Source organism: Megalops cyprinoides, chromosome 22 (assembly GCF_013368585.1).
Source record: "Megalops cyprinoides isolate fMegCyp1 chromosome 22, fMegCyp1.pri, whole genome shotgun sequence".
NCBI lineage: Eukaryota > Metazoa > Chordata > Actinopteri > Elopiformes > Megalopidae > Megalops > Megalops cyprinoides.
This window is the reverse complement of record NC_050604.1, coordinates 13,382,099-13,670,456: the sequence shown is the minus strand read 5'-3', so window position 1 is coordinate 13,670,456 and position 288,358 is coordinate 13,382,099. Positions and strand designations below refer to the sequence as shown.

Sequence of the window (288,358 nt, the reverse complement as noted above, 5' to 3'; positions counted from 1 at the left end):
TCTTCGTCGGGATATTTTTTTTTGGTTTCAGTTGCAACTCGCCACTGTCAGGCGGGATGAAATCGCGATAAAGAGGTGGAAACCGGGGAAGGCGCGCCGTTGTGTGCCAGGTCACTCTTTCTTTCTCCGCTCAGCGTTAGCTTTGATGGCAGGCACGAACTTGGATGCGCCAGGTCAGAAATTGGAACGCTGAAATCGGGACATCCCTTAACTCGCCGAATCACGCTGGGAAACCTCAGTGCATTTCATTTTTGCTACGGTTCAGTGCTGTTTAAAAGACGGGAGACTTATTAGATTTAAGTCGAAGGCAACTTTTAAATGTACATTTGTTTTGTACGTTAAAAGACACAAACCAAGCAAACCTGAAGTTTTGAGCGTCAGCTCCCGTTAACTGATGGCTACCTCTGCAACTCTGTCGCTATCTCTACTCGTCCTCACCGTGGCATGTAAGTACAACGCTGGTGGCCGCCAAAGAAAAGGATAAAATCACTTGATTCGGTATACTGTGGTAGTAAACTTGTTTCATTTTTCTGGGAAGTATACCTCGCGGATATTCACGCTACATAACTCATAACGTGTGTGTTTAAAAATATTAATAGCAAATAATTAATGACATTGAGAGATAATGACAGAAATATGTATACAACTAAAGTGTTTGAGGGTGTGTTTTTCTTGTCTTGCATTGCTGATTCGTTCATTCGTTGATTATATTTGAGGTGTGCTGCTTTGTGCAAGTCGTTTCATCACGGTTTCATCGTCCACACACTCCGGCTGATATTTTAACCATTCCTGTCCAAATTTGACGATAAATTTCCGGTATAACGTTATGCAGTGAATAACCCGTATCACTTGATACGTTTTTTTAAAATTACATAATGCATAACTAAATTAAGCGTATAGTTCTCCTTAACCTTCCGCAACTGGCCCGCTGAACTGTATTGATTTCTGTTTATCAGAGGCCAAAAGAACTGTCTCTGTGACGAGGGAAGTAACACGGTTCGACGGGTTTCTTTGTGTAAAACTTTTCGAAGGGCATCAGTGAAAAGTTTGAAGGCTTTTTGTTTAAGGTATATGTGTAAATTAATTGGGCTGCATAAGAATACACGCCAGTAATGCGTAGTAGAGTCATATGTCATATGATGACACAAGGAGCATCATTATCTGTTGACGGAAATATTGGTGTTGAAACACGCAAGAAACCTTAACGTGGCATAGAATGAGCGACCTTGTAGTAGTGTCATAATTGCCTTGTCATGTGATTCACAGAATGCCTTGTCAGAATAAAGTGCAATGTTTTTTTTTTTTTTGATCCACACACACAGCTTTGATATTAATAATGCATATTTTGCGCATCTATGCAAGTGGATAAAAATCATAATCAAACTTCACAGGCAATTCCCCCCTTGCACATTTCCCCCTCTCTGTTTATGCTTTACTTGTATTTATAAAGTAATGCCATACCTAGGTGAGTTCAGTAGTTATCAAAACTGTATAGCTAAAATTTTGTCTTTTGTAAGTGTGAGTTTTCCATACTAAGATTGTGAAATATTCTGATTGTGACGGTCTTTGTATTTAAAGAATATTGACAGAAATCAAATTAATTGTTTGATAGAGAAATACTTCATAAGTCTGCCATTTGATGTTTCTTCAGTTTTCATCATTTTAAAACATTTTGTGTTGTTTTGGACATGGGAGTTCAAACTGGAAATGTTACACAATCTTGCAGTGTGCTGATGATGTCATTTGCAGCAGCCAGGGAAGTGATTGTTTTACCACAGTTGCAGAGTAGTTTCATGCTTCCAGGTACAGGTGCATGTGAACTGAGCTCTTGAAGTTTCCATGGAGTAGAAGTAATTCTGAACATGTCAAAAATGTTTTTTTTTTTTTTTTTTTTGTTAAAGTAGGAAGCAGACATTTGAAACACTCAGTAAGACATTTCCTTTTGAGGACTTGAATCGCTCACCTGGGTTGTGATATTTCTTGGATCCTGATGAATGGTGCCTGGAGAATCATCTCAGGTTTAGGAAGAAGTTGTGATCTTTAGACATTCTGTGAGGGTTTTCTACTTTGGTTTCAGTTTGGTGGCAAATCAGAAGCTACATGCTTTACACAGGCCTGTCTCAGCTAGGCCTGTGTCTAGTATAGCTTCATTCGGGATTTGTTCAACTTAAATTTAGTGACCTTATAACATAAAAATAATGATTTCACACAAACTGGTTAAGTACATTAAAACCTCAAGATTCTGAGGTGCACTTTGTCATTCAAAGTGACAAGGTCAACTGACCAAAAGTGTCACCTTGAATGGTAATTGACCATTCATTGGGAGACTTATCTCCATGTATTGATGGTTTAATGGTAGATTCTAAAAACCACTGGATCCAGTCCTCTGCTGGACTGATCTTTCTGATACTATGACCTTTCAGCATTTAATCCATTTCCTCCTTGATGAGCTGTACAGATACAGTACCCACACAGGTGGATGAGGCGACAGGAAGCCACCGGAATAAACACGTTTTGACATAGATTTTAAAATAGTCCATGCGAGAACTGTGAAGAGTATATTATTTATTTGTTTTTTAAATGGACTTGTTCATGACATTTCCCTGTGTGACAGCCCTTAATAAGGAAACAAATGCCCAAATAATAACCCCATTCATAGTCCATGTCGTGCAGTTATCACAGAATGCATGCTATGATTAGCATCAGTATTACTCAAACTTAGGCCAAATATCCAAGGGCCGGAATGCATACCACTGCATTTTGAAATAAACAGTACAAGCTAGAACCACATATAATGGGGCATTCAATTCTATGTCAGATAAGGACCATGGGTCGATAGGCAATGAAAACATCTGAGATGGCCTTAGAGCCAGAATAACCTCTGCGCAATAAAATATAAAATGTTAACAGGCCTGTAGTACCACTGACATCTTACCATGTTGCTGTGGCCATGGGTTTTGTTCCAATTTATATATCTTAGTAAAAAGGTATCTACAGGCTGATTTTCAAAAGAAAATGGAGGCCGTGTTTCTGTGGGTGAATTTATGGAGTTTTGGTTAGAGCTCCAGATTGTATTTCATTGGCTTGGTGGATTTAACCATGTGGTGTGGACCTCAAAACACAGTCCACCTGTAGGTGTGCCAAAGCACTGCACTTGCGGTTGGCACACCTGTCGGGCAATGATTTTGGAAGATTGCATTGGTGGCGCAGCTGAGTACAGAAGTGACCTCCACCAGCTGTGACCATGGGATATGCAGACTGTTCCGAGAGGGAAGTTCCTGTTTCACTGAGGTACATACACAGGTGTCCGTATCTGGGAGGGATTCAGCACTGCACGTTAAAACCGGCATGCTGACAAAACCGACAAAGAGAAGTAGCTGGGCGCCACCATCTTCCGTAAGAAATAAAATATCTTCCTTGATTATTATGATCATGATTATGTGTTCATTTTATAATGCCTTTTTCATTATTTTATGGTCACCCTAGCTTTAATTGTCCATTATATATGATGTTTGAGTCATGGTTTTGATGTCTTCACTACTATCCTCACCGACCAGGATACACATTGCGTGCAAATGTTTGGCTCAGAGCTGCCTTTGGTGTCTAATTAGATCTTCGCTTATTCAATTATAACGAAGTGCTCCAAAGTGCCGGAGGAGAGATTTACCGCTGTCACACCAAATACGCTGCCTGCATCTGCAGTCTGAAGAGCAACAGATCATACAGGCATGGGGAAACGTATAACTGACATGCACGTATATCAATCTGGCCGAGCCTACAGCGGAAGTTCATTACCATCAACAGTACCCTGCATGGCTCTCCTCTGTCACGAAGTGACGTTGTATAAGTTACCGCAAATTGTAACATAAAAAGCTGTTGTTTCTTTTGTAAGATGGACTGGAGAAGGACTCGCTGTCATCTCCTCTCTTCATAGGTGCATGGAATGTCTCAGCAGTGGCACAGTGGCCCATTTGCACACTGCTTTGTTTGGAGGTCGTTGTGTGTATTGTGGCACCAGAGTGTGCTGAATGTGTTAGTGCATGTGGAGCTTAGAGGCAATTAAAGTTACAGCTTGGCCATTATTTTTAAAGCCCTCTGGGAGAATAAGCCTTCTAGATATTATGAGTGTTTTTATTATTTGTACATGAACAAAGCTCCTGTTTCACTACAATTTAAGAACCATAAGATATTCACTTTAACAAAATGTTCTCAGTTATAGACCACTGTTACAGCTGCGTTGTAATGAGGGACCACAGAGGGAATCTTACTCAGTTTAATTTTGTGTGTGTGTGTGTGTGTGTGTGTGTGTGAGAGAGAGTGAGTGAGTGTGAGTGTATATGTGTATGTCTGTGCATGTGCAGTCAACTGAAGTTAAGTAACAGTCCCATGAAATTTCAATGAAGATCCATGAACAGTGAGGTATGTTCTCAGTGCATCTTTTCACTTCAAGGAACATGACAGCACACTGAGTAACATTTCTATTTTGAATAGATGATGTTTACCCACTGAGTGTCAGAATGATAGTAATACTCCTACCATGAACATCTTAAAAGAAAAACATGAACAATTACACACAGAAAACCTGTGGACGCACATGTGTCTTCCAGCCTGGTCAAGCTGTGGAAATTGCAAACAGTTTAAGTAAAAAGCGCATAAACCTTTTATAAATATGTTGGATTAATCCATACACCTTTTAAGGAAAGTAAAATATATGTCAATACATCTATTATGTAACGCAAAGATATTTCAGGAAATTTCAGGAAAGGAGTGAGGAGACCTGGAGGAGTGCGGTGTGAGACCTGCGGAGTGTTTTACGAGGTCACATTAGCGGTGTTGCCATCTCATGTCTCCTCCCAGATCTCCAGCGAAGCTTTTGCGGAAGCACGCCTCGAACAGCACTTGGAGTTAATGCAAGGCGCTGAGAACCAGCTGAAGCTTGAAAGACATTGGCTCCTAAGGAAGCACCCGCAGATGGCAGCCATCTTAATAATTCACAAAGGATATTTCTGCAAGTGCAGTGGCTTTGTTTTGAAATTTTTTGTTCAAAGAAAAGAAAATGAAAAAAGTTGTAGTATTTTAGTATTTTCCATGTATGATTTCAGTCTCCTAGTGTACATTGGAGTCCTGTTTTTTAATTACATTAGTATTTTTAATATTTTGATTTTTGCTCCTTTTTATGTTGCAACCAAGATGAGAAACACTGCAGTTTGTGGCTAAATTATTAAAGCCTGGAAGTGCACCTGGGTTATATTTTATTCTTGGCAGTCTTGTGTGTGCATTTGTATGTGCGTGTGTGTGTGTGTGTGTCTGAGAGAGAGTGTTGTGGAGATGCTTGGTAATGTGGCAGTTTTCCTTTTCAGTCTCTTTGTGGTTTAATGGCAATAAGAATCTTCTATAAAATGCCATGAGTAATTTAACACTTTACAGTTGCTGTTTATCATAAATATGATATAAATATGATGATGAATGGTGCCTGGAGAATCATCTCAGGTTTAGGAAGAAGTTGTGATCTTTAGACATTCTGTGAGGGTTTTCTACTTTGGTTTCAGTTTGGTGGCAAATCAGAAGCTACATGCTTTACACAGGCCTGTCCCAGCTAGACCTGTGTATAGTATATCTTCATTCGGGATTTGTTCAACTTTAATTTAGTGACCTTATAACATAAAATAATGATTTCACACAAACTGGTTAAGTACATTAAAACCTCAAGATTCTGAGGTGCACTTTGTCACAAGGTGACAAGGTCAACTGACCAAAAGTGTCACCTTGAATGGTAATTGACCATTCATTGGGAGACTTATCTCCATGTATTGATGGTTTAATGGTAGATTCTAAAAACCACTGGATCCAGTCCTCTGCTGGACTGATCTTTCTGATACTATGACCTTTCAGCATTTAATCCATTTCCTCCTTGATGAGCTGTACAGATACAGTACCCACACAGGTGGATGAGGCGACAGGAAGCCACCGGAATAAACACGTTTTGACATAGATTTTAAAATAGTCCATGCGAGGACTGTGAAGAGTATATTATTTATTTGTTTTTTTAAATGGACTTGTTCATGACATTTCCCTGTGTGACAGCCCTTAATAAGGAAACAAATGCCCAAATAATAACCCCATCCATGCAGTTTGTGTCTGCATAAAATGCCATGAGTAATTTAACACTTTACAGTTGCTGTTTATCATAAATATATCTCCAACTTGAAATCAGTTTCAAATTTACTGGAGAAAGTCAAAAATTACTGGAATTAATTATATATGGAATTATATATAGGTTTCACTGTGTGTAAAAAAAAAAAAAAAAAAAAAAAAACACTTTCCCTGGCTTTTATTTTCTCATAGAACCCCGCTATGCCTCTTGTACACCACAGGAAGGCTGGAGCTCTTTGCTGTGCCTTGGCATCCATTGCTTTGTTTTGGTATCTCTTTCTCTTGTCATGCATATAGTAAACTGCAGAAGAACATTGTTCTGTAAGTCTCTGCACCATGCTGTGTAATGTGTAGCCTCATTGCCTGGGGGGCATTAGCTAGAGTTGCTCTTTAAAACATGGAAGCTTAATTATGCCCAGTTGCCTGGAAAACTCCAGTATGAATGGGTGAAGCTTCTTAACCCCTATTAACCTCCATTAGAACCCACACTTTTGAAAGCAGTGTCTCTCTGCACATGATTTAAAGATGGAAAAGGAGGTGCTGTAGGAAGTGAAGATGCTTAAATGAACGTGCAATCACAATTTCACATGGGTAATTTAATCGGAGCTGCCCTGCCAGAAACTACTCTGACATACACACTGTCTTTGTCTGTTCCTTTGTTCAAGCCTGCACTGCTCTTTAAACAGGTGTACCGTAGCTACTCATTCACACTTTAATTTAGAGGTGACGGTTTCCAGGTGAGTAAATTATAATATCACAGGTGCAGAACGAAGCAGTGATCTGCTGTGAATTTTGAACAAGGCATAAAGTGGATGTTACAGAGGACTGGGGACAGGGATCACAGTGTGGAAATGTGCTGGACATGGGACATTGTAGTTGGTGCACATTCATGTTATTAACACCAAAGCTTGAAGGGATCTTTGTGTGTTGTTTTTTGATAATCATATACAGTAGACAGAAGTGTACACACCATATTCAATTAGATGGGCAAGGTTTTTTCATTTTCAAAGTATTAATGCATAGCACTAATTGTGAAGTACATTGTTGTTACTATAAAAGTGCTGTCCCCAGTTCATTTAAGCTCTTATCTCATCTTGACTACTGTCCTGCTGCGTGGACTTGTGCACAAAATGTGACCTTGTTGTATTTCAGTTGGTAGAGATTGGAGCTTCCTGACTAGCACTTAAAAGAACTTAAGAGCCCTTAAATTTGAGGCCAAAGCTTCTTTTTGGCTCATAGTAGAAAGACTCTACAATACTATTAGCTGCTTTGTTTGAGATATTTACACTACTTAACAGCTTGAATGTGTGTACTAACAACTGACATGTGGTAACCGTGCTCATGCAATTAGAGAGGCCATTCGGTGTTCATGAAAGAAAAAAGTCACAGTTTCTGAAATCTAGTCAAGGCAAAGGACAAACCCTGTTGTGATTAGACTGAATATGGTTCCCACGGATGCTTACCATTACTGTCATGTTAATGGTATAGCAAACAATTGCAATTTTATATTAGTCCAGTGTTATCAGTGACCACCTGATTTGTCTGATAATGAAAGTCAGTGGACTATTACAGCCATCGCTACTGCTGACCCTAGATCAGGTGTATTGACATAGTAGTAGAACAGGAAGAAGGTCAAGAGGGCTCTATTCAGGCTGAATGGTCTCATAGAAGTTATTCTTTGATCACTTACGTACATGAAATGGCTTGCAGATGATCCTTACTGGACTGGTCTCCTTGCCAGTGATGGTTTCCCTCCACAGGGATACAGGACACTACCCATAGGCATTCCTGAGAAATGCATCATGGGTGAAATAAACACGAGGTGACACCCGATTGACAAGCAGGTATTGACTGCATACCCGTGGGTACATGTATAGGCCACATCCTGCAGCAGACTCCAACATTTGCATTAAGACACATAAAATTATCCCCCATTTCAGTTATCCTGCCCTTTAAGGGGTCAAATCCCAGTCAACATCAGTTAAATTGATTGGCTTTGAGATGTTGTTGAAAAAAATCAAACGACTTCTGACAATCAATAATTTTAAGACCTGTCCTGCTGCCCGGGCATAGGATTTAGTTTCTTTCTCACTGCTGGTTCTTTTCCCACGGTCTTCTCAAATGACCACACCTGTGGAGCAAGCTGATTGTAACAGCATTAGCGTTGACACTGCTGGCATCACTGACAGCCGGTGCTCATGCTGACCGGGAGTGTTGTTGAACATACGCACGCAGCAGAGTGACGACACAGTTTGAGACAGCATGGGGATCTGCATGCAGTGGGGCAGCTGACCCCGCAAGCCTGACAGATGAATGTGTGACCCCCCCCAATAAATCCCTCCTCCCCAAATCAATCCCCCTATCTCAATCAACACTGCGGGCCTGAATATCCAGTTGACTTCTCTTCTCCCTTCTCTCCTGGGAGACTGGCAGGCTGTTCTGACTGGAGACCAAAGGCTCCACAGGAAAGGAATCGCACACACAGCGACAGCACAGGATGAGAACTAAGTACTGTAACTGACAGAAAAATGTTTTGAGGCCTCTATTCTATCTACCTGCAGGAGGTCTTTGTTCGGTTTAACTGCAGGAGGTCTCTATTCAGTTTACCTGTAAGAAGCCTCTGTTCAGTTTAACTGCACTACACTTGTTTCTTAGTGAAGTCAAGCAAGGCCCTTTGTTTTTTTTGTTTGTTTGCTTCTTACACATTTTTCACTCATTTCAGTGTCTACCAAACTCATGTTATGTAAGGAAATTAAGACTGTAACTTTTGTTTAAGTTCCTCACTCAGAGTGAAGAAGAAAGTGGATTGTGTATAGATTATTAGAGGCCAGCTGACAGTTGTTTGTTCTGAGTTTTTATTGGTCCATTTCTCTAGTTTTAATTTGATAAAATATTTTCCCTCAAACAGGGTCAGACAGTGCTCATATTTACTCTCTGTAAATCCATATTTGTGTTGCAGCGAGAGACGGCATTATATTTGTCGCAGAATTTCCGGAATAATCTAAACAGACAGATTTTAACAGGACGTGATCCGATGGAACGTAATCCGCTCAAAAGGTCAGATACCCATAATGCTTCTGTTGTTGTTATTTCTACGTTTTTCAAAAGGCATAAAGCGTGCCACCTCCAGGCCAAGGCTCAGAGTCAGTGTTGTCATGTGTCCTTTGTGCTGTCTTGTCAGCTCGCACGCTGCCGCGCATTGTCATGCATATTCTGTACAATTCACTGCTCTGCCACCCGTGTTGTTCCCGTCATGGTCAGGGATTGCAGCGCTTATATACATATTAATGGAACATATATGCGGTTGTTTTCGAGAGAAGCCTCCCGTGCGACAGAGATGTTTGCGCAATGTAATGCGTTTTTGTTCGACTAATAAAAGGCGTAAACAGAAGCAGCCTTGAGCAGCTCTGTGAAAGCGGTGCGTTTGCCCTCATAAGCTTGATTTCCCAGATTTATTTTCTCATAAATATGAAGGAAACTGGGGCAGGCTGTGGTTCAATGCTTAAAGCATCAGAGGGTTTTTGGTTTTTTGGTTTCATGTGTGATGGGACTGTGGTTGCCTTGAGCAAGATCATTTAGTCCAGTACAGCTTTTAATGGATTGGTGGCTGTATGAAATCACCTATGTGCTTTTCTCTAGATAAGAGTGTCTCATAAAAGCCTAAAATAACAGTGAAATAGCTATTTTCTTGAACTGTGACTCACCAATTTTCCTTCATTCCTCTTCACCATTAAGAACACAAGCTATGATGACAAGTGATATCATTCAATTCACAGCACTACATCACAAATAGAGACCTGGCCTGAGTTTAAGTATTTGAAGGTTGAGAGTCCTTTACAACTGCTCTCTAAAGCTCTTATTTCAGCTTCATGGTATAGAGGGTCAAAGAGCTTGTTGTTAATACTCCGACTTTTAACTTAACTTTGAGTTAACACTCAAAAAGTGTATGTGTAAGCTGTGAACATTGTTGTGCTCCAATAAATGGTGGTAAACAGAAACAAAATCCATGTACTAATTGGTATCATTTATAGTTGTGTGAATATTCAAATGAACAATAATGTGATTTGTACAGGTTATGCTGAAAACATATGACTTTATTCTACACTACACTACACTGTTTTATGTGCAGACAGCATTTAAGGTATAATCCAGGATTAATATGAAGTATAAATAGATACTTAAAAATGCACATTACATGATAACAGTGCTAACAACCCTTGTAATATAGGTCAAACCCAGTTAATATTCCCACTGCTATACAGGCAAAAATGTGGATATAAAATGGGTTGTGGTATAAACAGGGTTCATAGGAACCTAGAGCAAATGTTGTTTGTCCTAAACTGGGATATAAAACGAAACAAACTCTCGATGATACATGATAAAGATGATGCATACATGTAAAAGCATGCATACATACATACATGAATACTTACATTTGTTTTTGCTTTTATATTTTGTTTTTCATTGGATCTACTGTACATATCTGCACTCTGTATCATTTTCTTCATTTCTCCATGTCAGGCAGTTATAACACCGTAAACCATGTCTGCATCATTGCATCATAATAATTTCTAAGTCTTTCATTCAAGGTATCCACCAAACACAAATTCTGATTGAACAATCAGATGTGCATCAGATAATAGGAGGTTATTCACTAAATGTGTTTTTTAAATACTGTGCATCCTTGCAGAGCTGATATTTAATGGACGCACAGCCCTCTTTTCAGTTTTTGCATTTGATAAAATCAAGGTTTGGTTGCTGGAAGTACTGTATTGTCCTGCAAAAGGTGCTCCTAGTGTCACATAAAGTGAAGCCCACAATGTCATGTCGCATTCTTCAGTTTGCTGTTGATGAAGCTTTTTCTGCTGCGTTGCCTGGGTGAGGTGAGCAAGTCAAATCCCTCCATCCAGAATGCATCATATTGATTACGTGGAGGTAGACGAAGACTCTGGGAAGGTATTGGAGTGGAAGTGTACTACCCCTGTCAAATCACAGGGCCTTGACTTCCCTTCCTTTCTTCCGTCGCTGTCCTGGCTCGTTTAGACCCCCTCCCCTCGTCCCCTTTCAGCCACAGCTGGCTTGGTGAATTTTGCTGTGGAAGTGGCCGCACCTGGTCTCCGGGTTGACAGGGGGACATGGCAGCTGAAGTCATGCCCTGACAAGGCCTGTTGCGCTAATGCTGACCACGTGCTGCATCATTGCTCTCACATAACCAGACCTCAGCATTTCCAGAGTGTTTATTTCTATGTTTGTTTATTTTCATTTCTGTTATTAGATAAAGAGACAGGTTGCGTTTTATGATGCTGCATCTAGTAGTAGCCTCTTTGAAAAGCTATTTGATAAAGTTACTAAAAGAATAAATATAATAAATAAATGTATAATAAATAAAATGTGTGAGGACTAGTAATTTACCATTCCTTCATGTGTTAGTTCCTCTGTTTGAAAGCTCTCCATGGCATGAGAGATGTTCAGTCTTTCCATTTTCAAATTAATAAGCAGAGCTGATCTTGTGTATAAATATTTAATTCCATTCCAAGTTTTTAATTTTTTAATTTTTTTTTTTTTACCAGGCTTTAGAGGAAAGATATGTCCTCAATAGTGCTAGTAATTCTTTTCCCTTTACCTGTCATGTGTTTAGTTTTTGTACATTCTATAGCTTGGAAGAGCTGATGATGAAGAGTAAGTGAATTCGAGTTTTTAAAAAAAAAATGCAGAAAATGTCCAGGCCGAGGTCTCTTTCACAAGGTGAGTTCAAATGTGAGCTCTTTCTTGCCAGCCAGTGAGATATTTGCTGTGAGAAGAGGTAACGTGGCGTTTGGGGACATTTTGTGGCGTTCCAAAATGCCGGGCGAGTGTGTGTCACCCATTGGTCACAACGGAGAGGCCGGGCTGAGTAGCCACCCTGAGGGGCGCGTTGCATCAAAAGTGACGAGCACTGGCGTGAGGTTGCCCTGGCACAGCGTCAGGACTTAAATGAGAGCAGAACAAATCAGTTAAATTTAGTCAGACACCACTTGGATCATGTCTGAGGCTGGGGGTTGGTCAGTACGATGTGTAGCGAGAGTAGGGCAGCAGTCAGGAACGATCATATCATAGTCAACAGGCTGGCCACGAGGCATGGTGGTGGTGATGTAGGTGGTTGTGGTGGTGGTTGTGTGAGTGTGTGCGTGTGTGCGTGTCTGTGTCTGTGTGTCTGTCTGTGTGTGTGTGTTTGCACCTGTTACTGGTTTTATCCTCTGTGATGCTGCTGCCAGACCTGAGCAAAATAATATACTTACAAATAATTATAAAATGAAAAAATAAACAATATATATAATAGATGTAGTTGGCAGGGAAGTATTAAGAAGTGTTTCTTCCTGTTTGGGTAATTAAACATTTGGGTAAATAAACATTTTAACATAATTTAACTTTAACATCTATTGGAGCTTGAAATTTTAATTTATCCTGAAAAAGTAAAGTACAGCACATGGTAATTTACTTTAAAGTGTCTGGTTGGTTGTAGCCTAGCACACATCTCATAAGTTACCCTTGCAGTGCAGATTTATATGTTCTTCTTACAACATAACAAGCACTTTCTGCAACTCATTTTACCACAGAGCAGCTTTAAGTGCCTTTAACCTCCTGCTTGGAGGATATGAAAATAGGTTTGTGTGCATGTCTGTTCCTGGTGGACATGTGAGGTACTGCAGATAATTCAGAGAACTCACTTTTTACCAGTTAATGCATAAATTAATTTTTCCCAATGGTGACATGTGGAAATGAATCAAATAAAAATGGTACAATAAAACATTACCATTCTCAAAACCAGCCAAGGGCAAATTAAACCTTTGTAAACCTTTGCTTTACCCAAGTGGGGACTCTTTACCGCAGATGGTCTCATAGGTCTTAATAGGGGTTCAGAGTTCTGGTTAAATGGCACCTTCTGTTTACAGGTTGAGAATGCAGTATGTGAATATCAGAAAAACAGGCAACATTCAAATAAAGGCATTCCCCACTGGCCACAGGTTTTTACTTCTTCACTGGAGGCCTGGGGTGTGAGAGAGCTCAGAGGAAGCCTAGATGACGTGAATTAGAAAAGTGGTGGTCTGCCGCAGAGGCGATCTGTGCATGGTTTACCATGTTATTCAAAATGACTCTGTCCTCACAGTGAACCTCAGACACGATCTTAGCATTTTCTGTTGCTGACATTTTCCTGTTTCTGGGCAAGGAATACCGCGGTGAGTTTGATCTCTCCCTGGGCTCTTTTTCTTCCTACAATTAAAGGTTAAAAAGTAATAAAGACTTGACCCATGACAGTCTCTCACAAATGATTCACAAATGTGTATTTTGGTGTTGTTATTGTTGAGAAAATCAAAAAGTAGTCTTCTGGGCAGGATCATTATGTCAACAATTTCCTGTGACTGTGAAAGACACAGACCACACTCATTTAAAGTGGGGAAAGGCAATAATGTTAAAGAAGAGAATTAGTTAAGGGGAGTGTACAGCACAGTATAAAACCTTACTATTAATCCCCGGTCCTGGAGTCCTGCAGTGTGTACAAGCTCTCCTTTCAGCCAGGCACTTATCCGTGCAATTCCACGCATCCGTCACCTGAACTTTGAAGGTGTTTTGCTCCCTCTTTCCATTTCAGAGAAAGTCCGTAATTTAAGGGAAGCTGGGAGGAACATGTTGCACTTGTCCCTCTAGGTCAAGGGCTTAATACCTGTTGTTTCAAACAGCAAAACAGGATAGCACACATCTCACAATGTCACTGAACATTCTGTATAAATGGTTGGGAATCCTACTGTATGTTACCTTTGAAGTCTGAAATGCATTGCCCTCATTTGCATGTTGAATCACTGCCGCTTTAAGCGTCATGGCCTGACATGCCCTGCACTTGAACCAGGGTTAAGTAACACTGTATGTTTGCAGAGGCTGTGCGCACGGAAGCACACACATATGGCGCACTGTAACCTGTGTCAAAGCCGTGCACTCCAGCGCTGTGATGAACCCATGTAAACATGTTTTTGAATAAAGAGATGGGCTTAGGTCCTCAGGCGTAATGCGTTTGCCCCTATATCTGCATGATTTCTTTGACAGCGCTTGAAGACTGTGGTGATGAAATGGAGGGGGCTGCTGAAATGAATCATTTAAAACCTGATAGCTTTCATTTTTGCAGCTGCAACTACAGCGAGTCCCTAATAACTAACGCTCCATTTAATCAGTCCATCCTTATTGCTCTCACTGCTCTTCTTATTAGTATTGTCAATTAGCAAATGCCTTTGTCCACGGTGACTACCACTGAAGGAAACAGTTTGAATAAAACAATGAACAAAATTTAGATCTACAAATTTGAATAAATCACACATGTTCAAATAAAGTAAAAACAATTTATATTAATTCCCAAAGTAATTATATATAGATGAAGATGAACAAAGGAACAGGGTCTGCCGGGGAGAATAACCGAAATGTCAAAAGAGGTGTGTCTTCAGGATTTCTGTTTAGCTGTCAAGTAAAAAAAATGCAATCCTCCTCCATTAATAATGTCCCAAATGTTCATGGTTTGAACGGGTGTCCTGTGTTAAAGTCTTACGTTACTCTGCCGCAGTGGCTGGTGTCTCTGTTCTCCGCACTGTGTTGTTACGGTTTAACCTCGCGTTGTCGTTTCTTCTGTGTGTGCCCACAGCCGCCTCGGCCGCCGACGCTGAGGAGAGGCTGGTCAACTACCTGCTGGGGCCGGAGCGCTACAACAAGCTGATCCGGCCGGCGGTCAACAAGAGCCAGCAGGTCACCATCGCCATCCAGGTGTCCCTGTCCCAGCTCATCAGCGTGGTCAGTGCCCTCTCACCTAGCAGAGTCACTTCCTGCATGACGCATTTGTAGGTGATGACATCACTCATGTGGGAGGAGGATATGTAACAGCAGCAACATAAGCATTGCCTCACACTGATAAACCACAGTGTGCAGTTCTGCATCCACTCCTGTTTGGATGCATCTATTTCCCTCTGATGGTGAACTCCCATGCCCTCACAGGAAGAGAGAAACTAGGATGAACAGTACAGCATGTGCTGGTGTGTCTATTCGTATAAATAGTAAAGCGATGTTTTCAGCACAGTAATTCTATGGGGTATTGTGGGACTACATGTGCTCTGTAATGGCTGTGCATATGTATAAATGTCCTGTGTAGAGCACTGGAAATAATGAGATGAGGTGTGAACCACCTCTGACTGAGTGAAGACTGGGTGTATTTACATGCATTCTCTGACCGCATGTGTAACCTTACCCTACATGACAAGAAATTGGGCTTTCCATCCAGAAAGCAGGGAACCTAACATGGGGGACTCATTGTCTGTATGCTTCCAATATTAATACAAATTACAGCTTCTCTATGATGTCATTGACCTTTGGTGGAGGTTAACCATGAATGGGAGAGAAGAGAATGTTTTGCATTATTAGTGATTAAATTCTGCTGGTAATGATTTGAACACATGTAGTAACAGGTTTACAAGGTTTCAGTTTCAAATCCAAGGTCTCTGCTGCCAAACGGTTTATCATAACTTAATATTATTTCAGATTATGTCAGAAAATGTCAAACTCTAAAAATAAGTCAATTTCAATGTAATGTGGATATAATCAATGTCCTGTCAAGCACGAGTCATTCATGTAATATCTTAAAATATTTAACTGCAGTCCACTGGGACATGTCTCAGTCCTCTTTGTCCTAGCTGTTATTGTTGGAATTGTTTATATGACATGTTCTATGGCATTTATTCATTCAGAATGAAGTCATGAAGTTAAAATGGATTAATTAACTGACAGATTGATGCATGGATGGATGTATTGGTTGGATATGTTTTTTTGCTAAGCAAACAACCTGTTCATGTAGAGTGTGACCATGGTTGTGTTTTTTTCTGTTGCAGAACGAACGTGAGCAGATTATGACCACCAACGTGTGGCTCACCCAGGCCAGTACTGCATGTGGGATTCTCCCTCTATACCTTTGACTGTGCAGTCATGTTATTTACCCATTGAATGCTTTAGAGTCTGCTATTTAGAGTAATTGTCGTAACACTACTGTATGGTGAAGTAGAACAATGTAGAGTTGTGCCTGTGGGCATGTGTGTATGTGAGTATTAGGTGTATGTTTGAGGGCTTTTGTGTGTGTGACTGTGTATCTGTATCTGTGTGTTTGCCTGAGATGGGTATATATATATATATTTCTGTGTGTGTGTTTGCGTGTGTTCCTGGCTCTGATATGTTTTTTCTGTCTGCACGTGCCTGACTGTGCTTTTCTGTGGCCTATCAGGAGTGGAATGACTACCGGCTGATGTGGGACCCACAGGAGTACGAGGGCATTAAGAAGCTGCGCATCCCGTCTCAGCACATCTGGCTGCCAGACATCGTCCTCTATAACAAGTAATACACAGCCCATCCATGCACAACATCACGTCTTTTCACTGCAGTCGCCGCTCACTACGCTCAACATGAGCATCTTTATAAACAAGGGAGAGAACACTGGCCGAGCAGTTGCTGAGAGCCAAACCCCCCACCCCTGCCAAAAAAAGGAAAGTGGCAGTCTTTGCACTTGTAACCTCTGAGCAGCTGAGAACAAGAGTCAGGGCTCTGTGATTTGGGTTTTGTTAAACCCCAGCTGATGCTGAAAAGAGATGGGTTTTATTAGAGAATAAACCCCAGGGAACATGTTTATTTGGACCCGGTTTTGAAACTTTAACAAAAAACGTAATGATCGCTTAAATGTGTTACTCAGAGTTAAGAACAAGTTATAGCTCCACTTAATTAACTTTAATTAACCAATTTGCATCTGTCCTGTGCTATATTGTGAATCAGTTATATTTTGAAATAATACTGTACAGTAAACTCCTGTTGTTCCGACTGCTTGAGTGCTGAAATGAACTTCACCCTCTTACATATGTCACTTGTTCCTATAGTAATACTATAGCAGTATTAACTGAATTGGCTTTAAAACTATCCTGTTCAAGGTTATAATTCCTTGTACAGTTCACTTTGTGAAAAATATTGCATAATTTAATACAATAGGCAGATGCACATGACGTTAGAAAATGGATAAAAGTCAATTTTACAAATTGCTTGTATCTTAGTTGAATCTAGAGCTGCACTGAAATTAAATATGGTTTACTACTAAGTGCAAATGAATTAGTTCAGACATTTAGACTTATGTAATGATCTAATAATATCCACACTTAAGACCAAATGTATTGTGTAGGAAAGTGTCAAATGAATCTCATGCATTTATTACTTAATCTAGGCCTCTCATCATTTTCCACAAATTGCATTTTTGAAAACAAAGGTCAATTTTATTACATTGTTCATCCAAATACCACCAATTGGTAGCTTAAGCAAAACTGTCTGCCTAACTGCACATGCTACACTTAAATGGATAAATGTAAGATTACAGGATCATTATGTTGATTCCCTCATTTTGAGAGTTTTTCACATATTTTTAAGTGCCTTCATGTGGAAAATCCTTTGCTAAATTAAGCTTTCTGTTTCTATGGTAATTTGAATTGAGATACTGCATAAATAACATTCCAGGGACACAAAGGTCCCCCTGCAAAGCAGTTGGAATAAGAGACTGGTTCATTAATGCGAGTCAATCATACTCCCACCATTTCAGCATTTGGATGTTCTCATTAATCTTTTCTAATTGCGAATTTTCTACAAATGAACAGAGGGAACATTTTGTAAAGTAGTGTTAACAAGCTGGTGGCTTTGGGCCGTGCTCTTGGTCAAGTATCCTTGGTAGTGCATTTCCAACCATGTAACACATCGGTTTACAATTTAGATTATTTTAAATGTGTAACCGTACATTTATTTAAATTCCAAATTAGGTAACACTCCACTTCATAAAACTACACAGCCACATTCATAACTATCATTATCTATTAACTGTTATTAACTATTATCATTGTCTTCAATAATTTCTCATTTCATTTAGAAATTTGGGTTAATCTGTAAAATAGTGGTTATATGCTGAAAACACTAAAACAGTATGTGATAGAGTTTATACTGTAAGTAAAATTAATATTTGCAACATCATTTTGTTTGTTTCTAGGCCCTGCAGTTGGCCTGAGCTAACAACTCTTTGAACTGCAATTTTCATACACTAGTTACACTAAATAATTCCTTAATAACTATAAATAAACTGACATTTTAAGGACAATGGTTTAAATATTTAAGAACAATTATTGCCACTTCTGGAGATGTTCAACATGAGAACCACCAAGGGATAATTTTTACCTCTCTCACCTTTTCAAATACATGTTATTCTGTTTGAATAAAAACCACTGGGCTCTCAGTCCATGACTCCATGACTTTTCCTAATAGTGTGTTATTTATCATGTTACCAGTTATGAAGGTTCTGGGGTAACTGGGATTCTGGGATAAGAGGATAAATAACACAGGTCTAGGAAAAGTCATTTATACCTAGAATCACCACAAGGTCAAATTTACCTGGTGTAACCTATGTTTCTTTGCAATTTGTTGTTATGCATCTTGGTTGCCTAGCAATGCCTGTCATTATTTTTTGATTACTTTTGTTTTTCTTTGAATTCCTATTTTTCCTATTCTGTTTATCTGTTGTCCTGGTGCTTGTCTTCTGCCTTTAGAATTGTTATTGTGTGTTGTACAAATAGCCTAGAATTGACTGCCCATATAATAATAATGAGGACTAAAGGTCTAGCTAAATAAAATAAAGGAAAAGGGATAAAAGATAAAAAGGATAAAAGGAAAGAATTAAAAGAAAACTAACATAATTTATATTTGGAAGAAGAAGAAAAAAGATTATAAAGAAAAAGATTATGAGTGCCAAGGAAGCTCCAGGATGTGACTGAGGAAGGGTCTGATGAGGCAGAAGCATCAGGGATCAGTGATACATGCTGATACTGCAACAAAGAAGACATCATTTCATCTCTCCGGTTTCAACCCATAAGATCCAATAATTGATAAGATATGTGATTTCTTCTATTTTGCAGCTGATTTTTGTAAAATGTAGCAGGTACTATACTCATGGCACTTCTTGTTTTAAATTTTGAAACAACAGACATTTTACATGGGGATAGGCATTGATATGATATGAGCATATAATGAAAAATAAGAAGAATGAACAATTCTAAAGTCCTTTTTCATTTACCTCTCTTTTAGTGCTGATGGAACTTATGAGGTTTCATTCTACTCGAATGCCGTGGTGTCCAACACTGGCGACATCTTCTGGCTGCCTCCAGCGATCTACAAAAGCGCCTGCAAAATCGAGGTCAAGAACTTCCCCTTTGACCAGCAGAACTGTACGCTGAAGTTTCGCTCGTGGACCTATGACCACACCGAGATCGACCTCATCCTCACCAGTGACTTTGCCAGCCGGGACGACTTCACGCCCAGTGGGGAGTGGGACATCGTGTCGCTCCCCGGCAGGAAGAACGAGGACCCCAACGACATCACCTACCTGGACATCACCTATGACTTCATCATCAAGCGGAAGCCGCTCTTCTACACCATCAACCTCATCATCCCCTGCGTGCTCATCACCTCGCTGGCCATCCTGGTCTTCTACCTGCCGTCTGACTGCGGCGAGAAGATGACCCTCTGCATCTCCGTCCTGCTGGCCCTCACTGTGTTCCTGCTCCTGATCTCCAAAATCGTACCCCCGACGTCGCTGGCCGTGCCCCTCATCGGCAAGTACCTGATGTTCACCATGGTGCTGGTGACCTTCTCCATCGTCACCAGCGTGTGCGTGCTCAACGTGCACCACCGCTCGCCCAGCACCCACAGGATGCCCGAGTGGGTCAAGCGGGTCTTCCTCTACAAGCTGCCCGCTTTCCTGTTCATGCGCAGGCCCGGCAGCTCCAACATCCGCGAGCGGTTCCGGCGGAAGCACCAGCAGAAGTCCTACTCAGACATAAAGCTGGGCAAGACCGACGTCGACTCCTTCTACGTCAACGAGGAGTCGGCCAAGCGCTACGGCTGGAGGATCAGTGACCTGCCGGAGAACACCGAGTTCCGGAGGAGGATGACGGTCAAGTGCGAGGCGGACATGGAGGAGGCGGTGGACGGCGTGCGCTACATCGCTGAGCACATGAAGAGCGAGGATGATGATGAGGGCGTAAGTATGAACAAGAGCATCTCAACGCGATCTGATCCCTTCATGAAAATTTGCATGGCGCTAAATGGCAGAACTGGGTGTTCCATACAGGTCTGCGTGGATTGCACCCAGTTCTACTATTTATACACATGCAAATTCGCATGAATAGATTAAATCCCATTAACCTTTGGTTATTAGATTGTGTGTGTGTATCCAGCTCTGTTGTTGAGATGATTTATCATTTGTTACTTTGGAGCAAGTTCAGAAACAGCCATAATCTTTTTTTTTATTTATTTTATCTGTCACAGTATTCTGGCAAAGTTGAATAATGAACCATTAACAGCTAATGTAAGAGGGAGTCTGGCCTTCATCTTGGTTTGTTAAGCCCCAGACTACCTTTGGAGATAGCCTTCCACCAGACTAGATCTGTGAGGTTTCATACACATTTTTACACATTCATAATTAGTCTCAGATTTTATTTAATTAAAGTATTAGCATTGATAAGTAAACTTTGCTTTAGTATGTTGGATAGCCAGTGATAAAAGAAATGTTCCCATCCACCTACTTTATGTGTCATCTATGAATGAAAAGTATCTCATATAGATCTGGCTGATTAGTGAATGTAGTCTTTGATAAGACTTTACTTGAAGTGGGTCCAATGTATCATTCTTAACATCTTAATAAGCACTGCATAATATGATTATGTGTAAATATTACAGCTCACAACAACTGGTTTGTTTGATGTATTTTGTGTCACTTGGTGCAGTATGGATGATCGTTACATGCTTCACAACCTTTCATCAGTTGGTATAGCCTAGTCACAATGTTTATGTATACTTTGATGGGTTCTTGCCATTGTTTAGAGCTGATAATGGTGTTTTAAATGATTCATAAGGCCCACTTCCTTTAACCCTCTACTTCATAGAAGATTAAAGGAAAAAAGGAAAGCACCAGAAGAAAGTCATAATCAAAGAGTCCCCGTAAAATGAAATATTGATAAGGAATAATGTTCTGCCTCAGATAATCGAAGACTGGAAGTACGTTGCCATGGTGATCGACCGGCTCTTCCTGTGGATCTTCGTCCTGGTGTGCGTGGTGGGGACGATGGGGCTCTTCATGCAGCCGCTCTTCCAGAGCTACAACACGCCTGCCGCGGACGAGGAGTGACCGAGCCGCTCCCCCACCGCCGCCCGCCCAAGCACTCAGCCAGATACCGCTCCCAGTAGCATATACAAACAAGGTCACACGCTTAGAAACAACTCAACTCAGGACTTCAGTTGGAGGGCACTGTTCGTTTTTTTTTCTTTTTTCCCCCCTTGGTTTGTCAGTTTCTTTTTTTTTTTAAAGAATACAATCCTAGTTTTTAATCGATTGTGACATGTTTCGATTATATAACAAATGACGAACTGCAAGGTTCCCGCCTTGCATGTAAATGGTATTCTGGGTATTGTCGTCCTTGAAAGATAAAGATTAGATGTGATTTGAGATTGATTGCTGAGCCCAAAGATCCACGGTAAAATAGGCAAAGATTATGACAAGATCCGATCTAAAGAGTGCCCGAGTTTTCCTTCCAACATGGAAGCCTCCGTCCTTGGTAGCGTTTGTCTCTGGGAAGTTAAAAAAAAAAGAGAGATGAAAAATCTAAAAAAAGTTCTGCATTCTTTGGCAGAAAGGGTTTTGCTTTATTGATCTGGAACAAAGAGCCATAAGGGCAAAGCCACGACTTTGAAATGGTTTGACAGGGTGGGGATCTGAGTAGAAAAAAAAATCACTCATTGGACTTTGAAGCAATAGAATGCATTGCTTTTCATTTTATGGGTGAAATTCTTTTTTTTTGTATTTAAATGTTTCAGGGAAGGAGGGGTTTATTTAGAGGAAGTGGCTCTAACACAAATTCTTTTCTGATTTTATAAGCATTTTTAAGTCGTGCTAGCACAAGGCATTTTGAAAGAAGCCAGTAGCAATAACATAGACTATTTTATACAAAACCCACAAGCACATGATCCAAACTCGGCTGGATGAGGACTCCCTTAAGGCAAATAGCCATCTGAATCATGAAAACTACAGCCCCCACAATGCACCGTGGTCACAGGCTCCCACTCTTTCTGCTTATAAAGTTGACAGAGCAGGGCACTCCGCTTAACCATGTTCTTCAAAAGCTTTGTAAGTACTGTATGTGTAGCTCCAGACTTTTAGCTCAGAACAAGCACTCTCACTTCTACAACTAATATTACTATTTCAGCAACTACTGCTAGTCTGGGAAGCCTATGTCAACTTCAAACACATTATTGTTTTTTCTAAGTTCAGTATCATTTTCTTTTTTTTTTTTTAAGAATGTGATATTTTCTTTCTTCCCTGTCGCATCACTTGTTTTCACTGTGTACCTGATTGATGAGATGAATGCAAAGCCATTATGGAAGTGACAGATCAAGCAGTTTTAAAGAAAGACTAACAACAGTGAACAGTGACTAACAACAGTGAAAAGAGGCCTGGTGAAGCCTTGTCATGTCATGTACAGAGCTTTTGTTTTCTTATGTTTTATGCTTAAGAGCATAATTAATTGTTCATAACTGTTGCTGTTGCCAATACCTGTGAATAGATGTATGTACCATGAAAACACACTTTTAAATTGCCTTAATGGAATACAAATGAAGAGTAATTGGGAAAAAAAAAGTTTCAGCACCTGGAAATAATGGAATAACGGTCAGGAAAACATCAATACAAGATTTCATCTGTAAAAGAAAATTAAAACATCCTTTGTATTATTTAAAATAAAATGCTTAAAGATACATGTATCTTTTTTAGGAGGAGTGGTTATTTTGGGGAAAAAGCTGTATGCTGAAAGTGGGTGAGCTCGATCCCTAATGAAGGACAATTCATGGCTCTGCATGTTCTGTTATTGCCTTCTATCACCAAGCATCACACCAGATGAAAGTAAATCCCTCCTGCCTTAAAGATATGATGGAGTGGCACTGTACAGCTATAATGGACTGCTGGTGCAATAAATTATAGGGAAAGCACTATTTTATTTGATATACTGCACAATATGCCAACACCTTCACAGGTGAGGATGTTATAAAAGGCCCAACAAGCAAAATTTATGTGTCTCAACTTGAATCTTCACTCACATCCTGGATTTCGATCCCTGGAGTTCCTCTGAGCCTCTGCCAAAAAGACAGCATTCCCCTTAGCGAACAGCCAATTGGCTTCGCCGAAAGACTCGCCATCTCGTTATTAGAAAGGTTTCGAAGCGCTCATTTCCCAGGCTCCGGAACAGAATGACTGTGGTGAAGCATCGGTTTGTTGCTCTTACAAAGAAGAGGGCCACATGCCACATGTGTGATACTCCGCAATGTCATCGCAGCCAGCCTCCCCCAGCTGTCTGGCAAGAGGAGGGCAAACATAGTCTGAGAAAAACAGGGCTTGGCAGTGGAAGAAATTAAACAAACAGGAGTAGCAGGTGTAAATATGGGAGAAATGGCAAAGGGAACTGGAAAAATAAATATTCCCAGGACAGGAATATAGTAACTATGGGAAAATGTTCCGGATAAATTTAACAGAAAATGCAGTCAAAAGAAGAAGTTAATTTAAGGAATTTCCAAAGCCCCACTCTCTCAGAAATAGATATATGTACATATATGGTGATTATACATGGTTTTACAAATATTGCAGTATATATAATATATATATATATATATATATATATATAATGTGAAATTGAATTCATAAGGTTTTCATATAAAGTGTTAACTTCATGTTCTACAGATCAATTAAACAATGATTGTAGTTGTGAAGCATTGAGTCATAATGTATTGACTATAACCAAATCAGCAAATATCATGTAACTTATCATATGCATATATTATAGAATATACAGTGAATTTACATTCAAGTAATATTCCAGAGTATATGCATACAATAATATGTGTGAATATTATTGCATGTGTTAGACAAATTCTCCACATATTTTGGATTTTACACCCTTTTTACACATATTACATTTCAGATTCTAAGATCGTGTCCCAGAGCATGCTTATTTGGCTTTGCCTCATTTAAACATTGAACATCATTGGTAGCGTCACCCTCCTCTCTCCCCTCAGTAATCAGGCTCTCCTGCGTCCCTCTGTCACTTACAGTGTTTGGGGTAGTAAGCCACGGCGTCGCCCTAATCTTCGTGTCTCTGCGGGCCTGCCACAGAGATAAGATTGTACCACAATTCATTGCTCGCGAATCCAGGGGACGTCAACGTAATCTGCTTCTTTGGGCCGTCAGCTGTGACTGAAAGTCTTTGATGTGTTACGCTCGGAGCAGGAAAAAAAAAAAAAAAAGCTCCGTATCCCAGCGGGCTGTTTAGGAAAGGGCTAACCACATCCTTTTGACCTAAGATGCGCATGGCACGCAGGGGGCACAGAAAGCACGGTACACACAGTGTGCAGACAGGTTTGTGGTTTTCTTCTTCATTATTTACCGGCTTTACTATGAGTCCCTCATCTTTTGTTTTATGCCAGGATGAGGTGCTGCCGTTTAGCCCTGCCGGTTTGTCGGCTGATGCAGGGTCTTAAGTGATTACCCTGCTGTACTTGCTGTGATCAGAGTAGCTTCCCTGCTTTGCCGTGAGAGAAAAGACTAGCACATCAGTCCTGGGACTTCAGCGTTGAGCCCCTGCCAATCCTTTTAGCCATGGTGGCTAAAGTCCCTTCAGGCTCGCGATGACATGTAAGCACGTCACGGCGCTGCTGCGTTCAGAGGCGGTCAGAACCCTGAAATAGATCTAAGTCTCTTAAGACACAGTTACATGGGAGATCTGTCAGATTTGACAATGCCAGAATTTGATTGCGGTTATTTTTGCTCCTTTATTTACTTTCAAGTGCCAGCAGTGAGCGCAGTCAGTCTGAGACGTGTGAAAAATGACGCGCTCCTAAAATCCCGTTAAAACAGATCAGCTGGGACTAACTCAGTCCAAGGTTACCACGGTAACCTTTTTTCCTCTTGAAGCAGGGCTGGAATTCCACAGTTCAGTTTGGGTCATGTCCGTTCTGTGACTTGACCATTACAAGGCACACATTCACACCAGGCCTGCAGTGGCATCAGCCAAACACCATGGTCAACGGCTCATTTCCTTTTTTCCCCACGTACACTGAAACTTGTGTTTTGCCACTTAAACTCTGTTTTCACCTTAAATCCAAACGGCCGCTGTAAAACAGCAGCTCTTTTTTCCAGCAGTGTAACCGTTGGTGTTTATCAACCCCTGAGCAATTTCTTGCACAGCAAGCATTACTGTGTGCTCCCCACAGGACTGCTGGCAGTGAATGTGAAATCTGGTTTACAGAGAAAAAAAAGTTATCTCCGTCTCTATTTCAGGTTATTAATAACACACCATGGAAGCACTCCTTTCAACGCACATTAGTTACGGCCATAAATAACTAGGCGTATACAGTACATCAATTTCAATTAAGATAATGTCATGATGAAATGTGTCATGTGCTGAAGCACACCGGGTAATGTCAATTGCACATTTGTCTTTTATTTTAATTTTGAAAGAGAGTCCCAGTAAGAAAAACTAGTATTGTGCACATATGATAACATATTTTAAAATATTGGACCAGAACATGTCTTATTTTACAGATCTGAACATTTGCTTAAATACACATGTAATATATTGTAAATTGTGCACGTAGTACAATACATTACATCAGCTTGTAAAATACATATATTACAATAATTTTAAACATGAAAGTGTTAAATACTGACAGGGACACAATTTCATACTTGCCTAAAATCCTCAGTCCTGAATTTAAGTAGGGGCCATCAAAATGGTTTTTAAACTAACTGTATCTACACATATTCCAGATGAAAAAAGTAGAGACAATCTGGTGCTTTTGTCATGCCTGGATTCAATCAAAACTGCAAGGTCATCTTAACTGAAGGTATTACTCATTTTGGCGGATAAAACTTCCTAGATGAATTGGTCATCATATTGATAGTGACTTTTTCCCTTAAGGTGACTTAGGAGTTGTGATTGAATCCAGGGGTCTGCATTTTTACAAAGAAACACATTTCTTCACGTCACATCACATTCATAGAATTTATAGAATGTTGTATTGCTGCTCAAATATACTTTAGTAGTTTTAAATTAAAACACCTTTTCTGTTATTAAGATGATGAAATGATATATGATCTCAAAACTGACGTCCACGGTTTCTGTAAAAAAAAAAATAGTAAAAATTATATATATTGTCTAATATATTGTCTCTCTCTCTCTCTCTCTATCTCTCTCTCTATATATATATATATATATATATATATATATATATATATATATATATATTTGACAATATATTTATAACTCAATCATATATTGAAAATACATAAGAAATGAATTTTCTATATTCTTGGGCTGAACAACATATTTCATTTTCATATGGGATACCATGAACAAACATCCTTATTTTTCCTGTAAATACAAGATCAAACAAATAAAAACATTTAAGTAGTAGTTTATTTTAAATACAGGGGAGATTCAGTCAGTTATTTTAATATTTAACCTGAGGTAACATGCAATATAAGCACTCCTCATTTTGTAGCCAGACCTCAAAGTTCTCCCCTTTACTAACAATAAGGGCACATGCTTTAATGCTGCCATCTGCTGTTTAAGAAAATGAACCATAAATGTAATGTGCACCTGGGAGTGAAGTTCTGTGAGTAACAACGCTGTAAAGACGTTTATATTCCATGCACAACATTACTAAATGTTCAAACAATTTGACAAGGTTGCCTAGCCAAATGGAAATCCAACACTTGTATACCGAAGAGATAATAATTAAAATAGTTGTCACGTGTAACACATCTCAGGCTGGACTGATCTGCTAACAGATGGTCTTTGAGGCAGGTGTGAGCATCACTCAAAACTGAATATATATGTAAACTCTTATAAATCCACGCTGTGGCTAAAGTTAAGAAATGAATTTGTATATGCCGTGAGCGTGGATTAGCAAAGGGACAGCATCTTAAAGAGATTAGACAAGAGTTCAGTCTTGTTCATAGCATTTACTGTAGCTCAGATCAATATATACTGCATTATCGCAAGGTAAAGATCACTGAATGTGCTGACAGTCAGAGATGTGTGCTCCTGTTTCCCAGTCCTGCTCTTGAAAATGATCAAAAAAACTGCTCTCACTTTAACAAGCTGTTTGCGTTTCTCTGCAACTGGAAATGAATTTAAGTGACATTAAACATATAAAGGGGATGGGATTTCAGTAGAAACCATGCTTGCCTCTGCACTTTCAGTTGCTCCCCCTGAATGTTGGCCCAACATGTATCACCCACGCTGATCTCAGATTTCCCTAATGCAATACTCAGGATATGGCTGGATGGAGTGCTTCTGCAGAATTTATGTTGTGCATCCTAGAACTACAATCAATACTCATAAAATTAATTATTCATCAGCTTTTTGCACAGTATATGTTTGCCTGTCTGTTTTCATAGATACGTGGCTTTCTCAGTCTCAGACATGATTTTGAGAAACGGTTAGTGCATTACTATGTCTAAAAATAGTAATAACTATATGGAGCACTCAATCTTAGGGTCTGCGCACTTTCTTGATGGGTCTGGAACCTGGGTTACCAGGACTATATCAAACATAGAGGTCTTGTTGCTCACTGGTTAAAATATTTCCCTTGAGCGTAAGGGTGCAGACAGAGCCCAGGTCCAGACTCAGCTGTGCCATCAGCTGACAAATGACTAGGAGCCCCAAGTGGAACGCATTGGCTTCACTCTGTTGTGGATAGGGGAGGGTGTACCGGTAGGGGATGCTCGCGTCACTGCTCTCAGGCATCCCGTGACTTGGCAGGCTCCGGCAGGTTGATTGGATCACATCAGAGAAGCAGTGCCCATCCACCAATGGGTGCATAACTCACTGCTGAGTGCTGGTTGCCTTGTAGTATGATAAATAGTTGCAGGTGGCGTGAAAGTGCAGGATTTCTTCAGAGGATTCCAACTTCTCCATGAGTGCAGTGGTTTTTGGATTGAGGGAAGTTTAATATGTTCATTTGGCGATTCCAAAAGAGGACTGTAAAAAAGAAAAAAATTCTTGCACACATACAGCCATGCTTTTGTTAGAGTATGTACATGTTGACTCCTTATGGTTTTTTTTTGCTTGTGTTGCACTCTACCTCACTTGTAAGTCTCTTTGGATAAAAGTGTCTGCCAAATGAATAAATGTAAGAGTAAATGTAAATGTACACCATGTAAATACCTCTTACTTCTTCAAAGCAAGTGTAAGAGGTGATTTGTGTATACTGTGACATCTTCATTAACTCGTTATCATTTTTCATTAACCGGATTAGTGCTTTGAGCTGCATACCACAGAATTGGTGGAACCAAGGGAGAAGACCACAGGGAAGAAAATGAACTGACTAATTAATTGACATTGGGCATTAGAGGTAGGTTAACAAGGGGTAATAAGACAACTTGGTAGAGAGAACATTTTTAATTGATCTTATAATTTTTTTTTTCTAAAATGCATTGGCAAAATAAAATCACCAGCCTCCCTGTGTTGTGTTCAACAGAAAAAGTAGCACATTCAGCACAAATAAAACTGTCTTTATTTCACTGGTTCAGTTTATTCCCTTTAACACAGAACTGTGTTATTCTGGATTTCACTGGGGGGCTTGAAGTGAAGTCATTTCAGGCTTTTTGTAAATTCTAGTAGTCCCCTCCCTTTTTCACTGTTCCTCTTCAGCTCTGCAACATGTCAAATTCAACTCAATTTTTCCCTTTCTGCAGTTTCCAATATTTTGCAGTCCTGAAGGGACCTATGAGTGTTCTATGAAAATAATAGAAATATTTTTTAAATAACTGTCATATTTGGACTAAGTCTGTACCACCCAGTACTGATCTATAAATGGCTGATTCATCAAACAAAACAATTTTCTTAGTAATTATGGTCTTATTGACTGACAGAAAGCACCTATTAAGACACCCCATGTTCATTTGAATCAACTAGTTTCAAGGGCTGTGAGAATTAATACTTTCTGTGACCTGACAACAGCTCCTTCCCACATAAAGGCACACATTTCCATTCAAGGAATAACCTATTTTTTCTTACCTCACTCAAAGGTTAGAAAAAATACCAATGAATTCTTACCTTAAGTGTAAGTGTAAAGTTTAACTGTGTCAGTACATAGTCAGTTGACAGTCATAATGTTGTCAAAAGGAAGAAATCCCTCTCTGCAATCTGCCTGTTGAGCTCACTGACAGTGGCAGAGCGAGACTCGGGGAGAGGCTGCAGTAGAGAGAGTATATGGTATCCACACAGAATCATTTTGAAGACTCGTGTGAGATAACACTGAATCAGCACACACAAAACGCAATATCTCATGGTTATCATGTTGAAATTTGCATGTTGAAATTCACTGTCAGATTTAACTGGATTGTGAGGATGCATGAAGACAGAAATGATGGGTCTCTTATTTTACTGCTGGAGCTCAATGTGGCTTTATCATATTCCAAGATATTTCAAAATCATCACAGGAGTACCACCAACACACATATAAAGGATTCTTTCCAAATTCAGAAAAGGCTTGTCAGCTGTAAAAACCCAGTGTAAAAAGTCCATTCTACTGTAGCCAGTGGGTAGATTGTTATTTTAGTGATTGTGTGTGCTGGATGTTTGCCAGTTTAAAAAAGAAAAAAAGTACAGGGGCAAATGAGAGTAAAAAACATGATTAAATTGAAAGGACCATTATAGTTTGGGCTGCTTGGCAGTGCCTCGGAAGATATGACTTTTAAAAAATCATCTAAAGGTCAGGAAAACCCCAAAGGACACCTCCTTCTCCTACAGCACCACCTGATCACACAGTCTGGCTTTGAAGATTAGCAGTAAAATTTAGAGGAATTAACATTAATAAAATACAGAAGGGGAGAAATATTGAAAAAAAGTTGGTAAATAGCTCCTTTGATTAAAACAGTGCTTTTAAAGGTGGGCTTTTAACTGTACGTGATATTTCATGTTCTAAATTCTGCTTATTTTCATTTGCTTCAATATCATAGTGTGAAAAGTGTTTCAATATCATAGGTCTAGCCATGGCACAAGTGGGAGGAGAACCTGATGTACTCTTCCTTTACTTCTTAATTTACTGTGTATCCCATCAATCTTCTGCGCTCTGTGGATTTAGGTCTATAAAGGCAAATTATACAGCAATAAAACAAGCACAATGAAAGGCCTTTTATTTCTTACATCATATTGCACAATGTCAGACCCATATTGAAATGGGAGCCAGTCTGGCTTATGAAGAGATTTGTGGACTGTAACTAAAAAAAGTTATAATGGATGGTGTGGAACAAAATCAGATCTTGAATCTCATTATATGAAGACAGTCACACAGAAAAGTAAAATACAAGAAATGAACAGAAAAAAAAAAAAAAAAAAAAACAGAAAGGCTTTGCAATACCACGCCAAGACTCTTAGTCTGAGTTTGAGACCAAGTGCTACTTTCCAGGAGAAGAGGGGATCACAGTGATTACAGACATCTTGTTGGACAGAGATTGTCTAGAACGTGTTGGTGAATATTTTCAATAGCAGATTCCATGAACTTCACTCCTGCCCACAGCTCTCTATTGTCTGGGCTAATGACTTCTGCTCTGCTCTCCTTCTCATCCTGTAAAAGTCAAAGTGTGCTTGTTAAGCCAGGATGTGAGTGATTTTTTTTCATTAGTCTTTGACAATGACTGGACAATGTGTCAGCTCACGTCACCCAGTCAGTGGGTACCAGCAGACACCAAAGTGACATATTTTGAGAAAAGTGCGGCATCGCTGCTGAAAGCGCCGCTTGAGTCTGATTGCATTTAATGCTCGACATGCTCTTTTCTCTTTGTGTTTCTTCTTCTCTCCTTTGAGCTTTCTCTCCTTCCAGACAAGCACATTGGCTTTCCAGCAGCCTTGCTGCATACTATGCACAAAGCAGGCCTGGATGCACAGTTTGTCCTGTGGTTAACCATTATCTTACTGTATAGTTTCTGTTGATTGCTCATGTATTGCATGTCACATTTATAGTTACTATATTCGGATGCCAAAGAGTGACTTTTACCCAATGGTTGAATAAAGGCAAAAGAAGTATTAATTACTAAATTTGGGGTTATCCTTTAATACAATAAAAATCTAACCCTGTAATTAGTTATCTGATGTTTTTTTTTTTTGTTTGTTTTGTTTCAGTCAATTGATGATGACCCTCAAGAGGCATTGGACCTGATTTCCTTTTCTTGCCAAAGTTTTGCAATGTTTCATCTCCACATAATGTCAAAGGTATCTGGGATTGAACAATTTAATTTTACCCTTTCAGTCAGCCTTCAAAGTTCAGAAAGGACTGACACCACTCTAGTGGGAGTGGTCAGTGATGTCTTGTTTATTGTTCCCACCTGCTTTCTTAATAAACATACACAAAAAGTACACAAAATTATGCTTTGTAGCTCCTGACTTCATATAACACATCGCTTCACATCTCCCGTTGACCTTAAAAAACTGCATTAGGTATCCATACAATGCAACTTCAAATTTCTGCTCCTCCTTTCCAGAATGTTCCTCAAGAGTCCCTTCCTGATTGGCTCAGCCACCAACCTTTTCACAGAACCTCTGAATGATATCAAAACTTTCATATAGACAAAAATCACAGAATGACAAAAAAGGCAATTAAAGCACGTATTTTAATTTTGTCAGAGGATTCTCCAGAAGTGGTATTTACCAATGGTTTTTATATATAATTGGACAAATTCAAATCCTGTACCTTAGTGAATTTATTGTTCTGCCTGTCACACTGATTGATATTAGGATTGCAGGCACTCCATTCCATTCATTGAAATCATACTGCTGACGGGGAGTGGAATTTCCAAGTCTAAATCACGTCCTCATTATTTAGAGTACAGTGACCCTTCACCTGCTGCAACCAGCCAGTACTAGAGGGCTACACTGTATCTACTGTATGCATACAGTGGCCCCACAGACAGAAATACAAAAGATGCTGAACACAACCAAGAAAACCAAGATGATTCTCATTGTGATGATTCTTGAAACAAATATTCTGTCATAGAAACCCCTTGACTGAATAACATGCCAAACAATGGAACTCCTAGGATGAACCAAGAGGTAACTGAGAGTGTGCGTAGACAGTGCTGCTAAATAATCTCCATGAGAATGTACTGCTATAATAGCTCTACCTGGTTTTTGCGAGTGGCTTTGTGATTTAAACGTTGTACTCACTGCTTCCTCTTATAAAACACTCTTCAACATTTTTTTGTCATTTGGCCATCTTGGACTCTGGTGTGCTGAGCATGAAATGGACAATGCTGAAGTGGTTCTACCATGAAGAATGAAGGTCCCCACTGCACCTCAGGTGATCTACCTCATGGAGCTTTTGGACTTGAATAATTCAAAACATTAAAAAAACTTCTGTTGGGCAGAACTTTTTTACTGTTTGAATACAGACAGAAAAATGGCATTCCTGTCCAGAGCGAATAAAAGCTTTAAAGACTGGAGTTTAAAAGAGGGAGGGAGAGGAAGAAAGACATTAATGGCTTCCTGACTTGCTGCTCTTCACTTTTAGGAAAGCATGAATAAAACATGCGAGAGAGAAAACCTGCAGGATATGGAAGTGCCCCGAGGATTTTGGGAGGAAACACAAAATCCCACCCCATTTTCTCGCATGGTAAAACAGTGGAGTACTAAGCTGTGATTCCTCAAGTGAGTTGTTACACACACACGCACGCACATGGACACACACACACACACACACACACCGGTCACCAGGCACCTCTAAAAACAGACGGCAAGAAGAAACTTAAAATTCCCGCAGAGTAAGGACAGGCAGTGTGGGTGCTGGACAGCCACTGGGTTTGCCGGTTTTCTTCCTGCCTCGGCTCTTAACTGGATATGAAGTTAACTGGTGCAGTGTAAATTAACTGCCAAGTAACCAGCAGCAGTCAGGAGATTGGCAGGTAGTGATCAGCCACTCAGAGAACATTAAACATTACAGTGCAGCTTTGTTGTAGACAACATGCTATTTACAATCAGTTCCTGTGATGTGACCTTTCTGTGTGCATTTAAAATCAGTGTTAGAGGGCAAAGTGTCACATCCCTTTTTCCACTGGATGATTGGTAGGTACCTCTAAAATCGGCAGAACCCTGCGTTGCTAGGATTGCCACTGTCCACCCTTTCTGTACAGTATTTACCACTAAGGCCACCTCCCTCCCTTTGGGCCGTATGAACATGCAGAAGTCTGTGAAATGCACTAAAAAGCCCAAGCTCACCTTTCAATTCAGAAATTTGCATTGGTTTGAAGGGCCTCACAGTACACTTTCCTCTGAACAAGGGAACAGGTTATTGGTGAGGCACTTTTTGCCTGTAGGTAGCCCTGGCACTGAAGGAGATAATTACGTTTGTCCTTTTGTAGTAATGCCCATGGGAAGGTCTTTTGTGAGTTCTAAGCCACACAGAATTAGAATACATTTTGTGGAAAAGGCATCTCGTCATGCGGTATCTTGGAAAGCTTCAGATGAGCCCAGCTTATTTTAAAATGCAAGGAGGAATTATCTTTCTATTATTAACCTCCTTAACATTTGATGAAAATGTTTGTGGGTATTTATGGTATTTTTTCCTTTTTTTGAAAGTGGGATTTGTGAAAATTAAATATTTCAACTTTTTCTGTTACAGCAGATGCAGCACCAGCACTAGAAGAATGATGTGTTATACATTTTGAATATATTACGCTGCGGGTCACAATATTTAAAATAGCTCATTCAATAATCAGACTATTGAGACATAGAAAAACAATAGTAATTGTAATAATGCTGAAAACATACACATTTTATAACAATCTGCTGAATAATTCTGCTGGAAATTAAAAAATGAGTAACAGAAAATGAAATTTAAAGGCTGCTGTGTGTGGCTGTTTTGCTGAGTTTGGTGTCTCTGTGGAAAACAAAATAAAAAAAAAAACAGTTTATTCTGCTGTTCCCTGAAATGTCAAAAAAGGCAGAACCTAAGACCTTTTCTCAAACCAAGTAAACCCACGGCACAGAGGCACCCAGTGGTAGGTTTTAATAAAAAATGGGTCAATCGCATTCAACTACAGTAGTTGTTACAACTTTTTTCTTTTGCGTAGCAGACTTGAGATATCATTATTCATTATTGTTGTGTTCAGTACTGGGAGTATCTGTTTTCATGATTTAATTTATAATGCCATAAACAATGTCACAGATTGATCATTTAAGAATGCAATTGCTCACTACTCAAAATTAATTATAATTATATGCCACAAAGTAGGGGACTATGAATAAAAGGATTTCTGTCATTAATTATAGAGGACATATTTTCACAGACGACTGCACCCCCAGTAAAAACAAAAAATGACCGTATCATTTTGGATTCCTATCAGCACGCCAACACCCCATCAATACACAGTTTAGCATAATTTAACAAAAGGCCGTGTTCTCACAGCTGTCTGAACATAAGAATGAGCAGGAGAGCGGGTGAGGGAGACAGAGATCGACCCCATGTAACACATATACGTACACACAGGCCCTCTGGCGTTGTGCCCCAGGTGTCCACACTGATTTTCACAAGGGACACAGGGGAATCGTGTGTGCTGCACAGAGCACTCTGAGACTCTACAGGGGCAATGAATGTGGCCTCTCCGTCTCCCACTCACTGAGGGGCTTTCCAATGAAGGCTTCATCGCACGTGTGTGTGTGTGTGGGCGGGGTGTGTGCTTCTCAGAATATGCATGGAGGTGTAAGTGCCGTCCCAATGGGAGCGAGGGCTGGGAGTAAGGAGGGCGCGCTCGGCAGGCGAGTGGCATCAGTGGCTACGTTTAGCATCGCCGCGGTGACGAAAGGGCTGAAGCTGTCGGTGCAATCCCAGACCTGCACCGTGCAGCCAGCAGGGGTGCTGTGCTTCCATGCCTTTTACACCTCTCCTTTCTGGGGGGGGCGGGGGTTGGCGTACATCAGTACTGAATCATGCACCCCGTGGTGAACCTTAGAGGAGGGGGGCTGAGGACGCAAAAAAAAAAAAAACACAGCGGCTAGTTTCACCCGTGGGCAGGCTGCTTTTGAAGTGAACAAACAAACAAGAGACAGGAATGACTGTGCATGTCCTAATATTCTCAGCGCTAAATGCAAGTTTAGGGAAAATTGAAATGACCATCTCATGCGCACCTCAAGGCTGTCTGTCCCGGGCAGCCATGATAGGCCCAGTGCATCAGAGCATCAGATCTCCCAGCGCAGGGCCCTCATTCGAATTATATTCATTGTTACATCACAGGCTCATTTGATTTTGCCTCTCCAATATTCCCATGCAAAGGCTCTGTGTTATTATTCCTGACTGAGTCCTGTTCTGCTTTCCCCCTCCAACACCCATCTGGGCCCCTTCGGATCTCACCGGGGCCAATCGCCCGATCCGACATGCCGCACCTGGTGTCCCTGGGTGACAGCCACCAACTGTGCACCTGATTCTTAAAGAGACGATGACTGAAAAGGTCAGGGTTAGATGGTTCAAAATGATAGCTGAGTCAAGTGAATTGTGAACATAAGCCATTGTCATGTAAAACAATGTCAGATCTAAATACTACATATTAGCATTTTTAAATACATACACTGATAAATATAAATACACTGAAACTGAATACACAGTGCAAGTTATATTGTATAACAAAAGACTAGCAAAGCACATCAAAACTCTGAAAGCATTTAGTGAAACCGGTTCACTTAGGGTTCTTGGTCAAAGTAAGTGAAATCAATGGCTTGGAGATTGGGTTAGTGGTGTGGAATAGTGGTTGGTAACCTGCACATGGAACTTTAGGATTGCAGGCCTCAGCAAGGTGAATTGCTTCACTAAAAATGAACAATAATACATATGGATGATATTTCATAATACGACATAAAATGTAAACTATGTAAGTCCATTACATCCATTGCATCCTTTTATCTTACACTTTCTGCAGCATTATCAGGATCAGTTCTGATAATAAGTAGACTGTGAGGCCACTGAAGGCTCCCTCTCCAAGACGGGGACCCAACTACTCATTGACACATTTTACCGTTTTGCATACTCATGTCCTGATTGGTTACCGATCCGAATGATACCCGAGCTGCGTGAGGGCCCTCTGTGATCCTTTCATCTAAAAACTGAATAAATTGAATGTTAATGTAGTCATGCTATGCATGTGTCGTGACTGGGCACAGAATGGCACCAAATAAGAGCCCTTTAGGGGGGAGAGGTCTAATTGACAGTGTGCACTACAAATATAAAAGCATATGCATCACAGTTCTACCCTCACAGCTGGGGTTCAGACTGCTATCAAGTAAGGAACCCCATCACTGAAAAACTGGTAAAAACTGTCAAAAATCAAAGCGTTCATTTACAACTATGATTGGGAGCACACTGTATAATAAGGGTAAAAATAATGGACAATAACAGACCTTCCAAAGTAATTAATGAGTTTACTGGAGTTGGAAAAAAGTGAATTTCGGTGTGATCAATGGTGTTTTCCATTCTATACACATATTGACTGGTTTAGATACTTACTTCATTTAGATCCTTATTTCATTTAGAAATGATACTTTTTCCACCTCCTTTGAAGAGGGCTAGTACAGTGCATATGGCATCAGTGGTTCATATGCCAAAGTAATGTAATGATTAAAAAAAAAAAAAACTGGAACTGGACCTGAAAAGCTAGTGGGTTGGTTCTCAGGCAGTTCGCTGCCATCAAATCCTTGAGCAAAGCATTTAATCTCAACAACTTTATGAATGATGTTTTCAGTCTGCATCCATGTGATCACGTCAAGTCATGATGTCATTCCTTTTGGAACTACTAAGTGAATGTTGGCATTTTCATATAACTCTTTGTGTTGAAAGCCATGTTTGAAACACCTGAAATATTTTACTTTCTACATTAACTGAATGTAATACTTCCTAAAAAAGGAAGGCATTCAAAGCTGTATGTAAAGTTAACATATATGACACCTGACTGTTTTTGAAACTACATAAAATTAAATATTGCACCACTACCGTTTCCTTGCAATAATACAGTTCTATCCCCCCCCCCCCCCCCCCCCCTTGTCTAGCCAATACCATTATCACACATTCAGTAGTATTATCTAATATGTGACTATTATTTCTGTGTTCCTTAACATAAGTCTGTGACTTTCACAACAATGCCAACCAAAACACTTGCTTGACTGTCTTGCTGGACTGTCTGTTCACAGTTGGTGCATTGTACACTGAATCTCTCGCTCTCTGTGACTCCCGCTCTCTAGCAGCAAAGAGCCAGTATTCATTATTATCCGTACACAGGACACAGCTAATGAAAGGTGAGGATGCAGCGGCTTCATTAGTTCACATTAACATCATGCCTGCACACATGAGTGTCTGTCACTCAGGTATGAACCACAATTACAAGGAAAAGACTGAGCTCAGACTGCAAGGAAGGATAAGATGGTGAACAGGTGAACTGGTATCTCTCTCTCTCTCTCTCTCTCTCTCTCTCTTGCTCTCTCTCTCTTTCTATTTCATTGGTCATTTTCCCACATACAACACTACAAATGCTGTAGTTAGCTACAAAAAAAAGAGAGAGAGAAAAGAAAAACAGTTAGCAAAATGTAATAATATCTGAGCTACTGTGTGTCCCCCTAAGGCTTTCTGCATGTGCCTCTATCCCAGCATGTAAAAGGATCTTCACCTTTTCAACTTTCATGGACACATTTTTAAGGGAAGTTTAAAAATAACCATTTTCAGCTGAATGAATGTGCTTTTGTAATATCTAATGTCAACATCTGAAATGTTTATGTTCAAACACTACATAGGCGTCCTGGCTGTGACTGAATTTTTATCGGCCGCTCTGAGGGATCAGCTTTACCCACTTGCTCATCACGTGACGCTAACCAGGTGAAAACTGACATCTATAATACACAGTAATTGGAAATGGATGTTGGCATATTTATCAGTAATATTGTTAAGCCAATACTGTTTGGTGGTTGCAAAACAATGAACCCCAAGCGTCTTCAAAAGACTAGATCTGTACTTTAACTTTTAAAACGAGGAAATTGTTTTCATTATGAAGTACAAAGTGTAGAGAGAAAGAAATGTTTCAAGTATTAGAATATAGCAATGGAATAACCCCAGTATGTAGACATATCACGTAACATGTTATTGTTACTGGTGTGTTAAACGGACTAATTATCTTTTAATTGGGACTAGGCTATAATCCGATAGGAACAAAGTCAAAGTCCGGTAAAAGCAGTACATTCAACTTTTTTGTGCCTAATTTCACTTCTGTAACTTTTAAATGAAAGCAGAACTGCGAGCAAAATTGTTTATCTATGACTCACATTCCCATTGCCTATCGCACATAAATTAAATCAAATTATGCAGTTGTTCATTATGCCTGCGAATGCTCGCCCAGCAAACCGGTGCATTTCTGACCAAATAAAACACGCATACGATAGGACATGATTGTGGAATTTTTAAGTTTCCGTATTTTAAATTTTAACAATAGTAATAAAAACCGCATTCTAGTCTTCGTTTAGAAAATGTAAATTGTTCTCAGTAACGCATGGGTGCATGGCTTTGAAGCACAGTGTCCAGCGCAGACGCTTCTGAAAATACGTTTTCAATACTCGTTGATACAAATTTGTAAAATCGTGTATTTAATATCACAAGGAATGTGTGTCCGTTAATCGTTTCAAGTGCCTTGCTTTCTGGTCCCACATATACGCACGGTTTTTTTCACCTAATGACACGTTCCTTTTAAGAAAGACACTGAAAGGGGTTGTGCGCGGGGGGTGGGACAAACAGAAGTTCTCGGCATCAGAGAGCGCACCGACAAGCTCCCAATAATACTGCCTCTACCGAGAAGACCTAAATTTACCTTATCATCGCTATCAATACATTCATATTCCGCCACATCATCGGTTTTTTGAAGAAAATCACTCCCGACGCTAGATGCATTCAACGTGGAAAGGGACTTTGCTCCTTCTTGTCGTGGTTTTGATAACGCAAGGTAAGGCGCAGCAACAAAGTGAAGGCACATTGCATATCTCCGGAGTTTTCCCGCAGGCTTCAACTGTCAGGGTTTGGTGATTTTTTTTTTTAATCAGCGAGATGGAGTATCAGAAACGGATATTGCGACGCTTAACCGTATAGGATTTGGCAGTTCAATCGCACTCCTATACGGGCTCCAGATTGTTCCGATTGAACTGCGCTCGGGCTTGTATGCCCGGCTGGTTACTATGCTGCTTCCCATAAACAGAAATGCTTTCAAGCAGATATCGCTAATTTACCTTTTCTTGGCAGATCATCCAAACTCGAAATCTGAATGTGCTTGACTACGCAGGGAAAGCATTTCATTTATAAAACAATATGCGTGTTTCAAAAGTTTCTAATAATACATGCACTGCTTAGGGGCGTGCGGTTATAGGATTGAGAGGAATGTGGAGACAATGAAATAATGTTCAGACGAGGTGATTTCACAAAATTGTGTTCACAAAAGTTGTTCTTTAACTGCTCTGAGTTACATTACATTACGTTCCTAATATATGTACTTTTGCGCTGTTTTCGCGGAATGTCATCGGTAGATTGATTAAGCCGTGGGCAAAGGATACTGACTAACCATGTTACTGACTAGCAGTTGCTCAAAGTTATGACAATTAATTATACTCTTCATTGCTTTTGCAGTCATTAGATGTAATGTATTAACATATCTTCACGTGCAACATGTTTCGGAAACCTAGTTTTTGCTTGCATTCATCCACGTTGTGCCTGTGTTTGTATTGGTCTTGATATATCCTGTCGTCTTTAAGGGTTTTGATGGCGGATTTTGATGATTTCACGTGTCATTCGGGCGTGTTTGTGTAAGCGCGCTCTTATGTTATGTGATGTGTGTATGGATGCGTTCTTGGTCCAGTCAGTATTCATATTATCAACGTGAGCCGCACAGTAAACGGACAAACATTTTTGAGGCCGGGAAACTTTTTTTAAGTACCCGTGTTTTTGTGGTTGAACTCGTCTGCATCCACTCCCCTGGGCAGACTTAAGAATGGCTTCATCGTATTAAAGTGGTTACGAGACCAGTTGACAGCATATCTCTATTTTAATTTAAAGGAAAATGCAATTGCTTTTTAGAGGGACGCTATTCAAACATCTCGTTATAGGCCAGTTTTTAGCCTTTAGGCTAGTAAATACAGCACACACGGCACTCATCCCTTTTGACAAGCTGTGTATGCAGCATGATTTGTATCCATGGGAGCTGTTTATTCTTCCTTGCATTGTTGCATATATTTAGCAAACTATGCACAACAGAGCTTTGTTGCAAGTGACAGAATCATGGATCTTTTTTTTGCCCGCTGACATGCACGCACGCGCACCGACACGCGCTTGTTTTGCATGTGTTTTTGGAAGCTGCTCTGATGTTGCAGGTTTCATGTGCAATACCAGGAGCTTATACATGAAAACGTTAGACTGTTTGCATGTTTGAACTGTGATGCATAAGGAAACGAAAATTGTTGGGCATGTGTTAGGGTTTTAGCCACGTTCCCCTTTCTTAACAGTTAAACTTGCCACATGCGCGTCCCTGAAGTCCTGATCCGAACAGTGGCCTTCACACTGTTGATGGATGGACAACAATGTTATTCTGTTCTCGATTCAATGGCTGTTTTCTTTCTAGCACTTAAGTATTCAAAGTACTGCTAGTCTTTCTTAGACACATTTTTGGTCCTTCAATCCTGGGTTTGTCAATTACCCGCACGATGTTACTTTGTACTTGCTTATGTAATTGATTAACTTGTAATTGATTATGACTTGATTGCCATGCCTTGAATATAAAGTAATGTAACCTTTTTTATCCAGGGTTTCTCCTTCTATATGTAGTAACATAATACTTTAGCCATGTCCTTATATACATCTATATGTTTTTACTCCTGAATGTGTGTAAGATTTTAAAAAATTTTTGTCACTTGTTTTTTCAGGTGTTGTTGTTAAAGTACAATTATAGTGAATATGTCAGTTATCATGTTCCATGTTTACTTGCAAAGCTGAAATTCTCATTGTTAGAATTATTTCTATTGCTCATAATTGATTGAATGTATGGAATGTGGGCGTGAGAAGTGTTCCTTCTTTATCTGCATACGAATACTAATATTCATACCCACTACTTAAAATGACATGTTCAGGTGACTGACCAAAGGCCATGCTGTGTGACCTCAATTCTCCCATCAGACAACTTCCACTCCTATAATTATTTCATGCAATTAAACCCATTAATGTTCAGAAACACATTCTGGGTAAAAGTGGAGGTTTGTTGATGTGTGTGGAGGTGGAGTAGAAGCTACACTGCTGATAATATCAGCATATTATAGTATATTATACGGCTTGATGCTTGGGTGGTTCTTTAAAAAATCCCAGAATTCGACAGTCGTCAATACAAAGTGTGGATGTACTTCATGTTAACAAGGTAATTTACTCGTAACTAACATGTAATGATTCTCATCAACATGTTATTATCGAGCAACTTATTTGGAACACTGTGTTTGTGAGTATCATTACAGACATCATGACTTAAGCTTGCCACAAGCCCAACATGACCACTCTCCTAATTGCCCCTGGCTGGATTCTCTGGACCTTAAGGAGGAGGAGAACATAACTAGATGGTCCCACACATAAAATATACAAATATTAAATTAAAAGAACTAACAAACCCAGCACCCAATTTTAATGCAAGTACATGATATTTGTGACTGTGTGTAGCTGTTGAGTAGAGCTCATGGTACTTTATCGTACTTCATTAAAATAATGTAGGTAATGTAAAAGATGGCCTTAACTCACTCAATTGCTACTTACAAATCCACTCTCTATAAGTGAGGTTAGTTCAGGCCAGGGTTATACTGGCAGCTCCTATGAAAGGTATGTGAAGCTGCAGTTGCTCTTCAATGTCAGCAGGTGGTCAAAGTATTAATTCATTTTATCCAGTGTAGTTCTGCGAAATGAGTGCTTTCTTTTGTGCTTGTTGGAACTGTGATTGTGTACACTTTGCCTATGACTTTGTTCTTGATTGGAACCATGAGTGGGTGATGAGGTGACCTGAATGAGCTTGTGAGTTTTCTCATGGAGCTTCCTGCCTACAGGTCAGTGATATATGCTGAACCATTGGGATAATACAGTCTGTTTAGAAATAATACCTGTGTTGAGAAACTGGTAGCCTCCTGGTGTGTTGCCTGTGCATACAGTTCTCCTGAATTTTGCAGAAACAGTCTTTATACAACAGTGCGCACTTTTGCCCCGGTGTTGGATTACATCCTGCTATTTTGAGTTGATTTAGGCAAGCCAAAGATATTTACAGTTCTCAGCCTTGGAAATCAGCCGTACATCTTAAATTGCAAAAATGGTCATGGTTCAGCTTAAGAGAAGGATATGCTGATCTCCAAAAATGGGGGATTTTAAATGGTTTTTTTATGGCAAGAAAACTGGCTAAAACAGAACTGAGTTAATCTCACAGAGGAGGGCAAGCAGAGTAATCCAGTTCCTTCGCCATCAAAGGGAAGGTGTAAAAGGCATGGTGTTTCGCTCCCCCACACGCCCAGAACAGCTCTTACTGGAAGAATGTTAATGCCTCCCTCTGGAGGGTTGAGGAGGAGGAAGAGTGACCTGGGTGGAATGATTAAGCTGAGCTGAAAGTCTTCATCAGCTTCCCAGTGTCACTGCGTGTGTCCCCGCCATCCCCCCCGGGGGGGGGGGGGTGACACGCTTTGTGAGAGCGCCGAGCGTCACTCGCAGCCCGGCTCATGTATTTTCAATAAGTCCGCCATCCTGTTTGGAGGCCTGCGCGGGACGGAAGGCGTCCGAATGAGTGACAGACCCCCGGGGACTGCTTTGCATAACTCAGTGCAACCTCCTCTCAGGTCGCTCCCTTTGATCCTTGCGTTTGGCGGTTCCCTTCGAGGGCGACACTGTGACTCTTGACCTTGGTTCTACGTGAAGAAATCCCTTGATTGTCTCTGCCTTTTTTCCCCAGTAGTGTTGTACGTGCAGGAAGCCTGGGAGAGGAGAAACCAAAACTGAGTGCGTTTTTTGCTTTGAATGTTAGGAGGGATTGACTAACCTGGGAGGCTGTGTAGCGTGAATGTCATCTGCTCATACAGCAGACATTTCTCCTTCTGACAATCCAGCTGCTCCCTTCTGTCAAAAGCACACCCTGTGTAAGTTGATTGCCGGATAACTTGCAGGCTCTGTTAGTTATGCAGTGAGATGTGGGTTGATTAAAAATCAATTGAGACTCTCCCCTTGTCTTCCCTGCTGTGTGCCCCCTGTTTGGCATGTTGGCGTCACTCTGATATTTTCATTTATTTGTTTGTGTTGCTCATCCACCCCAAACCTGCTGTGATTAGGAGAGATCCTCTAATCCGTGCTTTTATTGTTATGTCTTGTTTGCGAGGATCAAGAGCTTTCGCGGTATAAGCCTTTTCAAGCCGGTTCGTGTCCCCGTGGCGACGGAAGGTCACTTGTCTGCCTCTATAACGTGCCCTGCACCCGGTGACATGTGTCCCAGCATGACGGCTCTCACGAACCGCTTCGGGGGAGGGGGGGCGTGTATCCAGCAACAGGGGCAAAGTGGCACTCTGCCACGAACACCTCACCTGTCTTATTCAATTTGTTATACATTTCATCTCCAAACAGGGAATTGCACTTATCATATCTTCTGGATTGCAGTAGCGCAGTGTTGGAAGGACAGGGTTCCCCTTTATAAATCTATCTCTTTCTCTCGCCAAGCACAGAGTCATGGCCATTAAACAGGGTCGTATCTTTGCCTCCATTGAGTATCGTGTGGGTCTGATAATCGTGTGGACGGTGTATTCGGCGATCTCTTTTTGATACCCTCGCTATGTTTAAAGTTTAAAGGTGTGCTGTTGTCTCTGCAGGAGTCGTTGTTCTGTTACGCTGAGCCATGCAGTGTTACGGGGCGTGCTGCTACGGCTTGTGCCTGAAACTTCCCCTTGAATGCAGATTCCGTGCGTCAATGGCAAAATCAATTCCTTTTCATCCCTCCGGTCGCTGGACCCCGAGACGGTTCGAAAATGGCCTTCTTTTCCCCTTTTCATTAATGTCATGCTGTTCATTAACATGTTCATGTTGTGTTTGTCGATTGACCGAACATGTCTTGCAGGCTTAGTCGAAGTGGGTTAAGCATAGGAGTTAGCCAGCGTTTGCAGCTTGGCCTTGGCGTGAGCAAAAGATTATACGCTTATGTTTTGTGTGTTGATATTAATTTAAAATGGTATCAATGATACTGGGGTGAAATGAGACTCTGAGATGTGGAGAAGATACCTGCAAGATAATTAGATTCTACAAATTGCAGGGGGTAGGGATCACTTCCTGTGTTAGACTTGTCCTTGTCTTCATTGCAGCCCTCTGATATTCGCACAGTAATTAAGGGTCTGCTGCCCCGTTACCTGCTCCTCCTCTCTCGTCCTAGGGGAGAGGAGGAAGAGAGACCTTTGTGGCATGGGAGTAACACCAGCCTATTCCTTAAACCATGCAAACCAAGAGTTTGTCTTGTGGTTCGGTCTGATATACTGCCGCACTGAACTCCTCTCTGTTCTCACGGATGTTACCTCCTACCGGGTCGAAATAGCAGGAGGCGCAGACAATCAGACCATGACAAACCCCACGCTCACACTGCCACCAAATCCCATTTCGCGAGAGGGAGTAAAAACCCGAATACTGCAGGAGCCTGCCGTTAATTGTCTGACATAATGGGTCCCTTTTACAAAGCATGACGTGCAAACCATCTGGCCAACATCAAACGCACTCGCTTCTGCCAAATGTAGCATATGCCGCGACTCCCATCAAAGGCTGGGTCTGGCGACCACTGTACAGAGTCGGTCACAGAATTCACTATGATTGCTTAATGACGAGGATCCAGCGTTTGTTTGCATATTAATGGTTCTGCAGTGCAGTGTTTAATTGTTGTTATCTGTAAGCGTCCGTCACAGGATGTTGTGATGCTGAACTCTTGCACTTTTTAAATGTGAATTCAGAAGCATTCTCTCTCTCAAATATTTTACCTTTTTCCCTATCATTCACAGTTTTGCACAACACGTTTACTCCTCTGTACTGACTTGCATTCTCATCTGCATACAGTGACCTATAGCATTCAAATATCTCATTACCCAAATGTGTTAATGGAATTGTGTAATTTGTCCAAAGACTTTCAGTTGTTTGCACTGAATGTGTATACATCACCTTATTAGGAATTCATACTCTGTGAGTCATGCCTTCTCAGTCCGTGCTGATACTTCCCATAATATTGTTTTAAACATATAAACAACTATATGTTCTTATCCAGCTTCTGTGAAAGGATTGTGGCAGTAGTATTTTAGCTCTTTTATAGTATAGTAAGTGCTTTTGAAATTGTCTCTGTAGAGCACTCAAACTCCTGCCATGTTTGATGCCCTAGTGCAGTATGTGTGGATACACAGGTTAGCTGTAATGGCACTGGAAGTGTGGAGTAGATATACAGCAAACACATCTGACACTGACCTGTGCATACAGATGGATATTTACTGAAGCAAGTTAGGTTAACTTCCACCCAGAGTACAGACTCCTTGTATTGGCAAGCTCTCTACCGCTGCCCTGTCCAACACCCACAATCGCGAGAGGGTTCTCTGTTTAATACAGAGCAGAGCATGTGTTGTTCAGTGTGATTTTATATTAATTTATTTAAGTAGAGAAGACATTATTTTGAAGGAGATTTTTGTAAGCAGCCATCTTGTACTGTTCCCTCTGATTATCAGCCACTCTGTCGTCCATGGGACACATGCATCTGTTGATTCTAATCACCTCTGATTTAAACATATTAATTACTCTATTTAACAGGCAGCATAATCCAGGGGATTTACATAGCTCAGATCTGAAAGTATTTGTTTAAACTGCTGATACAAATGAATATTTACCAATGAAATTCCGATTAGGTACCTTATTCAACAGGAGCAGTGTCCTAACTGGGAATCAAACTTGCAGCCTTAACCTTAAATTTCTGTTACAAGCCCAGATCAACCACTGCACCACCCCTCATGCATGCTAATGCATACACCACATGTTAAGATCTGGGAAACCACAAAAGAAACACTTTTCAGGAAAGGTACATCTGCATTAAGTACATCTAGAATGATTTATTTTGACAATGAATTGCAGCTGTAAAGTAAAATATGTTAAATAAATATGGCATTTTTATTGAAAGGAAAGAACTCTTGTGTCAAGAGCATAACCATTACGATGTACAAGAACTCTGAGGCACTGTTCAATACTTAATATCAATATATATGTATACGTGTAGATCCTTGGAAGTCCTTAGAAGTCACAAAGTCATATCTTGAGACAGGGAGGTGGATTTTTTTTAGAAAGCATGGGAGATGGTGAACAGCTCAGATAGGCTGAATAACCTTTTCTTTCCCTTCAATTTTTATGTACTTTTACACAAAACATTATGCTCTCCGTCAAGTCCTGCTTAAGATCCAGGCTCTGAGCCCCAGAGCAGCGTGGCGATCCAAGTCTCCAGCCAAATCTTTTGCTTGTGTCAACAGTGAACTTGGGCTGTGTGCGTCATACTTATTCTAAAAGGTTATCACTGTGCTTCAAGATGGAAGACATCAAGAAATGCAGGGACACAACTGAAAATCCTTCCCCGCTCAACAAAGGTCTAATTAATTAACAGATTAGGAATGCCTTCGTTTCCTCAGTCCAATTAAGAGCACACTTCTGAACAAGGCTAGAGCCAGGGTACTGCCAGTTTTTTAAGGTAGCGCAGTGCTTGAAAACGGCATCCTAATTTGCTCTGGAGGGGAAAAAAAGTGCTTTTCTCTGCAATTAAGGCTCAGGCGTTGGATTGTGTATTTATTCACCATATTCAAAGCACGGAGTAAGCAATTTTCTCAGTTTGTTTGTGCACCAATACTAAACATACCCACGTGCCTGTTTCATCCCCTTCCTCTCCGACGCACCGTGTGACGAAGCTGGATGGTGCTATGTCCACTGTGCTTGCTTATGGAGCCTGTAAAAGAGTTGTACCGTGCACGTGACAATTTGCTGTCGTTTACTTAATAAAGGATCATTTGCCATCGTTTAGTGAATAAAGCATTCAGTCAAAGAAAGGGCTGCTGGCTGGCTCTGCTCATGGAGGGGAAGTTCGCGGTTCTCTGTAGCAGGGTGGGTGCAGTCTGAGATGGACAGGGAACTGAGGCAGGGAATAAAAACAAAGCCGCTGTTAGAAAACCCAAGAGGACACGAGTGACGTCCCAGACGCGCCGGACAGCGCGTCCAACGCAACGGCCCGTTTTCTGCTTCGGCAGCAGATACACCAGAGGAGCGTACCGCACTGCAAACGGGGCGACCTTTGACCCCCCTCTTTTTCGGGTGCTCTCGAAATGCGCGGTTGAGCGAGGAGCCGTGACTCAGAGGGAGCTGCTAAAAGCTTCAGCTCCTCTTCACACTCGGCGCACGTCGTGGGAAAGCGGGGGAGATGAAGGGAGTCTCTGCCCCGATCGCATGGGTGCAGTATCGACTTCTATTAGCATCTCAGGCGCAAGCGCTCCCTGCATGTAGGAGTTCTGGAGACGCGTTTGAAGACCTGTATTCAAACGCCCGCTTTGTGTTTCTTACTGTTGAGATTGAAATCCCCCGCAACAGATTTGCACCCATTTTAGTTCAAGTTTATGCGAATAAAATATCTGATCTCTTTCTTTTGTACACTCTTATTTTAACCATGAAAATTAGGAACAACTTGAAGGGTGGATACTGTTTAGATGAAGTGATTGCAAGCTCAAGCATCCTCTGATTTTCAGGCCTTTGGTGTTCTCGCTGTTGTTGGTTGGGTGATTCTATGAATCAGTCTGATGCTGTAGTTTGCTTTATTCCTTTTCCTGTATTAAAGCAAGTGCTTGAATTGATTTAATATGGGAAAACAAGATGCATCAAAACTAAAGGGTGATGTACTTTCTGGCAGTGGACATTAAACCTCATTTTATTGATCAAGCTCTTGTGTTTACTAATGCTCCCATAAATTGACCATTGCTGCAATAGCAGCATCAAGCACTCTGTTAAGTTGTAAATTATTAGACAATGCACACTTCACACCTTACAAGTTCATATTCACATTGTTGAAGTACATATTCTGTGACTGGAACCCATTGCCTTTTCAACAAATTAAAACGTGGCTGAAAGGGATCATGTTTTTCTGGCGACATGCTTGGAGTTGTCCATATACTGTTCTCTGTATGTAGTCGCAAATGAATTAATCTCAGGATTAATGAAGACATCTGAACAGCATTCACAAAACGTCCATAACTGTTGACCTTTATCTGAATGGTACATGGCAGCAACATGTTCCCGCTTGTGCTGCTACTAGGTTTTCTCGGAAAAAAACCTGATCTGTGTGCATCAGTACTGGGGAGTGAGTGTTTATTGTGTGATGGAGGTATTTTCCCTTTGTCTGCGTCCAGATTGCTTCTCCTCCAAAGGGGAGGACAGACTCTTCCGACGGCTGTTCCGGAGGTACAACCAGTTCATCCGGCCTGTGGAGAATGTGTCCGACCCTGTGACGGTGGAGTTTGAGGTCTCCATATCCCAGCTGGTCAAAGTGGTAAGTTAAGCTTTTGTAGCAGTCAGCACTTTGACTTTGTGTGGTTTACATTTTATCATGTCTATTTTTTTCTCTGGTGGTTTGAATATTTAAATATAAAATTACAGCTACCCGTTTATCAAGTTTAACTGCTTTAAGTTTTGCTGTGCAATTATTTTAGCTGTCTCCTATTATTTGTACTTTGTCTTATTTCAAAATTCCTTTTAGCATCCTGTATTAAAAGCTTGTACTACTACTACAACTGCTAATAATAAGTATTATTATTATTATTATTATTGCATTATGATCTGTTTATGTACAGTGATTATTTATGCTTATCATTTAAAGGACTGGGCAGTATTGTACCGTAAGTCACAATAGTCATTTAATGCACTCATTTTGTTATACCTGGAAGTGAACTGTGGGAAAAGAATTATTTGAGAATCAAGTCCGGTTTTTCCCTTTGTTTTACTCTCTCATAGACAAACCCTTGGTGCCTTTCAGTGCATAAGAAAATTTGATACGCAGTACAGTTTGAATATGATTTATTTACACAGCACCATCAGATTTATTGGAGCTGTTTCTATGTGTTGCAGTTAAATGTGTATAATAAATGCTAGCATGTGGTCTGCCATACATTATAGAGAATACAGTATGAAGTGCACTTTGCAACCATTATAAGAATTGTTAGTATGGCCTGAAGTTATGACACGTCAATATATTCTCACTTTTGCCATTAGATGAAGTGTATTTACAGAAGATTGAAAAACCTTTCATGTCAAAAACATTTATGATAACAGAGTGTAATCCTACTAACAGCATACACTCAGTTAATGAAATCTTACAACGTTATGCTTTTCCCTTCCATGAACAAGATCCATACATTATGATGAAATTTCCAGCTTGCAGCACATTGGCAGAATTTTTATGAGCAAAAGTTATCGATAATCCATTAAAAAACAATCTAGATAAAAAGTCTAAAAAAATCTAAATAAAAGAAGCAATCTGTCTTTAACATGTTCAATGGTGGGATTAAATGAAAAACTTTGGCCCACACACAAAGGAAAGATTTCAAATTTACAGATGGCAGCTCTGTTGCTTGTGAATTAGGTTTGCTGTGTGAGACCAGTCAGATGGTTTTACATTTGGGATTAGCTAGTTGACGGAGAAAGGGTCTTTACTTAAACGGCTCATCAATGGAGAGACAACAATTATGTAAGAGAAATGTATTAAAGCATTGTGGAGTTGTGGTTATTTGCCTATATCACTCCACACTATGGCAACCTTGGGGCCACCTGTATGTAGTCAAATCACATTAAAACGGTATCCTCTCTTTGATTTGAATTGTGTTAATTTATTTATGTACTTACTTGGTGCATTGTTGAGCCCTGAGCAATTTGTCTAAAAATAAATGCATGGCTCTTTCTCCACATCGCTGGATATCGTCATGTTACAGTAAGGGCTGGTCTTTTGTTTCAACATGGATTCAAAACTGAGCAAAAAAATAGCAGATTGGATTCATACACAAGTCTTGTTTTATATATATGTTTTTTATATACATATATATATATATATATATATATATATATATATATATATATATATATATATATATATATATATATATATATACTGTATATATTATAAATTAGTGCCCTAAAAATACATGGAGATTTGGCTGTAGTGAAAAGATGGCAAATTTCCCTTTTAATAACAGCATAGGTATGAAAATGTTACAGTCAGAAGGACCGACACAACACACAATAATGTAAGGACTACTTCTGACTGGGAATATGGCTTTAATGTAGCTTTCTGCCACACGCTGCAAAGGTCACCCCCTGTGTCGTTGGTTAATGTGAGATGTGTTTTGTGGCTGATCCGCAGGACGAAGTCAACCAGATCATGGAGACCAACCTCTGGCTCAGACACGTAAGTGCTGCTGGTGCACGGGGATCCGGGGGCCAGACATCGAGTGTCCGATCTCCTTTATGTCCAGACTGATCAGTGTCAGTACTGAGGGAGGGTGATTGGTGGGGAAAAGCTCAGGAGGTGGGGCAGCAGAGGCCTGTTTGCTGACATAGAACAAAAGGCAGAGCTGATGCTCTTGCAGACCTTTATAAATCTCATTATTGAGGGGCCTGAAACAGCCTTGAACTCTTGAACAAAGGGTTTCCAGATCAGGTCCCGGGGACTGGACCCAGCTGCTATGCCTTCATGCACAACATATGTACAGTAGGTTATGTCAAGTGGTGACTAAAAATGGTAAAAGCAATAAGAAGATAAGAGGTAGAAAAATCAGCAGAGTGATAACTAACCTAAAAAGACCAGTCTCTGTATTGCAATAATGACATTTTATTAGATGTTTAGAAAGCACAGAGCTTTGTCATGGCATTGTGTAGCAATACCTCCACACAGAAAATAGTCATAGTGTGTTGTTCCATGTCTAAGACCTTATATTTCCCTCATATTAGCTAGATGGAGTACTATGTAGTAAATCTTAACTATTAGGATTTACCAAACAGAGCATTCAAAATTTCATTTAATGTAAATATGGATTGTAAGAAGTAGTGCATGTACTATATGTTCCGCATATTGAAGTGGCTGCAGGTGGTTCTATTTCCTCTTATCTTTCACACCCTGGACAGAACACACTATTTTAAGAAAGGGCCTTTGGTCTTTGCTTGCTTTTATTTCTAAGCGGTTTTGGTGACAACTGAGAGTAAACATTTAAAAAGCTGTGTCAACACACCTGGGTGATAATCACAGGATGTGTTGGCCAAATAGACATGGTTTTTCACAGTGAGTGTCCTCATGTCCCAAGTCGTATAATGGTAAGCTTTCTATAGCTCCAAGAAAGGCATAACAACAGGATATACCAAATCACATTTTTGTCACTTATTTGAGCTCAAAATCTGCAAAACAATATTATTTGCATTGTTTTGGTATTAGGAACATCTAGAACGAAAATGATATATATATTAAATGAGTGTATATATGTCTCGGTAGGGCACAGCAACAAACATGTATATTAACAACACCACATAGAAAGCCCTGTGCATGTCCTCTTTCTGATGTAAATCTGAAGGGCTTGCAGCACTCAGAAGACGCCACTCATAAACAGACGTTCGTCCAATCAGAAGGCGTGTGGCTGACATTTCTGTGCCGTTTAATTTGTGCCTGAGTGCCGTCTCTGATTTTAGCGCTGCTGCGGTTTCATGCGTCCTTGCAAACACACCGAGCAGCAATTAATGAAAGGGTGTGTGACGCCCTCGAGGAGTCTATAATTAAACTGAGCACAGTGCCTGATAACGGCGCATATTATAACTACATCCAGGGACATCAGCCTCAAATGACACAAACATGGAGGAGCACAGGCAAGCATGCACACGTACACAAACACGAGCAGACACACACACAAACATGCACACGCAACGGGAAAGTATTCTTGCAGTCTTTCTGTGGTTCACATTATATATGAGGTGTTAATCTGTTTGTGTATTATGAAGCAGAGGCCTTTGAAACTCTCTTTCACGTCTCTCTCTCTCCCTCTCACACACACACACGCACACACACATGCACACACACGCACACGCAAGCATACTTATACACAATGCAAATCGCATATATACATACACATGCACACACAAATAAACACACATACAAAATGTGAACATACACAGAAGCACACACATACATACACATATGCTAGTGCATGAACAGGTAAATAGAGCGATTCCTGAACTCAGAAGTCCATAACTACTCTGTTAAGTAATCTAGGAATAAATATATAGGGAAGGTATTGAGAATTAGACATATCTGTCTATTTCCCAGTCATAAATAGTCATACACTTAAGTTTAATTCCTGGAAACATTTTATTCCTCTCCCAAACATGACGCGGCCATTAGGAGGAGTTAAGGGAAGCGTGGCTGGAATGTTTATTATTGGTATTAAAGAGCATTTAAGGAGAAGGATCCCTCTGCTTTATGTGCTGGTGTCTGATGGATGTCAGGGACTGAGAGTGCGCCGCGTGCTCTGTGGTTCTTAAACGCAACCTACTGTTAGAAGATTAACGAGAGCTCCCCTTTTTATGGGCCCCCGTCGTAACACGGTGGGGTTGCATCTTATGACAGGTCCTGCTCTGTAACACCGTGACGAGAATCGCCGGGGATTATGGGATCTTCCTGGAAATGAAAAATGACCCCCTTTTTGCGATGTATTCCACACTTCCCTGTGTATTTACTACATGCATTTTACTGGCATGCTGATGCATTTGGGTTTCACACCCGGCATTGTCTCCTGTTTTTCCTTACAGCGGGACCTCTATGTATTACTGCAAGTGCTAAAGTCTATTGGATTTTAATAGACTGATCAAAAGCTGCAAAAGTTATGGAATAGGACGAGCCACTTTTCGCATGTATTGTCCACGAAAATATGTCAGTTTTCTCCTGAAAACACGTTTCTTTGCAGTTCACCCAGAGTGCAGCATTGTGTTTTGTGATCACGGTACAAACTTTGTAAACGCTTGCCTCTTGAGACTGGAGACTCAGTTTACAAAATGCTTGTAGTTCTAAGTGAGAGAACATTGCTGCCATGGGTGTTCATTATCTTATGAAGAGCATGTTATGGTAACTTAGATACTGATGTACGATTATTTCTAGATGAGCCCTGGGGAATGCTGTACGGCACTGTTGGTATTTGTTTGACGGCCCCTTGAAAGAGGTTGCGTGTATAATGTACAATAACTACTCATTGAAAATGAATGAGAATGCCTGTAAGAAGATGTTTTGTTCTTTGATTCAAGTACCAGTCTTATTTAGTTTATGTTCACTAAAGACATAACAGCATCATAGTAGGATTAAAAGAGAATATCGTCCAGGTTTAAGAAACCTGTACATTTACATTTACATTTTTTAATTTGGCAGACACTGTGACTTAAAGTGACTTAAAAGTGAGGCAGAACACAACACAAGCAAACAGCCAGACAAGGAGTATATTACAACTGTGTACATTACAGCTACACCCAACAAAGTGCACATATGGATGGTAGAGAAGCAGATGGCTGATTGATAGGAAATGTCTGGTCTTGGTGTTAAATTGCACCTGCTAGAACATTCTCTGAAGCACTTATCTTAATTTATGTAGTAATAAATGCGCCCTTAAGTTAATTTGTGATGTCATTAACTAGATTAGGACTCCATCATGTGAAATAATAAAGTAGTGTGATAAGTTTATTTATGTCGAAGAGGGATATCTCCAGTTGCACAAAATGCTGCTTTCCCAGGGAATACCGTATGTATCTATTATGTAGTGTTCTTTGTTCTGTTCCACTTTGTTCTGTATATTTCACAGTTGAAAACATTGAAATCTTGTATATTTCCAAAACACATATGTTTTGTTAACCAAGGATGAAGGGATGGAGAGAAGCAGAGTCTCCCACACTGCCTCTATGTGTGTGTGTAGAGCATATTGAACACCTGCTGTTTTCACGTTGTTTTCAGATCTGGAATGACTACAAGCTGAGGTGGGCTCCAACAGAGTTTGACGGAATTGAGTTCATCCGCGTTCCATCGAATAAGATATGGAGGCCTGACATTGTGCTGTATAACAAGTGAGTTTGTCTGGAAAAAGGTGCCCTTACAGGAGAATTTAAAGAATTCAAAATATATGAGTAATCACAGCTGCAGTATTAATGATTAGGAAATAATAAAAAACAGTACAGCTCTGAATTACTGCTGAAATGTATTCAGTGTTGCTTTTTCTGTCTTTATCAGTGCTGTGGGGGACTTTTTGGTAGAGGATAAAACCAAAGCACTGCTGAAGTTTGATGGCACGGTGACCTGGGTCCCCCCAGCCATTTTTAAAAGCTCTTGCCCCATGGACATCACTTACTTCCCATTCGACTACCAGAACTGCTCCATGAAGTTCGGCTCCTGGACATACGACAAGGCCAAGATTGACCTGGTGCTGATCGGGTCCAAGGTCAACCTCAAGGACTTCTGGGAGAGCGGGGAGTGGGAGATCATCGACGCCCCGGGCTACAAACATGACATCAAGTACAACTGCTGTGAGGAGATCTACACGGACATCACCTACTCCTTCTACATCCGCCGCCTCCCGCTCTTCTACACCATCAACCTCATCATCCCCTGCCTGCTCATCTCCTTCCTGACCGTGCTGGTCTTCTACCTGCCCTCAGACTGCGGAGAGAAGGTCACCCTCTGCATCTCGGTGCTGCTCTCCCTCACCGTGTTCCTGCTGGTCATCACCGAGACCATCCCGTCCACCTCGCTGGTCATCCCGCTGATCGGCGAGTACCTGCTCTTCACCATGATCTTCGTCACGCTCTCCATCGTCATCACCGTCTTCGTGCTCAACGTGCACTACCGCACGCCCATGACGCACACCATGCCGGGCTGGGTGCGCTCCGTCTTCCTCCGGGTCCTGCCTCGCATTATGCTAATGCGCCGGCCTCTGGACCAACAGGAGCCTGCCAAGGGTTCCGGGGGCGGGGCCGGGAAGAAGAGGCGGAACAGCGCCTCCCTGCAGGGCGCTGTGAACTGCCTGGAGTACGGGGAGAGCAAGATGACCATGGAGCCCAAGAAGTGCCCCTGCCAGCACGGCAAGGAGGGCCCCGAGGCCCCGGACTCCAGCAAGCTGGGCCGGCAGCTGAGCCCCCAGCCCATCAACACAGTGGTGGCCTTCTCCGTGGTGTCGCCCGAGATCAAGCAGGCCATCGAGAGCGTCAAGTACATCGCGGAGAACATGCGGAGCCGCAACAAAGCCAAAGAGGTAGTGCTGTTGACCAGGAAAAAAAAAAACATTATTTTAGATACTTTGTATTACAATTAAATTTACAAGAGCCGTTTTGGGGGTGTTCTTTTAATAGGCCAAATTTTCCTCCAATTTTATTCTGTGGCTCCCTTAAGACTTTTGTTCTTAATTCAGCCGTTTTTATTCTTAAAATGAGAAAATAAATCCAATGATGGAGACATGGTAGCCACTTATGTCGGTTTTTCTCATAAAAATATGCTTGACAGAATTATTCTTGCACTGTATATTTTTGTTAAACGAAATGAGAAAAAAGAAGGAAATATTTTGTAGTGTTAAATCATGATAATAATAGCAATGTGTTTTATTATAGACAGTTGGAGTAAACAAAACATTTCCAGCTATGACTATAGCAATTTTACTTAAATTGACATCATGATATTCAGTATTCCCTCTCTAGTAGGTGTTTTCTTTTAAAAAACTATGATAGATTACTGAAGCATTTGTTTGAATTCACAGACCGTGATGTCTGAAAGTCTTCATTTTGATCTGCTTTCTAAAAATACATTGGTGGAGTGTCCCTGTGGATATCGCACTTTGAAATGTAAAAAATTAAACGCACATGTCACTCAGCTATATTTAAAAGCACCAGCAACGGTCTCCTTCACTCAAAGAAATGGAAATAGCGTGGTTTATTTCCTATATAGCATTTAAAGAATATAACACTTCACACTCTTTCATAAAAAAAAAACGTTGCTGCACAGAGCATTTTGAGTGCAAGACAATCAAATAATAATAATAATAATAATAAAACTCGTCTTTGAAATACAGAGGCTGTTGTTACCTATGTGAATTTGAAGTTAAATATGCCAAATATGTAACCTCTAAAACTCCACTTGGAAAAGCAGGATTTCACACCACAAGAATAGATCAATTTCAGCAAGGACAACAGAAAAGCAATACGACATTTATTGAGACAGACAAATTAAACATTATGCATTAGGCATTGTATGCGGAGAAGCAGTTAGACCTGTTTTAAATTATAAGATGTGCAGGCAAAGAATGCAAGCATGCATTTTTTAAAAACAGGATCTCCACTGTCATCCACTCATTCAATGCATATTTTATATGTACCGTATGCCTAAAGATTATATATTATACATTATATACTCTTGGTAGCAGGGGTTAAGAGTATAGAGCCACTGAAACCATTCTGCATCAACAGCGGTGAGTCAGTACTGTGTTAGACTGAGCAGGTATTCAATATTGTTTCACAAAAAGAGAATTACTCTGCTTTCTGGCCACGGCATATTGAAAGAAGGCCACAAGAGTATGCTGAGAGCAACTAAAATATGGACCTTTCTGTCAGCACACACTCTTGACTGGTGAAGTTCAGATGATGGTTTCGGGCAACTCTCTGAAAGCAGCTAAACATGCAAGGCAGATTTGTTCAGGCCAGTGATGATTCACCATCCCAAGGGGAACCGGGCTTGCATTGACAGAAACGTCTTTGTGTGATTTCAGCCGTACAGTGTGGGCTGTTGTATCTCACATAACCTCCAACACCCACCAGGCCTGAATCCAGGCTCTTTTCAATAAGAACCTATTTAGTGAGTGTAGATATGCATCATCAACAGTCTAGAATACAGGCTGAACTAAACAAAATGTCTTAACTGACAAGGAAGCAAATGCATAACCTCTGGAACCTTGACTGTGACTTTAATGTATTTCTTTTCAAGATATTTTTCATGCCATTTAGTATTTTTAGAAAATGGAAAATGTTTCAGTTGTTTCTTCTAGATAGTTCATTTTGTGGCCTCATCGGTGCATGAGAAACGTTTCCTTTACAGTTAGCTTCTGTCATTTATCTCCTCTTTGTTTTGTCTCCAGCACTCTCTCCTCTTTCTCAGGCCCTCTGCTTGCCATTCCCAGATCTCTATCATGTTTCTGTCCATTCAGTTCTTTTCTTTCCCTCTTCTTCAATCTCCACGGTACAACAATTCTCTGTTCTTTTTCTCCATTTTCCTTTCAGTGACTCCTCTTCACATTCATTTGGATATCGGCAACTGAAATTCTCTCTCTCTCTCTCTCTCTCTCTCTCTCTCCCTCTGTCTCTCTCTCTGTGTCTCTCACTCAGGTGGAGGATGACTGGAAGTATGTGGCAATGGTCATTGACAGGATCTTCCTTTGGGTGTTTGTGCTGGTCTGTTTACTGGGAACATTGGGCCTGTTTCTCCAGCCACTCATTGGCTTCTTCACATAGTCCTCCCACATGTCCTGGTGTCTCCATAGCTGTAGCTGTACAGTGCTATCACATACACACACAAGTGTACGCGTCTTTGATTGCAAAGCGACTATATGTGTGCTGAAAAAAAGAAATTTCCCATAGCAAATGTTCCCGAGGATAACTGGATATTCATTTATCCCGGCAAGTATTGGTTTCAAGCAGGCCAAACTTTTGGAGGTCCAAAAATAGTGTTTGCCTTTCCAGCTAGATATAATGAATTCAACAGGGAATCTTATTTATTCCTATTTATTTAAGTCTATTAATCTGTAAATTGAAAGATTTCAGATCAAGAGTGCCAAGCATTCATGTGTGATACTGTAATATAAAACGTAGATAATGCATGAAGGATTTCTGGGTCACATGATCAGGGTTCCCAAATTTCATTCTTTTACTGTAGACATACATACAAGGTTTTGTGGGGAAAAAAGAAGGATTAGAGATAACTGTTTTATATTTTTAGAATGTTTTTTGTTCTTGTTAAGCAGTTGTCAAAAGTGAAAGGCTTACATTTCTAATTCTTCACATTCCGCAATTAAAATTAGCAATGCAATTAAAAATTCTGCTGCTTTTGTGCCATGGTTGTTTTTTTCTTTGATTTACTTGGTATAAATATCACCAAAGTAGTCACGCAGGCATGCACACATACCCGCACACACACACAAGCACAGAGGAAGAAATCTTAGAAATCAAGAACTCAGAGTTAATAATCAATTCACAGTCTTGTACATTCAATTTTACAGATATTGTTTACAGTCATGTTTTAAAGCACCATGTAGTGTGTAGCTAAATACTATTACATTTAGTCATTCATACTTTCAGTCTAGATCTGCATAATGACGAGCAAATATTATTTCAAATCCTGAAATTGAGTGCAATAAGATGTGAAAATTCACATCTGGCTTGTGCAGTATAGTAGCTTGAAGATGTCTGCCTGTGATTTTTAATGAGAACCATGCAATGGTCCTTGACTTTTGAAGTGCCATCATTCTTGCTATGAACTGTAATAGCTTTAGCCTAGTGCAAGCTTTGATTTTTTTCAGTTGTCTCAAGAATATTGTAAAATGCAATCTAGATATGTTTTATTATGTAAATCACTGTTCCTATTACCATTTGAATGAGTATGAGTATTGCCACTTAAATGATTATGAATTACGAATTCAATAAAAAAAAGATCATGCGGGTTTCTAAACTAAACAAGTGCTTTGAAGATATTCCAAATTTCCACTGCCAGTTACCTGAGGGGTTGAGTGTGTTTACCATGTATTTATTCACTGTGTACTCAGGCATCTTCTGTTTCAGTGCAGCAGATATGATTGCAGTGAACTCTAGATGATAGTTGTGAGATGCAACGTTTACAGACAGTAGGATTACTATTGCAGATGTTATCTCTATCATGTTTTCATTATTTTCATTCATTGATTAAAAGTGTTTCGTTTCTCTGATCAGACCTTGAAAAATGTCGTTTTGTTCTTGTTGTATGATCTGAAAATAAATGAAAGGAAATTAAACTTCACATTGAAATGCATGCCTATAGTATGGCAATCCTCATGGGTGTGAAAAAGGTTTCTGTGCATGCAGTGTGACTGAGAGAATATATGTGCAAAACGTGGGTGCAACAGCCACAGGGGACCTGGTTTTGTGTCTGGCGTTCTTGAGTCAGCTTTGGTTGGTAATAACATGGGGGTAATAACATGGGTGGATCTGCAGTCTCTATAGTACAGTAGGAACACCGTGTTAGCAAGTCCCAGAGCGTGAGCACGCTGGAATGCACTCAAATCCAGGATTTACAGGTGGACAGATGTTGCCGCAGCTTGATGGTGATTAAAATGGCCACAGGGCAGGTCACTGTCGGGTTCAGAGCCGGGTTTCTGTGACGCAAGTGAACCTTTCTATTTTGGGTCACAGTAACCAGTTAATGGCCCCAGTCCATAGAGGATGGAAAATTAAGGGTAACAATGAAAATGGTTTTGATCTTTGAAAGTCAAGCTAAATAAAGACTTTGATTACCCTTTTAATGTATTAGTGCCTGTGGGGTAACTGGAGAAATTTTCATCCATTGATTGATTCATAAAATAGTTTTGGACATCCTTTTGAAAGCTGGAAAGAGGAAAATTATCTGTCAGTCCACATTGGGCAGGCCATTGGTCAGATAGACACTGCTGTGTTTTATTTTATTGTATGCTTATCATGTCTCATAGAGAAACAAAATTACATGTTTGATACAGGTTTTTCATCAAGAAATAGTTTGATGTGAGACACTCAAAAAATGATTATTTATTTGCATTTTGCATTACTGTTACAAGCTAGTAATCATGTTATTTGATACATGCACGTGGTCATTATGTAATGTCCACTGAACCATTGTGTGTAAAGTGGGTCAGTCTTTTAAAGGGGACCTAGGGCTGTTCTCTGAAAAAAAAAATCTTGTCTAATTGGTGCTTGAAACCATTTTTAATTTTTTGATGTTGGAGTTACCAGATCACACTCTAATTACCCTTACCAGGCTTATTTATAAAGGCTTGGTTTGTCCAACCAAATAGTTTTCCTGGGTCTTATTTTCTCATAGAACAACCTTAGGTGCTTGTAATCTCAACAGTACTTGTCAGCGAAGGTCTTTAGGCCTTTCATCTCTGTTCTGCTCCAATTCTCAAACAGCTCCCGAAAACTGAACAATGCAAAAGAGTGGTGATTCACAAACGCATTACGAAGGTGCCTCAGCCAGTGGGGAAATACCACACTAACTGGGAAAATATATGGCATAACAATGCAACCTATGGTATACTCACCATTGATGTGGCACAGTATGTCATGGTAATATTCAAATCCATATTCATTTTTAGCATATGCAACAAGCCCTCGGGATCCAGTGGCTGGGATACTCACGGTCTGTTGCGCTTCTCTATATTTAGATGGGACGGTAACACCGCATGTCTGTGTGGCTGGGTGACTCAAAAACGAAAAAAAAAAAATAAATCTGCCTCCTCACACCGCCATCTGAGCAGGAAGTGGGAGCATCGGTCACTGGGGAGACACCCAGCGCTGGGAACTGAGTCAATCTTATGATAAGCCGATGTTAAAATAAATACTGCATCGCTTCATGGAAACAGACCCATGTCTAGTGGGAGAGTGTCGAGAGAGAGGGGGAGGGAGGTGGACAGGGAGAGAGACGGAGAGCAAGAGAGAAAAAGACAGGGAGCACATAGTTGCCACGGGGACGCCAGGAGCACAGCTGTTGAGAGACAGTCTGGGCACTATTCCCATCAGGCTTTTATGCACTCCCAGCATTCCTGTAAAGTCATCACTACATAATGGAAAAGAAGTGTTCTGGTGATCTGAGCATTGTCATCACTCAACATACGCATAACGCCTTATCCCACATTTATATTTAAGTGTAATATATTTAGATAAAGGCAGATTTAAGCTTGATTGTTTTTCACTAACAATGTGGTTATAATGCCCTTGTAATATAATTTCATTTACTTTGCTTTTGTTTTTTTGTTTTTTTTGTTATTTTTTTCATGCCACTAATAATGTATTTTGCTGTATAGCTTGTGGCTCTACAGTACGTTGACAGTATGTCACCAATCTATTTCAAATTTGCAAATTCACTTGCAGCTGACAAGCTTTGAGGTAATGATTTTGCCATTTTACATTATCACGGCATCAACTGTCGGTCGGTGTTTAATGCTATATTTCCCAGGGAGCTTCTTCAAGGCTTTTCCACAGCATAATCCCCAATGGCCAAAAAAATTAAAGCACGGTCATTCCCAATGTGAATTTGCCCAAAGGAGTGACAGTGCGTATGGAATTAAATTTCACATGCGTGCAGAGCTGAACACATGCGTGTTCTGCAGTGATCTGGTCATGTATGCAGTCAGCGTTCCTGCAGAGATCCCCGGCTCACATTCATGCTCATTAACAGCGTAATAGGTTCCCCCCTGTGCCACGTCAACATTGTTCACATTAAACTCATGGGGGTATAAGCGGGCGCTGTTTAGTGCTCTGAATAAATATTCCTCAGCGTTTGCATGCCTTTTCATTCATTCAGGATATGCTAATCCTTGCCTGTTTGCTTAAATCTTGGATTTATGCCTCGTAAATGAATATATAATGACATGAGTATGTTTATAAATATGGAAACGTGCCGACGCTTAGCGGTTCCATTTGCATACTAGCGTGTGACTGTATTTGTCTGTGAATGTGTCTAATGAGCGATGTGGAACTGTGGGGAAGAAGAGAAGCCTGAGTTATCACGGGCATGGCGGTGTTCCTCTCTGGCCTCTGCCACGGTACCTGGGGAATTCACACCCATTACACACAGACACCTTAATCAGCTTTAACTTGGAGGACAACCAGAGAGGGTGAGAGAGAACCGGAATCTTATTTCTTGATCCCAGTGTGTTCAGTATTAGCTTCATGACTCTTTCTGCAGGGAGCAAGCTTTGCTTCCCCTGTCTACAGGCTTGCGTCTGGATCTCTGTTAAACTAAGCGGGTTTTTCTGGCTCTGGTTAAGAATGCACAGCAGTGTAAACTGTAGTCTTTTCCTCTTTTCCACCTCTTCTCACTTCCTCCTTCTTTGCACCTTCTCTTTCTGTCTGTCTGTCCCTTTTTAAGCACTGCAGTAGTGTAGAGTTCAGCAAAGAGCCATGTGCTGGAAACTACAGCTAGGTAGAAACATAAAAGAAAGATAAGAGAAATATACTTTGCACTTAGGAAAAGGGATAGAACAGGAGAAAAGGAAGCTAACAGAGGAGCAGTTCTATTTTAGACAAATGTATGAATAATAAACATTAAAAGCACTTCACTGCAGATTTAAAAAAAAAGCCTATGAGCTAGAGAAATGGTTAGCTAATCTCTTCCTTCTTAAGAACGTCATATGAAAAAACCGTTAGGCTTGTTTAGTTACCTTGACGCTATTCTTCATGGGTTTAGCCTTTCTTTACAGAGGGTGGTTAACTTTCTGTTCTTCCCAGTAGGGGAGCGGATTGGCTTGTGCGAGGCTCTCAGAGAATGAAAGGTCGATGAGATTTGCAGTGAAGCGTCCCTGTGCGCAAACTGGGTCTCTTGAGCAGGCATGCAGAATCAAACCTGATGTTCACGCGCTGGTGACTCCCACTCCAACACTGGGCACGCCCGGGTTGAGAAGGACGATATGGTGTTTCTCAAAGTACGCAATGTTCGGCTTCCTCTTATTAAGCTCCAGTGAAACACCTTTAAATGTTTGCTTTTTTTGGGGTTTGTGTCACAGTATGATAACATTTTTTTCTTCATACAGTAAGTAGATAATAATGCATTATTACTGAAACCCTGCAAATGGAAGCATGTATTATTTATAACAGTGCTGAATCTTTAAATGCCTTTTCTTTTGCAGACCGGCTGTTGATTGCACTTTTCCGTGGCCTCGGACAGCCGTTCAGTGTCTGAGATGTGCCTTTTTTCTCTCTCTTTTTGAGAGCGTTATCAAAATTTTAAACTTTCTGGGAGCATGCTAGCATCTGCATTTATGGCCCCCAAACGCCTCCCCTCGCCCCGTCCATTTGGGTCCGATGGGAGACACGTCTTTCCTGTTCAGACCCGTTCACTGTTCTCCAAGCATGAGCCCCCGAAAGCTGCTCTGGAGTAGCATGGTCCACATGTTCGCCAGTCGCTGAGGTCATGAATGAGACCTTGGAGCAGGGGAACAACTCTCGTGTATTCTGATGTTCCACTCAGAGGTCCCATGTGCATCACACACCAGCAGACTGTCACGTTGCGCAGGAAGTCCTGCTGAATAATAAATGGCATTTTGAGTGTACACAAGTCAAGCCCACACTTCATTTTGGAAGCTTGATTCTTTTATAGATTATATAGATTATACATATATTATATAGATTATTGTCCAAAAAATAGTGTTTACAGCTCTGATAATCAGTAACATTGATAACAATTATGTGATTGGTGATGGTATCTAGGCTTCATCAACAGTGGTATCTAGGTTTCATCAACACTGACTTGTTTTGCTCCTTCCTGATTTCCATAAATATGGCTACCTTTGATCATGAAAGGCAAGCTCTTTGTTTCACTTAATTTTGTGCTTTTCACACCAGGCCTCTCACACCAAAGGGGTGTTTGTGACATCACCATATTACTATGCAAATTACAGCTCTTGTGACAACATCTCATTACCATGCAAATGATGGCACTTGCTGGCAATGTGAACCTTTTTATTCTGCATAACATTACATTATTTGGTTATCAGATGCTGTTATTTTAGGCATCTCACAATGCCATAACACCACATTTATGTAGGCAATCTTTATATGCATTTTTGTATTATTGTGTTAAAGTATTTCAAGAGTACAAGGAGACAATAAACAGCTACCATCACACGTATATAGTATAATTACCATGAAATAAGTTAAAACGTGTCTGGCAATGTTGTGTTTAGAAACTTAGTACAGCTGAATTGCAATAAATACCACACATTTTTTTTTTCTGCTCACAAAAATATAACTACATAAACATCAAATATATTTTCATTTGCATAGCATAGCTATGCATAGCATAGCATCAGCTTGCAAATGAACAGAACAATACAACGTCAATCTAAAATTTTTGTGCCATATATTGTAAATGGAGGGATCACTGCTCATAATTCAGGTGTCAGCATAAATAGCCTATTATAAAATTATAGTGATTGCTCTGGCATTAAAAATGTATATCTAAGCCAAGTTAATTTATTTGACATCAATAAAACATTCATTAGCACTTCCTAGTGATGAGTCATTAGCACCTATCAAAGCACTTTGACATCATAACCGACTTTTATCGGCCACGTTATTAAAAATGCTTCAAAGAGATGTGCCCGATGATTAGGCCCACTGTGACATGTTGGCATTGCAGGAGATCATCTCAGACCTTTCATAATTCGCCATATTCTCACCTTACATATGAAATAATATATGTTGAAATGTAAAACTGAAAACACAAGGAATGAATTTTGACCCGTCAGAATATGCTGAATAAATACAATTCTGCAATGTATTCTTATAATGAATGCATGGCAGTGGATATAAGTGATGGGTTTGTAAGTGCATGCTGTGTATTTTAAAGGCGGCAATATTTTTCATCTTTCATATTTGAATTTATGAGAATGCTTCTGGCATGCATTCTTGTGGCTTCCTTTTAGCAAATCAACATCAGCAAAGCAAGGTTGGGAAGTCACTTGTGCTGCTGTGTTTCACTCTGTTAAAGCCTCTGTGAGATGAAAGGATTTGTCATAAAATAGACTCTGGAGGAACTCAGAAAGGTCAATGAAATTGGCTTTCATTATACACTCGGAAAAAGGTTCTCTTTCTTGGGAACAGCTTTTGATGTACTGTAGTGTCCTCAAAGATATAGGAATTTGGGAAATGGCCCACGTGTTTAAAATGTGGTAATGCTGGGAGAATCCAGCAAATAAATGCATTAAGATATAAAATATCCTTATTAACAGTGCATACCAGAATATTAAAGCCAAGTGGAAATGTACATCTGTTAAGACGAAGCACTCTTCCACTTACCCCTCCCCAGTGAAAGATTAGGGAAAGTGCCTTCACGTCGATTCAGCCATGTTGGAAGGGGGATTTTGGCAGATTTTTTGTCCAAGCAGTCAATTTACATTCAGTACCTTCTATGCTTATCAAATATGGCAATTTCTTATGTGATCTGATAACATAATATGTAATTTGTGATACACAATAGTTTTAGAGTGATGTAATGAGAAAAAATAGTGCTTAATACTTACAACGCTTTTGAAATATGTGTTTGAATGTCACTATATGGAAATTACATCAACATTCTGAAACAACATTTTCTGTGCACATGCACTTAATAGACATTTTAGCACACAGCGGTTGTTATATGTTTAAATCTGACATTTTCTGTTATTTTTCTGACATAATCCTGAAGGCTGATGTTTTAAAACGGAAATACCTTTAAGAGCTTTTTGGCTTGTAAAGTTCTAATTTATCAGTAAAAAGCTGGATATCAATATTGAAAAAAAAGTGTAACATTTCACTGTAGTCCATCTTTAATTACACAATCAATGTATAGTATGTGTTTTTCAGGAAGTTTGTCTTACACAATAGGAAATATGGCCTTTGCAGACCGTCCCGAATGCAGGATTCTAAATAAGGTTTGCATTTCAGGCATGTCAATAAGCATGGCTTTAAGCTGCCCCAACTCAATGTACAGCGTTAATCCCGCAGACACGTGAAGACAAGTGCCACAGAGGCACATCATCAGCAATGTCTGATTTACATTTCATCGGGAATGAGCTATTCTGTGAAATCCTCTGCGCTCATCCCCACCTCGTTAGGAAGTGACTTGAGGGAAGCGGACAGCCGCGCTGGTCTCACACGCTTCGCTCACAGATGGAAGGGAAGCGAGGCATCTTTCAGGGCCCAGCGCTGTGGTTCTGCTGCTGCGGTGATGCAGATAGGTGGAGACTGACTACGCGGTGCTGTGGGGGGGGATGGAGCTGCAGTGCATTGTGGTTCTGCAATGGGGAAGCTGTAATCTGGGATTGCTCCAGGGCTGCACACGAGCAATAGTGATTTAACGCTGCGAGAGGGACAGGCAGCATGACAGGTGGAGGAAGGGACTGTCACATAGTGCTTAACAGTTTCCTCTGAAGCAGTTCAGCCTTAGACTGCAACGTGAATTTATCTGTGTAACATTATTGTGGGTCTGAGCCATGTTGTACTGTGAAGTGCTCAGAAGGGAAGGTATACAACAGGAAAACACTGATTTAAAACCTAATCCTTAATCCCTAAACTGGTGGTGTGGAGAAATTGGCCAACACTTCTCACACAAATGAACAGAAATCTTCAAAAATCTTCAGAAATCTTCAAAAACAAAATATTATAATTTAGTTTAAGAACCAGCAAGCAAAAGGATCCAGCTTGAGCACATTTGAGCTCAGCTGAGCACAGCTGAAAAAAGTGAGTCTCCTTCTCTCCAGCCACTCACTTTAATATGCCTTTAATTAGGTGTGGCTCATTAACCTATGGTGGTTCACGCAGACAAAGACAATTATCAATTGAAAATTAAACAATTAACCTGTCTGGGTTTAAGATGATAGTTTAAAATCTGTCTATGGTAAATATTGTACATTGAAAAACAAATAAGGATCCATAAACAATTACTGACACAACACATGACAAACACTACATTAACATTACAGCCATTTTGGGGACAGGTGAAGGCACCTCCTTCACAGGTACATTTGTAGGTAATTTATCAGATTTTTTTGGTTTTGGTTCCGTTTACAAAACTGCAAATTTTTGAATCAGTGTAGGAGCCTTGATGTGGATGGCCTTATTTGCATTGAACTTTCCTTCAGCTCAAATAAATTCTTGTTCCTAGCATAAACTCAGTGCTTGTAAGTGAGGATGTGTGAGGATGTATGTGTGTGTGTGTGCGTGTGCGTGTGTGTGCGTGTGCGTGCGTGTGCGTGCGTGTGTGTGTGTGTGTGTGTGTTGTAAATCCTTGACAGTTCTAATTGAATAGAACAGACACTGGGATATGGACGCCATGAAATGGTTGCGTAACTGATAACAAGTCATCCTTGGCTTTTTTTCCCAAAGAGTAGCCTCTCTATGGAACATCTTTTTTCCTTGAAAGACACAAATGCCCTTATCTGAGAGGACGTCATTGTTGGTTTTGTAATTCGCTTTTAGCGAGTGAGTCACCATCATGTATTAAACTGCATTTCCTGGTTTGTCTAAAATTTGAAACTGAATGATTCATAAAACATCCCTTTATTGATTTCCTTTTACAGAGCATTTCAAGTGTAGTTTAACATAGCTTAAATTTGCAAGCATTTGTTTTCATTTGCATTGTCTTTGAAATTCAACATTTTGAATACATATTAAAATAATAAAATATGAAATTTTAAGAAGTAGTAGAAGTGAGTCTACTGCTGCTAATATTAGTATTACCAGTCCATCTTATCCATCTGACTGTACTACTTCTTTGCTAATAAAGTATTGTGCCAACTTTGATTGCTACTACCAATAAAATGAACAAATACAAACTGCAGATGGATTAGAAGCACTACATCATTATACCACCGCTTCAGAGTGAAAATGGATCTGCGGTCATTATAAACCAATGATTCTTTTTGTAAATATTCATTTCAGAACATGCTTGTCCATTTTTATTACATTTATGACCTGCTATTATACAGAAGATCATCCGAGAAACTATGATTAACCAATGAATGAGAAACATTTGAACCTAATGATTACTGAAGAGATGTGCATCCAGTTTTTCCCATGATATTTGATGTTTAATAACTATAGACAGCCACACAGCAGCTATGCACTAAAAGGTAAAGTCATCAGTAATTATGTTTCCATTTAGATTTATATTAAATCATTCAGCAGACACTCTTACACAGAGTGACTTACAAAAGTGCACACAAAGAGGTTAGGCTAAGAGCATAGAGGATAACTAAATAATAGGTAATATAATCTGATAGTAGGACTCATTACATAACATGCCATATTCTGTTAAGTACCACAGTAGGTGCAAGAGGAAGTTTGGATATAGCAAGCATGTTCGAGGATATGCTGTTGCATGAATGTTTAGACTTGGGTGTTAGCTGAACCAAGTTTCAGCTTGAACAGATGAGTCTTCAATCAAGATGGTCACTGATCTGGCAGTCCTGACTGTTATGGGGAGCTCATTCCACCACTGGGGGACCAGAGTAGAGGATTTACCTGACCAAGTAGATGGATCCTTGCAGAAAGGGATGGGCAGTTATCTAGTGGAAAACAAAACAAAACCACTAATGACCTCTTAACTTCTGACTGAATCAAAGAAAGAACTACAGCCATTACAATGACAACAGCTAGAATATAAACAGCCCCCTCTATCTGCTTGGAGGTCTGTTGAAGCCTTGTTGAAGAGGACACAGCATGCGCAGGTCTCTTGCCTGCGAGAATTCCCTTTACGAATCATTAATAATCGACTGGCTCCTGAACGAAACACTACTCTCCCACTGCAGCTGCTGCCTGGCTCTGAAACAACTGGAGCAGAAAATCAGGGTAATGTCTTTGTGATTGTCAGTCGTCTGTTGATTTTCATGAAGATTTTCGAGAAAAAAAAAAAAACATCAGAGACAAAAAAAAGGTTAAATGTCCCATTTGTGTCACACACTTCATATCTGGTTTACCAAAGTCCATGTAGTCTGCGTGTGTGTGTTAGTGTGTGTGTGTGTGTGTGTACGTGTGTGTGTGTGTTTGTGTACGTGTGTGTGTATGAGCGAGTGTGAATGTGAGTGTGTGAGTGTGTGGTTTGCATATTTTGTGGCTGTCGCCTTTTGAATGCAGAACTTGCAGTCTGCTTTCAGTGATGTATATATGACTGGGTGAGACACATGCTCATTCCCAAGGGCTCCCTTGTTTGGTTCTGTTCTCCTTCAGCACAGCTGGGTAACAGTATGCGTGGCACAGGAAGGCCAGGACATTCCAGCCAGTGTTGTGGGTGTACAGTCGCAATGCAGTAACTCAATGAATGTCCAAATGAGAGACAAATCTAAAACACTCAAAAGAAATGTCACTCTGAATTAGACCTGAGGATTATTTGTGTCATTGTAACATGCTTCCTGTTCATGCACACACCATGTGATGTCCCTTCCTCACCTGCTAACTGGTTGAAATGAACATATTGCAATTTTTAAAATATAAAGAATTACTTTATGGGAGACTTAAAAACTACTTAAAAGACAGAGAAAAGGGACGATACTAATGTTGTTCTCCATTTTTGATAGACAACAAATCCAATGACATACAAGGCATGCATGTCTCATATTTAGTCTTCCTGGAGTAATATCTTAATGGCTTTTCAGGCAAAGAATTTCTACTTAATTTTGAACCAAACTCTGCAGTACACCCGCACCCATCAGCATTGGCTTCCTGTTCACCGTTCGTATCACAAGTAGCGTCAACCCCTGCAAAAAGAATGCACACTAATCTTTTAAATTCCTGCTTTTATTACCCGTACCAAACCTCCTGGGAAAAGCCCAAAATAGTAAACAAGTAAATAACAAGAAAACCCCCTTGAGCAACCAAAAAAATGTCAAAATGTTGAAGAAAATAGTTTGGTTGTGTTTTTATCTCTTTTTTTGTAAAAGTAGACTAAGTAGGACAGTTTGGAGGAAATTCATTTAAAATAAAACTCAGACAGGGTGACACAGGCTGTCTCATACTGTCTTCGGGATATTAATCAACGCTTTTCTCATTGGGTCCTCGGAGGAAAAAGGTTGCCGCCTGGAATCTTGGGGAAATTAAAAGCCTTTAACTGTCACATCTCTAAAACACAGCTTGGACTCATACCTCACAGAATCCCCAGACCAAGGGGCAATTTTCACTAGATTTCATTAAAAAAAGCAATGACTCACGTTTAATTAGAGTCATTGTTGATTTCCTCATGAGATCGCCCAGCCTCTGTTGCATTCCTAAGTGGTGTCTACCTCAGCAGTATAGAAATCAATCAGCACTCACAGACCAACCCATGGAACCCACCCCCGAAATCACTTGCATCACACAACCTGGAGAGGACATACAAAGAGGAAACCATGGCTTGCCATAAGTGACTTTCCACAGACATGCTTCAGTTTGGGAGCCATTCTTTAATCCTTTTAGCTTCAGGAGGGCCTAAGACAAAGGGCCTTTTCCTGCTACATGGCACACATGCTGCAGATACGGCACCTGTGCCGTACCTCACGGAGCCACCAGCCGGAGGCACGGTGCCCCCTCTCTTGGCACCGTGCTCAGATGAGTACGCAATGATCCCACACTAATCTCACCGCCGCGGCCCTGGTGTTCTGAGAAGAGGGATTATTCTCACCTGGGTCCTCTCAAGACGAGTACCACTTGCACCCACCAGCACAGCTGAAACACCGCCGCTGTTTCATCATCTGTGGAGAGGTGCGTGCTTTTCAGCGCTATGGAAATAGTGTTGATGTCTGTTTAAACATGCAAAACTACATTACAGATATAGAGGCACTCACTGTGCCAATATCTGTTGTGAAGAGCCCTTTATGTTTAGTGAATACAAATTCTGTTTTTCACAGTGCACACCAGCATAAAGCAATTTTTAAATTATCTGACTCAGAATAATAAATACATATGAAAAACAATAATACATCTGCCTGTTCCATTTCTTTATGAAACTCACGCAATTGCTGAATTTAGAAAAAATATCTACTGTATATTAATATTTATGTATGTTTATACCATTGTGGGCAGGCATTGTGCCAAATTGTCTATCCGAGATCACTTAAAGTTCACACGTGTCGTGTGAAGGCTGTTTCCTACTTGGCCCCTATAAAAACAGCTTCATAAATATGGTAAACAGCTTTTTTATGTTCAGATATGCATGAGTGAGTGCATTTACACTCTGTTTATTTTTTTCAAATAATTTCAGGCCCATGCTAAACTGCACAATTCAACATCTGCTCACTACAGAGGTGCCCCCGCAAGACAGTTAAGTGTTTCAAATGGACACTTTCATGAACCCCGCAGTGTTTATACCAATGAGGAAGCAGTCAAAGGAAATTGGATAGTTACCAGCACTGCCGTTTGCAACGTGTAGATGCTTGATTAAAACTGCATTAAATGCATGCATTGTAAAATAATGCCAGCGTGCAAATGGAAAAGAGGTTAGCCTCTCTTTGCCTATACCACACCACTTACATAAAGACACGGCTTGTTTGTGCAAGTGGAGACAATTAGAAAACCATGCTTGATCAAACTCTCTGCTTCATGCTGAGATTTCAAGGAATGGGATTTTAAAGCTAAGCAAAGAGATACTGAATACAACAAGAGGGAGATGGAGAGAGAGAGAGAGAGAGAGAGAAAGGGAGAGGGAGAGAGAGAGAGAGAGGGGGGGTGGAATCGAGTGTGCACAAGGCTTAAATGTAATACCTGCATTAACTGGAGCCAACCAGGCTGTAAAAGACATAAAATGCATCTCTGCGGTGTGTGTGAGATTCCTTTATACAGTTGCCATACGTATCAGATAGCAGTCTCTGTGTGGCAATACTGCTGTGGGGCAAACTGTCATATCAAAAGCATTGATTTACGCTTTTGTTATAAATCCACTTCAAGGGTAATTGTCACTGAATTTAATGTCAGGTGCTATATCTACATCTATTGTTCCTTCTGGTGCCCTTAGTCCCTGACATATTATGCATTCTAATGTGTGTTATTCAATTGAAAAGACACGGCGGCAGTGAATTGCATTGCAAATTTGTCTGGATCAATACATTTTTGGTTTCACAGTGACAATATTTTAACAAAAGATCGCTGCAATTGGATTCCAGATCTGAAATATGAATTTAGAAGGATGTAAATGTTTCATCATATATAATAACAGATCACAAGATAACATCATATTTTGCAATGCAGTGATTACTTGCAAACATAAGAGGTAGGAGGTATTAAGTATTAAGAAGCATTAAGTAAAAAATCTTTACCAAGCAACAAAGTTGAATAAATTCACTAGAGATAAATGGGACATTTCTCAAAGAAGGACAAAGTCCAGTTACAGTTTATAACAGAACCACCAATTCATAAAACAATTTGCCTTTCCTGCACTTCTAAGAATCGTTTATGCCACGAATCAAAATCTCTGAAAGAACGTGATTCTCAGCAGGTTGCATATACGAGATTTTGTTATGTTTTTCAGCAACTCTTTAAAAACGCTTAAAAAGGACACAAGCCTGTTTATTGTGCATGAAAGTGGAATGTGTGGCCTATTTAAAGTGCAGCAATTTCACTTCACCATGGTGTACGGTGGAAGGGTAGGTGAACAGTGCACAAAATCTTTGCAGAGCATAAATATTACAATTTAATTTTTATTGCTTCATCAAGTGTGATGTCACCTCCTTTATCTTATCACAGCACACGTTTATCCATATAAAAAAGATAATTCGACCAGATTTTATTCTCCTTGAACCACTGGGAATGACAGAAATGTGGTAATTATATTTTTCAGTATAAATACAAAATCTCATACATACTAACAAAAGACATTTTGGTTTGCATTTTTGTACAGCATTTTATGCTGATCACTATGTCCAATAAGTGAGCCAAATTAAATCCCACATTGGAAAGGATGTGAGTGGATATGCAGAAAATGTGTTTTTCAACAAATATGTCAATCTGGAGAGAGTATGCAAATGTTATACTAATTATGGTACTTTTAGTGTGGTATGCAAATTTGGGTAAATTGCACAAACGGCACAAATACATTAAAGGATCTAGAAATCAAGTCAACCTTTGAATCAGAAAATGGCTAAACATGACTTAAAATGATCAGTATCATGGCACACAAAATGAACCTGGTTTCTATACTGAATGTGACCCCAAAGGAAATGATTGTATTTGTGATACTCTTAATATTTAATGTGATGACTTCCTTAATATTCTCTGGATGTTTAAAATGCTACATTTCTCTGTGGATTTCCTGTCCTCTGGATAATTCTGGATTTTTAATTTGAAAAAAGCAAAATCTTTCATGTGTGTTAATAATTTATGTCCCATTTAGAGGCTTATACTCTGCATCTTCAGGGAAGGAGCACTTCACATTGATTGCACACCTCTTAAACCACGTTCTCTTGTCTTTGGCAGAGAAAAAAAAAAAAAACAACAAAGCAAAATAAACCTGATCCATTCAGACGTGAAAGAACTATTTTCACCTGTAAATGGATCCCACTAAGTAGGAATGACTGGGCTGTGATTGTGAAATTCGGCTGTCGAATGCTTTAACTCACGGTGAATATGTTCAAGGGTTTTTGCTTGATCAAAATGAATGGCTTCATTTTCCGATGCCTAGGTTACCTCATATAATGCTCAATGCTTTATGAATATTCCCATTTACAAGCGACGGTATCCGACAACTGGACCGCCTCTTTCTTGTTTTGGAAAGGAAATGTGCTCGGCTCGGACGTAGTGGGGAAAAGTAAATACACACATCGTAAATTTCTCTAGAATATTCCTGTAAAGTGATGCGTCAGCAGTGGTCTGCCGAGCGTATCATTAGGCTGCTGGCTCAGCTGCATCCTCCTGGCTGCTTCCGTTCGCTTTAAAAGGAACAATTAAATTACAGTGTGCAATCACAGCGTGATACAAAGCTTACCGTATCCTCAGTCAACCGATGCGGCCTTACAAATGTGTACAGTATTTCTGTATGAAAAACAGCGCATGCTGATATAATATTAAGGGACAGATTCAGCGTCCGGGACATAGTGTTAAACACGGTCTGACAACGCGTTTACAGCGGGTTTCGCTCACTGAGTGCCATTTTCGGGTACCCATTTGTCAATGTGAAATGAGCCTGGCTGGAGTGTGGTAGGAACCTCTTCTTCACAGGTGACAGGGATGATAAAACTCAAGACATGCGGCACAGGGTGTGAAGAAAGCCACCTGCTATCCCCCACAGAGGGCTCTTTAAAAGCCCTTATATCAAATGTCCTCTCTGTTTGGTGAGTGATGGAACAATGCTGGGACGCCCTTTTTGGACCAGACCTAGGTTTAGCAATGTAGAGTACTTACAGTGAGCTTCTTTAAAAAGTTTCCCTACATAAGAACTTTGTAATGCATTTGTGAATATATAATACATGCATAAACTGACTGTCACAAGATGTGTTATGTCACCATCCGTATCAGAAAGTGATATTAGCGTGACATATCAAATCAGAATGGTATAGTACGGTCACTTATGACACTTAGTCTCACCTACTGCTCAAGCACAGCTGACCTCAGAACATCTTGACTGATGGAAAGGGATAGTAGTTAGGAGTTAGCATAAAAAAGACTCTTTTTGTCTGTGGTATTTTACACAGATTACACACAAACACTTCCATTTGACTTACCTATGTTTGTATCTGGTATTAGAAAAAAAATGCCACTGGCCTGAGTCTATTTACGGTTCAAATGCCTCTGGCTTGCTTCTGGTGCTGTGTAGCTGACTTTTAGCTAAAGAGGCCAGTTATACAGCTTTTGAGCGGATGGGTAAAGTGTTGTCTTGGCACCAACTTGTGCCAGCATGCTATAGATCAGGCCTTATGAATCTGAAATAATTGCCTTCCAGTTTTCTCTCAGCTTTTAGTTTGGCTTTTCTTTCCTGCAGTCTAACCATTATGATGTGCACAAAAATAGGGGCTAAAGTTTTAAAACTGGTTAACAATGTCCTGGGGAACTCATTAGTGGGATTACAATGTGGGATGAGATTCAAACTTTTTGAAAGTTGTGTAGAGGAGCCATTTCCTTCTTCTTTCTGTTTTACACATGGCAGAACTAATGCTCATAAAAAGTACGAGTCTGTTTTTACTCTATTAAATTTACTCTTAAGAGTCCATTTAAAACACAGTCAAGTATTTCAGACAGAGTGTTCCCTGTGAGGTTTGGAGGAGACACAGATACAAAAGTTGGTTGGAGACAGAGCTCCCTAGTGGATCAACAGGGAAACCACATGCAAAATAAAGTGAAAATATTAAATATAAACTTACATAGTTTTGCTTTTACATTTGCTTATCATGTTGCCATCCCCACAGAAACTTATGATACGTACTGCATTTTTTCAATCCTTTTGAGGTGATGAACTTTTAACAGATCAACATACTGTAGCTGGACGGTTAAAAGGTCACTCCCTGGAGAGTACAACAGCAACGGATTCAAACCCATGACCACAAGGGGCTACAGCCCCCAGACATCTAACGACTGCACTACACACTATCTGCTGGAGCAGAAAACCAAAAATTGGACCCCGACTGTTCCAGTCCCAGCTGTTGTTTGCAGTGTCTTGATTAGAAAGGGGAGCTGGAGGTGGCTGGAGAGTGGACCGTGACTGATGCACACTGCACCCTGTTTACAAGCCTGTTGTGCTTTTAATTGTCCTGAATAAATTAGCACACAGAGAGCCGCAGTTAACACTCCGCTTATTCCTCAACAGTGCTGCCCTGCACTTCCCTCAAATGTAAGCTTACCTCTGCAACAAGGTGGGAGGGAATGGGGGTAATTCTCTGATGTTAGTGAAGATTAAAAAGCAACTTTCATATCTGAGAGTGCCCTATGACAATGGGAAACAGTGCAAGAGGCTGTGTGTCATAGTGGGGTAGGAACTGGACCTTTAATCATATCCCACAGAGGGTTCCAGGTTTAGTGTTTAGGTGCTATACTGCCATGGTACTGTGCCTTGAGCAATGTGCTCAAAATAAGAACTGCATGAAAATCTTGCATAAAGGCAACCCTCAGGCAAAATCAAAAACGCACGCAAGGCAATCAATAATCACAGAAACAGAAATTAATGAATGCCACTAGGTAAGATAAACAGGCCATGTTAAATAACCAAAGTTAATGTAAAGTTGGAAGATTTACCCAACAATAGTGGTGGTGCCCGTGTCTTGTTCAGAAGATTGATGGTGCTCCAATTGCACATTATCACCCTAATCCACAAGAACCAATCAATACTTTTCTGTGAAATAAATAAATCTACACCAGAATCTGTGATATAGTATGTAAATAATGTGCTGCTTACACATTATGTATTATGTAAGACCAGGAGATTCAGTGTATAGTGTGTGTATGTGTATGTGTGTGTATGTATACTTAAATATACTTGAGATACAACTACTGACCCTGATAACACAGTCCCTTGAATTTGGTTATTGTCATATCACCAGGTGCTGACACCTTATGTGTGAAAAACATATTGACATAGTGAATTGATGCCCAGTCAAGGAAAACATTAAAGCTGGATGAATTTATAGCATTCATTTCAGAAATAGTTTGCGTTTTACAAAGAACAAACGACATTACAACATGCCTGTCATTGTGAGCACATAGACTGTGCAAGTTTGTTTACTGGGCTGATTAGGTCAGTATCCTATGTTTAAATTACCAGTATAGATTTACGTCTTTTCGAAGAAAGAAAATCTATCCTGATCTGGTCCTTTGTGGATATGTGCTAATTGAGTTACGGTTTAAATCAATGCGGGCAATCTTTAATGTAGGACTACCCAGTGAGTTTGAGTTTGAGATGGAAAACAGGCGTGATAGCATCTATAATGTGCTTAACAGTTACAATTAAATAGCTAAAACTACGATTCCGACGGAATAGGTGTTGAACCACATTAATCATCTTTGGGATATCTCTTAAAACACTAAACAGCATGCAGGGGCCAGTGTAATTCATCGTATCCCGATTTCAGTGCTTAAGTAACTTCACAGCAACTGTAGATAGGACAGCAGTTCACTGAGGGGTCAGTGCCCCGATCCATCTCTGTAGGGTGCTTATTTCACTAGCAGAATCGCGAGCCCTTACATGCCGTCTTCGAGGTATCGCCCTCTGTTCCGCTCTGTAAAGCTTTCGTGTATATGACGTCAGTTGCACAGCTTCACTTTGGTGCATTATCCTCTGTACCTTGGAAAGATTTTATACAAAGGGTTTATATACAAAGAATACAGGGATTGTATTAAAACTCCACTGCCTAAGGGCGGATTCTTTTACCAACGGCAGCCACCTGATGGGTCCTTGCTCACGCACAAGGAGCAACTGTAGTATAATTAAGACAACGTTTTCTGGAGGATAACTAAAAAGTTCTTCCGTTTGTCTAGTTCAAACAGATTCCGCCTCTTCCCCATTTATCGCTCTACCGTGATTCAGTTATGATTGGCTGTACGGGCGCCCCCCTCGAGTCTTCCAGTCCGTCGGTATACCCCTCCCTCGCCCGTTCCTCCCTCCCCCGCCCTCGGCCAGCCCCTTTGCTGCTCACCGGCTGCATGCGTGCTGTGGCGGCTGAAACGCGTCGGGCAGGTCGGGAAAACCGATGGAGAATCGATACCGAAGGAAAAGATCTGGGAAGCATATTTTGCACCGCATGAGAGATGCGTGAAAACATCGGTTATATCGCTCCATTATTTATTAAACTACTATAAGCGATTCCCTCTCTGCTCTCCTGTGCGACGGATTCGGATGCTCTTGTTCATGTAAACGCATAACACAGAGTTGTATCTGTTTGAGAATGAGAACGAAATAAACGCACTCGGAACCCAGGACTGGCATGGAGACAGGTACCATGAAGTTGACGGTAGCCGTGCTGTACGCAGTGCTCTCCGTTGCTGTTGCTACAATTGAAGGTGAGTGTTTGGAGTGAGCAAGACTGCTTGTCTCCTGCGCAATTTATCCTGGAGAGAGATACAGCTGAGTTGGCAAACTCTGGCATGTACCGATTTACTTTTTTTTTTGCTGTTGACGCGAAGCAGGCTTTCTCTTACTAAACTCCAGAAGTTGATTCCGCTCATTGTACCGGGGCGAGCTGCGCGTCTCTACGCGAATTAATATAGAGTATGAGGGCAAGCTTTACATATACCTTTAACCCCAATGCGTTCTTAACTTGGGTGTAGTCATTTAATATAGGCTAGTGGTCAAACAGTCAGTGTTAATAACTAAGGTGGGTTGAAGTAACGTGTACCACAATGAACACGGAGAATTTACAGACCAGTAAACCTCTTGTTATGTCCATGGAGAATCTATAGGTGGATGCATTTGGCGAAACGCGGAAAAGTAATTGCAAAATGGCATACGTTAGAATATATTAACTGTAGAGTCGTGTAGCGCCCTCATCTGGGTTACATGTTCCTTGTCGGGAATCTTTTCAAATAACATGCCTAGGGTCAAAATTCGTTTATCGGTATTAAAAATAACAAACTATTGCGAAATACAGTAATCTCTCTTCTAGCATTTTTAGAAAGCTACACATCGACGTTACACTGAAATTGCCAGTGGGACAAAAGCTGGTCGGCGTTGATCGGTTATGTCCTCTGGCCTTTTGATGGCGTTGTGAGGGAGGAGTAGGGATGCTTGAATTTTGGACTTAAAACTTCGACCTTGAATCTAATGCAACGCATCACTTAAGATGGCATCTGTTTACACGTGTCCCAACTCTTTTTCTGCAATGTCATGTCAATCATGTTTCATCTGTAATTCTCAAAGGCACACACATTGAATCAGTCGTGCATTGATTTATATTTAATCAGGAAAAGCGTCTTGGAGACAAATTGGAGTTACTCGGACAGTACACTCGGACAAATGGAGTTACTCTTATGATGTCTTTTGAAGGCTGAATAACTCACGGACAACTTTGCCTTGTACGAATATTTACGGTGTTACAAATACACAGTTGTACATGATTGTGTATCATGAAGACCCCGGTGCACTGACTGTGTGGTCATACAGTGTGATTTTATTCATCTTCTTCTTGCTGTGGTGTTAAGGTTTGCTTCAGAAGAAGAAGATGTTATGTTAAATTCACAAACTTCTCTAGGACATTTGTCATTGTCAGAGAATCTTGACTCTTTACATATGGTAATACGCCTCTTAAAGATCACTTAGTTTGGTGGCACACAGAATATTAATGTAACACAAATACAAGACTACTCTAATTCTGATTTTTATTCTTACTATAGCAGTTAGCTTCATCCCACTCCTTGACTGAAACCTGATCTTAACTCCTGCTCTGTGTGAAGCTAGTCATAAGAGACGCCATTGGTCTATAATTAATAGTGTGTTAATTAATAGTGAAGTTTGGTACTATCAGTGTGGTTCTTTCCACTGGAAATTGCATTGGTGCAACCACTTCTGTGGAGCACAATGTCTTTTTTTCAGTGAAGAGGTCTGATTTATTGAGAATACAACTGAAGCCCAAGATCATGCAGATTTTACTCCACAGCACCTAACTACTGTATCCATACCTTGATCGGATGAAGAGAGATTTCACATGGAAAAAAAAGACACCACATCTTGTCTTGTCTGATGTCTGAATATTGAGTCTGACAGGAATGTTTACACCCTTTCAATCTGTTGTATGCTACATTGGAATGTGTAAATCGTGGCTGTCAGGGGAAGCCATGTGCTTATCGGGGGTGCGTTCACAGGAGGTAAATCAATCCTAACAGCGTTCAGAGTCTCTCGCAGCCAGTGTTGAGCGGAATGGTGTTGACATGGGGAATGCTGTCTATAAGATACTCAAGGAGTGAGACTCGTAAGGACAACACAGGTTTTTCTTCTACACTTTGGGACTTTGGCATCCAAACAGAAGGGAAAGCGATCACTGTTCTGAGACCAGCCTTGTGATGTAGTGTTCAGAGTTCTGAGACAGTGGAAGGAGATTTATGTTAGGCCTCACTTCTCCCTAGGGAAACTACACACTCTGCATTATTTCCTGGTTCAGTTCACGAGCTCTGGCCACCCTTTAAACTGTTGAGCGGCGCTCCGGCAATTGAATATCAATTTCAACGAAGCCAAGACAGAACCTCCAATGCTGTGATAGAAACTGACATTGTGGTCTTTGTTTGTCAAATCAGCCTTTAATAATGAGAACCTTGAATGCTCGAGGTCCTGCAGGCTATGCACTTGGCCATGTTAATGATCTCATTTTGGAGCGAGCGCCTGCCGTAGCATAGAAGAGGGGTTGCTGATGAGACAGTTTTATGAAACAGTTTTACACATGTGCCTGCATCTCCCATTTTTCGTTATTAATGCTTCTTTGTTTTAATGGGACGTGATTCTTTTAATGGTGTTAAAGGAAGACCATATAAAAAGAAGAGAGAGGCTATAATTTGGGTCTGTTCTACCTGGCAGTTATATGGCCATCTAAGTCACCTTTAAAAGGGAAAATACCGCTTCCTCATTAACCTTCACTGACAACCCTACAGCCAAACGAGTAACGAGTCAATAACTATGGGCACCCCATGTACAATAAACAGGGGCCATTTAGGGGAATTTGCTGTGGAATGAGCTTAGAGACATCAGACATTAGCAGTAACTCCTAACAACGTGTTTTTATTTCCTCAAACGAGTGTTCGTCCAGCTTGCCGCACGGCGAACAGATGTCACGCCGTTCCTCTGACGTGCTCCCCCAGGTTAGGCAGAAACAGGATGAACTGAGCACGCTCAACCACAAGTGCCAAACACTCCCTCCAAGCAATGCCCCCCTCCTCCTTTCACTGACATTACAGATAGGGGGTTTGACTGATCTGATGGGGCTAAAACTGCTGTTAGGAAACCTAGATGGAGATGTTCAAGATGGTTATGTGTGTGGTCTGTTTCTCTGCTTTGAAATGTTGTGACAGGAACAGCCGGGCAGATCTGTAGTGTAGCAAACCGCTCTGGATGGATTTTTTTTTCCCCCCACCATCTCTGAAACAAGCGCCCGTGTTGCTTTGCACTGTTTTTCTTAAGCGCTTTTTCTATTTGATAAAAATTTCAGTTGGCTGTTTTCACCCCTAGGCCATTGATATCTGACCGATGTATGCGAATGTGTCTTATCCTAGATTAGAGGGAAACATGCAAGCATGCATGCACACAGTCTGGCATGCTCGCAGGCACGTACATTTTTGTAATGTAATGCTCCGTGAATGTAGCCATTTTCTTCAGGTTAAATTTACACGCACATGCTAGCAATACACGGTTGACTGAGGCCATTAGCTTGTAAACATTGTCTGTGGGAGATAGCTATTCCTTATATTTAGGCACAGAGAACAGGACTTATTTGTTTAATGTGGTATTTCTTCATTTCTTAAGTGCAGCGGGGTTCAGACTGTGACGTGAAGCTTTTTCTGGAGCAGCTCCGTCCAAAGCATACTGCAGGATTGCAGACCTCTCCTGAGTTAATCTATCTGCGCAGTTAAGACTGCCCAAATAAGCCAGTGGCTTGGCCCCCTGCCGACCTTCATAGAATTGCCAGACCTGACTGAGCTGTAATTAAATTAAGAGTCATCCGTAATGTAGATGCAACCACTCATTAGCAGTGTGTACTTTGTCCTGTGAACTCTGAAAATGGTTTTTACTCTGCATAGCAGAGAGCAGCATGTGTAAATGTCTTGTGAATGGATTTTCTTCTGAATCAATATGCACTTGAGGTCAAAGCTTTGCTGTCTTGATTTTGAAAGTGACAACTTCAGAAATTAGTCCTTTGTAAGTGTTGACCTTGTGTTCAGTTCGTAAACAGGATTTACCTCAATGAGGTAATAATGTTGAACCATTATGCCAAAAGATTCAAGTCCAGATATATGGGAGTCTCTGAAGGTTTGTGCTCACAAGGTGAGGTTACTGTCACATGTGTGTTAAAGTGGACTGAGCCCCATTGTAAAAGCTAAGATTGTTATTTTTTGTATCTCATATAGTTTTTTTTTCCTTTCCATTTTGTTGAAAGTGGTATTTGGAGGTTGTTTGATTTCCCCAGTCAATCTGACTGCCCTTTTTTTGGTGTGGCCTTGTGGACCTGATGATAAGTGAGACCAGTGATAAAGTTTAGAGCAAAAAGCATAAGCACCTTTAACGTTACTTCAGGGTTGCCTAGGTTCGGGCTGCCGTGACTCGTACCCTGACTCTGGCTGTGTGCTGGGCTGGATTTGAGATACACTCGTGAGGAGAAGGCACTGTCTCCAGGTGAATTATGGGTAGGAGTTCTTGTAAATCCTCCTGTGGGGAATTGGATTCAGCGCAGTGGCTGAGCTCAGGGGCACAGATTTATTACAGTGAGGAGAGACTCACTCGGGATTCTGTAAGAGCTTATATGAGCTGCCAGTCAGGATGGGGGAGAGAAACACTCCTTTTGAGCTGGGACGCCGCTTTCCAGCATACACACACCCACCCACGTATGTAGACCCACACTTCTCTTCTGTTGGAAATTTACTTTCTCACTGAACGAATTTTCGTGATTAATGACACACTTGTAAGATGTAAACAGGCAGAAAACAGAAGCCAAATAGTCCCTAGCTTTTAGGTTTGGGAAAAAAATTCCTCTGAGGTATCATTGTGTTGTGTATGTTTTCGAGCCTTTACACATCCGATACACGTGTGTATTCTTGCCCGTGTGTGCATGTGTGTGTGTGTTTGTGTATACTATGTGTATAGTCTGTGTGTCTGCATGTGTGGTACTGTCTGTGTGCATCAGTGTGGTTGTGTGACTGTATCACTATGGCTGTGTGCGTGTGTGTGTGTGTGTGTGTGTGTGTGTGTGTGCGTGTCTGTGTGTGTGTATGTGTCAGTATGTAAGTGTTGGGGTGCCTGGAGACAGCGTCAGAGGGGCAGAGTGGCAGGCGTGCTGAAGGGTAGCTGGCACGGTGTCGCTGATGGCTGGGAGCCTTCCTGAGCTCATTATGCAGGCAGCGGGAGCAGGGCGCCAGAACTGGGCCTGTGCCACTGAGCTGGACGAGTGCCGTTCACACTTTCCCCCCGCTGGAGACACACACTGCCCTGTTCTCTCCCCCAACCAGCAGGGCCCTGCTGCCCTGTGCCAGCGCCCTGCCAACACGCAGCCAGCGCACTTCAGTGGGAGAAATCTCAGGGCTGTTCATGTCTGCCGCTTGCAATGGTGAACATTTCTAAAAATACTCTCTTTTTTACACACATTTTCAGTTCTGCACTGAACCATAAAAACTGTTTTTCCATTATACGTGGGGACAAATCAGTTTACATAAGTCTACTCCCCTAGTATATATCACAGTATCATGGCTGTATCACAAAACTGCATCACACTTTCCTTTTCACATCCTGAACACCGTGACTTTTTTCCGACAGAGGAGTTTTCCTATGAATGTATTTCATTTAGGAGGCCAGCTAAGATGCAGAGATTCCAGGACCACTTTGTCTGCTTACTGCTCCCTCATTGGCTGGCTGGCTCTGGGGCAGATGACCCCACCTGCTGCTCGGGTGATGGAGCAGCGCGTTAAGGGCGCAGTGGGATAGCATTGAGTGCTTCTACCAGCTGGCACACTGCTATGGAGGCGGAGCTCTTGGGTGAGCGTCCGCATCCTTACTTGGTGTGCCCATCCCCCTGTGAAGCAGGAATGTGCCACCGTCCCTGCTTTCAGCTCGTTCAAACCAGTGTACTCTCTCTTCTCTTACATAACCGTAACTGTAACATGATGGTTTTTCCCTTTTGTTTAAATATATGAAAAATAGAATGGAGCAAAAAATGCAGTGTGTTTATTATATAAATATTGGCTTCATGTAGGAGGTCTGCCTGTCTTTCTGCCTGTCTGTCTTACTCTAAAGATAGGACAATTTTTGCAGTCCTGTGTGTTGGAATGATCTGTTGGGCTGTTGAATATGTGTACTATGTTACGTTTTTCTCAGACCAGTGCCTCTATTTTCAACTGTATGACTGACTTTGACAATGCATTTGAGAAAGTCTGGTCTGTTACCAGAGAGGAAAAAAAATGGATAGTTGTGATCTGACATATGATCATTTCCAAAATTAAAATGGTGTTAGTCTCTTACAGTATAGTAAATTTCCTTTGAAGCATGGCTGTGTGTAAATTATAGGCTGTTTTCTGTGTTTTCAGGAGAAATATAAATGACTGAGAGTGGGGTTGATGTTCCTTTTCAATTTAACTTCAGTTAATACCTCTGCAAGATAGCTTTGTGTGACAGCTTTCAGGCTTGGTGGTGAATGATACCTGCCCTGGGTTTCTTTATTAAAGCAATATATCTGGATTGCTCTATTAATACTGTTTTTATATCTATAAAGCCATTGTTAAAAGTGACAAAAAGGTCCCTCTCACTCTGTCTTGGTCTCTCTTTCACTCTGTCTTTGTAAAAGGTCTATCTGTCTCTCTTCCTCTCGACCTTTCTCTCCCTTTCTGCCATTCCTCTCTTTTCTGAGTTTCTCTCTCTCCCTCCTCTCTTTCTCTCACTCTGTTACTCCCCCCCTCCCCCTCTCTCTGTGCCATATGCGGTGGTGCTCTGAGTTCTCTGTAGTGAGGCGAGCCTCTGTCCTGTCTCAGGTGATCACGTCAGCGTGGGCATCTCCGTAGGCTCCACCTTGTGGTGTTCGGAGAGGGCCAGCTGTCGCGCCCAGCACCTCTCTCACTGCCCCTCATGGGAGCGTGGCTAACGCCCCTGGCTTCACTCTGTTTGGCCAATCTGGGACCAAGCTCCCTCGATCTCTATTCCACATAGAGTGCACAATCTGTGACGAGCCCTTTCTCCCCCCCCAGCCCCTGGGGAGTTTGTGTCCCTGGCCGAGATGGAGGACGCACTGCTGAGGAACCTGTTTCGGGGGTACCAGAAGTGGGTCCGGCCCGTGCTGCACGCCAACGATACCATCACCGTCCGCTTCGGGCTCAAGATCTCCCAACTGGTGGACGTGGTGAGAGCACCTTACACTCACTCAGATGTTTAGCACATCATTTCTGCAATGTAGCAGCACTGTGGGAAAGAGAAAGTGGTCATACACATAAATATATGTATATCTGATATACACTGTATGGACAAAAGTATTCGGACGCCTGACCATTACACCATTATACATCTATGTCTATATACCATATATACACACACTCACACGCATGTGCCCAAACAGACAACAGATATACAGATGTAGTCACATGCTTCCTGTTTTCATATCGCTCTTTATGTGTCCTGCTCACACTAAATTCTCCTTAATTTAAAACAAGATTAGCTCAGAGTGTATTTAAGATACTGCGTGTGTGTGTGTGTGTGCATGTGTGTGTGTGCATGTGTGTGTGTGTGTGTGTGTGTGTGTGTGTGTGTGTGTGTGTGTGTGTGTGAGGTGTACAAACAGGTGTGCACATGTTCTACATAGTGCCACTGGGCACGTTTTCTGTTGACTTTCGGTGTGCAGTTGGTCTCTTCTGTCTGATGACACTGATGATTCTGAGTATATTGATTTCTTGGTATTGATCACCTGAGACTGAGCCCATTGCATCACTCTCTGGCTCTCTTGAATTCACACCCCACGGAATATCACCATGGTAACACAATCACAGTAGGCAAGTCAAAATACCTTGCTTGTAACCCACTCTAAACCAGCAGGGCAGGTTCACTTGAAAAGGCAGTTGGATCGTCTTTGATGTATTTTTTCAGATTGAGTCATGAGATGATGTGTGGATGGATGAAGCACTACATGGATAGGCTATGAACAGATGTGCACATAAAGGGAAGAAGTAAGCACATTCTCCTAAAAAAGAGTTCTCTGGTTGCCCAGGCAAGACATGCTGTGCTCTGTAATCAGAAAGATGTTAATGTGGAATGCATGTTTACCCAAAAATGGCTCCGGCCAAATTTCCACACCCTCTTTGACACAAAAAATGATGATGATTATAGTCCTCTTGGGGGAAAGGCAGATGTGGATGTGGAACAGGTTAAAAGGAGAGAGGAACAGACAGGTAGATAGAACAAATGAGGGAGGCAGCGAAATAGAGACAAGCAGTAAGAGAGAGAGAAAAGGACAGAGTGAGAGAGGCTGACCGTCAGCTCTAAATTAGCCGCGTGTTCTCAGGAAGGCTGCTCTGCTGGTCCTGTGAGTGTATCTACAGTATGCTCCATTGCCTGGTGTCACTAAAAATAAAAGCCAATCAAATTGGCTGAGAGGCGACAACACCCTATCCTACCACACAGTTGTGAGTCAGATGAAGAGTCTTACTTGAAGACCTGTGTCTGCTCCTGATTTTTCCATAAAGCTAGATAATGCTCCAGTAATGGGAAGCATATCAGTCACAGAGAAACAGTGCAATTTTGTAAAGATTTGAAAGACCGGTCTCTCTGATTGTTTAAAAAAAAAAAAAGAAATTGGCCATTGTTTTTTGGGGGAGGATCAGTTCTGTGCTAGAATATGAAAATGTCATCCGCTGAGATAAATGGAGAGGAGGCAATGTTTGGTAAATGGATGGTAGTTTAAAGGGGAGTGCTGTTGAACTGCCATAAATCTGTCTGGAGCTGTCCGTGGTGCTGAAATACGCCCGCGAGTTCAGCGGAGGAAAACGGCTTGCTCACGCAGCCCAGTGACAGCAACAGCACTCTGGAATGCAGCTAATGCAACACAGATAGTTCTCTCTTGGCTGCTGTGTCATACATGTAAGAGTTTACAAGCCTCTGAAAGGAAATAGAAATATATTAAAAGCAACAAGAAAAATACATGCTATTTGACGTTTTTTTTTTAAACAAGACTGTGAGAGCTTATGAACTCGGGTGCAGTTGGAGCTCGAGATTTGTTGTGTTCTCCAAAGACTAAGACTCTCTCTCTCTCTCTCTCTCTCTCTCTCTCTCTCTCTCTCTTTCTTTTGCTATTTTTTTCTTCTTGAAGTGATCCTTTGGAGCTACTTTTGCAGGGTTTGTACTGGCTTCAGTGCCTTTGATGCTCTGATATTTGGCCTATGGGGGTCCCCCACAGACTGCCGGAAGAGATCTGTTGAAAAGCTCTCTCTGTGTACAAACAGTTTAGTGAAGCATTTCCACTGGTCTTCCCAGGCTGCTCCATTGGTCTCGATCCTCAGTCATGTTCTGTGACTCCAGAAGAAGGCAGCGGTTTATTTCCGCAGACCGTGTCTCTCCTGAGAGAACATGAGTAGAAACGTATGACACGTGTTTTTGTGGCGAAACGTCCCCGCCCGTGGTAATAGGGGCATAAGCAGTACACAGCGAGTCGTTTGTGAAAGCAGGGTCTCTCGCTAAAACAGAGAGCCTTGGCATGTTTTAAAACAGCAGCTCGGCCTTTGTTCTGCTGCTCTTTTGGGAAGCTGAAAGCATTTAAGTGCTCTTTCAAGAAATAACGGTTACTAATGGGACCAATCGGATGCAGAAGGACAAGACCCGTTAATAATTCAATAACTCCAGCCACTCCGCGGACCGTAGCTAAAGCATGGAGACGCTGGATTTTGGCCCGTTTCTCATCTTGATGCCATAGGGACTCCCTGGAGTCCTGGGCAAATTCAACAAAAAATACTTGCAACTTCCGCACAAGTAGTGCATAAGGATTCTGACACTAAAAGTCTCCCGTTCTTACCCAAGCTGGTGCTGCTGCTGGTTGTGGTTGAGGTGGAGAGTTATCCACTCACTGTAAAGGCATTTGCTATCCTTGGTAGGGATAAAACTACTCAATGTAAAGTAAAAGGAGTGAATGCAATACGCAAGTAGAGAGTAGGTCAGTTAAAAAAAAAATATATCCATGCAGTAAGTATTCACTTTTGAGGACTGTGTGCATTAGATTAGAGCTTCTGAACACATTTTCCATGGGGCTTTTCAGACTTGTAAATACTATTGTAAGTTTAATCGCCATGAAATATTGAAGAGGTTTCCCATACTTCTCTGAAACATAAAAGAAGGCCCTAATATGGCTGTTTATCGAGACCGATTCTCTGGAGCGTGGAAATATTTTATGAAACAGGTCAATACCAGGCAGTTATACTGTGTCTGTTGTTGCTGCAACAAGGTTATTGATTTACTTACAAACAGTGGGTTTTCATGAATCTTTTTTATTACAGGAAGTATATATATTTTATACAAGTACATGAGACCAGATCCATGTGTTTGTGGCGGTAGAATTATAAGTGCTATTCCATGACCAGGTGAAAAAAAAACATATTTAAACAGGGTATTATGAATAAATTGTTGTTTTTCCTCATGCCACTTTAAGTATTTAGGTCTGATAGCTATCTTCTGAAATAATCCATTCCTCAATGAATAGGTTATACTGTCCTCTTGTGGCCATAGGAATACTATAGCCATATGCCGTAAGTATATTGAACAGTATGTTGTTGATTGCAAAATATATTGGGTGAGTGAACGAATTTTTAAAAAGTGCATTTTTTCTGCTGAAGATGTTTTTCTCTGCTGTCCTGTACGCCCTTACTGTGATGTACAGCAAGGCGAATGTGACTGCAGATCAGTCGTAGACATTCTCCCAGGCGTCTGACCTTCCATGCTTTCTCACCTCATCATGGCTAAACACCGATGCTACGCGTCTGATCATTATAACAAGACAGAATTCTCAGGGATATGCATTAAACACAAATTAAAAACCAGAAGAAAATTGTGCATACTTGACATTGTCCCGATTGGAACTCTGTGATGATTTTTTTCAGAATATGATATATATATCTCAGAACATGATCGCTAAAAGCAGACGTGGAGTGTTTGTAATCCAATAAATTCTTCCTCCTTTCCTTTTTCCTCTTTGTCTGGATCTATCCCGGATACCTTTTTGGAATGTAAGGTTAAAGCATTCTTTGATTGAATTAGTCAATATGCGGTCTTGCTCTTCCTGCATTTAGTGGATTAAAGACCCTGTTCACTGTTCGGACGTCCTCTCCCGGGCCGTACTGTTTAAGGCCAGACCTCACCCTTCAGCAGCCCTCTGTAATGCATGCTCAGTACTCTGTGACTTATGGCATCCGTTTGGAAAGCATTACCCCTGTGAGAACTGAGCTCTTATATTCTGGATGATATTTACTACCATCAAGGAAGACCTTTAAACCAAAGAGGAAATCTTTTGTATTGACAAATGTATTAAAATAAATACGTTACCCCAATGGTAATGTCCAGCCTTTTTTTATAACTTTCCGAAGTATATTGATATAGTTGTAAATTTAGTGATTAGAAGTTAAATCTATCCCATCAAAGTAGGATATCCATTCCTTATGGGCATATTACTTCTCTGCATTATTCCTCTTGACCTGAAAAAGTTGCATGGTTTTCTCTGGATATTGTTTACCTCTTTCAGATATGAGTGATTATTATAACCATGAGTGATAGCTGCTATGGTATTTTGTTTGATACTAACAAGTACATCGCGTTTGATGTACACAAATTCTTGGTGACACGCAGCTTCTTTTTTCATCTGCCAATAGGATGAGAAGAATCAGCTGATGACCACCAATGTCTGGCTTTGGCAGGTAAGGAGGGCGGAGACTTTCTGTGAGAAGTTTTATTACCACATACTGTTCGTTAGCTGAGTCAGTAGTGCTCATTGTTACCACTGTATTTATTAGCCCTCTTAAAATTCCACTCTGAAGGACACCTGGGGCTGTTCTCTAACCCAGTAGTTACGCCTTACAGTCGTTTAACATTTACATCATTTTTGAGCTGGAAATTAATTGGAGGTTTTCTGGGAAAGTCAGTGTGTTAGAGCCTCGGAGAATGTCACTAGCTCTAACGAGGATGATTTATAAACAGCTGATAGGTACAACAGAACTTTTGTCCTGGCTTTTAATATCTTACAAAATGGCACCAGTTGCCCCTTAAACCCCCCTATAAAATTACTCACTTCACCCCCTACAGTAAAATGGGCAGGTGGAAACTCGCAAGGTGGTGCAGGGAACGTAATTAATTGAAAGATGACTGCCAAGTGGAATTAATTTAGTCAGTCTCAGCCTGTAGGGTGAAGTTTTTAATCAGCGCAAATGGCAAATGTAATATTGTGTACAAGAGTGGAGTCTTGTCTTGGGAGTGCCTTTCACGGACATTAACTTGTTGTTAGACTGCTAATAAGGGAGTGATTCAGTTCAGCTATGGCAGAAGTTGTGGTAGTCTGTGTATAACCTACGCTGTGACTGCAGGAGTGGATTGATTATAAACTGCGCTGGAACCCTGAGGACTATGGAGGAATCACGTCCATAAGAGTCCCCTCTGAGACCATCTGGCTGCCAGACATTGTGTTGTACGAGAAGTGAGTCCTGTGTGTTACATTGCTTTGAGCTCAGAGGTTACATCTGTGGATTCAGGCTGAAGTTAAATCTGTAAGGACAGACCACATTTTGTCCTTAGAAAAGTGTCAAATCTTGTGTCACTTCACTTCACTTTGTTTATTACATCACAGAGGGACATACATCCATTGACATAACTGTTATAAAAAAGAAAAAAAAACATAACATTTGCATGATTTTACTGTTCATATTACAATACAAAGCCTGTTAGGGTTATATCACATCTGGACCTTGCACTCTTTCACAATTTACTTTTAACTAATTCCTTAACTCTACCTTTCCCCATATTTGTCATGACTGCCATGATTTGCCTGTCGCCCCTCAGTGCAGACGGGCGGTTCGAGGGCTCCCTGATGACCAAGGCCATCGTCAAGTCCAACGGCACCATCATGTGGACGCCCCCGGCCAGCTACAAGTCCTCGTGCACCATGGACGTCACCTTCTTCCCCTTCGACCGGCAGAACTGCTCAATGAAGTTTGGCTCCTGGACCTATGACGGCAACATGGTGGACCTGGTGCTGGTGGACGACTACGTGGACCGCAAGGACTTCTTCGACAACGGCGAGTGGGAGATCCTAAATGCCACAGGCATGAAGGGCAGCCGGCGGGACGGGCTCTACTCCTACCCTTTCGTCACCTACTCCTTCATCCTGAAGCGCCTGCCGCTCTTCTACACCCTCTTCCTCATCATCCCCTGCCTGGGCCTCTCCTTCCTCACCGTGCTGGTCTTCTACCTGCCCTCCGACGAGGGCGAGAAGCTCTCCCTCTCCACCTCCGTCCTGGTGTCGCTCACCGTCTTCCTGCTGGTCATCGAGGAGATCATCCCCTCCTCCTCCAAGGTCATCCCGCTTATCGGCGAGTACCTGCTCTTCATCATGATCTTCGTCACCTTCTCCATCATCGTCACCGTCTTCGTCATCAACGTGCACCACCGCTCGTCCGCCACCTACCACCCCATGGCGCCCTGGGTGAAGAGCCTCTTCCTGCAGAGGCTGCCGAAGCTCCTGTGCATGCGCGGCCACACCGACCGCTACCGCTACGCGGACATCGAGCTGCGCAGCCCCGAGCTCAAGACGCAGGGCAGGAGGCAGCAGCAGCAGAGGCTGCCGGCGGACAAGGAGGAAGAGAACCTGGCCTGGATGGCCATGCTGGAGAAGGCCACCAACTCGGTGCGCTACATTTCCCGGCACATCAGGAAGGAGCACTTCATCAGGGAGGTGAGACTCGCACCCTCAGCAGTACAGCTACATTTCCTGAGTGCCTGAGGTTATAGTGCAGCTGATGTACTCCGTGTACATGTTTCAGGTTGTACAGCTCGTGAGGTATACCACTACTCAGTTGCAGTACTAGTCAAAAAGTTGGATACACCTGATTAAGATAATGGGAAACAAAAAAAAAAAAGATAATGGGAAACATGCATTCAAAGACATTTTTATCTAAACACTTAGGGTTAAATGGTTTAAATTTATTTAAAGTTGATGCCTTTGTATGAATTTCCTTCCAAAAAATTAGATTATGTTTACTAAAATAAAAACAAGGTAAATTTAGGTTAGAATTCAAGTTAATAGGTTTGATCAGAGCTTTGCCAGCAATGCTTCACCTTGGAATCAAACCTGCAATCTCCTGGTGAGAAACCCAGATCCATTAACCACTGCACATCATTACTACTCCATTAAACAATCATACACATCAAGAGTATAAGGTGAATATTGACCTGCTCTGTCATGATTAAACTTTTCCTAGTGCTGACATACTGTAGCATAGTGTCTTTTCATTGTCATTCTTGTTTTTCATGACCCCTGTGTCTTGCAGGTGGTCCAGGACTGGAAGTTTGTGGCCCAGGTGCTGGACCGGATCTTCCTGTGGGCCTTCCTCACCGTGTCCATACTGGGCACCATCCTCATCTTCACACCTGCACTACAGATGTATCTGAGCACTCCTCCCTAAGTCCCACCCACTACCACACCCCCTTTCTCGTGACCCCACCCCCCCAGCGGGACATCATGCCTCGTCATCAGGAGCGAAGGGTAATACTGGTTCAGACATCAGAATCAGCTCTGGGCTGCAGTCCAGTCCTCCACCTGCAAGGTGACATTTATTCGGTTGGTTTTAGTTCAGTGAAAACAAGATCAGTTCTTTCCATCGTTCCAAACTTTTAAGAAACTGCAAAGTGGGCTGAGGGATGCTGGCTAAGTAGGACTGCTGAGGGTGGGTAACATACATTAGTAAAAACTAAGATACCAAGTTCCCATCTTACGTCATGGTTCTGTATTGTGAACCAAAAATGTATATATTTTGGATTTTTTCCATTCATTCAGTATTTGTAAATGTACTGTACTTACTGTTTTATTTTACACCTTATTTTGGAGTCTGTGACATAAAATTCTTTTACACCTCCGTGTACCTGTTGTCTGCACTGCTGCCATGCTGATCATCAGTTTGGGAACTGTGTCCAACATCTACTCTGGGGAAGGATCCGCGAGCAGGTCCGCGAGTCTGAAATGTACTGCTCCGATAACAAAAGGAAACTGCAGAGATGCTTCTGAATAGCGCTGGCAGAACGAGCAAATGTCATGAACCTTTCAATTTCCTAAACATTTCCTTGTTCTCTTGTTCCGTAATGTTTGCCTCTGTGTGATTTTGCCAGTGGCACATCTCAGTCTGTTACATAGGTGTAAATGTTACTGAAAAAATTATAATATGGGCATGTCGTTATTTGAATTAAAACTACAGTTCCTTGTGTTTCAGTACGGGTAAGCATTGATGCTGTTTTCAAAATTCTATAGAGCATATATCAAACATATAGGAACAGAGAGTGATGCAGTTATTCAAGAATAATTACAATATTAGAAAACATTTTAAAAATGGGGTGAAACGGAACTACCTGGTCTTAAAAACTACTCTCAGATAAGCAAGAACAGGCTTTTCAGCTTCCTTGTTACCTGCAGCCACAAGATGGCAGCACATGATAAGTAAAGAATTAAATATATCATACCGTAGCAACCAGTTGATTTCTGACGGGATTACTCACCTCCTTTCCCAGTATTTTCTTTGCAGGTATATTAGGCTTAATTTAAAGGGCTAATCCCCTTACTGTGGCCTCTGAAATATTCTGTTAATTTTTATTTTATGAATAAGCTGCAAAATTTTTATAACTCAATTTTTTAGATTCTTATAGGTCAGCTTGGGCCAGCGCACAGCAGAGTCGTATTCACAGAGTATAAATTTACAGTGAGGCAGAAATGTTTCCTTGAGGGTAAAATCCATCAGCGCAGGCAAAGTGTGAATTTTTTTTAATATTCCCTTGATATAGTAATCTCTGACTGCATTTCCCTTTCACTGAACGCCTGCATTTCTGTGTTCTCCTCACTGGCCTGGTCATGCTCTGGTTGTGCTGTGGCATCAGCTGTCTGCCCACATGTTCTCAGGATAGCCTCTGGAGGACTGAGTGGAGCTGAGAGCATCACTGAGCTGGGGGGGGCGGGGGGGGGGGGGGGGGGGTCCACGCAATGCAGGGGCGAGATTCTGAGTGTTGAGCCAGGATGCTCGGAGGCAGGGGATGACAGAGTCTGTTGGTGCAGGGCGAGACTCCAGTGACCTGGCCGTCCCCAGGGAAATCCATCCGTCTTTGTGTGGGGGCGTCCAATGGGGTCTTTTCTGCAAGAGCACTGGGGTTGTGCCCAAGAGACCTGGGATAACATAACAGAACATTTCATACTGTGCTTCATTCATTAACTCTGTGTGGTAATGTGTATCATTATAAAAAGTCACAGAGTTTGAATTATGCACCCACGAGTGAAAACTACTTTATTTTCAAGCAAATCACATGCAAGCACCATGCAGGGAATGTTGAGACAGCTCGACAGGGATACACAATAGAATATTTCCTTTGGCTGGCTCTGTTTTTCTACAGCGCTGGGACAGGAAGCAGTGGAACCAGCCATGGAAACAGGTAACTGTACTAAGGGGAAGTTCATTCAGGCTTCACACCCAAACGAGGATTTAATGATGACATTTAATATGGGCACATGCAAAGATGGGGACCCCTGATAAAGGAATCACATCACCAATAACACTGACAGAATTCACTTTTGTTGGTTTACACAGAGTGTTGTTATTTCTCATTGATCTGTACTATGTTAGACAAAATCTGGATTTTTCTGTTATACAGCAGTCTACATTTCCGGTAAGAACCTACACGTGCTCAGAAGAGCAAAGATCATACTCCTTAATTGAGACATTCCCTCGATGCTTAGCAGCGAACCTCTTAAATAATTGAGAAGTTCTGTTTATTTACAGTTTTGCCTGGAGGTTGTCCACCCACCCCTAATTCTGACAGCTGAATATCTTCTCTCGCTCACGCAGAAGAGTTTCCCTCCAAGACCGATACAACAACTTCATTATCAAAGGACATGTCAGTGATTCATCCATGAAGGAAATCTGCAAATGCGTGCAACAGCAGAGATGATCTGGCCCCGTCAAGGTCAGCACAGATGCTGTAATGGTGTTTAACTTCAACCCAGATAAACAAGTTGGGAGTTATGCAACATGCAGCAGAAAAGTGATGAGTAAGGAAAGTATATTGTTAGTTATATTGTTCCCTCTGATTCTCTGTGTATTATTTAAATAAGGAGTGAATCATTGATGAACCACCGCAACAAAAGTGTTTAAAAGTCACCGTAAAATATTTGCAGAGATGCTGGATGGCTTCTGAGCATGTTCTGAGTGCATTTTGGTGTCTGCGTTACTGATGAAAATAAGAAGAGTGCATTCAGAACAGCACTTCAGAAATGTTTACCAGTGAAATGTTTGTAATTGTGTTCCTAAGGCCTCATTTTTCTGTTTTGTGTTCTACCGAGTCAGTTTTGACAGATGTGTCAGAGCGGGCCCTCAATTTAGACAGTGTCTTTACCAGTTGAATCCAGATTAAAGGAGACATGGCCAAAAAGATGCTTTATTTTTCGTTACTGGTTAAGTTTTTTTCCATGGGCCAGATTTTTTTTTTGTGGGCTTTCGAGTATAATGGCCATCTGAGGTACATATGTACTTGTGCAGATCTTCAAACCTGTAATGTGATGCGTAAATTTAAAAACTGTACACTTGAAATATTTTGAGATAGATGCATGTACGCGTACAGCATGTTGAACAGACATCCCTGGGATTCTGAACATGTCCCTGCATCTCAATAAGTTCAAAGAAGCATGGGTGTTCTGGTATTTGTGGCACCGCACACCACTTACTTCTCATAGCCAGCAATCAGAAAGGTTATTTTAAACATCTGTTGTGGTCTCTCCCAAAACCTGCTCGGTAACCATGTTTTACTTCTCTGACCAACCAGCTCTTTTCACCCCCTACTTGTGCAAGAGGACACAACCAGCTAAGGAGAGATTGTGAGGTGAGTGGCGGGGGTAGCTGTAAGTAAAAGAAGTTAGTTTGCTGACCTTTTCACTGTGATTAACAGTGGGATGTCTGATATGACCTTTCTAAGGGAGTTTGCGAAGAATGTGCCATTGAGATATAGGTGGGTGTTTTTATGGGAAGATGATGAATATGCTTATATTCATAATGACATTAGATGGTGTGTTCCTGGAATTTTTGCCTCTGTCCTTTCTGAAGACAAGGATGCATGTCTGCCTGAAAGGACGAATATTACCCTTCGGGTGTTATTAAAAGTTTTGACCTGGAGCTTCAAACTGTCCCGTTCGGTTATATTTTTAATAATCCAAAGTAGATGAAATTATTGCACACATAACGCATGAATTGCAGCAAAAAATGGAAAAAAGAAACCAACACAGTCAATGTTTTGAAGTGTGCTTCTGAATACAATGTCTGATTAATTTTAACTAGCACAATTAACATATCCATGACTGCCTATGAGCCAATGTACAGAACAGCAATACCAACTAACAAACATGACTATCTGACAGGTATGGAAAGTTTACGTATGTAAATAAATGTAAACATCTTTGCAATTAATTGGTATACTACATCAGAATACTACATCAATGACTGCTAAGCCAATATCTCCACAATCTAATCAAAGTTCAGGAGGTTTTAGTCAAGATTTTAGCTTGTAATGATTCCGTAACATATCCGGTGAAATTAATATATTAGGAATTTATTCTCAACACTTTTATATTTGTTGGTGGTATTGATCACTGCTACCATAGTGTAAAAGTAAAGGTGATATATCAGTACAGCTTTCACAAATTCCACAAAGCATTTAAAAACCTCAAGATTTAATGCTGGTGGTTAATTATACATTCTGCCAACAATATGCACAAATTTACAAGTATCCAATGGTCAATCTTCCACAGATATTTTATCAGTCAGAATTCAAGGCTATAAGATAGTTGTCCTTAAGTGCAAATCACATTGAAGGCAATGATAATTTCAACATTGTTGTAGATTTTCTACTTATTGTAGTTAATGTGCTTTGAAGTGTGCTCTCCACACACACAAATAACTGACATTCTCACAAATCATGCCATTGTCTTGTATGTATTTATACGTCTGTGCATTTTAATTGTTATTGATGAAGGGCTGTCAGTCACATTAGGAAATGAAAGATTAGTCAATGCAATTAAGTGGAGGGTCAGTTTAATTATCATACTCCAGACCCCTTTTCAATCTGATCTCAATCAAATAATGCAATGGAGAAATTTAAAAAAAAAATCAAAATAATTAAAATGAATGTCCTGGTGACTTTGCAATCACCTTGATGATGATAGTCATGTGATAAGCCCAATGGAGCTGGTTCTCCCATCTATCTCATGCCTGCTTGTTTCATGTGGTCAGAAACATACTGTGATGGTGCCGTGAATCTGTCCTCATTGTCAGAATCAGAATGCATCTCCCTTCACATCTTGGCCTCCTTCCTGCTTTTTTCCCTTTTGTATTCTTTTTGAATGCACAGAGACACTCCTGTCTCATCGCACAATTCTGACGGAGACTGGCAGTGTTTAGAACTTCTGGCAGCTTGGAAAAGGGGCTTTGTCTGATGTGTCTGTTTCAGAATGTCACTTCATGTCTCTGTCCTTTCTCTTATGCCAGCAGTACAGTGGCACAAATGTGTGTGTGTGTGTGTGTGTGTGTGTGTGTGTGTGTGTGTGTGTGTGTGTGTGTGTGCACATATGTGAGTGCACCCAGAGGGGTTTGCGTCAGGTAACTGTAACAGTAACTTGAGGTGTAAATCTTCTCCAGTCCTTGTATTTGCAAAGTGCTATTTTATCATCATAGAGACGCTTAGTCACAAACCAGAGTTATTCACCTATAGGTGAAGTACAGCAAATACACATTTTTGGAGTACATCTGGCATTGTCTGCTTGCTAGGCACAGCTGCTTGCTAATGTCCACTTCAGTAACATTGCCATGTCAGATCATTGTTTGCTGCTTGATTCCTGAAGAAAAATGTGGATTTGCCCCTGCATTCATACCGTTTCTGCTTTTCAGACCAGAAAAGGTCTGCAGTGGTTAACAGCCCTCCAATTGTTGTTAACAGCCCTCCAACAGGTGCTTTATAATCAACTTTCATCAAATTTAGTACCACATTTCCTCTCATTATTTACCCTTTGACCACTTTTTATTTAGTAGACAACCAGCTGCTTTATTATACCAATAACACAACATATTACAAGAAGTAAAATCATACTTACCCACCATAGTCCAACTGCATATTGATGAGGATAGTTTAATACTCCCTTCCGCCAGCAGGGGGAAGCAAACGACCATATCTTCATAATCCAGTTTGCCGGTTCCTTCCAAAATAAATAAATACATTTTAAAATAAAATGTATACCTTGACATTTACAGCACCCTCTACACCAGACTAATTAAATTGCTCTTGGTTGACTTTGCTTTGGGAATATAGAATATGAGTGAGTGTCTGACTGCCATACAAAAACCGTTATTTTATTACGGATGCAATATATTACTGTAACTGAGTTAACTTGGCTCTTGTAAGCATTTGAATTGAGCTCTGTGCATACAGGAATGCCTGCTTTATCAGAGATTCTGGTCTGCTAGTCTGGATCCACTCAGTGTCTTCAGGTTGCTCCGGGGATTGCTAACCAGACACATTATTATTACTATTATTGGGCAGCAGAATAGCATAGTATTAAGGAGCAGGACACATAAGAACTGAAAGGTTTCTGGTTCGATTCCCCAATGAGGCACTGCTGCAGTACCCTTGGCCAAGGTACTGAACCCAAAATTACCTCAGCAAATATCCTGCTGTATAAATGGGCAACATGTAAAAAAATTGTAAACTATGTGAGTTGCTCTGGATAAGAGCACCTGCTAAATGACAATAATGTAATGTAATAATATAATTATGTGGAGCAGGATTAGTCTCCATGAAGTTACAGGTGTAAGGCAGCTGAGACAAGGGCAAAGTAACATCATGCCCATATGTTACAGTGGGTACCTTTGCACCTTAGGAGTATAAGGCAAGAAATATGCCTTGTGTGCCTGATCTGGGGGGCCTTTCAATTATGCAGCAAGAGCTGAGTCCATAGTTCTGTTTTCTCTGTGTAAAAATGGCCTCTTTTTCTCTGGAAAGGAATGTGCAGTTTGAGTCGCTGGTGTTGGACAGCTGTTTTGAGGTGCTCACCTGTGTTGTTCTGAGAATAAGTGGTGTTTGTGAAATAGGCCATATTCCCTTCCCGTGTTAAAGCAGGGCTACACATCTCCCTCAGAGTGGCTGCTTATGCTGAAAGGTTTGTCTGTTATTTCTTGGCTCTGTTCATAAAAAAAAAAAAAAAAACCCTGAAACAAGCAAAATAATTATTTCTGAAATCTAATTTTGATTTGAGCGTGTCTCTCTGTTTCTCTTTGGCTGCGTTGGAAGGCCACACAAAATCACCCTTTTTTTTCGGATGATTCTGAATATTCTATTAGAGTTAGGCTCATGGCTGGCCTCACACTCGGTGAATATCTGAACGTGACGCAATTTTCAAAAGGGCTCTGAGAAGAGAAAAACAAAGTTGAAACAGATGGGCAGCCGTGAACTTTGACACTGAAAGCTTGGCTTTCACACAACCGAGTGGCATAATTTATTTTGTTATGAATATCCTCAGTTCCCCAGTATGCCTGACTTTATTCAGCCTGAGCCCAGATCCGTGTCGAAATTTCATTCTGAAAGACAAAATGCTGTCATGATAAAGTGGTTGCAGAGAATGGCTGAATGCATCACAGGTTTCCTAAAGCATGCATAGATCTGGGTTTGATTCTAACAACAATGACAATAAAAAACATTTTATCAGGAATGGCAAGACTATCATAGTGTTAAATAAAATAGTCTGGGTGTTTTAAGCATCACATGGACACACAGCTTCGACAAATATAAAATCTAACTATGACAACTGGTATCTAAAAATGAGTACTAAAATTTGTCTAACTGGATTAAAAATTGGTTCTTGTTACAAAGTCTTCAAAGTTTGAAATCACCAGTACTGTAGTTCCTGAAAGAAGAGGAGAGTCTTTTGATCAGAAGGTGTTAGTGCTGAACACTGCATTTTCCTTTTAGCGAGAAACATGACACAGACCACTCTGATATCACACCTCTCCTGTATAATTTAGCAGTGAAGATCAGAGCCAGTGTGACAAGAGATTTTATATGCCATCCCAGTAGATGTGATCTATGATAAGACCTCTAGTATATTAACCTGTTTCACAACCTGGATCTAATGAAGCATTACATCCTTTAAAGAAATCCCTTCATATTTCATGCTTGCACTTTTTCTAAATAAAACTCAGATGTAACAGTTATTCCCATAGGTTAATCGAATGCTTCTCATTTTAAAAGGGTGTGTAGTGACTTGAAACCTGCCTATGATTCTCTCTACTCATCAGATAGCATGACAAACACGCAGTGATCAAAGTTCACAGAACTCTACATTTGTATATTAATCCATTCTTAAAAGTTAAGGACAAGTCAGATTGCACCAGCTTGATTGCCTGTCTATATAAAGTCAATTCCATGATGGGCTTGGCAGCCAATACCAAAGCCATAGATGGTCTGATCTGACAGATAATTGTTTATTTGTCACCTCAAATATTCACTGTGTATATCAACATAAAACAAATGGTATGCTTCTGTAAATGAATTCCTTAAGCACTATAGGGTTGCAGAAGCAACAGAGTCCAAAATCAGGCTCCGGTAGTCACAACCCGTTAATTAATTTCATAACTGCAAAACACATCTTGAATTCACCTGTAGCTCCAGCACAAACAGCATTAATGAAACCAGACAAACCATCGCGTTGAATTAACAGCACGGAGGGATCTTGCTGAGAAGTCTTATTGGCTGTAATTTCTGCCTTGAATCCACGTGCATTTCGTTTAACCATTCTAATACAGCTCCATTGTAATCAGTGAATGTCCTCTTCTACAATGTGATGGTGTTAAACCTGTAGCAACACACTGCATCTCATGCTATTTTGTCTCCGAGGACAATGCGAGAATGATGTATTCATTTGTATGTACAGTATAACACAACCAATGGACAAATAAGACCATCACAGCTCAACATACCCACACCTTTTAACATTATAAAGAGCATACATTGTATTGGATTTTCCCTTCTGCAACAACACATGCATTATACTGAGAAACGAGTATAGATCGTTGCACTTCTGAAGAATGGTATTTGATCCCTTATCATGTAAAAACCTGTGTAGTAACCTTGTGCTATTGTGACAGTCCAAAGAACAATTTGTAATTGTGCTCAGAAATGTTCAAATGTGTGGCAATGTGACATCTGTAAAAAAAAAAAATGGATCAAGGAGTTTTGGCAAATTGATTTTGTGGAGATATTGCATCCTGAAATGGCTTTATAATCTTCCAGTCAGCACTTGAGAAGCCTGTCTTATCTTGTTGTACATGTATGTGTGTGAGGGGGGACAGAAACATTAGACCTGACAGAAAGAATTCATTTACTGGGTTGCAGGCCATTGTAATTTCAAATTGGGTTAAGTATGACTAGCTCCTTTTCGTTTGTGAATTGAAATGTTGGATTTTCTTGGTAGTTGGGCATTTCTTGACCATCAGAAGTTAAGGGATATCGGGTAAAAATATGTTAGCCAGATACATGGGAAGAAGATTTCAGTTGTGCAATCTCTCCAATGAAAGCAACACAAGGTCACCTAGTATTTGTATATGAGCTCTGATAATTTCCCAGTAATATACATGCATGTATATTGATTAGTCTAATACTAGATGTGAGTTACCTTCCTGGGTGATTATGCTGGACATCTATTTATTTAAAGAGGACATTTTTAGTATTATCTTATTATTTACATGAAACCAACCAAATACAGTGTCAGTGCACAGTGATATCAACAGTCTCACTACCAGTACAGACATCAACATTCATCATAAATAAAACTTCCAACTTCCCTGAAAAGTAGCATTAATGTATTCAAAATGTGGTATACAGTATTTCATATTTAACATATTTTGAATCTGACTCTCTTTATGTATGTACTTTTTCCTAACACTTTCAACATTGTGTGGGTGTCGGGAAGTGCTTCTTTTTTAAAACTCCACATGAGCTACTGGAGGAGGCATTCTAAGAGCAAATGAGATCTCCCACAGTGTGTATTTCACAAACTGGACCCAGGGGCTGCAAATCAAGGGATAAAAGAAACTAGGAGAGTTTGAGAAAAGCAGGGAGATATTTTGAAACCACTGCTGGAGAGCCCCTCCTCTTCTGTTCAGCAGAGTGTGAACGGAGCTGTTTCCCAATTCAGCACCACTACAGGCTGGACAGCTCCTGGTCATATTTCAGCACTATTCCTCAGTGAATCCTAGCCTCTCTTGCCTAACAAGCAGCATTAAATTACACTACATTACATTACATTACATACATTTAGCAGATGCTCTTACCCACATTGACTTCTAGCACAATAGAACATCAGTGTATCCACTCAATTTAATGAGCAACAGTGTCAGACCAGGCTAACAACACTCCCAGACCAGTGAGTGTGAGCATAACACCATTCAAGTCCTACCACAAATTAACTTGGGTATTCTAACAGAAGTCAATTATACTATGATACAACCGTCCCTGGAACACAGAATCTAAAGTATATATATATATAAAGTATAAGTACATTTAGTGCTGGTAAAGAGTAAAAAAAAGTCATTTGATTGAGGCCACTCATTTCAAACTGCAGTTAGTGAGACCATGACTTTGTGCTGTGTGCATACAGTATGGGAAGTCCATATTTATTGATTTCTTTCTTTTTGAAACAGTGTTTCAGCAGTGCTTGGTGACACATTGCAGTGAGGTTGGCAAGATGGGAAATGACATAGCAAAACTGACTCACTAGTGCTCACTTTGGGTTTTTTAATACAAGTTTGTCATATTCTATCATGTTCTGTAGGGACTCGCGAAATCATTTAACATGCTTTGAAGAAGCACCACATGTTCTGTCAATACATTGAGAAGAACATATTAGTGTGTGTGTGTGTGTGTGTGTGTGTGTGTGAGAGAGAGAGAGAGAGAGAGAGAGAGAGAGAGAGAGAGAGAGAGAGAGAGCGAGAGCGTGTGCATGTGTGCATGTGTGCATGTAGCTAGTTGTACAGACATTTATGGGTGTTTCTTTGACACTGAGGGTAGATTTGTATCCAACTTTCTGTCTTTCTGATTACCTAATGAACACCAGCACCACCGGGCATCCTCTGGCATTCACCCTCCTTAGTAATCAGGCTGCAGAGTCCTTTCTTATGGGTCTGGGCATGTTGTCAAAAGCAGTGTTAATTTGTCATGTCAGACAGATGTATTTCATATTCTGTCAGTCACTCTCTGTGGCTCTGACCTGATGGCTGGGGCTGGCTACACACATCCAGGGCAACAGAGACAATACATGTGACCCTTGTGATTTCTGGAAAAAATGTATTGTTTTCAAAGACAATGATTTTGTTCTGAGTAATGTTATTCATGTGGAAGCATATCATTTTTATTTTGAACAGAAAAAAATCAATAAATCATGTTTTTTCTTCCTGTTTATTCAGGGCTGTGAATAAGTATGGGCACAAGGCACACATATATTATGAATACAATACCTAAACTAAAGCATAATATAACACAAGGAGAAGGGGCAAGGCAGCATATTTGTCTGGAATATATTCAGATGGGAACACTGAGGGATATTAAAAATTCACCTGGGTTCACTTGGCCCACCACTCAGTGCTTTGGCGGTTCAGTACCTCATTGATCCCAAAATCTCATCTAGCCTGGAAGTTGTTATTATCCCCATCGCTCATTTCACATGACTGGAGCTTTTATCCTGTGTGACCTACAAAATATGAAACCTACCATTTGAGCTCTCCTCCAAAAGTTCCCAGCGTGGTGGTATTCCTCCTGGGATTCAAACCCAAAACCCATCTGGACACAGAACACTAGCCTTAACAGAAACAAATACACCACCTGCTCCAGCCTACCAACAGCTAAATTGTTTGACTGTGGAGTCAGTCTTTTGAAAGGGATTATGCATTTTAAATGGATTTTGTTGACAGTGACCTTGTTTAAATGTGGAGGGGCTTGAATCCATTCCTAATGTCAGCCTAAGCAGGGTGGCAAACGGGTGGAAGAATGAAATCATGGTTAGAGAAAATGGCTGGCGACCAGAAGGTGGCGGGTTTGAATGCTGGATTGGATGCTGTTGCACGATGCATTTAACCTGAATTGCTTTACAACGGTGTACGCTGCTGCAAGTTATTAGTGAGGCAAGTGCTTGTCCTGGCAGGATTTTTTCTCTCGAAAAATCACGAACACTAAATTGCACTGATTTGAACAGAAAAGTTACATCTACACTGCTTAGTCTCCTCACATTACTTCTGTCGTTACTCCATACCGCACTCAAAGTAGTGGTATGCCCTCACTGCTACGTGCGAAGCAAACTAGATGACTAATACCTGCACGCACTAAAGGCGCACTTAAGGTCTATAAGCGTGACGTTATACTGCTTTGCACGTTGTGTGTGTTTTTTTTTTTTTTTTTTTTTTAAATAAAAGGCTTCCTTCGAATTGTGCGCAAATCAAGTGGGTTGATCGCTAGCCATTGGGTAGGCTTCAATTCATCAATTCATCAAGGGCAACGGAGAGCGGCCATTCTTAAATCAGAGAACTGCTACACTTATGAAGCTGACTTAAGGTATTTGCTGAATGCTTGTAAATCGCAAATAAGTGGGCGTACCGATGCGTGTGTGTGCGTGTGCGAGAGAGAGAGAGAGAGAAACGGGGTGTGCGCAGGAGAGAGAAAAGAGAGTTTTTGTGCACGCGCGAATGGTAACTCCATCCTCTGTCTCTAATCAAATGCTGATTGCGTGCTTTCCTCCACATTCCAGTTGGGACGCAACTGTTCTGCGGATTCTTGCTTGAAGCGAAAGACACAATGCAGTGCCGAAAGTTTCTGGGATTTGTTTACCTTGGATTGTATCTGTGGACGTCATTCCTCTTCAAAGGTGGGTTATGCACTAGACTTTTTGTTTCACGTTGTTCGAAAGGCTCTTCAGTCAACACATCGGCAGTTTTGTTTGAGACATGACCCCCTTGATGCTTCTGACTTTTGAATTTGCGGTACTTGAGGACTTGCGTTGACTTTGCTTTGCACAATCGTCTGTCAAGTAGGATATCATTCGTTTTATTATTATTATTATTATTGTGTCTGGGACAGTAAGAAAATTGAACATTTAAGTGTTTCCATAACTTTTAATTTAACTTACAAACTCTGTGGACTGCATTGACATGAGCTATACTTCGGTGTAAAGATGAGTGTTGCTTCATCTACATTCAATGACGTTTGTCAAGCCACGGTGCACCTCGCCTCTAAAACTAATACTGTAAACTCTCTGGCGTCCGTCTGTGGAATGTGACATGACTTACATTTAAATTGACTTGTTTATTTGTTTCTTTGAGGAGTTCCTTCATCTCCATTACACTTATTGCCGGTTGACAATCAGATTTACTCAGTCAGATTTACGCAGTACAGTTTACATCTGTTACATACTGGACTACACAGCAGGACGCTTTTATCAAGCGATTATCATTTTTAAATGCAAAATAGATTCTCAGTTGTGTTTTACATTGCTACTCTCGCTGTTTCGCGCAGAGAGAGAGAGAGAGAGAGAAAGAGAAAGTATAAAGTACAAAGTATATGCATTCGGCGGGATTCTCTTTTCAGTACACCGACCTTTTAATACCCAGGCAACATCTGGTCTCGGTATCACGGAGTTAGGGAGATTACTGACCGGAGTGCGCATCAGAAATCCAGAACAATGCCCTACCTACTGCACATAATCTGTTAATAACAGTTTCAAGCAACCGCGACAATACGGATCTAGTGAATGGGACTTACAGCTTTCCGCATTCATTCGCAATCGCTTACCATTGATTGAAGCTCTCACGTGCACCCCCCGCCCCAAATACCCCCCCAAAACCATTCCTTTCATTGTGTGCTGCTGTGGGTTATGATTTTTATTAACATTATTCGTCTCTACATGTCTAGCAATCTGTTACCCCTCTACACATACATTATATTGATCCTCTAGCCTGTATATGACATTCAGCTCATGGCTCCATTGATAGCTTTCAGGTTTCTTTAAATGGTTGTGCCTTTTCTATGAACCAAGTGAAATTTGATTGCCAAACTCAAACAACTCTGATGTTTTTTAACCTAAAATTGATTGGAAATAATTAAACATTACAATTTACATTGTGTCCATTCTGTATAGTTTTAGCTCTCTCTCTCTCTCTCTCTCTCTCTCTCTCTCTCTCTCTGAGCAATAAATAGAATATATACAGTAATATAAAAAGCTATACTGAATCAGGAAATAAATGAATGATCGTTTACACAAGCCCTGTTGCTCTTTTCCCATTGTTTTTCCTTATTCTCAAAGAGCAAGGACATTGTCCCAGATCTTAAATGGAAAGTTTGTACTTCACTGAATGAGAGATAGCGGGCAGTCAGGAAAGTAGTCACAAAGGGGTCTGAGATAATGATGTAATGTTATGCAGGCAACATCCTACACATTCACTATCTTTGTCCTCACTCTCTCCTGTCACTCATTAGTGTTTGATTGGTTGGTTTGACACCCCCCCCCCCTTTTTTGTTTTATTTGGTAGATTTCTTGTTTAGAGGACATCTCTTCTCCTCATATTACTCTCACAGAGGGCATTCCTTAAAAAATCCCACAGATGTTCAGCCTGATTTCAGTTTTTTTATCAATACCATTGAATAAATAATTATTAGTTTAAAGTACTGTAGAAATAACATACAATACAAGATTCATTGTATTTGTTGTATCGTTGTATCTTATTTGTATTCAGAAAGTGTTGTCTATCTCATGTAGGAAAAAAGGAATGAATAAGTGAAAGAGTTTTGGTAGAGAAGCAGCTAGGTGGAGATGCTGGGAGATCCGCGGTACTCTGGTGTAAGACGCAAACTGCGATTGATGCCCCGGAACGAGAGGGGGAGGCGGAACGTCGTGAGACATGGCACAGCTGCAGACGTCTGCTCTGTCAGTCAGCCTCGTGTCACTATAAGCACGGTAAACAGCAAAGGGCAGCGGTGTGGGTGAGGACCTGAGCTTGTGTGTTTGCATTCATAGACAGTCATATCAGAATTCATATCATATCAATGCAAAACACCCTCATGCTATCCAGAGACGACTGTCAGCAGCCAGGGGGATCACACTGCATTCGCTCTCTCTCTCTCTCTGTCTCTCTCTCTATTTCTCTCCTTCTCTGTCTCTTTCTCTCTCTCTCTGTCTCTGAGTGTAGATGCAACACACATGTATGCATACCAAGGACCACAAGTATGAACATCCCAACTAACATCTTTTCAAGGTCAGGACTTCCTCAAACTTCCCAAATTCCACAGAAGTACATATGTGGGTTTTTTACATGTTTTCATTTGTGAAGACATTGCCTTGTTCAAATAATGCTTAGTGGGTAGGTGTGTGGTGTGGATTTGGAAGGGGAAGTGTATCTTATCTCTGTGACTGTGCTTAGGCAAGTAGCGTTCTGATTATGGTGGATAGTCACTCAACAGCCTCAAAAGGGGTCCCAGAAGATAGAGGTTTACAAGACAGGGTGGGCCCCCAGAACCGGGACATGGGAATTCCCATCAGTGGCACTTGTCTTGCATGACATATGTTTTCTAGTGCTGTGTAACTAGGATCATGGCTGTGTATACAGTGTTATTTCACTACAGATTATTACAAAATTGTACACTCTCTCACACACACACACACACACACACACACATACACCAGAGTTGCCTTTTAAAGAGAAGGTGCATAGTGGTGACATTCAATGGAGCCAGACATTTGAAGTACTTGTGGCATAGGTGTGAGATAGAGACCTCCTTTTCTGCAACAGCAAGCTCCTGCTCTAGAGTTTTGAGCTGGAAATAAATCAATATTTAATCTCCTTTATTCCTGTTATTTATTTATTTTGTGATTTAATTTAACCTTTTGGTTTTAGGAAGTGATCGGGATCAATATGGGACTTGAAAACATGTTTCAGCATCTTTTCTTTTTCATATATTTTAGGGCACTTTTTTCCCCTTCTGCTTTCTTTTGAAGGTCAGCACCATTTCAGATCTCCTCTTTTTCCACAGAGTAAATAGATGTCTGGATGTTGTCCCTTGTGTAGTCACCAGTTCCTAGTGGCAAATGCTGAAAAATGCGTATCCTATACCTCCTTTCTCTGGGTATGAGTCTTTGTGTGCATTTTACATTGGCTTTGGCATTTGGATGCTGGGGGACAATGCGTTCCAGGCATGCATTCTGATCTTCAGTGTCTACAGGGAAAGAAAGATATGATGAGATGAAAAGTCGCTTGTCTGAAGCGGTCATGATAGCAATGGAGAAAAGTGTCTCTTGTCTTTCCTCAGAGACTGAGCTGTAGACGGTGTGTCTCCGTGTGCTCAGCCCCATGCGTTATTTTTGCCTCTCTCCTGGCAGTCCACAAAGAGCCTGTGCACACAGTTACCAGACTCTGCCTAAGACCAAATAAAAAAAGTACCATCCATAAAGAACAAATTACGAATTAATATTTGGTTGAGGTCTCTTACGTAATCTCTCAGTGATTCCAAACTTTTGTGGGCTCATTTATTTCCTCAACAGCCAAAGCTGAAATTGGATTACATATAACACTCATAATTCCAGATTAATACATTCTAAAGTAGTGGTTCTTGAACTGTTTCAACAGAGACTGAAATGACATGAACATTTCAAAGCGGATGTTTAATATTTAGTATTGCTGTTTTGCATCAACAGTGAACTTTGTTTAATTCATCACATAATTTGTAATCCATTTAATCGGTACTGTTCACACTGGCATTATAAGATAATGCATATTTGCTCTGTGTATGTGCAGTAGTGAAGCTACGTCATTATTTTCATGGGTTTTTTTAATATTTATATCTAATCGTCTTATGGGATGCACTCAAAATATATCAGAGATTCATGAGTGCATCTTGACCCCTGCTTTGATAAGTGCTTTGTGTTTGTGTGCGTGTGTGTGTGTGTGTGTGTGTGTGTGTGTGTGTCTCATGTTTTTTAATAAACCAAAAAATGTATCAAATCAAGTTCACATTCATCATTCAAATTGAAGGCCAAAGTGTATTACAGTTAGATTGAATGGTGACCCTAATGAAATGTAATAGCAGTTTCAGGTCTGCAGATCCACGTTTGAAGCCTTTGATCTTTCCTGTTGTTGCATGTTCTTGAGCAATGCTTTGTTGGAGCCTGAACGAATTTCCAGCATAGTCGTGCTGCACCAGCCAGCCACCCATTACACAAAGCAGCATGTAATCTCCAAGCATTAGGGAGGGGGAAACGCAGGGATTAGAACGCTCTCTGATTGATGGCGGGGCAGAAGGATGCAGCTGCTGTTGAATTTCATGATAAAGATGAGAGGTCCAAAGATTCTAAATCAGTAACATGGACGATGTCAAACTTTCCCCCGGTGATAAATGGTTTCTGGCTCGCAGAGCTTTCCTGGTTTTGCTTTTGGTCATTGAAATAGTCTGAATTACCCTTCCTGGGTCAGACTGTTTTGCCTGTTTTGCTTTTCGAATGAAAAGCTAATGAAGTCATTTTCTAGAGCAAGTTTTTACATAGTGGAAATAGAGCTGCGGGCTGTCAGTGCTGCACATCATGTTTATGTGTGTGTGTGTGTGTGTTATCACTCATTGTAGTGATTTCAGAATGGTCCTACATTATATTATATTCATGCATAAATATTTCTGATGAATTGAAAAGTGCTTTCCATCTCATGCGCTATCAGTGGCCATGACAGAAGTACTGTGTGTTGTTTCTTTAACATGAAACAGTGTCATATCTTGCTGACAAGATGCTTTTCACTCCAACTGAGATCTTCTTCATTTAATCCTGCATTTTCCACCTTCATTACACATAGCAGCCAACTCTTCCTTCCTCCCTTCTCTTTTTCTCTACCCCTTCTTATTCTCTCTTTGTCTCACTCCCTCCTCTCATTTTGAGTGCCTTATGAATTCAGCTCAGGACGTCTTGGCTTCATCGTCTGTGTGCTGTTCAGCAGAGACGGTACCTTGGCTTGTGCTGCTGAGAACGATATTGTCTCTACTGCTTAATAGCATGTCAATGGTGAAAGTGAGACAACTAACCATACACACTATATCAGTCATGGCCAGTAACTGGCCAGTCTGTGTTAAAGCGCTGAAGTACTTGGGGGTCTGCTGGAGCCGTTTAGTTTGAAAGACATGCAAAGGTAGGTAGGTGTAGGTTAGTGTTGATTTGAGGGCGACACATGATTGCAGTCAGTCCCAGCTCAGACGTTGTGCTCTCACAATGTGGTAACATTTCAGCGCAAGAAGTCTGCGATGAGGAGACATCCAACATGAGTAGGTGGGGAGGGGTGCTGTCAGCTGAAAGTGCAAGTGAGATAGGAGACCATCATGCGACACATCGTCATGACTTTGATTCTGTAATGCGGTTACAGTTGCTTTGACGGCTGAAAGCATCCGTTTTCTCATTTATGGATGCGCTAAATCAAAACATTCTGCTCGTTTCCCGGTTTATGTCTCTTCTCGTGGCAGGGGTTGTTGACAGCGGGTTACGCGAATGATGATTGCGAACTCGGTCGTTTCGTTTCCGTTCCGTCTGCGTAATGGAAGGCTGCAGTCTGATGACAGATCCTGCCATCTGCTCCTGATGGTCTATTCCGGCGAAATTACGGAGACCTCTCTGTTTGCCTGGTCCTTTCCCGGGGTTGCATGTGATGGCGTTCGTGGGGAAACGCTTCAGCGGGTTTGGCGCTTAGCTCTGTCTCTGCTGAGGCCCTGCTCACGGTCTCCTGTCTCTAACGAAGAGGAACTGAAAGAATTTCCTGTACATAAATGGGTCAATAACCGTGCCGCTCCTTTCACCCTACTGGCTGGGACTCATGTGGCTTTTCTCACGCTGCTATAAACACGTTTTCGAAAAGGAGAAAAATTCAATGCGCATCATTGATTTTTTGGTCAACACTTTATTGACAGTTTCAGAAATGCTTTTTGCGCCCTAACAAGACCGATGTATACATTTCAGTGCTCATATGTGAGTGCATTAATCAACACGTTATGACAACTGTTTTCCACAAAGTGCTGGTAGAAATGATACTTTGGGTGAACAGGTTAAAATGATGTCATGGATCTGAATCTCCCCTTACGTGCTTGTGTGTCATTGTGTCCCTTTGAGCAAACACTATTCAATGATTTTGGTTTTCAAAAGTCAATCTGCTTTGCTTTAGATCTCATATGACTCTCCAGTGCTGTCTGTGATGTTTCAATGAATTTGTCTTGTATCATAAAATCTGAACTAGCAGCGTGATACAGCATCCCTTTACAGTCAAGCCCCAGCCTCTCTTTACTTCCATTGATGTAGTCGGCTTCAAGGCAGCAGCGTGGAGTATTTATTCCGCTTGGTCAGTTAACGTTGTGGGTGGCAGCTGTCCTTTAGACAAGTAATTCAAAAGGCTAAGAACTTGAATTGTGATGGTTAAGCCAGAGATTTCCAGAGTTAATGCAAATGTACATTTCCTAATGCTCTCGATAGAGCCCTTAAGCAGGATATTACATAATGTTTAATGTACAGTGCATGCATCTACACAGCATGGTCTAACACCGTGTTTCCCAACCCTGCTCCTGGAGGCACACTGTCCTGCATATCTTCTATGTATCCTTCCTGCTTGACTAAATCAGGTGTGCTCAGCTAATCAAAAGTGCCACTGGTGAGTTCAGTCAGGTAGGTAGAGCAGGGATAGATAGAAGATATGCAGGACGGTGTGCCTTCAGGAGCAGGGTTGGGAAACGCTGGTCTAACAGACGAAGCCGTGTGGAAACCATCTCCCTCCCAAAAGGCAACTTACAGTTAGTCCAGGATATGTGCCGAATGATGAGATTATCAGACTTGATCAAATATTTGACTTCATACTATTTTATAATGCTTCCCCTGTATGAGAACCTATTTTGGAGTCACCAATTTTATATAGTAGTAGGCTTACCTCACCACGACAAATCAGTTGGATGTCCCCCATTATGCAAAGATTCTCCCTGGCAAAGTCCTTTACTCAGACAGCTAATATTAACTAGTTTTGATTATTGCAGTGCCTTATAACCATGTTATAAAAAAGCACTTAATAAATGAAACAATTTAAAAATCCTTAATGGATGGAGACTTCATTTCAAGCTGCCCCAAAATCAGTCAGTTTCTCTCCATTGGGTTGGAACAGTTGGAACAGTTACCCTAAGGGGGGAGGCTCACAGGAAGAGTGTTGGGGTGGGGAAGCTAAGCTGCAGGGATCACCTTAAGTAGAGCTCATCAGGTAGACTTTATCTTTGCCCTAACAACCACCATTATTGTCAGTAATGCCTTAAGACTGACATGAGGAGTAAAGTTCACTCCAGGTCCAAAGAAACAAAATCCTCCTTGGCAACGTTGCTCAAGAGGCATTAAGTGGGTTCTTGCATTCTGTAGTGATTACTGCTATACTGTGCCTATAGCTATCAGTCAATCAGTTATTTAATTAATCAGTCGGCCATTTAATCAATCAATTATTAATGAATAAATTATCCAAATAATAAATGACAATTCATGAATTAGTCAGTAAAACTCTGTTTTGTACCCTTCTCATCTAGATTATTACAAAGTGATGCAAAAACACAATTTTTCTTTGAATGTTAGCTTTATGTCTTTCGTTATGCACAAAATTCATTGCTCACATTTGACTTGTACATATGTCAACTCATTTACACTGCACTAAGCCTGGGTATTGTGGGTGCTGGGAGTTTACTGTTTACTGAGAGCCGAGAAACTCTGCCTTTTTTCCACCAACAAAAGCTAACATGCAGCAGGTGCAGCTCATGGAGTCTAACTTTGCAGTCCATGTTAATTTAAGGTCTGAAAATCGAGCCCAGGGGGACATACCTGTGCTGGCAGGTAGTATGTCTATGTACCATTGCAACTGAGCATTACCATCACAGCTATGTCTCACAGCTTTTGAAAGGGACACAAGGACACCTGTCTGTATCTAATGAGAGCTCTAAAGGGAGAGCATTAAGGCACTTACTGAAAATGCCCACATTTCCATTTTTCACAAATGATTAACTTCTACATAATGTATATGGTCTACATAATAGATAGGGCCCTTTTCTTTGAAAAGCAAAAAATGCCATCCCGTAAAGCATTGCTTTATCGGAATGTAAGGGAATACTGGAACATGATTAGATTTTCTCCAAGGTTGTAACTCCTTGAATTTCATGATGGTCTGCTATGGGACAAATGTTGTTATTTTGGGATGGGGAGTGGGAGTGGGAGGATGGGTTGTGATGAATTTGCTTTAAATCAGTATATATACTTCCCCTGTGTTTTTGCCTGTTCATCTCATTTTGAAAAGGGATGTGAATAAACCAAGAGATAGATAATCATAATAGCTCATCTTCATCTTTGTCTAAACAGTAAAGACAGAAGAGCTTAAAAGCAAAGCGTGTTGTAGTCCTAAAGCCCTAAAGGCATTTTTAAATTCATTTGAGTTTCTCCTTTCGCGTTCAGTATATCCACAGAGGCCACATCCTCTATTCAGATGACATTAGCCGCATTTCTATGCATATCCATTCCTTGCTAAGGAGGCGTGACAAACTTGCCTCTGTCTTTTAGCAAGGGCACAGAACCCAAGTTTTCTTGCACTTATCTGTCGGTGCTGTACAAAACAGTGTGCAGCTGTAGCCTGCGCCTTCAAAACCTGGACATAGCTATCTGTCCTGAGCACACTGGTTTGTGTCACATCTGAATTTTGCATTCAGTGCACAGTGCAGAAGAAGGCTACATTATTTGAGGCGACAGTATGAGACCAGATTTTGTTTCAAACAGCCCTGTATTCTTTTGAGATAGGAATACATACTTTACCCACTTCAGGTTTTTGTCCAGCTGATACCAGAGGTGATGCCAGTTATGAACAAGGTGATAGTATCACGAGAATGTGGTGGATTCCTGGGAGATGTCCGTCTTAATGCAGGTTAGAAAACTGAAAACCTCATATTAATGTTCACACGATGCTGTACACAACTTCACCAGCTCTGAACTAAATATACTAAAATAAATATAAAAAATGCATCTGCTTACATCTTTGTTTGATGTTGTTTACTTTGAAGCATCCTCAATTAAAATGCTTTATTTTTAGTACTGTTTGAATATATACAATATGAGGCAACTCTGTCCGTCCCTTTAGGGCTCCAGAGATGCATCAGAAATACAGACATACTGACAATAGGACAGACACAAGGTGACAGACTTACCTGATTTAAACGGTGATTGATAATGATTTTTAATCACGCTACATCTACACTTGTGTGATGCAGTCAATAATTTTACGTATGAAAGTCACCAAATCCTTCTCTGGTGTTTTCTGTCCTCCATTGTGGGCTGTTCTTTGAGAGTGGCTCCATGTTTGGGGTCTGTTATGTTCCACGGGGGCCCCTGCTTCCGCTTTCGGTGAAATTGAATTTCAGTCACACCCCTGGTGCTGCGATAAAGGACGACCTCGGGGCTGCTGGGCGAACTGATCAGAGCCATCAGCCTTATCCAGTGCTCATCATGTCAAAATAATGCAAAAGTCTTTTTTTTTTTCTTGCTCGACTGAAGTCTCGGCGTTAAACCCAAGGTTTTCCCAGCAATCTCTGTGGAGGAGACAAATCGGTAACAAGGGCATCCAAGGACGGCAATCTTATATGTCAGAATGGTATCGTTGATCTTTTTAATGTGTAAAAAGCAGCCGTTCATTCTTGCCATTTTGAACCCTAAGCTGTGGCCATGCAGATGGGAGTATTTCAAGATGGTAGAACAAAAGGAGGCTACTGAAGTCATTATTAAAGTCCTTCTAAATTACAGTACTGGATCAGTCAGACTGAATAATGCCATTTTAAATGAGTGTCATATTCTTCAGACAGTAGAAAATTAATGTCAAAGAAAAAAGACTGCATGGGACACTGTCAATCACAATTGCCATGTACATGAGATTTACAAAGCCATATAAAGCTTACTTCTGCATATTGGATCTTATACGTCTTTAAATCTTTACACTAAAATTTAATGTTAAATGTAAATGTAACCCTAGACCCTTTCTTACTCAATACAGACAAGCATGGCTTGGTGGAACCCAACAGAACTGGCTAGTCCTGAGAAAAAGGTGTGAATATATAAGATATGATTACAAGCTATGCCAGAGCAATTATGTACTGTACTTTCTGTACAAAAGACTGCACAAAAGTGTCCCATCAAATGTCATTTCCTATGGAGATGAGAACTTGATTTGCAGGGGAAAGAACTCCTTTGCATATATTATATGGTTTGGAAACTGTAGGCTATACGGCTGGTCATGACAATTGTGCTGATTGATTCAACTGAGCAAGTAAGGCATTTAAAATTTCACACCAAGTCTCGTAAGATGATTATCAGAATGTTTAATATGAATGTAATGCCTGGGAGGTGAGAACTTATTCTGACCAGAACTGTACTCCTTGCCTGTATTTAACTGTGGAAGTCAATGTGTAGTATTAGATAGGTAAGTCACCCAGATCAGGCACTGTGGTACTGTAGAGCGAGGTATCCAGTCTGAATTGCCTCAGCAAAAAGGCAGCTGTAAAAATAGATTATATTCACTCAGTAAAATATGCCTTCCACACCGGTTGCCAAGGAAGTAAGTAACAATATAGCTGTATGCATATTTTTATGGAAAAAAATAACACTTATTATGTCATTGTGAGCATCACTAACCTGCCTGCTTGGGTTTGTTTTAAAGCCTTGTATTTCTGTGCCCTCCCAGCTTTAAACTGCTTTCAAAGCTGCTTTGAGTTTGGCATGATGCACCTTTAAAGGCCTGGAAATACAAGACCAGCTGTGACATGTGCAGATGTTATTACACAATTGTAGAAGTAAATCTTCTAACTCCACTCTTTTAAATGGGGCTGAACAAATGTTACCCAGTTAGCAGTTCATGCAAATTATAAATTGAAAAGGCAAATTCTGTAGTGGTGCTGAAATCTGTCTGTTTGCTTAGAATGCCTATAGTATTTCACCAATGAAGAGCATACCTAACTACCAAACATCATGACATCCTTTGACAAATAGGCAGAGCCAAAGAACAGCATGAATAGAAATTAACATGTGAATTGGTCTGAAAGCCAAAAGCTGCCATGCATTATAACTTCTAAGTCTTGGTCCCCGTCGTGTTGACATTGGTCACACTAGTCGCAATTGAAGCAACTATTGCATTAAACAGTAGACAGGCCTGAATAAGTCACGAACTTGAGTAAATGTTATCTACCTGTGAATGTCTATCAGAAGGCTTTTAGTCTTTCCCCAGCAGAGCACAGGCTTGACCCACTCCCCTGTTATCACTGCAACACTGAAAGTATAATCACAGTTACAAAACTCTGCTCTCCAGAGGGAGAGAGACTTTAGCAATTACAGACCAGACTGAACATGGTGGTGTGGCATTACAGTTAAGGAACTAGACTTATGGACAGAAAGTTCCAAGTTTTCAGCTCAGATGGTCCTCAGCAGCTTTGACCTTGAGCAAAGCACTTGCTGTAAGATGCACTACTTCCATAAGCTGTCCAGCAGTGTAAGTGGTCAGTACAAAAACAAAAATGTAAGTCACCCTGTGTCAAGGTGTAAACAAATTAAAAAATGTTTGAATCCATTTCACTATCACTTCTGGTATTGTTGTCAGGCTGCTCTTGAAATATTGAGTAGTATGATGAGTCTGATTGACTGTAGTAATTTATTTTAGTTTACTGGACATCAGGTTTGCCCACAGAGAACTTGCTGCTCCAATCAGCTGCATCACCTTGACAATAGTTATTAGTCACAACACCACATTCAAACACAATGCCAGGGCCAGGGTCAGCTGGCTTCCTTCCAAGATTCTCATTTACTTTCATGCTTAGATTTTCGTCAATTTGTTCTACGCCGTTTTAGTTGCTCAGCGTGGAAATGGAGGTTCTTCCTGATTGCTGAGAATTGTAATTTACAATGTCATCTTTTATTGTTGCTCTAAGGCTTACGTCTGATGCTATTCTTATTATATAGCTTCTTACGAACAAGGAAGTTCACACTTTTCCATTGACATTGATTTACTTGAATTAAGATGTTATACACATCCATTTCCTGAAAATCATATTACCTTCCGTTCTGTGCCCACTGAAACTTTATGTGTTATGGGCCTTCCCTGCTTTTTTTACCATGTTGGTTCCATATTAAGGACTGTCTGGTGACAAATGCCTTTTGTATTTCTAGGTTCTTGCACAACCCGATCTGTTATTCTATTTTTCCATTTCTGTCATTTAGGTACTCATGTATGACTATATTTGGCCAGTATATCCCAAACTTGGGTCCCCAAAAATGGCTGGAGATTGTTAGCCATTGTCTTTGTCTTCTGCAATGCTCCTGGGTGTCTACAATGCATCTCATATGGTTTTCAGATTGGCCTTAGAGTTAGAAAAGCAAACCTTCCATTTGTGGGGATAGGTTGCTATATCCATCTGTAGTAGGATGTTTTTATCTGTCTTGCTAGCTTTCTCAGTGACAGCAGGCAGGTGAAGCAGTATACGTCTTCTAACACTCCCGTTTCCTGGAGGATGTTGTCATCTTTGATATTGTTGACAAATATTATTTTGGATTTATTGCTGCAGATGGCAAACCTTGCCTCAGCTGCTGATGTTGCTACTTGACACAGCCGTTAGTGTGCATGTGTTATGTTACGTCAGTGTTATCAGGAAAACGTCAAGGTTATTCAAATGTTATTGAAGTCGAGTAGCTCACCATTGCTATTTATATTATTTTTTTTTTTAATGAATTATTAGTTGAATAAACACTGCACCTTTAGCCAGGTGTTGCAGCTTTCTTTCAGAATAATTTACCTGCTTGTGAACATATCATTCCTAATTAATAAAGTATCATATTTTTCTAGGAAAAAGGGAGGTTTAGGCACTTACATTTATTTTTCCAGACATAGATTATGATTGGATTATATTTTTCTCTCACCATACACGGCATTTCATCTTATTTCCGTTTTACTCTTTCCACTAAGGAAGGCCACCTGTCATCTTTACTTTTAATATTTCATATGCCAGATGACTTTATTAAAATGTGGAATAACCTTGGGCTTTTTTGGTGGCTAGCCAGAAACCTGAAGACAAAAGGGGAGAAGGAAGGCAGTAAAAAGCCAAGCAGTGGCGTGAAAGACAGTTTTACGAGGGGCGCATAAAAAGCACCGTGGTGAATTAGGGAGCGATTAGGATGCATATTGTCTGGTTTTACTGCTAGTGCGCTGTTATGCTCACATCACGGTCGCTCTGTGTGAATATTGAATTGTACCTCTTCAGAAACACTGTATCCTCCGAGACATTTCATTCAGCTACCCTTCACCCTAAATCGGGTATCTGTTAAATCCTAGTTTTTACGCCCACACCAATTCAGATAAGTTGAAAATTGAACGCGATTTGTCATAAGTTGCACATCGCGTTACACATTTGTTTTCCTCATTTTTCAGTTGATATATACAGACTTCATTATTATTCCTTTGATGTTTTACTGAATAAACAAATAAAACCATTCCCAAGATCAGAGCTACATAATAGAGAGACCCCTGAGTCTGTCAATGTTGCTGTCAAAAAGACATGTACTGTAGGTTGAGGATGTCAGCCACAATCTCTCTCTACTCCTCGGTTTTCCTTCATATCTTAAGGGCTGACGAACGCATCACTTTACTGCTAAAGTGATGAATGGTTGAGTACACAGGAGGGAAACACTTAGACTCAGCGCAGAGGCTACAGAAATTCAAAACGGGCTTTCCTCCATCTACTGCTATGAAGTCAACCATGTGTTAATTTAGTTCAATGACACAATATATACAACACAGTATATAACACAGCACAATAGTTGTTTATATCTAATAGTTGTACAGATCCATAGTCTGCACTGTATACTTTAAGCCATGTTCATTGTGCAATAGCTGGTTATATATTCCTCATTCATTCCACCCTTATTCCGTTTAGGTGTCCTGCACTGTTGTTGATTTGGTATTTGTTGTTGTTGCTTTGACATTGTATGCAAGCACTATGAGAGACACTGGAAATGGAGTCAAACTCCTTGCATGTGTAGACGCATGCTTAGCCAATGAAGTCTGATTCTGATTCTGATTCTGAATTTCAGATGCTCATAACTGTGTCTGTAAATGAATTCACCATTTTGATGGCGACACCTTTGGCGGTATTGTTAGCCAGCCTCCCCCACCAGTAATACTGTACACTGTGATGAATGTATACTGAATTACTGACATTCATAATGAATTGGTTTCTGACTTCCTGTACATGGGCATGCTTAATAGACTTCTTGATGTTGGGGTCATGTTGCTGTGACTTATGCTTAGGATCATATTACTGCAACTTTTACACATACCATTTTTTTCTGCCACTATATTCCTGCAGGAGAAATTCATGTTAAATGTGCACTTGTTATATGCAGGACTAACAGTTAGATGCTTTGAATGATTCAGTGAGCAGTCTCTGGTCCAGAATGTAAAATACCACAAGACATGACCACAGTTGCCAGAGCCCTTTGAGACATGATTGCTTAGACTGGATTGCGGATTTGGATTAGCAATCTCTCACATCATTCACTGCTAAGGGAAAACCTCAATGACTAATGACTCTAAATTCTATTACAGTGCAGAGATTCTGAGGAGCAGATGTCAGTCATTTGCATGCATATACATTTTGTTGCTTAGCAGACACTCTTATCCAGAGCAACATACAAGGTTTAACAGTTGTACATTTAACAGTTGTTGATATCCAATATCCACGTTTGTATTGTGCTACAGAAATACATCACCTATAAATATTTCATATTTCATAAAATATACCCAGTAGTTATATCCATATCTTGGAATGGTCAAGTGAGGGGGTGACAAGTCATCACTGTACTACAGTGTATGATCAGTTTGTGATGTATTGAACCCTCAAAATATAGAGTTCAGAGTCATAGTTCATGTTGACGGGTGACTACACATATTAGGGCTTGTCTCATTTTATAGAGCCCATAAATAGACTTTCAGAGGACAATTAATGTGTGGAGGGAACAGCTTATTTATCCTGTGGGCATGATTTATAAAGTTGTACCTACGGGATGTCCTGAGGGCATGACACTCTTATGTTGTGGCTACCGATATTATCTTGAAGGAGCAGCATTCTTATCACATCAGAATGACTTTATATCTCAGGTAAAATACTCAACATCTCGAGAGAACAATTTAATATTGCAAAGGAAAAACTTAATACCTGGAGGAAACAACATGCCTATCACAAGCCCTTTGCTTACGATATCAAGGATGTCTTTTCTCTTCAGATAAGGACGTTATTTTGAGATATTAAGTTTTGCTCGGGAGATATGAAGCCAGTTTCTCAAGACATAAAGTCTTTTTCTCATGATAAATGCTTTTGTCCCTCTGTCTCCCCTTAGGGGCTCCATATATTTTTGCAGGTCTGGACTAGAAAAAAAACTATCTCACCATGTTACCATCACACAGTGTCTGTGCTGCCTGTGCAGTTTGGTCTTCATTTAGTATGTCAGGCACTGCAGTGGTAGAGCAAATATGTAGCCCTTAGCCATGTAGGAAATGCAGAGCTGGTGTTTATATTAATGTTCAAGATGCTGTCTACTCAGCTAAAATGAAAGTAGTCATGAAGCATCTTATGGGGATGAAGTTTCCCTTGAGAACAGGTCAGCTGAATAACTGCTGACCCAGGGGAACATTTCTGGCAGAACTTCTTCAACAGTTGCTGTCCTGGTATGGGGTTAAGCCGGGCCCTTATCAGGTGGTTTCTCTTGTTTCCAGTGAGTGTCTCCTTTCGGGGTATGGGCCAAGTTCAGTTGCACTGATTCCAGCTGTCTATTTCAGCTTCCTGAATCTGAAAAGGGGATCATAAGGTGACCATTCAGCAAGCCAAAGTTGGGTCTAAACCCCAATTACTCTAATCATTGAAGTTTCTAAGAAAACTGCAGGCTGTGCCATGCAGCTTAGTGGTTAGGGAACTTAATTTATTTTCAGGTTTCAGTGAGACACTCTTGTGCCCTAGGGCAAAGTGCTTAGCCTGAATTCCTTTAGTAAATATCTATCTGTCTAAATGGATAAAATGTAAGCTATGCAAGTTGCCCTAGATAAAGGTGTTGTTAGGGCTAAATAAATAATGCAATTTGTAGTTCTCAGAACAGAACATTTTCCCCACCCTTTCTATGTACTCTCATATGTATGAACGAGATGTTGGGTGGTGTTTTTTTTAATCTCCACTAAGATCAGTTCAAAGGTAAAGTCCTGGGTTTTTCCCTGTAGGAGCTGGTGGTCTTGCCAATAAACCATGAGTGCAGCTGGAGAAATGAAGGGCTTAAGAGTTTCCTGCAATTCAGTGATCCTAGATCATAAGCTCATAGGCATTCTCTCCCTCTCCCTCTCTCTCTCTCTTTCTCTCCCTCTCTCTCCCTCTCTCTGTCTCTCTCTCTCTCTCTCTTTCCCTCTCTCTCTCTCTCTGTCTCTCTCTCTGTCCATCTCTTTCACTGTCTTTCTCCCTCTTGCTCTGTGTGTGTGTGCGTGTCACAGTACCATAAGCCTAATCTCCAGATAATCATGCCAGGGTTTAAAGCCAAGCAAACAGCTTGAAATGTGATGCAAAATAAGTAAAAATGATGGTAAAAAAATAGATCTCCATCGACATGCAGTAAACAGGAAAACAGGGACAGCTAGGTGACAATGAATGCAATCAGGAAAATAGAGCCAAGAAATAGGTCAGACATCATAACAAAATTATATAAATAATAATAACAACTATAATATCCATTTGATGCATTGTAGTTGATTGTGAAGGAGAATCTTCACTTGTTCCCCAAAAAATAATAATTAATTTAATTACTGTATTTGGTAAATGCTTGTTTATATTTTTATTTGAGGATCCGTGGTTTTCCACTTTTCACATTTAACAGTAATAGTACTCTATCAGTCAATTTCATTTCAAATCAGTAAATTGCCATTGTCTTTCTCTAATTGTGTTTAATTGTATTTAATTAGTCAACCATTGGTTAATGAGCCACACCTGCCTGATTTGTCTGTGGTTAAATACAGGTGTATGGCTGCAGAGCAGAGAGGTTTTTGTTTCAGCAGTTTGGCTGAGCAATTGAAGCTGTACACCTTGGTAACAGAATAACAATATTTTCCTGTGTAGGATATTAACCATAGTCCTTCTTGTTTTTACACATTACTGTGGGTAATGTTGGTAACTGCAGCTCATATTTAAAGATAATACAGTATGGGAAGTGAAGTCAATGGAGTGGCTCAGTTGTGTAGATGAGTTCCTGCAATTTTTTCCACACTCTGAATAGATACTCATTTAAACGATTTTTTCAAAACTGTTTCATCTAATCAAGTCATCAATGCTATCAACCAGAATAATGTTCATTTGTCTTACATGGTTGCACCAGGGGAAAAAAAAAAAAACATCTGCACCCACTCATCATTAACTCAGACCTCAAGCAAAATGCATTATAGGAAATTCCTGGAGGGGACGTGGTGTTAGGATGTGCTTTCATGTGAGCATACATTGGGAGATGCCTGGGAAATAATGCATTGCTCTGAATGCTGTTTATTTTGTTAATTACTGTTCCATTGTTTGAATGGGAAGAGCAGAGAAAATGTATTAAGTTCCTTCATGATTAAATTTCACCTTGTTAGTACTGGTTAAAAGATGAAATATATAGACTGTAATTAAATTCTGTAAATTTTTTTGTATAGGAGCATGATATTTCAATATTGATTTAAGACATATTTGTACATTTACAGTTATATTTAATCATTTAGCAGGCGCTCTTATCAAGAGCGACTTACAAAATTTTACTAAGTAAAGTTAGGCAGTTAGCTGCATAGACACTAAAACATTACTGCCATCCTTGAAATGTAATAAATGCCTAATAAAGGCTTGCATTGCATTTTACAGATAGTCTCTGTCTCTAAAATTGGCGTACTGATATACCACAATAATAACAGTAATATTTTTTTACTTATTCTTCAGAAGTATTTCCAAAATTTGCATGTTTCATTCAGTCCATTAGGGTTTTCGGTGCTAGACACAAAAATAAGGATATATTCATAGTGTAGATGTGAAAAAAACAACAAAAAAAAAGAGATTGAGACTCTGTTGAGCAAGGCCATTGCACCTCTGAAGTGTTCAAATATCTTGAAACCGTTATTTTTTTGCTCTGAACTGGCAGTTCCTCTGTCCTAATCTGCTCAGGCTGCAGTGTCTGCTGGATTGTCCTCCTGCTCATTACTTACATCACCCAATTCAATTAATCTGCACCTACATAGAGCGCGTCTCACCCATGTTGCCACTTTCGAGAGAAGTTTTGATTAAGGAGAGACAGTAAGTGCTGCTGAAATTGAGCCTCCTGCTAGTCACCCAGTATTTGGACTGCGTGCGATGTTATGTGTGCAAGTCAGACGAGATTAAAAACGCAGCAATCGGACGATAAGCTTGCGCATGTGTTCAGCGTTAAGAGGGTGTGGGGCTGTGTATGAGAGGGGAAGAGGGGGTGACATCCGGTGTGTCTCAAGCTGCGTTTCCGGTGACCTTTTTTTAATTTAGCTGTAGGTTAGCTATACAGTGCATGAGGTAATGTAGGGGTGTTTCTACAGCTATTTGCTCATTTACTTCAAATAGTATGTAAGATTAGCACTAAAACCAGGAGAGGCATGCAAATGTAAACATGTTTGTCCTGTATTTTTAAATCCATGCTTCTACTATAGCTGGGCAGTATGACCTTATTAACATGTCATCAGTAGTTCACAAATGAAAACATTTAACTTCCTCTGCTGTACATATACTGCATTTGCATCATTCGCTCTGATCCTTTTGTTGTGGTCCTTCCAAAACGAGAGAGAGTGAGAGCGGGATCATGAGGATTCCTTCCTCTGTCGTACGATACTGCAGCAAGCAAGCGCCCCTCCCCTGCTCATTTACGGAGACAATTTCGACAGGTGTGGGTGGCGTTGGCTGTAAGGTCTGCTGGGGTCAGCTGTACTTGACCGGTAGGTGAGCCTCCATCAGTTGCAATGCAGGCCCCTTGGTCACATCTGAAATGTCTGTGCGCACCCCAGACGAAACAGTGGGAACCAGGATTATGTGAGCATTCAGCTGTGGCAAAATGGGCTTTCTGACATTATAAAACGGCTGTAATTACACAGGGAGATGGGTCTGTTTACATGACCCTGTCCACTAGCTGATAATTGTTCCTGCCCCACCAGTTAAACCTGGGAGGAGGCGGGGTAGCTAACAGCCAATGGGGAGATGCACAGTATACCTAAACCCTCCCTCAATGCTGCCAATCACACGGGATGCAAACGTAGGGGTCAGAACATTGAAGCATTTCCAGTGGGTCTCAGAAGATTAATAGATCCATAAAATGTATCATAAAACAAAAAATACAGAAACAGTAAACGTTTATTACCATGTCTCAAGTAAATGGAAAATTAATATAGTTAAATTAAATATCAAATGTTTATGAACAGAACTGTATTTCATGGACACTGGAAAAACACAGGGGAAAATTTCAAAAGTTCTCTGTGCAGTCCTGTTTCATATTGCTTTGCATTATGTGAGTGTCTGCTAAAATGGTTTGAAAATCACTGCCATATTAAATCACGCCTCTCTAATAAAGCTGTGTTTGAAATTCTCTCCCTGGTTCAATCAAGATATTGCAAAATGTTCCTCAGAGATAATGGAGGCAGAACTGAGGTACCATAATGCTTGCATTTACATCTATTGAAATACTATATCTGAGAATGGCCAAGTCCCAGACATTCTATTAATAATCCAAAGGCAATGGTGCATTTTCATGCTTGACATGGTTTGCAGCTTTATTGCTTCTGTAGCTATTTTAAAATATTTATTCATGTTTAAATGCTGAGCCTGACATTTCTCATTTGGATTGTTTTTGGCAGTTAATGCCTTTAAAATGGATCAATCACTGATAAGAAAAAAATACAGAAAACATATTGAAATTAATTTGCTAATTTAAGAACTGAACACTGGGTATTATTGTGCTCTAACTGTAATTAAACTAAATGCCCAAGCTTTGTGTGGAATCAAGAGATCGGGAATATGCATTTTCATTTAGGGAAATTTGAATGTTTTTGTGTGTATGTCAGGGGAGGGGGGGTGAGTTACTTTTTCTGTCTGCGAAAATAGATTGAAGTCAAGAAACAAACTGTGAACATTTTAGCAAAGCAGAATAATAAATATGAAAATAAGAACCAGGAGGGTGTCCAATTTGGATTTAAACATATAATAATACACAAAACTGCCTTCCTCTACTGTGATCCATAACTAACCCTGTATCTGGCAAAAGGCAGTCAGTGTTTGCTCAGAACCAAAGAGGAATGGTCCTTTTTATTGATATTGCAACACATTGCACTTCTCTCAAGAGTCATGGTAATTTCACAATGGTAATTTCACAGCCCTCAGCAACTATATGTTCACAGTGATTCAGATGCTGGCACAATTATTGTCTTCACGGAGTTTAGAGTAAGGCCAGCATTTAATATGTCATGACTGCCTTATGTTACTAAAGTCCCAGTTTAAGGGATCATGGGTAATGAAGTGAACACGTGGGACAATATAAATGTGCTTGGAAAGGTGAGTAACCGAAGCAGATTTGTATAGAAAGTTACACTGATTGCATTTCAGTTCCTTGGCGGTCATATGTACCTGTTCCCTGATCAGTCATTCAAATCTGCAGTATCCACAGGGAGAGAGGCAGAGGGAGAGGGAAGAGAAGGAGAGAGAAATAAAAGGGGGAGCAAGAGACACGAGATTAGGAAAGTGAGGGAGAGAGAAAGATCGAGAGAGGGAGAAATGGAGATTGAAAGAAAGAGGGCAACAGCAAGAAAAGAAAACAAATTGTTCCATCTGTACCCAAGACAGAATCTTTGCCTTGGTGTTTTTTTTTTCCTTTGGTATTACATTTGCTCAAGTCAACTATTAATAGAAAAAAATAAAAATAGAGTTATATTCAAACATCTATGAGTAAAAGAAAGAATCTAATGTTACCGTCAACCGAAAGGTTGATGCCAGGAGCAATTTTTCACACATGAACCACCACGGAGAAATCTTGCTGTCTTTTTCCTCTAGGGGAAAACCACAAGGAGCCTTCTGGTTCATCTGAGATATTCAGAAAAGCGCTGTTTCATATTGTCTGTCTTACCATATATGCCTGAGGACCACTGACAAATGGGGAGGGAGCTGTGAATGTAAACACTCGGGAGAAAATTGTGTAGCTCTCTCAGATTTCTATAAAGCAGAGCACTACTGTTCACAGGCAAGAACAGGAACATGTGTGTGAATGCGATACGTATGTGTGCATGCTTGTACTGTGTGTGTTTGTACATGTTTGTGTGTGTGTGTGTGTGTGTGTGTGTGTGTGTGTGTGTGTGTGTGCATGTGTGTGTTTATGGTATTTGATTATAATATATCTGGTCCATCAATATCCACCTGCTCTACTTCTCAAACCTCATATCTTAAACATCTGTCATCTGTCAGAATGAGTGTATATATATATATATATACACATACACTCATTCTATATATTTTATTTATACACACTATATATGTGTGGATAAATAAAATAAGATGTAATATGTGGCAGAACACATGTATATGTGGCCTTCTCATTGAATGAAGGAAAGCACTGTAGATACACAACATTTGTTTTCCATTTGTCTGGCTGGAGAGCACCGGTATGGTGTCCTCATACAGCCACATCGCCTCCATTCAGTCACAGTGAGTAGACATGTGGGTGTAACTGGCATTGCATCAGCTCTGGACTCACAGTCAAAACCCATCCGTGGTGTGAACAATGGCGGGGGTAATCGGGGCCTGGGCCAAAAACCACATCAACCTGATCAATTTCTCTCAAGAGCAGAAAGACAGAAAGAAGGCGAGTGTCCAAAAAAAAAAAAAAAGAGGGTGTGGGACGTTGCCAGCACCTTCCCTCTCTCGACAGTTACTTCTGGGGGCCTCCATGAATTCTGAGTCACTTACTTTTTCTTATTTAGGGTCTTGCGATTACTTCTGGCTTTATAGTTCTGTTTGTTATAGATGAAAGTTATTCTGTTTGCTTTCTCATGACACACTGTTTCTCCTTCCCTTTATTTACACTGTGGATTATGGATCAATACACCAGTGTCCTCCAAACCTGATGTATCTGGGAACAAAAAATTCATTTATAATTAAGAGAGCCCGGGCTTAAACATGAAGACCTGCCGGAGGGGGTTTACGCTACAGAATTGACTTCTGATTTTCTGATCTTGAGGTTAGAGTTTGGAGTGTTTTTTTTTTGCCAATTCACTACAGCCTACACAAAGGTGCAGGTGTTATCAATAAGGAATGACTATTCTCCTTTAGCGTGGTGGTTCGCATAATGTTAAGGCTTAAGGGGAATCATATTTTTTATATTATATACATAACTAAGGAGGGGTCAGAATGTCTGTAGAATTTGTTTTCTGGAGAAACATTCTTAACTGTACTAAATGCTACTCTAACGAATTAAAATAATATAATCTTTGAAACCATTCTGGTCTGAGCTGGAACTGGATCATCTACTGTACTTCACAACTACGTGGTACAACTTTGCCACGCCTCACATGATGCTGGAAACTCACCATGTTTATTTAATGCCGTATTTCTTTTCCTTTCTGCAAGTTATGACTGCTGTATTAGAGGATGCTGTAGGCTTGGCCCCTCTACCTCCTGCCCCGCAGCATCCATGATCAATAAGTGAACAGTCCTCATCCACTCTGAATAAGTGAACAATGCTGGGCTGAAATCTAGTTGCATTCTCCAGATGAGATGCTGACCTTTGCAAAATTGTCACGATCCCGTTGACCAGTGCGTCCTCCTCTTTATGTGATGTGACAGGATCGCTCCAGGGGGAGCACCAGCGCAAACTGTACAGGGACCTGATGAAAAACTACAATCGCCTGGAGAGGCCGGTCCAGAACGACTCGGCCCCCATCGTGGTGGAGCTGGGAATGACGTTGCTGCAGATCATTGATGTGGTAAGTCTATGGAAGGGGGCTTGGTAGCTGGTATCGTTTGAGTTAAGTGATCTGATCAAAGTTAGTAGTATCGTTTGAGTTAAGTGATCTGATCAAAGTTAGTACTGTCTCATGTGCATATTATTTAGTTTAGTACACACTACCAGTCAAAAGTTTGTGCACACCTACTCATAGAAGGGTTTTTCTTTATTTTTACCATTTTCCACATTTTAGAATAATAGTAAAGACATCAAAACTATGAAATAACACAAATGGAATTATGCAGCAACCAAAAAAGTGTTAAACAAAACAAAACTATCTTATATTTTTGATTCTTCAAAGCAGCCAAAAAATATTTTGAAAAATATTTTTTGGAAAGAAATTCATACATAGGAATCAACGTCACTATCTACATTTGCCTATGAAACAAATTTGAAGCATTTAAGCATAGTCTTTGGATCAAAATGTCTCTGAATGCATTTTTCCCATTATTTTAATCAGGTGTGTCCAAACTTTTGACTGGTACTGTGTTTTACCATCACTCATCATTTGTGGCATTGAGAAATCCCTCAGCTGGAGTGTCTCAATATCGGGTGCCTTCAGGGAGGCAACCAACTAGTCTACACAATCACCGTATGTGAGGAAAACACTTTCAGTAACGTGCTTTTGTTGTTGCTGTAATGCGTGATTACATGCAAAAGCAGGGGCAGAGTTTGTGACCTGAGCATCATGCAAAATTCTGCAAAGAGTCCAGGGGCTGCTGATGCTTCTGTTCCTCCTGAGTGATGGTCTGAGTGGTGCATTTCTCAGTCTGATGCTACATTCCCAGTCCAGCAATGGGGGCAAATGCAGTGGGATTACCGCTGTAAAACACGTGCAGAAAGAAAATCCCATTCTCTAATCCCTCTGGTGGAATGATGGATGCGTATCGTGTGTTGCAAGGGAATTTTATTCGGAAACCATTATACACTGTTATGCTTGTCAACATTTAGACCAAGATTGTCATATTCCCTGTTTGCTTATAGTATTATCAGCGTATTTCATGTCTCAGAATGTTACATCTTTGACATTTTTTTCCTCATGGTCACAGCTGTGTGTGGCAGCAGGACTAACAGACTGACTGAGCTCTGTTCTGGGGGTTTTCTGATTGACCGGGGAGCACCCTCTTAGTGAATTATACATCGATCTTCAATTTTGTCAATTGAATTTCTGTCACTATATTGCTTTTTCTGAAGAAGTTATAAACAAAAGATGACCTACGAATTTAGCATTGGGACTCCAGTGTGCTATTTGGTCCTTTACCTTTTCACTCTTCTTTATTTTTTTTCTATTTTATCTCAGTGTCTCCCTGTTTGCCTGTGTTTTTGAGCCTTTCTCCCCCATTCTGTATTCCTGTCTCTACCTCTTTCGGGCTAGTATTAGCATATGAAAAAAAACTTTTAGTTATGAGCTGTGAGATGATAATCTGATGCATATCTTCCGCCTGAGTGACTCCAGCAGTTCTCTTCAGCATGGTGGACCTCCCGCTGCATCGGGCGAGATGAAGTGGAATCTTAAAACAGCTCCTCACCATTTAGAGTGCGTCTTAGAAATCAGCAGGTTCCAACACAAGCCTTTGTACTTCCATTTCCTGGCCACGATTTAATTTTCATACCTTCTGAATACATTTGCACACCAGATGCACCCACTCACACTTGCGCACACATGCATGTGCATACAGCATGCTGTAAATATGGCCAAGGGAGTCCCATAACCCTGAATTCACTGACACATGCAATAATGGCAAAGTTTCCTGGCAGAGCTTCAGTCAAGTCAGCTCTCTGTAGTGTCCTACATACGTTTCCTTGAAAAGGGCCGAGGAGCTGTCTCTGAGATTTTACCCACAGACAGTAAACTGCTGGGGGCCTGGCTTGGCTCCAGCATCTGTGGGCTTCACAAACATTGAAGTGCCCAAAGCATTAAGTAGTTTTTTCCTGTCGTTTGTGGACAACATCTGATGGATAGAGATTGCACTGGGAAGGTTTGTGACGTTTACCGGATGGGGTTAAACAGTCACAGATGGTTTGAGGCTGTCTGTGTGTGCTTGAATTTAAGGATCTGCTGGTTGCTCCCTCTGATGTAGATTGCAAAAGTGGTACTAGAACGCTTCCATAACTCCTTAAATAATTGCATGTAGGATGAGAAACTGATTGAAAATAAGCTTGAAGGAGATGGAGACAGATGTGGAGGGGCTCAATCTACATTCTCTGAGAGGAGGAGGAAGCACCCATAGTCATTTAATTTTTTAGATGCATTCTCCTGCTAAAAGTGCCTCTGGGCACTTGTTTCCACACTTTGACGTCACACAGGCATCATCCAGTCAGACCCCCTAATTCAGCCTATCTGGAAAAATCTAAAACTTTGTCCGTGAACCTCAATATGCTCAGCCTAACTATGGCTGTGTAAGGATTTCTGTTTAAAATTGGTTCATGGATTTCAATTTGTTAAATACTTCTCAACTCATCTACAAAATCTAATACTGATAGAAATGTAACTAATATTGATTTTGCAACAATATCAGTGCAATGTTCCTTTTCTGTGTTCAAGTAGACTGATATTTGCAAAGTTAGAATTTTTTCAATCATAATTAATGTTTTGCATTTTTGACCTTAGTTATTTATGAAACTGTACTGAAAGGCAATGTACTTGTATCATATTTATGGTACATGGTTTATTAAATATGATACATCTATGTATCATATTAAAAAAAAACATATTTATTGACATATTTAATAACATGGCCTTTGGTTTGGACTCAGATATGGGGATTGCACTTGGCTAGTATGATTTTTGTCCTGGGTAGATATCAGAACAGAAAGGTACAGACAGAATAGGTGGAGATGGGAAGGAGAAATGTTAGAAACAGCTGTTGTGAGAGGGTGAGGGTATGTGGGATTTCTCTGCGTATGGGGGGAAAAAACAAACTGTAGAGTCTGAAGTGCTTGTTTGGGGATTCTCTGAAAACCCTTCTCCTAGCTCTTTGCGTAATGCTCCAATTAGTTTCAGCGCCTCACATTACACCTTATCGCTCTGCCTCCTGCTCTTAATATTCATTCTCCATTCTCCACGGCACTCCGCGAGCAGCCGTCTATGAGTGAGTAAATGGTTTAAAGACGCCGTTTAGGAGCGCGAGAGTCCCTGAAGTCATGTGTATCTGACTGCTCCTGCGGTTGCTGGTTTTTATTGCCTCAGGATGGTTATGGGGGGGGGGGGGGGGGGGGGGGGGGTGGTCGGTGTCGCTCACCGTCCCGCTGGAATTTTTGTCAGAGGCGTCAAAAATCCACAAAGATTGTTAAATATGCTTTTCGCTGCGCCGCATGTCAGCACTCATTTGTCACCTGAGCTGTGAGGCAATAGGAATACAAATGCACTCTTTAACAGAGACCTGCTTCCCCCCACAGGTCTGTTACCCTCACAGGGGTTGCTTTCATACCTTGTGTACTGTTGTATATGTCATGGTCCCTTCTGGCCAAGTGAATATAATTTATAAAGGCACATATTTCTGATCATGTTCTCCTGGGTCCTACACACCCCTGAGCTCTGTTGAGAGTTTGCCAGAAGTCCAGGACCCGAAGGTCGAAAAGACCAAGGTTTGAGTCAAAGGACTTCCACTTTATATGTGACACAGTGTGTACATGTGACACATTGCGGTGTTGGGTAATCACATGACTCATTCAGTGTCTGTTGCTTTATCATTCAGGATATTAAGCTTTTTCAAAAAATGGTTGCATTTTTACACTGACAGCTTTGCTTTCCTTGGGGACATATACCTTGTTCTATTGGTAACGTCAAACAAAGTAAACCAACTGATTACTCTTACTAGAGTGATTTTTCTGGTCGCCTGCACCTGTCTGGTGTGTCTGAACACATTGGCCAATGTATATCAGTAGGCTTGGAGAACTTGGGTATTTTTTTTGAAATACCTGTACCTTTGAATTTGTTGACCAAAGATAAACCAAATAAGGTTGTAATGAAATGTATACCATGACAGATATGCTTGCATCAGTGGTGAAATCCTCTCATTTAGTGATGGTCCAATGACAGTTGTTCAATAAATAATCAAATAAAGTCCTCAGTCATTGTTTACATAGCCCTTTTAAGGACATAACACTACATAACCATAAACCACAATAGCTAAAGACTAAAAGGCAGGTGAGGGCAAATGAAATGTCCATTATATTTGCAAAAGGTAAGGGACTGTTTGTTCATTTGGGATGGTTTGGGGTGTTAATCAAGGATTTAATAAACTGGAAACACTCAAGTGATGGATGAGTTGAGTTGCAAACACATGTAATAACCTTAATGAAACAGCACAGGATGTTCCCACTGAAGTCTGGCCACACTGGTGTCAGCCACAGTATAAATCTCAATACAGCCACATAGGGAAACTGCGTTAGGAATGCATGATTGCAAGTTGTTTTCCAGTGAAATTGGACATTGAAGAGGAAAGGCGGTAACAGATGCCTGTGTGGGCGTGCGCGCGAACACGCATGCCTTTTGCTGTTTGTGTCAGGGGTCAGTGGCACATGACAAGCCGAGCATACGTGCGCTCCGTGTTTGCCAGCACTGATGGACAGGACAGACATGATGCAAGGTCATGCAGATCCAAACTGGATCAGGCATGATCCGAAGATCCTCTTCCAGGGGCTGGCTCAGTGCTCCAAGGAGTTTTAAGAGGAGGATAATCTCACATGAAAATTATATCACCTTCCAAGTACTGTGTTAACTGGCCTTGGAATCATGTTTCTGATGCAGCTGGCAGAAGTATGGAATATGGTTTAATGCAGGTGCATCTTCAAAAGCCATATACCATATACCTCTGCCTTGGATGAGGCTCTTTTTTGGGGTGACTTGCTTGTTGATCTGGTGAATTGACCTATTTAGATTTTTTGTACACTGTAACACATTCATACAGAATTCGCATTCTGTACTGGAATAATTAAGGTCATAAATAAGAACCCATAGCTCTTAGATCCAATGATGACAGGAAAGTTAGAAAGAAAAGAGAAAGTAATTTTTAAATATAAATATTAAACCTGAAAAAACAACACAGATGTTCAAGTCAGGGATAATAAATAATACATGACTCCTCAACAATCCATCTATTGTCTCACATTGACACCATCTGCGGTGTGCTTCATCCCTTAACTTTAAGGAGTGGGTCTAAGAAAGTGCTACTTTCATTTCTTAAGTAGCTTAAGAAACAGTGACAGTTTACTAGTAGTGACAGCTAGACAGCTGACTGAAGAGGCCTTGTTGGCCTTCCCATCCATAATTATCTTCTCTGCACTGTGCTCACTGCCAAATCCAAGAAAAGACAATAGAGTTCAAATGCATCAGAAGCCAAGCTTTAAACGTGACATGTCTCATTTGAGATTGTAAGGTACGCAATCCGTCTGCCTCATTTGGCTCAGCGCGGGGCTCCATTGCGGCTCCAGATGGCGAGGGGGGGGGCCCATAGGCCATGGCTGGGAAGCTGTGAAACTGCAAACGCACGACTTCCTTCTGAGCGGTTAGATGGGCCGGGGCAGCTGCCGTGGCTGTGGGGAGCTGGGCGGAGGAGGGAGAGGAGCAGAGAGGTAGAGAGGAGATGGAAGGCATGTGCCTGACAGAACCCTTCAAGCCACTCTCTGCATGATCATGCTACCTCTGCATTAGCTCACCACGGGTCACACAGTTCATCCATATAGCTCTGTATATTCTCTCGCCTTAAGCAGTGTGAGCTGTCCTTTTCACTGTAGGGACTTCTTTTACTGGCGTTATACTGACATACGCCATCCTGAACATTAGTGGGTCAATCTTGCCTCTGATTGGTAAACTGCGCATTGCTTAGAAATGAATGAACTGGATGTTTACCGCCAGAATTTGTAGCTGTTGCTATAGCATCTAAAATGTTTTAAAATTAAAACTAATAAATCAATAAATAAATATCACCATGTGACAGTTTAGATCTGTAGTCTCAACTGTGGATATTAGTAAAAAAAAATAAATAAATAAAAAAGAAACTACTTGTAGAGCCTTCTGGCCTGAGTGCACACTTCCAACTCTTTAAAGAATTTATCAGATTGTTCCTGTCAGGGTGGGCTGTCAGAGGCAGTAAAACATAATGCTTGCTTTAATTTTACAAGCTGTTCGGGAGTGCTGCACTGTGGCACTATCTTTAGCTCTGGCTCTGCCCTCTCCTTTACTCTGGGTCCTCATACATGCCTTCATTTGGAGCTGGAGTCCACAGTGTTCCCATTTACAGGCTAACCTACCAGACGGATTAGATCGCACCTACAGCTCTGTCGGGAAATAATTTATCTACGTCACTTTTGATGTTCTTTCTTCAAGTTAAGAAACTGGGTGGCTAAGTATAGGGTTTCAGGGAGTAAACTGTTCAATTCCAAATGTTGCTGTATGGAATAGATAGCTTTCTTCTGATGTCAAAAATGTTTGTTTTTTTTTTTTTGTAAGATTTTTATGTTCTTGGTGATAGAATTTACATGAGAAAAGATCACAACATGAATATTAAAAATGATTATATCTGAAAGAGATTTTAAAAGTGCTCAAAGCAGCTGTCATTTGTTAGAAAGTTAATCAGCACAGATCCATTTTAAGAAAAGGAACAGTACACTTGACTATGGGGTTTGCAAGAGGGGCAGACCATATCTGATGGAGCGTCTTTACTTTTTCTGGGGAGATCAGAGTTAATGGAACATCTTGTGACCGTTTGAAAATGTCCTTTCATGGCGAACCGCTAGCACTGAGAAATAAAGCACGACATTGGGAACCGCATTAATAAAACAGCACATAATCTGGAGGAGAGATGCCCCGGGGAAGTGCTGGATCGAGTGAAAGCTGTCCCATTCAGACATGTCCAGAAAGCTGCGTACATTCAGCTGTCAGAATGGCTCTTTCAAGGAACGGAAAGTAGCAAGCGCTAAAACATGAAATCAACACAAATGCATAGCCTTTGCTTATTGCTACCAATCTGTTGAGTGACGTGATGAGAGTGGAGTCTATTTAAGATATTCACTTCAACCCATACTTTCCATTAGATAATTAATATGATTTTCCATGAGTATGGCCTTCTTTTGATTCTTTATGTGTACTGTATTGTTGTATGCAGAGGTTCTGCCAAACAAGTGTGTTACTAATGGCAGGGGTGAGATTATAATAACCAGTTGTGTAGACCGTCAGAGGTCAGAGTCTATAAAAGCAATTCTGTCTGTCAAAAGACTGACAGGGAGACAAGGTGAAAGAACTAGAGCTTTGGTTGTTTAGTTTTAAACATTTTATAGCAGTATAGGCTCAGGGAAACAGGACATTTCTCTACTTACCTGAACACTATTCATTCTGGTATAAAAATGCACCATTGATTTGTAGATAAACTCAATGTGGTAAAAGGCAATCGGAGGTCAGAGGAGTGGCATCTCTGGCAGTCCTGCCTGTGTCCCTGCAGAGAGGACTGCCTTGCCTGGCCATGCGTAAAAGGAGGTTCTCCAGCTATACTGAACGTTCAGAGTCTGATAGAACCCAGCTGTGGCCCACTGTCCCTGAAGCAGTTGCTCATCAGGCAGGCACGCAGCATGGCAGTTTACACACCATCAATCGGTAATGAATTAACTCCCATCGTGGGGTTATTGAGTTACCCTGCAGAATCTTGTTTCTGTATGCGCCGTGGACTCTTTAATCCTTATGGCAGTGCAGTCTTTTCCAGTCAACAAAGATCTTGCATAATTTAAGAAAAATTTTAAACCAGAAAACATCCAAAACTGATAACCTCTTTAACTCTCAGTTTGAAATTATTCCAATGTTCTCATTTTACATTTTCACTGATGATTTAACGCTGTTTAATTAAGTTAATTTAAGGCAGTCTAAGCATGTTTAAACAATGATCGGTGAGCTAACATTTGGTAGAGGCAGCAACCTAAGTGACACTTTATAATTCACAAATTCTGACAAAATGGTTGTTGCCTGAATGTGCTCTGCATTGCCACAGGCTAGCCTGCCCACAGGCATCTGAGGCTCCTCTGACACACATGACAGGCCCAGATCTGGCGCTGTGCTGCGGGACATGGCCATAAAGTGGTCCAGCCAGACTTCTCATCATTACTCATCACTACTTTACCATGACACACTTAACAGCTCTCCTTTTAGGGGTGAAATGCAGACAGTCGTTTAATAGCTTTTTGGCTTCTTTTAATCCCGGCTTTTATCTGGATTAGCACAAGTACATTTTATCGCCAAATAAAATGATGTGGCTACACAACCCCCCATGTCATCATTTCCTGTGCCACTTAGGTGGTGATTTAGTAATCGTAGAATAAATTCTGCAAGGTTGCCAGAGAGTCTGTCCTCAAAAGTAATGGAAGTTGGTATATCAGAGAGAAGTTAGAGAGACTTTGGATGTTTACGCTCGTTAAATTCTTTTGGTATCAGTGTTTTCACAGTTAAAGGGAACATGCAAGGTTCGCTCTCACAAGACACACTGGTAAATGTGTTAATGTCCTGTCCCGACTGGTCAGGGTCCTGTTTGGCATTGTGAATCGGAGATCAGTGTAGTAACCACCAACATGTGGTGATGAGTTGTGACACTGTGGTGATGTCACATGTGTACTCAGTGGCTTGACTTCCCCTTGACTTATAAACAAGGAGAGCAGGCCCCTCAAAACACAGCTGAAAGATATATACTGCCAGCCAAACATGGCAGAGAATCTGAAATGGCAGAAATGGTCATTCCTATGGCAGTGGCAGTGCAGATGTGAATCCAGTAGACAGTATGTTATTGTGTTGACGCGAATTGAAAAGATGCATGTTGTAGTTGTTGTGTTATTGGACTGTACAGTGAAAAAAAAACTATTTCTTTTCCCAGTGTCAGTGTTTTTCAGGGCTCAGTGTGCAGTGTCTGTGTCTGGGCTTGGATAGCAGATGCTCTTGAGTGTTTGACTGCTCTTGAGTGACCAGATGCTCTCTGGAGTGTTTGACTGCAAGATGAACCCTTAGCAGGCTCCTTGACAGCAAACCTGAGGAACTCCATGATCATCTCTTACCATTACTTATTTATCCACCCCTTGGGATAGAGGTCTTAGCGCAAACAAGGCCATCTTTTTTCTTTTTAGGTCAGGTGCGCATTTGCCTCATTGATGTGTTTTCAGTGTTGGACGTTCTATTTCATACTCATGCTGCAAAGGTCACAGATTTACCACCTCCCGTGGGAAAGAAGATGGAAGTGTATGACACCTATCCTTCCCATGATGCACTAGTGCAGTCAACTGAATGAAGTATTTTAAGGTCACATTTAATGACTCACATACAGCTAAAGCAATAGTTTTAAGGGGTTTTTTTTGAACAAAGGCTGACTGAAGCTGAGAATGTGCTGGTTTTGGTCATAGTAGGGGTCCAATTATACCAGTTAAAGTGGTGCTCAAAACGGAATCAAAGAAAATGTGTGGTGTTATGAAGGAGGGAGGTAAAGCAGTTTTGATTTGACCAATGCCTACATATAAAATGTCAAAGCAGAGCTGGCTACAGCAACGTTAAATCTGAAGGAAATTTTAACCAATCCAGGTGTGTTTTCTCAAGCAAATGTCCCACTCTGTTGTTGAGGTTGTGCAATTTATAGCATGTGCATGAGCTTTAATCACAAGCACAACTGTGATTAAAGGCAAATATTTGCTAATCACTTTTTATGGCAAACTTTAATTAAATGCCAAGAAAGCAGCAATACCATTTTTTAAATGAAGATTATCAAAGAACCATAAAAATGGGTGATTACCATTCCAGAAGCTTATTTATCTTATGCTCCAATGAATGCTCTCTGACTGGATAATTCAATCTGAAGTCAGTGGTACATCCTAGAGAAGATTAACTTTGATATCTGTTTCTTACACATTACGGTGCATTGTGTGGGATGTTTTTATTCAAATGTGACACTCCCTCAACAAGCCTCAAGGCAAGTTTTTTTTTCCTTTCCTCCAGTAGCTGTCCTGTTCAAACACAGTGTGTCACTGACATGGAAAGTATGTTTGGCTGACTGTAATAAAAAATAATTCATGAAAACAACATTCATGTGAAAGAAGGAATTGATCAACTGTATTTGGATCTGTGTATGTGTGTAGTACACAGTACCTGAAAATTTGCACATGTTCTGAATAGCCATGCTATTTTGTCATGAACATTCAACAAAAAATATTAAAAGGAAAACAGCAGTTCATGCAAATTATTAAATTAGCACTTTTGGATGGAAAATTTTCACTAACAGCAATTTGATGAGATTGCAGCATAATTTGAGTAGCAACAGACCTTCCAAGATGAATTTAACCATGTATTATAACAAATTAACTTTTTTCCCTTAAGCCTGGATCTTGATGGGATTCAGTGCGCTGTCATGGCAACATTCATTTGCACCCCTTCTTTCCCCCGTCTTTCATTCTGGGGCATGTGTTGATCTATATGGCGGCATTGTTCTTTCATAAATAAAACACAAGTTGCACACCAGGTCTCTCAAACGGTTACGCAGTCAAGAAGAATAATTGCAGGAACAAAAAACACTTAGAGAAGTGGGCCAGAAACTGTTCACACTAAATATGGGTCATTAAATATTTGCGCATTATGTTGTGTGGTTGTTATGTCATCTCATTGTTTTGGCTGCTGTTTTGCTTTTGGCTGCTGGCCTCCTATTTCAATTGCATTATGATTTTAATGACCGTTAGCAAATTTTCTTTTATTGTTCTGAAATGTCATTCTGGTCTCATTTGTTTGTTCCTGTACTGAGCTTTGAAGGGGGAGATTATTTACTTTTGCTGAGCGTGTCATAAAACAGGTTTTGAGTATCATTTTGAAACTTAACTGCTGTAGTTCTGCATTTTGAAAATTGAATAAATGATGTTGTTTCTCTGTTCTGAAGAGATTTTCCCCTCTTCTTTCTTTCTTAGGATGAAAAGAACCAGGTCCTAATGACAAATGCTTGGTTGCAATTGGTAAGTTGGAGATAATAATGCTGTTCATTAATACCAGACACTCAAAAGTGAGGAAAGTTAAACTTCAATTACCTGCAGTGTATATAATCCTGCTTTATTACCAGCCAAAATATATTTATTAGAAACTCTGAAAAGTTCAGTTTGCAAAACACCATGTGAGGTTTAAACTAGAGAGGTTTATCCTTCTATATATTGATTTTGGAAATGAGGGTGGGGGCATAACAGTAGGCAACTGCCAGGAATTTAATATGAAATGATATGAGAATATAGGTGTACAATAACTGCAGACTCCACATTAGCTATGTATTTGTGTAGCTCTTACAGTGCATGTCACTTATTTGGTAATCTAATCTCATTTTTGTTGCATTGGTATATTGCCCACTTTTCAATTAAGAATACTGCTTATCATGTTTTTACGCTGCTTTCACGCAGTATGCAGTACTTTTTCCAATATATGCGTTCATTGATGTTTCTTCACTGGGAGATGAATTAGTTGATTGGATATGGAATTAGAGTCTCAGTTCCCATGACCCCTGGGTAACCCTAAATCAGCCATGATGAGGGTCAGTGCATAGTCTTTGGATGGTATTGGACCTGTCAGCATCACTCTGAGTGAACAAGCCAAGAGTGGTTCAGTCTTTTATCGATAAATTATGAAAGCCTTTCATTATAATCTTGTAAAGGCAATGCAAAGACAGCACAACATGAACAGAGCAGAAGCACTCTGCCAATAGGCATGAAGGCACTTAGTCCATTTTGCTCTCTGATGTGCTTGTATTTCAGTCTCTGTCCTTCCTCTCAATCTGTCACGTATTTTGTGGGGACATTTTTTGACACACTATGGCTACAACATTGTATGATTTTTTAAAAAATGTGTAGCAAATGTGCCTAAAGTCATCATTTACATTTTGTCATGTGGCAGATATTCTTCTCCAGAGTGCCTTACAAAGACAGAGAACAAATTGTATCAAATAAATTTCATCTTAAAAATGAGATGGGCTCTCGCACAGTGCCCTGCCCACAGATGATGAAGTCACATTCACTGTAATTGATCTATTTGACACAGGTGACTCTTCTTTTTCACTGTTATCTTTATTGGATTTATAGGAATGAGGGTTGAGTTTCAGGCTAAAGTTTTAAATGCAAAGATGTCAGACAGAATGTAGTCATTTATGTTCTTGACATTCATCTTATATTTTAGTGTGCTTGTCAGAGATCTTTCAACCTTGGAGCATTTTTTGAATTAGAGATTTGAACTTTTTATTCTTTGCAGTGAACATTCTGTCCATGCTACCAAATGTACCATCACCTGAACTCCCTTATTCCTCATCAATTTAAATAGCAATGAGAATCCTGAGTGCACAGACTGTCTCTTCTATGTTAATGATATAATACAGGAACAGCTATTTCATTAAAGTACAAAGTTTAGCCTGAAGACTGCAATGAAAAAAGAAGAAATGTATGCAGTCTGTATGCATTTGGTTTTTTGTTTACCCTTGAGATGACAACATTCATCATAAAATAAAGGAGAAACAAACAGGAACATTGTGTAGGCAGTTAGACATCCTCGTGTTTCTGTTGTAAAGATGAATGCAAAGATAAAATAAAGCCAGTGTTAGCCACGTCTGTAAATGGCAGCAGGTTGAGTTGGTCATGGCTTAGACAACCTGAATGATCATGGGTCTTGGACACACATCGAGGCCACATTGTGCCCTGTACAGTCTCAGGAAAAAGGTAGAGGAACACTGTCCATGTGCCAGGCATCACCACTGGGCACAGATGGGCGTAAAAGTGGACAAGCTGCCTATTGCTATTGAGAATGTCTTTCTGCCATGAAAACACCTGCAGGATAGGACTGTCATACCACACCTCAGTAATCAAATACATTCACAAGGGCTGCGTTTGAAATCCAGGAAGCAACTTTACATTCAATTGTAATTATTTCAAGGATTACTTTTCTTTAGAATTTATTTGATATCTCAAAAGCCAAGAACCTGTATGAACATTGTTCTACTGGAGTGAACATACACAGTTGTTTATGAATGCAGTATACTGTGAAGCCATGGAAGCCATTTTTCATATATGCCACCATGATTGACCAGACAACTGTGCCTGTGTTCCTTTCCTTTACATTATAATTTGCTAACAGCTGATCACATCTTGGCCGGATGGCTTGTGCTTGTGCTTGTGCAAGTACATATACTATGAACTGTGCTTTTAATACTTGAATACCTGATGTGTATAATAACATATATAGAATTCCAGAGAGATGAGTTGTTGACTGCCATAGTCAAGCAATGTAATTGAAAAATATATAGGGTGAGAATGTGGTAATAACCTAATCAGGCAAGCTCAGACAAGATTAGCCAAGGGATTGATTGCATTTTTTTCTCATAATAAAATCATCTGTTCTTCATAGAGTTTCCAGTGTTCATGATGTTTTGCCACTGTTAATGATTGAGCTTGTGCCTGTCTCTGGGTTTGAGGATTCTGCTCGCGACTCATAAGGCAGCAACACTTATTAATCACACTCTCATTTCTCCTGTGTCTTACACACAGCACTGGTATGACATTTACCTCAGCTGGAACCCGGACAACTATCCAGGGGTCCAAAACCTGCGTTTCCCCTCCAATCAGATCTGGGTACCTGACATTCTCCTCTACAACAGGTGAGGCAAGTCACCGGTGTATCACACTGCTCCCCCTCACAGTCTGATTATGAGTACCATTAGCCGGCTTTACTGCAAACAAGATAAGCTCCTACTGTGTGAACAACTTTGCTGTGTGTAATCATGACTTCCAGTATTTCACCTGTCTCCTTTGTCTTGTTGTAAGTAATATTACCATCATAGTGAGTTGGAGTTCCATTTTAAAAATGAATGATATTTTGTGATTGTGAGTGCTCACGGCTAGTGATGACACTCAGGTGAGATGATTGAGTTTTGCTGATTTATTAATTTACCTTTTTATATTGATTTCTTCTTTGAATTTCACTGTGGCATGCATGTCCTAATGGACCCATCACAAGTCTTTAATGCTCTTTCATTGCACTTGGGATGACTTTGAGCCAGACTATGTCAGTTTCCATTCCTTTTGAACATGTGTAAGAATTACAATTTATAAAAAAAAACAGGTCCGCACCCTTTTTTCCTTTGGCTAGTGCAAGACTATGTTTTTGGGAGATTTCACTACTCCCTCTAGGCTTTTTTTGTGCAAAGATGAATAGAAGAGTTTGTGAAAAGTATGGGCAATCACGCAGGTACAAACAGTAATTCAGCACAGCAAGGATTTCCATTAAGACAGTTATAGCGCTTTCACATCCCACTCGTGCTGTGGTAAACCCTTGCTGAGACTCGCTGGATTGCAGAGTCTTGCCTTTGATTGCATGTACCCCATCAGCAGCCATCCAGCAGGACTGTGGCACCAGCATCCTGTGAAAAAGAAAATCAAAGCAAATGCAAAACAGAGCTTAATTGATTGGATTCAGGAAGAGAACCCGGAGAGCATGCTGAGGTCACAGAAAGTGGCAGTGGGGCACGTGACCAAAGTGATCAAAAATGGCTTCGCACTCAGTGTGGGGTTTACATGAGTGGCTTTCTCTGGTGTTCAGAGTGAAACTCAGCTCTGAGGTGATGTTGTCTCTATGCTGAAGCCTTATATTCCCAGCAGACCTACCTTAATAGTAGAGGAAATATTTTGACAGTAAGTGATCCAGGACTTGGTCTGATTTGCAGAAATGTTCTTGTGTCACTGGAGAGAAGGATTTCCTGGGTAGAAATGAGTAAATGTGAACAAGGTCTGGATGACAACAGGGCTCCATAGTGAAGTAATGACCTGTGTATACATAAATATACAATAAATATTCGACTGTATAAATGGATGTAATGTATGTTCTGTAAATGAACCTTGATAAGGGTGTTTGCTGACAAAATTTAACTAAAATATATTGACTATTGATAAGTGCTACTACTAATAATAATAATGTAAATGATAATGTTGCATTATGGCTTGCACTGTCAGTGACTAAAGATGCACTGTATATTTAATGCGTACCTCTCTGAAGGCTTGCAAATGGATGTGCCTGCCATATTGTGTGAAATGCATTTCAGGTGCAGTTAAAGCAGACCAGGCCACTGATCCTAATTGATATGCATGTTGTGTTAGTGTCTGTTCTCCAATTTGTCATGGCTCTACTCATCATTTATGGGAATAAAAATTTCATATGGAATTATCTCCTGCTTTAACTTTGCTGTGTCCATTATATGTCAAGTACTCTCTTTGGTTGAGGTAGGCTGGACATATAAGGGATACTGAAATCAGTAGCTTAATTTAGCGCAAGATATAAATCTAACATTCGCAATGTGTCTGTCAAAGGGACTTACCATCAAAATGTACCCTAAGACCTCTAAAATCTGAAAGCAAATCTAAATGATATAAAGCAGGGCATGCTGGGAAGATGGTCAAAGCATATTTACTTTCCCTCATTGTTATCCTCTTTATCTCACTGCAAGAGAATGCATCCCTGGATTCAGGCAAAATCTGTAAATGCCTTGGCAGTTTTGATTGAATCTATGTAATGGTAGTGAGCACAGCACCAGAATAAGGGAGGGAAGCTTTAGTGTTACACACAATGACGCCTGTTTTAAGCAGATTTGCAAAGGCTCTATTTTAAATCTTGGTTCCACCAACAACACGTGTTCCAACTGATAGTTCATCTCAAGGTTTTCCTGTTCCAACAATGAGTAGCCTTACAATATTTTTAAATTAAGAATTGAGCCATCACCAGTATAAATACCTACTGTAAAATGCAAATGAGAAACCACCCAGGGTGTGCTTGAGAGTTATAAGGCTTGATTGTGCGGGCAGAAAATAAGGTTTACCCTGATGCTTGACTAAATACAGTGTATAAATGTTCCTCAGTTTGGTGGTCTGGCAGTGATGGGATAATACGTTCTATACAGACTCATGTCCCCCTCCCTTTCCGAGTATAATTGAGGGACGCGATGTGATAAGAAGGATTATTAATCTTGATTTATTGCAGACACTCAGTTCACACTGAAGGTGATTTAGAAATCCTAACTGGAGTCAAGCACCAAAGCAAAGCATTTCATTTCTCTTCTTTTTGGCAAAGGATGAGAGCTCTCAGGTTTTTCGGTCTGATGGAATGAGACACAACATTAAGCAGTTCATGGTCAGAATGAAAAACAGATAGCATGATAGTTTAACATACTTTAACATGCAAGGAGAAATGCTATTTTTTTAATTAAACCATTCAGCTATATTACATCAGAATGTAGTGGCTGGAAACATAACTCTGCATGACCTATACGCATAATGAATTAGGTACACATGAGAAAATGTTTACTTTTTAACATAAAATTGGAATTGCAAATTGATTCAATATAATATGTCTTTAATATATGTTGAGATGAGGAAAATCAGTGAATTGTAACATTTTAATGCATAATTCAGACCGAGTAGATCTATTTATTGAATGTTTATAAAGCTTAGCACAAACGGTATAACTGACAAATTAGCATCAGATCTAGTGAGAACGCATACAAATGAAGTACATTGCTATTTTGAACTGGGCAAATAATAAGAGTGTAAGTAAGTGCTGCCTTTCAAATTAGTGAGACTTTAAATTCTAGCTAGTAGGAAACAACTTGTTAAAGCAGGAAGGTAATAGTTACATAGTATTGCCACAGCCGCATGTAGCATCCTAGTTAAGAACCACGTCTGTTCCAGCACAGTGTAAACACATAACCTGGATCCATATTTAGCGTCTAGCAGAATGCTCTTGTCCTGGAGTTCAGACACCATCCCAGAGCTAAAGGAGTTGGATGAGCTCTGGAAGAGCAGACGGAGGTCATGCTTTCATTTTACTGCAAATCAATGAATCGTGATGAGAGCCATCTGACAGAAGATAAACGGAAAAGCACCAAATTCCCCACAAATATGTAAATGAACAGTACACATCCACGGCTGATTAACTGAACGTCATTAGGAGCGCCTCACCTTTTTAAAAATGTGCTCGGATTATCGCTTCACTGAAGGGGTTAGCACTGCTGCAGCAAAGCTGAATACGAAAAAAAAAGAACAGAGGAAAACAACATCAAATTGGTCATTGAACCCAAACGGGCAGGTGAGCTGCTTAGCAACATCCACTTTGTTTAATAGCAACACATGTTATTACACTGATAATTCTGTCCATCTGACCTTCCCTTAAGACAATGTGAGTGTGACTGTTGTAGCTCTCTTGTCAGCTCTGTGGCTCATTTGCGCATAGCTTGGAAGCAATCTGTTGTCAGCCTGCTCAGTGTACAGTAGCTGCTAAATCTTCACTTCTCTACATTAAGACTTCATCTGCAGAACAGAGGCTGATTTTAAAGATAACATGAGGCAGGCATTTGAGAAAAAAAGTCATTAGCGTTTTACCTTCTTTTCAGCATTTGACACATCTGATTGGAACTTGTGATAAATGATTAGTTTTTGGAAGAAAGGTAAATAAGTATTAAAAATGAACCACAGGGAGAGTGTTCAGTTGGACCTCCTGTGTACCAGTTGCTTGCCCTTACAAGACTGATTTCTCAGTACTTGGCTCTGCATGTTACAAACTTTCCTACCATTTTATTTAAAGTTATCATCTCAGTATGTGCCTTTGGAGAAGCTGATACCATATATATTGCTGTTTATTAATGAAGATTCTCCTTATGGAGTCATCCCTTAGATTGTCAGCAGATAGACTGACAGAGGGTTTAGCATGACTGCCGCAGACACTTGATGAGATTTAACCAGAGGTCATTAACCATGTCCAGATTACCTTTGCTAATAGCAGGGTCTGGTGCCATCACCACTCGTGTGCCAGCTGTAGAATTTAAAATTAGCCCCACCCGTTTTATTCATAACAGCATAACAAATCAGAAAGCTTTTATCTTTAACAATGGCAGACACAGAATGTGTGACGTTAAACTCACTGTGTTAAATACCTGTTGAGTAAATGGAGTATCTGTGGTATGACTGCAGACAAAAGAGTGCCTTCTCTCTCGGTCACCCGCACATGCTAAATGCAGCATCAGTCTAATATCACAGGCTTTTATGTGTGGGAATTCAGATGGCATGAATTAAAGATGGAGGCATGCCATTAATCAGGCCAATTTCTGCTTTAAACTAAATGGTGATGTTATTATTTCTGCAGTTGTTTTTATTTTCCATTCTTCTGCTTCTCCTTGCAAGCTGATTAGCCGAGTGGTTTATTGTTTTGTTGAGAGTTAATGGATAGGTTTTGCTCAGTGTGGTGTTTTATCAATATCTTTCCTTATGTTTGAGCTTATGAATTAATGGATGATAAACTTGCGCTGTGCAATTAAACACAGAGCAAGCCTGCAGACACACACTGATGAAAAATGATTGAACTGTTTTGCATACTGAAAATTATTTAGAAATATATAATGCATCTTCTTATGCGTGTCAATTATGTCGCACACCGGAAATGAGGAATCGTTTGATGGATTTCCTTTTTCGATGGCATCAGACAAAGCATTGCTTTATGGACTAACTTATTAGCACTACTAAGTGTCAAATAAAGTTTTAAAATGATAGCACAACCATGAAAGGCAGAAATGAAGTTGAATCATACAAAGTTGGAAATGTTATCTGATGCTTTAACCACTTGTTTGTCCTTCTCTTTGTTTTGTCCAGGATAGTCTATTTTCCAGTACTTTGCTTTTTAATTTAATGTTGACTGCACTCTTGGATTTGGCATGAGATGACAATACCATTAAATTATAATCTGGAAAACATTTGCCATGACACAAAGACGTGTAGAAATCAGTCACAATGCAAGGACTTTTCAGTGTCAATTACCCAGGGGACCACCTGGGGGAAGAAGTGATGGCTTTGTCTGTCACGCTTGAACATGGCTGGGACATCAGAGCTCTCATGTTTCAATACTGTCCTCTGGTAGATGGAGGAAAGGGAAGTAAGACAGTTTGTTGTTTCTTCACTGGACTCAATTGGACAGCCTGCACCCTAAGGTGTGTAAATGAAGATTATGACCTCACACACTTGCTACCCGAAAGATAAAGCAACCTACCTGTCCTGTTTTTGGCAGTTTGCTTCCCCTACACCTCAGCCACAGAGGTGGTCAATCCAGGAATTCTCATCCATCTGAAACTTGCATGGTTGGACTGGCTCCATGACAGGGAAAATCATATTTATTCATACAAGGGTTTCCAAAACGTATTCTAGGACCTTACTTCTGCATGCACAGTATGTTGTTGTTTTTCTCTTTATCAGTCAAGGTTATGGAAAATATGACACTTTGATTTTGTACTTAAGGGATTTTATCAGACAGTGGGCCTTTCTTATAATAATTCGCTTTGTCTGAACTCTTCATTTTCCTGGTAGGTGTTTAATATCAGTAGCTGGATATCTGCAACTACAACAGTGAGAACTTCATTGTGGTTCCACTCGTCTTGTCAATCAAGCACATTTAGCCTCTTGTAATGGTATTTGCCACATTACAGAAAATGACCATCTGAGGACTGATATAATTGCTTAGCAGAGCCTTAAATGAATATGGCAATAAGGGAATAAACATATTTATCGGTGGCAGGGCACATATTTATTTCTGACATAATGTGGCCTCAGAGGGTGAATTGTGGTTTGTCTTAATCAAATCAGTGGAGACCTACACCTGGGGCGTTCCAATTACGGCTGGAATGTAGCCCACTGCCACCTTTGGCCTTAGCCCTCTCCTTGTGCCCATGGTGACATAGTCCCACCTCTGCTCATATTGGAAAAAGGCCCCTCCCTCTCCATGCCTTATCCTGACCTGTCTCCATTGCCCAGTGTTTAAGCTCTCTGTGATTGTAACAGGTCTCCTCATCTCGCTGACTCCCTTTGCTTTACTTGGGGGTTCTTGATGTGCTTCAGATGTATTGATCGGCTAAATACCATTAAAATGTCTTTGGAGAGCAAGGTTATTACTGCAGTGTAGCACAACATGAAATATATGTTTTTGTACCAATAGGTTTTTCATTCAGTCACATTTGTGGTTGTTTTGTATTATTTGTGTTTCAGTCTTGTACAGTACAGTAAGATGCTCCAGAACAGATGGAGTAGTTTCCAATGTTCATGTGTTTCTGAGTTGTTGGATTAAGTTCAGTTTGCAGTGTGAAACATACCTTCTATTTCTTCCTGTGTATTTCTGTACTTGGGAAGGGATGACACTGAGGAATTTCAAGAAGCATTGGCACGCATTTTTAAAAAAAAAAAAAAACCTACATATAAACACAATGATCCAAATACATTTTTATCACTCTGGTATTCACCCCATGTCTGAGAGTATATAGAGGTATTACAAGGGTATTACTCCTTAGTTCACAAAGTAAAATCCTTTTTCCTTTAAACCATCTCTCAGGTGTTCCTTGAATAACAGAACAGACAACTCTTTGGCAACACTCTCGGACTGAATTCCTTTTTCCCAAAGGTAAATGCTGTGAAAACTTTGAATACATTTTACGACAAACAAATATCTAAATAATTCACAGCGCGCTGAAAAGAACAAGCCCACAAATCCTCGGCAGCCACTGCCTTTTGTCATCATAGGGGTAAATCTGAACGTTCATAAAACAAAGCTCCTGCATCACGATTAAAACTCACCATGTGTAGCGACGGATAAGCGACTCTGGGAGGCAGAATTAATGGACGCCATGGGGCTGGTCTTTTGTGATCCCTTGTCATTGAAGCCTGCACAGGGACCATCGAGGTTAGAGGGAGAGCATCCTTTATCTGCTCTCTTTGCCTTTGAGGCTTTTGCTGTGTTTGTTACCTCTTGCAGACAGGCCTTACTATGGGAATGGTTTCCACCAGTGGGGGGGCAACTGCTCAGCTGGCCTCTGGTCTGACCGCAGGCTAGAATAACGAGCGTACCTCTGGTGAAAGAACCCTCAGACCCCCGCGACACAGCGGGCTTGTCTTTGGGGGAGTCAGCTTGCCTTTTTATTGGAAGGAGCAGGGCCTAGAGGCTCATGGCCTGGCTGCTGACAGACCCCCAAGGGTCGCCTTCCTACGTGTCATAGCTGTACTCTTGTGGCCGCAATGCAAGATGACAACGGCAAATACTCAGAGTTCTCATGCTGAGTATGAAATATGCAAGGCGCCGTGCCATGGTTGGCTAAAAATAAAGGTGATGTAATGCGTCGTCTTACACTGGCAGTTCCCTCATGTGAGTGTAATGGCAGAGAGCTAACGGTTCCTTCCAGGACTGCTGGAACAGTCCAGCACTGGCTGTCACCAGCAATTTCCTAAGTGTGTTTTCTTGTACCTCCACATGCTGCCTTCGAGAAGAAAGAGGGTGTTGCTGTAGGCTTTTAAACTTTTAATGTTTTAAAACAAATGGGAGGTGGCTTGCCCAACAGAATTTGGTGTATTGGGTCATGAAACTGTTTTCATTGTACCTACTCTTCTGAAAACAATGACGTTAAATGTTAGCAACACAGTCGGCTCCTGAGTCCACCATGGATGGGTATAGAGACCTCAGGTAATAAGGCATTTTTCCCACAGCACACATTCATGAAATGATTAACTATTTGTGTTCCATTTTTTTCAATCTAAATGCTGTTATAGGGGAAAAAATGACAGTGTTGCTATTTGTGTATGAGTTAATGAGAAGTTAATGAGAAGACAGCACTAGGTGTGATGAAGCACACTGGTTGTAATTTGTGCCAGGTAAATCTGACTGAACAATATGGTATGGTAAGAGTACTAAGAGAGCCACTAATTACCTCCTAACTATGCCAGTGTGGAAGATTTTGTTGATGTATTTGAGGATTTAGGTTTATGATGGTGATGAGTAAGAAGCAATTTGCTAATGTTTAATAGAGGGTCTTTTGGGGGACTTATATTTATATGTATTCATAGCAGACTTTACAGATACTTATGAAAAGGTTGTTTAAAATTAATACGTTGTATGCATCTACCTTATAAATATATATTTATGGTTCAGTAAGGTTCAAACTGAAAATTTGCTTATTTTATCAGTACATCATTAAATGGAAAAACTTTGATAACTTTGATAACCTATTTTGTTTGTTTTAGAAGTGAACTATGCAGTGACATATGACGGTGCAAGCACTGTAGATTAATTATTTAGATAACTTTCAAAAGTTTGACCTTCCACATTCAAAGGGGTGCCTACTTGTCTGCAGAAAATCTGCCAGTTCCATAAAAATAACTGCCTGTGTGTTGACAGCTTCCTTTGGGCATCACAACCCGTTCTATGTCGTCTCTGCGGCAGTTAAAAATGTTATAACTTTTATATCTGTAACGCTCATAACTTCATTTCACCTTTCATGTCAAGTACATAAAAACTTCTCACAAACTCTCCCTCTGGTGTTCCTAAACTGGAGCTGTTAGGTGCCCTGGCACATTGCAGGGTTTCACATTAGCATGGCCTCATCAGAGCAAGCATAGGCCCTGTGATGTGGAAAACATTCATGGAAGCGTAGGCTAGCGTAGCGTATGAAGAGTAGGCAGTAGTTATAACCTGATGGGAATGAGGCTTACTTTTATGCAACCTTACATAAGCTGTCAGACGGCTGCAACTCTTGCCATATCATTAAATACTTGAAGAATTGATTTTTTTGTTACATCGAAAAGAATAAATATTTAAATGAATGTGAATTAATGGAATAGCAGTGAGCATGGGGTAGATATCATCATTTTGTGCAGCTAGCTGCGAGTCACTGTGCCATAATATGAGAATTGAGTCCATTGAGCTGAGGAGCCGAGGTGAATGTGAATTGCCTGTGAATGGGAATCTCTGAAAAATATAAGTGAAGAGTATCATATGAAAAGAAGTCACACTATTATCTGTGCTCAGCTAGCTGTTCTAAGCCTATTTCACACCTGTGGACCTCACATACAGCCACATTCATGCCGTGCTGCTTGCTCTCCTGAGTGGTAATCTCACCGTCTTCCATTTTTTTCCCTTTCTTTCTTTCTTCTTCCCCCAAAAAATTCTCCTCCATTCTTATGATGTTTAAAGAGCAGTCCATCACAGCTGTCATTGTAATCATATCATAATAATTATGGTCACAATGAAGATGGAACTTTCATCATTTCCACTGTCTTTCACATTATTGAGTCAGCTTCTGCCGTCTCCTGAATATTACTAAAATAATTAGGCTCCATTAGGCCAGCGTCAGCGTGAATCTTGTCAGTTCAGTGAATAGGCTGTTCGATTCCATTCAAAGAAACAATGAAAAATGAATTGAATTTAGTATTCATAATCAGGGGGGGCTTTTTCCAATCATTCACCTGAAACACAAGCACCATAATATAGATTTGTGATGATGATGGTTCAGAACATATTCAGAAACAGTGACATCATGTCTCATCAGCCAACTCATATCACAAGACATGAGAATGTCTGTTGCCACTTTTGTTACTAAAATCCATAACATTTCTGTTTAGTTGTGTGTGTGTAGATATGCACGCATGTGTACATGTATTTGAAGTCTCTTGAAGCCAATGACGGTAGTACTTCGATGACCATTTTACAGAGGACAAGAATGTGTTCAGATCATATGTTTATTTTTATAACTCAAATGATTTATGGAAGGAATGCATTTGAAAACTGAGGTACAAACACACAGTAATTATGAATGTTTATTTAAAAATGAAAATATTCAGGCATATTGAATGCTGAATGCATGACACTGGAAAAACATGGTAATGATAGCCAAGTGCAAAGAGCTGTAATATATGAACATTATGCAAAGTGCTGTACGCAGAGTAATTACACCCTTATTTGTGCTCTGCCATATATCTGCATTATTTAAATCTCTATGGCTGCTCTTGTCAGTTCTTGGCCAACATGCACTGATGGTCTTAGATCCATCTTAGAAACCACTTTTAGTTTACATCCTCTGGCATTACCCTTGGACAGCTCTTAACACAATAAAAATGCTAATGGATGATAGCAGTGCCCTGTACTATAAAGACGTCTCATTTTGCTGCCCCTATTATGGAAAAGTTGTAAAATATCAATTAGGATAAGGTATTTAGGCTGCAGTCATCATACTCTGAGTCTGTTTGTGAATGAGCTTAAATTCAGTCTATGTCTGTGGCACGCAGAGCTGTGTAGTTTTTCCACGTCCCAAGTTTGCAAGCACATTTATCTGGAGTGAAATGGGACATGAAAAAACGAAGGCGATCTTTGTGAATAATTCAGCCCAAAGTCTCCCATTAATGAGAACACACTTGTTTAAGGACTCTAAAATCCATTATGTTTACTTTCTGTCTCTGTTCATGACATTCACGAATTTACAGACAAAGGGGAATGGTTGTGGCTAGAGACTGCTCTCAGTAAAAAGTGATTTACTAACTGCGTAGGAATAGTTAACAAGACAACAGAAATGACACTTAGGGAGATTGCAGTGTTCTATGGGTGTTGCAGTGCTGCTCTGAATAAACGTGGCACCTTTGCGAAAGAAGAGGCAGGCAAGCAGTTTGTCAGGAATGAGGGATTATTCACATGTAATCACTGTTGAGGAGTTGTCTGTTAGGAATCTGATGGGAATAAAATAAATTACAAAATAAAGTGACTGTGACTGAAGTGAAATGTTTGTGAAGGGCTGGTGGGTGTCAAGGACAAATTGGGCCAAGCTTTCAGATCTGTCAATGCCCTTTTCCTCTTTCCGAAAGGAATCATAGTTGAGTGTTGTCTATTGATTGTTTCCCTGTCAATGCCAGCAAATACAATGCAGATTGAGTGTACTGTTTGCCTCATAGTACATTTGGAAATTGACGTAAAATAACCATTTCCATGTCAAGTATTCTGAAGCTGGAATATTTGAATAAGCCACTGCAGAAAGGGCTGTAAGCAGTGCTTTGTTACTTTTGATGAAATCCAGTGTTTTTAATGAACTACAGCTCTGGGGGTCAGCTTTGTCCTCTCTCCCCTGTTTTCAGAGACACAAATCCTCCCAACCCAGGTGAATGGATGATTCCAATCTGTCCATGCTGCACAGAGGTTAAAGAATGAATCTCATTTTGCTGTACCACAGTGCTCTGAGTTTTCTTTTCATAAACCATGGAGCTGTCCTAGTGTCATTTTCAGTCCAGGGCAGTTTAATATCCTCCCGACAGTGAGAGGAATACACTGATCCCCAGTAATGCACGCCTGCAAGCACCAGTGACACAAGGTTCTGTCTGTATGACAGTCTCTGTCAAATGAAGCTACATACCACCTCAGGTCTTTGATTGCATTGTAGCCCTCATTAGTTGCTGATTTCAGCAAAGCAGTAATGTTCAGCATAAATGCTTTTCTTTATCTGAAAGACACCCACATTAAGTGTGATACCAGAGCTCTAACCCCACAGTCTGTCTTTTTGTATGTTGTCGCTTTTGTGTTCGTGTCTTCCAGTGCAGATGAAAGATTCGATGCCACGTTTCACACCAATGTTCTGGTGAACTCATCAGGATCGTGCCAGTACATTCCACCAGGTGAGGGCTCTGCCAGAATACCAGATCCAGTGTTACAGTATCTGTTACACCTGCTGCATAACAACATTATTCACTTAACATTCATTTCTGTAATATTTTCATATACATTATGTTGAAATTTATACATTTTCCCATGTTGTATTATATACAGATTCGTATTATAGCTGCAATAACATTGTTAGATGTGCTTTATAGCACACTAATAATGCCGTGAAGAGGAAGAACATCAGTCAAGGCGAATTAGTTGATTGCAGAAGTGTAGTGCTTATGTCTGTATTGAACTGTGACGGGTATCTATCTAACAAGCTGTCAACTGGTCAAGCATTGATGGCCCTAATGTGAGTGACAACGTCTCTCACCAGTCTGTGAATGATGTACACTCCGTGTCTCCCACCCTCATAGGAATCCTGAAGAGCACGTGCTACATCGATGTGCGCTGGTTCCCCTTCGACGTGCAGAAGTGTGACCTGAAGTTCGGCTCCTGGACCCACAACGGCTGGCTGCTGGACCTGCAGATGGTGGAGGTGGACATCTCCACCTACATTCCTAATGGGGAGTGGGATCTTGTGGGTAAGGCATATTAACCCCCCTCCCCCTTCAGTATATAACTGATCTGAATTACAGTTTCTGAATTACTGAAGAAAATGATTACGGAGGTGATTAAAACGCATTGTATAGAAGGAAGCTGGAGGGAATCAAAATTTTAAAACTTACATTGGGCTTATCAGTTGAATTATTAAAGTTAAGCTATCTGGAGAGAACCGGGGGGCTCTGGTCGAAAATATTAAGAGCAGATTTCACACTGGCCCCAGAATTGACTCATTCAAAAGGAAGTTATCGTTTAAATAAATGGAATTTAGCTTATTCAGATACTCTGGGGTACCTCAGAGCCAGCCACAGAAATAGATTCACTCTATGTTACAGTTGCCCGCTTTTGTCCTTATATTTTTATATGTTCTGATGTACTCAGTATTATTATCATTCATTTGTACAAATAAAAGGCATTAGGTTGATATGAATCAGCAGTTCAGTTTATGGTTGGCATCCAGTATTTTTGATAAATGTGATGAAATTGGGCTGTCTTCTTGCTTTACATGCCTTTTTATCACCCTCAAGCTGTTTTTTGTTCATCTCATTCACATTGCCAATGATATCAGAATTCTTTGTCTTGATGGCAAGATGTTATATAATATTATTATCATTGGTATAAATGAGATTAGATCACGTCATATATATATTTTTTTTTGGTATCTCACACTTTACCCAGTGGCAAAATCTTGCATAGATGTACAATCAATAATAAGACAGGCTGGGAAATGTTATTCTCCTTTTTCCCTGTGGGAGTGGTATTGATTTATGGGCAGCTGTTTATAGTTTTTTCTTTGTTTAATTATTTATTTTTTGTACTAGGAATGCATAAAAATATATGCAGTATCAATACAGGGTCTTGTTAAACAAAACACGGAGAGCATGAATAGTTTCTTACTGATATAACCTACGTGAACATCGATATATTACCTGAATTTATTTTATTTTAGCTTTTGCGTTGAGGGAAAGCTGTACATTTTACCTGGACATTAATATGATTTCAGCTCTGTCACCTTGTAATCAGGCAAAGGATGACTGCAGTTTTCAATGATATACTCCTGTAAACTAGACACTCCTGTATGGGAAATATAAACGTCAGTGAATCAGTCAATCGATTTTGACAGAAAACAGTAATGGTTTTAAAATGGCCACTTGTCATGATCACAGTAGTGGAATCCCATCATATGGTCGGCTTGTTATGGCTTCTCTAGGGGCTGAATGGAGGATAATACAAAATTTTATTCCATGAGAAAATAAATTGAACCACCTCATGGATGCATGCATGGCTGAAGGGACGAAGAGAAAAGGTTTTAGCGCTGGTTTTAGGCATCTAAATTGCAGTTGCAGCTCCGTGTCACTCCTCCCCTCCTCATAGCTTTCCCTGAAGTGACAGATCAGTGTCAGTGTTGAGACCCGATAGGAAATAACATTTAAAAAGAATACAGTGCACAGACAGTAGCCCAGCAGCTTACCTTATGTGGAGCCAAGCTTGGAAGCCATGATCTCAACGTCTTACCTTAATTTATTAGATTGGCAAAAGCCCTGATGCAGAGTGACTTACATGCAGTAGCTTGTATTTTACATATGTGTTCTAGAGTTTACTGAAACAGTTCAGGTTAGTTATGTTGCACAAGGGTATTGCTGTCCCTCACTGAGGAATTGTACATGTACCCTCTTGTTTGCAAGCCTAATATCATTATATTACTGGGAACAAATAATTCCCATTGTTGTCCATTCCTATTTTTCATTGTCATTATTTTTGTTTTTTATTCTTTTATACACTATATTTTCATATTATCAAGGTATTACAAAATGCCCAGATATAGGACATTATGAAGAAAAACCTTTTAATAAGCTTTTTATTACTTTTAATAAACTTTTCCCAGTTATTTTGGCAGTGCATTAGATATTTGTGATATAATAATCCTGCTATCATGAAAAATCTGTATGGACCCACTTTTTAATGGCAATTTCTAAAGTAAATGTTGCCTAATATAAAAAAGTGAAAAAGAAAGTTAACGTTACTTAAACTGTTTAGGAAAAAAAAAAAAAAAAACACAAAACAGGCTTTGATTTACAAATCATGTCAGATTTTTATGCCCCTGAAAATCTGTTATTTTGAAGCTGGTGACACAGGTTGAAATATCACTAAATGTCAAATTTAATCAAACTTCTGACACTCTGAAAAAAAAAAGTTTGAGTTTTCAGATAGGCTGCCTCTGTGGACTTCAGGTTTTCCCTTATGGGGGAGGCTTAGCCTGTGGCTCATTCTGCTGGAGCTATAAAGCCAGCCTGCTTGTTTGGTAATTTGTTTAGCAGACTTTATCCTCTCACTCCTGTAACAAGCAGTGCAGTCCCTGTCACTTCCTGTTCGGAGTGGTCTAATTGACCGTGCTGTTATAATGACATAATTGGTCGCCATTAACACGGCCTGTGTGCAGCTGCCAGTGTAAGGGGCAGCAGTGACAGATGGCTGACCTTGCTTCTCATCTGGGCAGTTATTTCACCGGTGTTACTGCCAGGGCTGATGCCAGCACTGAAGAGATGTATGGGTCACTCCTCTCAGGGCATTGAGAATCCAGCAGTGTGGAGGTAGCTGAGTCCAGCACTCACGCACACAGGCTCAGGCAGGAGTCTAAGAGGAGATGCAGAGAAGCCCTGATTACCATTCTGGTTTGAGAAATGGCCTTAGAATATCAAATACAATATATCAGTGGTCTTTATAGAGTGTGGTTCGAGTGAAGTTGGCACAGTGAATGACATGATATAATCGCATGATTTTTCGATCAGCAAGTCTGCACGACACCTGAAACACAATTAGTGTCTTTAGAAAGTCACTGCAAGTGAAGAGGATGCACACATTGACGGAATGAAAGTGCAATGCTGCCTGGTCGATGGTGATTCAATAATCAGAGTGGATTACTGTGCATATGCCCTAAGTTGTCAGGGCAAGGCAGTAAGACATTGCCAGGACAACTGCATAGATTAAAATATAAGTCAGAAGAGCTTTTTTTGTGAAGGTATGTACAGTTATGAACATGCATAATCAATTTAAAGCATAAATCAGATTAAAGCTGGTTGCACCTTCATAGTTTGAGCATTTTAAAGCTTTTATCTGATTCTTATCTCTCTTTACTTCCTTTTCCAGTGTATATACAGGGATTGTAATCGCTCCACCTCTGTCGTGCCTCTCATATAAGCTTGTTTCTGTCCAAGTGAAGAAGCTACTTTATTTGTGACAACTGACAAATTAACCAATGAGAACTCTCTGAAATAGATCTTTCCTGATGCCTTTAGTTCTCCACCAGAGGCGGCAGACTGATCATTAATGCTTTGATGCACTTACTGCCTTTGAGCTTTCATAACAAATCAGATCTTTACAAACTGTGTCTCCCCCTCTTTTTGTTCTGTCAGTTAGATTGTATGCAGTGTTCTCAATTGATTTGTTCCATAAGGTAAGCCTTGTTAAGCATCACACAGAAAGCTTGAAAGAGAACTGCAAACTTTCTGAGAGTTTTGGAGTTCTGAATCTCCTATTCAAAGATGCACAACTATTCCCAAAATTTGCAATGTCATTTGGCTCAGTGGGCTTCAACTTTGAGGGGACAGGATTTGGAGGATATTGATTTTTTTGCAGACCATTTGTAGACTGGTTGAATTAAATTAGTTTCAATTTGGACAGTCAAACAATAGAGGTCGTCTGTCAACATAATAAATATGTCAAGGACAAGTCTGACTCTACAGTTCATTAAGACAAATATGTTTTGGATGTTCAGATATTCATTCAGGTATTCAGTGATTTTCAAATAAATGATTTGTCATAAATGACCTGAAAGGACATTTGGGATACAGTCTACACTCCCAGACCAACAGATTCGAAAGCACAAGTATAACCAACACACTTCAATTACTAATGTATCCTCTCCTTCTCTTGCATGTATCTGTTTTTCTATGTGTTCATGTCTGCGCATGCATGCGTTTATATGTGTGTGTCCACGTGTCTGTGTTTGTGCATGTACCTATGTGTGCGTGCCATGTGTCCCAGGGGTCCCAGGGAAGAGGAATGAGCTGTACTACGAGTGCTGTAAGGAGCCGTATCCGGACGTGACGTTCACGGTCACCATGCGGAGGCGAACGCTCTACTACGGTCTGAACCTGCTCATCCCCTGCGTGCTCATCTCGGGCCTCGCCCTGCTCGTCTTCCTGCTGCCCGCTGACTCTGGGGAGAAAATCTCACTGGGTGAGACAAGAGCAGAGCATGCTGGGAAAGTGGGCAACATGCCCTACCCTTGTCATTGAACCCATTGGTTACTGCTTTGATTGCTCCTTTTGGTGATTGGTTTTCCTTTGGCTGCTGTTTTGTGTGTTTATTTCCTTCCTGCAACATACACTACAATATATGCATTAACATAATAATAGTCATATCCATATTGCAACATTACAAATGAAATTAGTTACAGTAAGAGTTACCTTGTCCTAGCCAACCTATCCACAACTGCCCTGGGCAGAACAAAGTCGGTTTGCTCCACTGCTGTGGTATTGTGATCATTGTTGGCAGATAACATAGCCAGTTCTGAGCCTGGGTCATGTACGGTTCGGCCTGTTCTTTGAACAAGCACCTTAATTGTCTGGGCCATTTGGGAACCCCCACAGTAAGACATTTTTGTCCATGTCTCCAAGACTGGTTCACAGAATGCTGTCTACCTTGAAATGATTAGCAATGCATACTTTTTCTATTTACTGTTTGATGGAATTGCTTTAATTGAACCCATGAGGGAAACAGTAACATTTTCAAATGCTGCAGTGTTAAAAAATAAAAGTCTCAAGTGATAGTGCACTCTGGTTATAAAAACTACTTTGAGAAAAGTCAACTGTATTTAGAAATCAAAAACACTGGGACAGTATCATTCCTTTACTAACAGAGCTTAAATACTCTGCTTGTAACAGTCAACCAGTTCTCTAATAAATATCATTTGGAGTTCCCTCGCATATAGAATGATGCTCAATCAAGTGCAATGGTGCACAATAAGACAGTTAAGCAGTTAAGAATTTTACATTTGAATTTGAATCTTGTATAGTGTCTGGCGCATAAAACATTGTGGAAAAAAAGCTAAGTGGCCAATGAAAAATGTAACACCCTGCAGTCAGAAGAGCACACAGAACAAAAAAGACTGAAACCTAATACAAACTGGCAAGGTGCATATGACAGAAGACAAGTTTGTGATCAAACAGTGACTGTGGTAGGGCGTAGTATATTACACATCACCAAATAACATGGAGACACTCAAAAATAATGTCAAAATAAATCAAATGATTATTTCATGTCTGACGTAGACTGCACTGTGGCATTGAGGTCTCCACTGCATTAGCAATTCATAATGTGACACTCATTGTCACTCATACTAAACTGAAGTCACATTTTTTCTTTATTTAATAAAGAATTGCAATAAATTTACTGTGTTGTACATCCAAGTACATTTTGCTCCATATTTGACTTACTGGTCATTTCTGTTATCAGTCATGAGGACAAAGAAGATGGTCTCTGACTATCACTGGCAGTAATTCGATCTCAACAGTGAATCTTCAGTAGTTTCATGAAACATAATTCATTTTGGCTGCTGCCTCTTTCTTCAGTGTATAAATGGTAAAATATGGTTTAACTACAGTCTGCTTTTGTAACTACTCATCCAAAGTGACAGCAGAACTGTACAACACTGTCCCTTCCTTATACACACACACACACATATTCCCATAACCCTTTGCTCATCCAGGGTCTTAAATACTCTGTACTGTTGCTACCTTCCAGCTGTTCATTGTCATCAATACACATTGGCATTTGGCAGTCATCTCAGTTTACCTAATGACCATATCCATCAGTTAAATCTGACGAGCTGTCTTCCCCTGGGACTATGTGAGAATTGAGCTGATGTGACACTGAAAACTCACATAGTCATGGATACTTCCCCAGTGTAGCACAGTGACAGAGTGTATGAGATCATTTTGATTGATGGATGTATTCTTGCTTTTTTCTCCCTGATCAGGAATCACAGTTCTGCTGTCTCTGACGGTGTTCATGCTGCTGGTTGCAGAGATCATGCCAGCCACCTCGGACTCTGTACCTCTCATTGGTAGGTATTTCATTCCTAACCAACAGATGCAAATGCATACATTCAACCCACAGGGAGAAGAGAGTGTCAGGCACTTCATCCGATGCATAAATACAGGAATAAAGCCCAAAACACACATTATCCAAAGGGAGTCTTTTAAATCCCACCTGCTCTGTGGTTTGCCCTTAACCTTAGCTTATTAATTTTACCAGCTTCTAATTACAGTACTGTGAACAATTTTGTAAGTTCAAAGGTCACAGAGTCAAATTAATATTTAAATTTGTGAACAAACCAAAGTGTTTGTACTACTAACCCAACTGAAACCTTAGCAACAATTTTTACACATTGTATACGCAATATGACCATCATTGGTAATTGGAGGCTCATTTGCTTGTATTATTTTGGTAATATCTGTTCTCATTCCTCAAGAATATACATACAGTTTCAAAGACTGACTTCATTATTCCCAGAGAGTGCTACAAAGGTTAAATAATGTGCAGCATTTCAAAATAGTGGATTCCTTAGTTCACCCAGAAGATCCACCTCTGTTGAAGGTGCAGCTGACAATAGTTTCACTTGGAGAATACTGTCGTCAGAAGGGAAGAGGGGAAGAAAGACACTAACGGAGGAAATCAATTACCTTGCCGAAAAGTTCTAAGACCATCTGTGCTGCAGAGGCTTCAAAGACTGTCAGGATCATAAATAGAGCTAGAGCTGCCTGTCAAGTTGTAAAGATTTCCATTTACTGTTAAAGTCCTCCCTGTCCGGAGAAGACAGGTGGTAAATGTTTGCTGTAATAGCTTCTTTCTTGGGTCCACCTGTGAAGGTTGACGGTGTGCTTTTGTGAATGTAGATGTATGTCTGTACATCAGTCCTGTGTACGTGTATGCATGGCATGTGGTTGATTCATCCAGTGAACACACGCACCGGTTTGTTGCCATGTTCATTGGTTTGATTGGCGTATGCATTGGATTTCTGGCAGATGTATTTGAATGATGTGCCAGGAAGCTAGTAGCCTTACATATGCCAGGAAGACAAATGAATATGCACAACAACATAGGTATGCCAGCCAAACAATACACATGCCAGCAAACCAAAATATATCTAACCACTTCCATTCATTGCATTCCCCCTGCAAATTCAATGCATATTCCTTGACAAATCAGTACATAGCCTATATATTGGCAAAAGCCAATGCTATAGTATAAAGGTGTCCCTCCGTACCTCATTGGCTGTTAAGACATTGGGCAAAAGATGGTCTCCTAACTTGGACTACCACAAATATGTGTGTGTGTGTGTGTGTGTGTGTATTCCCAAAAAGAGAAATATTGAAAAATAATGGGAGAACTGTTTGGACAATTTAGCTGCTCAACTAATAGCTGTTAGTAATTCAACTTTATTGCAACAAAAGCATCAACACTTCATAGATTTTACAAGGGAGAATTATGACCGTGTAATACGAGAAAGAAACAATAAAATATCCTCTGTGTTTCTGATCTGCCGCTAAATTTTGTTGTTGTTTTCCTTGAAATTGAATGGAGCTTGCAAAATGCCACTGCAGTACATAATTAATCTAATTAAATGTCTGTAAATCTGGCGGTTATAGGGCACCTTTGTTTTTTTTCTCTATGAAACATGAGTTGTTTGCCTTGCAATTATAATTTTACAAGAACAGAGAGGGGAGCTGCACGGAGGCAGATGGGGGGGAGGAGGGAGAGAAGGAGGTAGAGGGAGGCAGAGGTTGGTGGGGGTGGGAGTGGTGTGGGAGTAGTTAGCCTCGACAACACAAAGGCAACAGTCACAAAAAGTTTATACGCGCTTATCTGCACCCAACAAGTTTCACCCCTGGGCAATTGCCTGTTCTTACAGCCTACTGTTACTCTAATAACATTATTAATACAAAATTGTCATGCAACTTGAGCTGTACACAGAAGTCAGACCGGGCCTCTCCAGCTATGAAGTTGTGTCAGTGCCCTTGAGATGTCTGCTGCCTTTTTTTTAAGATGCTGACAGGAGGGAACTTTTAGTGAACTGCTATTAGTCAGTGTTGCCTGTCACCTCAGCCCTGCCCACTCTGCCCCCCAGCGTAACCTCTAAGGCGGAGGTGTGGAATTATTCAAACAACGTGGCCGAGATATAAATAACTGGCCCCAGATCATCGAACGTTACGTAGTTCCCGCTTGAAGAATGTTCTTGCCTGGAGAATGCCCTTGTCTGAAGTACTTAGCCTGCGTTGCTAATGACATCCGGCCTGTATAGCTAGGAATTGGGACAGTGAGCATTTCGGTTGGATGTAACTCAAGCTAACATTCCCTGCAGTGCTAATAAAGTAAACAATAAGCAAAATGCAAGACGATGGTAATTTGGTTGCGCCAGCGTTTTTGATGTTTTTTTTTTTGTTTTCTGAAGTCATTGTATTTAGAGGAGGTGTACTCAATTGGAAAGGAGGAAGTCAACCCTTATTCCAGGACTGTAGGCCTGTTCACAGAATAGTTCATCTCTAACCATATGCTTTGCAACTGCAAGGTTTTCATACATACATCAGTTCATACATCAGTTTGAGCAGTTTTTATAGACAGAGTTGTGTAGACAGAGCTGTACTTCCTCTTTGTGTCATGTTGCTGATCATGTGGGCTGCGTGTAATGGAAGGGGGTTTATGAAGAACAGCGACTGAGGGAAACCCTGTCTGAATCGCTCACAGTCATGCATGGATAGTCAGATGCTATGTTTCTAACGCATGTGTTCTTTGTCCCCTCAGCCCAGTACTTTGCCAGCACCATGATGATTGTGGGCCTGTCGGTGGTGGTCACTGTCCTTGTGCTCCAGTTTCACCATCACGATCCCCAGGGTGGCAAGATGCCTAAGCTGGTAAGTAATGAAGCAAGGGCAAGACTGGGAATGAGAACAGTAAGTAACAAGTAAAATGAAAACATTCATTGTCAAATTTGTATATTACATTTAAATACATTGTGTTTTATTGCACCACGGCTCAGAAGAGTTGACCTCTAAAAAAGTGTGTGTGTGTGTGTGTGTGTGTGTGTGTGTGTGTGTGTGTGTGTGTGTGTGTGTGCGTGTGTGTGTGTGTGTGTGTGTGTATGTGTGTATGTGTGTGTGTGTGACTGTCTGTCTGTCTGTGCGCGTGGAAGGGGGGAAGGGGTTGCTAATGGGCCCAGGAGAACTAAAATTGATCTTACTGCATCATGTCAAATGGATCCTAGTTATTATCTGTAGGTACAGAATCTGATTCTGTGTAACAGAATAACAACATGCATTTCCATTCCTAGACTGATATTATTGTGCATTTTAAGATATGTTCTTCCTGGGGATGAATTCCATCATGTTGAGCTTTCAGCAGCGTGGCTTTTAGTTCATACACCTGCTGCAATATGCACACTGTCAAACACATTTCAACACTTGACATAGCAACCCTAGGCAACCTCTTTCAACTGTCACTCATGACTGCAATAAACAAGATAAATTGTAGAGTGTAAAGTCATTCATTAATGAAGCTATTAAAGCCAGAAGGACAGCACTGCCTTTCAGACAATGTTGTAAAACAGATGATATTACATCTGGGCCGAATTAAACATTAAGTTTTCACCTTCATCGAAAGTTCTGCATGTCATATTTTTTAGCTCACAGTACAGTGAAAATTACCTTGGAAAAGACGTTTGAAAATATCCAAAAGTTATATAATTAGCTATTATTAGTTTATTCTCATTATCAAAATTGATGCCTTAGCAGATCAAAAGGTACAAAAACTTTCACGAATAACATTTCTTTGTTGCATTCCAGCTCAGCCAAAGGCATTTCTGAGGTCATACTGTGATGCAGCACCACATTGGATAATTGCTTATTGACTTTCTCTGGGATTTTTGTTCATTGACAACAACACCAACAGAAATTCCCTCCAAACACTGCCCTCCATTCCACCTTCCAGTAAGCGCAGAGAGGGCTGTTAACTCAGAGGAGGTTCAGACAGGGTTAAGACCTTGTATTCCAGACACAGACTGCTCCTGAAAACAGATTTTAAGTGAAAAAAAAATGTGCTACAAAGCCTAGAATCTCTGTAAAATGTTCATCTGAAATATTACTTATATAACAATAATATAGATTTTGCTGTGATTTTTTTTCATAATCACTCATCTTGTGTCTCACATCTATATTGCAATGAAGAAAAAGCTAAACAGATAACCTAAACTCACCCTCGAGTAGACCACTATCCCTTTTGCAAATCACTTCAGGTTAATAACATACGCACAAATTCTTGTCTGGACACTTTTTTCTATTAATGGCAAAATATTGAGTTATGGACACATACCCTCATTAAGGGCAGTATTCAATATAGCAGCATCATGTTCTGCCTTTAACATATAGTTATAAATTAGGAGTAGTGTTCCATATTTTTTTACACAAAATATATCAGTAATATTAGCCTCATTCATAATGTTGAAACAAGGCTGGTGTTTTCATTGAATATGATTACATACAGTACCAGTAAAAAGTTTGGACACACCTGATTAAGATAATGAGAACCATGTATTCAAAGACATTTTGATCTAAAGACATATGCTTAAATGCTTGAAGTTTATTTCTTAGGCATCAACTTCACTATTTATATTTGTCTATGTATGAATTTCTTTCCTTAAAATTAAATATATTTTGGCTGCTTTGAAGAATAAAAAAATATAAGATTTTTGAGAGTTTTGATTTGTTTAACACTTTAGTATTATTTTAAAATGTGAAAAATAGTAAAAACAAAGAAAAACCCTTCTATGGGTAGGCGTGTCCAAACTTTTGACTGGTACTGTAGTTAAATATACTGTATAGCTTCAGCGTGGACCCCATTACTCACTATAAAACACGTCTCTGTTTCTGTACATCCACAGATAAGGGTGGTCCTGCTGAACTGGTGCGCCTGGTTCCTGAGGATGAAGAAGCCGGGAGAGGACAGGAAACTGATTGGCTACAAGTACAGCCAGGCCCCGCCGCTCCACGCCAGCGCCAGCAGCATCCAGATGAACACCGTGGCGGCGCAGCCGGCGAGCACCAACGGCAACATGAACATGTACTTCGGCTACCACGCCGTGGAGAACCCCTGCTGCCCGCCCAGCAGCGACTCGGGCGTGGTGTGCGGCCGCGCCGGCGGCTCGCCCATGGATGAGCGGGAGCGCGGCAGGACTCCGCTGGCGGCTCACGCGCCCGAGATCGCCAAGATCCTGGAGGAGGTGCAGTACATCGCCCGGCGCTTTCGCGACCAGGACGAGGCCGAGGCCATCTGCAGCGAGTGGAAGTTCGCGGCGGCCGTGGTGGACCGCCTCTGCCTGGTGGCCTTCTCGCTCTTCTCCATCATCTGCACCTTCACCATCCTCATGTCGGCGCCCAACTTCATCGAGGCCGTCTCCAAGGACTTCACATAATCTCTCGGGCCGGGGAAAGAGAGAACGAGAGCGGAAATAAAACTGACAGTGACGCTTACGGGGAACAGAAACGCCGGTTACATTTCCTTGTCTGAGCAAGAACAAAATGGGTGTCGTAAAATCATAAAGAATATATTTAAAAAAGCATCTATAAGACTTGCTATATGTGGAAAACATGTCACGCAAAAGATGGCCTCTCTCTCCCACCCCTTCACATCTCCCTTTGCCTCGGTGGGCATTGGTGAAATTCTTCCCTTGTGGTATCAGATCACTGAGAGAGGTATTTAGCTCTGCAGGTGCCATGCCCATCTAGCGTATACACACTGTAATCACCCTCATCTTTCTACATTCTTGAGCTTGACTGTGACACATTCCCTCAAAGCCCTTTCTGTCCAATATAAAGCAATGGGAGGTGTATTATTCTTGTTAGTAAGATGATGTTTCACTGTGAACCTGAACACTTTCATTTCGGACAAGGCTTTCACCATTCCAATAACTGATTGATAATCCCAGCAATTTTATTAACCCATTACCTCTCATGCACTCTCCTAGGAAGTATCTATGTAGGTTACATTTTTGCCCTAAGATATTACTTATTAGGCATGTTACTGTGAAATTCTTCAACTCACTATGATGTCAGTTAGTCTTCTTGGGCTGAACACCTGATGGGATTCATTTCACAGCTGAGATTTCTCTTTTTTGAGAGTGACAAAGACATCTACCACAAACCGCTGGGATTTATTATTGTCCACATAACAGTACCCTGGTGATTCTTGCCCATGCTGTCCTGAATTGGAAGCCTGTTTCTCAGGACAAAAAAACCAAGGCACAGTGGGAAAGCTGGATGAGAAAGAAATGCAAAAATGCCTTCAGAATTTCAAGGACGGACACCCAAGTCGAAGCAGACAAAACTGTTCTCTTCGTTTTTGTCAAAGAAACCATGTTTTCTCCACAAGAAAGAACAGGTGTGTGAAATTGTGGGGGTCATTTGGCACTGCTGAACAGTAAAACAGAACTGGACACAGTGGAATAAGTCATTAACATGGACATAACACCACCATAAACAGAGAATACACCCTGTAGTTCTGATGGTATATTGTACATATCTGGGTGGACTGTGCGTTTGTATTGTAACTGGCATTGGGAACCTGACTAAATGAGTGCAGCTTTGTTCTTAGCAGTAGAGCTCATGAAAAAGAAGAGAGTAGTGACAATGGCAATATTCACACCAGCCAACATAGCCATTCTTCATGTCCTTAGGTGTAATACAGCAGCATCATGTAGGCCAAAGAGAGACGTTTTAGAGCCGGGATTCATCCCTTTATTTTCTAGCCCAGATGAGACACAGGAAGCTAGAAATAAATCAGAACCAGAAGCCAGTGTAGTCCTTAGGGATTGCTTACATCAGGATGATGCTTTTTTTCCCTCTATGAGTAAGTAAATTAATCATCTTTATTGTTGAATTACTATTTTTTCGTAAAGACAGTCAAAATGAAATAATTTGATTTTAATCATTTGTGTACCAGTGATGCTCATCATAAATAAGGCATCTTTTTGATTGTTTCCCATAATTCTTGTAATGTAAACATACCTCGCTAATTAGCTCACAAGTTAGCACTCTTATACTGTTTGTATTTAGGGGAACATGTTAGGATAATTCACCTTGTAGGATGAGCAGAGCTGCTTATTATATAAAAGGTAAATGGTAAAATGAAAACTCTATTCTACTCACTATGAATGTAAAAAGATGAAAGATATTTCTCTTTTTCAACAACTAGGAATATAAATACAGCAATCTCTTTGTCACCATACTTGGCATACTTTAAAAAGCTATAAAAAAGATTCTGTCTTTATATACAGTTGTAGGTGCATCACATATCTGTATAGATACGTAATTCCACAGAGATTAAATGTAAATACAATACTACTGAAGCAGGAAAAAGAAAGGTGATTCCTTCATAAACTTCAGAAAAGTTAGTCATTTTATGAGTTGGTATGATTTAAATGAAATAAAACACTCAATGGGTGTACTAGTACTGCACCTTGAAATACAGGTATTGGTGAATGGGCATTTCTCAGTAATAATGTGAAAGATGTTTTGTTCTTTGACCTGTGTTTTTTCTAAAACAATAATGTGATGACACAAAAATAATGATGTATGTTGATCTCAGCAGTCTCTTCCATTACAATTGATGTATGTTTCATTATTATTTTTGAGAGGAAAGTTGTTAGAAAGTGTTTTTAAGTGTTTACAGTTGAATGTTGGCACAGATGCTGACTTACCATGACTAATTTTAGTTCTGTGGATTAGTGTGCAATGGGAGTTGTACTGTGGGAAAAGATGTATGCAGCTGTTTTAAGGACTTCTTCTCTGGTGTTTGTGTGGCTAGCACGTGGCTTGCACTTTGTTACAGTTAGTTGTGACAGTTTTGCACAGTGTTGAGAGAGAAAATTGTGAGAAAGGGGCCTTGCACAAATGGCACAGTAATGCAGGAAGGTGTCATGTGAACTACGTCTTACCCCCTCTTTCCCTATCATCTTTTTCTTCTCCCTATGTTTTAAATTTACCCTTATGTTTCTTTTCTCAATATTCTCAATTTCACATTGTTAGGTGTAGTGCAGTGCAAAAAATAATTTCCTTTGAATAGATTTTGCAGTTAGCTGTTTGGCACAGCGCCTAGTACACATCTTTTTTTTCCCATTTATACCTTTTCTCTATTTACAGTCCTTTTCACAATCAAGTCACGTCAGTCATAACTACCCTGAGGCACAGACTTTACATGGTCATACAGAGACAAATGTTCTGTTCTTGAAAGCAAGGCTGCCAGAAATACAAGGTTTTAAAATTTACAATTTTAAAACAGTGGATATTTCTGGGATGTTCCTACTTACAATGTACTTTGAACGGTTCTTTAAATATATCTACACAGACTGTTCTTGGACGCACCAATAATTTATCAGCTACTTTTGTAAGGATCGTGTAGTTTCTGAACATTTGGATTTGGTTTGGTTTTTCCTGGATTTTCTCTGGGCAGAAGATTTCTTTGCCTTTCCCCTAGGAAAAAAAAATCATTTTAGCCTCTTTGTTTACAGACAAATTCAGATTAATAGATGAAATATAAGACATAAGTTCAATGGTTGATGCCACAAAACAACCTCTAAATATTTTTGGGATAGTGACCTTTAAGTGCATTCATTTCAGATATCTGCCATGATAAAATGGTTCAAGTGACTGCAGATTTGTTGATCAGAAATGTGTCAATTCTGACTTATGCAGAAAGAAACCTTCTTCAACTGTTCGCCTAGAAATCTTGAAAGTTCAGTCATAAGATGTTGAAAAGACAGAAAACTCATTACCTCAACATACACACATCCACGGTGGGCAAGATGCACTGTTCCAATACATGTTTAATATTTATGAAACCATAGAGTACGACTATAAGACCCAAGGCAACTTCTCAAAAAGCTGGCATGTCCTTCAAATGATTGATTTCTCACTGCATTAGAGTGATACTCTATGGAGTAAAGGAATATGTACATGGTATAAACTCCTGCTGCTGGCAGTTCAGTATATCCTTTACTGTCTGTGGTAAAATGATGGCTTTTGACATAGCATGGAAATTTTTCCACTCTTCTTTTAGTAGCATTAATCTTGAACGGTGCATCAGCAGTTCTTTTTCTGCTATTTAAGCAGATCGCCTGCATTATGTCGACTGTTTTGCAAAGAAAAAGAAAAGTAGGGGTGCAGATTTTCAGAAAGCTTCAGAACTGGCATGGTGTGAATGATGCAATGATCACTGCAGTGGAAGCACAGAGGGTCCAGTCAATAGATCTGAAGTGTGTCTCTTTCCTGTACTCAGAAGAACAAACTGTATTATACACTTACTGTACAGTTATGTAGTTATGTAGTTACTGTAGTTTGTGTGACACAAAAATCAGTATGACAACGATTTGTGTTTTTTTGGGCCCAAATAACATTTGCTGCATAACTGTGTGATATTTTCCGTCCATTTGTATATTTGCTCATCTTTGATTGTGAGACATGTGTTGGTGTGGTTGAAATTCACTGCAGTATTTATGGGCTGTAGTCTTTACTAAATATGACCGGTGGTGTCGGGTTGACATGGTAATTGTCTGCTTTGCACAAAACTTTGAACAAAATGGCCATTTTCCGGATAGAGAGAGACCTCATTAGTCTCACTAAAAGCCAGGCAATCAGCGATCAGTATTTACCCTTTGTGGCTCTACGCTAAGAATTCACAGCTAAAGTTACTCTCTAGATGTTTTCTAGTCAAAGGAAATCTTCTTTGGGAAAATCAAGTTGACGACTGTTGTATGTTGTACAGAGGTGAATAAACCATACAATATGGAAGAAAAACCCAGAAGTACTGTGGATATGTTTAAGATCAGACAAATATGTGTCGCTTTGCACAGCCTGTTACTGATGAAGAGTGTTTTAAATGTTGTCCAGGTTGTCAGCTACTCAACTGCTACTCACACTGGCTTTTTGTATGTTGTAGTTAAAATGAGTGCATATTCTAGAACAAATGTAACCAGGCGTTTCTCAGCTGTATACTCTGTAGTTTTGAGTTTCGTTTCACATCAAACGTAAAGTACACCTTCATTGTGGAAATTACAGAAACCTTTATTGAAATGATTGTTATTATTGTCGGTCATTATTATGCTTATTCTTATAATTATAAGTATGATTAATTGTGTTGCTGTAGCCACGTTAGCACCACTGTCATATATCACATGTATAGTAACATTTATGTTTATACATTTTCTGCATTTGTACTGTATATTTTAATTTAATTGTGCAGTATCTTTACTTTTGTGGCTTGTGCCTCTTTTCTAAGTGTGAGTACTCTCTGTCTCCTTTAGACTATGTACAGAATATGTAGACAGTACCAGCCATTCTTATTGAATAAAGTTAAAACCCAATAAAAATTATAAATACATGGCAGCACAGGAGGTGCTTACCTCTCGGGTGTTTCATATGCTTTACCGTTGTCCTGGGGAACCACAGTAACAACTTAAAAGGCACCAAGGAGTGTTCTCTGGAAATTATAATAATATGTTATATAAGCATCCTAGGTGCATTTTAAGGAGGCACATTGCTGAAGAATAAATTCCTTCATTTACATTATTACAGTATTATCTCATTCACATCTTGTGAATCACAATCTTTAAAGAGGAACTGATAATAGTCCCAATTTTTCCCAGAACAGTGTGTTACTGGACTGCTGCTGCACTGATTCTTTCTGACCAATAACAAACTGATTTTGTTTGTTCCTTCCATACTCCTCCACTAATCCAACTGCTGAGTAGCTCACACTATTGATCCCACTGGATCACTCAGAACTCTGCTCTGTCTCATTGAACTGGATTCCAATGCACCCAACCACACGTGCGCGCGCACGCACACACACACACGCACACGCACACGCACACGCACACAGTCACACACATCATTTTCAGAGGCCCTTTGATGGACACAGTTTACTTTGTGTTGGGTTGAATTCTCCTGAGCAATCTAAGGACCTCAGCATTTTGGAAGGCTTATACAAATGCAAATGCAAATGCACACTATATTTTCCCATATTGACATCTTATTGGTTCAAGTTTAGCTTATAATGTTCCACTAACAATTTATCAAGAAAGTTCAGATCTGGGAAGGAGATCTCCTAAGGGAGAGGTCTCAGACTAAGAAGCTGTGTTTCACATCACTTTGTCAAACCAGGGATCAGCAAAAATGCACAGTATTTGATTTACCAGTACTTCATTCAATTACAGCATGTAGGCAAGCAGCAATTAGTGTTGTTAAAATGTATTTTGAATTTGAATTATTAATAATGTATTATTCTCTTCTTCAAGATGAAGCCTCTAATCAAAATGCCAATCAAATGTCAAGCATGAAACAATAGACCAATTACAGCAATAAGTTTAATGAAACTGTACCCATGTTCAATAAAAATGAAAAAAGATGACCTTGGAATAAATGGAAATTGATCATGGGGAAGTGCACTTGTTAAAAGATGTACTTTAGAAGCTAAAGGGACAAAGAAGTTCAAATGAGAACATGGAAAGTCTTCACTCTGAAACTGATGAAAGACAAATAGATGGCAAAGAGCATTTTTCTCAGCAGCTAGGCTTGATTGAAAATGAGGGGTCACTCAGATTGCACAGGTATCGTAATAACAGTTTCCTCAGCTCTGATGTTAATTGTTCGCCAGTGATTGCAGTGCCGCCTAACCTTGAACTCGGGAAGCTGTGCCATTCTCTCATTTTCCCCAGCTGTCCTGTCTTTCATAATGCTTCCAAAGTCCTCCCAGTTTCCTTACAAATCGATGTGAGCATTTAATCACAGTGCTGTTTGAAAGTAGGGGTGTAATCTTAACCATCTCTAAACAGTATTTTGGCAAATCTGATTTGAATGTGTATATGTATCTTCAGAGACAGAAGGCTTAATATAAATAATAAAACATTCGACAATTTAAACTCTTAAGGTCACTCTCAAGAAAACACTTCTGCAACAGTTCCTTTTGAATTATTCCTGAAAGAAATGATCAAACCCCAGCAACTTTTTGGAGACCACAGCTAAGCAAAAAGAAACTAAGCCCTGCATCTGTCTCTTTTGAACTCAGGTCCTGAGTGGCCAGAATTGGTGCGGGCTGAGCCCTCCAGCCCAGGTCAGTGTCACCTTCCGACAATAACTGGGAAAATTTAGGTTTCATTCCACTAGGGATGCAGGTGGGTATCAATTCAAGGTTTCGTTTCGTTCCCTGCATTTCGCTGTGATGACATCAGTGGCGTTGCGCCAATCCTCCAATTCATGCCCACTTCACTGTGATGCACCGTGTGACCTTGCTGCATGTAGGTACATGGGAGAATTGCATTTGTTTCGCTTGAAACTCCTGCACAAATGTCGTTGCCATGAGATGAGCCCAATGTTGCATACAGACGAAAACCATGATAAATAGTTTTGAGTTACCTATGGATGATGTACAAAACCACTAGGAGCTTTCAAGACCCCATCATGACCTAAGCATAATTTGGAAATGATCCTTCAAATCATTCTTCTGTTAGACTCCACCCTGATAACTCAATCTTGCTGTAGGTCCTCCCCTCCTGCTGAAGGCGCTGGTCTCAATTTCACATTGGTATAAAAAACAATTTTGGATAGTCTTCTACCAATGTGAAATTGCTCTCTTTTCCTTAAAGCAATAGTAGTTACAACGCAGTTGTGAATCAGAATGGCCAAATGAGTAGAGAAAGGCTGTACTCCGACACACACCACAGTCCTTTTCCCTGGCCTGTTTGCAGACACACTCCAGTCTACATGATAACAAGATGAGTGAGTAATGGAGGGAGGCCCTCCGTGCGAGGTCAGTCAGAACTGTTTCCCAGTAACCCTGGCTGCCCCAGAAAGAGGCAGACATAAATTGTATGAGTCAGCAGCAAAAATAATCAAAACAGAAAAAAATGCATAATCATCATGTCACACAACACACAACACACAACACACACACACACACACACACACACACACAGAGTACATCCCTACCCCCAGGCTCTGCTGGGCTTGCTTTAGATGGCGTATTTTAGTCATTTGACTGATTTGAGATGTTTAGATTCCCAGAGAGCCCCCAGACTGTGTCATAGAATCACAAATTAGGAGAACCCCAAAAGGCCATGATGCTTTTCCATTCTTCTAAAAATATAAATAAAAACAACTATTCGAGTGAACAGTGAGCTGCAGTCTTTGGCATACTCAATCCTCTCCTGTTCTCCGGGAGTGGGGGCAGTCAACACAGTGCCCTACCACCTGTGGTGTCAATAATGTACATGTCAGGGGGTCTGACTCTGGTGACAGAAGAGGGATAATGGTAAATAAAGTTTCCAGGTTCAGTCAGTTGGTCAAAATCTTTTTTTGTGGTAATAGAACCTGCAACTGAAAAGTATGAATTACTTTTCCAAGTGAATGCATGGTGGCTGTCTGAACTGAACTGAACTTAAAATATGAATTAAATTTGATCTATTTGATCATATAAGCCATCAGGATTAATTTAATTTTGTACTTCTGTATTTTGGCAGAAGTTGATATCTGTTTGAAAACCTTATTGAAGGTCACATACTTTAAAAAGTAGAAATAGCAAACTGAAATAATTTGGAACAAAGTGACTTCATTCAGTCAAAGCTGCCATTTATTTTTAAAAAATAATCACTTTGTTGAAATAAAGTGACATATTAATCTAAGAATTATTTTTATGATTTTAAAATTATTTTTATTATTGAATAGTACTTGCACTGTGAAGACTGTGGTTTCCATTGATTTCAGGAGTGACTTTATCAGAAAAGAGATTACTTAAAATGACTTTGCTGTTTTGAATGAATCCAGGATTAATTCTTCATATTCATGTTTGCAGTGAGCAAGATTCAAATATTAAAAATTAACAGATTAACTTCATATGCAACTGTGAAATACAACATGATAACCTATATCCAAATCCAAAAGCATCGTTCTGGAGATTCATGATGCGTGTAGTACTAACACTTCATGCAAAGACTTCATGCAAAGTCCCTTAGTGGAAACACTTTTTCTATATGATTTAAGAACCCCAACTACTGACCAGGATGTCGCTTATTTGACACCACACTACATGCCTGAAGTTTTCTAGTTTCAGTACAGGTTGGAACTTCTTCAGACTGAGGTCATTGTTCCTTTCAGACTGGACATAAAATGATTTATCTTCTCCAATGGGTAAGGTGAAGAAAATATGCTCCAATTAGAATCCCCAAAACAGCCCAGAGACACGAGTGTGCTTAAGCCTAGAGCACACATTAAGATTGTACCCAAGATTTATTATAACAGCTGTTATAAGATGCTACAAGTTTTCTCACATTCTTATTGAAATACAGTGCATACTCAAATTGTACCTAAGATAAACACCTTATTGTGTGGCTCGCCATGTGCCTTTGAGCAATGATAATTGCTCTTGTGAGCTTTTTCTTCCAGAGTTCTCAGTGGATTTCAACTAAGCTTGAAATTTTACAGATTCCTACAGTGTCAGGTATCACAAGCCATGAGGAACTGCCAGCTTCAAATGAAAAATAATTATAAAAAATAGATTCAACAACCTAATGCACCAAAAAGAAACTGTTAAAGCAATGCTGTAAAGTAGGATTATAGTGATGCAATGGCATAGGATGTAAGTGCAAATTCAAATACACATAGTGAACGAAAGCAGAAGATAATGAGAATTGGGCTGTGTCAAACGAATGAAGGTTTATCTCATCCATCCACTGGCAATAAACAGAAGCAGGTTAACTGAAAACAGTCAGTTACTTTGTTCAGAGGACCATAACGTTACAGGTCAAAATTACTAACAGTGTTGCTGGGAAACCATTACAAAGTCCTAAGAGGGTGTCACAGTTCAATTCCTCCATTTCAAAACTGGGGTGGTCTTTCAGCCCCCAACTCCAGTGATTCTGCAGTCACCCACCTATAATGTGTGTCACGTTAACCTATCATACTCGCCAGTGATTTTCAAAAAACGTAAATTACATACTAAGCTGTAGGTAATGCACACAAAATGGATAAATCCTCCATGATGATTTTATTCATGCATGTCCTTCCTTTGTCTTGCCTTTTTTGTGCAAAGCCATGCGAAATCCAAAATACGTGGAGAGAAACAAATTCACAAATATGTTTCTGCTTTCCTTACTCCTACTGTGCGCGGGCTCATGTTTTCTCTTTAAAGGGGGTGGTCTGAAGGGATGCTGGCTTTAAGTGTTTTTCCCACAGACAGAACGTGCAGTCCGTCTTGATCTTGACCTAAAAACTCACCAGCCAGGGTGGTGATGACATTGCACACTGGTGGAGCAGCTTACACGCTTAACCAGCTCACTTGCCAAGAGAGGAAAACAGACAGGAATTCCATGACAATGAGTGTTATGGATGTAATTTCAATCCAAGCAGGCATTGACTCTGGCCATAGAATAACACAGTATTGCACTTAAGCCTTTTCTTCCTACAGATTGCATATTTAACCAGTTGCAAAATGGGTTTAACACACGTCAAATAAGGAGCTGAGGCAAACATACAGTTTCCATTAGATTAATGAGCTCATATGTCTTTTTTTTTTTTTTTAAAAAACTGCAACCACCTCAAAGAGGTCAGGTCTATCAGCAGGCCATGTTATGCAGTGCACCCAAAAGTATTTGTAAATGAGAAAAAAAAGTTACTGTATCTCCAAGAGAGCACACTATGATCTGCTTACATGAAAAAATACTTACAGCCTAGGCATGTACTGCCTTCGTTACTTTCCATCATGTAATGCCTTTACACAGTTTATCTTTCACATGCAGACGGTCTCAAAGATGCGTGTGTGTGTTACTAACTCTGCCCCGCAACTCCAAGGACGAGCGCTGACTGGCAGATATGCTGGGTTGAGAGCATTGTCAGTGGGGGTTTGTGGTTACACCGTGCGTCTCTGTACACTGGAGTGTTTAACGAGCAAGGAACTACGGCAGAAGTCTGCCAGGTGCTGAACCGGAATGACCCAGCCGTCTGACCCGCTCTGAGGCTGACCCGCTCTGAGTCAGCCAATGGGAAGCCTTGCTTTTTCTCAGACGGACCTGCGGTAATCACATACAGTGGTCAGGGGAAGGAACAGCTGCACCTCTGCTGCCAGAGGGTTTACATAATGTCAACCTTCCTTTGGTGGTGGTGGGTCACGTGGAGCATGTAGTGCAATTTTGACGGTGTGAGACAAGTCCAATTGTCATCACGGTACACCTGATCCCTCTGACCTCGGGATGGGGGGTGCGGAGGTGCAGCTGGGCTGACCCCCCTCTCACCGCATACTGCTCCTCACCGTCAGATCGCCCTGGGAGCACCGCACTATAATGTGTTCTTCTGGTATGCAAAGCAAGCACTTTAAATAGAATTCAGAACAGATGCTTGGAATTTTTTGACTACAGACCGAAAGATCTCAAAGCGCCTTCGGCTTTCAGACAGGGCTCTGTGTGTTCCCCTGTTGTGAATGTAGAACTGCGGGATGCAGATCGGCAGACGTGAGCTGCTCTCTGGAAGGCCATGGTCCAGCAGACATTTCAGATCTCTGAATGCTGCATAATCTGAGAACGGGTGGCATGAGTTAGGGGTCCAATTAATTGAATCAAGTGTTTGAATATTCAGATGGAGAGGACACCTCCCGAATTCATCACCCTCCACCCTGGTATTGTACTGACTGAGCTATTTAACAGATGCTAAGGTAGAGCCTTTTATTTACTATCACATCATCTCAGTTTGATTGACTGCGTCACTGTCCATTGACTTAAGTGTTACTGAAGGAAACTGTTACATATTATCATGAGAAAGGCACTTAAACTGAATTGCCTTATTAAATTTCCAGCTGTTTAATTGAGTTTAATTGAGTTGAGTTAATTGAAAGAAAAAATCTGTAGGATGTTGCCCACAGCAATACACGTCACTGTGAATACATGTGTCTCCTGAGGTTATGCCAACTAAACAACATAGTGAAAAAAAGAGAGTTTGGGGTGCTGTCATGCTGATGCACCCTTTAAACCATGCGTACTTCCGGAAGGTAGTTTAGTCAATGATCCAAGTGCTGATGCACACAGCTGTCGTGATCTTGCAACCAATGCAGACAGACAGAAATTGTGCGCATAAACCTCTGCGCTTGCTGCCAGGAAGTGAATTCTGTTTCCACGTTTCCCAGAAAAACTCCATAAAGAGATGAATAACCACCCCCCCCCCACCCCCCAACCATCAACACCCAAACCCAAAGACATAATTCCCGTAATCCCGTAAAATAAAGTGGTTCCGTGGAATGAAGATCAGATTAATCCTATCCCATAGTGATTGAGGAGTGAATCATGTTTTTTTTTACCTCTCCAGTGATTTTGGATTGTGAAGGGATCTTGTTAAAATATTTCATTATAATTATGGGGGTTTAACGACTTTGATTGAAATGAACAATAAATCCCTTTCTATCTCTCCTGAAAGCTCTCTGTCCTGTCATCTTTTTAATTTGATTGTGCACTTCTCATTCAACAAGTCTCAGGCAGACTGAAGGGAAGAGAACTGTACCAAAATGTTTCAGTGTTTTACCATTTGTATTATTGTTACATTTAGGCACAAAGCTATATAACTGACTCATGTTTTTGTTAACGCCTTAATTTGTAAAATTTAATGAGGTGCATTTTATGTATAATTCTAAATTCATTCAGGGATAAGCAATGATATCTGAGTTAAATATCACCAGGGGTATGCAAATGTTGCTTGTAATATTCAAGCTGACTAAAGCGTTTGAATTTGCAATCAAAGTGCATATGCATGTAGTGTTTTTTAGTATAATAGCAGTATAATAATTGCACAGACTGCCTGTGTCACCCATCGCTAATTTGTAGATCATCAGTACTGAACCCTGATCCGACACTGGAATCATGACCTCTTTAGCTTAGCATGATGACTTCGGAATAGATACCTGACATAAGAACTGTACAGTGGTGGCTCTTTTTAGGCCAATCCTGTTTGCCTCAGTGCTCCAGTTGTGTTTCCTCATGCCACCCCTGTTTAATAATAAAGAAATGCACGTAATATATTTAATGCATTTACAACAGGTCAGTGTGGGACAGAGAGAGAGAGTGTATGAGAGAGAGAGAAAAGCAGAAAGAGAAAACATATTAATTTTATTTTCTGAGGAGATTATCAGTTTCTAGCTGCATGAGATTAGCACGGTTTCATTCAGACATAGACAAACCTACGTATATATTTTTTTTTCCTCCCTGTCTCCCTTTGATGAAGACATTAGCATTAATTTGTTGCTTCTTTGTCATAGATAAACTGTGATGTTTTAACTAAAGCCACATAAGCCACTGCTTGGAGGAAATGTGTCTACTAAAGCCAAATAGACCATACAAAGTGAAAGACTGCTTTATGCTACTTACTCTTTGGCAGTGTCTGAGCAATAACAGATATTACTACTACTGTATTAATCTTCATTTAAAACCCATTCAGTGGTAGGAATAAACATATATTTAAAATAATAAACGCAGATATCAATTCTGAACATTGGCCATATATCAATCAATATGTATATAAGACTTTTGCCTGTGATAAATGATTCTGTATCCAAACCAACCAACAATCTTTTGCTCAAACTGCTACCATTGTCCTGAAACACACAAATGAATGTGAGGAGTTGGGACCCACAATCTAGAAAGACATACTGCAGGTAAAAGGAGGACTTGGAATCAGATGAAACTGTAGGTAGATAAAAATACCAAGTGGGGTATCAAGAGATCAGGGGATCCCTAAAGATTTCAAACAAACATAACCACAAGTATTCAAAGATCCAGCACAAAAAATGCAGAAAACCATTTATGAGACCCTCCACTCCCCAGCAGGAAACAAAAATGCTCTGCACTTTCCCATTCACATATCCAACCCAGTTCCCATTGCTTTGCTCTGCTATTACTTTTGACACAACGCTATCTCTTCGCTTCTCGGCCTCCCCCCCCCCCCCCCCCCCCCCCCATCTGTCAGTTCAGATGTTCCCCTCATCCCTCTCAGTCATCAGGTAGGCCACATGCCCAGATAGCCTGTCACGCAGAGTTGTGTCGACCGGCATTCCTCCCTTTCGGACAAACCAGGTGCCCCGAAGCTATTTATTCTGCTAAGCAAGAGCTGTTTATGGCTGCACACTACAACACGTGATTACTGCATGACCGGTGATTAAGCAGTGGGGGCAAGCTGAGACCACCCACACAAGCCCACCTGAAAATACTCTCATCAATCAGCTGGAATCTCACTCAGAATCCATGCGTTGCCTTTGCGTGTAAGTACACCCCTACGACTCTCAGTGGAGGGAGACGTTTCAAGATTGACAGGCCTCACATTATACCGAAATCCCATCAAAGGAACGCAACAATAGACTGAGGCTTGAGGGGGGACGTGTGTTGCTTGTGATATGTCTGCTTTGTGCTCGATCACCCGGCCAATCCAGCGAAATTGTCAGACCTCCCCCTGGGATCTTCTTGGTTGTACTGACTGACTCTCCCCTCACACTGTCAGAGGCAGCCCCTCAGATCATGGAAGAAAAAAATGAATTAATGACACAGTTCACTTACAGCCTAGATACACAAGTGTGACAGCTGCTTACTTACCACATAAAACTGACATTATTTTAGAATTACAGTAGAGGCAGCAGTAGTAGCAGTGACATTCATCACACTGATAATGGCAAGATAACACCTGATAGAATTAATCCTAAATCTGTATATTTATTAATTCTTTCCACCATTTACAGCAATTCATCTAAACAAACAGCAAACATAAAATAACAAAAGGATATGTACTGCAGAATCCCTGTTTGAAGACTGATTTGGTAATGCAGGGCATTAGCAGATGGGGAGTAAGTGAGGGTGCTGGAGAGACCCATCGATCAGCGTAGCAGCTCCAAGGAGCAGAGAGGCTGTGGTGGGCTTTTTAGGGAGCCATACCGGTCCTTTAGCCTCCTGCAGGCCATTACTTCTGATTACTGCTTCCTCCTCCATCTAAATTTGGCTTCTGAACCTTTACTGCTTAAAGGATGACGTGGATTTGACCACTATGATGAGGCTGATTCACTGCAGGAAAGCACGCACTGCCCACTGACACAGCTCGAAGATGAAGTCATTTGTTGGGTGAGTTTAGTTTAACTTTTGCTGTTTATTGTTTTGTACCTTGCATGCAAAATTTAGTGTTAGGTCACGTTAAATTAGGTGGAAAAAAAAAAAGTACCCCACGAGTTCATAAACACAAATCTCTTTGTTTTGATGTCCTCCTAAAAAGCTGAGCCAACGGGACCCCTCTGTGCTGACCCGAATTTGCCCACACCTGTCACGCACAGGGGTCTAATCCACTAATATGAGAGAGAAGAGAGAGAGGCACCGACTCTGCTGCGGGACACTGCAGTTACAGCAAAACATCCTGATTGGATTTATCTGAGCCCGTTTTTTGCCATCAGCAAAACTCTCTTGATCAAAGGATTCCCTCTTTTTTTATTTCGTTCATTATTCTTGTCAACAGAAGAAACCTGTTCCCAATCTGCATTCCATTATACCAATGAATGGCTTTATTTAAACAATGAGATGTTTTATCTCAAAGCTGTTAGATCCTGAATAAGTGGCAACTCACTCTCAGCACTCTCCTCTATTCTCTGCTATGAGGAGATCTCAGAAGATATTCCAGTGTGAAATACTCAAAAAGCAGAAGAAACAGTTGGTGTTTACTCTGGGACACAGAGGATACAGCCTTGCTAAGGCCCAAGCAAACAGTGGTGTGTACACTATTTCCACTTGCCAATATAAAAAAAAAAACAAAAAAAACACAGCAGCTAAGCATTTTCAATACATAAAGCCAAAGATCAATGTCCTTATATGGCAAAATAAATAACCTTACAACCTAGAATTGCATGTAAATGTCACATCACAGTGTCACTAAGCAGGCAGACATGACACTGTGCAAGCAGCTTGCATTGCAATCTATGCAAAGTAATATCTTATATGTATACTAGGCAAGATGGGATACAAAAATAATAAATGGTGAAAGTTGTATTTAGATGGCTGATTTTGAATAGAAATGAAGACACTAAGGGTTTACAGCACGGACAGGAAATGTAGCCCCATGTTCAATATTCAAGTCGGACCCTTGCTGTTGGAACTGTTTTACCCATTTGCTGAACTGCTTTTCTTTAGTCTCTTTATCACTTTCTAAATCCTTTTTTACATTTCTCATTCCTCCCAACCCCAGCATCCCACAGAAGTCTTACTCAGCTGCTTCATCAAAAACATGTACATCTGACTCCATCATGGGAGAAAACTGTCACAATAATAAGAGTCCTATAGAGGGTTAACAACATATATAGCCATTCCATTTCTTAATCACTTTCATCTGGCATGCAGTCTCTGCTCTTAGTTCCTCATTGGTCATCTCATGGCCACCACTTGCTCTTTATTGAATTTACCGAGCCTTCTGCATGCAATTCCAATTGTTAAGATTTACATTTACATTTATTTATTTAGCAGACGCTTTTATCCAAAGCGACTTACAAAAGTGCATATAGTAAGTATAGCGACAGTACGGGGACAGGATGTGTACAGTTCCACAATGAGACAGTTCTCAGCTGAGAGCAAGGTCTGTTTGAGGACACAGTACTATCAGATTTGTACAACTACAGCGTATAGGGCAACTAATACGATACACCTTCAAACAGCAAACTTCAACAAGTTCAAACGGTGCAATGAGTGTCAGATTAAAGGTGGCAACAAGAAACAATTTAGAAAGCACAGCAATTTACGACAGCACTGATTGGGGGGGGGGGGGGGGGGGGGGGGGGATCATCTGCCTGTCCACACTTATCCTGTCCCTGGTGGGCCCTGTGCATGCTACTTTTTGCTCCAGTCTCTGCTCTTTTATCAGTTACTGTAAGTTATACATTTATACTTCTCAGTTTGACAAATGGTAATTCCTAGCAGAAAACTGCTTTTGCGCCCTGCATTCTAAGAATATTTTATTGCGGTGCATTATGGGAAATGGATAGCTGTAACCATACACAGCTATCTAACCAATTGGCCAGTTGGTTGAAATGTAAACTTGAATCCATATGGACCCTCTAGGGACCTGAGTTTGAGACGGCTCTTTTAGGACACTCCTTTCCTTGTCCTTTCTTTTCGCTCCATCTTTCGGCTCCCCTGTGAGCAGCTCTGGCCCGCTCCTGAGCCGAGCGCCATCTCCCTACACTGTGCCGCTAATGAGTACAAGGGACGTGTGACGCCCCCTCTCTCCGTCTCCACCCACGACATCAGCAGCGTTGATGTGTGTCTGTGTGTGTACGCGTGAGTGTGCATCATTTTATAGTCTGATGACTATGTTCTTCCAGATGGATTCATTGCTGTCATTACATTGTTTATTTTCTGTGTCGGAAGCCACCTCCTTGGCCCCTGTGCCTCCACCCCTGAAGGGAGACGTGATTCCTATGAACATATGGTAATAACAGTGCCCGCGACAGCACAGCGGGGGTGTGCAACTGGCCGTATGCTCTGCCTCTGTCCTTTATTTAGACAGATTATTAATAGCAGTGGGTATTAATAATAGGCAGAACTCAATTATCAGCTTATCCTGTATTTCTCAATCATATCTTTCCACACCCTCCTCTCTGCTCTGTTTGCAAAGAGGTTCTCTCTCTGGTAATCATATATGGATTTTACACACTGCTTGGCCTAACCACTGGGGAAGGACTGTAAAATGCTGAAATGAAGGAATTAATAACCAAATGGGCAAAATGTAGTTGCATCAAATCAGAATTGATTGTTCACTAAAGCCTGCAAGGACTATGAGATCACAAAAGCTACTGACATACCTACAATATCCTTATAAATGTGCTGTAGAGAGCTTGCCGTTGGGTAATGAGAATTTTATGACATGCTTCATTTCGGTGGTTATTGGGGTCAATCTGAGACATTCAAGTATGTACACCAACCTTTTAAAAGAAATATATTTTGCTTTCAGTTTATTTCTTGAATCTTACAGAATATTTTTCTCAAAAAAGGAGAGGTACTAGACTGCCTTCTCTTCATGAAAGTCAATCCATGTTAAGAGGACACGGCCCAGCTAAACTCGCCTGACAGGCGTGAGCCAAGAAGCCTGGTTTTAAAAATGGATTTACATCCTCTGTGTCATACTTCTGTGCCTTTGTGCTCACATCAGCGCAGAGGCTACCCAGGGCGCAGACAGCGAAGTCTGGAAGCATACTAGGTTTCGCTCACCCCAAAACTTTCTGCAGGCACACGGCTTTTCATCTGAGCTGATTGATTGACTAATTGTATTTACATTTAGGAAGTAGAGCGGAAGGTCTGTGCAAATACTGACATGAGTCAGACTTGAATATTTCATATATCAGGACATCCTTTTTACATTATTATTCCTCTAATCTCTGATCCTAGAGGACAGTCTCCCACATGTAAAGAGTCACATATGTATGTTTTATTTATGAAAATCACTGTGATTCTATATACTAACACTAAACAGGGATTACACAGCATAATATCATGGATGTAAGGCTGTGACTAAGCCAATTTACCAGATCCAATTACTACTCTCACTCAGCTGTGCCATAGAAATTTTGAACACGTGGAATATGAAGTAACATACTGCTAAAAACTGTTTCCATTTTGAGTGGATATGTAAAAGATTAGAAATGAGAGAGCAATGACACTATTGTGGTAAGCATGGTTCGGTTAGACCCAACACATCAAACTGCAATTAGGTTGTGTTGGTAGTTCTGTTTTAGGAGCATATAGTCAAGAACAAAGACAAAATACATGAGCGGCTACTACAGTATAACACACTCTGTGCTTGTGTGGGGTTTATATACAATCAAAAGCACAAGAAAATTATGAGATAAATTTATTCAGGTTTAATTCAGGCACATTCAATTCCGGGAGATATGGTTAAATAATAGAATAAAAGTGCAATAATCTCAGACCAGTAGCAGGAGTGATGGCCGCGCCTTTGGTCACAGCCTGTGTGGTGAGAGCACTGTTCTGGGACCTGTAGTCACTCGCTGAGTTGACACAGCAAGGCTGAGGCTTTGGAGATCCAGTAGTCACTGGGTCGGTTGGAGGGGAGCATCACCGTCACAACAAAGTTGGTCGAGTGCCCTACAGCAAAGCAACAGAGAGCGTGCATACACACATTAAATCAGAAAGTGCGGCTTAGTGAACACTAAGGCCTTTTTCAATCCAAACTGGATGGGGTTTTCCACTCCCAGTTAATATGCGTGGCAGATTTCAATCTTACATATAGATCTCTCAATCTATAAGTTGTCATTTCTTGAATAGCAGTTTAAGTTCATCTCGTAATACAGACAAATGAAAAAAAGGAAAGCTGTCAGTGTCATCACCATGGACAAAATGGGTAGCAGTTAGATTGGAAAACTATCCAAATCACAAAAAAACAAGCATGCAATCACTTTGGAAGAAAATAATGATGAAATAATGAAAAAAGTGGATCTATTCTGAACCTCTTCGGAAAATGACCAAAGCTACTCTATGTTCAACAGTGCTTTTCTTTAAAAAGCAATAACTAGGTGAGACTGCTACTAAAGGCACCAGTCAGCTAATAATGTCCAGTAATAAATAAACATGTCATTTGCGATTAAATGCCTTCTATACCGCTACACAGAATATGACGTTATGTGATGACTCCTACAATCAGATTGTGACTAAATCATTGACATGATTTAGTATAATCTCTGCTCTTAGCCTAACCCTCGTGCATGAACTTTTGTTAAGTCACTCTGGATGAGAGCGTCTGCCAATTGTCTGAGTGTAAATCTAAGTGAAAGAGACAGATTAGCGCAGGAGGCAACGCACCAGTGGTGGACAGGGTCCCTGCCCTCTCAGAGGTCTTGTACAGCGGGGCATGGTAGAGGGACTCGTCAGGAACGTAGTTCTGCTGAGGCTCGAAGTGGACCACCGGCAACATGGGGTTCATCACCCTCGGCAACGCGTCCTCAATCACCATGTTCTCGTCGTCCCAGCGACTGGCATCCATGTACATACCATGGACCAGCACTCCGTCCTCAGGAGTGGGCAACTGGGGAGGCAGTGAAGGGGCACGCTAATGATTAAGCACATTCAGCACCACCCATCCTGCCACTTTACTCATTTTACCACTGCAGTACAAGTCAAAGCATGAAGGTTTGTGTAGAAACCATATTTTAATCTACTAGTGCTCTCAGTCGTGTCTAATTTTAATCATTGACTCAGATCAATTAAAGCTGAGTGGTACAAGTTTTCCACAGTCAGAGCTGTAAGAAACTGTAGGAGGTTATTCACAACGACCATAGAGAACCAAAGTGTTGCACTATGTTCTGCTATTTTCTATGTAATCCCCCAGATACCGTGCATACTTACCATCCTTCATAGTCATTTACCTTTTCCTTGTCATTTTCCCCTCTACTAAAGGAAAACTGCCAACTTGATATTGGGACAGACAGAATCAAAACCTTCCTTTGATGATGAGTAAAAAACACTTGAGAACAGCACGTCTCCTCGTAGAAGGAACACTGTCGGGAAAATGAGTTACTCGCAGTAGGAACCTTGAGATTCGGTAATAAGCGTTAAGCTTTATTCCTCCTGTGGACGCATTAGTCAGAGTGCACACGGCGGGATCCTTGCAGGGAAAGTCTGGAACGTGTACCTCTGCGTCCATCTCCAGCTCGCTGCCAGACGGCAGGGTCTTCAGCGCCTCGCTGACTGCGCCCTGGTCACGGTATGCAGGGACCATGTTGAAGCGGAAGTTGAGCTCATCGATGGGGAGATTGTACGACCTGGCATGGTTCTGCAAAGTGCCTGCAAGTTTACAAAAATATATATATATATATTCATAACATGTAGACGCTACAAGGATATTTTTAAATAATGCATTAGTTACAGATTAAGGAATTTGTAATATTGGTCATGTTACAGGGTAGTTGCCCATGAGGATTACAGATTAGCTGCCATGGAAACAAATGACATACCGGTGAGAAAGCCTTGAGGGAAGAAAAAGCCAGAAATCCAAAAGGACTTGGGCTGGCCCTGCATGATCCAGTTCTGCAAAGAAAGAACAAATATACCCTGTATGAAAACAAGAAATGTTACTGAGGATTCCCACTATGGTTTTAGACATCTTTTCCTTTAGATCTCTGTGTGTGCAGTAATTCTGATTTAGAGAAAGGCCTTACAATTATTTGCCACATGTTCAGGTCAAGAACATAAATTTACAATCATAAGTGAGGACACCACACATCCATTAACAGCGCCTTTCCTCCACAAACAACTGAAAAAGATTCTAATACACAGAATTTGAACATTCTGTTGCAAAAAGAGCCTAAATAGATACATCATTAACACTCAATGGCCCAGACAAAGATTTAGAATTGTCTTGCTTCCTTTAACCTTTATTTAACCTTTGATTCCTTTATACCATTAATTGTCTCCTTTTAGTGCTGTCAAGACCTGGTGTAATCTCAATGCTAACATCTTTCTCTGTTTTGAGCTATGCACATATTCATTTGAATTTATTTTCTTTCTTTTATTGCAAAGTATTTATGTATGTACTAAGACAAACATAAGAGCATGCAGGGAACAAGTATTTTGCTTCGGTTCTCACATAGAGAACTATACAGACATCCATGATACTCTCCATACTTAATAGCATTTTGTTGCAAACATATCGGCTGCCTTATTCTTCATTAAATTAAAATAAATAAATAAATAAATAAACAGAACCATCACAATATAATGGCAATTATTATGCCCGGTTGTCACTTTCTAGATAATTATCCAAGCCTACATGCAAAAGCTCCCAGCCTGAATGCTGGCTCTGCTGAACATGCGCATGGCGTGCCATATTTCATCAGATTAAAAACGGTTTACACTTTCTGTCACGGTTTCGTAACGGCGTGCGGAATATTGCTCGTCAGACCAGTCACACGGAACTCAGGACTCGGTTAACAGTGAGACTGAAAACAGCAGGGGCCGGCACCGTGAACGCCATGGACACATGATCAGAAGGCTGAGCCACAGCGCCCCTTTGGTCATATTCTGGTCCCTGTAAACAGATATGACAATATTGCAAAGGCTGTAGAAATGAGGGCAGACCGAGTCACTGGCTCCCTCTGGCATTTCCTGAGAGAAAGCGGTAAAGAGCTCCACGCCTTTACTCTCCTCAGTGCTCTGGCCTAATGATCTCTCACACATATATGTGCCAATCAGTGAAGGGAGAGTGCTGAACATGGAGTTTACACATGCTGTTACATAAGAACAGCATTCGTGTACACACAGTGCCCGCACATGACATAGTTTTGTCAGCTTGTCCAATCTCCATGTGAGCCTAGTCTAATGGCAAATGCAAATGAGAAGAAAGGTGAGTTGGGATAGTTTTAGCAGTGGGGCAGCCAGTTACTTTAAAATGGACTCCCCCCGGTAAAAGACAAGGACGCCCCAAGACCACTTGGCGGAAGAGCATTGAGCAGGAACTGAAAGAAAAGAATCTGTAGTGGGGAGAGGCACAAATCTTCGAAAGACAGGCAGAGCTGGAAGAGAATTGTGGATGCCTTGTGCTCCACAAGGAGCAAAGAGAACAAATGAATGAATGAATGGGTCAGCGGGATAGTGATTCTTCAAAACAAACAAAGCTACACATCGATTTCTCCATCCCTGGCACTGAAGCGTGGCAGTTGCTTCTGTAAGTATAAAAGCCTTTGTGAACTGAGGGCCCCAGCTAACTCCCACGCCCCGCAGTGCTGTGGGGAACTGTGCTATAGTGGGTGCACTTTAATTAAGCACCATATTCACTGAAACATGAGCAGGTGGAAGACCCTATCTCCCGCGCTGCTTTGAAGGAGAAGCATTAAATCAGGACTGCACTAGGCACTGATTCACAAGCGTCTTATGCCGCTCTGCAGGGTAAATGAGAGCTAGCCTCCACAAACAACTAAAAAACAGCGCAGGGAAAAGAAAAGAAACCTTGGCAAGGCGAAATAAAGTGTGAATGCGAGAAAGGAGATTTGGGGATGGGGATTGTCTCACTTGGATGAAGCTGGTCCTGAGGGCCAGGTCTTTGACCCAGCTGCCCAGGGGCTTCAGCGAGGGGTACGCCGCGTTGGCCCAGTGGCTGGGCACCTGGTTGTTGAGGAAGCTGTTGTAGATGCGCTCCATCTCTTCGGACATCACCACCAGCCCTGCAATAGCCTTCTGCAACGTGGACAGAGAGGTCTGCAAAAGACACAAGGAGCCTTTCAGTCTCACAGCATCATATTACCCATGGAAAAACAAATATTAAAGATCAAACTGAATGACAAACAACATTTCTGTAAAATTATACCATGCTGCATAAAAAATCATAGTTTGCTATTACTCAGTAATACTTCAACAAGCTGTAGAATACTTAGTGCTATAACACAATGCAGTTCCCCTGTTGAGTGTTCGACTCTGGACCATAGTTACAATTGTACATTCAGCTCCGCACTGTGGTAAAAGTTAGCCACAGCTTCATTCTAAATTATAATTATGTCTGATGGGAAATGGCCAATGAGTCAGTTTGAAGGGGAACCCACATTAAGCCCACACAAAACACTTATATTAATTAATAATTATATATCAATGATCTGATGTTAACTTTATGAGGTGCAGAATTACAATGTAAAACAAATTTATCGCAAATCTTGCTGTGATTTCCTAATGCTCAATGCATGAGCTGTTTTATCTGCCCAATGGACAAATTCATTTCCACAGCCCTAATAAAAATGTACCCATCTTATTTTGTGAATCTATTTCTTAGCAAAGAACAGTGAGAGGGTACAGATTGTTCACACTGGCACATTATAAGCACATTATGACGGCCAGCGGATGATGAACACGCCCCATTATGGGTTCACTGTCTGCTGACTCCACTGATGCCGGTAAGTTTTGCTCCCACAATCTATTCCCACCGTGCAGCTCCCAGCCGAACAGAGATGGAGGGAGTTAATCTGCCGGCACTCTGGGGCACGCTTCTGCTGCTCTGAGCTTCACTGTTAGCCTAAGGGAAGATGCAAGGAGCCACATGGTGCCAACTACCACCGCGGCAGGAAGGATATGGACATCCATCGCCCTCCCAGGGAGGCCATTATTCAGGGGATTCACTCATATGAGGAGTTACCAAGGACTGAGCACATTGCACATTGGCGCAATGATATCCCTTTGATAAAAATGATATCCTTTATGGATAGCATCAACACACCTGCCAATACCTATATAAAGTGAAAACTTTCTTTGGACTTGCAGCATGGCGGGGCGTCTTTACACTGGAAAGGAAAATTATTTGCAGGCTGCCTGAGAGAGGTCAGGGAGTTCTCACGGCCCAGCCAGCAGAGGGATCCCATTCTTACTGCCTCGGATCAATCAGAGATTTATCATATCTCATCGATTTTCTCACTCATGGTGATTTCTTTTTTCCTCTACAGCAGAGCATTTCTACTCTCTTAATTTATATCAGCTGATATTCATGTGAAATGTGAAATGTGCTCTGTGATAGTACCTTTGTATAGGGTGCTACACCAAATAAAATTTGATTGATCATTTCACTGCATGGCTTAGGGGAGGAGAGCCTCTATTGTGATTGGCTCGTGAGATCACAGCTCCCTCAGGACTTGCTCACCCTCAGCACTCTGAGCAGGTTGTTGAAGCGGTCCACTTCCTGCCCCAGCACCGTGGTGAGAGAGTTCACGCGGCCGTTTGCGTCTTTCGTGAACAGACTCGCCGCTGCTCCATCCATGTCCAGCTTCTCTACAGGATGAAGAAAAAGCAAAACATTTTTTCATCGGTTTTCTTTCATCTTAGGCCTGGATTAGGCTCACGCTCAGAAGAAAAAAAAATACTAGAAATATCTGATAAAATGTTCTTATCAAATGAAATTAATTAAAGAGTATAACACATAAATGAAGGCAAACTAATACTATGCAAATACTCTACTCAAAGGGTAGCAAAAGCAGAGATGTAGACAGTATCTGAAAACAGACGCTGCCTGCGATTGGTCCCCTCTGTTCCTCTCACCGGGGAGCTTTCCCAGTATGGAGTCGGCGAGCTCGTGCACGATCTCGTCATTGCTCTTCCCGCCTCCTTGCGCAGATGACCGAGGCTGCACCTCCAGGATGGTGCTGATGACAGTCATGGTCTCCTGCCGCTGGGGTTCGCACACAGTACAGTGGACACACCTTAAGCACTATCGTTTGCACTAGCTGTTCTGGACAGATTGATATTGTAATACAGCAGCTATATTGAAATGCATTGTGAAATACATAGAATGTATGAAAGGTCCTTGATAACACCCATGTAACACCTTCATAATTGTGACATAACCACTCATAACTCACTAATTTCCCCTGAAAGAGGCCAGGTATTCCATGTTTATGCAACGATAATGAAGTTGTAATTATGAAGCCTTTATGTAGCTCTTATGAAGTTTACTTAAAAGAAAGCATTACCAAATAGAGAGTAAATATTGTTTTCATATCACTATGGTGTCTGATCTTGTACAGCATACCATGATTTCACAGCCTCTGTTTTATAGATGTTTTTAATGTTTGTGTATAAGTTCATAATGTCCCATATTTAAGCCATTACAGCTATTTAAATATACTGAAATGTCAACAAAACAACTACTTAGTAAATAACTAGCAAAATTAGTGGGTATAATGTTGTTATCATAAGTGAACAAAAAAAAAAAAAAAACTTTTCTCTGACCACAACTTTTTTCATGTCAACAGGCCCGACTATGTTGTTATCCTTTACTGAATGATTTTCATAAGGTATTCCTGGTAGAGACATTACCATTCTAGTCCTGACATTTTAATTGCCCTTTCCAAGTTTAATATGAGTTTGCCAGGATTTTTCATGAAACCGGATGTGTTCTTGCTAAAACTGTACCTCAGCCTAACACCTTGGAGGGTGTAGTGTGTTACATCCTCTGGGCAATAACTGCTCTTTCAGGTGCTTTACAGGTTGCAAGAGCATATATCAAGCAGCATATTTTACCCCACTCCCTTTCAGTGTTGGGTTTAACGAGAAGTGAGGGACTGTCAGTAGCCAATGAAAAATAAACACTGAATATTATCATGTGGCCACAAAAAATAATAATAATAAAAAAAAACCTGCATCTGTATGCTGGTAGTGCCTGCTGCTGAACTGCAGCTAAAGGCAGGGAGGGTACAGAGTAATAAGAGAGATAAAAGGAAGAAAGACATAAAATCCAAGCCAAAAATACCCAAGGAAGATGAGGAATTCATTAAGCATGGCAAGAGCTTTAGGGTTTATTTAATCCGGCCGCAAACAACTACCACTGCAAACAAAGACGGTAAGACAGCACAGAAGTAGCTGGCTACTGCTTGATGGAAGCAGCTGGTTATGTTTTGGGTGCCAAAGTCACAATAGCTGTTTTATAACCTTATAGTGCAGCACCAGTGACCAGTGGGTGATGCTGCACGGCTCCAAAATAGTTGCCAGGTTCTGAGGTCGTAACACACAGTACCAGCCCCCCAATCACAAAACTTGTGATGTGTCAGCCCCATCTCTCGTAATATATTTCATTACATTATTACCATTTAGTCCTTTTCCAGGGCAACTTACATCGGTTACAGTTTTTATGTTAACCATTTATATAGTTGAATATTTGCTGAGGCAGTTCTGGGTTAAGTACCTTGGCCAATGGTACAACAGCAATGCCCCAGAGGGTAATCAAACCAGCAACCTTTCAGGTTGAGAGCCCTGCTCCTTACCATTACGCTACTCTTCTCCCCATGTCAGGATTCCTCTCATAGCAAGGCTTAATAAAGAAAATATATTTATGTGTATAATATCAATGCTGTTGAAAGACTTTCCTTTTTAACCAGTGAAAACGTATGGAAAACAAACCTGGAAAGCCAGATTGGCATTTTCATGCATTCCAAAGATCTCTGGGTCATCAATCAAAGGCAGGTTCTCAATGTATTCTTTGTAATCTTGCAAACGGTCTGCCTCGGGAGCGAAATATATCCCTGTGATATAAGAGGGCAAGGCACTCATTACTTTATTGTACATCATTTAGTAGGCAGATTCTGAATGTTAATATAAAGTTGATTCATTACAGCCTCAAATTACCATAACAGCAGACAATTTTCACAGCCAATACATTGTTGACATCCTGACTTCAAGCAAATTAGGCTCTCCATTAGCAACTTTAAAACCTGTAGTCATTAGAGGCATGCAAGGGGTCTACGCTGTGATCTACAGAGCAGTAGCAATAGCTCTACACCCACTTTGATTCAAACTGTCTGTGCTGTGATGCAGAGTGCACTGTCTTCACTTGACTCTAAACAGCTGCCCCACTCGTGTGGAGTCTGGATTGCAGGTTCAAATCCTTTGTGACACAGCTATTTTTGTCTCTTTACAAGGGTACTGCATATTAATAATGCAAGAATATTATGTTCTTGAATGCTACAAGAATGTTACGTTCTAATACGGTTGCTGGAAATATTATGTTTATCTATTTATTAAATTATTTTACTTGAGCAACAATCACAATACAGAAGCCAATTAATGAAAATGTTCAACTATCTCTTCGCAAAATAATGATTTGCTTTTTCATCTCCGTCTCTGAAGGAGGGGATGACTCATACCCAGCGCAGATGTTCAGCGCTACAAAGCCAATTAAACACATCTATTCATCCGATGCTCCGTTGCTCAGTCCACAGGATGTAAACCCCCAGAGTCCTCGCATCCTCACAAATCAGCCATCAACAATCGACGAGTAATGATATGGTCAATGGTTTGACGTTTTTCTTGGATTCGGGGAGATGTCTTCATATTAATAAAAAAACACTGAGTGACATTCTGAACATTCCTCTGGGCGGAAAAAGGGCAGCAGAAAACATGTCAAAATGACATCTCCCCTCCACCTTCTCTTGATTAGGTCTTTATACACAACCCCTCGATTGTCTTGGCGAATGCATTCCTTTAATTTAAAACAAACCTTAAACGGAATCTTCTGGATTTACTAAGGATCAGAAAGTAAGAGCAATAAAGAAGAACTAAGGCCACCAGAAGTTTCATATTCTTCCCTAAACAGTTATGAAGAGTAAATTTGGCTATGATTTCAGACACTCAAACTGACACTTTTGCATGGAAAGAATAGCAATAACTCCACAGCGAAAGCATATGGCAAACAATGAAAACCCAAATAAATTACCTCCAGTGAGTGTGGATCTCTGCTCTCTCTGCCCAGAACAGCTCCCTCACTTTCTCTGGGCCTTTGACTACCACATGCATTTTCTGACAGATTTCTCATCTGTGAGTGTGGCCAGCCTTATTAAAGATTTTATTAGTAGGCCAGTCTAATCTGAATCATTAATCACTGAATCGCATGAACTTATTAAGGGCGACTAATCCATCTGAATTCATTAGGTCATTACAGGTCTTGATAAGACATTAAACAGACAGCATTAGGGCTTTCAGGGACCGGGTCTAGATGCCCCTGGCAGCTGTGCTGGTGCAGGAGGAGGGTAGATCAGGGCTTTCGGTCTCCTGTAAGAGCAACATGTTTTTGGCTTTGTCTACAGGTTTGAGTAATGAGCACTTAGTTTCATTTACTAAGGCACTGCTGTTACTGAGCCAATATGTGTGTTACACATGTGAGCAGGCATCGTGTGTATGGGTATGCGAGTGCATAGGAATCAGTGTGTGAGTGACACTCGGCGACTACAAAGACAGCTTTCATTCATTCATATTGTATTAATCCTATTCAAAAAGTTCATTACGTCAACTCTACATCCATTAAACCTATTTTTGCATGATTGTTCAATTTGAATGGCTGGAAAAAAAATACCACAGTAGAACAGTCTTTTTTAGAGAGAGCTGCCACGTCATTTGATGGGCGGAAGAATAGATCATCATTATACACCGTGCTGCCCACAATTTGCAGTCTACACATGCAGTGTATTTTCTCATAATGACATCTATGAATAATTTTTCTTTTATTTTCACAGAAATAAATGTACTTTCTCTTTCACTCAAAGGGAATCATCAGAACACCTAGGTCGTGTAGGTTGTGTAGGGCTGCTGTCTGGAACAGATTATGTTTTTTAAGTATCACTATCAGCTATAAGTTTTGGATGCTGGTTCCAACTGAACCAATCAGCGCCACTGATTCCAACTCCCAAATACATAAGAATTCCATGCTGAGTTCTCTGTTGTCTGTATATAGTCAAACTGACCCACACAGCATGGTTATACCAACTAGACTGAAATCCTTTAACACACCTGAACCCGGTTATGTGCTGCCACGTGTCACTTGCCTGATGTCGAGTAGGCGTAGCCCTCCTCCAGTGTGGGCGGGGAAAAGAAGCCTTTGAGGATTGTGCGGAGGCAACGCTGGTCCCAGGCGTCCGTCACCCGGCCCCCGTATGTGATCTCCCCTGCAGGGCGGATGACGGCAGAGTCACACTCCTGAACCCCCCACTCTCGCCCCCACTCACCCCCCAAGCCCATCACACACTCACTGCTTGCCTCAGCACTATACACTGCATTAACCTCCTTCCAGCAGCACGACTGAGCCTTAATTGAGTATTCTGCCCATGAAACACAGAGAGACTGAAACACTATTGTGCTTACTTTATTCAACAGCCAATCTATTGGGACAGTCTGTTCCCCCAAGCAACTAAATAGAAATTAAATGTTTAATAAAAAATGGCGATTATTTATTTTTAAATATTTTTATCTACAGTCAGGATTAAGTGCTGGGCAGGAATTTGAACAAGTGCATTTGATAAAGTTCAGGAGAATGTAATGGATTTTGGAATGGAACGGCTAATTTTCTTGAGGATCATCCGATAAATATGTATGTGTGCATGTGTGTATATACACACACACATATATATATATATATATATATATATATATATATATATATATATATATATATATATATATATATATATATATATATATATGTGCGCATATATATGCAAGCTGACAGTCAGAATAACTTCCTGTCTTTCTGATCTGGTCCTTTTACACAAGAACCATGGAACTATTCTTCCTTAAAGATTCATTTTTTCCATCTAAATAAAGAAGATGGATATGCAATTTTTTGAAATACTACATACTTTCACCAAGACACAACTGAACATATATATCTAACTTCAACTGTTATTTTTTTCCGTTAAGATGACGCACAATATCCCTTGGCTGTATAAAAACATTTTGTTTTAGTTGGAATCAGTGCGGCAGTCTGGAGGTCAGCAAAGAGGCTGGCTGTTAACGCTAATGCTGACAGCTGACACTGAGCCGGCTCTGTGGCTCTCCCAGCACATTCCATCATAAATTCTTCATCCCGGCTTTTCACGTAAGCAGGTGTTTGCGCAGTATATATGTGCTGTATACGTCTGCTGGCATTACACGTCTGTAGGGGGAAAGGCGATAGTGTCGGCCTACATTAAGGCGATAAATAATTCAGCCCGTGCATGGTGGTCTCACCTGTGATGTAGATAAGCGCGTCCCAGGGAATGTCTCCCGTCTGGCAATACAGGTTGAGGTTCAGCAGGGCGCACTCCCTGTCACTGTCATTAAACTCGTAGCGGATGTTCCATCCCAAAGGTCCAAATTTCTTCCTTTCCTGCAGTTAAGGTGGGCATAAGAAAGGAGAAAGAAGAATTGAGCAATTAATATTACTACACCATCTTACTGCATGATGGTCCATATCATGTTTTTCCAAAACCCATGTTTGAATAACAGGACCCTGGGCATGAGGACCCAGGAGAGGGATAGGATAATTAAAATGGGCGGACCTGGATGATGGCGTGGAAGAAGCAGACTCCGAAGATCATCTTTCTCCACTGCCGCGCCAGGACGTGCTCCTCGAAGAAGCTGTTGGTGATCTCGGTGAAGGCTCTCCGCACATTGGCCCGCAGGCCCTTCGGAGGCTCGTTGGTCACCTGGGAGGAAAAAAAAAAGCACATTCACTCCCGGGCCAAATGGAAACTAACACATTCCCCCACTGTATTTTTAACTTGACACCAATGAGGTGAGGTTTATAAGCTTTGATGGTGGTTACTGAAGCACCCCAAGCGAGGGCGCTGGTGGAAGGTTTTTATCTGTTGAGCGTATAGGAGACACGTATTGCATTATTTATTTGTTGAATCGACACACAAGGCGGACAGCAGAGGATTCCCTGCACAGTTTATGTTTTACTTATTATCGCATTATCTATCCATCTGAATATTTTATTGAATATTTTCCTCAGCCAAGTACTTTCTTGGTCAAGTACCTTCACACCTAAAACCTTCCGGTCTCACCAATTCTCTGCATCCAGGCCCCACAAGTTTTTCAGATCACACTTGTATTTCCTGCCATGCCTGAGGCTAAGTTTATTTCATTGTGTCCACAAGTGCAGACGCTTGACTGAGACTACATTCAGCTGCCTGTTCTGTCCTCAAGTGCAGGTAGGTGACTGACACTAAGTTCATGTTGTCCATTCTGTATGGCTGTGAGAACATTCACATTCACAGCCTGACTCTCACGTCTACAGGATCCATTAAAAACGCATCTTATATATGCATTAAATGTACTTCACGTTATGCATTCAATATGTCAAGATAGAGGGATGGAAGACAATTTTCCCATGCGTCAGCTTAGTGGAACATATTATATGGATTAGGGCAAGCGAGCAAATACATCACCTTAAAACAGCTTTAACAGGTTTGTGACATTTTTCGCCATATATATTTATATATATGTCCTTATAAAATTTATATTTCACTGAATAACAAATGTGACCTCATGGTTTGCTGCACCCCTGCTTTTTATTTACAGGTTTAATGCATCACTTTGAAAAAGACCTGATAAACAAATTATGCAAAAGTTTAATCATAAGACATTCATGTTTCATATGTTGTCATGGAGAGAGAGAAAAAAAAAAACACATCTACAGACATGGGTCAGCAGTTTATGACACATACATTCTTTCATAATTAGTGAAGGATGATTTCTACAAGAAATTTGCAGCCACACACTGCTAAGGGATACCAAGCAGCATAAATGCGCTGAACGCACGAATACCCTGAGCGTTACCTTGACAGAGTTCTGCAGCACTGTCACCGGGAACACTTTGGTTGGCATTGAGCTTAAGAAAAGCCTGAAGTTCTCATGGATGATTGTACCTGAGAGGAAAAAGCACTGTATTAGGGATCAATAAATGAAACGGAGTTGAAGGGATTAAAGCCACTGTTTCCCTACATTTTCCATGTTATTTAATGATAATGTAATGACCCACAATGCTCGCGAGGGCTCATGTGTTTAAAACCTTATCACACATGCCGTTCACGCTTATTCAAGTCCCTATAGTGCAGTGTGTGATCTTAAATGAAGAGGCTAAAGGCATCCTGGGAGTGCCTCCAACAGAGCAGGTGCAGAACAGGTGAGTCAAAAAAAGCAGCTCTAACACACACACACACACACACACACACACACACACACACACACACACACACACACACACGCACACACACACACACACACACACACGCGCGCGCACGCACACACACACGCACACACACACACACACGCGCACACACACACACACACGCGCACACACACGCGCACACACACACGCAGACACACACGCAGACACACACGCAGACACACACGCAGACACACACGCACACACACTCAGCCCAGGGCTGAACTGATTTCACTCTGTCCTTATGCTGATACACACAGCTAAGGTAATTTAGTCTCACACTAAAGCTCAAGCCACGGTGGCTCTGTTCTCCCAACAGACAAGCAGACAACACAAAGCAGACAGCAGTGTCGCCCAGATGCAGCCATGATAAGAGTGTGATTGCACTGGTCCCTGAGGACAGACACACCTCTGTGTGATTAGGGCGGTAGTGTGACAGTGACTGACCGGGCTCGGTGAAGGTCTTGATAAGCTCCTCCATTGCCAGCATCCAGGACACGGCCAGATGGCAGTTCTGCAGGAAGATCCAGTTGCCCGATCGCAGCGCGTCCCGGATCATCTGCTCCGCAATCGGACCCTGTCCCTGTCCCAGGGATATGGACTCCACCCTAAACCGGAGGAAGAGAATGTTCAGTTTCATTCAACACTTCAATTAACCTATTAACATTCAATTAAAGAAAAAATTTTCTCTCAATCAATATTCATCCACATTTCACTAGCATCAGTTCACTAAAAAAAGGAACAAACAACTGCAATATGATGGCTGAGGAACATGACTTGTGACCAAAAGGTTACAGGTTCCAATGCCAGCAGAAAATGCCCTTGTACCCATTTAGCAAGCTATTTATCCCAAATTACTGTTTTTACTGTGGTTTTTACTGTATAAGCACACCTGGACTTGCGCCTTTGCTGTATCAGAATAAGCAAAAATGTAAAAATCAGGTAACCGACAGCAGTATGATCCTTATTCTTCCTCTAACCTGCTCAGGTAGCCTCTCTCCTTGGCGAACCTCTGGAAGGCACCCATGGGGTCGGACCCGGTGCTGAGGATGAAGACCAGCGGGGTTGAGGGGGACATGTCATTGTAGAGGGTGGCCAGGTCCACTGGAGGGTTCTCCACAAACTGCTTCCCCAAACTGACAATGACAAACTGTGTCACCGCGAACACCACCTGCACACAGACACAGAGTCCGTAAAGAGACTGCACTGACAGATTTACCATACACATAACACAGAATTTAACAGCACCTTTGATCAAAGAGTAACTAACTGACACGGACACAACAAACACATTACGTTCTGAAAGCAACACCTGCTCTCAACAAATAATTCCAACAAGATGTGCATCAAATACCATGAACGTATTACTAAAAACAATACCTGCACTCAAAACATAAATGATGCAAAACATTTAGCATACACATAACATACCATCAACAGCACCTGCCTTCCAAGATCATAAACACATGAAAACAAACACCCTCAGAAAATGCCTCTCACATTATATAACAGACGCATTATATACCATGAACTGATATTCACTGAACGTACAGACTGAACCATCTAAAAGATGCTTGTGTAGTGTCAGTGTACACCCCACATGTACATGACAAAGAGCAAACAACAAACATTAAGTGGTATTTGCAGGACACTGATCGGGGAATTCATGGACCGCGTGCAGATCCAACGGTATTAATATGAGTCAAACATTTAGAGGAATGGAACACACCAGAGAAATATACTGCCAAAAACACCAAGAGTGCGCATTCAGAAATGAACAGAGCGCACTAACTGATATGCACACAGACAGCCAAATAAAGTCTTAAAAAACCACAATGCAATTAACTAAAAACAGAACGCATTTTGCCTGCTATCACAGTACTAAAGCAAATAACACCCTCAGCAAGAATGTGTGCAAAGATACATGAATATATGCAGATATTTGCATATACTGTGCATTTATAAGACACTTATATACTTTGCTGCATTCATAAGTGAGCTGACAGAGACCACATGCGACAGAACAGACAATGAGAGAATTGAAATCAAATCATTTACAGTAAAATGATTTTACAATATGTACTCCTTTTGAGTGTCCAGTCAAACAGTGGGTAAGACTTCAGAGACATCTGTGATAGCTTAAGAAATGCTACATAGCACCTTTTATATGTATTCTTAAAATCCATACCCATGCTGTTGTATGAATGTCAGTGAGCACTGGTGCACTACAGGGAAGACTTTTCAATTGTATGAACATTTTATTCAGTTTTACACAAAGCTTGTGTGTGCATATGTTGGGACTGACAACTAATACATCAAACATATTGTGGCTACAGTACAATAAATTCAAGGATTGATTTGTTTTTGACTCCATGTACTTGGCAATGGATTTAGCTGGAAGTATAAAGATGAGTGAAGATGAAAAAACCAGGGCTTATACAGCAGCATTTCAAAGCAAACCAGGATTGTAGCAGCTTTCTTTGCAACAGTTTATCACCCATTGGCAGCTGATTGCTTTTACCTGATTAAATATAATAGCCCTCTGGGGAAGCTGTAGCTTTGCGTCTGTGCACCAAACATGAACTCATTTTAGTTACAGCTAGTGAATCTGTTCTCTGATCTCTTTGCAATAATCAAAACAATTTAATGCATCCCAATATCTTTATTATGTGCAAAATGATATCAAGTGCTCAAAGGTCCTGGGACCAACAGACACTGTTACATAAAAATGAATTCATTGCTGATGGGCAATTCATAATCAGCAAAGCCATTCACTAACTTTGGAACTGAAAGATAAGCTCTCCATCCTCTTTTTTTCTTTGTCACAGGCTATCATTGAGTGGTACGGATATTTACAAATGCCCATGACTGCCACTGTGTCCCCGTGAAGCACTGCTGAGAAAGGGGTATGTATCGACCATTTTAAGTGATATAAAGAAATCATTTGTGGCCCGAAGTATCTCTATTAAGTGGTACAGAGAAGCCTTGCGTAGTTTTATGAACTGGTTTTATGGACAGGGACTACAAGACTGCATCAATTTCATAAAGTTGATGACTTTTGATACAAGCCAATGTTTTCTTTAGGAATTATTCTGATACTTTTGTCACTAATGTATTAATGTGTTACACATATATAAAACATAATCATGCAAATCTATTCAGTTATTTTTTAATGGGTCATCCATCTTTCTAATGGCTGGCACATTCGCTTTGCTATGTTCTACGACAAACTTAATCTAAAAAACATGACTGTATGGCACAGTAAAGTGTCACAAACATCAAACAGTGATGTTGAAATGAGTATATTTAACTGATCTGGTTTTATGATTGTTCTATTTGTCACTACAAATGGCTACTTGTGCCACAAGGGTTCCCCAATTATATAATGGTACACATAAAACAGGTCTGTGCATGGGGATATTCCTTTGCCTGTGCCCTGGTGCAGTGGCCAATACAGGACATCTCTCACCTTCTCCTCCATGAAGCTCTTGATGAGGATGAGTTTCTGAAAGGCACCCAGCCTCAGGTCCCAGTGACCCCTGACGGCACCAGACTGGTCCCCCTTTGTATCCTCTGACAGTGGTGGTAGATCCGTCACGTAGCCCTCCCACGACTCCGGATTTATGCTGACCTTCAGGCGCCCTGAGGTCAGAGACACTGGCCATTCACTACCGGCACCGAAACTAAACTGCCACATAGGTTATGTATTGTAGTGCAAGGATTTTGTACAATTACCTTTAAAACTGCTTATTACACATTCCTTTCTGTGTTCTGGTTTTAGTCACACTACAAATGATTTGAGTAGAGTAGCTGTTACTGAGTTTAAAAGCACAAAGACACACTTTCATTGATGTTTCAAATAACTCTAACACAAGCCATAAAATACATTTTTCAATATGCAATACCAAAACAATACAATAATATATACATACAGTATATACATGTGATGTATTTTATTACTTCTATAAAGAAATGAGATCACAGGCTTTAATGTTTTATGGACGGCCTTTGTGCTATACAAGCGTACCCAAAGTGATGGAGATGTTTGTGCCCACAATGTCGTTTGTGATGCCCTTGAAGCAGGGCAACCTGTCCTCCAGGTCACAGCAGGTCTCCCATGTATCGTCTGCCAGCCAGGGGACATCGGGCTTCGCCTTGTGCTCCTACAAGGCAAGCAGAGAGGGGAGAGAGGCTGAAGTCAGGGGGAGCCACTAAAATCCTGGAAAATAATAACCTCATTTATCTTTTCATCCATGGCAGCTAAATTGCTACTTAAAATAACTCAGTTGTTGCCAAATGTTTTCAGATCCATGCTTATGGTGAGAATGTCCTTTTAACACTGTTTACTAATACATCATGACAACACTGTCAGCATGTACAGTGAAAAGTATCTCAGGTAGACTCAGTGTGTCCGAGGTGTGTCTTCAGATAGGACCCTTCAGATAGAGCAAACCAATGAGTTTTCATTAGGAAAAAAAAAAAACATTCCCAAAGCAACTGGCAAAAGAACTAAAGGTGAAAATTCCACCATTTGTCTTGTCAGAGCTACTGAATAGTCAAATTAAGGGAAACATTAAATTAAATGAAACTCCAAAACTATGCTGTACTGTGCCCATACCATACTGGTTCACTGGACAGTTCAATGGATATTATCCTTATGTGTTTACGTAGTACACACCCTTATTTCCTGGTGATTGATACAGCTTACACTTTTACATATCACTGCTCTGAATCTGAATATTCTACTGAAGCCACCCAGGTTGTGTCTTGCTTAAGGGTACAATGGCAGAAAAGATATATGCAGCAGAGACTGGGTTTTCATTTCTGCCTTACTGCAGGCCATTTAGAGAACAGCAAAGTCTAGCAGTGAGCCACTGAGCACAGCTCATCACACCCTGCCACAGACAGGGGACATTTAGAAAAAGAATCAGTGTATACGGGGCCAAAGGACATGTTAGAGGATCCTGCCCCGGTGCTGAGAGTAACTGAGGGTGAGTAACACGCTGTTCTGGGATCAGGGCCGGCTGCAGCTCTGCTCCGTCGCTGCGTGGGCGGGTGAAGTCCCGGGCCGCGAGGCGGACGGTCGGGGGCGGGGGTAGGCTGACCTTATCGAGGCCGACGGCGCCCCGGAGCAGGTGCTGCCACTCCGCGTCGGACACCTCCGCTCTCTGCCGCATGACCTCCACGCACAGCATGAAGCTGTAGATGGCCTTGTGCTGCTCGAACAGGCCCCGCGACACGTTGGTGTAGGAGGTCAGCAGCGTCTGGTCCAGCAGCGTCTGCAGCCGCACCGTCAGGTCGCTGTTCTTCTCCGACGTCTCGATGGTGGTGTTGAACAGCTGCGGAAGCCAGGTGGAGAAGACGGTCAAACAGTGAAGCGGACAGACAGACAGACAAGTGATATAAGCTAATGACATACAGTATCAGTCAAAAGTTTGGACACACCTTCTCATAGAAGGGTTTTTCATTATTTTTAATATTTTCCAAATTTTAGAATAATAGTAAAGACATCAAAACTATGAAACAACACAAATGGAAATCTGTATATTATATGTTAAATATAAACAGTTACCAAAAAACAAATTAAACAAATAAAACTTATCTTATGTATCTTATATACAGTATCTTCTATTAGCCAAAAAATATATTTTAAAATTTGGTAAGAAATTCATACATAGGCAACAACTACACTAATTATATCTACCTAAGAAGCAAAGTTCAAGCATTTAAGCATAAGTCTTAGGTCAAATTGTCTGAATGGATGTTTATCTTTATCAGGTGTGTCCAAACTTTTGACCAGTACTGTCATAATCAGTTTCCTCATAACTGACATAATGATTGAGGAAACTGATTTTCAAAAAACTCACAAAAAACATGAGAGGCAGAATGAGGGATCAAAGCAAAAAAAAAAAAAGAAGTGACTTGTTTGCATAAGAGAGGAGCCACTCGCCACCCAGTACCTGTTTGAAGTACTTGAGGGAGAACTGGTACATGGGGTCGATCTCGGACAGACTAGCAATGACAAAGTACATGACAGAGCCGCGCGCGGCCACTATTCTGTACTTCTCCCGCGCCGCATCGATCATCAGCTCTGTGGACTCTGCCTCCTGCAGGCGTGACTTGATGGCCTCTGAAGTCACCTGTGTGCAGAATAACACACAACTTTTAACAGGCCTGGAGGGGGTTCCATGAGAAAATGAAATCCAAGTAAAATGTTTAGAGTTCATAAGTCTGCCTCGTCGCGGGCCGCTGACTTGTGGCATATCTGAAAAAACATCAGTCCTTCGGAAAAAAAATAAGATCCATTTCAAGGCCCCCGTTACTTATACATGATCAGTGATAAGTCCACTGTTATTGCCTGATAACATCTGACACAACAGCTCAGGGTTGCCTGAGGAAGGAACAAACACACACACTATTCGCTTAGATACAAATTCAAGTCATCTGAATAGCTGGGCCTTAAGACAGTAACTGTTCTGTGGCTTTGAGAGAAGGTGCTAGAATCTAAGGAAAACAATGAATAATCAACCACTATCACTCCTCTATTTTTGCCCTCATCCATCCGTCCGCACCCTGACCGTCATTAATCATTCGGATGTTGCTGCCATGCAGTGACACTCTGAAGCGCCGTAACCTTCCACAGGCGTGTCACTGTGACTTACTGCTGTCGGGTTTTGGAAAAGGGCAATCATTAAAGATGAAAAGACTAAGAATACACACAGGGACACAAACAGGCCAAGACGTTCAGTGCTGGAATGACAATAAAAGCACCATACAGGGAAGAAAACCTTGAGATACGACAGAGAAAGTGACATACCAAATGGGCTTCAAGAAGACGTCAAGCTCCATAAGGCTTACTCTTGAGTTTCCCTAAGGTTATAGTACAAACAGAGTGAGTCCCCCTCTGACTGGGATGCTGTCCTAACCTTGGATTCCTGCAGGGTCTGGACCAGCTCCTCATTGTCCAGAATGTTCCCCTCAGAGGTGAACAGAAGCTTAAGGATGCGGTCCTCGATGGCCTTCAGCTGGTTGCGGTCAGCGTTGATTCGCACGATCAGCTGATTGCGCTGCTCTTCCAAGTCTGGCCGCTCCAGACGGACAACGTCACTGACAGAAGGGCAGGACAGAGGGACACAGGTCATTCATTTGCTTAGCAGATCCGCTAAAAATCTGACACATATTAAAGCAAAATGTACCTTGCTCAAAAGTACAACAGAAAAATGGCATCGAGCATTTGAAGGTAGATCCCTTTGAATTAGTTCCTTAATCACCCTACACTGCTGCTGTACCTTACATTTATAACATCATCATCATACAACAAATACACTGTACCACAAACATAATATACACCACTCATAAGTGGAGCAGTATATATGAACACAATCTATGAATGTATGTATGAAGGAGCTGAAGAGCAGAAAAATGCAAGATGTAAGCACCTGCTGTCCAGCCACACTTTACTTCTACCTAAACATGGGTGACGGAACATACAGTCAATTAGTAATGACAGGAATGGTAAAACAGTCCTACAGTCTACAGTCCATGGTTTAGTGATCTACAAGCAAAAAGAAAGAATCTCATCATAAGGTTAATTGAAAATACCCCAATGCCACAGTTAGGGCATTTTTCTAGGAGAGATGAATGTAAGAGGAAGGAGAAGAAGGGGGTTAATATCAACTCCATGTCCTACAAAGGCCATAATCGTGAGGGGTTTAGCAAGGCCTTTCAATCACTGCCTAAATGTCCACACGGGAGATTTAAGCTCCTATCCAATCAATGACTCCAATTAAGTAATCAAGACCTGAATTGGAACAAAGACCAGAAACACATGGACCTCCAGGGGACATCAGTGACATCCAGGACTGTTTACCTCAAGAGCTGGTCCTCCAGTCCTGACTTAGTCACAGTGAAGTTTATGATGGTCACCTTGATGCAGACCTAAAGGAAGGGCAGACACCACCATAAGACAGCAGTGCCAAAAAAAAAAAAAACACTTAAACTGGTATGTAAACAGACATTTAAAAGCATCCTAGCACTGCTTTTGAAGAAATGCCACACCTGGGATGGTCACAGCACTGCTGTTGTTAAATGAACTGTAACTCTGCATTGCACCTTTTTGCTTCTACCACATTTCATATGGCAATGCTGAAACAGCTGGTCTGCTGTGTCCCAAACTGCATATTTCCTAGTACTGCTAGGACTATATGCTAGAATGATAGCTGCTACATTTGTGCCTGCTGGGCATCTCATTGCACTGTTTTGCAAATTGCTGTATCACTCACACTTGCCCCCTCATTTCTTTGCAGTCCCAAATTATTACGACCGCTGTACTGAAACCCGCATTGTCAATTTCAAATATGTACATTTATTAACAACAATTTATGTGGTTCAATGATGCAAAGCTAGAGACCTGAATATCTGCATATTAAAAAGCTTATGAATTAAATAGCATTATAACTGTTTACAACTACTAGTAATAGCAATACCACTACCCACACGAGATGTACTAACAATGGCAGCAGAATTGATTTTAAAACCACATCAGCAGTAAATGTGATTCTTTGCTCTTTTTCAATTTCTTGCTACTGTGTTTTCCTAGCACTCTCACCTTAACTGTATTTTGGTGGTTAACACTGCGTTAACGCCTAGAAAATGTAATAGTATCTCATTTCCGGAGATCACTGCTCTGAGACAATTCCTACTGTGAGGGCCGCACTACAGAAATAAACATTTCCTTGATTTACTTGCTGTAACTGTGTAGGTAGGAACAGACACAACATCAGCACACGAGGACTGACAGTAGGAGAGGTAATAACAATATTATGACACCACTCTGTAATGCACTTGCTCCGCCACACCTCTGGAAGGTAGTGGGGGTTGGCCATTTTGGTCGTCATGTAGAAGCGGAAGTTTTTGTCGTAGTCGATGTCGGAGTCTCCCAGGCGGATGAGCGTGCGCCCGCCTGTCACGAAGGTCTGCTTCAGCAGAATGGGCTCCAGTGCTGGGTCCAGAGTCTCCTTCAACTGAAACAGACAAGGGTACATCAACGACTGCTGGAATAACAAAGGAAAGAAACAGAGGCGGCATACATCTTTCTTCCTCCAGCTATGATGAACTGTGCAGTGTTAGAGGTCTCCATGGTATAAGAGCACTTGTAGAAAGTCAATAGGGCGGCAGTGTAGCATAGCGGTTAAGGAGCAGGACTTGTAAAGGTTATCTGCTCGATTCCTCACTACTGCAATGCGATGAAACATTCTTATGGAGCAAAAACTACATCCACTCATGTCATATTTGCTCTCTGCTCAGAACCTAACCAGAGAGGTAACGCTGTACCTCCTCCAGCAGGACAGGAAGGCCGAGGCGGATGGCATTTTCCAGGGTACGCAGAAAGCCCGAGTCTGTCAGCTTGATCACCATCAGCCCATTCTTGGTCTCCTTGGAGCGGATCCAGCGGTTAGCCTGAGGGGTGCCGCAGAGGAGCAAGTGCGGTGAGACATGAGGTGACACACGAACAACAGAGTCTAAATAAAAAATCCTCTGTGTAAAGCATGTCCACACCGATGCATTTTTTAACAGACATATTTTTAATAAGCACAGAGTACCGGTCAAAAGTTTGGACACACCTGATTAAGATAATGGGAGACACGCATTCAACTTTATTTTGATCTAAAGGCTTACGCTTAAATGTTTAAAATTTATTTTTTAAACAAGTATAAATAGTGAAATTGATGCCTATGTATGAATTTCTATCCAAAAAATATATATTTTTAATTTTGGCTACTTTGAAGAATCTAAAATATTGGTCATATAATATAATCCCATTTGTGTTATTTCACAGTTTCATATTTAGTCTTTACTATTATTCTAAATTAATAGTAAAGGGAAATGGGAAATAGTAAAAATAAAAAAAATAAAGAATAAAAGTTATGTCCAAACTTTACTGTACTGTATTTTGTTTCCTTAAAATATGGTTAGTGGGAGTCAATAAGAATGTCATTTAAAAGCTGTCCATTTACACACACTGTATGGCCACAGGTATGCACACCAGATCTGGACTAAACATATTAAATGGTGATGATGCCCCTGATGGTGGAGGTCAAACTCTGCTGGACTCTGCATAATGTATTCTATTGCTGTGTCAGTGATGGATCACATGCCCTCAAGACTATTCACCGATGGCGATGGACATGTTTCAACTCTGACATGTTTCAGCAGCCTTTTCTAATAAGCAACTTTTCCCCCCGGACAAAGGGAGGCCGCCCATCGAACGTGTACAAAATGACATCATTTCTCACCTCTCATTTTGTAAGAAGACAGAAAGAAAGAAAGACAGAAAGACAAAGAAAGAAAGAAAGAAAGAAGGACCAACTGTAAGCATTAATATGCAAGACATAAACCTGTTAAATGAAGAACAAAGCAAGCAAACACACACAATAAAACAAAGTTAGTACTGCAGCAATGAGCACCTTCAAAGGACACGGGCCTAGGAGGTATCAGCAGAGTAAGGTTGTTTAATATCTCTGCTACAGGGAATATTCTGGTGAATCGTGAGAGGAAACTGAAAGCAGCAGCAGTTGATGTACGCTGTAAACACGAGTTATTCCTTACATTTAGGTGTAACATTTCCATGCTTAAGCGACACTGTCTGAATACCCCTAGAAATCTGGCTCCCAGGGGTATCCCTCAAAAGAAAAGAGGAGGAAAAGGCAAAGGGAGAAGAAACAAGGGTTAAAACCTCAACTGAACCTGAACTAAACAAACCTAAAATCTATGAGAAAAATAGAAACCACAGCCGGCATCAGAACATTAACATGAAAATATAGTGAGAGCAGTGTTTTTCCAGAGAGCATCTGTCTCACTAATAGACTGTGACAAGACACAACGGTCACCTGTTCCTTCAAATTCTTTTCATAATGGGTTTCAGTTGTTCAGTGTATTATGTCTTCCATTATCCAAAATTCCAACAATCTGCATTCTGTCTCTAAAAACATCTAATGGCGGCATTTGAAATATCAGGAGCAACCAATAAGACGGATGAAATTCTAATATTTCCTAGGCTGGTTTATACAATTTATTACTTTGTTATTTTAGTATTCTAGTAAATGTCATATTATCATTTAACCTAAGCACATCCTGGGGTGCATTACGGTATTATCTATCAGTAATACTGAAGTATCAGCAATAAAGAACCAATACCAGAACTCTCCACAAATCCATACCCAGCTCCCCTTATCCAAGGTTCACAAGAGTCTCTGCCACACAAAGATAACTGCACAATGTACTGCAGGCGGCCTCGACGTGCCAGACACAGACACATTGGACACAGGGGTGGGTGGGTGTTGGAGCGCAGAATGTATATCCAATGAATGTATTTCCCCTGTTAACGATTACAAACCACAGGTCTTGAGATTTATGCTGTGATTATTCCCTTACTGCAACTATGCCCTAGAAAGTGTTTACTTATCATGCCTATTTTCCCATATCTAATTAGCGCAATGCATGAATAATACATGATCGTTATTTTGTTCATCAATTTTGCGTGATTTGCTTCACTGCTCTGTAAGAATGAAGGCACCACACTCCAATAAACCGCCCCCTCTCTTGAGGTGCTAGGGTGAATATCAAGTTTCCTGTGGGACTGTATTCAGTTGTTATATGACTATATACTGAATCAATGTGTGTATATTCAGGAAAATCCATGAGAGGGTTAAGAATTATGCATGAAAAGCATGAAGTTCAAGTGCATCTTTAAAGAATAAACAGGCAAGGGAACCATCCATTTCTCCCAGGAGATACTTCAGGTTATAAAGTCATTCTCCGTTTTGGGACCTGCACCACAACAGGTGTTGTCCCCCAGGCAACAGGCTAATGCTTGTAAATTACCCTATCGCCTGTTCCAGAGACCTCTAGCCATTCCAAATGAGACTTCAGCACCAGATTTGATCATAAATAAAGAAGGACAGCAGATGTGAATGAGAGGTTATAAACCAGGCCTATTTGAGAAGAAAAAGAAAAACAGAGTTGCTTCCACATCCACTTTCTCATGATACTGAGCCAAATACACTTCATCCAGACATCACAGGATCTCCTATCAAAGTAAAGCAGCGATCACTTTAGAAACCGGCAGATGCATAAACACACCGCTCGACAGGCTTTCTTGCTGACAATGTGGTAAATATTTTATTGAACCTTAAAGTAATGTTGTAATCCATTGTTGTTTATATGCCAATACCAAAGACTCTTTGATTCTCCAGCAATATTGGCAATTTTATCCCTTTGATTTATAAAAACTGTGATGCTTTAGTGAGCAATAACTACATAGCTGAATGCACCAACCAGCCATCTTATGTTTAAAAGATGTTTGTTTTTTGCAATGAATCACTTGGGTATTGTGTGGGCACATTGCTATAAACCAAGCCTATGAATGTTGTCAAAGGCAGCACAGCCTGGTAGCACAGCTTGGTTTATAGCCTTCTGGGAATTCTCATGAAGATCTCTACACGCTGAATATTAGCATAATCAAGCTCCACGACCTAAATGTGACATTCGACAAGGAGCAGAAGCGCCAACCTGATCCTGAGGGTCGATCATGAGCGGCCAGCGTCGGCCGCGCGTCACCAGGATGCCGTTCTCCGTGGATACGGTGTCCCGGGGCAACCCCTCGGCGTTCCACTGGCGGATCTCGTAGGGGTCGCCCAGGATGTTGACGAGGCTGAAGCCGTCGCTGATGGGGATGCCCAGGTCCTGGCACCGAGACGTCCACTGGTCTATCAGCTAGGAGGGAGACATGGAGGGGTGAATCAACAAAGACTATATGGAAAAGGAATAATTAAAATACACACACACACACACACACACAAGCACGCATGCACACACAAACATTTCACATATACATTTTAAATACTACGTATCTCAACAGAAAATGACTGGAGTTCACGTAGGAGTAAAACAAACGACAGACATAACAGCCTGGAGCAGAGGAACATAATGACTGAAAATTCATCCTTCGGGGCTCCCGAGTGGCTCAGTCGGTAAAAGCACTTCTCCTGAGTATAGACTGAGCGCGGCCCGGGTTCAAACCCGACCGTGTCACTAGCCGACAGTGACCGGGAGCTCACAGGTGGAACACATTGGCTTTGTTCCACCGGGGATAGGGGTAGGTACATTGGCAGGGGCTTCGGTCCCATTAGCAACAGCGACCCCTGCTGGTCGATCGGGCGCCTGTGGTCCATGTGCCAAAGCTGCATATGAAATGTCTTCCTCCGACTCATCTCTGTGCTAGCTCAGCTTGTGGACCGCAGTGCCAAAAGAAGCAGCGGCTGACATCACGTGTCTCGGAGGAGGGCACGTGCTTGTCCACGCTCTCCCGGATTGACAGTGGGGGTTGTGCAATGGGACCGAACATCTACGATGACAAATTGGACATTCCAAATTTCGGGGAACTGGCCATTCCAAATTGGGGAGAAAATGGGAAAAAAAAAAAAAAAAAAAGAAAATTCATCCTTCTATTAAACACTCATACAAATGAAATGCCAAGCAGTCAAGCTAAAATGACTGATTGAAGGGCGAAATTGGGGTTGTTTAGGGAAACGGCAGCATCCTCAGTTCAGTGGCTGATGCATGAGGACCACATGGCACTCCCCCGAAGAAGGGGGGGGGGGGGGGGGGGGGCAGACACTGCTGGTCCACTGTCAGAGGTTACCGCAGGTGTTGTTTGTCCAGTGTATCAGGCCAGTGCAGGGGTGTGCGGCTTGACATCCCGTCTGTTTTTGCGACGGAGCTGGTAGCACACTGATTGTGGCGGCTGAGCAATTTTGGGAGAGGCGGGCCTCATCGCTTCCCCTAATCACACGTCTGGGAGTGCAGCTGGGGCCACAGGGTGCAGCCAGACGGTTCGCCTCTGTCATCCCCCATCAGCCAGTGGGCATGCTTGTGCACGGCACAGGTGTCACTCTGACTGGATCAGGCCGGTTTACCAGAGTGAAACACCATGAACGAAATGTGTGCCTGTGCTCCTGAACTCTATAGGAGAACACAAAATGCCCTTCCAAAGATAAACAGACAGGAGACAAGCTCTGCTGACTGTATGCACGTGGATTCACAAAATAGATACAATCCAAAAAAAAAAAACAGTCAAATAGATTCAATTCTAGTGGGATGAGCTCAAATGAGACAGTTATATAAATCCTTCTTGTATTCCTAGACACACAGGTGCAGTAGCTGTTAGTGGTGAGATGCATGTTCTCTGCCTAGCCCCAGACCTTATGTTCCAATCAGACTCATAAAACTGGTTTAAAGACACTGATTCACACCATGAGACTTGATAATACCACACTTACCAGCTGGCGATAGTGAGAGGTGAACGCTCCATAGTAGGCCACGCAGGCGGCGGCGATGAACACGTTCCCGATGACGTTGTTGATCTCCAGTTCAAAGTAGGCGATGCTCTCCTGCCAGCGCACCTGCTCGTCCCCCAGCGATGCCGTCAGCTTCCCCGCCCTGCCCAGACGAGCCTCCGTCAGGGCCATGGTCTTTGCTGCCCAAAGAGACACACCCAGGGGTGGGATTGCGCTTATTCAACCCAGCAGGGAGGCTATACGTAGGTATATGTGTGTGAATATACAGTACCAGTCAAAAGTTTGGACAAACCTACTCATAAAAGGGTTTTTCTTCATTTTTATTATTTTTCACATTTTAGAATAGTAGTAGAGACATCAAAACTATGACACAATACAAATGGAATTATGCAGCAACCAAAAAAGTGTTAAAAATCAAAACTTTTATATTTTAGATTCTTCAAAGCAGCCAAGAAATATTTTTTAAAAATCTGAAAAGAAATTCATGCATAGGCTTTAACTTCACTATTTCTATTTGTCTAAGAAACAAATTGAAAGCATTTAAGCATGAGTCTTTAGATCAAAATGTCTTTGAATGTATGTTTCCCATTATCTTAATCAGGTGTGTCCAAACTTTCCACTGGTACAGTAAGTGTGTGTGGTTTAAGGCCATACCCAAAGCTTCCTTCTCGGCCACGCTGCTGTCGAACTGGTCCTGCAGAACTTTGATCTGGTCCTCCACCTCTTTGAGCTTCTTCTGTTTCTCTCTCAGGGTGGACATCGTCACGTCCAGTTCAGCCTGTCCAGGAGGGAGCAAGAGGGGAAACTAAGGAGGGTAGTACATGCAGCAGTACTTCCATTGCTTGTCTATGGGAGTTATCACCCAACAGCCATTGAAAAGATGTGGTTGTCGCATTCACCTGTGCAGCGGCCAGCTTCTCCCTCTTAGGCCCGACCTCCTTGAGGACCCTGGAGTAGAGGTCCATGGCGCGCACCCACATGCACATGGAGCGGCAGGCCTTGGACACCTTCTCCACCTTCTCCGGCACAAAGTCCGGGTTGTTGATGTAGCGCTGCAGCTTCTGCAGCACGTGCGGCCGGATGTTGTCCTTGTCGTAGTCCATCAGGCGCTTCAGGAAGTTGGAGTCGCTCAGCACCTGCTTGGCACTGGACCAGTCAGGCCTGTGTGCGAGGAGAGTGAGATCCTTTAGGATCTTACACTAGGCCGGGCAGCAGCGTAGCACAAGGCTTTGAGTTGCAAGGCTGTAGCACAGCCTTGCAACCAAAAGGTTGATGGTTTGACTCCCCACCGGAGCACTGCTGCTGTACCCTTGGGTGTGGTACTTAACCCACAATTGCCTCAGTAAATATCCAGCTGTATAAATGGATAACACATGGAAACTAACCCATTTAAGAACATCTGCTAAATCACAATAGTGTAATGTAATGAAATGAATAAAGGCTGGTATTGTGGAGGGTAAACCCATCAGAGGCTGTCCTCTGTTTATGAGAGCAGAAATGGCATTGCAAACAAACTTAGGTTGTATATAGGCCTGATTGATTGGGCTGTATGTTCTAATACAAATAGAAAATAGTTTCTGATATCCTCTGGCAGTGACACACACCCTATTACTGTCCTGTCATCAGTCAGTACCAACAGACTGGCAGCACCTCACTGTCCCTGTTTGCTGACTACAACCTTGACACAAACAGGTGTGCTGTGACTCCATTACCGCTAGCAGAAGACATTAGTAGTCACAAGGTATGAGCACTTTGTATGATCTTCAGTGATGTCAAGATTCATTTGTCAGCCTCAACATGACATTCAGGCAAACAAAACCAGGAGCATTAGTCTACCAGCAAGGGCCTGAAGTTTATATTCATTTTTTTTGTATTTTGGGTTGGCGCTGGTAGTTCCTGAGGCAACTTAAAAAAAAAGGCAAAAAAACCTCTACCGCAAATTATTCAGGATTTATATGCTTTCCCACAAATTCACCACACACCAGAGGGTATTACTTTATTTTACATTTTCTCAAGTCAATAAATTGATAGCTGCTTTTTCCTTCACAGTCTATCTCAATTACAAAAGCTTATAGTTGCTCTTTTGGCATCCTTGATCCAACTGCATCATCCAAATGCAGACTTCTACCACAGCCTTTCTACCGTATTTATTACTATTCAATTACAGTCTGCTTTCAGAAAATACAAAATAAAGAAATGCACCGGTAAACTTCACCCTGTTGGATGTAAACATCCTGAATCTGACACTGTTCTGACAGGAGACACAAGGAGAGTCAGAGCATCATCAGGTGCTTTTCTTTTAGACATTTGTAACCCATCTATACAGCTAATTTTTCACTGGAGCTCAGGGAAACATCTAGTGGGGCAGCAATGGCTTTCAACTTGTGGTTCGAGCCTTCAACCTTAAGGTCTACAGCACTGTGCTTTAACCATACATCATACACCATGTCTCCTGTCTGCATGCGGTCAGACTCACTTGCTGTTGAGCAGGATGCACACGGCCTCCATGACGGTCATGACCAGGTCAGGCGGTTTGGTGAACACACGAATCTCAGAGATGTCGGCCTTATCCAGGGCATTCAGGGCCGTGTTAGCGCTTTCCAGGGCCGGCAGCGCCTCGTCCAGATCCCGCTGGGCATCGTCTGCAATGGCCTGAGTTTCCTCTGCCTTCACCTTGGCTATAGCCTCGTCATCTTTAACCACACTGCGGACCTGGTGGGTGTGTGCGAGTGTGCGGGGTCAGATTCACTTCGACCCGGCCTGCCCACACAAATGCAGAAACACACATGTAAACACACGCATATATATTCACAAAACACAGACCTTGTCTGCCCTTTCCTGGTCCACAGTTAATTTCCCCATCAACGCATTGACATCGATGGACTTCTGTTTGAGCACGGGCTCCAGGGCTGACAGCTCCACCTTCATCTTGTCCACCAGCTCGTTGGTCTCTAACAGCTTCATCAGCCCGTTCTTCACACGGTCTCGAGCCTGGAAAATACACATAGACACGCACACAGACACACACACACACACAAACACACAAACACATACACCACAAATTACCATGTTTACTGAAAAAGCTGGTTCATGTGTACTGGGCATGCACATTGACTAACAAAAGCTAACAGAGCTAGACAAATAGCATTTGCTCTGCGAGTTGCTCTAGAAATGGTATCTGCCAAATAAATGGATGCAAACGGTTTGTGATGGTGAGAGCAGTATTCCTAAGAGAAATCATTCACAGCATGTGGCAAAGAAAATAGAGTACCTGCAATCACTTTTATATAGACAGCAAAGGATTGCATTTTTCTTATCACGATTGCCAAGTGGGACACAGACAGGGAGAAGACGCTCGCTCACCGCAACCAGCTGTTGCCTCTTCTCCTCCAGCATGCCGAGGTACAGGTTGATGAGCTCCAGGTAGGAAGTGGGCGTGGTGTAGTAGCGGCGCCGCAGCTCCGAGTAGAACCTCTCGGCCAGCTCCGTCACGCTGACGTGGATCTCCACACACATCTCCGAGAATCGCTCCTTCATCTCGTCGCTGCCCAGCTCGATATTCTGGAAGAAGGTCTGGGAGACGGAGTGCAGGGCCTCCCGGGGCCACTGCGGGTCGAGAGTGTGGAGTCAGGAGACTTAGCAACACTAATTCATTTGCAGAGCGGCTTATGGGAAGTGAAGTCCATGGATCATAGAGTCTGTACTTCACCTCCCATTTACCACTGTCTGGAGGAGTCTATGGTATTATGAGGACCATAAAAAGTGTAAATAAATTCCTACTCAGATATATACACCAAGGACTACGTTCAAATTGAACCAGCATACCTTTTCTTTAGAAAAGTGATTTGAAACATATTTCAACTACTCGTAAGAAAGCTGAATTAATCTGAATGTGGATACATGCTCCCTGGTCTACTTCAAATGGGAACAACAAAGTTTTTGGCAAACGCAATCCTGCTAGCACTTCTCCTTGGAAGTCAAGGGTCACATAGGCAATACAAGGCAGGGGGACACAGGCAAACGATAAACAGCAGCTGCTCTGTGATAAAGGAGCGCCGGGGTTAGCTGCCAGGGCCACTGCCACCCATCCTGATCCCTGCTCCCCACTGGGGTGGGGGGTCCCACCCGGGGATCCTGACACCCATCCGTAATTTAGATTCATAGCAGAGCCTTCCTCCTAACAGCTGGAAGAGATTACACACAGCAAGCTTCTCATTAGATGAATAAATCAACACCGCAGTGAAGGAGAGAAGCATTTGTATGCAGAGCCACCGTGCATGAAATAATTGGTGAGCCTGAGGCCTCTAATTAGAGGTGGAGATAAACAGATTCCAAGTTTAATAACACCCTAGAACTGTATGTATAAGCTATGTAGTACATGATAATGTTACTTTCATGTTGCAAATATAGTACCAATATAGTATCCAAGAATAAGTATGCAAACGTAAAGTATAATCTGTTATTTGTTTCCGTGCAATGTAAGGTTGGCGTGGCAGTGTAGCATAGTCGTAAGGAGCAGGACTTGTAACTGAAAGGTTGCCAGTTCAATTCCTTGCTGGGACACTGATGATGTATCCTTGGGCAAGGTACTTAACCCAGAATTGCCTCAGTAAAGATCCAGCTGTATCAATGGGTAACGTAAAAAACTGTAACCTATGTAAGTCGCTCTGCGTAAGAGTGTCTGCTAAATAGCAATAATGTAATGTAATAAGGTATGCTATGCTATGGGGGTATGGTGTTTGCATTAACATTCTGATGCTGTTATACACCATCTCCTTCAACACCCAGCATGTTGCATGAAGATAAAGGTGGAACTGCCTCTTTAAACATCCAGGACAAATAACTACTAGCAAGACACACATACAGTGACAATACACCCTCAAATCAGCACCCTGAAGTAAGCACAAATGCACACAGTGATTTACTGTAAAGTACACACCCTGAGGAAGACCAAGCCTCTGTTGACACACGTCTCATTCGATATTTCACTTCCCGACAGCTTTCCCCTGTACTGTGTGTATCATGCTGAAACACTATCACAGGACGCATGCTTCAGGGTCCCCACTCAAATGAGATTTACATTTTACATGATATTTAAAGGAGAATGGGTTACTGCCAGCATTGACTGCTGCTGACTTCACTTGAAGCTGAGCTACTCTGAAGATGGAATTTTTTTTTTTGGGGGGGGGGGGGCAGTTTTTGAAAGACATTACTTTCAAAATATTTTGTGTCTAATTAGGAAAAAAAAAAATGTGGATGCTCTTGGCAACAATACAAGTGGCCCATGAATTTTCCTGGTGGAATTAAGGTAGCAATGACAATGCTGCACATATCTTGCTCGTGGTAAAAAAAAAAAAAGAAAAACTTTCATTAGTATTAGTATAGTAACGCTACTACTACACTACTACTATTGCTAGTACTACTGTTTCTTCTACTACTACTACTAATAATAATAGTAATAATGATAATGATGATAATAATATTAATAATAATCACGCATTCAAAACCATGGGAAAGTTTACTTTATGCTTCAGAACTATATGGACAGGTCCCTATGTGAGAACAGCTGTTGAGAGGTGAATGGGCACTCCACTGAGCCTCTCAGACAATACGGTCTAGGACTAATACAGTGAAAACAGGAGCAGTGCAGCAGCTGTGGGGCTGGAGACCGACCTGGACGAACCAGTCGATGGTGCAGCAGTTGACCAGCGAGGGGAACATTCGGCAGCGGGCCCTGAAGGCATCGCCCACTGGACTCATGCACAGCACGATGTGCAGCTTCTCCCGCACGCGAGAGATAAAGAACTGGAACACCTTCACAGAGGGGGAGACAAATTCACATCGTAACCCGAAAAATGACAAATTATGGTTCAGCTGCAAACTGATGTATCACTCACATCTTGGAGCGAGAGAGAGAGAGTGAGAAAGAAAGAAAGAAAGAGACAGACCTTGGGGCCTTTCTGCTTACAAATTTAAAGAGGAAGAAATAAAAACAGATGTGCTACTGAAAAAAACAGCACATTTAAAATATTATGTTACGTGGTTCATTAGTGGTTCATGATACATCATGGTACATGGATTTCCCTATCGAGCTTGGGGGCTAAAAGTGGTCTCTGGACCACGCTAAGTCCCAGCAAGTAGCACTTGTGTCAGTAGCAGTGATGTCAGTGTCACCTCGTCTCGGTTGCTCTCGCAGATGCCGGCCTCCTTGGCTTTGGGACGGGTGGCTGCCAGCACCTGCTCCAGTTCGTCCTTCTCGAACAGGTTGGGCACCTCCCCTGAGTTCAGCATGTTGTTGATGTCCTCCAGGAACTCCTCCACCACGATCTGACAGAACCGTCAAAACAACAAGTGCAGCGGCATTCTGAAAATGTCACAACACTCAAAATGCACACATGGCACTTCTTAAGATGGTGAATTGACACTGACTGACATGAGGCTATTTCTACCACATCTGACAAATCAACCTAAATAAATATTTGGAGGGTTTGACTGAGGGAAGTTAATGTTATGACATATTTACCTAAGGGCAGCAGGAAGAACCATCTGACCAGCGAGGCTTAGATTCTGCTGCTCTACCCTTGAGCAAGGTACCTAACATTAAGTCCTTCACTGCATACCCATCCGTAATGTGGCCAGAGTAAGCTATGACATGTAAGTTCCACTGCCTAATACACCATAAAACCCCCATAATACCATTTTTTAAATATAGTAATGTGTAATGCACTCACTGAGTTTATGCATATATGCTATCCTAATAACATTAGGTATGGTAGCTTACATAAGTAGCAGCTTTGTTAAATCATTATGTAAGTCTAAAACTAAAAACGAAATGCTTTATCACCATTTTTTCTGCTCTGTTTCTATGAAGATAATATTGTGCCAAGACCACCTCAACATTGTAACATCAAAAGCACGGTCCCCACTTAGGGGATATGGAAGACAATCATTTACATGCTGATGAAAGGTAATTCATTTATTCAAGTAAAACAATATATGACAGTTTCAAACTGTAAGAACGAGAAGGTCTGAATTCGGGATGGACTTCCTTTGGCAACAAAGCCAGTCCACAGATTCCTCCAAAGCCCCTAGATCAGGCACTATATAATAGAAAAGCTCAACCAATAGGTTATATGACAACTCCAAGGCAGAAGATTATGCAATTCTTTTCTAAGGCTTTTATGTTAATTTTTCTGTTAATTTGTGGTCTGTAATCAATTAGTCTTATTTTGACAAATACAGTTACATGTACTTCCTCTTAAATTTCTCTTTCTCTTCTTTGCTATTTTACTTCATTGATGTCCTTCATATGGAGGAAATGTTATAACATCGAAAGGCACTGACCCACGTTTGGGCCATTCTTTCAGATACATAACCTAGGATGGAATTACTTATATGAAACTCACACTACATTACAGACAAGAAAACAAAAGAACCTTGCAATCAAACAACCTTTCCTCTTAATATATTAAGGGAATAAGTCTGGGGAAAACAGCTCATTAAAATGAGGCTCAGATTTGGCTTAGAACAATGGATACACTTTTGGAGAGTGAGAAGGAAGGAATGCAATGTTAGCCTGTAGACGAGTCGTTGGGGAACTGTAATGAAGATAGAAGTGTACGGCTCACACTTTACCTATAATGCACTTTGTTCACTGTTTTGATTTCCTAAATTACACGTGGAATGTTATTTTTATACCATCTACATAAAAAATATACCATCTAAATAAAAAATACTAGCTTGGCTGTCGCTGATTTTAACAAAATATATTGAACATGCATGATAAAGGAAATAAACACTTAATGCTTAAATTCAATCCTCAAAGTTATGGACAAAGTGCAATGCGGTCAGAATGCACAGAGGTATAAAACATGGCAGTTTAGTGCTGGCTCTGATGCCACGCTGCAGTGTGTATACAGGTGTGCCTGTGCACCTGTGTGTCGGTGAAGAGGAACACGGTGTCCTTCCCCTCCACCCCGGCCATCTTGCAGAGCTTGCGCAGGTCCTCGTGGAAGCTGTCGTAGTTGTAGCCGCGGCTCAGCTCGATCTGGAAGCAGCGGTAGCCGCACATGTGCGCCGCCAGCCGGGTCAGGGACTGCTTTCCCGTGCCCCCCACGCCCACCAGCAGGGCGTTGCCCCGCTCCTGGCGAATCATGCGAGCGATCCTGTGGAGAGAAACAGGCCCATCCAATCCGCTGCAATGAGTTAGCCACTGTGATACCGACAAAAAATCAAGTGTTCCTTTTTGCAGTAAGCTCATTATCATGTAAATGTTTTAGTTACTGAAATGCTGACTTAAAAGGCAGGTACAATACTTCCATAACACAATACAACCCAGGGAGAGTGTTTGGGTATACTAAGTGATTGCAAATCATCTTGATTTTCCCTGAGTTCATTTGCAAATACTTTACAATTATAAATACTTATTTACTGAGATATGCCAATAATAACAGTTCAGCACAAATGGGATTTGTTCCCTACACAAAACTACCGTATGATTAATATTTACACCACGATGCGATAAATGTGTTGTATGTAATACAAATGTCAGCTAACAGAAGCTGTGAACAGGGAGAATTGCTTAGCACAAATATTCAAAATTATCCTCTGCTGGTCCACAAGCGGCACAGGTCTCCTGTGATTTCAATTTCTAAACAGTTCTGCATGTGGAATGCCAATTTTGTAGCAACCAAGACATACTCTGTGCTTTAAATTCATTACTGGTAATTTTATTTTTTACCCATCACTATGGCACGATGCATTGCAAAACACTGCATCAGCCCTTAAGGGGAAGAAAAAAAAAACAGTACAAGAGCTGACACAGCAGGAGAAATCAAAGTAACCTTGAGACATGCTCAATGGCATCTTGGAAGAAAACCAGCTTGGTCTCCTTGGAGTTTGTCATGTTGTAATCGTCCAAGTAATCCTTCAGAACCGAGCGGACTTTCTCTATGTCCGTGAGGTCCTCATATATACGGTCAGCCTTGTCTGCCCCCACCTGACAATCAAAAAAAAAAAAAAAAAACGAGGCAAAATGTATTCATTTAATGAATGATACCTTAACATTACGTAAAATGTATGTTTATTTCCTAGCGTGGTATGCTGAACATGAGTTGTTCTTATCAGATTACAAATCACAGCTCTTCATGACACACAACTCACTTGTGCTGATTCTAATGTCTTCATCCTTGTCTATCATAGGTTAAAAATCAAAGTAACATTTCCTAAATGTCCTCTCTGCTGTTATCATAAATTATATTCTGGATAAACAACAACTACAGTTCTTTGCATGCTGTAAGCACATACTAGATCAGCTTTATTACACATTGAAAACAGTAGACTAATGTGCAGCTGCTGCCTTGCTATACTAACACTAAATCTAAGTGACAGCACATATTTATCTAGCTTGCTAGCATGCCACATTATTTGTATCAACTGCTGAACTGGGTACCTTGATGAAATCCCCAAAGATGATTGGTTTGGTCACAAAGTAACTGGGCTCTAAGTTGAATCCAAAATATTTACCTGAAAGAGAAATGTCATCAGTTTGGGCAAACACCACTAGAAAATATAATAAAAATAATGACAGAAACACGTGTCTTCATACATGTGTAGATAACTACTGAAATTCTGACAGAAGCCATGCTTTGTGGTATGACAACAAGATAAAATGTTCTGCTAAATAGTGTAACAATGGATCAATATCCAATGATTAACAGCCTCTGGGACACCAGAGGGCATTACTTATTAGTTAGTTTATGGGTGATGTGGAGACTTCCTGAAGTAGTCTTGCTGATATGAAACCATACTGTTGAAGATGAATTGGCAGCACAGAGGAGACTCTTACTGGCCATCTCGGAGACCATGGTGTTGAAGTAGGTCTTGTCCTCGTTGTTGATGAGTCGGTCGTGGAAGACCCTCTGGCACTCATGGCAGAAGAGCCGGAAGATCTGGTTCTGGTCCCGCACCGTGCCCGGGTCGCACTGCAGCATCCCTGCAGCGGGTCGGGGCAGGACAGCCAGAAGTCAGCGGGCAGGAGGCCCGTACGCGCACAGCAGGGGAGCGTTTGGCCTGCGGGGCCGGCTGCCGCCCCCGTGTCGACCTTACGCGCCCTCACCCGAGCGAGCATCTGACAACAGCTCCCGGGTGGGGGGCCTTATGCAATGCACTGATTGTGTAAAGTGTGTGCGGGTATGTGTGTGTGTGTGTGTGTCTGTGTGTGTGTGTGTGTGTGTGTGTGTGTTGGGGGGCGTGCTTCCTGGCTGTCAGATTGCATGACAGCATAAATGATCACCATCTTGGGTTTTTCTCTGCTGTTACATAGTGCTCACATTTTATTTATTTTACATGCCTGAGCTACCATTCAGATGAGAGTCATATTTTCCATGTTTTTTCAGTGATGTGGCTAGAATAAAAGTAAGATTTTAAGTTATATGTTATTGCTGCAATAAACAAATTCAGAGAAACGTGCTACTTACGGAGTTGCAGGTGAACACTACTTTTGAGATGCATTCCTTAAAATATTTTATGCACAGACGCACTTGTGGATGCCCGTAGGAGTAAATACCAGACAACGATGACTTTAGAGTGGCTTAATGTAGAAGGCAGCATCCCACCCTGCTGGTTATCAATATCAACACACTGATATTGCAAGACATAGCACCTGAACAATTGACAAAGTCCTAGCTATGAAAGAAAAAGCTAAGATTCAGATATTTTCAGAGGTCTTCGAGAACCATAGCAGCCTGCGTTTATGTGGGACGACAGATAACACCCACTCTGGTGTCAGGCGGCCCTTGATGTGCAGAGATTCTCACCCTGCACACACTTGGAGAGATCTCGGAGGTTGAAGACATAGTGGGACTTGGCCGGGGTGGGCAGAAGATCCACGCTCATACGCTGGTAGATCTCCACCGCCGCCTCCACGATGCTGTCTGCCGTCTGCTTCACTGCCGCGGGGAAGTCGGCCAGAAACCCACTCAGGATAGCCTGGGAGTGTGGACAGGAGAGGGCACAGTTGAATGAAGCTATACCATACAGTGAGCACAGACGTGACAGGCCTACTCAGTTGGTCTGAGGACCGATGGGAGGTGAACTGACCAAGTAATGGGCCCTTGTGTTACAGCATGAAAACAGACGCAGTTCACTCAATAGCCTCAGCAAAGCATGACATGCCATAAGGGCAAGCAGGCTTTATTTGCTAGTGTCACACTGGCTCTGAATACAACCACAAGTAGGAGCAGGCTTCAATCTATCAACTCCTCTGGGCCGTCTGTGTCAAACTTGGTTTATATCCTGGTTCTACTGCTGTTAAAAGCCTACAAATTCAAAGCTATTTTTGTGTATCCTGTTTCAATATGGGTATGAAAATAAAGGATCATTCTTAGGTTTGTTCTACTTCAAGGATGCCAAAAATGACCGATCACATTTCCGACAGCGAACCGATTAGTGATGGCAATAAAACCGCAAGCGCACATCTTTATAGCCGCGCAACAGCCCCACTGAGAAGCTAACTTGCCGGGTAACAGCTGAAGCTACAGGAAGCTCATTTATATTCAGGTGAGTCACCTTACAGGCACACAGTTTATTGCTCAGAAACTGTATTGCGTTACAGATGTAATAATCATTTTATCATTGAACTAGCAATAAATGACAGCAGTGAAAGGTCATTTTTAAAGAAAATGATTGATGCTCCCATGATTCTGCTCATTTTTCTGCCCCCCTTACAAGCCAAATGTGCCTTTCCTTGCTGCTAGTCTACAAATGATTTGCCACACCATCTTCTACATGCGGAAGCGTGATGTATCTTCCGAAGGGGCCTTTGTTTCTGAAGCAACCCTTAACTGCTAATCTGGGCACGACTTTGATGCGCCGTGGACTCAGTGAGGGTCGCTGAGCTCCTGTGTGCGGATTAGGCGAGGGATGCGGGCGGGGCCTCGGAGGCTGACCTTGAAGATCTGCTTGAGGCTGTGCTCGGAGGGCGTGGGCAGGCACAGCATGCTGAAGTGGCGGAGGAAGCGGGGCGTTACCGGGTTGCGACCGCCGCCCGGTGGGGCGCAGGCCGCCGCGATCGTCATGTCCTGCAGAGACAAAGGGAGCGGGGGTGACGGCGCAGGGAGATGGGTGTGGGAAGAACAAGGGTACTGGAATGAGATGTCAGGCGGGAACACATTTCTCACATTCATTTACTTGCTTCAGCAATTCCATCCATTAATTTCATGTTGTGCATTCATTGGTACAAAAAGCCCAATTAAATTAAACATCTAGTCCTTTTAGCGTGGAGTAAATGCTGGTATCTGTTATTACAATATTTTAGCTCTTTGATGCTTTTTAATGTATTCTTTCAAGACACGCTACCAGTTCACGATGAGATCCAACCTGATATTAAATACACAGGCATTTAAAAGGCATCTAGAGTTGTCCAATGAGATTAAAAAAAAACCAAGGCAAAGAGTTCCTTTGCATGCACCAAACATTTATAAATCAGTCTTGTATAGGCCACTGACTTGTGGTGTACTCAGGAGGTCCAACCAAATACTTTCTCCAGGGTTTACTTTGAAATATTTCCTTAATTCTTCCATAAAGCCTAAAATCCACTTCAGGCTCAAATTAGACGTGCATGTTCAAAGTTAATTGTAAGATAAACTACTGATGATGTTTTGGAGCACAAAATTAGGTGCCCTTTAAGCTTGTCTTGTCTCATTAAGTCTGCGTTTCACCACAGACACCTGCTTTGTTCTCAGCCCTATGCACTATGAGGGCAGCGATGTAGATGTAATAATAATAAATAACCACTTCTGACAGGAAGCTTTTAATAAGCTCTGAATTATTCATCATTTTTTCCATTACTTCACAATGGAACACGCCTCGGAATACCTCTCCTTGTGGCTTCAAAGAACTCTGTGATCTTCCTCACATTTTTCGCCCCGCCACCATACAATCCAATCCCTCCACGCACAGTTCTCAGCACCTCCAAGATCCCCTCATTCCAAATGCATCAGATGTGAGAGATATACTTATACCCTACACTCACTTCTGGCATTCATTTTGAAATTGTACTGCTGTATTCAATGTCAAAAAGGATTGCTTAAATAATGATCCACATACCTGCCTTTCATGATGTGTTTTTATATTGTAATCTATAATCTATAAAATGTGCTAAAAATGACTTGCATGCTTACCTTTGAAAATATCATTTGTATATCATAAAGATCTTATACATATTTAAATGCATCTAGAATGTATTAGTTGTATTGGATATGTTATTTAGCTCTTTTTCTTCTTCTTCAGACAACGTTAACAGAGTGTCTGACAGGAAAATCATTACTGAGCTAACCCTGCAGCTGGAGACGCATGAATCAGTAGGATTCCACTTCAAAGGATGAAAGTAAATCATGAAAATATGATTGGGTAGATACTGGCAATACCTTAAAAGTTTTGCACGCTGCGTATTTGCGTTAGCATTCTGAATATGAAAATGTTCATTAAAGAAATTTATTACTGAGTGTTACATAATCTACAATTCCTTTCCACACAGCGATCCGAATCTAAATAGGTCTTTTGGAAATTCCCAGCATTGGGAAACAGAAGGCTCTTCAGAGGGCCCTGGAGCACGGTAAGAAGTCTACCTGAATTGCCTTCCAGTAGAATTTCTCCCTGTCGTAGAAGCCACCGAAGTCCTGGAACTGGCGCAGGAGCTCGATGGGAGGCTGGGAGCCGTAGCTGTCCAGTTTGGGCATGTTGAGGTCGTCCACGAATATCACCACCTTCTTCCCTGAGGGAGCCCCTGGGGTCAAAAAAGAGAGACCTCAGGTTAGACCTCACTTCAAGAGACCAGGCTGGACAGGCCTACATAGCTCTCCACCAACACAATATTTTCACGTTAACCCAGTGCAGGGGGGTTTTTTTCCCCATCTGTTGTTTTTTCTTCATCCCATTCAGGGGATACAAGAACATCTAACGATACAACTCACTGTGGAAGCAATGTGCTGCGTGAAAAGTAAAGCTTTTATCTGCTTCACAACTTGAGGCTCATTATCTGAGATCCTTTGCTCTCATCATGGTTTAGAGGTTTACGTTTTATGGACACAGTGTTCTTCAACAGCAAAGAGAAGAGCAAGGGAAAAAAATCTGATCACTAGTTATATGTTTTGCACTTTGCCACATATTAAATTTTGCATATGAGGAGTACTCACACCCTGAACTATTATAGACCTTGATTTTACAGGGGGCCTCTCATTTTCAAATCGTTTGGAGGGGACAGAAGTTATAGCTATACTGAAGACCAAAACTCCCTCCTCTCACCCAGTACTGTCTTCCTCTTCTTCTCCAGCTTCGACTCGATGATCTCCTGTGTCCGCGCGGAGGAGGTCTGGGCAGAGAAATTGATGTAGACGGGTACGTAGCTTGCCTTATCCTGGATGCTATTGAGTAGCCCCCGAGCAACCACAGACTGAGGGAGGAGGAAAGGAATGCCACACATTAACACTGAGACTCTTCGACAACTCCGCTCTTCAACAACTACTTATTGTTCTGTCCTCTGTTAAGTGCTGGATGCTAACACAAAGCAAATTCAAAGATATGTGACATATTTCCAAACTGATGACAGTTCAGTGTCATTGATGAACCTCAGAGAAAAGCCATGCATTTCCAAGAATGTATAAAAAAAGCTATTCTCATCTTTCAATGCGCTTTGCAGTTATGCAGAATTAAATGTGTTCCCTCCAAACAGCAAGATTACCAGTCCATAGGCATTACAATATTATTCAATACTGATTTCCTTAGCACATGCCCTTATTTAGAATGAATAACATTTCATGTGGTATTCATTTATAACACTTAACATTCACTGAGGCGGTGGCAATTAAGTGCTTCATTCTGGATTCAAACCCTTAACCCTTAGGTTTACAAGTCCTGGTTCACATACAAGCCCAAGTCTGGCTTACCAAACGACTACAATGGACTGCCAGGAGGCTGACTGTGGTGACTTGGCCATACCTTCCCGACGCCTGTAATTCCAGTGAAGAGGACGGAGTGGCGCACAGACAGGAGTTTCTCCATTAGGTAGCCATAGCGCACCGTGTCTGCTGTGGGAACCAGCATCTCAAAGAAGGGCATGTCCCCGTCATACTCAAAGGCGGGGATGATCTTCTCCCAGGGCTCCAGGCGCTTTTGACTGAAGTCCATGTACACACTCCATAGGTCTCCTGAGGTGGGCAGCTACAGACACATAGAGGGTACATAGACATCTCTCTCTAAACAAAATGTTTCTGATATGTGGAAATGCAGTGGGCAGATCAAATTTGTAAACTTTATTCTGTGCCTTACGTGCAGTTTTTCTGATCTGATAACAGAGATAAAATGTGACAAACAGATTGGAAAAAAAAAGTACCAGTTAGAATCTGCCCTTTCAGCTTGACACTCCTGTGAAACCTTGTGAAATCCTCTTAAAACACAAACAGACACGCACCCACACACACACACACACACACACACACACACACACACACACACACACACACACACACACACACACACACACCCTACCGTCTGCATGTTTACCTGACTGGCACCTCCGCAGGCAGACTCACCTGAGCTCACTGCAGTGGACAGCAGGTGCAGATGTAACACAAATAAAACATTCTAAAATGCTGGAGGGACCAGCTGCTGCCAGACAACAAGTGCACAGAAAGTACATAATGTGCTTACTGTACAAAATCAGCACTGGCGGCTCAGAGAGAAACACAATGGCAGGGAGGAATCAGAGCAATAAAACATAATAACTACATTTATATTTCAACCTTACACTCCTTTTCCATTTGTGTGTAAATGTGCTCTTCCATAGTGCTCCCTGCATAAAAATGATCTATTCTAACTGATAACGACGGAAATGAAAGGCACTATATAATCAGTCAGCTGTGCTCTTCACACCAGAGTATTGCTCTCTCTCTTTCCTACACTAGGGGCAGTGTTCTGCCTTCTGAAGGGAGCTGCGTTTTTTTTCTTAGGTGCGCTCTCCGTCCTGCATCCTTAGGAAGGTGAGTAATGGGGCTGTTTTCACCCAGGGAAGACGCCATTTCCACAGTAACGTGCGTAATGAAACGTGTTGCGGTTTGCATGCTTGGCAGAGCTGCAGCTGGGTGCTGGCTGCCTGCCTGGCAGTCTGACCAACAGGCCCCCATTCACACAGAGACAAAGCAGGGTGGGAAAATAGAAACTTCACAGTAAAAGCAGAGAAAAGGGAAATGTACAGTACTCTAGCAATCAGAAGAGGGTACTCTGCAATACAATAAGACTTAACTTTAATAGATCGTAGCACCATACCTCCTGTGGCTGCACTTACTGTGTGGTGTTTCTAGAGGCCCTATCACACTGCAAGTAAAATTTATTCTGAAGTATCTAGGTTGAAAGCCGGTATGGGGCTTTCTTCATGATCCATACGGCCATTTAACATCTGTTTGTAATCGCGGGTCCACTGACACAGACTGATTCATGCAAAATAAAAAGAAGTGACTAAGGAAACATAAACATTTGAAAAAATTCAAAACATTTCAAAATCATCAACACAAAATGTCCCTCTGGTACAATGAAACAGAGGAGAAACAACACTACACTACACCATAAGTGCTTAGGAGATAAAGATAATGATTCATCTTTTGAGTTGGAACTGACCCAAGTTTTTGGATGAAAGAGCAGCCACAAGAGTGACGAGACAGAACTGTTGTTTTTTTCAGAGAAGTTCTGTTAAAATATAAGCTCATATACATTTCAGCATTTACGTGACAAACTCTGGGCTTTGAATAAATGGATGGATGCCTAGTTAAGAAGGCTGAGCGGCTGCACAACTTGCAAGCTTGTTATTAGCTTTTGACGTTGTTGAAATTGGAGGTGACATATGACCCTAAGAGGAAGTTCTTTATCAGCAGATTTTTTTCATTCCCTCGGGAGGCATGACATCAGATCCATCAAGCCTTCACTGAGCAGAGCGGAAGAAATCTGTGTCTAACTACCCAAAGGGGTCGTTGGAAAAACTGCAGTCGGGAACACTTTTCCAGAGTGTGTCAGATCGCCTTCGCTATCGGGGTTATGGACAGAAGCAGTGTAAGCCAGCTGTTTTCAGCATCAGTGAAAGGACCAGAGCAATCCAAAGCTCCCAGCAGGTTCTCAGTGTTCTGCTTAAATGCATCAGCCACCATCTGGTTCCAAAGGTTCTCGGTGGGACTTAAGCCAGGTGACTGTGGTGTCCAGCTCATAACTTAAATTCACTCAATCCATACCGACACAGAGCTGGCACAGTGACCTGCTAACACGCAGCATAAAAATGTTTGGCCTACAATGATGTCTGGAAACGTTTCTCATCCGTTGTGCAGTCCAGGTTAGAAAAAAAAAAAAAAAACACTTGGTGAATGTATTCATTTCAACATATGGTTTTCTCCTGCGATTACAATGAAAATAACATCTTTTCTGTGAATGTTCACAGTTAAACCTGATCTATTGGTTTCCATTTTATAAAATGCCCATCTCCGCTCAGGGCCTAGAATGGCACACCACAGGTACCCTGAATGACTCACCACTCCACCCCCGAGTCTCAGGAGATGGATGACTGCCCATTTCACTTGCAGCTACACTCTTATTGCCTAGTTCTGCTACCTATCCATTACATTCAATAATAACTTAATTACCTCACATATTACTGCTGGATATTTGACCTGAAGGAACTGGGCATAATTACCAGAAGAGCACAGCCACAGGAGCTAGGTATTCAAACCTATAACCTTCAGATTTCAATTACAGTTCCTTAACTTCTTGTGAACACTGTTGGTGCTGTAATTATGACGTTTCTCGGACTTTGAAGTCCTTTCCCCTCTTCCTCAATTGATGAAAGAGAAATGTATATGTACTGGGAGAGAGAGTGTTTGCGGAGGGCGGAATGATCGAACCACGATTGCAGCTGAGGCTTATCACTCACGCATTGCCATTCAAAGAACCCCGCCCTACCTTTGCCTCACTGTTATCCTCAAACTGCTGCCGGACAAAGGAGTCGAAAGCATCCCAGTGGCTCTCTGTCAGGTTCCCGCCCACTGCCCACAGGTAGCAGAACACAAACGTCTGGCACAGGATGCTGCTAAGCTTATTCATCCCCTGGGTTGAAAGAAAGGACCAGTGAGGAAATGGCCACTGTTGAATTTATCAGGCTGCAGAGGACGGTCACTACAGTCACACACTGACTACACTGATAATGACAACAACTGCTGATCATCTCCAAGTATACGCAACTGTGCACCAATTTGAACGTGAGTTTAATGTACTGAATGTGTACACCAGAGCTACCAGGTCTTAAATATATTTTCTCTAAGGAGTCAGAAAGCATATAAAAACATTGCCTAAATATATACTACTTTTGTGTGTGTGTGTGTGTGTATACGTGTATTTGTATGCGCACATAAATTCCACTGTGTTGAAAATAATACTCCTTGTAGATAAGTGTGGTATGATTAGTACCATCAGCAGGAACTTTATGTTGTGTTGTATGTATATTCAGCGTGTAACTCAGGGCTGCCGTGTGCAGTGTGGCACAGTGCTTTTGAGATGTACCATTCCGAGGTTGGGTCCACCTGGGCCCAGCAGCAGAGCCTCCAGCAGGCAGCACAGAGTGGTCACCTTGCTGATGTCCACCTGCCCCATGGCCTGGACACAGTTCTTACTGACGAACTGCAGCCCCGCCTCCACATACTGAGCAAACAGCTCCAGCAGGTATGTCTGCATCTCCTCAGAAAGCTGCAGATACAACAGGGACGTTAGGGAAACACCATGTGCATAGCACTGCTAAAACGAACCTAAAATTGGAACACACTGTAGTTGTTGTACTTTGCAGTTCTTTTATAGCAGTGTTGTCTAGCTTTGCCAATGGTATTATTAAGGTTTTGTTTACGATAGTTTTTTTGTCTGTCACCACTTTCTCATCCTGGCTCTCTCATCTTTTTTATCTTCCTCTCCGGTTTGTTTGTCTTTGGACGTGCTCTGTGCAATGTGGACTGCTTGGTTGATTAATTGATTAACTGACAGACTGGCTAATTAAAGAGAGATAAGAGGGAGACAAGGGAAGTATTGAAGTAAAAAACAAAAAACCTTTTCACCACAGAAAGTAGGCCTTGCAACTACAGAGGAACAAGAGAAAAATCAAACTAGTAGTGAAGCACACAATGGCCTTACTCTATCTGACAGCCCTGTGATCCAGGTCTGAACATATGGCATCCACTTGAGTTCACTGGAGTCAATGTATACCATCCCACAGCGACTGACCGTGGCAGGAGAAGCTACAGCCAAATCCTGGACCTGGGAGCAGAAATAAGAGAACAGAAAGTCATTAGGGAAAGGGACTTGTAACCTGTGGGCTGCAAGTTCAAATCCAAACAGGGCACTATTGCTGTACTATTGAGCACAGTACCTGAATTAATATTATAAATATCAAACTCAATGCAATACTGAACCCTATGCAAACTCTCCTGTCTTAAGTCTCAAGGTCCTAAACCCTCAATAAAGACATCCAATGAAATGAATGCATCCAGGCCCACCTCAAACACCATGTGGATAGAGGGCGTGAGCTTGATCCTCTCGCTGTTGGCCAGGCAGAGCATCTTGTTGTCGTCCAGCACGGTGTTCATGTTCTCGATCCACAGGGCGTCCACGGGCCCGTCGCTGACGATCCACTTGTGGTCGTCGCTCTCGTCGTTGACGCCGGCACGCACGCTCAGGGCCATGAGGCCGTCCCGCCACTCCAGCGTCAGCGGGTTCACCTCCCCGTACAGCTCGCCCATGGTCACCGACTTGGGGTTGAGCACGTAGGTCTTGACCGGCTGGTAGAAGGCGCTCTGGTGGCCGGCGCCGTGCAGCGCCTCCAGCGCGTCGGCCAGGATGGTGTAGACGGTGGTCTTGCCGCCGCCGGTGGGGCCCACCAGCATGACGCCGTGCCGCACGATCATGGTCTCGTACAGCTGGATCACCTTGTTGGTGATGCTGGGCAGGGGCTGCAGGCGCCGCCGCACCAGCGAGTCCTCGATGGTGGACTGGAGCACGCCGTAGTCGTGCTCCGGGATGCTCACGCCCGGGAACAGGTCGGACAGGATGCCCCTGCGGGGACGGAGCCGGCCGTGTGACAAAGGAGTTTTGTAATGGACCCAAAAACAGCCTTGTGAAGGTTCAGGCTGAACCCTCGGGTAGACATGCAAAATAAGACTTACAACCCCCAGCAAGCCAAAGCTGAACTCAGATGTGTGTTTGTGGGTGTTACTGCTAACACTTTTTGGCATTTCTGTCTTTGTAAGCGCGTGTCTGTCGAAGCATGTTTCCCTTTGCAGCATTATACAGAAACCTATACAAACACATTCATATTTACACAAACATTAAGATTTGTCTTTTTGAGGATTGTAAGTCTTATTTAGTAAATTTATTGAAGGCTTCGGCTGGTTTGCATCCTACTTCTTCATCCTACTAATATTTCAGCACTACTGTTACATCAGTTTGAATTAGGATTGCATCTCTCCTATCCTTTAAATATAAGAACAAGCTAAACTGTTAACTGTGTGATCATGCTGGGGAAAATGATTTATTCCAGCCCATAAACAACCATGGTCTTTGATTACAACCATCGTGAACCTAGAGAGAACGTTCTTCTGAACAGTTAGATGATTATAGTGTGTGTCAGGACTATGGTTTCTCAACACTCAACACCGCCCGACACCGAAGCTGCATTTACCCAAAGAGCACAGCATCGTCTGTGAGGAACTTGGGGAGGTTGGAGTCTCTCAGCGCACGGATCAGCACCACATCTTCAGACAGGTGTGGGTTCTCTCTCTTTAGGGACCTGGGGCAACAGCAGCATTTCCAGTCAGTGTCTTTGGATAGACCACACATACTGTGGCAATGTGCAGGTCACCCACGGGGAGCTCGAAGGCACCAGGGAAGATAATGATTAATGGCAAACAACTATGCCTCAAGGAGAAGTAGCTAATGACAACAACAGAATCACTCTGAATTCTGTTATAGAAAATGAATTTCAGTGTCTCAAAAAACAACCTGACCTACATGCACACTCTCACTCACTCACTCACACACACACACACAGACACAGACAAGCATCGAGACACACACACACACACACACACACACACACACACACACACACACACACACACACGCGTACACACACACACACACTGACAAGCAAGGAGTCCCTGGTCCCTTTATCTTTGTCTGTTTCTTCAACAGTAACTGAATATGTTCTCCTGAGGGCCAGCTCCCTCCTCCAGCCAAATGGACTAATAGAGATCAAAGAGGCCATGCTGACTGTCCTCCCACTTCATCCATAATTCAGAGCAGCACTCAGTGCACCAGTGCCGCACACACACCTCATGATAATGGGACAGCCTTAATGAATCAGCCAAATCACTGACGCAGACGTTGCACTGAAACACAAGGTCCTCACCCATACCAGTCATTCAACACGTGTTAATGAATGCACTTAGTGAGTCAGGGGAATCTGCAGTGACAAACAATTTCCAAACTGAGGCAAAAGGTGCATGTAAAGAGTCAGAGCTGGAATGGCAATTGAATAACAATGAATTGCAGGATTGTTTGCTGAAAAAAACATTTTCAGATGATTTTTTTTTTTTTTTTGCATGTACTAGACGGTTCTTTTCAAAGGGAAAGTGACGCAATGGTGGGCTCTGAGGGCGAGCTACCATTCCGGCTCTGAGGATCAGTCATCACTGCGGCTCTGAGGACTGACCGCCGCCGTCATGACGGCTCCGATCCCACTCACCCGGCCATGACGAGCACGGACTTGACGGCCCGCATGCCGAAGTCATAGTGGTCCTGTTGGGAGAGCTGCTCGCTGCACAGCTTGTACATCTGGGTCATCTTCCGGGCCAGGGTCTTGCTGGACTCAAAGCCCTCCGAGTACAGGATGACCTGGGCAAGAGGCGAAGGAACACGACAGATGCACCTGATGTTAAATGTTACATAAAGTCCTCTCTGTTTTGCTGATAGAGAGGAACCCTGACCTTTCTGACTCAACACTCTCTCTGTCTGTAAGCCAATGCACATTACATTATTAATGCGTTCAGCAGATGCCATTATCAAGGGAACTTACGATGCTTACACTGTTGCATATTATCCATTTATACAGATGGACTTTGTGGAGGTAATTCACAGGACCTTGTTTAAGGGTATGAAAGCTGTGCCCCACCTGGGAACTGAACCAGCAAACTTGTCCACAAGCTCAATTCCCTCACCCCTAGAGTATCTCGTCTTCCTCTCTATCCTCCCTCTCTCTCACCTCGGCGATCAGGGCGTAGTTCGGCACCATCATGGCGATGGGTCTGAAAAGGGCCTTCAGGTTGTCTGGCAGCTCGGTCCTGCCGGCGTAACCGGGGTTCATGGTGATGAAGGCGGCGCAGGTCATGACTAGCTTGATCTCGCGGCCTTCGAACATGAACCTGGACAACTGGCAAAAAAAAAAAACAGCACTCAAAGACACACACTCAGGATGGAACACCCTATTGGCAAAATCACTTGCTTCTCAAACTAACCTTCTCATAGGGTTTCCTTACTTCAAATCACCAGTATGTTGTGTTCCATCAGCCAGGGTACCAGTCTTGGTAACTTAACAAGATTAACCACCTCGTAATGTGAACCAATGGACACAGGTACACTTTACAATTTCAAATGAGATGACACTATTTAAAATGCTGTTTGCAGGAGTGATTTATGCGCAGATTGTGTTTAGAAGGAAGTCTGAATGGCAGGAGGAGGAGGGCAGGGGTTGACGGAGACCAGGTACCTTGGCCGCCTTGGCATTGCGGATGGTGATGAGCTGTTGGGCGATGACAGACAGCACCTCGATGTCGATGCGGTTGAACTCGTCGAAGCAACACCACGCGCCCGACTGAGCCAAGCCACTGAAGAACCGACCCATCATCTGACCAATGGGGAGGCAGGAAACAAATCAATTCATGAATGACAAGAGCGAGATGAACAAATGTACTGAAGTACAATGCTGTAATATGGAGACAGACAGATGACCCAGCTAAACGGAGAGATGGAAATGAAATCTGTGACATGGGGGCATAAATGTACATGTAAATAAAGCTTGACCAGAGTATAATAATGTATAATAATTAACATCCTCCCTCTGCCCTTCACTTTAGTTATAGCAATATCATTAATTATACAGTACAACATAATGTAATAAAATATAATAAAATACAATAAATCTATCCATAGATTAAATCTATCTAGATTTAAATCTAGATTTAATCTATCCATCCAAATCTATCCATCCATAAAACTGGCAGATTTGCTTCATACACCAGTGTTGTGCTGCCACCTAGTGAATTTATGCTTGAAGTGCACACAATCTGAGGGTGAAAAGGGAAAGAGGATGACACAAAGAGCTCTTAAAACGGGGAAAGGACAAAGAGGCAAAGACACATTATTTATGTGGAGATGGACACAGAGATGATAAAGGGACAGAAGAGAGAATGAGACTCAGGGGAAGAGAGGGAGATGCGGATGCTAACAGAGGCCATAGCATGTCAGAGTCAAAGCTGGTACCTTGTAGTCCAGCCCATCAGAGCAGTTGAAGACCACACACTGGATGGCCAGTGCCTTTGCCAGGTCCTTGGTGGTCTCTGTCTTGCCCGTTCCGGCCGGCCCTGCAGGAGCCCCTCCGAGGTCCAGCTGCAGCGCCCCCATCAGGCACAGGTAGCAGCGGTCCTGTCACAGGCAGAGGTCGGGCTCCATAAACGCTGTGCACTTCTGAACCGGCTCTTTCAGTCAAAGCATCTACTCATCCTCCAGTTCAACTGTATAAACCATTCCCTGTCTCGACACCTCAGCTGATGTGTGGCATTCTGGAACAAAATCCTAGGGGCGGCACTGTAGCATAGTGAGTAAGGAGCAGGGCTCGTAACCGAAAGCTTGCTGGTTTGATTCCCCGCTGGGGCACTGCTGCTGTACCCTTGGGAAAGGTACTTAACCCACAATTGCCTCAGTAAATACCCAGCTGTATAAATGGATAAATATAAATGTAAATGTAAATGTACAAAACTGTAACCTATGTAAGCTGCTCTGGAAAAGAATGCCTGCTACTGCTGCCAATAATGTAATAATATAAAATCCTGTCTATCACCCATGCAGTTGCAAAACATTGGTGATGGTGAAGTGCTTGAGGTCCACGAGAGGTGCTATACAAATATTGACCATTGCAATTATGCATTTTCTGCAATCAAAATGAAGGAATACAATAATGAGCTGCACTTAGACAAGTAGTAAAAAAGAAACAAAATTGACAAGTGAACCCCCCAAGTGCACGCTAACTGCCGACTCTGAAGTTCCATTTCAGTAACGCACTGAGAAGCCTGCCGCTATACAGAGGAGCAGACCCCATTAGTCAAGCTATTGAACCCTCTTTATTTCCCCACAGAACGAGCACATGCCATTCCAACAGAGCTTTGATGAGGGGAACACTGGGAAATGGCAGGCACACACGGAGAGCCGGGAGAGTAAAGAGCATGCTAATGAGACTGATTCAATTAGCAGCCCCTGTCACTAACTCCTGAGAGCTTATGGAGAGAGTTTCCAATTAAAAACATCGCCTCCAAACAGCACACATATACACACATGCAACACTACACATGGATGCACACATTGACATGTACATTGCACGTCTACGACGCACGCACGCAAATACGAGCACCCAAACTAGTCCACACACATAACATACACACACACACTGACAAACAAAAACATGCATGTCTGTGTATTCCTTTCACTACTAGTTTGCAAAATGTCTTGGATAATTACGCAACTGGCTACAGCAGTTCACAAATTGAAACAGAAATTCACAATCTGAAAAGGCTATATTCCAATATTCCAATATTAGTACAAATGGCATTAGGCATAGTAGAATGGCCTGTGTATGTGAAAACCACAATAGGAAGAGACATGATTACTCATCGCATATTCCGGTAGGTCATGTATTGGCAATAAGGAATGAAAGAGATGGCTTACAGTGAGAGGCGTGATGACGAGGCGGGGACAGGCGCCCAGGTACTCGTAGCCGTAGATGTACTGGGACAGCGCCATCTTGGCCACACAGTTGTCCAAATCCAGGTCCCAGTAATACCGCAGCTGCCTCTGCCACTCAAAGTTACTGCTTGAATCCACCTACAGCCACGACCACAAACACAATAGGGAGAACTGTGGAGATCATTTTCCCATAATCCTCTGGGGTGAAACGCATAGCACAGGCCTGTTTGAGCAGGAGCGCTCTGGACGGAGGACAGGGGTTACCTCCTCCTTGACAAGGTCTGTGACGATGTCACGGGCGTGCACGTCGACGGTGATGAGGGCGGTTATGATGTTGCGGTGCAGGCTGGGAAGCTGGCCACGCACCAGCGAAGCCAGCGCGTTTAGTCTCTGTGCAGTCATGTGGCCAAAAAAGGAGTAACAAAGGAACAAACATGAGACCAAACCAGAGCCAAACCAAAACTGAGGGAAAAACATTGGTGCAAGGACAGAAAAAAATTCAGGAACTACGGAATAAGGTGGATATTGAATTCAAAATTGCAAACATTCCGGAAATTTGCATTGTATCTGTGCTGTACCTCAAAGTTGATTATTTCAAACTCCTGCAGGGCTTGGAAGTGGTCATGGTCACCTTCCAAGCAGTTGTCCAAGTCACGGCACCACATAAGCTGGGAGATAGTGAGCACGACCTGGAGGACAGACGCGAGGGTTTTTTTCTTTCTCACAGTATTCTCACAGGTAAACATTATGAGTGCTGTATGCATTGCTGTTGGTCAAAGGCTTCACCTGGGAGGGGTGTCCTGCCACCACCCACTCCACCCTGGGTCTGTTCTGGTAGTCGGCGATGGCGGCCTTGCTGAGGCGTCTCAGGGACGAGAACATGGCCTCCTCCACCTTCCCCAGCCAGTCCTCCACATTCCCACGAGCCTTCAAGCCCTTACCCAGGCCCACCTGCGCCAGACACAGGGACAGGCCCGACCCTTTCTTTAACACGACACTGCAAGCATGGAACTCTACAAGGCATGAGTGTAAACAGCAGTATTCTCGATTTACAGAATTTGTAGAATTGCAGCAGACCATACACAACATCTGTGTTGCCATAAAGATATTTAGCATGCGTGTGTGTATGTGTGTGGGTGTGTTTGTGTGTGCATGGGAATGCAAACATGCATGGTGGTTTTGGGTGTAGGGAGTCAGAAAGAGAAGAAAATAAGAAAATAGCAAGAAACCCCAGAGGGACACACTTTCTCTCCTTCGGGAGACACCATGGCCAGAATGTCATTGGTGTAGGACTTCTCTTCTGCCTTGGGGGCGACGCCCTGGGCCTTGGAGGGAGGGCGGGGCAGGAGAGCGAACTCCAGACGGGCGATGGCGTCAAAGCACTTGCGTAGGTGAGGCTGCACAGCCTGTGGGTTCCGCGTCTGCGCCAGGATCTCCAGCAGCTCATCATTTGACAAGAAGTAGAACCTGCACGTCCACATAGTACATACTCTGTGCAGCTTACTATGATATATTGTGCCTCAAAGGCTAGACCAGCATTTGCATGTCATTCTATACGATGAAAGGCTTTAGCTTAATGGCTACAATGAGATCATGCAAGCCCCACAGCCAGGATTTTCAAACAAATGCACATATTCCATTCTCTTTGAGTACCTCTCACTGACCTGGGAAAGATGACTCTCTTTGACTCCAGATACGCCTCTAGACATTTCTGTATCTGGTCCAGTAAGGCATTGTTATTCTGGAAGATTTCCAGTAGACCTGACAAAAAAACAAATAAAAACCTCTAAGAACTGGTGAAATTTACATTTACATTTACATTTATTTATTTAGCAGACGCTTTTATCCAAAGCGACTTACAAAAGTGCATACAGTAAGTACAGCGACAGTACGGGGACAGGATGTGTACAGTTCCACAATGAGACAGTTCTCAGCTGAGTGTAAGGTCTGTTTGAGGACGCAGTACTATCAGATTTGTACAATTACAGCCTATAGGGCAACTAATACGATACACTTTCAAACGGCAAACTTCAACAACTTCAAACGATTCAATAGTCATGGGACATATTTTGACCCAAAATTTAATACCAGTACCCTTTCGGTTAGTATAATTTGATCATTTTTCAAAAAGAGAAGAGAATGCATGAGCTGCTTACTTCCAGAAAGATTGAGGTATGCCTGCATAAGGCATGAAGACATACGATTATGCAAAGAGTGCCAACTATTTCCTCATTCAATTATCTGCTTATTGGCAAATGCCCATACCAATGTACTAAAGAAACTGAAGCATAAAGCTCAAGTGTATGACAGCATCCCATCTTGGATCTGACCCCGCAACCTTGCGGTTACAAGCCTAGTTTCTCACCAATGCACTACACTAGCCTGTCTCAATGTAAAGACATTTCCGTCTGGAAGAGTCACGCTGTTAACTTGTCCATACTCTGAGACTATATGTTAGAGCAGAAAAGAGCTAAATTAGCCAGTGTGATTGGACCAGAGCTCAGAAAGAAAATCCTATCAATGTTCATTATGATGTAGTACAAAACAAGGTGGCCCTATCCACACTTAGAACCTCTCAGGTTCTTTGACAGGACTTGGTGCTGCGCTCACCTGGCTTAGTGGCGGCACGCAGGGCGTTTGGCATCCGGTTCACCTTCCTCATGATATCCTTCCAGGACTTGTCCACCTGCAGGAACATCTTGGCCTCGGTGGGCAGCTGCCTCTGGATGTCTGGGGCGCTGAAGATACTCTCCAGATACAGCCAGTTCCTCTGGCACGTCAGCCACTCATCCTGAGTCACAGTGACAGTGAAGAACCCACACCGTTACACTTTATGAGGGCGTGCTGTTTGCTGAGATACAGATTCGTACTGGCGTTAGCTAAGCAAAATTTAACTGTTAAAAGAACAGCAACACCAAAGTAACAGATCAATCAACATCAACAGCACCAAAGTAACAGATATTACATGATGCATCAGTTATTGCCACTTCACAACATAAAATTGCAAGAATTAATAACTAATATATGTGGTATACTTTGATCTTTAACCTGAGTGTGGTGATGTTAGCTCTCAGAGAGTATTTAGGCTGAGTGAGTCCTGTTTCTCTTACCAGAGTCTGGCTGAACAGAGCCAGCTGCTTCTGCCACTCATTCACCCGCACCCTGATGGGACCCACATAGCGCGAGGATGCCAGGGTCCCGACATTGATCACGCTGTCGTCCAGGAGCACCTGCGGAGGGCATGCGGCAACAAGCACCATCAGGCCACCATCAGGTACCGGCACTCTACAGGGGCGCGTTAATACACCCAGCAGCACTGGCGCTCTGACGCTCACAAAGCTGTGGAAGCCATGATGTCACAGGCCTCACCTGAATCTCATCCGTTCCCCCGAGAATGAACACGTCCTTAGAGTCGCGATGGGGCAGCACCACAAACTCAGCGGTCTTCCAGGATTCCTCCACCTGACACAGAGGAAAAGATGGAGTGACACTCAATTTCAAATCATATACTGAGAGGGAGGAGAAGATGAAGAAAAAGAATATATAAGACACATCAGCCAGGAAAACATCAAGCATGTGCACCGAAAGTGAATAGAATTGACATACCTGACATGCAGATATACAAATGACATGCAAGAGGAACAGACATCTGAAAATCTTTTCTTACTAAGGACCAATGCCTTATGGAAATAGCCACAACAAAAATGGCCACTCCTCCACTCCTTACACTCTCCCACCCTCCTCACCTTTTTCAAGATGATCTCCAGAGAGGCCTCCCCTGAAGCCTGGCCTGACACCTTTGGAAATCAAAGCAGAATTGATCAAAGATCAGTCCTTACAGGGTTGGACACTCTTGGTATTTAGTAAAGGTGAGACTGCCTGACGGGACCGGCTGACCTCCTGGATCTGGTCGGCGAAGCTGAAGATGTCAAGCTCCTGCAGTGTGGCGAGTGTGGGAGGCCCCTCCAGCAGGTTGGCATTCACGATCCGCTCCAGCATGTCCCAGTGCCGCTTCTTCAGGGCCGGGTTCCTCAGGTCTGTGATGACGGCGAGCTGACACACACACACACACACACACACACACACACACACACACACACACACACACACACACACACACATCAGTTAACACATAAAGGGGTTAAGGGGCTTCCTTGGTATTCTCAAGGTATGCCTACATACACCATGAGAAGATTGTCTGGGAACTGACAAAAGCACCACGGAATTCTAAGTTCAAAATGCTCGCATGTCAACTTTAGCATTAATGTTAAGAACATTCTTGTCAGAGACATCTGATAACATTAGTGTTAGCAGCTTAGACATGTGCAACTCAATATTGTAAGATCTGCAGTTTTGCTGACAATATGGGTGACAGCTTCTGGGGGACATATTTAAGAGTCGCACATGTATGTCCCTTTCCTGTAGCCATTCTCATCCACTGATTGGGGTTACATTTAAAAAGTTCCCCATGCTGAGGATGAAGCGAGGGCTGATGAAGGCCTCCTGCTGCACACACCTTCTCTCTCATGGTCTCCACCTGCTCCTTCAGCTTGGGCACCACGCTGCTGGGCGGCAGGCCCTTCTCCAGCTGGCTGATGTACTTGATGTACTTTGTCACCTGAGCGCTCAGATCCTCAGGGTCCAGGTCCTCAAACTTGCTCTGAAAGCAAAAAAAAAAAGAAAGAAAGAAAAACGACTGCTTCAGTGTGAAGCTTTTCAACTGATTTGAATACTGTACACATTTACGTTTTAATGGGAGAGCTACAGTATGAGTTCTAAAAAAATAAACATAACCATTTGATTTTACAGAGTATCAACAACGATCTGTTGTGAAGAACTGATTAAGACACAGCACATGGAAGCATGGCCGATTTCTCTAGCAGCAGGAATCGATGAGGTGCAGGAAGCAACTGAGTACTCATTAGTGACCGCTCCTCCACTAAAAGCCCTCAAACCAAAGCAAAGCGCAGGTGCAGTCTCGGCGCTCTCTCCCTTCGCGCGGCAGCCCCGGGAGGCACGGCTGCGCAGACGATGGTGCACCGCAGTAAAGCGGCCACCGTGGTCTGTTCACTGTCACCTCCATCCAGGTGGCCTGCAGCACGTCCCACTCCTCCAGGGAGTCCCAGAGCAGCTGCTTCAGCTTCACCTCGGCGGTCAGCTCCTCCAGATCGTCGTACCTCGTCACCTCCACCTGGGGAGGGGGAGATCGATGTGAACCTCTCTCCGCGGATCGTATGCAGCGGCAGGAGGCGACAACACCGGTTTACAAGGTAACTACTCTTCTGCAGTCTATTGTCACGGAAAGAACTGTGGAAGTTAGGCTGGCGTTAACTCTTTGAGACGTAAATTCAAGCGACTTACATATGTATTCCTCGATGTATCTGTTATTCACAAATAGGGTTAAATAGACCCCTTCTACATATGGGATAGTAGAATGGAGGTGATATGAATATCTTGTGATTAGATCTAAGACATTCCAAGGCAGGTAGCTGATGAAAAGCACAGTACTTAGAGTAATTAAAGACCTGTAGGTCTGCAGTTGTCAATAAAACTATTGGTCTCTCAAATATGCCATGTTTCTGTCTTCACTAATTAATGAGCATAAGAGAAAGTGTTTAGATAGAGAGATATTCTCATTTGTTGCCGCTGTGACAAAATTCTGGGATATGAGGCCCTCTAGTGGAAAAATGCATGCACTACCTTGAAGTTCTTTTGGAATGACTTAAACTGGGAGGCCTGTGATTGCAGCTCGTCAATGGAGATCTGAATCTCTCCCAGCAGAAGCTTCACCTTTGGCCTCTCTGCATTAACGTCCAGGATCAGCGCATTCTGGAACAGAAAAGAATTTGTATTCAAAACGACGCACATATAGAATTTATGCAGGTAATAAGATCTCTGGAAAATCAGTAACGGATAAGAGCTGTAAAATCATTCAGCTCTGGGGTTACCTGCGCCTGCTCCTTGACCCTCCTGACCTCCTTGTTGAGCTCGGCGATGTCGTGCTGCAAGTTCTGGCAGAACTTGCTGATGTTGGCGTCCTTCTCGCCCACCGCCTTGTCGATGGCGCTGCGCACCTTGGAGATGGACGGCTTCAGGGTGGCGTAGACCGCCATGTCCTCGGCCGCCGTGGGGACGTGGTACTGCTCGATCAGCTCAAACAGGCTGGACACCGTCTCCGATTGCACCTCCACTATCTCAATCTGATGGTACATAATGGTGGTCAGAATAACCATCCGAGGGAGTTGCTTCGGTATCTAGCACCTTTAAGAAAGATCCTTCACCTAGATCGCTCCATAAAATACCCAACTGAATAAAGACATGACATTTGCTTAGCAGATGGTCTTATTTAGACTAAAAGAGCTTATGGTTTTTACGTAATTCATTCATACTGCTGGATATTTACCCGGAAATTTAACCAGCAACCTTTGGGATTCAAGCCCTGACCCCCACTATTACTACACACTGCTACCATAAAAATAAAAAAAATCATCCTAAACAGGTAATGTAGTGTAACATTGTTAATAAATACTACATTACTGTCATTTACCAGATACTTTTATCCAGAGTGACTTATATAGGTTCCAATTTCATCCATTTATACAGCTAAATATTGAGACAATTTTGGTTAAGCACCTTGCCCAAGGGTACAACAACAGTGCCTTAGTGGGGAATTGAACCAGCAACCTTTCAGGTACAAGCCCTGCTGCTAAATGCGTTATTCATATAAACAGATGAGTATTGAAGCTTTACTACAAGATGACTGCCAGGCTTTTACCCTTTCTGAAATCTCCTCCAGGAAAGTCAGGGAGAGAACGAACTCAGCAGTTGTCGCGGGCGTGGTCATCAGTTTGAACTGTGCATCCTGTGCTTCAGCGATGATGTCATCCATCCTCTTCTTGGCCAAAACTGGTAACATTTTGTTAATGGCCTGCAAACCACAGAGGGCAACGTAGTTATGAAAATAGCCATGATAATACTTTATTCCCTTGCCTAAATTATTGTTTGGGAGAAACCCTTTTTGTCTCTTTGACTCTGACTTTTTACCTCTGTCTCTCTCTGTCTCTTACATCTCCTGGCTGTTCCTCTTTCTGCCTCACTGTTTCTCAGTCTCTCTCTATCTCTCACTCACTCCCTAGCTGTTTCATTCTCACTGATTCTCTCTCTCACGCACTCCCTGTCTGTTTTTTTCTCTGACCATTTCTCAATCTCTCTCTGTCACACACACACACCACACACACGCACACACACACGCACACACACACACTCCCTGTCTGTTTCTCTCTGACACTCTCTCTTTCTCTGACTCTGTCCGTAGTTTGGCACCTCAAGGCAGCGTAGTGGGGACGGTATCAGCGTCTCTTTTAGCTGCGTGGTGTCAATCAGCAGCAGGCCGATCTTCCTCTTAGCTCTGATGTTGATGGCCTGCTCGTGTTGGCCATGGTACCTCTCCAGTCTGTCCTTAAAGAAATCCACATCTGCACAAGGACCACAAACGAAAGGAGACAGCTAATCAATGGCGAGACAGTGTTTTGAAAAGGTCAAGGGACAGTAATAGATACAGCGATAAGAGCATGTAAAAATATAGATAAAATAAATACACAAATGCTGAAAAAATGAAAAAAAAAGAATGACAATGATGACAGTGCTGGGTAAAAATGCACAAATATACTATTCATCCTCCTATATATGATATTCCTATAGCGGACACCAGTACCATGATCCTCCTCTTCTAGTGCGTCGAGGTCCAGGCTCTCGTTCTCCTTGAAGAAGAGGCGGACCCCATCGAAGGTTTGGGCATACATGTTTGCAGAATCAAATGCGACCTGGAGGGCTTCCTGGGAAAGAGAGCGAGGAAGTGATGTGCCAACATTGTTGCCATTTCCCTACGGTGCCACTATCTCCCCAGAAGGTGACAATCAGTCAAAGGCATCACAGATTGATGTGCTAATTAGGGCTGCATTTACATTTACATTTACATTTATTTATTTAGCAGACGCTTTTATCCAAAGCGACTTACAAAAGTGCATACAGTAGGTACAGCGACAGTACGGGGACAGGATGTGTACAGTTCCACAATGAGACAGTTCTCAGCTGAGAGCAAGGTCTGTTTGAGGACGCAGTACTATCAGATTTTTACAATTACAGCCTAAAGGGCAACTAGTACGATATACTTTCGAACGGCAAACTTCAACAACTTCAAACGGCACAATGAGCGTCAGGGTAAAGGCGGCAACAAGAGACAATTTAAAAAGCACAGCAATTTACGACAGCACTGATGGGGGGGGGCAGCAATTGTGTGCTGGGTCAGTCCAGGTAGAGTCTGAAGAGGTGCGTCTTCAGGCCCCGTCTGAAGGACTGGGGTGAAGGAGCTGTCCGTAGCGAGACCGGGAGTTCGTTCCACCACTGGGGAGCGATGTAGGCGAAACGCCGATGTCTAGCAGAACGAGCACCTCCTGCCTTGACCATGCAGGGAGCAAGGCGTCCAGTTGCTGCTGAGCGTAGGGGTCGGGCTGGTGTGTAGGGCTGGATGAGTTCTTGGAGGTAGGCAGGGGCTGTCCTGTTGACTGCATTTACTATGATCATTGTTTCCACCACCTGGATGCCATGGCAGACCTGAAACTTTGACTATTAGAAAACACAGCCTTGGTCACATGATTACGATAGCCCAGATGGTCATTGTTACCTTTATGTTCTGGATGACAGCCTGCAGGTGCTTGTCTTCCTCCAGCATGGCCTCCACGCTTGGCCCGTCTCCACATAGCTTCTCCTCCACCTGCCAGAACATTCATACACTCTCAGTGCAGTTGGAATCAGTATGATGGCATGAGATTCATACCTATAGCAGACATATGGATGAACTAGCAACAACATCATAACACATTCATTGTCTTTCACCTTGCCATTGATTATGGGCTGGGTGAAGGCGTTGAAGTAGCTGTCAGGCGCTAGGGGATCCATAGACAGCACCGTGTGCTGGAATCGTTGGACGATATCAGAAATGCAGGTCTATCCGGAACAAGGGAAAAAGAAAACAGACCAGATGAAAAGAAAACTTCACCAGCAGAGAGACGTTTCCCTGAGCCCTTAGAGGTGACCTCCACAAACCTGGAAGTCCTCCACTGATGGCTCGAAGGACAAGGCATGCGTCTCCAGCATCAGCTTTGTCACGAACATGGGCAGTGTGGCTGGGTCAGGCTTCTGATCAAGGGAGAGATGGAGGAGATGTTGAGGAGAGGTAAGGAGGAGAGGATATTCATGCAAGAGATCCAGTCACTGTAATTCAGCGCAACATAAAGTCACTCTTTTACCCAGGTGGTATCAAACAAGAAAATGAGGAAATGAGATGCAAATCAGTTGTCCAGGCTATAATATCATGTTTTCAGGTCAATAAGCATGTGAAAATGAACCCCAGGAAAAGCTCTGTTAGATGCATCAGGCACAAAAGACAGATTCACACATGCTTGGTCCACCCAACCAAATTATTTCCCTGGGTTTTAATTTCTCACAGATCCAGCCTTTCCCCTTACACATTTTGGAATGTGACGAGAACAACTGTATGCAGGTCATGATGGAATTTGACATTTTATATAGCTATGTTACAAGATTCAAAACTGGGTTGTGTCTGCTAATGCAATACAGTTTAGGAAAAACACTGATGTGAACTGTTGGTTGCATCTATACCTTCTTTTCCGTGTCATCCCCAGTCTCTGGGGCATCCCAGCTCTGGATGAGCTCCTGCGGGGGGGTGCACTGGATCTTCTCCCTCAGGATATTCAGCAGTGTGGTGACAGAGTTGACCACCAGAATGTGCATGGTGTTCACAATCAGGAAGTCAGCCAGCCGGATGAAGCTGCAGGCAACAAGAACTATCATCATCACTCCTGCTATTCCCGTTCACATTGCTCACAACACATTTGTTTGATGTGACCATTATGAGTTTGCCTTAAATAACCATTAACTGCTTTTGCAGCTTTATCACCAAATAATACAATTCTATAAAACCAAACAATACAACTATTTGCCCAACCAAGGATAATTTAGAATTAGTCTTCTAAAAATGCATGTGATGAAACTGCATATATACATATAGAAAATACACACACTGTCAAACATAGCACAATAGTTGTCAGTGTAAAGTGGAAAAGACTTCAGCGCCAAACTTCCATATTATTACTACATTACTGCTACATTATTAAAAAATATACATTTACATTTACATACATCTTTCCACTTTACACTATGCACCAAAAAGAAAAACTTACAAATCTTAGCCTTGTACCAACACTCTAGTTGGCATGTCTATCAAACCAGTTTGCCTGTAAAAGTTTTGACAGCCCAGGTGTCACATAGCTCAGGCAACTTTGAATGGGTATGAGGGTTAGTCTATAAGTATCAATGGATAGTCATATTTGAAGGGCAAATACCAAAGAATAGCACAAAAAACAGACCGAAGTGGACGATCATTCCTTTGCAACCCCACTGGCTAATCAAGCAATCAAAATATGATTTTATTTTCATTAACCACAGAAAAAGGGGATGGGGTGGGGCAGTGGGTGTGGCCTGAGAAGACAAACACACACCAGGTCAACCTCCTGCACTGAAACCTCTTCTTGGCCTGCTCAGTGTAGCTCATCTTCTCTGATGGCTCTTCAAACAGCAGATCCATCTCCTGCGAGATCCTGCTCTCATCCCCCTCCCCTGCGGACAATGAAAGTCATAGAGGTGTCTGGATACTGCAATATCTGCTGGGGATTTCAACGGATAGTTAGATTGCTGTTTTTTTTTCACCCAAGGTGCACTCTACACCTCAAGGAGTACACAATGGGAATCGTATTTTTTTTAATGTAACCACAGTGAATGGGTAACAAAACTGCAGCTCTTGATCCAAAAAAGCCACTGAGACATTTAATTATCCCACACCCAGAGTAACTTGTATTTTACATTTAAATAGCTGGATGTAATTCTGGCTAAGAATCCTGCTTGTCAATAGCAGTAGCCTACCCAGAACTGGAACCTGCAACTTCCTGCTTATAAATTCAGTTCCTTAACTCCTACACCCTATTGAGGTTCATGAGGCATTTCTCTCCATGACTAACTCAAGACACATGGCCACAGCAGTGATAATAGCAAATGATAAGCAATCACTTAATACTATGCTATTTAAAAATTATCTCGAGGTAAGTGCCTTTGCAACAGTAGTCCCCCGATCATGATATGAACATTTAACCTGTAACTTACAAGTCCACTTGTCCAACCACCACCCCCCACTGGCAGCCCCCTTGGGCGTGTAAGAGTACCTGGAGACTCTGACTCGCAGGTGCTGTAGTCCGGGGTGAATCCCGCCTCCCGCAGAGCAGTGCGGCAGGCGGTCCTTGCCACCTCCTTCACCAGTTCCCTGAACTCCTCCAGGCGCGCAGACACCTGCAGACAGCACGGCCAGGTAACACCCACACACCATGCCTAGGCCTAGCCCCTCACAGGCCTGTCTCACACACGAGGAACTCAAAAGCACCAGGAAAGATAACGATTACTCAAAAACAAGAGTGCCCTTGTTTGTTGTTGGAACTCTAGCTGATGACAACAATATCACTTTAATTTCTGCTATTCCAAAACTTCCTGAAAGCATATTTGTGACAACTAACGACCAGTCATGGGATCCAGTCCATTAGTCTGATTATTTTTATAATTGTCTTGTTCTAAAAAACAAGCAACAAAAAACCTAAAGGAATACCCTTTTGTTCCTCTAATCTTTGACAGGCGACATTGTCATTCATCGTAAAAGGCTGCGGTTTTCCGATGTTAGCCTATAAACGAGGCCACTTTTTCGGCCCAAGATACCATGTTGCCAGACCTCTACGTTTTAGTTAATCATACGCTTTGATGAATTCACCCCACACACCTCTTCCAGCTGTTTGTACTGGGCGTGTTTGAACTCCTCCAGCGTGTACGTGTGCCCCTTCGCGATGCGGCAGAGCCCCATGTCGCTGATCCGGAAGCACATCTCGCGGATGTCGACCAGCGCCGGCCGCAGAGACTGAAGCAGCATCGACAGAAACAGGGGTCAGAAGGTCAGAACCCCTCTGTACCTCTCTCAGTGACATTCCTCAGTGTTACTAGCACCGAGCAAGCAAGGCTTGTTTTCACTGCAGTAAATTCAGTTGTGATAATTCTTCAGACTTCAAATGTTACGCCATTTATGCCCCTTTGAAAAACATTACCCAACGTAACGCTTACGTGTATTCGTTCATATGAGTGTCAATTAATATGTAATGGATTTTTATACAATACTAGTCAGAAGTTTGGTACGCTTGGTGCAAATGTAGACAGCAACAATAATAACAGTAAAAACACGGTAACCACGTAGTCAGCCCTCTGATACTCCGTGACGCTCTCAGCGCTGACCTCGTTGACGATGAAGAGGTGCCGCTGCAGCGTGTCCTTGCACAGGTTGAAGTTTTTGGAGCGCACGTTGGTCCGCCACACGTGGAAGGCCTTCCACTTGCGGAAGCGGGCGAAGAGCGGGATGGTCAGGAGCTGGCAGTGGCAGCGGTACTCGTACTCCCAGCGCTCCAGCGTCATGAAGTCCACCTTCCCGTTGTGGACGTGGGTGACCCCGCTCTGGCTGATGGTGTAGTACTCTGCCTTGTTGATGTTTGTGTAGGTCACCACCCTGTTAGAATGTTCCAGGTTTGTACACTTGAATAAAATCACGCTATGGACTGTATAAAGGTTTTTTGCTGGGTAACAAATGAAGATCCAAAGTGGGAAGTGAATGTAAAGTGCAATAGAATTCGGTCCTAGTGAACTATGTACACAGGGTACAGTCATTTTATCAAAATGATTATCAAAATGAATTATATTCAGACAAGTACAATCTTAAAGAAAGATGGTTTAATGCCGCCGTTATTTTTCTTTGTTCATGCAACATTTTCAACGTAAACTTGAAATTAAATCTTACATCACTAAATCCATTTGTCTCAAGATTTTGTGGCATTGTGTGAAAGGAAGCTGTTGCGATCGGAACCTCAGTACGGCGTGTGAGAAGTGCTGCAGGCTGGGCCTTACTTGAGGTTGAACGCGTCGTATTTGATGGAGGACTTGGGCACGGCCGGGGTCATGTAGAGGAAGCCGAGGTGGGGATTGTTTTGCACAATGCGAATGATATCGAGGGGTCCACGGATCTTCGCTTTAACGGCGTCCTCCACGGTTGCGAAAAGCAGAAGAGGGGACGGGAGCCGAGACGGGGCGGGGCTCGGGGACGGAACTGGTGTCGGCACACCCCCGACCGAGGAACGGGGTTTTTTTGGAGGCGAAGGGGAAAATAGCTGGCTCTGTGTGAGCTGCACCTGTCATTTAAAAGGATAATAATCATAATAATAAGAATAATAATATATGTATTGCGTATTACTATTTACATATTATTATTATTTTAAATCATTATTGTTGCCGTCACTGCTCTTATTCCCAAACACATATGGCTAAACAACATATTTCTCAGTCTATAACAATATATTTCATTTTCATATGGGTTATTCTTATTATTGTTATTTGTATTATTAACCATTGTTACTTCATTGGTATCTTATCTAAAACAATAATGGGGGAGAGAGACTAGTGTGTACCTGCTTTTCCTTGACACGGTCCGGCAGTTCAGGCAGCTGCACTGCGGACGGCGGCTTCTCCACAGGCAAGGAGGGGGAGGGTGGCGTCCAGCCCATGCTGATCAGCTTCTCTCGGTTCTTCCTGTGGATGTACTCTGGCCGCCTCTGGTCCTGATATCTCTTTAGAGCTGGCTGAAAGTGAAGGGGAGACAAATAACATTCAGCCACCTCATCCAGGATGGCGTACTTCATGACACTCCTCCATGAACGAGTGAAAGTACTTTCCTCCAGGATGCAACAGTGTCCAAAGCTGGGAATCAAACCCGCAGAAGAGGAGTGTAGTGTTAAAAACCCAACATAATGTGTGTTCCATAACTGTATGTGAGAAGTCTAAAATGTTAAACCCACTCTACTTTTCGGTATTCTGAGCCTGTCCAGAGCCTGGGCGGCAGTGCAGCATAATGGTTAAGGAGTAGGGCTCGTGACCAAAAGGCTGCCGCTCAATTCCTCACAGGGGCACTGCCGCTGTACCCTTGGGCAAGGTAGTTAATCCACAATTACCTCAGTAAATGTCCAGCTGTATGAATGGATACCATCGGAAAAAAAAATTGTAAGTGTAACCAATGTAAGTCGCTCTGTATAAGAGTATCTGCTAAATGCCAATAACGTAATGTAATGTGTGCCTAACGTCCAGAGCGCGGGCTGTGAAAGCGTGACATCAACACTGCATGAGCTTACCAGGATCTCCACCTCTAGAGGGCGCTCCCTCTCCCTCCGTCGCTCCTGGGCTTTGGTGCAGTGGGTGAAGAGGAGGGCGTGCGGGTGGCTACGGGACTGGCCAGGGGCGGCACTGACCAGCCTGTCCCGGAGCCGGTCAACATCCACCCGCCCGTGCGGCACGGGCAGCACCTCCTTCTTCACCCTGCCTTGGTCGTCCGCACCCCCGGTTCCACCAAGCCCTCTAAGAGAAAGCGAAGACATCTCTTCTCCTAACCCGGGCTTCTCGGCTCACAGTGTACTCTGTAATGAAAGAAGAGAAACCCACAGGTAACGAGAAATAAACAAGGACATCATGACGTGCAAAAAAGTAACAATGCACAATACTGTTTGCTTGCAAACGACACCATTTAAAGTTACATATGACAGAGTCCGAACCTAGCTTGACAGTGTGTTACTTTATAACATATATTGAAATGCAGCCAGGCAACTCAGTATAAATCCATGCCATTAGCTTGAAAACATTTTTCCATTTACAATGAGCTTTTCAGCAGTATGTGCATGCTTTAGCGTAAAGGCAGGGTGAAGGGCAAGCAAGATATTTTAGCTGGCTGCAAGCAAGAAATGGCATACCGTATCTGATTGAAGCTAGTAAACACACGCTCACTTGTATTGCTAGGGGCTTTCTAATTACCAAGCAAACGCATTATTTATGCATGTCTTTGTGCTTCCCACTGCTTATTTACTCTGTTCAAGCAACGTCGCATCGACCTGTCTAAGCAGTTTTCTGTTAGCGAGGTAGCAAGCTGGGCTGGAATGGCAAAAAGTAATATTAATAATCAAAACGTTTTGAAAACAAGCCAGTGCTAATCGCTAGACAACTGTTTAAATACGTTAACATGATTTACAAGGACTCGGCAAGTTGATAAGCTACAATACTTACATTATCCATACCATTTGTTGGTGAATAATTGCTAATAAAGTGGGATTTCGGAAACAAACAAAGTTTTAACGATAATCTCACTATGTTTGAGTGCTTCAGATACGCCGGCTGTTTGAGGTTACCTGGCAACAGCACGCCGTAAGTGAGCACGAGGAAGTGTTAAAGTAACAGTGTAAACTATACACCGCCGGAATACCGTGCATTACACGAGAAAATGAATAAGATCTATATTTGCATTTTACATTACATTAAGATTTTATTTTGAAGGCTCAGACTCAAAGTTTTGTTTTGAAATATGCTCACGCTAACAGAATTATACATGTGAGTGATTTATGGAAGACATTTCCATACATTTGAGTCTTTTAACATAAATTAGGAATACAAACAAGTATTCACCTTACTTTGAACTTATGTACCAAGTTTATAAAAGGGCAGATATTCACAGAATGTGAACGAATAAGTGTCCTCGTTTTCACATTTGTAACACCATATTTTTCACATAGAATGTATGAGTAAGAAGTAATATAAATAAAAAATAAAATAAATACATATATGCATGCCTAAAGAACAGTGTTTAACAGCTCAATAAAGCCTGAATGGAATCAAGCCAGCTCAGGGTTCAGATGGAATTAAAAGCAGCATGGAGGGGAGGATCCCAGGACCCGGACTGGAAATACTGTAACGCACTAAAATTAGACATGCGTGACATTATACCAGTCAGATTGCATATATTCTTGAATTGTATTCATTCATTGCCTCGTCGATACGAGTGCAGTATATAAAGGGTAAACTCAGGAAAAGAGTGATCAGCTACTGCTACGCCGTCTCTATCCCCTTTCCTGAGATCAGTGCAACTCCTGTACTCTAGAGGGGGCTAGTAAGCAAGTAAAGTTCAACACAGTGCTGAATTTCTACTTGTCTTGGTCGGAAGTGACGCACAGCTTTTGTTTACATACCTAGCTACATGGACGTTGTACAGTGCCCGTTTGCGTTGTTAACATAGCTGTGCACAGCACTCTTCGCCATGGGTGGCTATGGTGTAATGGCCGACGAGGAAACTATTGATTATTCTGTGCACGAAGCATGGAACGAGGCAACGAACGTGTATCTTCTCGTTATCTTGGTCAGCTTCGGTTTGCTGATGTATGCTAGAAAGTGAGTGATGTCTTAATGAGACAGCTACCTGGCCGGTAGCGAATGAACCACTTAGGTAGCGAGCTATCCCCACGTTCTTCTAAGGTATGTATTCTATTTTGCAGAAATAAGAGGAAGATAATGCGAATTTTCGCGCTGCCTCCCACTGTGGGATCCTCACCGGAGCCAAATTTCTACGACAGTCTACAGAAGGTGCGATTACGTCAACAACTGGAAATGTACTCTATCGGTGAGTTTCATAAAGGTCTGTGGATGACAGGTCGCTCTTGTAAAACATGGACAATTAGACAACTAGCTTGATCACTTCCTACTATTGTCAAAATGGATGTTGGTGGAAGGGAAGGGACTGCGCGTACGTGGGCATGTTATATTTTAGTTAATAAAACCGGTTTTTCCACCACATTTGGCGAATGTTTCTCTGACCATAATTTTTCCTATTTATGCAGCAAGGAAATTCGACCAGCAGCAGAGTAAACCAGAGAGTGTGCAGGTTGCCATGGAGTGAAGAGAAACTACTTTCTACAGGACACCCATTCCTTTTTGAATTATTTGATTTTGACTGGAAAAATAACTGATGTATTGCATGCAGATAATGCCCCTCTCCTGCATCACAAATGGCTACATCCCTGCTGTTAGGTTGTGTAGCCTACCTCATCAGTCCAGTTTAGCAACATTTTGGACCTGTCACCACTAAGACTTATGGAGACTAAGGCAGAGTACAGTACTTGCAATATAATCTTTAAAAACTCATGACAGAATGAGGAATCGCCAGTACAGTAAATGGTGTTGTTTATTAAAAATGTTGTCAAGTTGAAGAAAATACACTGTGCAAGGACAATAATGTTCGAGGTGGCATGGTTACAGACTCTCCAGGTCCAACATGGAAGCTGCTTTCCTTCTGTGTGATGTTATTATACTGAGCTGTAAAATTGGAAGAGAAGAGGAAAACCGTGTGTGAGCTGGTTAAAGTTTTGTGAATTTTGAATAAAGTTCTTTATAAAAACAAATGGCTCTCTGGGTCAACCACGATTTTTTTTCTCCAGCCGTTGTGATTATGCTAAATACAGTATATTAACACTAAGTCATATCTATTTCACTCAACATGCACAATGACTCTTTGCAGAGGTGTAGAAGAGCATTGCTGACTTGGACAATACAGCGTGTGAAACAAAAGTGTGAAAAAAGTAGTCAGCTGAACTCCAAACTGGGTCACAAATAAACTAATGTGTGACCATTGCCATTCATACACCATGCTATAATCTACAACCACACGGACGTTTACCTGCTGTGATGCAGTGGAGGCCCTTTGCTCTGCCTGAGTTAAGCGTCTCTGGAGGCGGCCATTCTTCTCTTGGTACTCCACCATTTGTCTCTCATACTGTTTGAACCAATCACACGGTTTGAAAGGAGGTCTGAAAACCACTTGACCACGTGTCAGAAATGAATCCAGTTTCTTTGTACAAGACCTTTCAGAAGGTGATAGGGGAGCAAGAATTCATGATCTCCATAATAGGTGCATCATCGTGCACCTATTGTGCATCATGCATACCATGCATCATTGATGTATGAACTAACCAGAAGACTTTGTTCTGCCTAGCAGAGCAGTATTATTGGTGTAAATCAGTGAGTCACTGGTACCATGTAATAGCCCCACCCATTTTGGGGGTTCATGAATTTCATAGTCCAATTACTATTTTCTAGTATGTATGGTGTTTATCAAAGGATGATTTCAAACCAATGTGTGTTTTATACATCTAAAGAACTATACCCAGCTTTTCCAATTTCATATTCATATATGTTACATGATGTTGTATGACTATATACACACAAATGTTAAAGCTGAAGTTAGTTATACCTCCACAATCTTTTCATGGTCTGCTTCCAGCTGGATCTCCAATTCCTGAGAGCGCTGCTTTTGTCTAGCCAGCTCTGCCCTGAAATCATTTAACACTAATTAATGCCCAAGTTTTGAATTTATCTCTGCAACACATGTTTAACATGTTAATGTTAAATAACTAAATGTCTCCAAATACTTTTAAAACACATACATTCATGGAGAAAATCCATTTTCCATTCTAAACCCACCCTACCCTGGTGAATGGAGACCGGTTGTGTTCCACTGCTCCCAACTCCCAGTCATTCCTGGCAAATGATAGAGCTCAGACTCGAGCCTGTGTCTAAGCTGTAGGATGTGAACTTGTCTCTTTAATGATAACAAATTCAGCCCACTTCCCATCTCCTCACATTACACAGTTTCTTATGCGACTGTCCGCACAGCCTTGTTAGGAGGTGACACACAACCCTTCTTCCACAGAAACACACTTCAGGTCGCTACGTACCTCAGGCTGCCCAGCTTCTGCTCGAAGGCCTCCGCCAGCTTTCGCGCCTCCTCCTTCCAGCGCCTCGTGGTTTTCTGCTGGGCTGTGAGCAGGCGGTTCAGCTCCACGCTGGAGTTTCGGCTGCCCTCCTCCAGCTCGCGCAGCCGGGCCTCCAGCCCCTGCTCCTTCAGGGAGAATTCATGCTCCATGGAGGACACCTGAGAGACAGACAGGAGGTGTGACTCCGGCAGCTTCGTAGCGCAGCTCGGCCGCAGTACCGCGGCGCCCCTTTAGAGGGCGCACCTGCTGTTTGGCCTTCCTCTGGATCTGCTGGCTGGTCTTGCGCAGCTCCTCCATCTCCCGGTGCAGCTTCTGGTTCTCCTGCTGCAGACGCAGGCGCTCCTCGCTCACGCTGCCGCAGTCGTCCCGCGCGCCCGCCAGCGCCCCCTGCAGGCGCCGCACCTCCTCCTGGCACCGGGACAGCTCCTCCTCGTAGCTGCCGGCACAGACACAAGCACCAAGCACGCCGGGCCATTATTCATTTCAGTAATCACCCAAACACAGCACATATAAACAGCCACATCCACGTAGTACACACGCACAATCACCTCCAGGCAGTACACGTATACAGTCATGTCCAAGTTATATTACATTACTTACATTACTGTCATTTAGCAGACAATCTTATCTAGAGCGACTTACACAGGTTAGTATTTTATCCATTTACTGAGGCAACTGTGGGTTAAGTACCTTGTCAAAGGGTATAACAGCAGCACCCCAGCAGGGAATTGAACCAGTAACCTTTCAGTTACGAGCCCTACTCCTTACCATTACACTGCACTGCTGCCCTTTACAGTACTCATGCTCTCCTCGGCTGGTACTCACTCCATCTCCAGTTTCTTCATCCTGTTCTGTGTGGTCTGCAGCGTGATCTGCAGGTCGTCCTTCATCCGCTCCGCGTTCAGGCACCTCTGGTGGAGCGTGTCCATCTTCCTGTACTCCGGCTCCCCGCTCCTCCCCTCCCTGTACACCTGAGAGAAGCACAGAGCTGCGGTGCGGAGTTCTAAGGCCCCCAGTGGAGGCTAGCCTCTCTCTCTCTCTCTCAGACCGCCGGCTGTGTTAGCATTCTGCAGCAAACTGCAGGCTGGGCAGAAGCATGCACCCGAGCGCGCATGCCATCTGTTGATGCTCAAATAAAACCTGCCTTTCCTTATTAAAGCCTGCCAAGGCAGTTTGACAGAACTCTGATCCTCGGCCATGGTACTTAATTGATTACCTTTTCCAGTTCCTCTTCCACTGCCTTCCTTTCCCGCAAGGTCCTCTCTATCTGAGACTCCTTGTCAGCGCACTCCTATTGTAGGACAAGAGAGGCCTGTCAATCATGGCCTGATCCTGAGGGCAGGAACTCAACAGAGATGCACGCACAGTCATGGTCCTTTCTTCAAGTACACATCCCTCTCTATTTGTTTAAACAACAAACACAAAGCAGCACACTGTAAAAACATGAAAAGTAATTAAAAGCAAATAAAGGCAGACTTAATTCAGTGAAGTACCACCCAACACATGAATGAGCAAACATTTCCTGCATGCCCTGTTGACACACAAAGTATACTTCTCTGTGAAGAGAAATACTGTGTGTTTCCATAACACGTCTTTAAATGTGCTTGAGTATAGGCGATATCAAATGACTGCATTCAGATCGGTCCATTTAATTAGCACGGCCTATCAGCTTCACGCTCTTAAAAGGTAGATTACGACGCGAGGGCCTACCAGCTGTAGAGCTGAAAGTTCCTCAGCCATTCGTTGTATCTGTATGTTACACTGCTTTCGTACATTTTCAACCTGAAAAATAAACAGGGCACATTAATAAATCTGTAACATTTCACAATGACTGTGGTCAAGAAAAGCCAACTGCATTGTACTATATTGTAAGAGTATCAAGCAAGAGAATATGAACACAGACTTTACAGGGTAAAAAAAACTATTGAAAGCCACCTCCTCATACAACCCTTGGCTGGTACATTCAGTCTGTATTAATGAGCTTAGGGAATTAAACTTAATAATAGACCATTCACAGAAGAACAGAAGTAGTACAGCAGTCTTATATCTTTGTCAGAGCCATTTTGCAATTAAAATACAGCCTCTTCATTATCCATTTATGAATGAAGCTAATCTGAGCTTTTTTGGTTTAAGGATAATAAGCGGGCGCCCATGATTATATAACACAGAAATCTGAAAAAAGTATACTATGTCTAAATATAATTAGCTGGGTGAACCCATGCACAAACTTCTAAAAGTCTTGCAAGTACAGGCTGTGTTGATACCCTGGCTACATTTATTTAGTATGGTTCTGATTTGCTGGAGAGATTACAATATATTATTTCCATTTGCTCCTATCAGGGTAACCACAGCATAAATCATGTTTAATTACAGCTGTACATGTACCTAAGCAATTTCAGCTAAGACCATATTTTATTGTGTAACAGCTATGCTCTTCCTGGGATTCAAAACATTTGATTAAAAATACAAATGCTCTTCTGGTCCAAAAGCTGACTCCCTGACCACTGTATCATACTGCCAACCAAGTACAATACAAACTACAACTAGAACTTAAGAGTCTCCAAAAAGTAACTACACTGGAAGAGTTGTACAGCTCTTTCCTTGAGAGAAAAAACACAGATATGCTTCCTGGAACAAACTGGCGCAGGCAGACTGTGGTATCGGACCAATGAAAGAACCCACAGACTCGCCTCTTTTCTGGTTCGAACAGCCGCGTCCTGAATCAGCTGCTTAATGGCCTCCTTCAGCTTCTCCAGCTCTTCGCTCTTCTGTTTTTCTCTCAAAAGAGCCTGTGAACACACAATTAAAAGCCACAGCAATGTGAGTCTGCAATGCAAGCAAACAGATTCATATTCAGGTTCAGATTTCATTAACTGCCCTTAAATGAGGAAATTCCTTTTCATGGCTCCACCTCACCCACAAAAATGACACATAACACATCTTTCCATAGTACATGACCACATTATGGGCAGCATCTGCTACACCACAATATGACATACATGATCATGCATGTATTGTCTAACACTACTGTGGACCTATTACCTATTTTTTTAACGCACTACAGTGGCATATTTAGTATAATGACGCTACAAAAACTAGGAGACCTTGTTAATGTTCCAACCTGCTTATTATCCCAAAATTTTGATTCAAGAATGGGTACAGACTGGAGTTCTAAAGCGTACTGGGAACATTTGCTGCTACATCCAATGTGCAAATAACTATAGTGATTTTTGAATCACAGCTGTAAGTAGCGGGGCCCTGTGCACCTCACCTGCTCCTTCTGCAGAGAGGCCTCCTCCGCCGCCTGGATGCTCTCGCGCACCTTGGCCATGGCCTCGTACTTCTCCTCCTCCAGGCTGGTGCAGCGGCCCTGCAGCTCTCCCACCTGCCTCTCCCGCGTCGCCTGCTCCCTCCTCACGCTCTCCGTCTCCTGGGTCGCCGCCTTCAGCCTGCCCAGAAGGAACGTGGGTCAGCGACATGTCTGTGGTCTGGGCTTTGCTGAGCTCAGCCTCACTGCGCCTGGACTGTGGCTGCTCACCTGCCCTCCAGTTGGCTGAGGGCCGACTGCAGCTGCTGGAGCCGCCGGTCCGAGGCCTCCTCTCTACCATGGGCCTCCGCTGCCTCATCCTCCTACACACACACACACACACACAGACACAGACACAGACACAGACACAGACACAGACACAGACACAGACACAGACACAACAAATTACATTACATTATTGTCATTTAGCAGATGCTCTTATCCACAGCAACTTCGTTTTTTTTTTACATGTTATCCACTTATACGGCTGGATTTTTACTAAGACAGTTGTGGGTAAGGTACCTTGGGCAAGAGTATAACAGCAGTGCCCCAGTGGGGAACGGAACCAGCAACCTTTCGGTTGCAAGCTCTGCTCCTTACCACTATGCTACACTGCTGCCAAATCCAATGTGTCATTGTCTATGGTGCCGTACTCCATGTGCAACTCCATGCTGATTTTAAAAGATGTATCCACAAAGAACAGTTCATATCATAAAAAATGTTCCATCACAGATAAAAACATGACATCTCAACGACATGTAGCAAAATAAATCTCGACTGAATACGCTCACCCTTCTCTGCATTTGGTCTTGAACGTTCTGCATGAGCTTCGTCATTTCTTCCACTTTTGCTGTAGCCGTTCTCAAGTCCAGCTTTGCCTGTCTACAAGAAACAAATGAAAGGCCTTTTCGTCTGTAGCAGTGGGTTACCAGACGCAATGATGGAGGACAGATGGTGAACAGGGCCAGGGGTGAGAGAATGATTGATGGGGAGGCCTTACAGGAGGAAGCTGCTGGGGGGTTTACACAGCGCTGGCGGACTGTAACGCAGCAAGAGTCTGACAGAGTCTATCAGGAAACGGTGTGGCTGGGGCACGGTGGCGAGGACAGACTGGCAGGGGGGCTGATGTGCAGGGAAAGACAGCTGCTTGTGGGCCTGAGGGGGAGCCAATGGCTATCGCAGCATAAAAGGAGACAGTTAAAAATGAACAAGGCCACAATATCGGACTGTCATGGCATCCCTCTCAGGAGCTGATTTCTGCTAAAATAGTAATTCCTGGATGCAACTTTTTTTTATGAGAGTTGGAAACTGCAACAAGTCGGATGTTGTGTTAACTGGCTACAGTAAACATCAACAGTGTTACTATATCTGCCTCCTCTCACAGGAGAAATTTTTGTGTTGTTTTTGACCCTAGTTTTAAACATCCATGTAAAGAATGAGTCAAAGGTCTCATTTTTTTCATCTACAATATACCTGAACCTATCCAGGGTGGACTACATAATTCTGTGCTCTGTAGCGTTACAAACAAATGCATTGTTAATTGACAATACACCCAGAATTCTGCGGCAGGGATTCTGAACAATTCCCAATCTTGGCAGCACATCACTTCATCACTTAGAAAGTTTCGCTGGCTCCCAGTCAAATTTAGGATTGATTTTAAAATAGCTCTGCTCACATAAAAGAAACTATACGGGCTGGCATCCAGCTACCTGTCTGATCTACCGGTTGAGGACACACTTGTGCTGGTAGAGGCTGAGGCTGACAGGACTTCTGCCAGGAAAGAGAGCGGATGATGGGGAGGGGTCTGCGGCAGGGGGGAGAGGGAGGTCGACGGGGGGGGGGGGCCTCACCTCAGCTGGGTGCGGAGCTCCTCCATCTCCGCGTTCTGCTCCGTCACCGTCTTCAGGAACTCCTGGTTGGTCTGTGTGTGGCATGACAGACAGGTGCGCCTTTGAGGCATGCTCTCAGAGGGCACGTTTCAAACAGTGAGGGGAGCAACGCGCGGCCGAGAGGGCGAGGGAGAAAAGACACGCCTTTCTCCTCATTAAACATGCATGAGCGAGATATTACATTACTCTTTCAGCACCGCTGCTGGCACTACTTACACCCCGGAGTGAAGCACTGAAAACAAGCGGATAAAAATGAACAATTATCTGTTTCTAAAACCTGATTTTCCTCTGTGCAGAAGGAAAAATAAACAGCAAACAGCACTTCAGTTGGAAATTAGAAAAGAGACAGTATGTGGATTGTTAGGTTGCTGAGAACATTACATTACAAGATATATGTGAGGCTCCTATCATAGGAGTGTGACCATGCTTTGTTCAATGTATATTTTTAACAGAGCTGAAGAGTCAAACTGTGTGTGATGTAACAACATCAAGGTGAGTCAAATGAAGGGGGTATCAATGAAGGTAACCCATAAACCCATGTTTATTATATGGTCCAATCAGCCCCACTTCCTTCTTTTGTTGCACTTACTGACTCCAGGTTCTGATTGGCCACCTGGAGCTGCTGTGCAGCTTGCTGGACGTTGGTCAACTGGTTCTGAAATGAAAATATTATGCAGATTACTTCAGACAGTTGGCTCTCTCTGAACCTACGCACAACACATTACAGAATCTTTCAGTAATCAAGGAGAAAATTACGTGTGCTCCTCAGTAAAGTCTCCATTCATACCCAATAAATGAGTAAAATTTTTGAAGAAGAGAAATATTTCCCAGGGGCAGGTGGAGAAACCCAGGACTACAATGCCCTCTAGTGGAGAACACACACATTAGAGAATTCTGAAAGCAATTACATGAGACTCAATAAAAGACGCATGCACCCGAGCACGAACCTTCATGTGCTGTCTCTCTGCCATGTGGACCTGCACATCGGATGACGTCTTCTGATAGGTCTCCTGCAATCGGTACAGCTCGTCTGCAGCTGAACGCCACATCTCCATCGCCCGATCCTTCTCCTGAAGTCAAACACACAGGCAGGGCAGCTTCACAACTGAGATATTGTTTGACAGACACAGCATTGAGTGCTCAGGAGAACTGGTAAAAGCAGAGGACTCATAAAACACTCTGAATTGCTTGTCGTTTTTCTGCAGTTATCTGTTTCTGCTTTTCAAATTATTCTGCCCTTGGGCTGTTAATCAACACTTTTGCTCCAAAACATAGCAAATTTAGATTTGTTAGTACTTCACGATGGTCTGTACCACACAGGAATTTAGCCCTTGTAATTCCACAGCATAATTTAACCCATGCACACTGGCAGGTGACATGTATTGAACTTTTTTTTTTTATAACCACATTTACTATACATCAACATCTTGGGAAAAACACTTAAGGCATGGCCAGCATGTTGAATTTAGGCCTTCAAGAATCTGAGCCAAAGTAATTCTTTCCTCCTCCTGGGATTAAAAACGGTCCATAAAAATGGTTCAAAGGCCATGTGGTCAGTGAAGGAGGAGTCGTACCTGGACAGACAGCTGGATCTGCTCCTGTAAGTTCCTCATGATTCCCTCTTCGTTAGAGTCCACCTCTAACCCAGACCCAATGGGGAGCGTGTGGAGCTGCCTCTCTATGGACTCCCTCAATTCAGAATGCAGCCTTAGAGAGTAGGAACAATAACACATTACCCATTTGCTTAGCAGACCCCCTAAACTCACCCAGGCTGCATGTTACCTGCAGTCCATTTATGCAGCTGGGTATATTCTGAAGCAATTCAGGATGACTACATAGTTCCAGTACACACCAGCAATGCTTCCACCCAGGATTCAACAATACAACTTTCTGATTGAGTTCTTTGCATAAATGTAAAAAAAGGGTTCGCGAACCTGCAACTTCACCACTATTTCACACTCCTTCGGTCATATAGAGACCCTTCAAGTTCCACAGTTACATTAAGACGGATATTAACAATGATATATACTGTGACACCAGTGTACTCACTTTCAGATGAATTGCAAGGTTGGGTTTGCAACAGGAAGTGGTATAAAATCAATAAACACAATCATGTTTCTGCTACATAAACACTTGCGTAGAAAATGAATAAATTGACTGCTTTCAAAATAAATGAAATACAAGTAATAAAAATGATACCGTTCATTTTCATCTACAACTTCCTCAAGCTTCACTTTGAGCTCAGTCATCTGCATCTGTTGGTTTGGAGGTAAACAAGTACATTGATCTATTTTTCCACAGGGGGTACAGACTGCAAGCATCTCCATCAATATGTATGTGGAGCATAACGGTAATGTCAAATACAGTAAATCATGACATTTTAAGATAAAATCAAGAGCACATTGAGGGAAAACGAAAAATCCTTAGAGCTCAGAAATTTCACATATTGAGAACGTCCCTCTAACTGATGATTCTTTATGTCACCTAACCTTCCATTTAAGAGCTTGTTTAGCTGATCATTACAGCCAAGATGAAATAACTTAAACAATCAGTCACCTGATAGCGCTGCAGTTGCTCCTTCATGTCTTCCACATGTCTGTCATACTCTGCTACAAGTGGAGCCATGATGCTGCAAAACAACAGCATCAGCAGCTACAAAATTAATAATCGTCTCGAAACGCATGATCATCATTACATATTAGAGTCAACAAAACAAACAAAAAAAAAAAACGGTTGTCAAAACTGGAACCTAGCACACAACGTAGCTGACTCTTACGCAGGGAAGAGTGACAGAGATGCATTGCGTAAATCTGTAATGCAGGTATATGCTGTCACGCATGCTTACTTTTTGTCTGAGAGCCAGAAGGCAGGGGAGTCAGAGCCTCTGGAGGTTTCCCCCTTGAAGAGACAGTAAAAAATTCAAAACAGTCAATTGTTTTCAGTACAGAGATTGGTGCAAAGACAACTGATAATGATAACAGTAATAAATACAAAAACAATGACTTTCATTGTGATGATCTGTACAGTGCAATTCATCAAATATGTGAAAAGTGCTTAACACACTGATTTAAGTGGTTAACAAAACACCTTTCTGTAGAAAGCACAATTGTTCCCATCCCTCAGTATACTTAGAAAAAAAGACATGAGTACATGCAACTAAAAATTCACTCCCCCACTCCAATAAAGTGTGTGCATTTATTATTATTTTTGTATTTGCTTGCTTCTTTTGGTTTGTTATTAAACAGATGTTTTGGAACACCTAAACACCAATTGGATCTAGATCAATGTACTGCTGTTTCAGGCTTTATCACATTTATCAGTATGCAATTAAGGATAAATAAACATACTGTACTCTCTACTTTGGACTGTGATGGTTATATGGAGTTTTGCTGACGCAATGTGAGATTTTGCTGGGTACACACAACCGAATTTGCCAATACCAATAAGGTAAGGTCCAACTGATCAACCAAAAATTCAACAACTGTAACAATAATACCAGTGCAGATGCGGCTGGAGCCTGATGTCCATCCTGATATTGACTGAGAGCGGACTTCAGCCTGTGGACTTCAACATTTACAATACAGAAGTTAATACATGGTCAACAGCCAACTGAACATGTAACTAGCTTGCTCGCCATAGTAACCCGACCTTACCAAACAACAAAAACTGACAACTGAAACTGGTAGCAAGCGAGACTGCTTATCGACTGACTTACCAATTTCAATGCCGCAACTGTGGCGATAGCCAAGTCATTTACTGAACAAGTCAAGTTGCAGAAACATATACTCGTCTGATAGCTACATAATGACTTCATGAAATGGCTACAATATCGTCCAGGTTAACGTTAGACAATTGCTTTGGTTTCTTACCTTCATCTCGCAGACTTTCAATTTCTGCTGACATGTCGGACACTATGGTAGATGAAAACAATTGCACGTAGGGTTAACACTCCAGCTAACGTTAGTCGCGGTGTTATGCCACCACCAACAAGCTAGACGAACGAACGTTAGTCTTAGCTACTAGACGACACATCCATAGAGCTTGCCAACCAGGTATTCATACGCACACAACAGCCTTAGCTAGATAACAAGCAGGCACTCGCACTTGTGTTTATTATGTTCAGACATAATGGTCACTGTAGTTATTTCCAGCAGGAAGCCACAACAGGGGCCTAAATCGCTGCCATAACGTTACCGTTAGGTAACTGCTGGTAATCATCGTAGCACTAGGTAACCAACCAGCCGGCAGACGTTATTATTCAAGGGCGCTGGCTAGTTGTACAAACCAACGCCTTTGCGTGTTTTCGTCGGCTTGCTACCAGCGTCCACAGTCTTAATCTGATATAACGGCATTAGCAGTTAACCTGCTAGCTACCACAGAATGAAGCTAAATTAGCTTTAACGTTACACAGACTTGCTAGCGGACTCGCTGGCTTCAAGATACTATTGAGTTAGACATACGCACTGATTTAGCTAGCTAGCTAACCTAGCTAGCGTCTATATTTTAAGGTAGTTAGCAAACTAGCAAGAAAATGACGTATTACACATGCTTTAAATTGTATAAATATTTAGTTTTTCCATCCCATTGTTCAACATACCCAAATAATCTTAGCACATTCAAAAAACTGTTACAATCACGGCGACTTCTTCCGCCGTCCTTTTTGAAGTAAATATGCTAAGCCAATCAAAAGCGTCTTCAGCGACGCTGTACGTCCCCATATTTGTTCCCAAAGGAAACAGATTCCTGGTATTGCACTTCCTTGGTCATGAGACTCTCGGTTGCTCATAGTTATTGCTAGGCAAAAGTTGGCAATGGCTTTAATATGCATGTAACAACTCAGTCGTTCACAGTATTAGCTAGCTCCTGAATTGTACATTTAAATTTCATAAAAAGATTTTGTAGCCTATTCCCGGACCTGAGACCAGGGATTCATTTTTGTATCTGGCTAGAGCTAGACAGAGTTGGCTGGCAGCCCTGATGTTCCAAAGTACTTGAATAGCTAAATTTGCTAGTTAATTACAGTAATCGTGTTTTATGGTTTTATAGTATCATTAAAAGCATTTAATAGAGCATGTGCATGTTTGATTTCACATTGACACCATAACTCGAGATCTGCACGGTTGTCACGGTAAGAGCTTGGTTCGTGCCTAGCTAGATGTTAAATTGGAGTATCTATTTCCAGTTACCTATCACGTCAAGAGCTATCTGTGGATAGTCAATATGGATTACAGCATTTGCTCGCTTTCTCGTGTGATGGGTGTTTCTGTGCTACATTATGGGATTGTTTTTTGATCATTTCATGTAGACGCACTTGACGCAAATGACGAATGCTATTCTAACCACGGGTCACTTGGTATTAGCAAAGTAAGGTCTTCTACCTACTTTCCGTTGGAACGGCTGTTGATTGGTATAGGGCTAAGGCAGAGAATAATGCCACATCAGTTTGAAAGAAGTGTCTTTTCAGATGAACTTCGTCATTGAGCACACGTGGGACAGCTGGCCTGTCATGCACGACCCTGTAAATGTGAAGTTTTCACCAGGAGATGGTGGGCTGTTAATGGAAGTGTCTGCCCCATTCTTTGACGATCCAAAAGCTCCAGCAGGGCCCCCTGGCCAGCCTTTCCCGGGACTGTGGGACTATGAAGGTGTGTAGAGAAGGATTGTAGGTTTCAGATGCTTTAGTTGACACTGCCACTGGCTTTATGGCTTTTTTCATGGACAAGACTACTTTCCATCCAAGTAGTCACCAGACAGAATCAGAATAATAATTAAATATTTATATCTGTAGCCGATCTGTCTATGTCTGTCTATGTTTGTTGGTCGATGTGATATGTTGGAATTTCACCAGGTCTGTGCTCAGATATTATTGGATGGGTCAAAATTGTGAAATCATGGCCAGTGTCACAGACAAAGTGTCATTATGCAGAAAAAAATACAGCCAATTTCCTCATATGACTCATACCATGTTATTCTACAAATTTTCCCCAGTTGTGGAATCCTTCTTCTTGAACAGTGCCACAGAAAAGTATCTGGAGGTGGAAGTTTGTCCGTGAGTTAATTAATTCATTCATTAATCTATTGTTTCCATAACTGGGAGGAGGTAGCCTGTGGGCATGTACAGTAATTGACAAAACAGAAACAGAGACTTTATACATTTTTGCTTTGGAATGTCCTGTGAAAAGATAGCCAATCACTGTGGGCATCTGTTTTCTTGCAGTCATGGGCAGCACTTAGTATTATTACTGTCTGGCCGAGGAAATGCCTTTCAGGTAATGAAAGCTGATTTGCACACGTATACATTTCTATATTCAGCACAGGCTTCACTTCCTCTCTTAAAGTGAAATTCTCTCAAAGGGTGACCATTTTGTCATTTCCCTTTACTTTTTTTTAAAGCAAGGGCTGCCTTTGTCATTCCAAGCAACTGTGGATGGGGGTAAATGGAAGGGGACAGCGCTCCTTCCCTGGAAATATTTCCCCCCAGGAGTGAATAAGATGAATTCTTACGCCATTCATGGCTCTGGAATAGGAAGAACTTACGAGGCCCTCTATCCCATTCCAAGAGAGCAAATAGCAGAGGGACAAAAACCAAACTTGTGAGTACCTTACATTTGATATTTGAATCTTACATGTGTCCAAGTGCCAATGTTTCTGTGGAATAAGGTTAGGATGGTTAGGACTGTGCTGGCTCAGGATACCCAGCCCACTGTATTTCATACACTCAGGCAAGTTAACCCTTTGCAGAAGAACTCACCTTTTCCCATGCTGTGAATGCCATGGAAACACCTGAACTTGAATTTACCGAACATCTGTATTAAGCATATTTACAGAAATGCAATAGTGACATGCTTTTCTGAGGAAAAAACAAGTAATTATGATGAAGGTTAACGTCATCAAACCAGAGCAGTAACTGAAAACAGCATTGTTGTATCTGAAATTCTAAAGATGTATTAGCTATTATTGTATATTCCTGTGAGTATTTTTTAATGGGCTGATATGTCATGTGAATGTCAAATGATTGGGTTTTTCTTCTCATTAGCCATCTCCTAGAGTACTTCCAAGACTTCAGACTGCAAGCAATCATGGGAGAGGACTGGGTGCAGCCAGAATCGGACCTTTGGAAGACAAAGTGACAATCAGTACAAAAGATGACAGCAGGGCCAAAGGCACTAAAAGGGACCAAAAAATAATTACAGCCACAGTTCTGTATCACTTTGAGACTTATAATCTGATGATTATAACTGGTGTACTAGCTTTACCATTCACCTAAAGGCAAATTCTGATTTCTTTAATTAAATTATGATGGTTGATCTGACAGAAACAATGCAACAAATGTGCTTTCTATTTGATTTTACATATATGAATAGTAATTCAATTGTACTTCTATGACTCAGATAAGATGAATCTCTGTAGACGCATATTGTGCTATAATTTGTATGTCTTCAGTGACTTCAATAAACTTGTGCCGATCCATAGATGTCCTGAAATTCTTCATTCTTGACTGTCAGTGATACAGTTTGTTGAATGGGTTTGTTTATTTATTTATTTATGTTTGACAATTAAACATAGTTCCCATCTCTATACAGTTATAAAAATGAACATTTTGGTGTGTGAGAGAGGAAGAGAGTTTCATATCTATGTTAAGACACACTAAAAATAGGATATACTGTAAAAAGTTCAAACAAAACCGGGCCAGGCGTGCCAGATTTTGCATATGGGAGACCAAGCATCATAGGCTGTGAACATATAGTTGTGACTGTACTCATATAATGTTGAAAGCAAAAACATATGAAATCAATTATATCATTGGACTTTATTTGCAGTGAATGCCGTTGGCTGTGTTGTGCAAAAGAATGCTAAGTTTGCAGAGTGATCTTGGCAGATTTTCTGCCCCCTAGAGGTGTCATATGGAAATTGTCTAGCTCTGTAATTGAGCTTGGCACTCAGATGCTGCTTACTTTATTACAGTCGAGTTTAAAATACTGCTGTATAAAGAGATATGATGAAGTAGCTGTTGAGATTTATGTTATAATTTGGAAATTGAGCAATATTTCCTGTGATCTCGCCAAGCAATTGCCAAATTCACTGCTCCCAATAATGTTCCGGTCAATTTACAGACTTCATAGATCTTCCATTTGGTTTGGGACATATCAAAAACCTGTCACCTGAAGTAAACTTGAAGCTGTTAAGTGCTTTGCTAAGGGGTAACCAGGTATCAGTCTCTTACCTTGAATACATTACTGGAATTCTCACTACACTACTATCCTCATACCAGCTTGTCCTATCTACCTGTTAAGCTATTCTTAAACATTGTTTGTTTTTCAATGTAACTGTTTCTGTGATTCTTTCATGTTGTGAAGCGGTCACCATTTCTGTCAGTTCCATCAAGTAAAGAACCAGTAAAATTTATTGCTGTAACACACAGTATGTCAAACATGACAGTGAGAATGATAGTGATGTCTTCACAGCCATTCAGAATGCACTGAAGCCATTACGTAATGGGAAACCTTAAATGGTAGCTTTGTCTGAAATTTGTTACTTTCTGCATTGATTTAAAAGATAACCCCTTCCAGCAAGGCTATCCCAGTATACTATCTTCACACATCCAGTTAGCCCATGTTTGACACAGAGTCAGTGGTGCTGTAGTCTACATTCTCTAAGCAAGACAAGTTCAAAGTAAAAATGAAATTGCACTGGTTAACTTATGCCCCAGGGATGTATCCATATATCAATATTGCTACAATAGATGCCCTCTATTTTTATGTGTCAAAGCCCACAAAGAATTCAGTGGATAGTTACAGATGTTGCTCTGACTATTTGAGGCTCTTCAAACTTTTTTATCCTCTGTAGGAAATAACCTCTGCCCTACTGTGCGCTTAACAAGGACTTGCTCCTTCACAGTGGACCTCTGGTTTCACCCTGTCCTATTTTTACGCGTGATTTATTTCACGTGTTTAAACTTCTTGGCCTTGTGGACACCCCTGCATTTATCCGGCTTCTGGCATTTGAAAAAAAAAAAACTTTTGGTATTGAGACACACGCGATTGATTTTCGTGTTCCAGGCACCCGTCTTTACTTAAAGTTGTAATCTCTTATTGAGCCCAATCCATTTTAATTGGTCCTCCACGTTTGAAATCAGACAGTGATTAGACCCGCAGAGCTCTTTTACTTAAGCTCCTCGTTATCGCTCCTGCTCCTGTCTGGTCCTTTGCGAACAAGAGCAGAGGGATTATAACTCTCCCGTATCTTGCTTTCACTTGTTAAAAAAAAGTAATACAATCAAAATCTCTACATCGCAGAAGTGGAAGATATCATGCTCATCTTTGGTGCTTAGCTATTGTTAAAGAGGGCCTGCACCTACAGCTGTACAATTTCAGATCATTTACAAGAATTGAGATTGATACTTACCTCGCGCAAGCATGTATCTCCACCATTCAATCAAAGCCTCTGAAAAAGTAAGAGACCTTTCCATTGTATTTTCCTTTCTTTTCAAAGTCACATTCTTTTTTTTTTTGTTCAGCAAACCTTATAATTTTTTGAAGAGGACCAAAAAAACTGTGCTACAGAGCGAGGGTTAGTGCAAAGGGGAATGGAAAAGTTAACTTTTTTATCTGACAGTGAAGGTATGTCAGTGATGAGGTAAATCAGAACAAATGATGAGGGGACATCACATTCAAAGATGGCAAATGATATTTCCAGTCTGTAAAGTATCACATTTTGTATTTTGCCCTTGACATGTTTTATGGCTTCTTGTCTGGCTTGGCTCCATAAACATAAACCCCCTGTCAATTTTTTTGCTGCGAGGTTATTGATTTGTTCCAATTTTGTCAGATTAAAGGAATGATTCAAAACCCTGACCAATGCCCGAGGAGCTCTGTTGACAAAAATACAGCAAAAAGGGGATTGACAAAAAATAAATCCACCATTTCATGTTCTTTTTAAAAGAGAGGGTCAATACTGAAGATAAAAATGAATGATGGTAACGCTTTTCAGATTTTGGATTTCCCTTTCCATGTCAAGCAACTGGGTCATTTCAAGTGGAGGAAACTTTCCAGAATTAAATATATTTGCCTTGAATGAAAAGGAAAAATATTTATCAATACATAACTTGCTATTAATTTGACAGCTTGCAGATAAAACATCTGGCATATTATCTATATTGTATAGGTAATTACAGATAATATTTGTCTCGTGTTATAAATTGTCTTGGGATAGGGTGGATGCTAAATGACAAATCATAAAACAATAAAAATGATAATGTTCTGAGCCCTGCGTCGCCTTCTTGGCGCCCCACTGTCCCTGTTGGAATTTATCCTGCGTTGTCGTTTTAAAGCTACTAGTGCTACAGAGCTTTATGATTGGCCATGAACACTCCATGTATGCTTGAAGCTCAGATCCTAATCTGGCAAAACATTCCTTTTTAAATATGTTCAGTTGTTACTGAATAGTTTTTAGCAACTTCAAATAAACCAAATATATAAATCCCATCATTGTTGCACCTGAACCTGAAATATACTTTAGTATATACTTCTGTCCATATAGTGTATTTATGGAATGTCTGTGTGTTGTGTCCACTGTGTGCAATATGAGTGAGCGCTGTGTTGGCCACACAAGTGAATGCATAGCCAGGCTATCATGTTTTTGTGTGGAAGTTGCTGTGCTGTAAGCCTTGTGGGCTATTGACACTCTCATGCTTTAGTGAATTAAATGTCAGTCAGTCACATCTAATGAGGGCTCACCTGGCTCTTGTCTGCAATATTTCATGCTTGCTGTGCAAGACAAAATTGAGAAGGTGTTTCAGAGACATACACACAGCCAATATTTCTGTCAGCACAACATGTTTGCTCACAAAATGCATAAATCCTCATTGTGACTGAGCCAAAGTAATCTCTAATCTACTGGCATTGCTTTGATGTTAATAAGCCTTTGATTTTATGATAAAAAACGTCATTCAATCAAAAAAATTTAAATCCATGAAAAATGATTTAAGAAGCCACATGCAATGTGTAACAAGAAAGCTGAATTTCAACATCTGAGTAAACATCAAAAACAAACCTAACAGACTGTTCGTAAAAAAAAAAAAAGAAGAGCAATTATATTTTTCTTGGTTTAAAAAATGAAAAAAATAAATTGCAAAATGACTTTCTAATTCATTTCATAATGTCTCTAATGTAAAAAATGCCCAAGCATTGGTGTTTTTTCCTTTCTTTTTCTAATTTGTTTGCACATTTATGATTAAAGAAAGTGACGCTTTATGACAGAACTGAGCACAAATGCTCTGATTGTTTCAACCTCATATCAAATAGTGCATTAATCACTCAAGTACTTCAATGTAGAGCAGGAGAAAGAGGCCAAAAATGTGTAAGCAGCAGACTTCCCTTGAAGGTGTGATTATGTGCAAGTGATTATTTCCTCACAGCAGTACCAGAGCGCGCTAATTTAATTGTGTTTATGCATCAGCTACAAACACTCTCAAATTACCGCGGCAACTCTTACTCATAACTTAGGCTTTGTTACCTCAGCAACAGTTCCGTTGATGACTGGTGTGAAGGTTGCACGTTATTCATTTGCATATGAAATCTCATACATTTCTGTTTTAATCAGTGTTGTGCACAATAGCACTAGCATGAAAGGGCTGCTTTAGTCAGACAAACGGCCATTTACGCACAAGCCTATAAGCCAATGGATGCTTTGTCCTTTGGCAATAACTGAAAGAAAAATGAGCAACCATCCCACGTCTACAGCAATCAGAGGAAACATAAACCTGTGTTCTGTGTCCACACTTTCCAGTGTGCTGAGAATGAAACCAGAGCAAGAATAGCCAGAATAGGACAGATGATAAGATTTTCATCTAAAAAAAGGGTCACCAACAATGTTAGAATGAATCATGCTCTTGAAAAAAGGAAAGAAAAAACACAAAACACTCTATCGTTAATACGGAATTGTTACAGGTTTTAAGTCCTCATTAATTAGTTGCTAAAAAGCTGTTAATATTTGGAGCCAGGATTGGAAGGTATAAAGTATGCTCAAGGTGTTTCTAGATTCTCCCGCGGCATGCACATAGTGTGTTGAGTCTAATCTTTCTGCCTGTCTGTTTCTGACTGTTTCCAGTGCAGCTCCTTCATTACGTGAGGTGCATGATTAGCGCATGCTGTCAGCTCTTGGCTGCGAGAAGCTGAGAGGATGAGCGCCGAGTGCTTTCTGCTTCAGGACTGTTTCTTTTTTCAAGAGGGCCCTAATCACTAGAACAGTGCAGCCAGCTCTCCTGATTTCCAGCTCGACAAGCAGGGAAGCCGGCGGTAACGGGGAGACAAATATCTCCTCAAACAGAAACGCCATTACGTACAAATGCCCCCCCACTGCCCCCCCCCCCCCCACCCTTACTCACACCCACCTCCAAACAGCTCTCAGTGACAGGCAAAAGCTACCACGCTAGATCTGGAAGACCAGCAGAAACTGCTTTCCTGACAGATCCAATGGGTAAAAAAATGATATTTCAGAAAGGAGAAGGAAAATCTTCATTAGTCTATCGTTACCAAGTCGTTGTTTGTGCCAAAGTGCTTTGCAGTGGTGATATGGGAGCTGCACTGGACTTCAGTGGGGTGACTCTGCCTGGCGATCTTGTAAGCCTTCCATCTTTTATGCTCTTAAGACTTTCCTGATATGTTGCTCTGCCGTACATGGCACTACAACGCGTCTTGAGCTGATTGTTAATTGTCGTTTGCGGGCTCATCCGGATTTAAAGGTGTGGGTCAAGCAGCACTCCTGCCATTTATGCATAATGCGTGACCTTTTCCTTTCATAAAGCCATATCTGTGACTGAGGTGTTAGATGGAAGGTGCTGTAGGCTGTAATTAGCTGAATTTGTGTCTATTATCAGAGGAGCAGGGCTTGGAGCTATCTGCATTTTTTACGCATACGTGGTTTCCACACCAATGGGCGATTTTTACTGTTAGGCAATGAAAGATTGTATTTCATTATAGTCAGTGTTGACTTCTGTACTGCCCCCACTGTCACCATGTGACTTTTCCCTTCTGTGCAATTCCCCAGCTTGGTGGGACTGTCACATTGGTTTTTGATATCTACCCTACTAAAGAAAGACTCAATCAATATTATCGTGGACCAGCCCACAACCCTGCCCCAAGAATGTGTACGATATGCGATTCTGGCACGGACACATCATGCGGCCGTCACAGATTTGATAACTGAATTGCTGCCGGTGGACTTTGGCATTGGAGCTGTGTTTGGGCTCGATTCCTTCCCTTTGCTACTCTTTCAGTTTGTCAGGAAAAATACAGACTGAATCGAAGTGATAGATAGCCATCATGAGTCTGAATTATGAGTCTGAGTTTCACTCTGGCCCTTAAATTATTACTGTGGGATATGTGAACTTACTGTTTGCTACAGTGTTTAGTTTGCAAATGGGATCTGTCAGGAAATGAAGATTGTATTGTAGAATTATTCCAGGTGATGGAATAATTCTCATTGTTGACACTGAATATGCCAACAGTAAATATGCTGAAATTGCAAACACATGTCCTCAGACTTGAATACCAGAATTGACGAGATAGAAAGAGGTAACATACCGTACCACTGCCTCTAGTTGAAAGATTATAACATTTGTAATGTCCACAAGGATTTGTACAGTTGAACCATGGGATATTTAACACTACTGAACTCACCGAAAAAAAACAATGCACTGTGACTGCTTCGTTGGAAAGAACAAAAAATCTCAAATTAAAAGCAGCCCCTTTATTGGATGATAAGTACTGTATATGGAGCTCAATTAGTCCCGCTACTCATTTGCTAATTTACTCATTTACTACCCCATTTACCAATTACAGAGTGTTAAACATCTGTCTTCTGAAATCCATTGAGATGAGGGTATTCAATGGAAAATCAATTAATAGTTAATCAAGCCCTGTAATTAAGAGTAAATTACTAAGTGATGGTCCAAACGTAAGAGCTTTTTTCTCCCCTGCATCCCCTGTGCATAATTGTACAATCATTAAAATGATGCCTAAAAGCTGTTTAAAATCAGTTACCACTGTATTATTGATCTTGGTCTAAATGCAACCCATCTCATGCGTTTAAACAAAAAAAAATGTAATAGTCAAAACAATGTACTCTTCAAATATCTGTCAAACAGGTTTGTTAATGCTTGTGCCTTGAGGTTGAATCATATAGGGATTAAATAACAACCCCCCCCCCCACCTCTGGCTCAAATACATAAATAATTACATAAACAAATAACGTACACAAATGAATTAGTAAATAAATTAATACCACAAAATAATAACTCCTCATAAAACAAACTTGATCTTGAGTCACATCTCCTGAGGGAGTCCTTTTTTTCCTTAAATCAGCTCTGCTCTGCCACTGTTTACTCAGCTCCCAGCCAATCACAGGCGTCGTTGATATGAGTCAATCTTTGATGTGAGGGGAAGATAACACTTTTTCATATGGGGAGAAATGAGACTGTCCTCGAGCGTTTTATCTGCTTGATGTTATTTCCTGCTGCCACTCAAAGTTAACGGCAATATGCAGATAAAGTGTCGGTGTGAGTTTCAATCCAATTAAATCCAGCGGTTGTTCGGCTTGGACGTTTGAAATTCCTTCGTTCGGGTGAAATTTAAACTAGATTCCTGTCAGCATTACCATATGCATATTAACCTGTGGGTGTACTCACCATGACTGAAAATAGGATTACACAGAATTCACTTACAGCTGCCCTGCTTTCATTGACCTCACTTAGCCACAGCATGCTTCAGCACTGTCATGCCGGCGAGGTGCATCTCTAGATGTCAGTTTGTGTTTTATTGTCTTTGTCCTGGAGCTGGCCCTGAGCAGAGGTAAACCGCTTTCTCTCCCTGCTCTGTTACATCACACGGATTTGTCTTTTGTCAGAGCGAAAATGGAGTCCCAGTTTGAAGCGTGGACGTGAGAGCAAAGCGTTATGTTCCTGCGCTCAATGTCACCGCACAGATGATAACCGGACCTGAGTAACTGGACTTCTGTTGTATCATCGGCTGAAATTTCATGGTTCTTTCTCATTTCATTCAGCAAAGTGCAGCAATGGGGGTAGGCGGGTAAATAAAATATTCAAAGAAACAATGCTGAACATCATAAATACTGATTAACGACTATTGTATTTGCATTCCGCAAAGATCCCCACAGGACTGTTGCCAAACGTTACCTGGATTCAGCTACTTGTGTGTAAAATGTGTGAGGCCATCCCTAAATGGGACCACAGCTGTGACCTGTCAATCACTTGTGGAATTCGGTGGCGGGGACACGCCAATCAGCTACCATCATTGAGATGGCGTGTATAATAGTTGAAAATTGGCCTCTCCTTGAAAATTCTTGAGACGCCGAGATAACCAATTGAGAGTGTTCATTATTTCATTAATGGCAATGTGGGTCCGAACCGCATTGCTGTAGAATTTAATCTTCCCTAGACCACCTGGAGAGCTGTCAGCAGGTGGGGATGCGTTGCCAAGAGGACCTGGTGTCATGCCAACACAGTAGATTCAGAGGATGGTTAGCGGAGAGGGCCTTTTTGGCAGGAAATAATGTGTGTATGTGTTTTTTAAGGTAACTCAGTCCTTTTTCCTTTATTACCTCCACTCTGAGTGTAATTGTGCATGCTGGAGGAATCGGGGAGAAAACCAGGGAAGGAAAATAAAATAAAAAAATCACTGCAGATAATGCCCTAACGGAATCCCACAGAGAGGAGACAGTAATATATCATCTGCCCCCATTAATAAAATATAGTATGTGCCTGCTCTAGAGAGAAGAGAGGTTAACAGATATTTCATATAAACACACTTTGTAAATGTACACAGAAAGGAGCAGTCAGCAGCCCTGTCGTAGAGGCGAACATCCATTCCTCTCCTGCTCCTCTTCAATCCCCCGCTGACTTATTCATATTTTGTTTATTTGGGTAACAAACAATGAAAACCATGACAAGGCTTTTTTCTGTAATTTGTCTAATCTTATCCGGTGGAGAAATCTCATTTTCATTTTATTGGTGGAAGTAGAGAATGTCCCGGTTTCTGCCACTCTCTCGCTCGCTCTCTCTCTCTCACTCTCTCTCTCCTCCCTTTCCTTCAGTAGATGAAATTACCTGCTCTGAGACTCTTATTTTGTGCCATTATAGAAAAACCAGGCATTCAACAGCCTTTTGACAACTCAAGGATGTACTAAATATTTCAGTTACCTTTTGCCACATTAAATAACTTATATGTTTTGTGATATGTGTGGTGTATCTTTACCTACATTGAAATATGCATTTAAAATCTTTGGAGTTTAACACTTTATCGTATTTATACATGAATTACTCTTAAAATAAAAATCAACTCATAATAAACATTAATTCTCATTTCTGAAAAATCTTCTATTCACAGGCAAGCCCTGCTTTTGGATAGTATAATTCACAAATATTCATGGAATGTTACATCACAAACAATTACTACATACATTACTATAATACATTATGGCAGTATAATATAATGTTATGACACAGCCTCATGATAACATGATGATAAACACCAATGATCAATACCTTGTCTCCCAGTTCAGGTCAAAGGGCTTTCCGTGACAACAGAAGTCTGACATGCAGCCAGGGCTGAGGCTGTGCATTATTGTTTAACAACAGGTGAGATGAACCCAGACAGTGGGTAGCATGTGAGTTATTGTCAGTGAACCAACAAAAACAAGTCACTCCTCCTAATGCATGAGCATGCCCACTGGACAAAACAAATAACAAAGCTAATTCTGCTGGGAGTGCCATCTTACGGCACTTTATGGCACTCTTGTTGTTAAACAATGCCATGTTGGAAATTAAAGATCTCTGCTATTCTTGTCTGTGTAAAAAAAATGACTGTTGAATGGAGAAAAAGGACAGGAACCAAAAAATTCAGACTTTTTTCCAGGTAAAGGAGGTCCAGGGGGAAACTTAATAGCATACACCCCACAAGGAACCTTAAGGAGTGATCTTGAGTCTGATTGGCCTCTGTTGCTCATTAGGGAGTAAATCAGACAGACCAAAAAAAAAAAATCGGTCTGCTTTGCTTCTCCCATGATGGGTTTAATGTTCCTCTAACCACTCCTCTGGCTTCAGTAAGTTATTGCTATTACCTGGCTCGCAACATTCCCCCAGCACCACACCGCTACAGCTAATGAATGGCTGTGATTTCGCATACGTGGTCCATTTCTTTTCAGCTTGGTGTAGCGCTGTGTCTAACATAATGGCACGACACTGTCCATTTGAAAGCATAATGTGCAGAGCTGGGAGGTTCAGCGCCCCCTCGGCTTTCTATTAAAGGACGTTGGCGAGAAATGGCCCGGAATCAGCGGCCTGCGCCGTCCGGGGCAGGGGATCCGCGGGCTCTGAAAATGGACACTGGCGTTAGTCATCAACCGCTGGGAGTTTGATGAAATCCTATTCGCGCTTCTTCCCTTTTGTTATCGGAATGCCAGGCGGGCTCTTAAGCGCCGAATTGCCGGTGCATTATCGTGCACAGCCCACATCAAAGGGCTGCCACAGCCACTGAGGCCCCCGGGGGTCTGCTGTTGATGGTCCCCTTCCTCAGTGCAAAAACGGACAGCTAATAGGCAGGTGGATGGGTGTGCGTGTGTGTGGGAGGGGGGGTGCTGGAAGGCCCTTTCGGTGCTGGAAGTGCGGTGCAGAAGACGGAGATGACTCTCAGCGACGGTTATGACTACTAACTTACTAATTCAGCTCCCACTCTGAAGTTTGACTGTGACAACTCCTTTGTGACAGCCATGATCAGGGCACTGCATGTCCCTGCCAGAATCGAATAACTCAGTGTGGGTCTGTCAATGAGTGCTGAATGGATTTCTGCTCTAACACGATAAAAGTGTGGGTGAATGTGTAGCAATGAGAATGAAAGTTGGATGAAAGACAGTTCTGGGAGAACCTACTCTTTTCATTAATAAATAATAATTACACTAATATTAATGAGGACCTTCATCATGTGTGCTAATTGATTGGTAGATTTCTCTTTGGTAGATAGGTGGTGTTCAGAGATAGGTGGTGTTCAGAGCTACCGTAAAGGAGTTTTTTCTCCTCTCAAGATCAGCTTTGAAGAGACTGATCCATTCAAGATTTATGAGCACCCAAAGTGATCTCTGCATTGTCCTCTTGCTCTCTCTGGGAGATGGAAAGGGTATGCGTGAAAGGAATGAGATTGGATTTGATCCAACACAGGCGTTGCTCAGTTGAATTAAAATCTCATCAGGGTCACTGGCTAAAAGGCATGCTGACAGTTTATTATTATTATGATATGTATGATATATGATATTATATATCAATATGGACATCCAATGTGAGCACATGTCAAGGTTTTATTTGGCGACTGTATTGCAGTTTGAGAAATAATGAGACAGTTCCCAAATGGCTACATCTACTTATTTACATTGAACTCATTCCTTGTATTCACATGCTCCGTCCTTTTAGTGATGATACAAAAACACATCTTCAGGTAAGTTGCTCTACTAAAGAGTTCAATAAAAATGTGACTAAATCCATCAAGACCGGTTTGTTATTTTCACACGGGTGCTACGTGCACGCACACACGCATGCACACTCACAGTCATGGATGCAAACTCACAAACATATACATTCACAGACACATGCACTGTCCTGAAGGACATGAAAATAATGTAGTCTAACTCTGCCGGCGAACAAGACTGATGCCACCTTCAAGCTGGAAACCAACAATACTCTCCCACAACACCAGAGAAGTGACTCAATGGTACGTCCCCTTATTCCATTCTTTCTCAGGAGCTCCAGAAGGCACACATCTTCAAAGGCAGTAAATTGTATTACCTGAGGGTAGACCTCCCTCAGGACTCTGCATTATTAAAAAGAATGAAGCGTACTGTTTATTTCTACCTTGGCTACAAACAAGAAAACAAACAGCTCATTAAAACGCTTTATATTAAAGAGACGGCTTCAATCGGAATTGTTCTGCATGTAGTAGACGACAGATCAGAGCCATTTAAGTCTATTAGTATTCAGCAGAAAAATGAAAATAAGCATTTCACATTTGAGTGCTCTCCCCTTGAATAGTTCCATAGATAATAAAGTTTGCTTTCAGGTGATGTGGAACACAGCCCTCAGTATTTATTTACTTCTAACATCTACCAGTAACCTTTATTAAATTGCTTTCTTGTACTTTTTTTCTTTTGCACAGTATCTTTTAATGTGATATGGATTTTCTGGCTGAAAGTTATAGAGAAGACATTTAATCAGAGAAAGTATATGGTGTGAAATTCATCTTCAACTGTCTACTGGTCTGTATAGCTTGTTCCATAAGGTCCAGATGCAGCGGTAATGGCTTTGTTCTGACTCTGAGTAATGCCTTCTTCATACTTACACATCATCATGTGTTCAGCAGTCATTCACTCAGTGACCGTTTGTAAGAATCAGGAAAAAAAAAAAAACAAACCAAAATTGGCTTTGATTAATCATTCACATTTAAGGCATTTTTTTTTTCCAGAGTGAATTAAGGCCTTCACACTTTAAAGTACATAAATAATGTATATATGGTATAAATAAAGGAAAGGAAAAACCACACGTCCCCAGTGGATAAATGTATAAATGGGTTCCTAAACTGTATTCACTTCAATTTTAATGCATGGCCCACAGGGTTAAGCAACAGTTAAAGAAATCAGAAAGTAAGATTAAAAAAAAAAAAAAAGCAAGTCAGGGCTGGATACAATGCAAAGACAATGCAAGGCAGAACCACGCTTCAAGTAAATATTTTAACCAACAACTTTGCAGGGCAATGAGCCTTCAGATGAAAGCATTTAAACTTAAAACTTAACATGCAAGACCCATTGGTCTTTCTGCTGGGACTTTTTATATTCATATAACCTTCTCTGAAAAAAAAAAAAACACGTATGAATAAAACATTATGTTTATATAACAGTTTTATTTTTAAACCTCTTTTCAGGAAAACATGTGCTAAATGAGAGAGGAGGCAGGCTGAGGATCTCATTTTGTTTCCACAGTGTGAATCTTCCACTCAGTAAGACGTTGCTATGACATGCCATTCGTCCAGAATATTTGCCATGCACTGTAGATAATGCTAATGATTTTGTCGTAATGCTCTGGAACAAAGCAAGCTGGCAAAACAAAAACTTTTGTCAACTCGGTATTTCACTATTGGGAATCAATGAAGAGAGGTTGCCCTTGCTGCTGCATGGCAAAAGAGAGTATGGCAAAGTCATCTTACTTTTGGAAAACTTTACATGGTTAATTGATGTCTGAGTTGACAGAAATATGGACTTATGATCCCGGCTAGGTTCACTTTTATCTATTATGGAAAACAGCCACAGATATATTACATCAAATTGAATTGCGTGACCTTTAATGATATGCAGTCTCTATCTGCTATATGGAAAATGGGTTTCTGAAATGACTTTGAACTTTTTGTATCTTATTCCGTAATGTTTTAAGCAGTTTAGCTACATTCCAGCTAACTGTAAAATGCATGCATCTGTGGAAATCTGTGACCCCGCACTTTTTTTTACGGTACTGAGTTATGTCAGGACTGAATATGTGGGAAAGAGAGGAATGATTTCTGTTGAAGGGTTTGAAGAGGTACACTTTTTTATGTCCAAGACTAGTATCTGGGCTGAGGAGAAAGTAACCATGGATTTATTGATGGATGTTTTTGGTAGTGCATATAATTGACATTGACCAATAACCTTAATGTGATATTTTCCCTCATTTCAATGTGTAATATTATTTACCGTACCCTGCAGAGTCCTGAGTAATATTACAATTCTTCAGGCACCTTTTATGGCGTTACCTTAAATGCAAATCCCAAAGCAATCCTGCTGTTCTGGTCTGCGCTATGCTATCATTTTATTACTTCAAATGGTAATAACCCTGTGCCGCATCATTGTGGACACCTAGACAGCTGGCCTAGTTTCCATTCATTTTCAAAAGCTAAGTGGGTGTAATTGTAGACTTAGAAGCACTGCGTAAGTCAGAAATAAGAACGCAATCACTTGAATCATGAAACTGGAATTGGAAATGCGGACACTGTATTGTATTGGCTTGCTTCTAAACTGTGATAAAGGTTACCCTCGTGCTGTGCCACTAACAGTCTTCAGACGCAGGATTAACAGAGCTTGAATTCTCAGGGTGGAACGGAGCCCCCCGGGAGAAAGAGGGGAATTATATTTTCAAATACGCTGAGGATGACGAGAGGAGGAGATAGGATCAGAAAGTAGAGATAAACACACAGTTAAAAAAAACACACACACACACAGGAGAAAAAGCAGGCTTCTCTCATTCTTGTCACCATTGTGCTAGTTCAGAACAGGCTGGCTTACACTCTCTGACTGGTATCTCATGTACCTCATGTGCCCTAGAGTCCAGTCATCCGCACACTCATGCCAGCCTGTGTGTAGTATGGGCGGGATGACGTGGTCCGAGTGGCACCCTGGAGCTCCGTCTCGAGCAGGCCCCCGATCGTGCCTGGACAGCGGGAAGCTGCTAGAGGGCCCTGCTTCTCCCCGGACTCGTGTGGGTGTGCCGTCGTGAGAGAGACCGGGGAACAGCTTGCGCTCTCAGATGGAGATGTAATGGGAGAGTTTTAAAAAAAAATACATATTCAAGATGATACACACTGAAACACGAAAATGAATTTCTCACCTTCACACACACAGATCATGTCTCAGCTGTGGGAGGAGAAACCTTGGTTCCCCTCTCCAAAGTAAAGCACGGATGCAGGGCTTATGTCACCAGTAAATCACATTCACTCTGCAGGTTCCAGCAAAGTGCCAGCACGTTTTGAGTCTGTTTCCCCTGCTTGTGCTGCTGCAACTTTTTGGGTTACAACTCTTCAATCATTGTGAACTATTAGAAAGTTTTTGGGTGCGCTGATGTTGTCAGTGGCATTTGGAAGCATTTAGTCACATATAGAGGCAGCTGTCCATATACATTCATACTCCTTACAAGCATGTTATAAAAGAAAAGAACGTATTTGATCACAATTTCTGATTTAAAAAATTGTATTTTTTCAATTTGGTAGCATTGCACAAAGGAAATTCAGATTCTTAAAAACAAATGTATCTATATTCCAACAAACAACTTAAGCAGGTTATAATGTGTCATGGTGATGTGATGTAATGGTAGTATGCCACACAGATTCAAATGCAATAATATCTGTCAAATTCTTTTTGTTAATTATTAATGTTTCAACTATTATGTTTCAAACAAAGCAACATAATAAACTTTTTGATTTTAATGTTGTTTTAGAAGTTTTCTATTGACCATGATACCAGCCAGCACTATAGCTTGTTTTTGATTTCAGTTTTCAACGTACCAGGTAAGTAGCAACATTACAGGAAAGAGAACAAAGAGACAGAGAGAAATAAATATTTGTTCCGAGAACCTAACAGGGTTTGTATGTCACCCGACTGAATTTTAGGTCATTATCTTTCTTGGGCTATGCCAAAACTGATTTACTGAGTTAGCTCCAGAGCTAGCTATAAGAGCACCATGTTATGAAAATGATTTCAGCAGACAGGTGAATCAATTTAATTCACACCAATATGTGACTTTTTGGACATGCACCATACAGCACAAGCAATGAAGTTCCATACCTTGTAATAGCATATGATGTGACAATGAAATATGATCGGTAAGTTGCAGCTGGTTACCTGCATTTTAAATGAATGTCTAGTGCATGATGTAGACCATGTAATATAACCATGTAATGCTATCAGAGGCTTGGTGGAGCACGCTCCCTGGCCCGATCACGGGGACTCAGGGCAATCTGTTATGGGTCATGAATGCAAAGGCTCACAAATATTTTATATGAACAGTGCCAGGAAATGAACCGATCCCACAGAAAAAGACTGAAATGACATACTGGCCTGCCAGTAAAATGGACACTTTTGCTCTGAAATTTTATAGCAATATAGCCGCTGTACTGTCAGCCTTTATGTGAGATGGTACACACTCAGGAATCTGACTTCAAAATCCCTCCAAAGATAACTCCAATCATTTTTTGTCCATACTTATTAATCTGCTGTGCTGTTATGAGGCAAGTCATAAAATGTCTCATTTAAATTTGGAACGGGTGAAATAACATCTGCAATGATCCCTCGCCCTTTCTTGAGAATTGTCAGGGCTCTCGCTGTGCCTCCTTACTTAACGGGGAGATTACGGTCTCTCCTCAGCCACCTTCACATAAGAATCCATTTCACACGTTTGGCATCTCATCTGACAAAACACTGCCCGGATATCTGAAACTCCGAAGTGTTTTATTTTCCTCGTCCCTGTTTTCTTCTCACTCCACAAACTCCTCTATTTATTTATTCTATGAACCCTGGGTGTGGGTGGACTGCTGCCGCGAAAGAGCCTTGCGCTGGGGGGCTCGCTCATGTCTGTGATGCGAAAGCTGCGAACATGTAGACCGCACAGACGCCAACTTTTCCCCAAAGCGGAGGTAATGGGACCTGACAGCTTCTGCTTCTTCATCTTTTCTCCGAAAGAGACAAAAGGAGAAATTAACCTGACAGGCTTAACTTGATTCCATGTTTATGGGACTGCTGCCGAAGCGCCCGTGTGACAGCTCGACTCAGACAACCTGAGACCCGCAATTATACCTGCAGTTATATCCCTTTTCCTTTAATGGTCTGCTTGACATTGTAATGTAGTCGCTGTGGTGTCAGGGTGCATTAGTTGAGACATTGGAACAAACTCGAGCGAAAGCTTTTATACTTTTGATTCACATGTTGTGAGGACATGTCCATCGTCAGCCTTTAATAGTAGAACAGAACTGAAAAAAAAAACCCACCACGCTTTGGCCTCTACCCAATCAAACAACAAAACTATCTTTTGAAAAATTTTAAATGGAATTTAAGTGTTCATAACAGCATTAGGAGTTTAACAAGTTAGATTCATTGGAAAATGTGTAAGGATAAGAAATGTAATACTTGTTCAAATTCTGAATGAAATGAAGGACATTATGGGTAGATCTAATAGAAGCCATTGCTTTGTTGCAAAGAAGTAGTCATGCGATTGTAAATCTTTTCATAATACGATTTTAACAGGCATTAGAACAAGAGCAGGCACAATTCAATGGCTGGGACTACTTGACCCTGTAGTGGAGCAACCCAGTCAATGTATGAGTCAGGAGGTGAGTCAATGGGTGAAAGAAGTAGGGAGACTTCTGTTTCCAGGGCCACTTCCTCCAGTCCTGACCAAAATGAGAAGAACAGATAACATTTCTTTTTATACATGAACAAATGCATCCCTGTGTGTTTTTGGGGCGTGTTTTTTTTATTCCATTACCTCTTTGATGAAAGATCCAAAGCAAATTTCAGTGGTAATTTGAGACAAAGAAGCCATCACAGTGCACTAACTAGGGCTACCTGGGTATTCATTTCAGGGTTTGATGACTGCATCATAGGAAAAAATGACAGCCTTCACTAGCTTTGATAACCTCTAATTTGCCAGTGAGAATGAACTGCCCCTGACCTTTGTCACCCTGCTGCTGTTGCTTCAGAGAGCCATGTTTGATCTTTGGTTTGGGGGAATTATGAAATCATCAGAAGGGCCTGGGTGTGGTTCTGTCTTTTGGGCTGGCTTGAATGATAACCCGGCAGTAATCTTGCCAAGCTGTAAATGCGCTGATAGGGAAATGAAAGTTTATTAGGTGGCAAAAAATGTTAGCGTTTTAATTTCCTTTTTGTTAATTCTGAAGTGGCTTTCCGGAACATCAGCTTGAATTCTGAGCAATATAACTCTTTAAAATGTCAATGAATGTCACTGAATAGGAAGTGGGGAAAATATTTCATTTCAAATTATCATAATAATATATAAGGACTGCTTGGTATGTGCTGATAGCCAAAAATATAATTAGAAATATCAGTATATTTCCAGAAAGTGACCTGGGAATCAGTCTGAATTAATACAGTAATACATATTTTTTCATCAGGCATGAAAAAAGCATTTTAACAGAATTTTGCGTGATCACCACTGATCCCCTGAACTCCTTTGCCATAGGGGAATAGGTGACAGATCATTGCATCATCACCTGAAGGGAACTGGACATATTATAATATTGTATAATAAAATAATAATATTGTAAGAATCCTCCATTAGGCACTGCTGTTACACTTCAGCATCAATTGATATTTATCCAGCTGCATTCATGGGTAATATGCAACATATTAACAGTAATAGTATGAATAAATAATAACAGTAATAATAAGATTAAGAATCTACCACAATGTCTTCAAGAGAAGACATTAACCTTCTCTGGTACTGTTCTCATCTGCAGATAATGTTTCTTATATTCTTGGCTAATTCTCTGTCATTTCTCATTGATCTCTCTCTGTTCTATGCAATGCTTTTTTTCACAGCCATATGGCCAAATACTACATAGCAATAAAACAGGAAGGATATAGAAATATGTCACATATGAGTGAATTTGACAGTAAACTGCAGGAAAGGCTTGTCCTGCCTGCACTCTATGAGGTCTGTTTTTTCCTGCTTTGAAGGGGCAGACAGAAGCCAAGGGTGCAGCCATTTAGCAATGACCCCAATCAGTCCCTCGTACCACCGCCATGGTAACAGACAGCAGTCGCCAATCCTGACCGCTCGCCGCAGCCCTGTTGCTCAGCGCCGCTCTGGGTGGGCGGAACCTCCAGCAGACGGCTCCCTGCGTGCTTCCTGTTCCCACTTGCCTCCGCGCAGAGCCGGAATCACCCGCGGCACGCGCACGGCTTCGAAGAGGCCCGGCGACGAGGAACGGGGACGACGAGAGCCTCCCGCGCCGTGATGGCGGGCAGCCGTTTGGCGTCTCCGCCGCGCCCGATGCGATCAGATGATCACGCTGCGCTCCATCTGCTCAGACACATGTCCCTGGGTTATAAAAAGTAGCCAACGCAGAAGGTCGGGCGCAGGTCAGACTCACACAGGCCCTTCAATACCTGTCCACAAAGAGACCTCCACCAAAAAAATCTCCACAGAGATACCAGCCCTGTATTTCAGCCAGCACTACTAGCCTTTCTGAGGATGACCTGTCTAGGTTGAGTGCTTCATTCACCAAACCCTCCCACCTCCTCTCCTTTTCAAAGCCATCTCATCAGGGAGCCAGCGGAATTTTTTTCTCCTTTACACGGTCCCAGAGCGGGAAAGTATCGACAAACGGAAGCTTCATCTGTCCCCGCTGCTGTCGGCCGGCTCTTTCAGCGAGCTTCTAATGCATGCACACGTTTTGCACATGCATGATTGCGAAAAGGACACATCTGACACCCGTGCCTGGTGGGTAATGAGCTTTGAGACAACACCCCCTTTTTTCATTTACGAGCCAATTGCTCTGCCTGTCTGATAAAACCCAGTGATCCTCACTGAGATGAAAGCGCAGCTCTCGGGATGATGCAGGTTAAGAAGCTGTAGCTGTCTTCACTTTTTCTTTTAGCTTTCGCCCAGATGGATTGGTGATCTCTGAAGGTGGGCTTTTTTAATGAACGCACGCCTACCATCAGAGAAGATTTGGGTGACATCAGCGCGTACAGGGTGCCTCCTGTCTTGTGCATGGGCTCAATTCGGGGCATGGCTAGCTGACCGAAAGGGTGGATGCATCACAAAACAACCATGGTGCAAGTGGGAAAATGTGAAGCAGGAGAAAAAGTCTCTGCATAACTGCACGGAATTGGGGTCCTTGCACTTTCTGTGAAGTTAGAAAGCACCACTGTATTCGTTCAATGGGTTGCAGTGATCACCTGCAAAGCAGACGCCAGTGGCTGAGACAAATTCAGCGGTCTGTATGTGTGGTGGCGAGGTGGCCAGGGTGGCAGTGATCACGCTTCCTGTCAAGTGTCTTCTGCCCCAGTTTACTAGGGTCACCGAAATTTAGGATGCACAAAGGCTAATGACCTACGGTCTATCCTCTCTCTAATACCCTGTCTCCCAGAGGGATGTAATCCACTTCCTGTGATGTTGGTCTTGCTGGGGCCCTGTGCTCCCTCTCACTCT

General features: G+C 41.6%; 8 protein-coding genes across 8 annotated transcripts; 6 read left to right on the top strand and 2 right to left on the bottom strand.

Annotated features, from left to right (window-relative positions):
* The first annotated feature begins 16,055 nt into the window (after nucleotides 1-16,055).
* On the top strand, nucleotides 16,056-21,415 carry chrnb5a (cholinergic receptor, nicotinic, beta 5a). Its single transcript, XM_036516408.1, has 4 exons — nucleotides 16,056-16,097; nucleotides 16,439-16,548; nucleotides 19,315-20,269; nucleotides 21,269-21,415. Exons 1-4 carry the CDS (start codon nucleotides 16,071-16,073, stop codon nucleotides 21,413-21,415), a joined length of 1,239 nt encoding a protein of 412 aa, XP_036372301.1. The 5' UTR covers nucleotides 16,056-16,070.
* A 17,804-nt stretch (nucleotides 21,416-39,219) lies between these two features.
* chrna6 (cholinergic receptor, nicotinic, alpha 6) lies at nucleotides 39,220-58,118 on the top strand. The gene is made up of 6 exons (XM_036516572.1): nucleotides 39,220-39,298; nucleotides 48,786-48,925; nucleotides 50,789-50,833; nucleotides 54,404-54,513; nucleotides 54,677-55,694; nucleotides 57,811-58,118. The coding sequence occupies exons 1-6, from the start codon at nucleotides 39,241-39,243 to the stop codon at nucleotides 57,934-57,936; spliced, it is 1,497 nt and encodes a 498-aa protein (XP_036372465.1). The 5' UTR covers nucleotides 39,220-39,240; the 3' UTR covers nucleotides 57,937-58,118.
* Nucleotides 58,119-77,911: 19,793 nt separating this feature from the next.
* chrnb3a (cholinergic receptor nicotinic beta 3 subunit a) lies at nucleotides 77,912-92,491 on the top strand. The gene is made up of 6 exons (XM_036516522.1): nucleotides 77,912-78,132; nucleotides 85,000-85,151; nucleotides 89,650-89,694; nucleotides 90,358-90,467; nucleotides 90,830-91,721; nucleotides 92,317-92,491. The coding sequence occupies exons 1-6, from the start codon at nucleotides 78,057-78,059 to the stop codon at nucleotides 92,449-92,451; spliced, it is 1,410 nt and encodes a 469-aa protein (XP_036372415.1). The 5' UTR covers nucleotides 77,912-78,056; the 3' UTR covers nucleotides 92,452-92,491.
* Nucleotides 92,492-104,886: 12,395 nt separating this feature from the next.
* chrna8 (cholinergic receptor, nicotinic, alpha 8) lies at nucleotides 104,887-166,056 on the top strand. Its single transcript, XM_036516521.1, has 10 exons — nucleotides 104,887-104,972; nucleotides 128,051-128,190; nucleotides 139,128-139,172; nucleotides 141,732-141,841; nucleotides 153,607-153,686; nucleotides 154,089-154,256; nucleotides 158,320-158,514; nucleotides 160,316-160,402; nucleotides 163,141-163,250; nucleotides 165,272-166,056. Exons 1-10 carry the CDS (start codon nucleotides 104,903-104,905, stop codon nucleotides 165,800-165,802), a joined length of 1,536 nt encoding a protein of 511 aa, XP_036372414.1. The 5' UTR covers nucleotides 104,887-104,902; the 3' UTR covers nucleotides 165,803-166,056.
* Nucleotides 166,057-184,244: 18,188 nt separating this feature from the next.
* On the bottom strand, nucleotides 184,245-251,919 carry dnah6 (dynein, axonemal, heavy chain 6). Its single transcript, XM_036516407.1, is given in 78 exon segments — nucleotides 184,245-184,534; nucleotides 185,249-185,471; nucleotides 186,078-186,229; nucleotides 186,400-186,472; nucleotides 188,453-188,638; nucleotides 190,062-190,189; nucleotides 190,457-190,586; nucleotides 192,314-192,435; nucleotides 194,731-194,850; nucleotides 195,911-196,049; nucleotides 196,222-196,368; nucleotides 197,504-197,592; nucleotides 198,339-198,499; nucleotides 198,872-199,062; nucleotides 201,361-201,533; nucleotides 201,919-202,054; nucleotides 202,997-203,230; nucleotides 203,852-204,031; nucleotides 204,818-204,998; nucleotides 205,762-205,829; nucleotides 206,750-206,914; nucleotides 207,225-207,350; nucleotides 210,462-210,665; nucleotides 212,231-212,427; nucleotides 212,903-213,026; nucleotides 213,148-213,409; nucleotides 214,725-214,960; nucleotides 215,072-215,239; nucleotides 215,612-215,854; nucleotides 217,922-218,062; nucleotides 218,423-218,575; nucleotides 220,182-220,413; nucleotides 221,092-221,246; nucleotides 221,700-221,773; nucleotides 222,096-222,242; nucleotides 223,066-223,237; nucleotides 224,197-224,328; nucleotides 225,877-226,034; nucleotides 226,553-226,700; nucleotides 227,246-227,467; nucleotides 230,246-230,389; nucleotides 230,843-231,025; nucleotides 231,461-231,583; nucleotides 231,823-232,378; nucleotides 233,004-233,111; nucleotides 234,069-234,217; nucleotides 234,585-234,752; nucleotides 235,089-235,226; nucleotides 235,862-236,023; nucleotides 237,320-237,475; nucleotides 237,602-237,727; nucleotides 237,916-238,026; nucleotides 238,124-238,288; nucleotides 238,582-238,804; nucleotides 239,002-239,098; nucleotides 239,948-240,128; nucleotides 240,448-240,567; nucleotides 240,707-240,799; nucleotides 241,084-241,134; nucleotides 241,235-241,390; nucleotides 241,854-241,997; nucleotides 242,415-242,528; nucleotides 243,038-243,166; nucleotides 243,286-243,537; nucleotides 244,113-244,265; nucleotides 244,661-244,812; nucleotides 245,052-245,172; nucleotides 246,021-246,110; nucleotides 246,233-246,343; nucleotides 246,443-246,522; nucleotides 246,991-247,187; nucleotides 247,918-248,035; nucleotides 248,635-248,758; nucleotides 249,237-249,371; nucleotides 249,740-250,007; nucleotides 250,403-250,683; nucleotides 250,960-251,130; nucleotides 251,677-251,919. Coding segments are annotated over 78 exon segments (12,489 nt in total). The 3' UTR covers nucleotides 184,245-184,430.
* A 1,641-nt stretch (nucleotides 251,920-253,560) lies between these two features.
* LOC118769669 (small integral membrane protein 19) lies at nucleotides 253,561-254,432 on the top strand. The gene is made up of 3 exons (XM_036516888.1): nucleotides 253,561-253,753; nucleotides 253,858-253,982; nucleotides 254,200-254,432. Exons 1-3 carry the CDS (start codon nucleotides 253,623-253,625, stop codon nucleotides 254,256-254,258), a joined length of 315 nt encoding a protein of 104 aa, XP_036372781.1. The 5' UTR covers nucleotides 253,561-253,622; the 3' UTR covers nucleotides 254,259-254,432.
* A 141-nt stretch (nucleotides 254,433-254,573) lies between these two features.
* sclt1 (sodium channel and clathrin linker 1) lies at nucleotides 254,574-265,997 on the bottom strand. Its single transcript, XM_036516887.1, has 22 exons — nucleotides 265,925-265,997; nucleotides 265,197-265,238; nucleotides 264,824-264,891; nucleotides 264,173-264,225; nucleotides 263,884-263,956; nucleotides 263,527-263,582; nucleotides 262,902-263,034; nucleotides 262,275-262,397; nucleotides 261,917-261,982; nucleotides 261,289-261,359; nucleotides 260,230-260,320; nucleotides 259,670-259,761; nucleotides 259,403-259,580; nucleotides 258,822-258,920; nucleotides 257,842-257,913; nucleotides 257,348-257,422; nucleotides 256,957-257,102; nucleotides 256,375-256,567; nucleotides 256,093-256,289; nucleotides 255,609-255,687; nucleotides 255,036-255,131; nucleotides 254,574-254,674 (listed from the first exon to the last, which is right to left on the bottom strand). The coding sequence occupies exons 2-22, from the start codon at nucleotides 265,228-265,230 to the stop codon at nucleotides 254,612-254,614; spliced, it is 2,058 nt and encodes a 685-aa protein (XP_036372780.1). The 5' UTR covers nucleotides 265,231-265,238; nucleotides 265,925-265,997; the 3' UTR covers nucleotides 254,574-254,611.
* A 93-nt stretch (nucleotides 265,998-266,090) lies between these two features.
* Nucleotides 266,091-268,515, top strand: c22h4orf33 (chromosome 22 C4orf33 homolog). The gene is made up of 6 exons (XM_036517413.1): nucleotides 266,091-266,455; nucleotides 266,792-266,972; nucleotides 267,316-267,376; nucleotides 267,545-267,596; nucleotides 267,721-267,920; nucleotides 268,364-268,515. Exons 2-6 carry the CDS (start codon nucleotides 266,792-266,794, stop codon nucleotides 268,455-268,457), a joined length of 588 nt encoding a protein of 195 aa, XP_036373306.1. The 5' UTR covers nucleotides 266,091-266,455; the 3' UTR covers nucleotides 268,458-268,515.
* Nucleotides 268,516-288,358: the final 19,843 nt, after the last annotated feature.

Bases quoted from the DNA above. Each gene is read 5' to 3' on its own strand.
- chrnb5a (XM_036516408.1), top strand. From the start codon at position 16,071: ATGACCACCAACGTGTGGCTCACCCAG. The intron at 16,098-16,438 runs GCCAGTACTGCA...GTGGCCTATCAG, and splicing joins CCAACGTGTGGCTCACCCAG to GAGTGGAATGACTACCGGCT. The intron at 20,270-21,268 runs GTAAGTATGAAC...GTTCTGCCTCAG, and splicing joins GCGAGGATGATGATGAGGGC to ATAATCGAAGACTGGAAGTA.
- chrna6 (XM_036516572.1), top strand. From the start codon at position 39,241: ATGCATTCAACGTGGAAAGGGACTTTGCTCCTTCTTGTCGTGGTTTTG. The intron at 48,926-50,788 runs GTAAGTTAAGCT...GCTGATCCGCAG, and splicing joins TATCCCAGCTGGTCAAAGTG to GACGAAGTCAACCAGATCAT. The intron at 54,514-54,676 runs GTGAGTTTGTCT...TGTCTTTATCAG, and splicing joins GACATTGTGCTGTATAACAA to TGCTGTGGGGGACTTTTTGG.
- chrnb3a (XM_036516522.1), top strand. From the start codon at position 78,057: ATGGAGACAGGTACCATGAAGTTGACGGTAGCCGTGCTGTACGCAGTG. The intron at 78,133-84,999 runs GTGAGTGTTTGG...CTCCCCCCCCAG, and splicing joins TGCTGTTGCTACAATTGAAG to CCCCTGGGGAGTTTGTGTCC. The intron at 90,468-90,829 runs GTGAGTCCTGTG...GTCGCCCCTCAG, and splicing joins GACATTGTGTTGTACGAGAA to TGCAGACGGGCGGTTCGAGG.
- chrna8 (XM_036516521.1), top strand. From the start codon at position 104,903: ATGCAGTGCCGAAAGTTTCTGGGATTTGTTTACCTTGGATTGTATCTG. The intron at 158,515-160,315 runs GTGAGACAAGAG...CTCCCTGATCAG, and splicing joins TGGGGAGAAAATCTCACTGG to GAATCACAGTTCTGCTGTCT. The intron at 163,251-165,271 runs GTAAGTAATGAA...GTACATCCACAG, and splicing joins GTGGCAAGATGCCTAAGCTG to ATAAGGGTGGTCCTGCTGAA.
- LOC118769669 (XM_036516888.1), top strand. From the start codon at position 253,623: ATGGGTGGCTATGGTGTAATGGCCGACGAGGAAACTATTGATTATTCT. The intron at 253,754-253,857 runs GTGAGTGATGTC...TCTATTTTGCAG, and splicing joins TTGCTGATGTATGCTAGAAA to AAATAAGAGGAAGATAATGC. The intron at 253,983-254,199 runs GTGAGTTTCATA...CTATTTATGCAG, and splicing joins ACTGGAAATGTACTCTATCG to CAAGGAAATTCGACCAGCAG.
- sclt1 (XM_036516887.1), bottom strand. From the start codon at position 265,230: ATGTCAGCAGAAATTGAAAGTCTGCGAGATGAAG. The intron at 261,360-261,916 runs GTAAGTGCAACA...TGCCACACACAG, and splicing joins CCAATCAGAACCTGGAGTCA to ACCAACCAGGAGTTCCTGAA. The intron at 254,675-255,035 runs GTAAACGTCCGT...CCAATTTTACAG, and splicing joins CCTCCACTGCATCACAGCAG to CTCAGTATAATAACATCACA.
- c22h4orf33 (XM_036517413.1), top strand. From the start codon at position 266,792: ATGAACTTCGTCATTGAGCACACGTGGGACAGCTGGCCTGTCATGCAC. The intron at 266,973-267,315 runs GTGTGTAGAGAA...AATTTTCCCCAG, and splicing joins GGGACTGTGGGACTATGAAG to TTGTGGAATCCTTCTTCTTG. The intron at 267,597-267,720 runs GTAATGAAAGCT...TTTTTTTTAAAG, and splicing joins GCCGAGGAAATGCCTTTCAG to CAAGGGCTGCCTTTGTCATT.